At 38.7% G+C, this 288,358-nt stretch overlaps 1 protein-coding gene and 1 long non-coding RNA gene across 5 annotated transcripts; both read right to left on the bottom strand.

Annotated features, from left to right (window-relative positions):
- Window positions 1-73,418: 73,418 nt before the first annotated feature.
- Window positions 73,419-206,390, bottom strand: SEMA3D (semaphorin 3D). 4 transcript variants are annotated; one of them, XM_068189553.1, is made up of 19 exons: window positions 206,248-206,377; window positions 191,836-191,987; window positions 164,577-164,757; window positions 149,836-149,996; window positions 137,422-137,484; window positions 135,779-135,898; window positions 131,339-131,432; window positions 127,959-128,087; window positions 122,020-122,162; window positions 109,925-110,039; window positions 109,412-109,481; window positions 107,498-107,642; window positions 96,980-97,202; window positions 93,799-93,887; window positions 91,908-91,949; window positions 90,536-90,693; window positions 88,441-88,505; window positions 86,111-86,250; window positions 73,419-76,429 (listed from the first exon to the last, which is right to left on the bottom strand). In XM_068189553.1, exons 3-19 carry the CDS (start codon window positions 164,689-164,691, stop codon window positions 76,016-76,018), a joined length of 2,286 nt encoding a protein of 761 aa, XP_068045654.1. In that variant the 5' UTR covers window positions 164,692-164,757; window positions 191,836-191,987; window positions 206,248-206,377; the 3' UTR covers window positions 73,419-76,015. The 4 variants fall into 4 exon arrangements, with proteins under 4 accessions (XP_068045654.1, XP_068045655.1, XP_068045656.1 ...); XM_068189554.1 differs by lacking the exon at window positions 191,836-191,987 and having other exon boundaries at window positions 206,248-206,390; XM_068189555.1 differs by lacking the exons at window positions 191,836-191,987; window positions 206,248-206,377 and adding an exon at window positions 206,016-206,035.
- Window positions 206,391-247,967: 41,577 nt separating this feature from the next.
- Window positions 247,968-276,524, bottom strand: LOC137473685 (uncharacterized). The gene is made up of 3 exons (XR_010998932.1): window positions 276,367-276,524; window positions 259,762-259,852; window positions 247,968-248,449 (listed from the first exon to the last, which is right to left on the bottom strand). It is a non-coding gene; the product is annotated as an uncharacterized lncRNA (long non-coding RNA).
- Between the last annotated feature and the right edge of the window lie 11,834 nt (window positions 276,525-288,358).

Below are 288,358 nucleotides of genomic sequence, written 5' to 3'. Positions count from 1 at the left end.
CCCATATACAGAATGAACTCAGTTTCTTGATAAACACACTGTGGGAAAATGATGTGTATTTCAACATTGCCAAGTGGAAAGAACATAATTATGAATAAGGAATGTAAGTCATCCTTCAGGATTGGGAATTCTAAGGAATGAGAGAAATATTGAGTGACTTGGAGGTCAGCATGGATAATTACTTGAACATGAGTTTTCATTGTGGAATACAAAAGTCCTTGAAAGTTTTAGTAGAGAAAATGCCAAGTATATGTGAAGAGAGTATGTTGCATCTGTACTGGCAATGAAGCCATAAGTGCTAGATTATTGTGTCCAATTATGTATTTAAAGAAAGATGACGAAAAATTCTAAACGGCTTAGAGAAGTCCAGAAGCATGATTAAAGGACTGGAGAACATCTTTTACTGAGGAAAAAAAATAAATCAGAAGACTAGTTTAGTTTCCAAAATTGGAAGTTGAGCAGTGACATGATCAGTGATTAAACATACTTTCCTGATGAAATCTGATAACAGAGAACTTCTCAACCAGAAAACATAAGGACAATAATCCCTTCTTATTATTCTTCCCAAATAACACCAGCATTTCTGTGGGATGATTCTGATTCCCAGTGATACACATTCTAATGCCTCAAAATCCTTTCCGAAAGGTAACTTCTGGTCTCCACATGATTCTAATTCTCAGTCTCAGAATGAGAAAGAGCTGGGCAATTTTTGCTATAATTATCTGTTGAAAACTTTACCTTGAGGCTTGACAATAAGAAGTACTTAAAATCAGGCTGCCTTCTAAGCAACTAAGAATGCACAATGCACAATCCTGACCTGAGGTGTCACCTTCCAAACTACTTGCAAATTTCTTGTGTTTTTGACCTCACAGAGTTTTTCAAAAGTGGAGCAGTGCTCTCATCTCCATTTTATAACTTGTGTCCTGTGAAAAATTGTTCCTCTGCAGTTTATCCAGAGACACAAATAAAGTAGTGACTGGTGATAAGAATACAAACCCGATTTTTCTACTTCTAACTCCTGTTCAAGTTATCACTAGACTTCCCTGATAATATATAATTATTACCAGTTGCTTCACTATATCCACATTACAAGATTTACAGACTCTGATTTCCTATTCAGAACTCCAGTCTTCAATTCACAATTCATTTAGTCAAACAAAATAAAATTAAATAATTAAAACACAAGTACAAGGTAAGCACCATGGGCAATCCAGTTTCTGAATTATACTGAGAAAGAACTTAAAGAACTTAGGGAGAACTTTAGTGTAAAAAAAAACCAAATCAGTTCTTTAAACTGAAGAGAAGAGATAAGTGATGTCTGAGTGGGATTTTGAGGTTCGTAGTCCCAGACTTGGAGAGTTGAGCCTCCAGCTTTAATCCTAGGCACTGGCACACATTGCATAGGAAGAAATTTCTATGTGCTGCAATTTATGCTTTAATCTAAACAGTGCAATATAAACTGGGGCATGTGTTATTTCACGGATGACACAGTTTTCAAGTTATGACAGTTTAGTAGTGTCCCAGGCTCTTGGTTCCCACACATTCCACAACTTTTTCATTTTCCAGAACTGTCGTCAAAAGCAGCTTCAGACTGCTGGAGAACACTGAGAGAAAAGAGTAAAAGATATGCAATATATTTAGATAATAAATTGTGATGGATCTGTGTTATGACATTATCTGTTACTATGATGATAGGTCAGGATTGCAGTCAGGCAGTTTAGAGCAGTTAGTTTAAGAAAACAAAATTACTCCCAGTAGATTTCTAAAGGCCATTGCAAGCAATAGAGAAGATCTCTTTCCTCATCCTCTTCTCCAGCACTCTGCTTTCTGCCACAATGAATCAGAATGACATACTTCTTTTTTTCCAAGTTAATTTTCTACCAAATCAGAATAATATTTTCTTCAAAATTATTTATCTACTTACCCTGGTATTGATACCAAGGTACCCTGTTCTTAGGATTTTTTTAGCTTTGTTTGCTGGTTTTAATTTGGTTTGAACCTAGTCAGCTAATTTTACATTTTCAATACCAGTCACATTTTCTGACTGAGTAAATACATTCTTTATCCAGTCTTTTATAAATGGCATAAGTTAGGATGTATATTCCAACCCTAGATCTTTGATTTTTCAATTTCCATATATGCAAAAAAAAAACTTAATTAGTCCTTATATGAATTATTAGCTATCACATGCAGTAAAGGACTTTAAGTTTATATGTAACATTTTCTATATTTTCTTTCATGTAGTATGACACACACATGTGTAATTTCATTTTCCTTCCAGAGGTATGATTCTTAGCATGGATAGGGAAGTACATCACAGCAAGATGAACTAAAGAGTTAAAACATTAGTTTAGAGAAGATCTCTTCAAACAAAGCCTTTTCACAGCATTTGTTGTCAAGTCACAAATAACAAAAATACTTGAAAATTACAGATGTTTTGAAGAAACATGTGAAAACAAATTTACAAGTGATTTAAAATATAAAAATTAGATGCTGCTATAGGCTGGACCTGTTACATTTATGCCAGTTATAAACAGTGAAAGACTTGAAGATACAACCTTCATTCCTTAGGACCTGGTTAGATACCAAGGGGCAGACAGAAATTTGTTTGGTACATGTTTCATCTGTGCCTACATGTATTATTTTATGGAGTAATCCTTGTTCACCTTCCAGAGATGAAATTACATCAGCCTGTATTTAGAAAATGCCAGTATGTTCATTTAGGCTAATCAAGCACGTACTTTTAATTAGGGGAAAAACACCATAAAAGTACATAGGGAATACAGTTTGTTCTAGGTTATGGTTACTGTTAATAGTTCAAAATCTGTGGCAAGTACACACTTGCCACTCTCTTCCAGGTTCAGGTCAACAGAAAAAAAGTATAATAAATTTTTTTATCCTAAAGCATGATGGGCTAATCTGTGGTTAGACTGCATGTCACCATGCACTCTACGTTTATTAAAATATTACAAACACCCGAAATTTAAAAGTTGGATTCTTTTAAACTGTCATCTGTAGGTAGATTTAGTCCCAAAGTTTAGTACCAGTAACTTGAATTTAGCTGAAATTTTCTGCTCCCGTCATCAACATCCAAAGCTTAACTTTGTTATCTTTCTTGGTTATACAGAGACTAAAATTATTTTAACAGTAAATTGAGAAAGACAACTGCTCTTTCTACCCTCTACTATGCACTTTTAAAAATGGCTTTTCTTGTTCCCACAAAAATCTGTTCGAAGTACAGTGTCTTGTTTCAAAGAACATAAATAACTCAGAGCAAGTTACTGATCCCCTGCTTTGATCATGCCTGTCCCCTCCTGTACACAGAGTAATGAAACCAATGGGGTAATGCATGCAAGCACATGTGTCAGTAAAATTATCAGCTTTGTGCCTACACTCATTTGCAATAATGAGGAAAGAGACACTGCTGCATCTGAACTCTAAGGTTACTTTTTAGTTCTGTAGGAAGAGTGACAGTAGCAAAAAAGATTATTTAATTATCCTTGCTAATGTCTGCAGTACAAAGGAGTCCATGCTTCTAATTATGAGCTACATCAAGGAAGGGTTTTATTGGATTCTTTTGTAGAAATGGCTGTGCACTGGATCAGACACCATCATGCTGACACCCTGGGCAAAATTCAATTGCCTCCACCCATTCATGGTAGCAAAAAACAGCATCCAGAGCAGCTATTCAATATTTGGGATATTGGTGCAGTCTTGCAAGTTTTATTTCATGTAACAAGTTTGAATCAATCAATACAATTAATCACATTCCCTTAGCTGAATAATCTTATTCAAGTAATTGAATGAAATCTATTTTTATAAAGTATACAACCTTTCATATTTTGTATAAATTAAACAATTATATTTGTAGAGTGAATGCAACATTTATGGTAATTTCAAAAATAGTCTACCGTAAGCATCTTCTTATATTAACCATCAATATAAATTTTCATTAAAATATTAAATCAGAAAATAACAGCATCAGAAAACAAGATTCAGATCCACAGAACTTAGTATTCTGCTGCAATTTTTCAACATATGTACGATTGACCTTGTGATGATGATAAGACCAGCATGTAGAAGTGCTGTTATTTCTCTGGGAAGTGACTGGGAAGAAACGTTGCATGTGATGTGGAGATGGGAAATTCCTTAGCTCCACATAAATTTAATTTTGTTAGCAGTTGAAGGTACTCCTGCAAGGAGAAAGGCAGTCTCTCTGCTGTGGCTAATGTGCACTTAAACCAAAGCCTTGAGCTGATTCATCAGTGTTCTATGAACTCTGTGAGAACTGAGCTAACCTTCAGTCGAAGCCAACATTTGATTCAGGAAGAGCATTCCCATTGTCTGAGCCAGCTTTGTTTTACACTAGAGTGACATCTGCCTTTAGGCAGGACAGCCTATGAATATTGTCCACATAATCTTTGGGGAAAAAAATCCAAACTGATTTCAACACCACGTCCCCCCAAAAAACCCGAGGAAACAAACTAACAGAAAACCTATGCTGAGTGAAAGGCATTACCACAAGCTACGTGGTAACAGCTTTCTTCTGACAAAGTTTTTTGCTAGTCAGGACATCATCTGCTGAAACCACAGAATCATTTCACTTCCCAGTTTGTCATGAATTTTTGAGTTATATTTACAGTAGTTGTTCTTTTTCCATCTCCCCCTCACACTCTCTAAATCATCTAAGTACTGGTTTCTGTTCAAAGCTGCGGAGAGGTCATGAAAGATGAAGAGGTTACATGTGGTGGAAGGAATCTCTTCATATATTCAAAAGACATATTCACGACAAGCTAAAAAAGTAAACATTAATTATTTTCCTTAATGGTACACTATCTCATCTCCTCTCTGCTGTAAACTACAGTCAGAGTAAATCATGAACACTAATGAGAATACAGCAGAGTGAGGACTAAGATACTTTGGGTTTTGGCTCCATTACTGACCATAAAAGGCTCCCAAGGTGCTATCAGAAGATAAATTTTAAATTGCTAAAATAAGTTGGGACGCCCACCACACGTAAGAAAAAGCCGTGTTCATGTACAATTATAGGATTATGACCTATTTCCCTACTCAGGAACTGATCTGTAGGTTTGCTAAGCAGCTTCAGCTTATATTCAGTTCCTGAGGGGGCTTACTCTCATTCTAGATAATTTCTTTAAATTAGTATAAAAAGACAAAACCCCACTCTACTAAAATCAGAAAGTATTACTATTCCATTACTTACTATTTTTTCAAGTAATCCAGCATTCATCATAAAATATCCTTTCAATGGCCAATGCTTGAATAAATATATGCATTCTAAATTTCCATCATTCTAATTTGCTATATTTTTATTACTTTTTGGCTGTTTGCAACATCACTTTTTTTAAACAGCACATGATCATTCCCTTTCAACCGTTCCAGTCTTCTCTCTTACACAAATTGCAATTTGCATAATTTTTCAATTACATATATTTTATCCCTACCAATCTTACTAACTAAAAATATTTAAATTATATGGGAAAATTCTTAGGTTTTATGGGGATCAATGTTTTCATAACCTCCTTGTACATAACAATTTCTTCTACAGACACCTGATAGCCATCTCTGTCATTATTTGGGAAATATGATGGTCTTTTTTAATTTTTTATATTGATTTGTTTCAATGAGGAAGGGCTTTGTTCATTTGCTTGGGGATTTTTTACCCTATTCCAATCTGTTTTGGTTTGTTTTCTTATTTATAATTTCTTCTGCATTTAGTGAGCATAATGGCTCTTCAGATTCTAATGGTCTTCTTCAGGTTCATCAGAATGTCAGACTTTAATCTTAGCCCAACATTGAACAATATGAAAATCATGGTGGGAAAAGATGAAAAATTATGAAAATGGTACAAGTACATGAAATTCTTTTTACTTGCAAGATTGCACCAATTGATGTTATAATAGGAATAGACTTCAGTGATAACTGCAAATTATTTTTGAAGAGGCCAAAGAATCAGTTAAGTAAGCTGCTTTCTCAACATTCAGGGCATAAACCACTAAAAAGATGTGATAAAAAACCCAGACATGCATAAAAAAATTAATTCAACTCTTCATCATCCTTTTTTCTCTTAGTTTTTCCTTCTTTTCCTATTTGTTTTCCCTCTAATATTTTTTTCTTGTATTGATGGCAAAAATCACCAGCTGCTTATCATCAAAATTATTAAGCTCATTGTATTCTGAACATATTCTTTTGTGCCAACATTGTGACAGGATGGATAATCTCACATACTGTCCCTGTAACTATAGATGGCTTGAATGAATTCTAACTACTTTGTAAGTAGGAATGAAAAGAAATCTACATTTGTTAGTTATTACTTCTTGGTTTTCTCAAATATTTCTGTTAATAAAAGTAAGCTACTAGTGATTGAGGTAATCAAAAATACTAGGGCATGGCAAATCTTCAGATGTAAAGCTTTATTTGTGTTTTCAGCATAGGTTATGGAATAAAAGTACACTGTTTTTAACATTAAATTCCATTAATTTTAAACAATATAAACCACTGCACATTAAAATCTATTACCTAATGCAATCCAGAGATGAGGTATGGCACTGAAAAGGCTAATTTTATGTCTTCTACCATTTTTCCATTGCATGTCTGACCAGAAGGTCCTATTAGAATAATAATAACTTAAAAATACACCAAAAATTCAAAACAAAACAAAAACAAAAAAACAAACAAACAAAAAACTCCACAGAAACATAAATTCAAAAAGTAATAAAAAGTATTTCAAATGCATCTTTCATTGTGAACAATTACTCATCTCTGGATGTGGTTCAGATTTCACCTGTATTAGTGGCACTATGCCTGTTGTCTATGGACATTAACTTAGCAACTTCAATGAAGTGTTGGTTTCTCAACCCAGGAAAACCAGAGAGAAAAAAACACAATGCAGGAGCTCTCTATTTTACTTTCTCCTCATGAGCCACATAAAAATTGTTGCTTGTGCCCATAAAAGGCAGAACATCCTCCAAATGCAGGCTCCGCCAGCAGAAGCTGTTTTACTGCACAAAGTAGGTCACTGTATATACACTGGGGTAGAAGATAATTGTGGACAAATGCAGCAGCATTGGACTTTGTTGAAAGCTTCTGCTCCTTCAGAATGCAAAACTGAAGCCAAAGCCCATAAACTCTTGGACATTTTGCCCGGATTAACCATCATTTTGTTTATTCTAGCCATAATTAGACCATACTGCACGACATCATCACACTGGCCAACTTTATTATAACTAAAGATTACTTTTTAGGAATTCTGCAAGCCTATGATAATTGTGGAGTGGTTCTACTTCCACAGTATAGTAAAGAATTATTGATGGCATGTGGATATTTTGTTTATTGTTTCCTAAAGGGCTATTTCCATGTGATTTTCATACTGTGCAATAAACAAAATAGCTTCATCCCTGAAATAGCTCTATTATGGAAGTTTAAGTGTCAAATATCTTTCTATTGCTCAGGCCAATGCTGAAATCATTAGAGCCAAGCTTTAGTTAGCAGAAAACCAGCAAACTAAACCTTTCATTCCTTAAGTGCTTTTCTTTATCTGTGAGACTAAAAAATGTCTTTTTAGCTGGCACCAGTGGCTTTGGGGAGTGTTTTGCAGCACATTTTTGCAAATGGTTATTTCAGGCTTATTGGCCTCACAGCAGAGATTGCAGAAGACCACACAATTGGAATGATCATTTTTCTTTGCATTAGCAGCTTACACTTATAATGGTGGCAGCTAACCTTAGAGGAAGCTGGACTAATGAAAGATGCTTCACAGAAAATGATTCAACATTTAAGAGGGAGTACAGAGGAGAATCTTCAAAAATAAAAAAAAAATCACAGTGAAAACCAATCAAATTGTTCTCCTTTTTACCTGTGTTTGGGTTTGATTCTAATTAGGTCCCTGTTTTCCAGACTTTAATCATTTATAACCACATTCTATGGATAAAAAAATTAACTTTTTAATAGCTCATGGGTAAAAAACTCTTTAGATGCAGTGAAACAGATGTTAATATATGAGAGAGACTTTTCTGGCCCTAGTATTTGGAAAAATATAAGTTTAAGCAAAGGACACGTTCATAACGAATATGGATAGTAAAATCTTAAAACTCCTCCAGCATTTAAGAGAAGCTTGTGTTCACCTGAATTAATGTGTATGTATGAAGTGATGTGATTTTTTTTCTGTATTCTTTGAAAAACAGTATGAACAAGAGCTATTTAAAAGCTCATCCCTTATTAATTTATCTTTTGGCAGCTCACTTCATAATCACATCATAAAGCATCATTGAACTAGAGTTAGAAAAACTATTATATCATCTCTTTAATCCTCTTTCAAAGTTAGCATGTGATACAGTTCTCCCACAGAGACCAGCACAGACAACTGTCTTCTGCCGAAATTATGTGAAAATATAGGAACATGGGTCAGTCTCATCCATATTCATTGCTTTTCTAGGCACATCTTACACAAGGAATGAATTTGGAGCCATAAACAGTAGTTAAAAATAAATGCTTAGAATCCAGCCCCATATACTGTTTTCATTACATGTCTCAATAATACAAAAACAGGGAATGAAAATGCAAAGCATATTGCCATGATCTACAAGTAGCACTGTTTATTAACACAGTAGTTAAAACAGTTCAAATAAACTGTCAGCCAGCCAAGGACATCTTCTGCGAAAACACAAAAAACACCTACCACATTTTAAATAAAACAAAAAATTACTTTATGGGTGAGTTCTGTATGATATCACACAAGATGGATTAATGAAAATCAAAAGCTAAATAATTAAAATCACTGAATTATATGATTTTGCCCATGTAGAAATCTGAGACAAACACAGAAAAGGAAGCAAGCTAAATCTGGAAACCAAAGAATTCATCAACCCTGTGTTCTACACCACAAAGACTGGATAATTGCCATGGTGAATAAGCTTGTTTTGCATGTTCTTAAGAGTTAAAAAAGTACCTCAAAAACTTTGATATTTGCTCAATTAAAGTGCTTTTTCCATGTTCAGAATAAACTAAGCCTAGTACAGACACAGCTCTTTAGCAAATAGATCACAAACATTCCTAGTATAATCATCTAAAAATAGTCCATAGTCTCTGAGTGGTATCACTCCCTTGTGCAAGTCAGTTTGAAGGTTTGGAGTGAAGACATCATATTACACACTAAATTGTGTAAGTAGTACTTCCACCCACTCCATATTGTAGTAATTAATTTTTTTATATACAAGTAATTTGATGATGATTCCAATTTGATCACACTAAACTCTTAGAAATCTTCTTTTCAAATGAGGACGGATCATCTTTACAGAATAAAAGATACCTCATTTTCTATGTCAAATTGTTCCTTGCTCTCTGCTGAGACTGGGAAGATAATAGCAGTGTTCCATTTAGCTCCCATTTGGTTCCTTTTGAAGATTAGAGAAAGGGATTATGAAAGCCATATTGTCTAGATGATGACTTTGAGTATTGAGAGATATTGATTAAAATAAAACAAACAAACAAAAACCAACAAAACAAAACCAAACCCCCCAAAAAATAAACAAAAAACCCACAGCAAAAAAAAAAGAAAAAAACCCAACCCAAGCCAAACCAGTACACAAAAAAAAAAAAATCAAAAAACAAAATATCCACAAGAGAAGCCTATGAATTCAACATCAGTCACTCACTTTATTAGTCCTCTTAGCCATAATAATTCAAAAATATTTTAAAAGCACGACTCATGATTTTTATAAACTTTAAAGAAAAATCTTTGTATAGCAAAATTAACTCAGCATGTGATTTTGCAACTCTATGAAAACTACATTTCTGTTGTATAAACTTGTATTTCCTTACTTATGGTTTGCTATTTCTTTAAAATACTAATGCCATGCAATTCTCATCCAGGCCATAAATAGGTACTTGATCTAGATCATCTGGCAAAAAATAATCATACTAAAAAAACCTCCAAACCCTAATACTTAAGGCATGTTGAAAGCTAAAATATAAAGAAAATTATCTTGTGAAGCTATATTTTAGGACATGAGCAGTATTAATACAACACAGTAAGATTTAATTATCTGTTTCCTATAATTGGCAGCAGTTGAAGAAACAAAAGTGAGTTTACAACTTTCCTTGATTTTCTCTATGCTTGGGATTAATCAAGTTAGGATTGCCAGAAAAATATGGCCAAATGAGCACTGGTGTAATTCTTTTAACTTTGGGACCATGACTTTAGGTCATTAATGAATTTGAAATACATTTTAAACAAATTTTTGTGTTTATCATGGAATTATTTTTGTTCCTATTTTCATAGCATTAATAACCTCTGTTTATAAATTGAAGAAGCCATGGAATAAAACCTTCCATATTTCTCAAACAAACAGTAAAATTATTCATTTCAATAATTTAAGTTTTCTCTAGCATTGAAAGTCATAGTTAATCAAAATTCTGGAGTTCTTGCTTTAAATTCAGGAATTATAGCTTGATCTTTTTCCCCATGCAAAATATTAACCTCTGCCAAGTACATAAGATGATAATTAAAACCAGGTCTAAATCCTTTATCAATCAAGATTTCAAAGATGTTGCAGCAGACAGATGCTATTTCAAGCTAAGATGAAAGTGTCACATTATCACGATCACAATTTATGCAGTACATGGCTCTACAGCCATGGTTATACTGAGGGAAGATCCAAAAATTGTGGCTTTGTTTGAAAAAGGAGAACTTGCTCCCTGCTTGCAATTAGTAGGTGAAAAGCCAGGAGAAGAATTTTGCTGATACATGCTTTGAAACGGTGCCTTACATCTGTAGCTGATAGGCTGGAAGGGAATCAAAGAGCCTCCAGACAGAGCAAGTGGTTGTGCTTGAAAAATGATCGTGATACCTCAAGGGAAGGAATCTCTTCCAAAGGCTGTTTCCAACTGGGGTGGCCAACAGGCAACAGAACCTGGAAATACAGGGGTGTATATGGTTTTTTGGGGTTTTTTGCATGGGGGATTGGGGGGTTTCTGTGGTCTGAATGACCTTCTAATTTAAACTGCAAGTCAGGAGATGATAAAGAGTGTCCTTCCACTTCAGGAATCAGCATTAAAAAACTGAATGTAGCTTATCAGGTTATGTCCTTTAAGGTTAATAAATACCTCTTTTATTCATTTTTATAAATTATGCATTTAAATACTGATGGTACTGTCAAAGTCAATCCACCCATGACATGGTCAATTAGATATTGGATCCTGGGATTATTTGATTTAAACTGGGATTCTTATTTCTCTTCAGCTTCTGTGGCGATTTATTGCAGACTTTAAACAGAGTTTAAATTAAATATGTCTGTATAAACAGATTCCAAAAATGTAGGGCTGTTTTGTTAATGTCAATTGCAAAAGTAAGTAATTTATTTGCTTTTGAAATTTGTGGTTTATTTCAAATTATGAGATAACAATGATTTTGATTAGGTTTTCTGAAAAAATCCTTGAGCACAGTCTGAACTGACCTAAATTACCATCTCCTGATGATACCATGAACAAAGCATTGTAACTTTTGTCTCACCTCTCTCTGATAATTCCTATGTCAATTATCTTCTTACTATTTGATTATTTATTGTTTTGAAACATGGACAAAAATATTTATTGAAATTTTAAAATTTCTTTTAAAAATTTTTAATTCTAGAAGGACTTCATAACACAATTGTTTCTTAGTACTCAACCCTAATCCCTAGTGTTTTGTTGGTAGAGGGAACATTTTTATCGTTTACATTCCTAGAAGAACTTTCTTCTTTGCCTAAATGTGATAACAATTTGCATGACTATCAAAGCTGCTGTATACAGGTTGACATAATTCAGTACTCAGATAAGGTAAACCATTTATCACTTTGTGGAGCTCTTCAGTCAGTCTACAGCTGAGCAAATTTCTTTGGCTTGCTTTTCCCAGGACAATTATTCTAGATATATTGCCTTCATGGGAGATGTTAACCAAAAGCACTGCTTTCTTTCAGCCTTGCCCTGAAAGTCCCTCTTGGCATATAAGAAATATGAAACACGTTGTTTAGATTTCACCAAACCTAAATCACCACAAGAAGGATAAAAGGGGCAACTCAAACATTAACTAGAAATTTAAGTTAGGAAAAGGCAAACCACCCAGGAGGGAAGCTTTCCTTAGATATTTAAAAATAATAAATAAAGAACTACTCTCTTATCAAATGCAATTCTTTCACCTTGCCATCCTTACAAAGCATAATAATAATACAGTTGTCTCTTCAAATCTCATAAAATTTGGGAGTTTTTGAATTCCAGCTTTCTAATCCTGTCCACAGATGCTGTCTACTTGTGAACCTGTTACTGAAAGGAGATCCAGAGGGACCACCCATCCAGAGTCTGCATCACCAAGCAGAGAAGTGCCAAGTTTAACTCTTAGGGGAGCTTTTGCCCCCACAGCATATTCTATGCTTCCATCAACCTACAGGATTGAGTGACAAGAGATTTAATGGTGTGTAATGAGAGGCTAATTCTTCAGGAATTATACTTGGGGGGCAAAGGGGTCTCTGTAGCAGAGCAGTGTCAATGAAAATGCCACAATGGTGATATCACATCCAGGTTGCTAAGATTACCACCTACTGATGTCCCAAAGGTGGAGACCAAGGAATGGAGTTCATAGATTTAGCCTTGAGTTCATGTTACAGAATGCAACCATATGTTGGCACTTAGGTGGAGGAAGCAAAACTTCCAGCCATGGAAGGAACTGATAAGATAAAGTGGGGAAGACAGAGATGTAAAGATACAAGAATATCATTCTTAAATTTACATAAAGGTCAGGGGGTAAGATTCATTGGGTTTTTCAGAGTAAAATAACTTTTCACTTAAACATGTTGAAATACCCACATACTATATATTCTAGAGATTTTAATTTGTAATTTATTATTTAGTACATAGTTTAACATGGTAAGCAGAGGCTAGAAAATAAAGTTTAATTGTTTTTAGCATTATTTGTTTGCCTAGATTATACGTAGAAAATCATTTACAATTGAAAACGTGTTGATGGTACATTGAATGCATGAGTACTCTGCTTGCCTCAGGGTCGGGTGAATGACTCTATTTTCACACACAAAAGTACTTGACCCAGGGAACACATTCAAAAATTGGGGTCAAATGTGCACCATCTGAGTTAATTTATAAAAGCCTCATTTGTGAGAAGGAAAAAAAAAAGAGAAATCAAGAAAATGATGGGAGAACCCCCCCAAACTGATGAGATCCTAGATTTGTACAATAGCTTCAGGTGTAAACAACAGCTGCTAAAGCAAAGCATTTCACTGTGTCTCAGTAACACAACTTAGAATGTGCTTTAAATCTCCTCAAGTTCACTTGAATACTCCAGTGTAAAATTCATTACTGAAAACAATGTCAAGCTTTTGTTTCAGTCAATTCTCCCTTAAATGTTCCATGAACAGTTCTCTTATTTGGTGTTTAAGTTCAGAAAAAAGATCTATGAAAGGTTGGTAAAGGTTAATTAATAGAATGATGTTGCCAACAGGGCAAGCACATTGGACAAAAAGAAAGAATGAGTTTAGAGAGTATTTTTGAAAGGCTTTGATTTTTTAAAGAAAAAAAAAAAAACAGAGCAGCAGAAAAGGTTACAGAATACTGAAAGAGGCACTGGATAATCATAGTGACTCTTTTTCTATCCTATAGGGTGAGTCCTTATTTAAAATGGAAATATAATCAGTACTACCTTATCTTTACTATATGGGAAAAAACCCATCAGCTATGACTCATGTTTGTCTGTTTATATATGTGCTTTAAGGCATAAGAGGACACGTCATGCAGGGAATTAAATTCTTTTTGTACACTTGATCACATTTTTTCTGACTTTTATTTACCCTTCTGGGGTTATGAATGAAATAATCACTGCCTAAAAACTAAAAAAAGAGAACTAAAATTCATGAGATCTGAGTTAATAACCTTCCCTAATGGCTTAAGGGAGTAATACTTTTCTAAAATTATGTGAATGCTGAGAATTCAACATCTTCTGGTGACCACTGCATGCTTTGCTTGTGAACTTTATATCAAATTTTAATATAAATTGTTTTTGACTCTACCTTGTGATATTTCCCCACCTATACAATGAAGCCTATCCAAACCACAATGCCCCCATATTATTTCCACATGGCATGCTACATACAGTGAAGCGAATTTTAGTTAAAACAGCTTTATTTTTCCTAAATAGTGTGATAAAACCACATAAGCATCAATAGGTGTGACTTTTTTCTTGTGAAACAGATTGCAACAGAATCTGATTATTTTTCTTCTACATTTTCTTACCTGGTCATAATCCAGTTGAGGAAGCATGAAATCAGTGCATCAAGCATTTCAGACACCTTTAATCTAGGAAATCAAGGTAACAAAAACCATTCAGTAATATAGATTCAATGCAGATAAACTCATGCAGTAGATTTATGATTTAGTTCAGGCCATATAAACATGTATATACATATAAACATGTATATACATATATAAACATATATAAAAATATGTACATGCTTATATATATATACACACTCAAACTACAGCAGTTACTGAAATATTAAAACTATAGATAATAGTTAGATAAGAGTTATACTGAAAATAACTACATATATCTTTCAATTGTGCATCTAAACTCACTATGGACACAGGCTATTGCTTTCAATTTCAATATAGTTCTCATTTCTTGACCCTATCAAAATTTCATTTTTTCCTCTTTTGAAAAAGAGGAAATAGAAATAAAACTAAAGCATAAGTACATGCATTTCAGATTAGATGTGGGTAGTGTTGCTTTCACACTGAAATAATGCAAAAAAAATATACTCAAGAGGACTTGATTCTATGATGACTGTGCTATAACTCATGTCTTCTACAAATTTTACACATTTCTCCTCTTTCTCAAGATATTTATGATTTACAATGCACTATAACTCCCTTTGGATTGGTGTACTTCCAAATCCATCAAGCCAGAGAAGCCAAATTTAATGCATAACTTCCAGACCTAATGTAGTCAGCATTTAGGTGGGATGAAGGAATAAGACAAAAGGAAATATCATCAGTGACATTGCACAGGAAATTGACCTATAGCCTGGCCATGGGGTGAGTGATACTGCCCTCCATCAAGCTTTAGAATAATATCAGTGTCAGTGCCCTGATCCAGGAAAAAATAAACATCAGCAGCAAAAATGCGTAATTTTAGGACACTGAAGAGTAACACAGGTGTTAAAATTGCAACAGAATATGAAAGTTAAAAATACTAATCACCGTATTCACTCTGCATTCTGGATTCCAGAGAGAGAAAGAATTACTCTGTGCATCTGATTGTGTTACCACCTCATCAGAGATCTATTGGAAGAATAGATCTTTATAGAGAAAACCCATTAAAGTTTAGGGACAATGTAAAGGTCTTCGACATCTCTATGTATTTCACTATGAGCCTTCGCATGAAGGACTCAGTTCATACCCTAATCTTTTCATTTTACCCTGAAATTAATTTCTTTTTACTAAATGTTCTAAAAATGTGTTAGAAGACTACTAACAATTTTGAATGTATCCACGTTATGTTTGCTGACCCTATGAGATTTTAGCCCATTCTCTCTTGGGAGTATTTGGAGAGGCTTCTCAGAGTTCATGAGAATCTTGGTTCCTCAGAGTACCCTCCAAGGACAGAAAAAGTCTTTGGGCTGAAGTTGATAAAGCAGAATATGTGCTGCACCTCTTCAATCATTACCAAGATGTCTTTCAGCCACGAGTATAGTGTGAACCCGAATTTACTGTCTTGTTAAGTACTATTTATATTTACTGTACATTTAGATTTAATATATGGCAATGTCAGAGGCTTTATTTGTATCTGTTCTGAATTTGCATAATTGGCAATGGCAGTTTGCTGAAACACATAAAAAGCAGTAACAATAAAATGATGAACAATAATTCAGTTCTGTAAAGTTAGAATTAAGAAATATGACTTTGGAATTAGAAATAAAGTTTTAATCGTTTTAGAATAGCTCATAAGAAACACCAAGTTTACTATTTTTTTCCTTTCCATAGAAAAACATGCTTACAACTGGAGCTACAAACCTTTTTCTATATTAATTTAGTGCTATTATTTGAAGGGAATGCAAAACTGAAGATGAAAATTTGTGAAACTTATTGGTTGTATAAAATAAGCTCTTTTTTAAAAAAAGTATTTCACATTCTAATTGTATCTGAATTAATTTATTAAGAATTTATTAAGATATTAACTACTGTAGACAAGTACTGGTATTGCAAAGTGTACAGGAGTTTTACACTTAACCTCAATAACCTTTACTGCTGATGTTTTCCTTTTTACAGTCATATCTAAGCAAAGTTCTCACATCTTTCCTTGCAATAAGAATGAAGAAAAGCAGAATATCACAAACAATTATAGGAACTCATTTTAAAGTCATAAAGTAAAATTTTGAAGTTTGGTAAGATATAGAGTAAAGCCCAGTCTTGCTGAGGACTTTTGTATTTGGCTTCAGAAGGAAAGAATTTAATACCAGACCTTTTACAGATGTCTATGTGTGTCACAAATAAAGAGAAGAGAATAAAAACAGCATAACTCTTTAATAAAAAAATATAAAGTTTTGTGAAGGAAATGCAAAGGTTCATTTGTAAAATTCTTTTTAAGTGTTCATATCTGGGATTTGGAGAAATGTCAACAATAAGTGTTTGATCTTGAAATGCTTACATGAAATACATGTCCCTGGTTTTTTGGTTTGTTTGGTATTTTTTTCCAAAAAGCACAACATTTATCAAATGGTGTAAAATCTAAATGCCCTCTTGTTTTGCAATGAGATATAGTTTTTGATTTGTAAACTGCAAGAAAATAATTAGAGAATCACAGGTCTGAGTTAACACCAGAAGAAACCCTTCTGATTTGATGAAGCTTAAATTTGAGGTTTTACATTCAAATATGAAAATTCAAAAATTAAGATAGTAGCCCAAAATTTTAAAGAAGAAACAAGAAAAAGTTTAAATATAAAGTAAAAAACTTTAGATTTTCTACATATCTATAGCAAAGCAATTAATTTTTAATGTTCAAAAGCACTATATGTAGCTATAGTATACTATATGTAAGATATAGTGCGTCAAAAAAAATAAAGAATTTGAGGTTAGGAAAACCTCCAGATAATTCAGAAACTATTCAAGTTTGCAAACTTTTTCTTATATATGGACCTGTGAGGTTTTTTTGAAGGCAAGTGTATGCTCTTTTCTTTTAGGAGTTTCATGCACAGTGAATGCTGCTAAGCATTGCTTTTCCTACTTACCTATTGCAGATCCCTGAAATGAATCTCTCCAAAGCTAAAACTATACAGATAAAATAAATGGTACCAAGAAACATTTCCAATCACTGGGAAGCTCCATCATTATACTGTTAAATTTTCAAAATTTGATATAGAAAAATTAGAACTGTCTCAAATATCTCCTGAGCATAGGTCAGAAGACAACAAGATAATGTAATATTTCTAATTGGTATTTTATAGTCAAAGACCTTAAGATACTGAGATTTTTTCTTAGTATTGATGGAGGTATTTTAATGCAGCCCAGGACTCAGGACTAGAGAATCTTCTCTCCATATTTAATATGCTGATATAGAGAGAGCTTCAGGTTCTTAACATCAATAGTTTCAACTGCAAAAGGAATATAGTAAAAAACAACTGATGCAAAAGTAAAACTAGCAGTCTATTCTATATTGATGGAAAAATGTCAAAAAAATGTAACAAAATAAAATGGGATGGTACAGAGAGAGATAATGAAATTACATACCAAATGGAATCACAATGTACAAATGCTGGCCTTTCTAGTTCTAAGTGAATAATCAGGAATGTCTTTTGGAGAAACAGACTTTACATGAAATAAATTATGAGCAGGCTCAATATGAAACAAAATATTTTCCCTGTGCTCCAAATTTTGCTATGAATCTATTCATGAACCTTGTTTTACAGTCACTCTCAAGAGCTTGAATGGATCTGAGTGGTTTTCAAGGGCCTGTGTACAGTAGGAATTTTTGAACAGACAGAAATTCCACATGTATGTTTTTAAAAAGCAAAGAACTCAAAACTGGCATTTAGGATCCAATAGAAGCTGAAAAACATGCTGCATAAAAAGAAAATCCTCCCCAAAAAGATGACTACCAGTTAAGAGCATTGAAAATGTTACAATCAATTAAGGGTTCCAATCAGTGTCTAAAGGGTCATTGTATGTCCATCAAAGAAACAAAGAAATATCATGGAAAATATGTAAACTATTAAATGACCTTTCCCCTTGTATTCTCCCAGCTTGTGGCCATCATCAGTTTAGAGTATTTTTCACAGAGCTAAAGTTTGGTTATAACTACGTTAGCTGAGAGTGCTTCTGACAGGATAGTGAACTGCAGTCAACTGCCAGATGTAGCATCTCCTGGGTTTGCACAGGCTGTTGATGACTTCTCTGACAGAAATCCATGACCACCAGCTAGAGTTCACAGTTTTTAGAAAGTTGTAAATAGTTCTAGACATTACCTATATTTTTATTTATTTTTATTTATTTTTATTTATTTTTATTTATTTTTATTTATTTTTATTTATTTTTATTTATTTTTATTTATTTTTAAGGTGGTTTTTTTTTAATGTCTGTGTGAATTAATATGTTTATGTGTGCCTGCCCGTGAAAAAAGAAAAGATTCAAAAAACCATCTTGCTGCACAGTCATCTGCAATTTCTTCTTGTAAGAAATTGGGCTGAAATTCCTATGTTTTCTTTCTGCATCTTAGACTATCAACATCACCTTAAAGAAGGAGCTTCCTACAATCCTTCCATACAAAATTCCACCTTACGAGGAATATTTTCATATTAGAACATTTAATACAATATTTGACATTACCAACTAATGATCTATAAGATTTGCTGCTGAAGGCACTATGCCTAATGCAAGAGAATGAAATCTTGATTTTTATTCTGAGTTGAAATAAGAAAATGAAACTTTTAATCACTATTGATTTTAATTAGGCAAGCGTAAGCAATGAATCTATCTATACTTTAAAATTTACCATGACAGTTTACTGTGCTTGCATGTGGTTGGACTCAATGACCTGAAAGGTCCTTTCCAACCCAAATGAACCAATGATTCTATACCTGACTCTTTGATTCTGAATTCAAATGATCTTCACATTGAATGAAACCCTGATCCTGGTTCTTTGCAAAATCTATTATCTCAGATGCAATGATATGGAAAAGGAAAAATTAGCAAGGTATAAGTTCTGATTATCATAAAAATGTGATTTTGTTTTTTAACACTGATCAGTTTGTATGGTGCTATCATCCCAATTCATCATCATTAGTTGATTCTAGGCAATTCATAATGTGTTACATAAATAAAATCCATTAATGACTTGGACACAGATTCTTAAAAGCAATTAGGCAAGTTAAATCTTCTGGATTGTAGGGTGAATTGTTATTCCTTTTTTATAGTGTTGCATAAATAATTGTAAACTTTGAATACCTACCCAAATTTAATGAGCTTTTACTTCCAAACCACACCTTCCATTAACTCAACCAGGACTGTGCATATGGAGCTACACCAGTGGTTTACATCTACACTATCAAATGAACTACGTAATGTGATGAACTTTGCATTATTCCATCCTTACATAAATGGATGCATGGAGATAGAATGTGTGAATCTAAATTTGCCTAATCTCTGACTAAACCAGAATTACAGCAGTGAAATCAATATACACTTTGTGGGAGGTTGGGTGATGAACAAGAGTTCAGAATTTTATTACCAGAAATTAAACTGAGGCCTTTAATTCTTGTGAAATGATACTGTGGTACTTCCTCAACAGGAATTAAACAAATTGATGTTCAAATACAGCAAAGTGGTTGTATACGAATGCATGCTCTGTGCTAGAAGAGTGCACATTTGCCAGCTAATCTGAATGGAGATTTTGACCTTGATATTCTCTCTCTAATGCAGAAAATAATGAATCTGTCATATGAACTTGAGCAGAGAGGTTAAATCTCAAGCTTATTCCATATGTTTGTTGCATATTCCAGAGGGAGTTGAGATAAGTAGCTTTTGCATATTACAGCCAGATTTCATTTCACCTAAGCCAGGTTTCCTTTGTGCTAAAATGAGAAAATCCACATCTATTTGCTCCGGTTGTCTCTAATTTTATCTGAATCTATTTCACTCTCATCATCCGTCTTCAATCAGTGCTCCCAAAGGCCAGAGCACATCAACACCACAAGAGCAGTGTCTTGCAAGGTCTACAATTATCCAATGACTTGGTATGGCAGACTAATCGCATTAAATTGCAGCTATATCCTTTCAACTGGATTCCCCAGCTCCAAATAATCAACATCACAGAGGGTCAGGTTCTCAGTCTTAATTCTCTCTGGGCAGTCAGAATGAGTGCTGTATCATTCTCACAGCACAGTATTTAGCATAGTTCAGTATTTGAAAAACCATTGTATTTTAAAATCAGGTCCCTTGATTCTTGGGCTCCTCACAAAAACAACATACTTTCAGCCTTAAATTTAAAGGTAATTACAATTATGACTTGCCTAGGCCATAAAATGGTCATTAGACAAAGGCTGCATATCCAGAGATAAGCTTGCCAGCAAACCCTTAAGGAATGAAAAGCAGAAACAGAATTCATAGAGCACCTGAGATACTGTTACACATATATCTCTAATTGATATTTTAAACTCTAAAACAGTTTTTAGTGTCTGCTATTGTTATAGTTTCAAAATTTCCAATTACTCGATAAAAGGATGTAGTTAAGGAAACAGAAAAAAAAAAGTTCCAATTATTGCAAGTTAATAACTTAGATATTTTTAATACAAAATAGAATCACAATGAATTTGAACATTTCCTCAGAGTACTCTGGTAACTTTGATATCCAAATTATTTTCAGAAAATATGAAATCAATACATGGCAAATTAGATTTCTTTAGGAGTCCTAAGCCATCTGCTTCACAAAATAATTCAGAACAACCTCGAAGTATATGGGATTAATATTTTTAAAGTTCTGGATAAATTATGAGTAAACATAAAAAATTGTACAAATGAGTGGGCACCTATGAGCAAACTGTTAAACAGAAAATTTCAATTCATTTAGGCAGACCTCAATGTACTAGAAATTTTGCAGCACACTTGTGACTTCTAAATTAAAATTTTAAGAAATAAATATACTCTAGAACTAAGGTAATTGTGGTAGTGACATTAAACACCTGAAACATTGCCACACATGCAAAAAGATTTTAGAATTTTCTCATGGAGAACACCCAGTGGTGCTGTAGAAGTTTTGGGCATTAATTTGGGGACACTCAGAATCATTTACTGAGTGTCAGTAAGCAGAAAATAGTTTAATGTTGTCATTTAAGTGTTCACCAAACTACTGAAAAGAATGAACATAACTTATGCCTTCAAATATATAAAATGCTTTGATGAAATATTATGTTTAAACCATTTCAGAAAAAAACAAACCTCTTTCTTTCCTCCCCAAAATAACCTAAATTACTAAGAAGCACTATAATAGAAGTGAAAGATTTGTTTAACTCCTCAGATATTTGACCTAACAGATGTATTTCCTAAACTGCTTAAATATCTGTGCACAAAGTAAACCCATTCTGCATCAACAGCACCTAACACAGGACAGTAGCAGCATCATTTCTCTCACATTCAGACATGCAGGAAATGGCAATGAGAGTTTTGCTTCTCTTTAGCAAGGTGAGGGTTTACCACTGCTGTAGGAATTGGGTACTCAGTCTGCTTTGGGTTTTATCGGCCTCCAAAAATCAATTTACAATTTTTTCACAATGAGGGTGTTCTGCAGGTTTATGGGTTTAGTTTTCTGAATGTGCTAGCTGGATACCTCCAGCTGGTGATTAACCACTGTATTAAGAAAAAGAAAAAAAAAAGGGCAGAGAAGGCAGGGAAATGAGCCTAAAACTGGGCCTAGAAGAAAACAAAGAGAACATGCTCCTATATAATCTCTAACTTCTTCAGGAGAGAACCACCTTGATTTGGTGTTGTTTATACAACTATTTTCTTGTTTGTATCTTTTAAATCCAGAATAAATAAGAAATCACTAAAACATAGGCCAGCGCAATATAGTGTGTGTATATATAGCAAATAAAGGTCTCAGTGGGATGAGAAATAAAGCAGTAGAACAAATCACTTGACAATATTTTTTAGCAAGACATTAGTTTGTTTGAGGTTAGGAAGGTCTAAACCTGCTTAGTTTAAAACAGAGGTGATTCACTATGACAAAAGATAGTTTCACATCACTCAAACACACATACATCTAGAAAAATAGTGTCTTGATGGCAGTTGTTGCAGTTGAATGGTATTGTGACATTAAATAATAGACAATTGAATTAATATATTTGTTATTCGCTTTTAGCAAATACTTTGCTACCTGGAAAAGCTCTTGAAGTGATTCTCTCATTAATCTTACTGTGAAAGGGAGATAAGGAAAATATAAAACCGACACACCTGCATTCTGGAATTGAGCTGTCTGAAAAAATGAAGGGAAGAGCAAACAGCAGCTACAAAGCAGGAGAACTCCTCTTCAATTATGTAATAAATTCAAAGAAAATGACAAGAGGATGAGAGGTTGCACAACTCAGGAGGAAGAGATAAAACAAGAAAAGCAAGAAATAAAGACATTATGTGACCATCTAGGTAGAGGTATGTTAACACCTTGGGAGGAGGAAGGAAGCATTAAGAATCATTCCACCCACTAGCATTTATTTCTCAAATTGCAGGTTTGGTGTTTAAGGAATTTAAAACTTCCATTAGCCTTTCACAGGAAGAATAGATAATGAATTACAACTGCCAGGAAAGCAGTGAAAGGAAACCAATATTTTTAGAAATAATTTAAGGATTTATGCTATAGTTCAGATCATAGAGCATTTTATATTGGATGAGTTAAAGATGTAGATTTTGGATCTTCTTATTCAGGCTGATAAATATTGCCTCATTGAAATCTGTAGTGCTATTAGGAAATGTCAGTTATGCTTTTAGAATCAGACCCAAAGAAAACTAAATAAAACTGCTATTTTTACTTAAGGGCTGGCATAGAAAACTTCTTATTTTAACATAGCAGTGTTGGAAAAGCATACATACATTTTGCTATTAAAGCAATTTTTAATTTATTTTTTCTTTAAAAGAAAAAATATGTCTCTAATGGCTCGCTGTAATGAAAAATAGGCAAAACAAAAAATATTTGACCAAATTCTTCTATCCATCACACTGACTCCACACAACTGATTCTAGTGGGGGTTCTGCTGCAAGAGACAGAATTTAATGCATTACATTAATGAATGATAGAAATTTCCTTCCCTTCTCCCTCTTTTTCTGCTTTTGTATTACTAGGTCTTAAGTTGTGCCTTTTCCATTATTTTTTGGTCTTTGAAAACACTGATAGAGTTTGCTGAGAAAGCAAACTCTGCAACCCCACTCCACTATTCACAAAGAACATGGATTTGTAACATCTCAGCAAATAAAGATTCAGTATTTGGCTCAAGCTATAGAGCTTTTGGTTTTTTTCTAGTTCTTAATGTGCTGAGTTTGCTGCCTTGAGCGGTGCCTGTCAAGCGCATGGGGATTCAACATTGTAAATCAGGCCCAGAGAGAAAAGCAGGGGCTACTAGCTGGTGGATTGCATGAACAGAACTGTTTAGCTGCCCTAAACTCTTCAAAAGAAATCTTAAATTCAACCCCAGATATGTGTTATCCCAGTACAGAAGAGTGAATTTCACCCTCAGGGAGTGTATACTAGCTCATATAGTAGTCTTATTGTGGAAAGTTCACTTCAGACTCAATTTACAGTATTCCACTTCTCTCTTGTCTCCCCTTCCTATCCTCGGGCCAACAAAAGGAAATCTGGTTTATATTTCTCAGCACAAGATTTGTTTTCACCTCTGACACACAGGGAACAATCCCTCCATGCAAAGGCTTGTTACCAGCAGTGCCACACTTCTCGCCTCACAGGCTGATCCCTCATCATCTGCAGATCCTCCTGCCCAGCTCCAACCACATCAGCCACACCTCTCCTGATAAAGGCTTATCAGCAATTTTATTCAGGCAAATGAAAAAATGCACAGGATCATCATTCTTGCCTTAAATGGAAACCTATCTCCCCAAAATTATAAGGCACGCTTTCCTAAAGTGGATGGTTTCTGTTACACATCTCTGTGTAACCAAGTGTCAGAAATCAAAGGTAGACTAACTTTCTGTAAATGCTATGCTTCAGAATCAACTTTGCTTCAGCAGTAAAACTTTTAAAATGCAACAGCTGAGTTAAATACAAGCAAATGGAAATTACCAGTGAATCAAGCTTCTAGGACTAATCAGTGACAGAATGTTAAAGGAAACTAAAAAGTGGTGATAAACCCTATGCAAACTTCATTTTCAAAGGTGCCTGAGCCTGCAGAGGTGTGTTAATTGAAAAGTCATGTGGATGAATTGATCCACGTTGGATCCTAATGGAATTTACCTTAAACTCCATAATGAAAATAGTGCTCCATGGATTTTTGTTATATTTGAAAAGCAAACACACTCATAAACCTCCATATGATTCTGCAGAATTACAAACCCATGAGTTAAAAAAAATTAAAGTCACTGAAAATTCAAGATAGACCTTATTTTTGGCTCATTGTAAAACCATGCTTATCCTTGCTTTAGCACAGAACCAGCTTCCAGATCACCTCAGTCTAGCCATTCCACATTTTGCTCATTTTATGTTGCCTTTTCAGGCATTGGGAGGCTCAAGTCCCATAAACATCTATGATCATGCGCAGCATTCTGCAAATGGGTTTGTAAATGGCCTCTCTGAAACCATTCCTATTTTTAAAACTGTGCATGATAATGCAGCTGGATTAAATATCATTGTTCTAAACACTATACAGGCAACTCCTCCTCAAGGGTATATAAGCCAAACAGACTAAACAGACAGTCTTGGAGGGGAATCAGAGGCATAGCAACTTTTATTTAGCTTATAACATTGCTACACTTCCATGTATGAAAGCTTGACTTGTTTTTCTTAAGAATTTTTAAGCATTGGTCTAAAGAAGTCTGAGTACTGTTAGAAAACTCTGAAAGTAGAATCAAGAGATTTTTCCAAGTTGCTAAAGCAGCCTCCTGGCACAGCTGGGAATAAGCCTCAATTTTCTGGAGCTCTATTTTATTAGTGTGCTCCCAAATTTGACAAATTACTGTTCTGGTGACAAGCACTGAAATATTCAGCAAATGCATTCTTGTAGGAGCAAAGACTTTTTTTAATCTGAGACCTTCCACTGTTATTGCTATTAATCTTTCCACAATGTTTCCAAGTCCACAATATCTTTCAGTTACATCAGACTTACATTTTCATCTCTCAGATGCTGACTATGCATAAAATGTGAGTCATCTTTACCTGCATGTGCTGGGTTAACTCTGGCTAACAAACTCCCAAGCAGCTGCTCACTCACTTTCTGCCTCAGCAGGAGCAGGGAGAAAATGGGAAGAACATGGAAGAGCAAATCCATGAATTAAGATAAAGACAGGGAGCTCACTTACCACTTACTATCAAGGAAAAATAGATCAATTTGGGGAAAATTAACTTTATTGACAATTAAAATAGATAGGTAATAAAAAGACAAGCATTGAACTTGATACTGATCTTTCCTAGTCTCAATTTCACTCCATTCTTGTCTTCTCTCAGCCTCTCTCAACAACACAGGGTAAAGGGAAACAGGAGTTATGGTCAGTACATAAAGCTTTTTCTCACCTGTTCTCTGCTTATCCATGGGCTCCAGTCCTTCAGAAAACATCAGTTGCTCCTGTGGACCATGATGGACACCTCCTCTGATGCTCTGATGCCACCACCTCTGACCATGGTGTTCCCTCTTTCCCTCTGCTGTTTCTTGCTCTTTCTTCTTCTCCTGCCTGCCTGTGTGTGGATTTTTTTTTTTTTTTTAACTTTTCTTATATATGTTTTTCCTGTTTGGCCAAGGGGCTCAGCTGTGCTCTGCTGGGTCCATTGGAGCTGACTGGGATCAGCTGACTCTGGTGCAGGGCAACTCCCTCTTCTCCTCAAAGAGATTGCAGACCTGTTGAAGTTAACTTTGGGAGGTGTTAGATTTACTACAAATTAATGGAACACTACAAATAAATATGTTCTTCCAGCTAGTTTACCCCTTTGTACACTGTACAGTCAACAAGTTATGCTGAAATTGATCAGATAGGTTGGTAGGTCATTTGATAACCACCTTTTCATTCTACTTTTCCTTTATAAAAGCATTCAGAAGACCCCTTTTGACACCCTCCTCAAAAAAAGGAAAAAAACACAATCTGAAAAGAAAAATTACTTCTACCAACCAGATAAAAATTTCATGACACAAAAATCAGTTTCAAATTAGTGCAAATGTGGAGGATGCTCACCTGTCTAAACAGACATCTACATACCAATATCTGAAAACCTGGTAATGTTTTCAACAACTAAAACTTGCTATTGTACATCAGATAAGACTGACTAGATGTAATGAATACATTACTCAGAAAGCTAAGATGGAAATGACAAAGATCATTCAAAAACTGAATATGGTGTAATTTTCTTTCAACTCTGTTTAAAAGTTTTAACAATGCAGTGTTAAAATGAGAGCAATCTGATTGTACATGTGTTGAACTTTTTGAGATAATGAATTCAGTAAATAGAAATTGCAATACTGAACTGTTGACATATGATCAGGTCATAAATTTGATGCAAATGAGACTACATCATGACAGAGCTGAAAACAGATTAAAAGCTTCATTTAATTGCATACATCAGCTCACAAATACTCTAATTCATGTCTCACTCCGGTAAGCCATGACCCAATTTCATACTTCTTGTGAGAAATAAGTTGATTTTTCAGAAAAATTCCAACATTTTCAAAGGACTTCACCAAAACCAGATATAAAATATTTGTTTGAAGGACACTGTGTTTTGATTCAGTGACTATGTGTATCTTCCAATATAGGTATTAGGAAAGGAGATGATCTGCTTTCTTCAAAACCTAGCTCTTCCTTTTTAAATTTTATTTAATGGTGGTATTTATGTTATCTTAGATAAAGCAGTGGAATAGACATTTGCCTTTTATAAGTAGGCTTGAATAGATCAAAAAGCCTTCCAAGGGCTGAATTTGATAGGCTAAGGTCTAAATTAGAGTTATATTTGTTTTATATTTAAATCTATCAAAAATAAAGAAGCACTGGAATGAAATTAACTGTATTGCAAATGCTGTTTTAAACAGCAGCCTGTCTGAATAATACTGTTCATCTCAGGCAAGTAGAATTATGCCTATAAGACAAATACATACGATAAATACATGATTTATTATGTGTTTTCCCAAAACATTAATTAAAATACAACTTTATATCTTGTTTTTCATTTTAAAAAACTCAAAAAAGAGAACTTGTACATTTGTCCATTGAATCCAGCAACTAGACCCAGAAATATTATAATCTCCCCAAACGCTTTATAACTAACAATTGCTGCTATTCTACATTTCAGTTATCATGGATTGAGGGGAGTTGAGAGGAGAAAAAGAACAGAGTTAAATGTCTGAGTAGAAGCAAGTGTCCAGGACTGCTTTTCCCATGTCAGTGACCTCTTAGCTCTTCTTCTGACATCACAAATCCCATAGTCCTTACTGCACAGTACTCCACCCAGAATGGGACCCTGCAGAATGTCCCTATTCAGAACAACCCTTAAAGTCAGCACATTTGACATGGATTTGGTCAGGAGGGCATCAGTCTCTTGTCTCAGTGCTGGATAAGGACACTAAACACCAAGCTATTATGGAGTAAAGTGGTGGCTTGATAACATGTTTTAAAATAAACATCCTGGCCAGCACTTTCAAAACTTAATTGCAATTCTCTTTCCTCAGGAAAAATTTCCCTACTCCTGTTTCCCATATCCTGTTATTCTGCATGACCAAGGGAAAAAGAATCAAGAATCAAGGCACATAATTTGATGCTGTGGGCACTTTTGATGTTTCTTTTTCCGTGAATGGTTTTAAAAGGCAATTCTGCAAGGATGACACAGCAAAGTGGAAGGAATACCTCTGTGAATTTGAGATTCTGCTGCTGCAACTCACTGTGAAGGTTGTTTGGCCCAAATCTACAAGGCTATTGGTTTGATTCCCATTAAAAAACAACTGTTTTAAATGATGATAAATGACTGAATCCTTCTGTAGATTTGGGACCCCACTTCTTCTAAGGGTTTCAGCCTACTAAGCATTGATTTATGGCAGCTGAAATTTTGTTGGATTTAAGACCTAATACCCTGCTAATAGGATTAAATTTTGTCAATAGATATTAATCCATATTGCTTTTCATTGAAGCATGAATTCTGTGGTAAATATCACTTCTATTTGGGGACCAAAGAAATGTGCTAAATGCTGTCACCCCACTTGGGTATTTTCAGTAAGTTTCTAACTTCTTTTACATAGCAAGAGATGGTTTCCTCAGTAACTGGTAATACTTTTAGAGATTAGAGCACCTGTATGTCTATGTAAGCTCAAACTTTTTATGTTTTCATTAAAGGGGACGTCTTCCAGCATGTCTTCTGGAGTCAGGCAGAAAGTAGGGCTAATTCTCCAACAGAGGGAAAGAACTGGCAAATAGCTACAGCCATGTCAGCAGATTCAAGCCCTAACTTTCCAGGCTGCTACAACAACTAAAAACAACATATCCATTTCACCCATGCTCTATCCTGAAGGTTCAGGAGGTGAGAGGCAAATCTTGCTATGTATAAACAATCATCTACAGTATATTTGACAAAGAAATTTTATTGTCTTAACATGGCTTGGCTTCTACCACCCACAGTGTAGAAATACAACAGAGAAGCTTGTAAACCAGCTTCCATCCTGTTCTAATGATAGTTTAACAACCAGAAGAACTATAATGTTTAAATATAGAATTATTTCTGTTTACACGTTTAACTATTCCTGGCATTATGGGGACTTTGGCAGTTTACATAATATCCTTGGAACAATAGATATGTGCAGCCTGCACTGGGTGAAATGATACAGCCATCCTTTAAAGGCTTAAAAATTGTAGCATTTTTGCTGATTTTTTAAAAGACAGCTAATTCTGTCTTTGATATGCAACGCCTGTTTTGGCAGCCTCTTGAGGCTGACAGCATCTAGACTCAGTTCAGGAGCTCCAGCTTAAATTTGATGCTCCATCCAGACTTAGAGGCACCAGGCACTATGGTGATGTCTCTGCTGGTAAATAAAACAGGGTACACTGCCTGCAGAGCAGTGAGTATTTAAATTAGAAATGCTAAGGTGAGTCAGGCATCTGAAATGCTGCCTTTGTCTCTCATGGATTTAAGTTCTAAATATAAATGGTCCTATATGATACCAGGAATAAGAAAGGGGATTCCCTCCTGGCTTTTGTTACCTCCTGTCCAAAATTAGTTACTTCCTCTAAATGTGACTGACTAATAACATATTTGGCTAGTACTTAGCAATTTTCCCTGGATATTAACAATGGTTTGGTTTTTTCTTTGAATTGTATATAAAACACACTCACTGTTAGACTGAGACTTGAATTTACTTATTTTCTCCAAAATTCAAAGCACAATTTGGGATTTAGTTTGATGACTTTGTGTAACAAAGAGTTGAACCAAGACCAATTTGTTCAAGGAAATTAGTGCTCTGCTTTTTTATCTTCATAGAGTTATATTGTACTCTATTTATTTATAGCACTGACTGAATGAATGACACATCTTTAATCATATTGTCTTCAGTTCACAGTAGGTTTTTTGTTTCGATTATATTTTTTTGGTTTTTTTTCTTCCCAGCTTTCATATTGATGCTGATCCTTCACAGATGCATTCCAAAGTACAACCAGACTATCCCATTGCTAGACTCTGATAGGAAAATAAAAGCTTTTATTGTTTTCTCACTTTTGAGAAAACCTATATTGGATGAGTCAATTTCATGATTTCCTTATAGATGTATGAACTGTGATGCTTGAAATTTGGTCCAAGGTCATGTGAGGCACAGCCAAGTCTCACAGCCTGAAGGGTCAGAAGGTCAGTATGAGTCTCCATCCTGCTCAACAGAAACCTGAAGACTCCTGAATATCATTTAACTAAAGCTTTGACATCTCTTCTCACTCAACCTCCAGTAACTACAGTTGAAGTATGAAGTGAAGCCCTTTGAGAATTGGTTTTGCTCTCCTTAGTTACCTTTTCTAAACCCTTATGAGTTCTTCTTGGGACACCAGGGGCACATGAGGTACAGGTTGAATGCCACTATACTAAAATGAATCTTAGAGGTGAAAGCAAATCAAAATATGAACCAGTCTTGATTTAAAGAATCTGCTTTCATTTTTCAGTTATTAAAAAATCCCTGAAATACAGAGGATGCTGCCTGACTTCACTTTCCACAAAAGCTGCATCAGAGATATTAAAAAGAAAAAAAAATCTCTTCTAAAATGATATGTATTTTCTTCAGATTCCTAAAGAAAAGTCAACGTGCTTCCACGATTTCCAAATCAAAGGTGACAAAATTTTCTTTAGAAATTAGTCAGCTGGAGATCTGTGCTGTTACTACATACAGGCACTGTGCTGTTTCTACATAGCATGGAGAAAATGCATTTGGCCTGAGTGTGCTCTTGGTTTATATCAGCACATATATTCTCCAGCACTAAACACAGCTGTGAAGTAGTGAGTGAAGGAAGAAGGCTGTGTGGTAGTGAGAGCACTTCCCCATCTCCTAACCCAAAGCACATGTTTGCATTGAGCACTGCTAACAGGCAACCACAGCTCCGTTAGCCACTTCTTTTTTCCCCATGCTTGTTAGTTGTTTTTTTTTTTTTTTAGGGATGTCTGAGAGGTGCAGCCTACTAAAGAAGCAACAAAGGAAAAAGAAAGAAAACAACAAAAAGATTTTAAAAATTCAATACAAGAAAATGCAAGGATAGATTTCCATCTCACGCCCTAGTAAAGCTTATTGCCACAGGTCAAAGGTGGAGACATTTAAAATTGTGATTTTGAAGGGTGGTGACAATTTTGTATCTCTGTGTTTATCACTCATACATCTGGTTTATATCTGGGCATGGTTATAATTTGTTAGCATCTTGAAGTATTTTTCTTTTCTTTATTATACTTTAGTACACTGTGTCTAGATGGATGTCCTGGCAGTTAATTGACATAACAGAAAGGATTGCAAATATTAACATAAGACAAAGCAATACATAAACTAATCCTAGGAATGTAAGGAAGTTGTCAAAGATTGTTAAAATATAGGGTGAATAAAATGATAAATAGACCATAGGACATTTAATTTTGAGAATAACTTGATACAGAAATTATATAATAATCAGTTACAACTAAACTGTGAAAATGGAGTTAAATCTACAACTTCTTTCTTGTAAAGAATACTTACACTTTAGAGGCATCCACATGGCTGTTGTTAAGCTCAAAGACAGCAAAGAATGCATTATTGTTAAGTTTATTTAGAGGGTACTCTAAAGACACATAAGGCTAAATTTAGTACCTAAATCTATGAAAATAGCACAAACTCAACAAAAACTTGGTGTTGTTACACAGCAATGTGACCTAGTAATTAAGACATTGAAATTTTGATATTGGCAAAAACAGTCTGTCTTTGAGTTTGAAGACATTAAGTCTCATATCTAAACTTTCTGCTAAAGACTTTCTGGGGTAGAATATCTCTTTGTGTGCCCACTACACCTCTGAGCCACCAGCATCAGAACCAATAAAATAAACTTTAAATTTTGGTATATATTCAGTCTAAAATCTCAGGAAAAACTATATATTTTTTTCCCTTATATGCACTCACTATCCCTGTTTTTAAGACCATGCAGTAACATTACTGTTTATGACACTTTTCTATTCATCTTGAATCCAGTGAATATAAAATCTCTTCTGGCAGGGAATTTAGTATTGATAAACCAGATAATATTCTGACACATATTTCTGAAGTTATTTCAGATGGTTTTAAAAGTAGGGAAAATATGTTCTAAAAATTGTATAGCAAAGACAAAAGCAAGTAAACCGAAATTCTGTTACCTAGAGTAAAATCTTGTACAACTAAATATACCTTGTTATAGGTCATTCATATTTAGTTATTCCATACAAATTGACCTATTGAGTGCAATAACCAAGATGACATAATAAAAGTTTGTCCTCTTTTGGGGAAAAATTCAGTTATTATAATGAAATAATTTTTGAGTAAATATGTCTTCCCATTACATCATGCAAGTTATTAAAAGGTCATGCAGCTTATCAAAAAAGACATATAATATTGCTTCAAAATCTAAATTATCATATCCATACAAAGGTTTAAAGTAAAAGTTGGAAATCCTTAACTTTCTGGTAAGTAGCAAAACATAACCAAACCCACTGGCTCCTCATTAATCTGCCCTAAACTCCACTTTCTCTCACAGTTAGAAACTTGAATATATTTTCAAATAATGCCCCCAGAAGAATTTATTGCTGTTTTGTCTATTCTCATTTCTAGACTGGTATATAACACACACAATCTTAAAACACAGTAAATTTTGAAGAGTATAGAACTATTGCCTCTTATCAGAAAGTTGTCTGCATGTTAGGTTTTTTCCCTTTCACTCACTGATACTGTATTGCCAGAAATGATGTCATGCTATTCATATCATATCTCACAATAACACTTTTCTAGAGTAAACCTTAATCTCCTAAATCCAGTGTACAGTGGCTGTCCAAACAGAATAGATCTCTCTCTTTTCTTTTTTTTTTTTTTTTAATAAAAGCCAGGTGATAAAGTAAGTGCTTCTGATAAATGAGAACCCTCCAGTACTGTGGATCTAATCCTCCCATAGAGAGAAATATTTGACCAAGCATAATATGTTTCTTATGAGGAAGGTATCTTTCACAACGGAAACAAAGCATGGAATTTCTGTAACATTCCTTGCATAAATATTCTTATAAATATAATGCATATGGAAATAATAACATAAAAACCCAGCTACTTTCATCACTCTTTTTGACCCAGGAAACAATAAATAGGTAGAAATCCTGGCCAATTTTTTCAAAGCTTGATGTCTGAAGGTAGCCCTATAAATTGTATCTATGTGAAAGCTATTTTCAGAGGTACTGAGAATTCACAGTTCTCACTGATTCCCACATGGATATAGGTACTTATTTCTAGACACACAACTTAGAATTTTTTTGGCATGTAATTCAGCTATATAAACTCAGGATTTCACCCAATAAAAACATGAATGAGATTTATCATTGATTCTCCTGATATTTACTGTCTCTATCTAGCTACTAGTATGGTTCCATCAGGGCAGGTTTTGAGCACCACCCAAGGTTTAAAAATTAAAACCCATAAATCTCTCTTTCTTATTTCTTGTCTTTTCAGTCTAGACAATGTGGTTTGATTCATTTATTTGACATTTTTTTTTTTTTAATTTCTGCTTGAATAAAAACTCAAGGAAAAAAAGAAAATACACTCTTTCTGAAGAATAATTTAGCGAAACCCAAACTAGTTTTTAAACAAGCTGGAGGCTGTTATGCCCTCCTGAGAAGCAAAGCTCATACCTCTGGTTTGCATCCTGCTGTGGCTACGCTGTCTCAAGCATGAATTGGTTCCTTTACAGATACCTTGTGCTAATCCTCCTCTCCAGTGTGGCCTGTAGAATAGACAAGCCATAAATTAAGTAGGGGGATTTCACTGTTTTGTTCCAAAAGTGATGAGGCCTGCAGCCGTGCTCTCTCAGGGGTGAGCTGCACACACGCATCCACTCTCCCAGGCTGCTCGTGCCTGGACCAGATCCACTCAGCACTGAGTCACAGCCATGGCTCCTGGCTGGCAAACTCCACTGCCTACTCCACACCTTGGTCATTGTCTTCAGTGACATTTCTCATGCTGGGGGGCAGACAGGGATTAGGAACTTTTCCAGAGAGCTGAAGGACATAAACCCCAAAGGAGTGTCCTGTAGCTAAGCAGAATGCTCTGAGGTGAAGCACCATCTCTTGCTACATCCTGTCTCTTCCATCATCAGGGAGTTTTCCCATGTTCCTTTGGACATTTCCTCAGTCTCTTGCCTTTTTTCCTCCAGAGATTATAGCCTCTACTTTGGAAAAGTACAAACATTCACAGGACTTTATATCCAATTAATTTTCTGTGAAAATGATATTAATTAACCAAATCAACAAATCAACCATTGGTTTATATGTGTACATGAAAACCTCAAGAGGGAGGTCCTAAATATGCCCTTGTGACCAGCATGGTCAGAGAAGAAAATCCTGGTGGTGTGCTCAGGATAGCAGGTTGCTAAGCAGAGCCCGTTTTTGTGCTTCAAACAAATATTGGCCTTCTTGGTTTATGAAACTTCATTCCTGAAAATGGAGAAACACATTAATCAAGTCTACGAGGGGATAATTTCTGCAGCAGCAGTAGAAGGTGTGTTTTCTGGTAGAGGAGACAGAGTACTGGCAGATGGAAACTGCCTTTTCAGGCATTCAGTAGCACTGACAGGAAGGACTCACACTTTGTTACCAACTCCATCATGAATTAGTTCTCCAGATAGGACTGGGAACTTTATGGAATACTGCTTCTCCCAACTTCCTTCCTCCCTTCCTTCCTTCCTCCCTTCCTTCCTTCCTTCCTTCCTCCCTTCCTTCCTTCCTTCCTTCCTTCCTTCCTTCCTTCCTTCCTTCCTTCCTTCCTTCCTTCCTTCCTTCCTTCCTTCCTTCCTTCCTTCCTTCCTTCCTTCCTTCCTTCCTTCCTTCCTTCCTTCCTTCCTTCCTTCCTTCCTTCCTTCCTTCCTTCCTTCCTTCCTTCCTTCCTTCCTTCCTTCCTTCCTTCCTTCCTTCCTTCCTTCCTTCCTTCCTTCCTTCCTTCCTTCCTTCCTTCCTTCCTTCCTTCCTTCCTTCCTTCCTTCCTTCCTTCCTTCCTTCCTTCCTTCCTTCCTTTTCCTTCCTTCCTTCCTTCTTGGAATCTTGCTGTGTCCTAACAAAACTACATTTTTAGACATTGATAACAACATAATAGAGAAAAGGATACACAGCTCAGAATTTACTAGCACATAGCTGTCTATGTAGCCATGGCTTGCAGAGGGTTTTTTTGAATAGTTCAGCAGACATCTTTTGTACTGTTTTTCAGTAGTCATAATATGAAGAAAATCTACTATATTTAGCTTGTCCCTGAACTGATTTTACATAAATTTTCAGTAATGTGTAGAATTTTAGCAGCAATATATAAGTAAGAAAAGTACCAAAAGGTCCTTTGTGAATCAATGAGAACATCTAATCTGTCTTACTAGAAAAGTCAAAACAAAATATAGATATGAAAATGAAAGGACAGAAAATTTTATTTAAACATTGAAAAATTAAATCTGGAGACTGGACCACTGCAGCCATTAAGCATGTCCATGACACTGTATTAATTTTCTACCCTGTGAGAAGAGGAGAGCTTGGCTAGATCTCACAGACAGCAGCACTCCCACACCTGGCTGCTAAGTGCAATACTGAGGTGTTTATGCAGCTACAGCTATGAGCAAGTCAAGGATCTCAAAAAAATCTCCAAGAACAGTAACATCATTTGCTGAATTTTCCCTACATTGCATGCGACGCTTGAGACAGAATCAAGGACTATTATCTCAGTCAATATATCTGTTTTCTAGATAAATAATTTTTTTCCTTAAAATCCATAGATGTTTTTGAAATATACTCTCCATAGGACAATCAAGATACTTTCAATGGAGTTACACAACCTGCTACATAAGGCAAGTGTCTAATGGATACTGTATAGTAAAATCCTCTGTATCTCATATTTTGCCATATTTTAAGCTGTTTAAGTATTGCCTGGTATAAGAACTTGGACTCATTCCACATAGATTTCCACAAACTATTTCTCTCTTTTCCTATATTTATTTTTTTAGCCAGCCTAGAAATTTATAATATTTTCCTATCCGTGGGACTTAAGCCAGCACTGGACAATATTTCATCACAATAGCAGATCATGAAAAATAATGGTTGTGTCAATGTTTGGAAATGGCACATTTGAAAGTGAAGTCATTATTTATAGGATCAAAAGGTGTCCATATACAATGATCTCAGAGTTAGAATGCAAATTAAATAGGTATGGGGTGATTTTCTCTGATGTGATGCCCTGGAGCTTAGAGAGGATAAAGCAAGCCTCTTGCCTCCTCATTGAAATACTTCTAAGTAAAATCATGGGTAGTCAAGACGCCAACTTTAAAATTTTCTCCATTTTAGTTAGACTCGTCCTTGTGCCATGCATTATCCTGGAATATGCTTTTGAAGATCTTAATGGTCTAACTGGCAGAGGCTCCACAATACATTATACCTGTATCTTCAAACACCTATCTCATTTCAACAAGCTAGGGGAGACAATTAGAATAAATATTTTACTGAAAATGTTCTAAGCTAAATAGCTGGCTCTGCATTATTCTTTCTATTTATGGCTACCTAATGAACATTAAGACTGTGCTGAAAGTATTCTAACAGATGGATCACAAGGAAGGTCTGTACATAATTTACATTAGCATACTTAAGTTTTTCACAGCAAAGCAGAGATTTCAGAAAAGAAATGTATTTTTTTTATTTCTTACAATGATTTTGTTGTACTGTGGAAAAGAGTCTTTCCAGTTCTTGTGATTTTACTTCATTTCTCGTTATAATTGTTGGTCAGTCAATTTGGCTGCTCTTAAAACAGAGGTATGCAATTAACTCACTTTTCCCTGAGAAGGAAGTATAGAAAAAGGAGATATAATTTTCCCTCCTTCTTGAGCAGAAACAAACATCAAAGACTCAAAAATCAGGCAACACATTTATGTATACCTTGAAAAATGACAGTAAAGCTGTATTATTGATAAAAAGATTTCAAAATGCTGAAAATCTAAGACCATTTCATGCTTACGTTGAGGATAATAAAGATTGTAGAGTACTAGGGGTCTGCACTATTACAAATAGCAGATTCATGTCTTTAGGGAGTCTGAGTATGGGCCAAGCAGAGGAGACCACACAAAGTCTGTAAATACTGTCTTGTCTCTGGCAACTCTGATTTTTTTTTTTATTTGCCAGCCATCATACATTGCTGGGGAAATATCCAGCATATAGGTAATTTTGTGGATCTGACTGGAAAAAAAAAGAAGAAACCGTGAAAGCAGAAAAATAATAAATCAACTACCATTTTAATTCAAGAAACTTTTATTGTAGCAGTGAATCACTGTAATTAGCAGCCTTTTCCTTAGATATGTGAATGGCCTACAGGCAAGAAGACTGATTCCCTGTTCACTGAATCATCATGCAGTGTATTCAGTGTAAGGCTTAAGAAACCCCAGTGCATTCCCCTACCATAGAATTCCCTGATTCCTTCTGAAAATAGATGTTTACAATGAAGCAGAGGAATTAGTCCCTAAAAGAGCACATTTCTCTCCTCTCACATGACCCTGACCCAAGAGGAGTGCCTGAGGAGGAGCTGCAGTAGATGAGACCGATCCTACTCTGGGTAGTAAAGTCCACTTGTGAGAGAGACAGACCTATGCAGAATACTGTTTTTTGGTAATAATGCTGCTTCTGGTATTTGGGTTAACACCTGTAAAGCTGAGCTGGTCTACACTGGCTGTTTACATGATAATTTTTTTAATCATTTCTTTGGGTAAAAAAAGAAGGATAGGTCTTTTGTCTCAGGTAAAACCTGATAGGACAAGAGGAAATTGCCTCAGGCAGCACTACGGGAGGTTTAGAGTGGATATTAGGAAAAATTTCTTCACAGAAAAGGTGATCAGTCATTGGAAGAGACTGGCCAGGGAGTGATGGAATCACCCACCCTGGAAGTGTTTAAAAAACATGTAGATGTGGTACTTGGAGATAGGATTCAGTGGTGGACTTGGCAGTGCTGGGTTAATGGTTGTGCTCAATGTACTCAGAAGTGCTTTTCAAGCTTAATGATTTTATGATTCTGTGAAGGTGGGGAATCAGTCTCAACCTGTCAGGGGTACATGTCGTTTCCCAGCAGCACATGGCATCTAAATTCTAAAGGAGCCAGAGACTGAGTGGTTTCTCATGCGACTTTATACCTTGGAAAGCCAGGATATTTTTAACAAGATACCAGTATTTTCAAATAGCTGTTTCATATCAAACACCTATCATTTCCATGTTGGCCTTAGTTCTTTCAAACAGATTGTGAAATAGAAATAGAGGGTAAGTTTCATGCCAGCTAAAATGGCTGTTGACATAGAATAACTCAGGAATGTGCTTTTGGCCTCCTTTTTATAGTGTAAATGTGTGATTCATTTTGACAATCTAAGTAATCCTTTCATGATCTTAATTTTTTTTTTCCTTTATGAGACTGATCATCTTTTCACTTGTTTTGATCAAAAGCCTAAAAGGTATGTTCTTTATTTGTTTTAGGCAGTTTGGCCATCCTTTCTAGTGGTCTGGGAAAAAAGAAGGAAAAGCCTAACAGTGCAGGGAACAGACAGATGGTTACAGTTTCCTGACAAATTATTTATTTGAATTCTTAAACACTCAGCTCTTACTTATAACTTCTTCACTTCAGTTTTAAGAGTCCATTTATCAACAAGAATGATCACATATTGACCATACCAGGACTCAAAAGCAAATGTATTCATTTGCTCACTATACGGAAATGAGTTAGTGACAAGTGAACTGATTCAGACAAAACACCCAAACTAAGGCTCCAGTGCAGCATTTGAACTCTAACAAAAAGCTTCTCTACATCCTGTCTTTCTACCTTTTTCTAAACCTTGGTTGTAGCCCATTATTCAACATCATATTCCCTCATGTGGATTTTTCCTTTCAGAAAACTGATTTTAAAAAATTTTTGAAAATCTAAAGTTTCTTTATATATATACTTATTTACACATGCCAAGAAAGACCATTTTTAATCAAATTTAGTATTTTCAATAGGAAAATCTTTGAACATGAAATGATTTTTCATTTAATGAGAAATTTTGCCACTGGATTTGGGGTAAAAGTGCTGATCACTGGCTGAAAAGTTTGCAAACCTTTTTTATAAATGGAATTGACTTTTCACACACAAAAGTAAATTTTAACTGTTAAGATCAGTTTAAAAATTTCTGTTCCCTCCCTGCTTTCTGGTAAGTGATATATTCTCACTCATCAAGTCCAACGATGCCAACTGGTTCCCTCCTTGCCCTTGTACTCACAATGAGTCTGTGCCTCAATCAATAGCCAGATATTTCAGCTGAAAATAGTGAAAGCTGAACCTTAAAGTGCCAAAAAGGTAGGTTTCTTTGTTATTTATTGTGCAGTTTAGCATGAACAAATCTCTCAGCCTCTTGGTGTGAAAATTTTTTTTAGAGGTAAAATTTTATCTTTGCATTTATCTGCACTGGTATCCTAATTTTAAATGAAATATAGTTTACCAGGCAACATCCACTAGAGAACTGACACACAGATTTGTTGTATTTTCCTTGTCTGGTTTCTCTTCCAGTACAGTGAAGTTTTGCTGCTTTTTGCAGACATACGGATCAGTGTTTATTCTGCAAGTATATCCAAGACCCATTTGGACCTTCAGCTTGTATTTTATCTCATTAGACAGTGGTTGCAAATACACCAAATTCTCACACTACACAAATGGAGTATCTTCTGTCTCCCAATGGAAACATTTGGGGGTCCAAGCTGGAAGCAATCTTTCCTATATGTAATGTTAGATGAGTGAATGTGTGTGTGTGTGTGTGTGCATGTGCTGTCCTAGGTTGCTGTCTATCGTAGGATGTGAGCTGTAGTCCCTTTGTTCCCAAAGCCTCCATGAAATCTGCAGTACCATGAAACAGATGAAAGAGATTTCAGATTGAGGGGCAAAAAAGGTTTTTCTCCCTCAACTCTGGGCACAACACATTCACTCTGAGTGTGCCAGTATCTTAAAAATGAGGTCCTTCACATGAAAATTTGTCTGACATAGCAATGGCCATAGCAGTGAAAAATTAAAGGATTGTCAAAGACATCCAAATCCTCTCAGCCTAGTAACAAAAATATCCTTTATTGATTCTGTGAGTAACCAGCATTTCAGTGACACAGGACCCTAGCTACAGAATCAATATTTAGAACATGATGAATGTGCACCAAACTAAGAAAACACACCCATCAGCCCCGCATCTGAAGGTCTTCTCTAATGGAAAAAATAACCAAGTGATGTAAACAGAAAGGGCAAACCAAGTGACAATCTACAAGACCACCCATCTGGGCCAGGCAGCGTGTTCCAGGGTTATCTGGCTGCTTCCTTTGTGCTGGTTCACACAGTGACTATTGCTCTAAGTTTTGTTGACAGTGACCACAGCACTTTCTTTAAATGTAAACATTCCCAAGTTCCAAGACATAGTTCTCAGTGAGTTTGCTAGAAAAGCCCATATCCTCATAGGTGGCTTAACTATTGCATTTCTACAACACAACCTTCCTTTGGAGTTTCTGTCAGCAGAGTATGTGTGATAGACTCAGGTTGTGCAATCACAGTTTTTGCACTATATTTCTATACTATACTTTTAGAAAATTACTTTTAAATCGGTTTTACAGCTTTTTGATGAGAATTAGAAAAGGTATCCCATGTCATCTCAAAAAAAGAAAACTAAGCAAAAGTTACATGCAGCCAGTGTAGAAGAGGAACATCCCTGTAAGCAAAAATAAACACACTAAAATATTTAATTGAACATTAAAAAAAAATTCTAATCCTCTTTATGGAATATAGGGCTTTGAAACAGAATGATCAGATAATTTCTTTTTATTGTAAGCAATCAAAAATTCAACCATATGAGTCAGACTCTTCTTCACAAGAAATAATACTACGCTCCAGTAACAGAACTCATGGTTTCAGTGGCCTACTTTTAGAGAAAAAAGTACTCAGCATGAGTCACAAACCCTAAATAATGCAAAAAGCTCTTGCATCTTCTGCTTTTAGGTATTTGCTCTCTTCCCTAATTTCAAGTGCTGGCTGCAAGTTGCTGGTGAACACCTGAGCTGTCCATAGCAGATAGATCTTTTACCAGCCAAATGCCTCATTCTTTCATTGAAACTGTTGAATTATTACCTTTACTTCCACCATCTGGAGTCCAAGCAAAGTGCTAGAGGATAGTGATTGATAAACAACCTATTTAATTACTAAAAAGCACAATAATAATGGTCTTGGGGCAGATAACTGCCCCTTTTTTCCAGTTTGGGAAAGTCGTACTTTAACAAGCTCCCAAACTGCTCTGTTACTGACTATAGAGGGATGGCCAGTAAATGGTTTTACTGATCACTGGTTGAGAGCTAAGCTGTGCAATTATTCCTGCTTCTCCTGAGGCAAGCACACAAGGGAGGGATCAGCAATACACTAGGAGCCAAAGTAACGCCCTTCTCCTTTTGAGAATGATATCCATCTCCGACAGCAAATATAAAAGCAGTTGAAACAAGATTTCATGGGCCTCAATTCCCACAGCTTTTTCTGGGCATCAGATTTGATCACCATTGTAAAGCATTCTATGTGAGTAGCTGGGACATTGTAAAAAAAAAAAAAAAAACAAACCCCTTAGTTCTGTTGTTTAATTTCAAAAGTGGAATGAATCAGTTTTGTGGGCAACATTTTGATGTGAAACAGACAACTTTTAAATCAGTTTTCCACTAAGTAAAGAGAGAATCCTACTCCTCTTTGTTGAGTTATTGCACAATTCTTTTACCCTGATCTATGTATTGTGACTCCATTTCTTTTCAATTACTAGAAGAGAATAGTGGCTACTATTTAAACCTGGTTGAAAGTCCAGAATCATTGTAGGGTTACCGAAAGAAGGGAGCTGCCTTAGTATAAACAACTCTCTAGGAATATGACATGAAAGAAAGAAAATGCAATTTTAAATAGTTTTTCACATCCAATATTTCTGTTTAGCTTTTTTTATCTTAACAAAACTATGCTCTCCCACAGCAACATTAGAAAGCTTAGAGACTCTTCATAAATATCTGAATTGTTCTTTCTTTTCAGAATACATGAGACTGAAGTTTAAGCCCACAGACTCCATATGTGCATTCATTCCTGGGCCAAACACACAGATAATTTTTTATTATTACTAACAATTATCCATAATGGATGGCTACCAGACAGTCTAGACTCATGTCACTGACAAATGTCAGCATAAAAATTCAACTAGGTTAGCCTTACCACATTAAAAAAGAATTTTTCAGTTTACAAAACATCACAAGCCATTGGCACTTCAGAATATATTCCTGCACTGTATAAAGCAGAGTGGAGATGTATCTAAGGCTCATACATAACTCTGAGAATGTTCTTCAGTTCTACATTGCAGATATTTCTTATGTCTGGAAAAAGGTGAATGTTCTGCAAAAGAAGAGGATTAGAGGCTTTTACATGACAGGCATAGGCAATTACAGAAATATTTACTTAATTTTTTGCTGAACAAAGAATTTCTGGGTACTCCAGGCAAATGGGCTCAGCTTGAACAGCTCGCCCAGGTTTAATACTTCACTGAGTCATGTATAGGGGTTTCTATCATGGTGATACTGACCATCATCCTCCAATAACTACATATGTTTTACATCAAGGTCATCTTTCAGCTTGGATAAGATTTGGACTTACTGCAACAGTAAACAAGAGGTTAAAGATAAAAGCTTTTCAGTCCTTAAATTATGCTATTTCCACTTCACATCCACTCAAGCACCAGAGATTTCTCTAAAGCTGCCAGTGTTATTCTGCTCTACTGACCCATAAGTAGCTGAAATTTGGTCCCACTCCAGTGTGTGATTTAGGGGTTACCCTCTCACTCACAGATAGCATGTGGTCTCTTTTTTACCACAGAACTCCCTTAGCAACCCCCTCTGCCAGGCTTTCTCCCTCTGCCAGGCTTTCTCTTGTGGATGGTGAGGGCTTCAAAACACACAACATTCAAAAGCTGGGAGGTCAGAGCTGAAAAATTGCAGTCAGCCGGGAATTATATTGTTTCCGGAACTCCAGAAGGAGAGGCGTTTGCCTTTTAAATTCCTTGAGTTCTGTTGAGTTTTGGAGGGGGAAAAGTAATTTCTCTATATTTGGAAAAATGTAAACATTTATTTTCCTTTCCCCTTTGTGAAAGCGAAATCTTATTATCTCACAAGGTCTTTTGGGAAATGTTTCAAGGTAAAAGGATCATTTTGCTTTTTTATAATTTCATAAGGTGCTCTTATTATATTATTCCACCAGACAATTTAAATTGCCTGCTAAAATGCATAATTAATACTTAGACTACCTCTAGACACCTTGAAAGACTTTGGGTGTACCACACATATTCTTGGTAAGATATTATCCTTCAAGTGCAGAGAACAAACACTGCCATAGACATAGATAGAGCTACTGGATAGGGTATTCCTACAGCTCAGCAGAGTCTGGTTTTACACACTGAATGCATACCTAAATCAACATATGGAGGCCTTTTCATATGCCTTGTTTTTTTAAATACTTGTTTGTTTTCAAGTTCTCCAGAAACTTCAGAGAAAAGCTGGCAGGAAACTTCTTGAGAAGTCATCCGTTGTCATCAGTCAACAGTACCAAATTTGGCCTGTCTGCAAAAACTTGACTTTTATTACAAAGAAAACAACCTCTGACACAAAAGTCTGGCTCCATATGCCATTGGCCAAACAACTTTTTAGCATGCAACAAGTGCTTTGCTGGCCCATGCTTCCGCCTAGGCACAAGGTAGGGGAGAAAAGTGGGTGTTCTCCCATGGAGTTGGGATGCATCGGAGCATGCAGCACAGTGTAGGAACTGCAACTGCTCCAACATCTGATGATATTAGGCAAACACAATCATGCCTGCTCTGTATGTTTACTGCTTAAGGAAATATAAGAATGGTTTTAAGGCTGTTATTGTTTTGAGATTATCGAGACCAAAACTCTTCTGTGAATTTATCACACTCCTGTATAATAGTGAATCATTATTTTCTCCAGTTGCGTGGAGAAAGTGGCTCAGTAGCTGACATTCAGGGAAACAATATGCTATATACATCCATACATCTCCAAATAGCTTTAGTCCCCATGTGAGAACCACACAGCCAGCATCTGCAAAAGTGATCATACTTAAAAATGTTATAAAATATAATACAGGCTATATGGTCAAGGGGTTATTTAAGCCTTCTTTGTTATTCAGAGCTCTATATTGTCTTTAGTAAGCAGTTCATAATAAGAAAGACTGCTGTTCTGAAGGCCATCAAATACTGGCTTTTTTACCTGTTGTGTGTATACTAGAACATAAAAAATAAAAAGAAAAAAAAGCCAATAAAAGCTTCCTCCAAATAAAGGTTAAAATATTCAGGCTAAATCCTGGCAGAAATTAAGTCAGTAGCAAAATTCTCACTGACTTCTGTGTTCATAGATCATACACAACCTCAATTTTCAAATATTTCTCAGTCTTCTACTTATTTACCTCTACAGCTTCTTGGAGAGGCAGAGAACAGTGTTGATTTTACAGATGGGAAAGTAAGTCATAAAGGATTCAGTTAACTGGTCCCATCTACTGAAAATTAAGTATTTAGTCTAAACTGACCACTTATGCAGCTCTAGTCAACAGAAATAGATTTTTCCTTTCAGTGGCAATCTTAAAAATATCAGAAATAATAACAACAATAAGAATAATAATAATGGAAACCACCAAAAATATATAAACAGAAAGAAGTCTGGTTTAAACAGGAAGAATTTCCTTAAGGAAGTGACTCTGACATAGCACAGCTATCATGGGATGAGGTCACTGTCCCGTGGAGCTGCCTGTCTGTCTCCACTGATAATCTGAAGAGCTCTAGGTGACCAGTTTTCAGAAATCAATGTTAAAATTGAGAAATTAAGTTAAAATCTGAATCTACAAAGGAACTTAGCGATTCTGCATGTGCTGATACAATGCTTAACTTGAGATCACTGCATTGATTGGTACAATACTTAATTCTAAGTGTGTGCCTGTGATGCAGTCTGTGGCAAGACTTTGGTTAGATATCTGAGTTCTGTGTACAGTGCTCCTCAAGGCAAGTGCAAAAGACACCTGAGATCACCAACCAAAAGAGACAGTAAGAGACATTTAGAGAGAGACCACCACAGCCTCCTAAGGAGGCTCATACTCTGTGTTCATGATGAAGTTCATTAAAATGTTCAGAGTTCAGAGTTTGGATTTGTCTCCTGGGGCTGGACACCCAAGTTGTCAGTTTCTTAAAGCACGATGTAATCTCTTCTATACATTATCTTCCTGTCCAGATAATTCAGGGGGAAATCAAAAGACGTGTTCAAACTTCATCTTCTCTCAAAAATTATTAATTTCAAATCCACACCTCTCACTTGCCCAGATAAGAACGGTGAAACTGTGTTTCAGGTAAAAATATTGACTTTATTCCGTTCCTCAGCAAAAGACACGTGACCCAGCGAGTGACTGGACAGTCATTGGGCAAAGTGGAGACCTGAATTTTGGTCCCTGCTCTCTGACTTAGAGGTAGTCCTGCTCCAGAAGCAGAAATCATGTTTCCCTGTCTCATGCAGCAGCTTGCTATTCTCTCCAATATTGTTCCATATCTAAGGTATTGTTGAACTTTCTGGGGTATATTAGGTCTCTGAGAAAAAAATAACTGTATACCTTAGAAAAAACCCCAGGAATAATAAAAATGTCATTAAAGTGTTTTCTCTGGGAAATAATTTGCTGAACCTCTACCTCTGCCCATAAACTTTTCCAGCAGCACAAATGCTTGTAATTTTAATAGTCCAGCATAGACAAGAGCAATGTTTCTTCTGATTTACATGTGCTTGCTAACTGGTGGCTGCAGGCAGATGTGCTCACACCATCAACAAGCCAGTGAAAACTGGCCTGGAGGTTTCTTTTCCAAGGTGATTGATAACCACAAACACCTGTATTTAAGCCAATAGTCATCTTAAGAATTATATGAAGTAATGAAAAGGCAACAAATCACATCCTTTCTGCTGAACTCCTTGACAGTTTAATTCTCTGTGATATTTTAATCACAAGACTGGGTGAATCTGGCCCGACAAAGAAGAGGGTCATCTTATATCAGTTTTATTAATCTGTGACACCAAAATTACATGTTTCTTTTCACCTGTACAGATATGGTAGCTTCTTAGTATTGCATTTGACTTGAAAAAGAAGAAAGAAAATCTAAAAAATCAAATATGACAGCCTGTGTAGACAAATAGACAACCATCAATGGCTGTGAATTCAGAGACATTTGTCAGTGGGGACAAGGTGCAGTTTGACTATTCATAAAAATCCTGGGGTTAGTGCCCTATCACTTATGTCACATGTTTTAGTAAGGAATAAATTAGATTTCTATCTAATCGTTTTCTGTTCTATAATGCATAAATGTTACATATACAAAAGAGAGTGTAAGGCAACACTTAAAAAATTAATGAAAATATGGGCCGTAGGCTGACTTTGTTGTATTTCTGTTATTTAATGGTGGAAAGGAGAAAGGACATAGCACAAAAATAACCTCACTAGCATAGCTGTATCAAACTTTTGCTTACAGGATAGTTATGGAGTGGTGAAGGTTCTTTCATTGCATTATGATACTGAAACAGCATTAGGAATGCAAGGCCTATCTGACTTAATAACTGGAAAACCTATGTGTTACTATGATCCATAATTATCAATGCAATCAGAGCTTTAAATTAAGGTATTCTATTTATAAGGCAAGTACATGAATGCCATAACACAAAGACCAGACACTAGGATACAGGACAAACATTAAGGTTATTTGTCACTGTAAAAATTTCCCTAGAATTGTGGTAAAGTTACCAGAACATTAAATATAAGGTATAACAAGAAAAACTTGTGCTTGGGTTGGACATGGTGGACTTTGCAGGGCAATTTGTTAGTAAAGTGAACAATAGAACCACATGATCTTTACTCCTCTTTCTGGTTCTAGGTGAAGACAGTAGACAGCCTGTCCTTGTTTGACTGCTCCGTGATGAGGATGCTGACTCCACTGCTTGGTGAAAATGGGGTAGTTTGTTTGTTTTTTACTTGAGCAATTGAGCTGGTTTGGATAGCTTAACGTGAAGAACTGAGCAGGGATTTTACCATTGCTACACATACTTCTAAGCAGACACTAAAGTAAGAATTAAAAAATCCACTGTCTGTCACTACTGATTTGATTTATAGTTGAATTAATTATCCTTTGTATAATTCATAAAGTACATTAGAATATTAAGTTAATGTAATGCTCTGCTTTCCTGATTAGAATATTTTGTCAATCTTTTCTTCATCTAGGTTTACAGAATCAGGTATTCCAATCAGTGACATTTAAACACGACTAATTTCAACTTCAGTGTGCAATCAGTAGTTTTTCACAAGCAATCACACCAGTAGATTAAAGGAGCTGACTCTCTTTGAGAGTCATTTCCTTCTCCGGCATCCAGGAAACAGTGTGGTTTGAGGGTAAAGCAGTATTTTGAATAAAACCCAGTAGTCTTGGCCTCTGGTATTTAACTGGAGTGTTATAAAAACAGGTGCTAATGTCAAGCACATTATGTACTCACTCCCCTGCAGTTGTTAAGGTGATAGATAGTGTGGCAGAAAGCACCTCCTGGTAGATGAAATTTCCGGAAATGTCCTTGTATTCCACACCAGCTGTGTAAAAGTGAGGTCAACAGCCATGCCCTCTGGGCTGAGATGAGCAATGCAGTTATGAAGTTCTCAGCTACAAAGCTTGGAGGCCAAAGTAAGAATGTAAGAGGGTGGAATCTTGGCCCTGGAGGAATCCCTGGGAAGGCTGCTAACAGCTTTAGGAAAGACCAGGATTTCATTCAGAGTGTTTTAGTAATTGAAGTCAGGTAAGGGATTCTCAAAAAGACAGACACTAAATGAACTGTTTTGTTGGTTACAAGGCAGTAGTTTTCCACTGAAAACCATTCAAAACATTTCTTCTGGAAAACCTTTGTCTTCTTCACGTTTGTAATTTCTAAACCAGGAAATATCATCAACTAAACCATGATTCTATTAAAAATCGTCCTAGTTTCATCCACGAGAAATAATGACTTTGAAATGTCTGCATTATACAATTTGGCATTGGGCATTCTGGGCAGGGACAGGTAAGGAAGGATCCATGCTGAGAGAAGGAAGCACACAGCAGCTTATGAGCAGAATTGCTGGAACAGTTGCATGGAGCAAACAAGCTCTCAGATTGCAAGGTCGGTGCCAGGCTGCCTCTCATTCCAGATGAAGGGTGATACAAGGTCACTCCTCTGTCTTCAGGCTGTTCTTCCTGGTGCAGGCTGCACTGCCAGCAGGAAGCACCATTCCCTGCTCTCAGACTGATTTCTCAGGGATGCACAGAGCAGAGTCCAGCTTTCTCCTGCTTCAAACATGAACACAGGCTTCTCTCACCAGCTACACCATTATAAACAATGTCTGGGTCATGGGCCTTGCATTTTTGCACAACTCAAACACCAATGGTGGAGCTTGTCCAGCTCTTCTGCTCCCATTCTCTGGTCTTTCAATGTATGGCTGCCAAGAATCTATTTCCTATAACTTGTCTTCTAGCAAGAATATTCATTCAACATCTCAGCAACATCTCAGCAATAGTTTCTGAAGTATCTGAGAAAGGAGAGGTGGACAGATGAATTCAAAGCTAAAACATACTCCTTCACAGAACTGGTTGGTGGCTAGAATATTCAGGATATCAAAGCTATCTCACCTGAGCTTTAAATAAGAGGACTCATTTGAACTTTCACAGTTTATTTTTACTGAGCCAAAAGCTACAGTACTGCTCCATGAAACAGGGATTTGGGCTTAGAATTCACAACTCTGACCCTGTGGCTTGCACATTTGTACCATGAGAGGCTCTTCCATTACATGCTCATATAACAAATTCTCACCCCTATTCCCTTTAGATAATTTGCAACTGTTGGAGCTGCTCACTCTTCCACCAAGCCCCGTGCCAGCCGACCACAAATGTGTGCCACTTGAGCAGCTGAGGCTGTTCCTGCTCTGCTGGCTGTTCCAGCATGCTGGGATCCCCATGCAGGCAGCACGTGTCCTGCTCTGCACTCGGGTACCTCGGGTTTCAGATGCTTGGGCAGGTGGTGTGGTTATGGCCTGTGAAGCAATTGTGTGTCCCTGACTAACAGATCATAAAATGTGGGGTTAATAAAGGGATAAGAGGTGTCGCACTGGCAATATCAGTGGGGAGGGGGCTCGACAGGAGTCCAAGGTGTGACCATTGTTTAAAGGATATTAAGTGATTTGTGAGGCTTATTAAAAAGTAAGAACTGTGTCTCAGCCTTTCTCTGCAGTTCTCTCTCACCTTTTCCATTGTCTTTCCTCACATTTCCCATGTATTGACAGAAGAATTTTATGACTATTGTGGCAGTTATGATATTTTTCATGGGTATTTAAAGCATAAAGCAGACTTAGTTTGTGTATTTACTTCTTAGTAATCTAATAGGAAGATTGAATGCCCACTGTAATGTTATGGTGCTTTCTCTCTTTTCCTTTCTCTTGTTTCCTTCTTATTTATTTCAGAAATGAAAAGACTAAGCATCATGTAAAGAACCCTCATTCAGATTAGATAGATAGATAGATAGATAGATAGATAGATAGAGTCAAACTATTTGATAAAGTGAAATAACTCTGGAAAGTATACACGCAAGAAAATACAACTTCATTACACTAAAAACGAGTTTCAGCAGTCCCTTCCTGGAATTCACTTAAGATCAATTTATGTTTAATAAATAATAACAGAAGCGCTAGGAATTAATCATAATAGCAAATTAGATAGGAAAAAAATGTGATTGTAATGTGGGTCCAATGGTGCAAACTGTGTACTGTTTAATGAAGTAGATTAAGGGTCAGATTTTGAAGTGGTGTAAACTCTCCTTATTTAATGGATTTTGACTCCAACACTTTATTAGCTCTGCTTTTGTCTTTGATTCACAATTGGATTTATGGTAAATTTAATTTCAGTTTTTCTTTGCCTCTGTTCCATGATTTTTTTCTAGCTGCTGAAATAGTGCTAGTTCTGTTAGAAACTATATATACCTAGAGCTTTGCTGTGTCTAGAGAAGTTTCAGAAAGCAAATGAATAGAGCAGCGTTTTATAGATTTTATAAGAGTCAATAACACATGTTAAGCATCAAATATCTTCTCCATAAATGATTGAGCTCAGTTCTTTTTATTTTTTTAATGTACTCTATACAAGTAGAGTACAGGTATATCATAAAAAGGTATACTACAGGCAGAATATTATTAAAAATATTTTAGTTGCAGGTTTGAGCACCCAACTTCAGACTAGTGAAAACTTAAAGAACAACTTTCGACACTAGGACAGCAAAGGGATTAGATCTGATCTCACTTTAACTTTATAATTTAAAGGTCCTACCTTGCAAGTTTAAAGTCACGGGGAAGCAATACACTCTTAATTGAATTAATTTAATGCATATTTAAATATGCATATTTAAATGTCTTACACTTAGACTCAAACCAGGAAACTTTCTTCAAGCTGAATCAGCAGATACAGCTATAAACTATTAGTTGTAAATCAGTCTTTGAAGATCTTAGGGTGCCATTAATCCACATTTTCTAGTTCACTAGACTCAAGAACATAATTCAGTAACATTCTAACTGACTCAGCAGTCCCCACGAATGTGTCAGCTGTTTGACTTTCAACCTTCTCAAATAAAAAAAAAATATATATATATAGGAAGATTTTAGCTAAACATTTTATTTCAAGGCAGGCCAAAATACCTAAACTCTCTGCCTTCACTACTGGATTGTATTTAATTTAACAGGGGTGACATGTTTGGAGTCTCAAGTGTATCCTGCACAAAATATATCTAATTACAGAAAGGGCCTGAAAGCTGGAGCAAAAATGACACCAGTTGACAATCACTCCAGCGCCTTGGCTTTGACACAAGATTTTACATTGTTCAAATACTAAATATCAGCCATTTTACATTGTTCAAGTACTAAATATCTGCCCAGAAAACCTGATGCTTCCCCTTTGGACTGTGCAGTAAATGAGTTCCGTCCTCCAACACATGTGCTCATGAAGTGTTTTGCTATTAAAGTGTGTGAGTAATGGGGTATAAGAGTATCTCAGACATAAATCAAAGCATGTGCCCTCTCTGTGATGTGAGATTTTGCCCAGACTTGAATGACCAGGAATGCCTGCTGGCAAGCAGTCTGCGTTTTTGAGATAACACCAACTGCACGTGGCATAAGTGGGTGCCACAGAGGGTATCGTTCAACCCCACATGGGAATACTCCAGTATGTAACACATCATCTGTAACTTATTCCCCTTCAAGAAACTGCTCTGCAATTTTAGAAGGCTTGTTCTAAATGACTGCTAGAATGTAAAGATAAACTTTGAGTCGGGAAAATACGGAGACACGCAGACCATGGTTTTGAGTTTTGACACTTTGCTATTTGGACAGGACACAAGAGATTATGGTCAAACCTGCTTGTTTTGCTTTCAGCAGAAGTTGTGTTAGCCCTGTACTGACTGCTCCTGAATATTCTGCCTCCTTTAACACCCACCTTCATGGTACTTAGTTCGAGAGGGCAAAGTTGTCCCATTTGTGTCATTCTTTTTTTTATTGTAGTGGGACCACATATACTTTTTACATGTTGATTACAATCTAACTGTAGGGCTTGAGAACAAATCTCATCTTTTCATACTTCCCTGATTTCTAATGATGCCATGGAGGGTGTAATGGGATGAGGCAAATGCATTACACCATACAGAATAGAAGTCTTAAAAATAAGTACATTTTCACATCACTTGAAGAAAAATAATGAAAAACACCTTCTGCAACTAGCTGAAAGGCTTTATCTTTTATACAGTTTCTTTTTCAGTGGAATTTGGACTAGCATTTTAACAATTCGGATAAATGTAGAATACTTTTTGGTTGCAAACCACACTGGATACCAGCAACACTGCTACTTTATGAAACAGTTAAGCAAGAACTAGCAAGTCCTGCCTATATTACTTGAAGTGACTATTCAGGTTTATGATTGATTAGTCAAGTTTCAAGGAATCTGTATTTTAATAAAAAAATCCATGACAACAGGAATATAAATTTACTCTTTTTCACCATAGTTTGACAGTCCAACACTACAGTGATCAGCTACAGAAGAGGTAGGCATTATTATTTTTCTGAAGGAGCAGTTTTCCAGCACAAACATTGATTAGACAAGCTTGAAAATTTCATAGGAACATGACATTTTTATCAGCTTTTTTTTTTTTTTTTTTTTTTTTTTGAGGATCACATCAGAACGCTTGCTTGATCTGGCTAAATAACCTTTAAAAAACAATCTAACTTAAAATATTTTTAATAAGGTCAGGACAGAAATATTTTAGTAGCTCGTTTGACAAAAAGTTTCAAACTGTTTGATATATTGATGTAACAATTCAGAAGGAACACAAAAGTCAAAATGTCAGAATTTCCTGTGGGTTGGGACACTGTTTTAGAGCCCACTCTTTGGATAAGCATTTGCAGTAACTTGTAAAAATGAAGACTAAAGTGCAATTTGGGAACACATCCTTCTGGATAAACTTATGAGGATCAAAAGTGATGTTGGGACCTGGGAACCACATACAGAATTGAATGGAACTAGATCACAATCATCCTTCCACTCCTTTGAAACTCTTAGCGACAAAGAACAAAGGAAGGAAGAGCTTAGAGCAGGTTGCACCCTCAGCTACAACAGATAGCTGAATTTTTGGCCTTAGAATCATGAGGAGAAAAAAAAAAAGTCCTGATTCCACCCAGTAAGTAGAACAACTTCATTGACATTTAACATTTATTCTTCTTTCAAGTAGTGGAAATATGCGTAATTTCACAGTGTCACATTAGTTAAAAGAACATGATTCAGAACTTCTGCTTGAAATGATTGGAAGTTAATCCTGGAATTACTCAAACAAAAGCCTATTTTAGAGTAGTTGCAAGTTTTTGGGTTTTTTTTCAAATATAATTGAAGAAACTAGTAAAAATTTTGATTAAAAGGTTATTAGATTATTTTTCTCCATGATCTTATTTCTGCTTTGAGCCTGGATTTTTTGGTGATATGTTTTCTTTTTATTTGCCTGCTTGTATTTTGATTTTGATTACCTTTTGGGTTTTTTGTGTTTTTTGTTGTTTTTTTTTAACAGAATGCTACAGGATATTTGCTTGAAACTACAGACTTGCTGTGTCTGGCAGTCAGATGTAGCAGCATTTAGAACTATACTCTTTCTGGATCTTGAAAATGAAAGTATTGAATAGTTCCAATCTGAATTCAATCCATAAGCCTCAGGGTATAAATTGATCACCAGATGGGGTAGGGAAGAAATATCCCCTGTTGTATAATATCACATTAACTAAGTGGGTTTAACACCTTTTTCTGAAGGATTCTGAATTGAGACAAGATGCTGGATAAGATGAATTTTTGATCTATTCTGTTAAAACAGTTCCTTTGCTATTATATTCCTCACCCCAATGACTCATTTAATGCAATGGAATCCAGCAGCTCCAACTTGGGTGTCTTAAATAGACAGCACAAAGAGCCATGGAAAGGGATCAGGAAACTTCCTTGCTTACTTCAAGTGGGAAACTCTTACTTTATTTGATAATTTTAGAAACCATTAGGAACTTTATTAGCAGAGCATTTAAACCCTCCAGCCAGTGTCAACAGAAGCAGCAGGTGTTCAAGTCCTTCTGGAGAGTCATCCCTTGGTTTGCAGCATGTGCTAAATATATTGTAAGGTGTTTGGTGGGGGTGGGGGCCCGGGGGAGAATGATGAAGCAAGAATAAGGGAACCATTTTTTTTTAAATATAGAAATGGAAAACTTGTATATACTCAAGGGTGGGGTCCACATGGACATCATATGGGTATCTAAGAAATCAGAAAGGACATCTGAAGGATCTAAAAGTTTATATCCCTAAATGTAATTCGTACAAAGTTTGAGGACAAGGTTGATGGCATGGTCAATGCTACCTGTAGCAGTCTCACTCTCTATTTATCTTTCCATTGCTGTCTTTATAGTCTTGTTTTCTCCCTCCTTAATGTCTTGACTTTCAATGTACTTCATGTTGAGCTATCCTGCACATGTATTTTGCTCCTATTACATGTACAGGGAATTTGTTTTATTGCTTCTGATGGCATTAGAGTTTGGAAAGCAATGAACTTAAGGCATTCCCCAAGACTTGGCAAAACATTCAACCTCTGAAACCTCCAGCTGATTACACAGTTTGCATATACATATGCACATTAATTTGTGTTGTATGGCCGGGGAAGGGACTCAAGGGAACTCTGAAGATACAATCAACGGGTTGAGCAAAGCTTTTTAGTCTGACCTCAAAAGTTTATCCTGCTCTGCAAAAGCAGTCTGAGGTTACTCCAATCCCACCCCTCCCTTCTAAGCACCCTGTGGAATGAGGGATAACTGCATAAGTAATTCATATTCAAAGTTTCATCACTGAACAACAGTGTTTCAACATCAGATTTGATGCTTAATACTCCAGCCATTTTTAACCTGAGCTAGATCTGCTTTCTCATTACCCCTAACCCTCAAGCAAAGGTATGTCTCTAGGGCTGCTTTATTTTTATTCAGAAGCCAGAAGGACTGATATCAGACACAGGAAAATTGTACTGCATGAACTGTTCATTTCTTCCTCTCTGTTCCATTTCTCCCAGTAGTTCTGACAGACAAATACAGTAGAAGCTGTTGAGGAACATGTGATAGCAGTTTTTTGAATTAAGCAGATGTAGCAAGCTCACATTTCAACTATCACATTCAGCTATACAATGTGTATACTTAGAGGACTTTAAAAAGGTCACTATTTGATCATATTGTCAAGTTAACAACAGAGATTCTGAGGTTCTGTGGAAACCAGCACCCAAAGCACAGCTCTGTAGATCCAAGAACTTCATCCAGGATTCCGTTCAATTTGGCACTGATTTTTTGACTGATAAGGAGCAGGTCGGCACAAATAGACACCTTCTTGTGTTGGGGGGTATCAGTGCAGCCAACAGTTTTGCTGGTGTTCCACAACAGAACATCCTTGGCAATTGGTGTTCTGTGCTGAAACAAAAACTCAGACATTGTTTCTCATCTGACAAGGTGGAACTTGAGCAATTTTGCACTTCCTGTTCAACAGCACATCCAGCTTTCAGAGAAGTAGAACACTGGTTTGTATTTCATTGTGAAAAGGAAAATCCTTTAAATGCAGATCTTATTAGCTGAGGAGAACAAAAGTAGGAAAGAGGAGAAGCCTACTCACCTACCTTCTGTGGAATTGTTCAAGTAAAAAATTATTGTGGGAAAGACTTCCCAGATAAGACAGTTCTCCCTCCTTTTACACAAAGGCCTTGCATTCCCATTCACATCATGCTTTTCTCAGAATCCCTAAACACAACAAATAATCATGCTTTAGTAAGCACCTGCTTGGCTTATTTGAAGAATCCTTCTGTGATGGCATTAAATCCTGACCTTTGACTTTTTCTGTTGGATGCCAAAATGATTATTTCTGCTGGTTCTCAGTTTGACATCAGGGAGCAATTGGTTAAGCCTCTGATCCTTCATCTTGTTATCTGCTGTTCTTATAGATGTCCATCTTGCTTCTGTATTCCAATTTATAAAGACAGATTTAATATCCCAATAATTATAGAAATATGCCTCACTTTCAAATGGTATTAGCACATCCACAACATAGAAGAGCCAAAAATGCTTTTGTTGTTGTTTTTTCCCCCCTATTTGCCCACAAAAATTGACAAAGGGCAAAAAAGACCATTCAGCCCATGGAAGCCAAACAGTCAAGAATTTGAAACCTGTAGAGTTCAGTTCACCTCCACAGAACAAACTCTGTTAATGAGAATTCTGCTACTGCTTGTCATACCTAGATTCAGATAGAAAATAAAATGAAAATATTTTCTAATTAAAGCATATTATAGATTTGTGCAGTCCTAAATAATGAAAAAAAGAACTAGCATTTAAAATAAAGCATTAAAAACATAAAAACATTGGTTTCAAAGAAGGACTTTTTCTTTCCAAGTCACAGAGACATTTGATTTCAGATATATATGTTAACAAAAGTGAGGTTAATGTATACGTCCTACCTTAGGTTAATGTGCATGTCTTACCTTAGGTAAGCATATGCCTTAGAAATTAAGCATTCTTTACTAATTGCTTTTATTTTGAAGTCACCATATTTTTTCAATCTTCTGTACCAAAAATGCTGACAAACTTTCTTCTAAATCAAAGTTCAAAAGTAACAACACAAACAACTAGTAATTTTGGTTGCTAATAAAAATACAGCTCAGTAGGAACATGTGGTTTCTATGTAGGCAAAATTCTGTGCTAGCCCACTTCTGATGAAAGAGGAGACCCAGACCAAAGACTCTGGCCCCCACAGTGGAGTAAATAGAGCTGACACAGTCATGCTGCCAGAGCTGGTAACCTTGTGCCATCCTGGTGTCCCAGCAGGGATAGTGTGGATCATCACTAGCCCCAGCACCCTCATTACATGCTCCAGTGATGGGGGATCCATGCTCCAGTGATTGCACATACCAGGGAGATTTCCATGAAAAGCTGCTGTTAGGAATGCTTGGGCACTTGTAGGAAATGGAAGCTAATAGGCTGAAGAGCTCAGACACACATCAAAGTCAAGAAGCTAATGCCTGGAATTAGTGACAACAATGGCAGTGTCCTTAGTGATTTTCATTTGTGGTGATTTCCATTTGTTGTGCCATGTTCCAAGGCAGATCCAGTGTGACAATTTCCTAATGCATTCATTCAGAGAAGCATAGGTTGTCGGTAATGTGACATTTTAATTTAAACTGTTCAATCAAATCACATTACATGTCATTTGCTGTTTGGTCAGAGTGTTGAGGTTGTTTTTATCATTGCTGATTTCCTCGAGATGCAGGTCACAGCATTAGCTGACATCAGTGCAGCAGCTCTATTTTACATTAGCATTTCTTCTTGAAAAAAAAATGGATTTTTTTCCTTTGTTTTTATACTAGTGCTTTCTTCAGTATTATTGTTGCTTTCAAACCTACATTGCTCTATCCTTCCTTTCAGGTAGGCAGGTCTTTTATTCAGAATTTTCATCTGAACAATGTGGTTACCCAGTGTCCACAAGAGTGAAGCGTTCCCTAACAAATCAGCATATTTTTAATTCCCAATCATGCCCACAATAACAGAAAGAAATAGAATTGGTTTGAGTATTCCATTGACTCTCCTCTGCAGGGCAGTTCCAGCACCACATTACCACTGTCAGGAGCCAGAAAACTTTTGCTGTACACCACTGGCAGGAGAACCTGAACCTTCTCTTACACTTCTCAGTTTCACTCTCTTTCTCTAGTCCATCTTTTATTACCTTATCTTCTACCTGGTGCCACTGACTCTCCACCCTGGATTGTATGTTGTCCTTTATCCTCTGGTTTCGATATCTGTGGGTTTCTCCCTGCCCTTCTCCCTTTTCTCTGGCATGCAAACCGTGACTTTTATTTCTAATGCATCAATTCATTTGTGAATTCTACTTGCACAGTAGCTTCTGGCCTAAGTCTGTTCCCACTGAGGTCAGCTGGCAGCTTGCCACAGACTTCAGTGGGAAGAGTCTCAAACTGTTAAGTGTACATTCAGTCCCAAATCTGCAGTTTGAAGGATGACATTATGTCTCAGCCTCGCTCAGTTTGATCTGTTGATATTTTAGCCAGTTTAACATCTTATATCATGTTCTTGGCATGTTGCTCTGAAGCTGAACACCCCCCATCTTTTGTTACCTTTATGATTGCACTCTCCATGGGTTCTTACAGTGCTCTCATCACTGTTGTATCTGAAGCCCTTCCAATTATTCATTGAGTAACTAACATTGCTCACATGCAATTCATTTCTGGTCTCCCAGGAGGAACTCAGTGGAGAGTTTTGCCATGGCTTCCCCTTCCCCACATCAAACACAATCTATCCCCTGGCCTGCCCATCAACTAAAAAATTAGGGTTGGTAAGAATACGCTGTCTAAAAAAAATCCCTCTCCAACCATAATGAATGTTTGAAAGGTCAAGACATTGCACTGTTCCCTATGTAAGGGTCTGTTTTTGCTCCAGGATGTATCCTGATACAGATGTCTGGGCTACCTAACTCTGCAGGAGGCCATCTACATTCCAGATGTGGATTCTTGTTCAGATCATACTGGCATTACATGCCATAGTCTTGACTATTTCTCAGATGTAGCCTGAGGGATGTAGAAGAAAACACTTAGATGTGCTGAAAGGATGGGTTGCCTCACAATTTCAAGGATGTCCTTGTCTTTGTCCTCAGGCAACGTCCTTGTCCTCCCCAAGTCCGTCCACAGAAGTTTCTATTCCCTCACTGTCTTCACATGCCCCCCACTTCTGTCTATTGACACAGCAGAGACCTGGCACTGCAAAATAAAATAACGACTGGCTCATACAATGTCTCAGGTTCGGTATTGTCCAAAGGCTGGGAAGCAAAAGAAAGAGAGAAATGCCATGGGTGAGAACAGCAAGTGATATAAAAATTAGAGTGCTGGTTAAATTGAAGAAAAGATGTAATAAACTGCACTAGCCTGTTTGCATCTATTAGGAAAATATTAATTCACTATAAAAACTCTTTAGAGTCAATGAATACCCCAAAATACAATTGATTCCACAGGGGGTAGGAAATATTCATGATTGGGTTTATATAGGAGATTGGAATTGCCTCTCATGATATTGTTTATGACAGTTTATCCTACATTGGAAAGGAAAACAATGCTTCTCAGAAGCTGAAAAACTCCAAGTTGTATGAAAACAACACTTTGCAAATTAAATCTTTATGACCTTTTCCCAGAGGATGATTTCAAATGTTAGTCTGAACTGAATGTGCACATAGGGCATAGGATATGAAATATTCAGATTTCCAAATCATCTTTTTGGCTCTGCACACATGCAAAATCTGTCAGTTGCAGATGGATGAAACTGAGGTCTCATCCCTCCTCAGTGTCATTGTGCATTAACACATAAGACCAACATGCAGAAACAAAGGAGGGTTTAGCAGACCTCTGCTTTCTTTTCTCTTTCCATCCAAAATCATCTTTTGTGAAACTAAAACTGAAATATTTTGAAACTGAATAGCAAGGCTTTCCTGTCTTAACAAAATATCATATTTTAACAACAAAAAACTAATCAAAAGTCTTGCCTATCTTTGTGGAAAAATTGGCATGAGAATCTAAGGATTGTTTTGATTTGTTTTTTTAAACATCACGAAAAAAGTGAAGCATATGAAAGTAAAACCCATAATTTTCAAACAGTTCATCATTTCACAAATGAATCATGGCTGTGATACATAAAATACTTCTGGATGAACCAGTCTGTCCAAGGGAACAGCAGATGGTGTTGGATGTCACTCGTCCTGCTGGCCCTCTGAGGTGCCATATTCATCTAAAAGCAGATTGGTAACAGTGCAAATGTAAAATATTCTGATCCCAGACAGTCACCACATTGATTTACTAGTGGTATGATTCTTTAAAAACAGAAAGCAAAACCACAAACCAAACAAAAATCACTTGAAGATGAAGTAGTGTGTTTTGAGGCCCTTTTTTTTTTTTTTTTTTTTTTTTGTAAGTACAAGCTGAAATTCTCACTACTTTACTGAACATCACGGCTTTAAGAAAACATTTCATTTTGGGAATACCACAAGAACATCTTGAAAACAACACTGTCAAGTAAAGTGGAATAGCTATATTGGGAGTAAAATAATCAGGTTTGGTCAGAATAGAACATACTGGATACTCTGAAGGAAAACATGATTTTCATTAGAAGTTTTTATTTAAAATCTGCAAAAGTCTCGGAGTGATATTTGTATAAAACTTTAATATGTTTCTTTTCATTAAAACAGTTGTAACCTTTCTCTGTCCCCAGTGTTTATGCTTTTAATGGGCCCCCTGAATAAAGCACTCAGATATTATAAATAATCACTTTTGCAATTAGCTTTCCAACTTTCAAAGAAGTTATTGGATGAATCAGGCATGGAATGGGACCAGTTAAGTTATTATGGAATCATAATAGGCAAATAAATTCTGAAACAGCATGGGAATGAAAACTTCTTCTCTTTCAGAAATAGTCTTTATTTTTTTCTTTTTTGCTAAAGTAAATTGCTTTAATGATTCATTCCACAATAGTCAAATGTCTGCAGGAAAATATTGCCTTTGAGGGTTATCTAAATAGTTAGTCAGCTTAGTATAAGTTCACAGTGGAAGATGGAATCTACATTAATAACATGAATTATGAAAAAAACCCCTGCCTGTGATCTATAAAAAAATCTGTGAGTGAGATTAACTATCCTCAACTAAGAAGCTTTCCTTTGTTATAAAAATCACCCTGAAAAGCCATCCATATATCAGAAATGGAAAGATTTTGCTATTTATTATAACTCATAAATATAATTAATGTTAAATTTTACTCCTTTTGGAAGTCAGAATTTTCCATTTTTCCTCTGAAATACAGTATTTCTGAGTACCTTACTGAGTTCTAGTACTTTCTCTGCCCCTTAATTCCTCCCCGCTCAAGAAACTTACTAGGGAGAAGAAATCCAGGGTAAAATCCAGCATAGGGAAAAAAGCAAAAAAAACTCTTAAACAAAAAATATTTTTGTCTTTTTTCCGCCTCCCTTTTTTTACCTGCTCTGTTTCTTAGTTTTTTTCTTTTTCATTGTCATTATAGCTACAGTGCTGGATTTTGGTAAAGAAGGCAGAAGAAAGGAGGATATTTAAATAAATTTAGAAGTGTCCTTTTAAGATGTATTTTTAAAATTATTTTTATAAATAACTCAAGGCAGATTTCTATTCTCATAGGAATTACCATACTAAATTGATTAGCCACTCATCCTGACTCCTCATTGTTATTCGTCTCCAGAAGTTGAGGGGTTTAATGAAAGGAACTCATTAGAAATACCCTTTACAATTCTATACTATCCTATAGAAAGCAAACAACAAAACAGCCTCTTCTGTCAGCCACCATTTATCCTGCAAGGATAGTAGGAATTAGTGAAATTGATCTGTATTAGACAAAGACAGGTCTAATTACTAAATTATTCACTGTTACTGGTGGACATTTGGAAAGAGTACACACTAAAGCCTGGTCTTTTTCTATTTATAATATGTACTGATATATCACCATGCCAGACTCACAGCTACATAAGCTGAGAAAATTGCACTGTTGACAGTCACATCTTTTACCAAGTAAGAGCAGAAATTCTACGCCACAAATCCAGATTCAAGGGTTATATACTCAAACCTTTCTGTACCATATGTTTAGCCTGAGATTTTGATCTAACACAGTGACAGTTGGATATAATCTTTATTGGTCTTACCTTTGCAGAGGTTAAATGCACAAATTAAACCAGCCTGTGTGGATTTAACTAGATTTTTGAAATGATATGAACAGGGTGGCAAAATGCACACACAGAAAATACAAGCATCTTTCCTTTGCTGACCCAGGTTTGATTTGATTCAGCACAGAAGCATAGAAAATGTTAAAGGTCTGGGTTATGTTTTTGAAAGAAGACTCCATAGAAAATATGCACACAAATTACTATAATGAAGGACAGTTGGCAAAAATGATAAGAATGATAAGGAAAAAAAGTGAGCATATTTCAGTCTGAAATAGTCTTTCGCTATCACAAACCATCTGTTTCCACAAAGAGTTGGAATGATGCTTAGCCATGTTTTCCTAGCTGGAAATAAGAAAAAGGAAAGTATTTCTCTCAAATCCCCATGATCATGCTAGCAATTTTTAATGCCATGGTTCTGAAAAATCTTTTCTTTGAAGTCAGACTCCCTGGAAGCACTGAATTCACAGTTTGTGGCAATGTCTTAATGTAAATCTACAAATCACTCTACTGGATTCTTATTCTTGCACTCCAAAGCAAATAGAAATATTCTGTGTTCAATACTAAATCACTGGTTTTAGTTTAAATAAACAAACACATGAAAAAAGTGCTTCGGAGCAAGCTACATTTTGATCAGCAAATGAGAGCTTAGTTTTTGTCATTTTCTTCCCCAACGCATCCTATGAAAACACAGAAGCTGTTTGATTTTTAGACTTCTTGACATTTAAAGCAATGAAATAATGAAAGACACCACATTTAAAAATTCCATAGGAGGAGTCTCAAATTGAAATTGTTAGCATATCTTTTTATGTAATTGACAGGAAAATGTTTTTAAAAAAATTTCTGGCTACAGAATCAATTTGAAGCTTTTAAACTAAAATTGGATGCATCTACTGTTTGTGAAGTAACAATGCAAAGTCTAGGTTTAAGTTCAGCTGAAATTTGCCCAAGCCTTTTCAGATGCTGCTACAGGAGAGAAGGTGCCTCATTAGAACTATTTTCTGATGCAGAAGCTTCTTAGTGAGGAATAATGTCAGACTGTGACTTGTAACCCATTTCTTCAGCACCACTTACATCATCTTGTAACTAATCATGGAGAGGTCAAAAGATTTCAAGAAGACAACTGACTTAATAGAGTCCTATTAGCACAGGTCAGACAGCAAAATGGGATCCTAAAGTTATGCAGTCCAAGTGTGTCTTTGGTCAAGTCACATGGAATAGGTGTGCAGTTCTGGGGCTTTTTTTCCATTTTCAAGCAAAATGAATTTATGACCATGCCCATGTGCTGTGTTATGTGTTAAATAAATGCATCAAGCAGCAATCTCTCAGTAACACAAATAATTCTGTACTTTGCTAACACATACTGCCTTAAGGTGGAAGAATGTTCTCTTAGCTGGTAGGGGCTCCAGGTGTATTATATCTTGCAAGGTCTCTTAAATCACTACAAACAATTAATTGGGAAGAGATTTTGAATAATAAAAGGACATTTCTTTCGTCATTTTCCCTCAACACGTGATTTAGGCAATTTTGGTATGGGGTTTTAGAGATCACTGGTTGTGTGCAGTTAACAGGGAACCACAGGCAGCAGCACTTGGCCATTCTCAGCAGATTTCTGTGTCACTCATGCATAAATAATGTTCACTGGCGCCTCAGGGGTGGGTACATCAGGAGAAGGTTTTTGAGTGAAAAAACTTTGAATTACAATTTTACCTAAGCAGAGCAGATAAACCTATATTGATAGAAGTTACCAGAAGCAAAGCTGGTGACAGGTATATCCAAAAGATTCTTCAAAGCTCCAAAACACCATTTTAAATTCTGGGAGTTTAGGATATTTAAAAGGTTGGAGAAGTGGCTGTGGAGAGGGACAGAGAGTTAACAGCTGTTGAATGAGATCTGTTTATAGGATGAAGTTTCAGATAACCTGTGAATCACACCAGGGATTGGGAAATTTTCCTTCTTTCAGATTGAATTCTGGCTGTGCACTGTATCACTCATACCAATCAGAGTGCAAAAGACCAAATTTTTGGTGCTGATTCCACATTCTCAAGCCAAACTCTGAGTAGTTTTCTTATTTAGAAAATGCTATATACAGGCATCTTGGAATTTGAGAACAGATCAACAGACAAATAACTTTGTGGCAACAGACAAATAACTTACACTTTTTAGTGACATTCAAATTCTTTTAGTCTGTGACCAACTCCCATGTAGCTGTTTAGTGATGGATTCGGTGCTTAGTGTGCCAGAATTCATAGCTATGATTCTTCAAACTCTGTGACACACTCATTTTAAGATTAAACAAAGCAGTCTTTACAGCACAGCAGTAAGCTAAAACATGAGCCAGATTCACATGTACCAACACAGCACCAGAATGGAGCATCAATGCAAATAGGCTATTATAAAAAAAAAAAATAAAGCAGGATGGGAATTTTAGGCATGCCTTGGAAATTTCAAGTGGATCAAACTGAATTTAGTGAAGCTGGAATTCAGTCAATATGCTGGAGGCATATCAGTCTGGCCTAAATTAAGATAACTATGAATGATTTAAGAAACTAACCAGGGGTTGGGATTGTACTCCATCGCATTTCTGGTACTTTCAGATCTATCATTTATGATAAGCAAGTGGGAATGACGGCTGTTATCCTGTGATCAGTGAGCAGATGGATCCCATATTTCAATAGGAAGTAAAGCTACAAATGACACAGCCAGATAATGATGGCTTTTGCCAATAGCCTTTGATAGAATATCTTTTGTAATAAAATAAAATCCTTGTGTATGGTCTATAAAACAGCATTTCAGAAAAGGCTTTGAAAGATTTTTATTTTTCCTTTTAAATGATGTGCTTCTGCAACAATATCTACAAAGACACAGGCCAAATACTCAACATCTGTATATCTTATTTTTTATTTTGAACAGACACTTGGCACATTCACAGATGTATTTTCCCCCAAATAATACAAAGCAGAAAACACATTATAATTTCCATTAGTTCTTTAGCAAGAGAAAGGAAAAAAAGTCTGTAATTTTCATTTCAGTGTAAAATTTTCTAGCCATTCTGCTGCCCTTGAAACACTAATGCTTATGACAGTCATTACAATATAGTCCTAGTCACTCAGCTAGTTTAGGACTTACCTTGTCCTCATATATTTTAGGATCTGTCATTAAAAATGCATCACACATTATCTCTCATTGTTCCCCAAAAGTTATCAAGGGTCCACATTTTGGATTTCTCTCTCCTGCAAGTATCATTTATCAAATCACTGTCCAAGAACACTAAATCTTAAATCTTCTCCACTTTCTTACACATATATTGCTGTCACTATGTTCCTAAAACTGCTCCTGTTATTGTAATTATTTATATGTGTGCCTTAGGCAAAGTTCAGATTTGTGATTAAATGTATTATGCCAATGAAAAGATTAATCTTTGAAAAACCATGGTGTATGACACAATGCAACATAATATGAGACATGCAGCTGCCTTCCACACATACTTTCCTGGTCTTTGTGTTCCTGTTGCTTCATTTAACCAACTGGTTGCCCATTGCATAAAACAAGATTCTCGTATTATGTCTGAAATTTTGGCAGTTTCTTGGTATTGTTTTCCATTTTCTATACATTAATGTAATCCTACATTCTGTTATGAATAAAAAAGGTCTCCTTCCAGTCTAAACAAAAGCAGAATGTATATCACAAACAACAAAAGCTAGAAAATAAGACCCAGAAGTTTTAGTGTTGTGAGTGGAGAAAAAGGACAAGAAGACTCATGATGAAAAAATTCTTTTAATAGGAACAGAATGGAGTTGCACTGGTGCATAAAATAGCATGTGCTTCCTACTGCTCGTATTCCAGAGCATTTTCATTTGTCAAAGAGGACCTTCACAGGCCATTTTAGTGACATGGAAAAGGAGGGAAGTTGAAATATGCAACAACTGAATTATGAGTTCCTGAGATAAAGGCACCTCTACAAAATGGAGTTCAGACAGTATTAAGTGAAAACATTGTTACCCTCTTCAGCATGTTTTAAGTCCTACAATCAGGAATGCACATTGAAATATACTCCATGTGAGAATATGACATCTCCTCTGGAACAAGTAAGAGAAAAAGAAGTAAAAATACTTACCAGGTGGAAGGGAAAGATACAAAGAAAACAATATGCAGATGCAGGTTGATTGTTGCCTGTTCCTGTCCTCCTGCTATTTCTTTCTACAAAAAAAGTAATATGAAGTGAAAGGTGCAATATACCCCAGATGAAACCAGCACAGCCTCTTTTGTGCAGCATATTTTACTAAAAGTACATTCCTTGAGAATATGATTATGATTTGCTGACCTGGCAGCAAATATCTGAGTTGTATCAGATTAAGAATCAGGGAATTTCTAGTCTTCTCTTCTTTAAGGGAGAATTATCTGTGTTTCCCTCAACTTTCCTATTACTAATCTGGAAAGCTTTTCTGCAAAAATCTTCAGTCCAATCTTCAGCTGTGCTTTGGGAAATGGAGCAGTTTACCTTAGCTGTTGACATCTGAGGGCTTTTCCTTAAAGGACAGCAACAATTTCATTCTGCTACCCATCTTCCCTGTATGGAAGCATCACCCAAAATGTATATTACTTTGATTTAATAAAAAAATATTGTGTTTCCTTAGCTAATAAACCTTAGTGACAATGACTCTCATGGGAGTGTTTTTAAACATGTCCTATGTGTCCAAGCTGTCAACTTCCAGAGCTAAAACAACAGTTTCAGGGCTGCACATGCCAACACCTGTGCTCAACTTGAAATCCCTGACACTGATCCATCCACAGAGACAATCAAGTCTAGTATATGTTAGTAGATACAGTCCAAACACTGAGTGTTTATGGTTGTTTTCTTCATGAAGGAAATAAACAACAGCCAAGTTTTCTTGGGAGAAAGTTAAGAATCCCACCCACCCATGAGAGAAGAAGAGAAGCAGCAGCTTGCTCCTTCCTTCATGTGGAAATGCACCTTACACTGGAAAATGTAATTGTAATGAAATGTAATTGCAACACTGGAAGATGCTAAGAAGGATAGCCATTAACACTTTTATTGCGAGGGAAAAAAAATCGAACTTTGGCCAAAGAGTAAAGATTTGTCATTTCCTGTCCTAACAACACTTCAGTTTCATCTAGCAACTCTTAAAACTGCTTGCTAACTTTTTCCGTTTATATATTCAGTTACAAATTGTTATAAAGAATTTAAAGCAAAACCAGGGAGAGAATAATGTGTATTAGCAATTCATAAATTGTCCTGTCTAAGCTGGTGTGCATTTTTGCTCAGTATTTGATGAGCATTCCTGCAGAAATGTGCTTGGGAACTGCAGATTCTCTCATTCTGCAACTCTATCCCTTGTTACTCTGCACAGTAACTACATGGACGCAGTGGTGCAAAATATGTGAACCCCTAAGTATCCCCTGAACTATGTTTTACACTGCAGAAACAGAAATTATTATGGACAGCCTGCTAGCTTTTTTTCGCAGTACACATGGACTTTGTGTGTGAGCACGTCCCAGAACACTTCCCCCATTTGAATCATGAAGGGCCGGATTTTACCTCATAGCTCTTACTTTAAACACAGATTTCCTCAGCTAACAGCCCTCCTGGATTCCAAGTGCCTGAAAAGAGGCATCACAGGTGGAAAAAAAAAAGTGGAGCAGGGGGAGTTCAGGAAGCCAATCAGTGCTGAAAATCTTTCTGAGCAGCTACAGAAGAGCTTGTGTGCATCTTCCTGAGACTCATCACTAATTGTCTCTAAGTCTGACCCTGCTAAACTCTTACATAGAAAATGACAGATTTCAGCTTAATTAGCTTTTGTTTCCTTGAGCATACACAAACCAGTGCTGCATTTAAGCTCTTGCCTAGCCTGTGGTGTCAGAAGGAAGCTGAAGGGTTTCTCTCTTTCTTTCTCTCCCCCTGATGCCTGCCTCTGCTAATGAACGTGGCTAATCAGCCAGGCTGTGTGGAGCACCTCTTCTCCTGCAGGAGCTGGAAGTGCTTTACCAGCTGGATGCAGAGCCAGATCTGGGACATGCTGGCAGAATTCCCACTTACTTCAATGGGACCAAGATTGATCCTACATGAGACATTATCAACTACAGCCACCTGTGGGGAGGGAGTGGGGGAGCACAGCAGCTGTTTAGCAGCGCATGGTAACGCAGAAACAAGAGTTCAGGCTCGGAAATGAAGAATGCCGTATCCAATTGCAGCTGCAGGTGGAATTTAGGTGAGCAGAACGCTACTGCCGCAGTTGGGATTTGGCATCAGCTTTCAGGCCAGCAGTACCCTGAGACCTTTCCCAGAAAAGGGTCAGGAGCACAGTGGTCTAATGGACACAGCATGGGACTGGGAAACAGGCATCCCTGAGAGCAGCGATGCGGCTGTCCTTGGAAGTAACATGCTGACCGTCTGTTAACAAATTAGCCTCTTTAACCTTCCATAAATCCCCTGAAACCCAGGGTGCTGTGCTGAAGGCTAGAACAGGAGGTGGACCAGTCAGCCTATTTATTTTCCTGCCTAGAGATATTTTTTCTCAAAAAATTACTTTCGCCCTGTAACTGTGGACAGATGCAGCAATGCCTGACTAAAAAAATGAACAAAACTTCCCTCTCCCCAGTTACCCCCATCCTAAAACACTTTGAAGGAGACAATCACACACTAGAGCCAAAGGTACTTCAGAGATAGCCCAAGATGGATGGGTGATCAATTTGGCTTGAGGGTAACTTTAAAGCACAATGTCAGCATAGACTTTCAGGAAAATAGTTGTTGCTAGTCATCTAGAAATGCAGGCATTAAAAAGCTATTATTGAATTTAAATTAATAAGCATAGAGCTATCTATTGTGTATTGTTCTGCATCAACCACTGTGCAGCCCACAGCTTCTCTAAGCTGTCAGTAAACTCACTCTGTTGGCCTTAAGCACATTCTTAGTGGAGTGGTGAATCTCAGTCAATCCTCACTTAGGAAAGACTTCTAAGAAAGACACTTCAGATTACTGAACCTTGCCTTAACACCCTTGCTATTTCCATAGCATGCTGTGGACTTTGTTTCTTTGAAATCTTATGTTTTATGCCGTATATTTACATTGGTTTAAAAAGGGGGAAAAACATCAGATTTTTCTGTTTATTATAGTACTAATGAAATATACATTTGTTTCAGTTATCTTTGCATATATAATTGAAATTTGTAATATGCCAGCAGGCTGGGCAAAAATGTAGATCATTTAAGCTCTACTTCTGTAATAATATCAACTCAATGAGCTACAACATGTACAAATAGATACTACAGCCTTATTGATGTATAAATATTTGTATTATAGAGTGAAAATCACCCTAACTCTCAAAATCAACCTGAGAACAACTCATGCCTTACAAATTAAAAAAGAAGCCAAGTGGCATACAATTCCTGTGCTGGGCAGAGTGATAAATTTCACTTTAAGAGAAAAAATAGTCTTTCTTGGTCAAAAGTGAGGTATTAATCATAATCCTTGCAGCCAGTCAAATTAATGTGACTTTTCTTTTTGGAATTTATAATTTGGAGATAATATGCTTTTGCAATCTCCTCCTTTCTTCCCAGCCAAGTGATATTCTGAGACGGTCACTAGGGAAGATGGGATGGAGATGCATCATCATCAAAACTGAAAAATAATGTAAATATTTGGAAATGGTATTTTTTTCATTTTTTTCATTTGTATTTTCATGGACTCATATGCTTTGCATCCAGATTTTACAGCCAAGACATATTCACATACAGTCTTAATATGTGATTATTAAAATTAATTTGAGCAAAAAGCATCCTGGGAGAAAGCTATATGAAGTCTCTGAAGGAAGATATTAAAAACCTCTAATGCTGATTTCTCTTTGGGCTTCTGGGGATTTTTTTAGTTTGTTTGGCTTGGGTTTTTTTTTCTTTTTTTGGCAAAGAGAGGTTTGAAAGCGCAGATTTAAAACATATTTTAAGAAAAAAAAATCATAAAGTAAAAACATACCTACTATAAATCTAACTGAAGTTTCAACTTAGGCCAGAGAAGTGCACTACAGTCTCTGGACTCTCAGCATGGTCATTTAAGCCTTAAGATTTTGTGTCTTGCAAATAGACTGTGCTGTCTCCATACCAAGATACCTGCCAAGCCTTCTGCTCCTCTTATTGCTTTGACATATATTACACCATCAGAAAGCATCTTGGGCGTGGTCCCTTTTCGTAGGAGAAATAACATTAAACAAAAGAGTAGAATACAAAAAGCAAACCAAACACACACATGCACACAAAACAAAGTAAACAAAAACCAACCATCCAATCAACCAAAAAACACAAAAGTCTGAAAAATCCAGACCACCAAAGAGGCCATCCCAAAAAAATCAAACTGACAAAAAACACTCCACCCCCCAAAAAAAAATTCCCAAAATCCATCCAAAGAATTTCTATATCACAGAGGGAAGGGAGAAGAATATGAAATACCACAAAAACTGAGATATGTCTGGGGTCTTTACAGATACCATAGCAAACTGTTCAGACACATTATTTTCTTGGCTTGTACTATCTGAACTAATGCATTGACATTGGATCAGCAGCCCATATTAAAATAAAAAACCAATCACCTGGAAATGTTTGTTTGTTTGTTTGTTTGTTTGTTTGCTTTTTTACATCATGTGGAAAATCTTATGCTTTTAAGCACAAAATACTTTAATTTTAATTTTTTCACAGCAACCACATGAGCAAAAAGAGAAAGGACACCTCTTGGCACCAGTCCCAAAAATTTTCTTTGTGAACAAAAACTACAAAAAATCAAAATCTGGTCTCCAATATACCCCACAGTGTCTGGTTTGCATCTGCAACTGAATGCTAAAGTTAATGCTAAGGAAAGGCAGACTGTGATACCATGACTGTGTAGGGGTGTGTGTATGTCACAAAACACCTGATTCCAAAGTCCTCCTCCATGTAAAAGTGGGGTTATCTGCTAGAGCAGAGTCTGAAAGGCAGGAGACAATGGGCTTACTGGGAAAAGAAAAGATCAAGCAAGTTAAAAAATGAGTCTTGCCACAGCTGTCACACCAACTGTTTCAGACACACATTGGCAAGTGAGTGAGACCCTCAAGATTATAATTTGTTATGTATCCTTACCTGCACAGAAAACAAATACTGTTTTTTCTCACACATTCTAGTTTAACCATTATTTTGATATATGGAAATAAAATCTTATAAATCTGTTCTGTTGAATTAATAATTAATCTCTTTTCACATGACATTATTTTTTCTCCTGTAATGAATTTATTTTACCAATCGAAATCTGGATTGCAACTGCAAAGAATGTCACACTTCAGCTAATGACAGCAGCCTAGCTCAGGGTAACATTAGCAACACTACGGTAAAATATTACAAGAGAGACCATTTAAAGTTTATAAAATGTAACAGAATATATTAGAGAGACATGTGGGCTTAATTTTCCATTCATGTAGATGTAATTCCTTAGACCTCCATGTCTCATCTATAACTGTGTGCAAAAAGAACCAGTACAATATACTCCACAGAGCAACACACAGATTTGGGATTTGACTACCAGACTATAAATAGATTATAGTATACTTAGGCTTCAGTTCAGTTCCAGAAAGATTTTAATCTCTGCTGTCAATGGAGGCTGAGATGAACCTTGACTCTTGAAATCACATTTGCTTTTTGCAAATTAACCTCTGTTACAAAATAAATAGAAAATAAGACATTTGTATATGCACTTCTGTACACATAAGCTTGTAGGAAAAAATGTCAGCAAACTCAATTCCCATTAGCTGTTATTAAATATTGAGACATTATTATGGGACACAGGCTGATTACATTATCAATGAGTAATGATAACAAATAATTTTTCATTATCTGAAATGTTAAATGAAGATCAATACCCATAATGGTTCGAATAAGAGTTTCATACCACTTGAACTGTAGGGATTTTCTGATCTCAAAAGCACATGAACCAGGGGGTATCTGTTGCATTTAGCCTAATTACTTCATTATCAATGACATAAGAACTGGAGACAAAATCTACATATGAACTGGAAAGTACTCAGGTTCTTAGATACCTCAAGCAGCTTAACTGCTTAGAGGGAAAAGTATTTGCTTATGGCATGCACACACATTCACACCTGTTGTTGGAATGGTTTCCAGTAACAGAACCAGTTTATCAGAGCAAGTGTTAATACTTTATTCCTTTTTCTGCTAATCCCATTTTCTGTTTTATTTTAACTGACTGCGAGATTGCTGCAAAGTTTAGAGTCCTGTTGGGCTTTAAAGCTTATATCAGTTTTCAGCATTTTTATAACTACAGCTGACATTGTGTTCCTTATTCTAAGAGTCTGCTTGAAACCACTTTGGTTCAGTCAAGCACTCACCTGCTGCTGAAGTACGGTCAAGAGAAAGGTTTTGTTGAAGAAAAAGATAATGTATTAATAACAGTAATCCCTGTTGAATGCATATTCAAATAAATATTTCATATAGAAGCAAAGATTAGAATCATAGAACCACAAAATTGGAAGAGTCCTTTTAGACTATTTAGTCCAGCTGTTAGCCCAGTACTGCCCCTGTCACCCTTGAACAACTAAATCACATCCCCCAGTGCCAGATCCAGGTGCCTCTTAAACACCTCCAGGGATGGTGACTCCACCATTCCAATGCCAGACCATCCAGGCAGCTAAAACATTTTTTCTAATATCTAATTTGAATCGCTCCTGCCTCAGCTTAAGGCCATTTCCTCTCATCCCCTCAGTGCAGGCACAGCAGAAAAGGCTGGCCCACACCTCACTACACCCTCCTTTCAGCAGTTGTGGAGAGTGATGAGGTCCCACACGAGTCTCCTCAAGACCAAACACCCCCAGCTCCCTCAGTCATTCTCCAGAAGATGTTCTCTAGTCATTTTAGCCCTTTGCTGGACACACACCAGTATTTCCTTGTCCTTTTCAAACTGGGAGGAGCAGAAGGGGGCGCAGCACTCGAGCTGTGGCCTCACCAGAGCCGAGTATAGGGGAAAGAATCTCTTCCCTTGTCCTGCTGTCACACTATTCTTGATACAGGCCAGGTGCCACTGGCCTCCTTGGCCACCTGGGGACATGCTGGCTCCTGGTCAGCCACAGTGGACCAGCACTCCCAGGTCCTTTTCCACTGGGCCACTTTCCAACTCCTCTACCCCAACCTGTAGCACTGCAGGGCCACTTTTGTGGCCAAAGTGCAGTGCCTGGCATTTGGCCTTGTTGAACCTCATGATATTTGAAACAACGTACTAAGGACTCTGTTTAAAAGCTAGTTATTAATGCGTAGGCAACTTTTTTTTCCACTCTGTACGAAAAATTCATTCAATTTAGATTTTTATGGCGCTCTTGAAAGAAGCAGGGCTCAGTTTCATTTTAACTACGGGCCTGTTGTGGCTCATAGTACAGATCACAGCAGCCCAGCTGACCCCCAAATCATCGAATTGAAATTCAAGCAGACTTCAAGGTGAGCCTCTAAATTACACAAAAGATGAAACCTTCTTGAAAAACGGGGGCTACTCCTCTGTTACAGTTTGTGGTCCAGCATATCTTCTGAACTTCCCTCTGGGATTGCAGGCTGTGGGAAAGACCCATGGCTCCTCCTGTTCCTGTTCCTGGGTTTGCATTGCCGTGTCCTGCCTAACAAAACCCTGCCTTACTTCCAGTAGTGATTTTCAATCTATCTCTCTCATTCCTTGGTCTCCAAGGTCCTTTGGATTCCTTGCATGTATATTACCTGTACTGTATGAGGTGTGTTACCCCTGCCAGCTAAAGCATTCACCTTACCCAGTGTATCAAACCACAGACTTTTATCTATGTGGGATTATTAAATATGTTCCCTGGGGTGGCATGAACCCAATGCAACACACTGGTTTGGAGGATATTGAATTTATTTCCCATGATGGAAAATGTCTTATATTTCACTTGGGGTTTTATGCTACCACTGTACCCCAGACTGATGAAGTAATTTCTTTAAGAAGAATCTCATTGCAAGAACATGTGAAATAAAATAAATGAAAGTAGTTTTTAAGAGCAATAACATTTTAATTCAACCATTTAAATATAAAGTTCCCAGTACTGAGACCCCTACCCCATATTTCTACTGAAGTCAGTTGGGGGGGGTTTCATTTGTAGAACACAAACCCCCAATCATACCCAAACACAAATCAGATGATTCAGTTTTCATAGAGGAGAAAAAGTATGAAAAGACCCTGCTTTGCTTTTTTACGAAGTAGGCAAACATGTGACGAGAGTTGTCAATTGAAGTACCATGTCACCACTGATGAGAAGAGTGGATCCTTTTCCAGTGCCTGAGAATGCAGCCCACTGACCATTCCATAGCCTTGGTGTGGTTCCACTCACTTCCTTAATGCCCAAACCAGAGAAATGGGACTTTGTGGACTGATAAAAATCTAATAAGGAATAACTAGGCAGGTTATGTATGGTGACAGTATAATCTTCCAGCCAAGAATATTAAGTATCCCTGTGCTTTATATGGAGTAGTTTAATACCCGCCCATACCTTCCCTAAGTAGTCTTAATTGGCCTTAAAATCAAGGTACCCAAATTGATGAGCCTCTTGTGAAATGCCTGGTCTACATTATTTTGCAGCAAAACTGCCAAAAACTTCTCTGCATGTTCTCAAAGTACGGTACAACTGGTTAGTATCTTCAGCATCAGTCTTTCTGCTGACTAAAGATCCTGTGCTAAGAAATTCCCTCCTCCCCACAGATGTATTTTATAATATTTAGCACTCAGTGCTTTACAGTATCAAAGCATTGTACGCATGCTATCTAATATCTCCTAATTAACTCATACATCTCCTATTAAAAAAGCATCTAAAATTAATGACATATGGTATCGCTGGCTTTTGTACAACACATGCAAATGCAGTTTTCGGGTTTTACAAGAAACGTGGGTAAGCTGAGATTCCTTTTTGAAATCTGACAAACACTTTGCCATATCCGACTTTGAACAGAGAGGAAATGAACAACGATGCAAATTGGACCTTCACAATTTCAGATCTGTGACTGAATGCACACACAAACACCAGCATGGGCAAGGGCTTCGGAGCCAACAGTTTTGGTCCCTTAATGAGGTGTACATCAATTGCATGTGTTTCCCACAGACTTTGCTCTCAAGATCTGTAGAATGCATGAGAAACAAGTAAAGTCTGTCATTTTGGTATCCATCAAAGCTGTCTTCCATGTGAGGAAGTGGCTAATTTGTCATTTCACACTCAAAAAGGCGTGAAAGGCAAAACGGAGGGAGGTTAGATGGAAGAGAGGAGAGGGGGGCTGTGACTCAGCCATGAGAGGAGAGAGTAGGCCTGATTTTGAGCTTGTGTTTGTTGCTGCATATCAGAAATAAAATCAATTGAATAATACTGATGTAAAACAGACAAGGATGAGGCCAGTATTTCTTGCTCATGTGTAAAAATTTACATTATTAAACCCAAAATATAAACCAAGGAACAAGGAACACTTTACAAATGAAATTATGGTATACAGCAAATTTCTAACTTACAAGTTTTATTTACACTTGGACATCTCTTATTTAATTATAATAAAAGTATTAATTCCAACAATGCAAATTTTCAACTTAAAAATACATAAGACCTTTGAGAAAAAATCCCAAAGAATACACACATCTGAGGAATGTCAGCTCCATGTCAAGAGCACTGGTCTCAGCCATTACATATTTCCCTCATCGTCTTTCATTTTAGCCTTGTTGTTGTCTTTTAATTTTCTTTTCCTCTGCATAAAACAAAGCCAGCAAAGGGCCACAGAAACAGTCAGAGTCAAACCTTTAGAGACAGGAGAGGTGCAGGCAGGAGTCCCGTTATTTGTTAATAGGATTTGTGCACGTACCTCCCATGGACCACTTAGGAAATTTACTCCCAAGCATCTCGGTGGCAATTTCAATTAGAGTCAGCATTTCATTTCAGCAGATGGACTGCAAACTGGTGGCTACTCAAACACTAACAAGTAACACTCGTTAATTCCCCTCTCTTAAACTATGATTATGCTTTCTCTCTTTTATGGGCAGAATGAATGCTGTCCCTAAGCCAAAACTTAATTTGATTTTTTGCTGTGCCTCTCTGTGCTAGCAAACCCCACCCTTGTGCCTGTATACAGGCCCAGTGGGTAAATTAGGGGTATTTTTGCAGATCTGTCACACATTTCTACCATGCTTCTTATTCAGAAAGATGCCAAAGAACTGGAAGTACATCTGCCTTCCCCTGAAATGCAGCCACCTCTAGGGTGGAATGTGGCAGCAAATGTTAATATGGGAACACAAACACTAAACCCTATGTGAAAATTATGAAGGAAGTAAAGAACACAGCTCACGCAGTCTAAGGCTACCCAGAAATTAGCTAAAAGTGTGCACTTTTTCTTTTTTAATGAATGCATTTGAAATTATTGCCTGGTTTGCAGCACTCCAATAAGGAACATCTCATTTGGCATTGAATCCCACTGTACATTCTCACACAGATTAACAGTGATGGTAAATTTTCTGATTTCAAGAAGCAGTACTAATTCATAGGCAAGATGCACAAAACCAGAACACAGTATTTTTTTTTTAATGGGAAATGTCCTTTCTTTAAATAGCATTTACAAACTACGTCGATGGTGGCCTGGCTGGCTCGTGGTGCCTTCGGTTTCGCTTTTTTTTCATCTCCTGCACATGCTTCCACTTGGCACCACCTTTGTTCCGCTGCCGCCGCTTCTCCCGGTGCCACATCTGTTCACAGTACTCATCCAGGCTAAAGCTGGGACTGCTGACGAGCTGGATGTAGTCCTTGTACCTCAGCCGGGACTCCGTCAGCAAATCCCTCACCCGGCCCTCCTCGTCCTCAGTCTTCTGAGTGCTTTCCATCTGTCCATTCTCGATGACGTTTAAATTCAGCTTCACGATGGTGTGGACAAAGGTGTGCTCCTGGGCTTTGCAGAAATAGGCTCCCGCGTCCCTTCTTTGCAAGCTGCGGATCAGCAGCCCATGCTCCGTTTTAATGATCCTTTCATCAGCCTTCAGCTGTGGGGTTGGACAAGAAAAGAACACAGGAGGTGAGTCTCATTGTCAAAATGAGATGTGTGTCAATGCTATGCTGAGGTGGAAACACAGCCTGGCTGGCACATGGTGTGTCCCCATCCCATGTGGTGCAGCTGGGACAGAAACCAGCAATTCCCTCAAGGACTCAGTCCTGTTCCTAACTGTAACATCTGGATCACGGACACTCAGCATGCAGTAGCAAAAGACACATGCTGTACAGCTGACAGGACAGACAGCAACACTCACTGCAGCACAGTGCACTGAGTGAGGCTGCATTCTCCAAGGAAGGGGAGCTATTTACTGCCACAAATCCCATTCCTTTATTTAACTGCTCTTTTTGAGGTATCTGTAATACACCCAAAATACCAGAGTGCTTGCAGTGCTGAGGTCCTGTTATGATGAATATGAATACTACTACTGATCTTTATAGTGAAATGTTGTGTTTCTGATCTTCTTCAACCAAGTTTTACAAAAGGAAATTGATCCTGGGGCTTTGACTCACTGAGATGTGATTAAAAGCAGGCAATAAGGCTGGATGGATACAACAAAGTACAGCTCTTTTATTGCTAAGATCTGTGGAGAATAACTTAAAGAAAAATAAGAATTAAAAAAAAAAAAAAAAACAAAACCCCAAACAAAAGAATAAGATTGCCAAGGGGGAGCTGAAGTCTGACAGCAGAGAGGTGTAATTTCATTTACAAATAGAAATATTTAAAAAATACAGAGTCTCACATGTTAAAAGTAAGGTATACCTTAGACTAGTAACACTGTCAGGTAAGTTATGTATCTGGTAATCTGAAAATTATTTCTAAAACAACCTACATAAAAAAATAGGTCCCACTCTCAAAAAAAAAAAAAAAAAAACAAACAAAAAAAAAACACCCAAAAAATAAACCAAAACCAAACAAAAAAAAAAAGGATAGGGCACTGGGCACCTAAGTAGCTTTGCATCTGGGAAACATAGAAGGTAAGTGATTTGCCAAAGACCATATAAAGATTAGTAGCAGAGATGGAAGTAGAAAGCAGAGCCCTAACTCCCCATGTCCAACTCCAGCATTTCCTTTGAAAATGATGCCGGTTTGTCCCAAGCTGCTCCCTCCCAGGCGTGCTGTGTTCTGCTGCCACACAGAGGCTGCAGCACAGCCAGCACCCCACAGACCTGAACTGCTGGAGGCAGCCTCAGCTCTGCTGATGGCAACACTGCCAAGGGGGAAAAATTCAGCTCAAGGCTGGGTAGTGGGTTTGAGAAGGGAGGAACTGGGGGCAGAAAGAACCAACACAGAATCTGCAAAATTTCCCAGAGTGCACATCTGACCCTCCAGCAAACTTCAGAGGGTGAAGATCAGGGAGGCATAAAGATGACTAAATTAGATTTATTCACAGTGGGTAAGCTACACACTGTTTCTTTATGTAAAAAATCTGCACACGATTCCCTCTGCTACTCCATGGGAAAAAATTTATACATACATATGATTCTCCATCTGTTATGATTCTAACTCACTAGTACTTGATCATAATAGAGTCTCTTGGAGCAAAGAGATGGATGAGATGACCTTCCAGGGCTTTTAGTTTTACCCTTTTCTAAGTTTCTACGACAATGACTTTGAAATCATTAAAAAAGCTTTAGAGACCATATTGAGATCACCAGAAAAAAACATGACACATAACACAACCAGAGACAGAGATTTTCATTTCCTACTGCTTCAGCTGTAACAGTCTTCAGTGACATATGGATTAGACAGGTATGCAGGCAAGTCATATGGATGGATGGATGTAAGTCTTCGTACTGCCACCGATATGAGAGCAGCAGACACAAGAAATCAGCTGCTACAAAAGCAGGTCAGATTTTGTAGTTCTGGTTGCCTGTTTCTCTAGCCAAGTATTTCTTGGCTCCTACTCCCAGTTGTTGGTGTTGGGAACTTTAGTTTCACTGTTTGTAAACTGTATATAAGCATGTCTACTCAGTACCCGGAGGGTGAAATGATACAAATTTCAGGAAATTCCTGGAAAATCGATTGCCCTGACAACAGGTGCTACATGAGCACAAGCTATTTCTGATTTACCACACTGAGTTTAAACCAGATAAATAACAGTCAAGCGACAAGCACGTGCACAGAAGATAACAGGGAGACAAAGCAGAAAAGGCTGATCTTCTTTTGCAGAACCCACGACACAGGGCACTAGTCCTCAACTAGATCAGCTAGTGACACTTCACTCTAAGTAAATGTTCCTTTTACAATAAAAACAGGAGCATAAAATTTACAAAAGAATCCACAAATAAGGAGCTGTAGGCAGAAATATCTCTAGGACAGGTGTTTCCTTGTGGTGCTGTGCTCCACAGAGAGTTGCAGGAGCAGGGGCCAGGTGGAAGTGCTTGGAGGCCTGGCTTTTGCAACATGACAAGGAAATCCCTTTCTTCTGCCCAGGATTCATGTCAACATGAAGATCCAAGTTTGTGAAACTGAGGGAGAAGCATGGGAAGCAGCAGCTAACTTCCAGACATTTGGGTTTCATAAGGCACTGTGCAAAGACCAAGTTCCCACATTGCCTGAGTGAAAACAGGACTGGTGTCTTTGAGCCTGGGGCTTGATGCAATTGCAGCGGTAGCATCTGCCTGCCGGTGGCTCTGCCAGTATTGTAGTCTAGATCCTCTTGACAGCTGTGCACCTCCCACTCTTGGAAGGGCTCCAGCTGGCTGTTTGGGCTGGCTGGGTGCCAGTCCAAAGTGCCCTCTCTTGGGCTTTGCCTCTTTTCAGTGAAAGAAAGGCAGAATAATGGCAGATCTAGACTTGAAAAGATCATTGGACCTCCAAGTCCAGCACCCTGCTACTCATAACTATTTGCCATTTGTGTAACAGCCATCACTTTTTAGTCATAAATGTGTTAACTGATGGAGCTGTCCCCCTCTCTGCCTTGGGATACTGCAGAGAAAGGTAAAAGTCTAAATTGGTTATGTCCCTTAATCCCAGCCCATCATAACTCCTATTTTTAATGAAGCAGTGCTCCTACACAGTGTCCTGTGTTAACCTTGGACGTTGATTCAGGCTGACTGTCACCTCCTCCTCTATGCCTTCATTGTTCATTCCTTTCTTATCCTCTGGCAGGATAAAATTATGGCTCCGATTTCACACATACTGAGCAACACTTCATTACTGCTTTCCCCCCTCACTTCTCTTTTTGGTATCCTGTTTATGTTGTTTTACCCATAGGTTCAGAACTCCTCCTGTCTTTCCTCTCTGCTTTCCTCCCCATAGGGCTCTGGAGTTTCATAAACACCTGGCATTTCATTACTTGGTAGCAGATTTTTAACCTTTCACTTGAATGTTTAATGTGGTCTTCGGTTCCTGACCTATAGATGTAAAATGCGTTTTATTAAATTCCGAGGAAAGTGAAAAGACTACTTAGATAAAAGAAATTTTGTTTTGTTCAACTGTGGATTCACTGTCTCACCCCCACCATGTCAAAAATCAGTAACTCTGAAATATTTCTAAATAGGATTTAACAATTCAGAAGTACACAGGCTTAAATTCATAAAAGCTTACTGACATGTCCTTAAATTTGAGCATACAAAAAAACTTTAACATGAAAGACATAGTTTTGTTCCATAGGAAACAACTTAAAAATATAAAAAAATGAAGCAATTGATTGCCAAACGCTTTCTTTTCTTAGTGAAGTGGGAGCAGATTTTTGATGAGATTGTATCAACACATTGCACTTTTACTCTTCATGATAAGCACATAAGTTTTCCAAAAATTACATTACCTGAATTATGGCACATGCCATAGATACTGGCAATGTATGACAAAAGGAAAAGAACTCCATGCAAATCTAGCACTTGATTTTCACAGCCTGAATTTAACAATGAAGAAAAAAATAAGTATTGCCAATAATGATAGCAAATCTTTAAACAATCAGTAAGTTGGAAAACAACCAAAGATTTGAAAGTGCTGTGGCACCAGGTTAGGTCAATGCTTTTTGTCCTTTGCTAATGATGTGTTTAGATAGCTCCCTCTTTACAAATAATTCACATGTCAGCTCTTTCACAGTTAAAACACTGCACCTGTCTGGGAGAAGAAAGTGGCTTCAAAGCCTGCCTTTCCTCATTAATCAACATGTGAAAAAATGTTAGAGGTAAAGCTGGACTAATCATGGGTTAGCTGCAACCCCTGAACAAACTGAGAGAGGGAGAAAAGAAAATGAGGAACATTTACAGAGAATTCACATTCATCTTTGTTTTTCTATTGTTCCCTTTGTCATCCTCGTCATTTGACTGGAAATAAAGATCACTCTAGGGTTTTTCTGACATAATTGTTACACATGACTGTTTCTCTTGTATGGGAAAATAATAATTTAGCTACAACACAGCTGTAGAGTTAATTTAACTTTTTTTTTTTTTTAATTCACCAACAGCCTCTGGAAAAATGAAGAATGTGTTGCTGGTACAATGGCATTATGGACACGCATGATTCCTACTAGTTTCAAGGTGAAGTTTACTTCTTACTCTGAGACTAAACTTTAAACTCTTCCATTCCTATCACTTCTCCAATATACCCAAATCAAATCAGAAATGTCACTCAGTTCAGAGTTGTTCTTTCCCAATGAAACTGTCAAAAACATTAGCCTTACTTAAAACACTCAAGGTATTAGATGAAAAAAAGTGCAATGAGTTATATAGTAAAATAAAAGAATGAAAGCGTGTGAACTATAAGTAGTCCTTAGGCTGCAGAATTATTCTCTTGACCTTCCTTCTCATTGGCCTAAAGATCCAAACACCAAATTACACTGTCCTGACAGAAGGTACTACTGGAAATTCAGTCCTTGCTGTGTGTCCTCTGCCTGACTCAGCCATCACCCAGCTTTTGGATTTCAGGGCTGGCACTGAATCTGTGTCTTTTTTTCTTAAGATTCTGCTAGACCAGATGTTTATAACAAAGTTGTCATCATGATGCAAAAACCTCTAGATGCAAAAAGATACCGAAAGTTATCTCTTGGATAAATTGAAAAAAAAATGCCTAAAATGTGGAATGAGACAACATCTCCCTGCTCTGATGGGGGAGCTAGGTCACAGTGTTGTGCCTTGTAAAATGTCCTGCCCAAAAGTGGGTCCAGCTCTTGTATCTACCAAAATATCAGATGGTCCTTAAGTTTGGTCCATCAGGAAAACAAAGTCTGAGCTTCGGGGCAGGAATGTGGAAAGGGCGAAAACTGCTGAAGGAGAAACTGGAATGTCCCCAGGCATTTTGTGGATTTGTTTTCACCACCAGGTATAAGCAGATCAGAAAGAAGGAAGTTAAAAGTGATCTGCACCTATTTTGTCACTTTAGATCATATGGTTTGTTCTGTCCCCTGCTGCTGAGGTGGCAACTTGGCAGAGTGGGGGCCACAGGGGACTGAGGGTGAAGTGCAGCCTAAAACAGAGGGGCTGAAACTTTTCAGAGCAATGAGGCACCAAAACTAATGCCTTTGTAGGGAGCCACGCATTTGCTTTTTGCGGTCCTGACACTTATTATATACATAAAATAACACAGGATATTTTTTGAGAAATAACTAGTATCTGTTTAAGGCTTCAGAGAGTTTCAGCAGTTTAAGACACTGTGAACAGATGACATCCCCAGAGTTTTTTATGAACTCCAGGCACTGAAACACTCGCCATCATCCCAGTGACTAACGCTGCACGCACAGGAACAAACACGATCAATTGCGTGAGCAACACTAACCACAAAAACACTAGATATTTGACTCCTGACCTTAAAACAGCCCTAAACTACAGGGAAATGTACTCCCACTGGCAGCAAAATGACCTGGTGACAGCTTCTGTACCACAGGAGATCCTGTCCCTCCCCACAGGTTGCTCTGCCTGGAAGTCACATTCTGAACCATGACCTTAAGGGTGAAATGTCGGGGACATCCTGCTGGGCCAAATGCTTCCCATCTAGTCTGGATTTTGCCCTTTCCCTTCCCTCAGGAAGCTGCAGTGCATGTCTGGGACAGTGCAAAGCCATCTCTTTGTAAAGCCAAGTTTAAAGACTTGCTAAGACATTACAGCTCCAGACCTGGAACTAAAAGTCCGTAACCTAAGTTCCAGGTGCATGGAGTCGCTTGCAAAGCATGGTATCGTCATCACAATAAGTTACACTGCTAAGACATGCACCAAAAGAATGCACAGTGTTATTTGAGAAATCTGCTGCAGGAAGGGAGACAGAGAGAGCAAAAAATATAAATGTAATGGGAAAAGTTATGGTAATGCATTGGTTGAGTAAAGATCAAACTATACATTAAATATGACCTCACTGTTTCTGTCACATATGGTATTTTTGTCAAATTGAAGTACTTTGAAAAGAAAGTCAATTACTCTGCTCTTTGGATTTTTTAGGCAGGTCTCCAATCAGGTTTTTATACTGATGAACTCATTTTCACTGGTAAGTCAAGTTAGAAAACCTCAATTTCTGGATCTGCAAATTATCAAGGGATTAATATTTTAATCATTTCACCCTTATTCCATCAAATGGGAGGAATGATCATTCAGCATCTCTACAGACCTGGTCAATCATTTAGGGATCCATAAATGAAATTAAAAATTTAACTTCCTGCATTTGAAAACATGTAATTTCTACATGAATATAGTTATCTTAAAAAGTAAACAAAAAGTTTCCTTTTTTTGTTTCTTCTAAAAATGTCTACCAATATAGTATAAGCAAACAGAGTTTGTTCAGGGGTTCAGTTTCTTAGGATCCTGAAACTAAGCTGGGTCAAAATACTAGAAATTATTATTAGAATTTTCTGGCAAGCTTCAAACAGAACTAATATCTATACACTGTCTTTAAGTGACCTGATCCTCTAATCATCATTGTGTGCATATGCATCTCTATAGGCTATTATCTTCAGACTGAAAAAAAAAAAAAAAAAACAACCAAACCCCACCCACCAAAACCCCAAAAAAAAAAAAAAAAAAAAAAAAAAAAAATCCCAAAACCACTCCAAGAGCTGATTTTTACCAAAACTAGATCACAGAGGCACTGCTGTGAATTAAGGCACAACGTGTGACAAAAAGCTCTTTGCCTAGTTTTAACATTCATATTGTAGAAAATCTGTGCACATATCTTCAAATTTTCTACTAAATTTGCCTCAGAGGTTAATCCAGCCTTTTAGGAAAGATTTACTTTTCTCATGCAAACAGATGTCAGACTGTTTACACAGAGCAAGCCCAGTAAACATTGCTGTTAATGTGCAAAGATGAATTCTGTGCGCTCGCTGGGGCTTCTATTGCCACCACAATGTGCACACATTCCCTAAATTCCTCCCACGTGCACATCCTTGGCATGCTGGGCAGTCCTGCTGTATTGGACATCACCAGGCCTGGGTAAGGGGCATTTGGATCAAAACAAATAGGAGGGGCCAGGCCACTGCCACGACAAACCTCTTGGAAACACAATGTGTATCAAGAAATAGTACAGCCTTTATTTAAGCTATGCTGTACATGTTAGCATGCTGTAAATTTGCTCAAAAGTTGGTTTGACCTGCAGTTTGTTCTACGATCAAACAAGAAAGAAAGCTTGAGCTTGGTTCCATGACCTTCAGAGGCCTAGCTGAACCTGTGATTTATGAGAAAATCAACTGATAGTATCTTCTTCCTTAAATTGACATAGATAAAGACTCAAAAACAGCCCTTCAAAAGAGGTCTTTAAGTCTTGAAAGTGTAATCTCTTATGCTATAGAAATATTACATTCTTCACAGGGAACTGGCTTCTTTATGCAAAGTTTGTAGTTCATGGTATAGTTGCAATTCATTATTTTTAAAAAGATTGAGTCTTCTCAAAACTTGACTTCTCATTCATAAAAAAAGAAAGAAAACCACACAAAAGGAAAGAAGAACAACAAGAACAAACACCCCCTCTCCCCCTGCCCCCCAAGTCAGAAACCTGTTAACTATCTGCTTAAATTTACTTTAAAATTAGTCATAAACACATGGTAAGAATTAAGAAAGTACTTTATTTGTTTCCCTGATCAAATATATGAGTGCATTTACAAACTGCTGCCTTAGGGAAGGTGAGCACAGAATCTCCTGCACAGGAGAGTAAAGGTTAACTCCATTTCAGTAAAATGAATGACTGTAGGCCTTTAAATGCCAATACACTTCTAGCTGGGTGTGCACTTCCACCACCTGTGGCTGAGAGGGTGCTTGGCCATCTGATCAGAAGGCTTTTTTTATTTTCCACATACAGATTATAATGGGGGTTACAGGTAGTACTTCAAAGTAGCAATCTCTTTCTTATTGTGTTAATGCACCTGTCTAAAAATTAATTAATCTTTTTTTTCCCCAGCAGACGAAAAAAAAATTGTCAATCAAAAACATGAGCAAGAGAAGAGGAATAAATTAGAAGTACTGGAGTGTTACAGTCAATATGTAGCCTTGTAGGTTTTTTTCTCATCTGATAGAAAATCAGAAGTATCCACTAACTCTGACTTTCTGGGCCATGACATAACTGGGGTTGCAACTTTGGGGTGATTACCATGAGTCACATCTCACCCAGAGGTGATTCCCTCACAGACACCTGCACTGGCCTGCATCTCCCCAGCCTTTGGAAAGGACCAGCACGTCCTCTGCACTCAGGAAGTCTCATAGGATCAATTATCACTGAGAGTGGAAGACTAGTTGTATGTTTGATAGTTCCTGTCATTTAAACTAATTTTTGCCTTGGATGAACATTTAACAGAAAAGCATATCTAGCACCTGGGACCAGATCCTTTGAAAGGGCAGTTCATTTCCCTTCTCCTTCCCTGTTGCCATGGTTGCCATCACAGCAGGACTTGGCCTCAGACACAAAATCACTCATGTAAGAGAAAGGCTATGAAAACTCCTGAGGTTTGAAACTCACTCACAAACCCAGTCCAAACCAGTCCCAGTACATTGACCTTTTAGTCATGTTGGAGAGCTCCTTTGTCACTAGCTCAGAGAGGCATCTTCAGGAAATTGTGCAGGGGGTTTGCAGCAACCCTGAGGGTTCTCCAGAGCTTCTCCATCAGTGAGGACCCCAAAGCTCCATCCCAAAGGAATTAAGGGCCATCACAAATCTCACTGCTTTCTACACCAGATACAAGGAGCAGTCCTTAACCTGAATTCTCTAAATGCCACTTAAGCAAAAATCTCAGACTCCACTAACAAGAAAAAAAGCAAATAAAAAGCCTTTTAACCACAGACCATTCCTCCTCTGGGGAGAGATGGAGAGAATCAGCAAACCACACATGCAATTCTTAGCTACACTGCTTAACATGGCACGGGAAAGCAATCAGACACTAAATAGAGCTGAGACTTTATTGAAACATAGCGTTTTGAACATACTTTTACCTACAGAAGCAGATGCACTAATTATTGGACAAAACAGCTTTTGACGTTTTATCACTGATCTATATTATATCCCTTTTTAATTTTTTTTAATAGGACGAGCAAGTAAGTCAAAATAAATATCAAAATCTGCTTATGATACAGTGCAAATGGCTTCCCTCTTCCCCACTGCATGCCCCAAATGGTGACAGCAGAATGCTATGTGATACCTAAGGTGAGGCAGGGAAAAGGAAAACATCGACTAGTCCCAGTAACTCCTGCCTCTCAATGCGCAGCTGAATTCTCTATGGAGGAAACCTGCCTTGATGATTATAACTTACCTCTTCTCGATGTTCTTCTCCAGAGTGTTGAACATACCACCTAATAGAGGCTTGCTGGGACTTAGGAGTACATTCCAGAAAAGTGGAATTAAATTCAATGCCAAAAATCACCTTTTCATCAGCAGTTTCATGACTAATGCCTGGAAAGCAAACATGGTACAGGAGATTAACCCTGACCTGCTTTTTAAAGCAATGGGAACACAGCCTGATTCAGAACAGATGCTATAAGAGTGAGTGAATTATAAAAACGCAAAAGAAAACTTAACTTTTAGCTTAAACTATAACTATGAGGATTTAGAGGCGGCTGCTAACCTTCCTTCAGTGCAACTGGTTTTTAAGGAGGTCAATAAAATCTGTATCATGGGTTTGCTCCATTTTAAACTTGGAGCTTTCACCTATGAGGAATTTAAAATCTGACCTGTATTTTTCCTTTAAGTAATGCAACTACTAAACCTGAGCTAAACCTGTTAAGCTAGATTGTATGGTCTGGTTTCTTCACCCAAAAGAGTCACAGGGCTAAAGTAAACTGAAGTTTGTCTCCCTTCGGTGTAATTTGAAATGCTCTGTAGTATGTTTCAGAACAAACACTGAAGGAGCCATGAGGAGATCTGAAATCCTTTCTTGGTCTTCTGTAAATCTGAGCAAGTAATTTTTAATCTCTGCATCTTCATTTTTCCTTCTAGTCTGTCTTATCTGTGTCTTATCTACCTTAGCAACAGATTAAAGCTGTTTCTTATGCCCCGTGAATAACAGAAAGGAAGGTGAAAACAGTGGTGTCTCCTGAATCAAAAGTTAGCTCCACATCAGAATTAAAACAATTTTGGATAATGCTTTCAATATAACAAGCACCTGTATGAGATCTATAGAAGTTCAAGCTATCTGCATAATTTCCCTGTGCCACTAAGATTTTGGTAGAGCCAAACAATTTAAAGTCTCTGGGAGAGAACCTCACACAGCGAAGCAGTGAATTTATATAAGTTTGGGGATCATAATATTACTGATTATCACAAATGGCCTAAATAAGCCAAGAGTCTGGAGTGACCAAGGTCAGCTTCATGGGTTTACGGCACACAGGAGTCACTTCCAGAGGGATAAATTGCTATTGGTGGAACTATGTCAGGGCAAAGAATTAATACCAATTTCTGTGCTACAAGACTGTAGATTTGTCTATTAAAGCTAACTCTTCCAGTATCTCTTTATCCTTCCAGGAAAATGTGACACTGTCAGCCTTTCTGCTAGGGTTTCTATAACCTTGAGCTTTACACAGTCTCAGATATCAGTGTTTGGAGAGTCATGGCAAGCAGCAAGCAAGGAAATTCTGGCCCTTGGGATGAACAGAAGTTTTGTCGTTGACTTTGATGAAAATGACATCTTACCCTGACTTTTTAACTATGTCTGCGAGCACACATGTACAGTCAGAGCCCTCTAGACTGTGCAACAGACTTCAGGCTTTGATCCCATGGCAAGCAGCTCTGATTTCTGCACTGCCTCCCACTGAGGTCTGCAGCAGGCACCCAGCACCGCAGCGGCACGGAATAACCAGAGATCAATGGAAAGGGATGGCTTGTCCCAAAGTCAGTGTTCAACGTGGTGATACAATCAATACTGTTTTGTCTGGATTGTTCACTTTAATAAGCAGCTAGAAGAACCCCAGACAAAGCCACGCTTGGGTTTGAATGCTATTCATTTATTTTATGCTGCCACAGAGATTGCTGTGTAACCGCAGGGTTTCACACTGACAGTGCTCGCTGAGAGAGAAGGGCTGCAGATGCCAGAGGAGCAGCCAGACCCTTTGGCATCTGAAAAGAGGGTGTGGGAAAGGGAGGGGGAAGCAGGCAGGGGGAAGGGGGTAGGTTCTTGTTAATAACAGGAGTATTTAAGTAGCTGTGGGAAGGGGAAGGGGCTGGTTTGGCAGCTGCAGTTCAGTCTTGGGGCCTGTGTCAAGTGGCAGAGGAGAGATGGCATGTTCCCCACCCAACCCTGCAAGCCTCCTTCTGGGATTTGCTGCCCTGTTTCTTTGTGAAACATCATGCACACCCCATTAGCTACCTTCAGGGATGTGTGTGATGTTCTGGTGTCAGGAGCATATCTCCCTGCCTGGTGTGAGTGCTGGGGAGGGTTGTCCATTAGGGATGCAAGGGTGACGTCCCATGCTGGCTGTCCCTTACTAGCTCCAGCTCTGAAAATTTACCTCTGGGAGGGGTAATGCATTTGAAGCGTGGCAAAGGCAACTGTTATGTTGAGCTTAGCAAGCTTTTTGAGACGGAGACCCTCCAAGCAAAATGTGCTGCCTAAGTGACAAAAGAGAAAGAAAGGTGAAAAATACTCACTGTCTTCCACATCCCAGCACTGTGCAACCGGGTCTCCATACTTGACATCCTGCCTTCTGGCTCGCCTATGGGAAGAGCATGCAAACTTGTAACACTTCAGACATAATTGCTGGAATGCAACAACAAAATACAGAGGAGCTCAGCAGATGTGGACTTGCATTGCTCCCATCCTACTGCTGACAATTACAGTCTTAACTAAAACCAGTCTCACCCTCAAAGCAGCATGTGGCCTAGAGAGATTTGTATAACTGACATCAAGAGAAGAGCCTGTGATCTGGGAAAAGCACTGGGAGGGAAAAGAGAAAAAGCAAGAGAAAAATATCTGCCTAAAATAAAGAGTATGTAAAGCAGTGACAGAAAGAGAACCTCAACTTGTGTTAGGAGCACAGGTCTAATGGTGGGGTGGACTGTGTTGCAAATACCTAAAAACATTTCATGTTGTAGATCATGAAAAACATCTGAATTTCAACAGGTGATGTTCAAAATTAAGCTCAGTACTACCCCAGTGTAATACTGACTAATAAACCAACTATTAAAATGAAGAGAGAAGAGCATGTATTTTAGCTTGCTAAAAAACAATTGACAAATATTGTTATCGTTCATCTTAATGGACAGAAAAAAACATAAGGCAATGGTCTGAGATGATCTACTAATTTGCTCACCAATCTCTGGGTGTGTTACATGAACACACTGTGATTTACTGTCATTTCAGTGTAATAGCACTAAAAAAAAAGTAAACTCTTCCTCTGTGTATGATTGCATTTAATTCACAAGAGCTATGGAAAAAAAAAATGGAAACTTTTTCAATTTTACAGTAGAAGAAATGGAGACCCAGGAAAGAACTGGTTCTTTCCTCACAAGCAGCAGCAGTGGGACCTCCCGTGTGCAGAGCACAGCCTTGGAAGGAAAGCAGGTTGCCAAGGCTGATCTGTTCACTGAGCAAAAGCTGTAGACATGCTGGAAGCACAGCCTTCAGCACAGAAGGAAAACATTCAAGTAACTGATCCGCTGCAGGATTCCCAGGGCCAGTCACCCATTCTTTGCTTTGGAGACACAGACTTCTGGCCTTCCCTTCAAGCCGCACATCTGTTAAAAAGCATGGACCATCGATCTCCGTGTCCCAGCCCACCCCAGGCTTCAGCAAGCCTCATGTGTCACTAACTTTGCAGTGAGCCTGAACACTTGCTTTTCTCCTTTCTTTTATGCTTCTCTGAATTTAGTTTGCTTTGGCTATGAGGGAGAACACATAAAGTTTCTTGACACCATGACACGATAACTTATGAGTCATTAACTTCAATGGCTTAGGACCCAGCCCCGTGACCCTTAAGGTAGAAAGTGTCATTCCAGAGCCTGAGCTCAAACTGGAGCCCCACTGCAAGAATTACTGTCAGGAGGACTTTGTCCAAAGCAGAATGAATAGGCTGTGATAGACTCTGGTTCCAGCTAAATCAGCCAAAAACTTCAGGGGACACATCCAGCAGCTTAGGCACTGCACTGCTAAACCCTGCAGTGTGCTCTCCCTCCATCCAGATCCAAGGTGCCGTCCTAGCTGGTGGGTACAGAAAATTCAGATTAAGCTTCTTTCACTGTGGAAAGACTCCCGCCAATGTGGTCAAATCATGGTACTTAAATCTCTGTCTCCCTCTCATGGCTAGACCACAAACACAATTGTTGGGTTAGGTCAGTGAATTAAATATATTTTATTATTGACCACTCTGGGATGCTATGTTAAAGTCTGATTTCTAACTACTCTGAAAACGTCAGAAGCTTAAGAGAGGTATTTGCCTCTCGGGCAGAGTTAGCCACAACCTGGATCTCCATCGGCACATCTTGTGCCTTAAAGCATTCAGCATAAAAAAGGAAAATGATGGATTTATGATCTTAGCTGCATTAGCCAAGTTACTGTCACACATACTTAAACAATGCTATGTTGTCTTCACAGCTCTTCGAGCAGAAATGTGAAACATGGCCAGAGTATGATCACATTTTAAGGCAAATGATATGCTAAGTAAAAAGGCAACAAGTTATGATTTGGAACATCTAAAATTCTTGCAAGTAGCAAGATCTTTTACAGCACATCGTGGTTTTTTCTTACCTTTTAGAAGTGGGGGCATATCTGGAACAAGAGTTTCCATCCCAGGCACAGTAAGGGTCTCTGGCAAGGCAGCAGTCGGCACAAGCCTTCCCATACGTGTGACATCTGTGCAGAGAGAGCTGAACCAATCCATCCCTGGAACCAATGTACAATTGTTGCTGCAAATCAGGCAAAGCAAATTAATTAGAAGTGTTCTCCAAGTAGCCAGTGTAAAAACCTCCCTTCTTCAATGCCACAGTTGCAGACTTTTAACCTTATCCCAGGTTTTGTAAAAGAAGGGAAAAATTCCTCCTGTAGTGTAAAATGTTTCTCAGGGCTCAGTGTGAACTGGCCAGTGCCCATCCACCCCAGCAACACAGCAGAGAGGAAAGGGGACTGCAGTCCTGGAAAGACACCAGCACTCAACACCCTCACACCTTTAGATGTGTGCTGTAGTGAAAGATCAGAACCAAACCACGGAAAGAATGGCTTAATAACACATTTGAAAACGAGTGCTGGATAGTCATGTTGTTAACAATCTGGGAACTAGGGGTGACCTTGTGTGAATGAACTTCATGTTCTGCTTCTGGTCCTGAGGTAGGGTGGGGATAATGTTACTCCCCTCTCCCCAGTGTGCAAGTGGATTGCCTGTGGAGCCAAGGGTGGTCCAAGCTGGAGCTGGCTCATGCAGCACTTCCATCTGGCCTGCCACCTTTTTTCATGGGAGATGGGACCCAGCTGTGCTGTGCGTGCCTGAAAGGCAAAATACCTCCTCCCGCGTGAGTGAGCTGTGTTGTGCCAGAGCTGCTCTGGCCACTTCTGCAGGTCAGGGAGGGGTGGGTCTGATGTCACACTGCCTCCTGAACATGCATGGAGCCATCGCAGAGCTTGGAGCTGCCATAAAACCCTTTCCCATCAGGAGATACCGTGCTGGGACCGGCCCCTGCGCTGTCAGGGTCGGACCACCCAGATTCAGGCTGCAGTTTTAGAGGAGGGGGACTGGTTGTGTGCATACAAATTTTAGCACAGTGAGGCCCTGATCTCTCCTGACTACTAATAAAAATAAAAACAAAAATAGTAATAATAATTTATTACTAGATTGTAAAGAGACAAGAGGCTGGAAAAAGAATGTGCATTGGCTTCACTTCCAAATCCCACTACCATATGACTAAAGGTTTGTTTCCCTGAATAATTACCAGCCTGGGTACGCAAATTACTCTTTGCAAGCAAATAGGAATTAGGCAGGGAAACAATTTCAAACATATCTCCTTCCTTCCAGTTACATTTTAAGAGCCATCCATGGAAAGCTTGGCCACTAAACAACAGGCGTCACCTGAAAATAGGTGCTCAGTGTACCCCATATCCTCCAGTAGTTAAACAAGATTATGATTACCTGTTTCTGAGAAATCTCCATGGTTGAGATAAATGAAGGATGCTGAAAAATAAAATAGCATGGTGTATTAAAGTTTACATATTGTTATAAAGGTTGTAAAGTTTACAAATTCCCTGTTCTTAGTGCAAAAGAGAGCAAAACTTAACACACAATAAGCAAATAAAATTACAGGTTAATTTGCAGTATTTAAAAAATATGAAAAAAAAACCACCAAAACAACAGAAAATCAAGAAATTCATGCTGCCAAAAAGAACTCCCATAAATTTCCCCAGCTGGAAAGAGTGAATTAGCTTCTCAGAGTTTCCTATCTACCCCATCCTGGGCAATGAGCCTTTACATCAAGTTTTGTTCATATTAAGCACTATTTGAAAGGTTTACTTGCCATTTAAGGGATACATAGGCAGATTTCTGCACCAGAATTTATTTCATGGCTATGAGAGACAGTGAAATTTTTGTCTGTGACTGATGTAAGAACAGCACAAAGCTCAGGGTATTAGCTATCACCCAACAGAAGATTAATCTAAGCCTATTGTTTAATATTAATGCAGTTTGAGGAAATAAAGCACATTTTTTCAGCCATTACCCCCTTCAATTTTCTGGATTCAAAACCACAGAGGTAGCAGTTATAAACATTACCAATAAAAAAGTGAAGGAATGTCTGCTGAGTAGAAAAAAAAAATACTTCTTTTTTGTTTTAAATATGATATGGCACATTTTCCCTTGACGTTATGTTTTAAGAATGCAGCAAATTGGTGCACATACTGGAACTGCTCATTATTTGGCAGGCCACTGAGTAATCTTGGTATTTGCTGAGTGATATTTATAATTGGTGTCCAAGACAGTGGGAAGAAGACATAGAGATCCTTTAAATCAAAGTTTCATTGTACACATGACATATCAAAAGGCATATGAAGAAATGAACTCTTTGAAATAACTGGTAATGATCCTCTGACTACACTTGGAAAAGTCCCAAATTCATTTATTCAGTATGGACAACAATTTGGGCTGGACAGCACATAGGAGAGAGGATGTATGAGAAATTAATCAAAATGCTGTGGATGCAGATGAACTTTGATGGAAAAGCAAAGTGAAAACTGAAGAAGAGCTGCGTAGCATGAAAAGAAAGCAAAGTGAGAATGCAAAGAACTAAGAAGAAACTAATAAATGGAAAAGAAAATCAGCAGGGAAGACAAAGGTTTCCATTTTTCTGATGTAAAAATATGTTGATATCAGCTCCTTTACCAGCACTGAAGTTAATCAGAAATTGTGCACTGCAACAAAAAGAATCTTGGGCTTTTTACAAGCTGTATTTATGAAGAAGTCATTGGTGTTAGCAGGGTTCTGGTTACAGAATAACCAAGTCAAAATGGTCAAAAATACTGAGTCAGCCTTCACCAATAAATTAAAGCACATTGATAATCAAAACTAACTTCTTTTTTATTTTCCTTATGTTTTCTATTCCCAGTGTTGCTATTTTAAAGGATTTCTCTGCACCCATGGAATTTTTTGTGTTTATCTTTTAAAAATTATGATTGTACCTAGAATACTGTCAATGCCAATTGGGTCATAGAAAATTTCACATTAAAAATACAATACTAGTATTTTAATATGTATAAATAATAAAAAATGTGGGCTCATAATAAGATTTTAAACTAGAACAAAGCAGGCTAAATGACACTTTCTATGGCTTTGAAAAATCACGGTCTGATTATTTTTGGACATTTTTCAATTGACTTGCCCAAAGAATACCAAGGCATTTAAAAATTTACGTAGTGTCCCTCTGGAAACTTGAATGAGTTCCAGTAAACAAACAACCAGACAGACAAAGCCAGTTTGGTCCACGAAGTCCCCTGAATAATATTTAATTGATGTTGTGGCTATTAATGCTTACCTTGAATATCTGCAGCTCTTCCAGGACTACCTCCTCCTTGGTCCACTTCTCCTTTGTGATACTCACAACCTTCAGGACTGTGCCTACATCTGAAACAAATGTGCCTCATGTAAAACCCTCAGGTATGCTTCAATAGGTATGGGCCATTCCATTTCCTGCCCTGTAGATAAAGCTAATCCACGAGAGATGTTACTTTCCAACCACATCTATCCCCACGGCATCCACTGCTGCCTGCAGAGCTCTCTTCATACAGTGCATTTATGGTTTCACTGCATGGCGGAGCCAACACACTCACAGGCTGCTCCTGGCAGGGATGGTCCAACTCTCCTGCTACACAAACACACAAACACGGACAAGTGTGTCCATGCTGCCAGCTACAAGTTTCTGCACATTTCCCAGAGCCAGAACTGGGGCCCATCTGACCCCAAAGAGAACAGGCTCAGAGGACTAAATTGGCAGAAAATTATTTCCTCTTTTTTATAGAATTCGTTTCCAGTATAGCTCCTTAATCAGAAGTAAGGAGCTCATTTTAAGGCAATGAGTTAAGCATTGCACTTTTAAAATTTATTTTTTCATTTAAAGATTTTGTTTTTAAGAAAACCAACTTCATTCAGCATCAAAATCTTAATTTATTCATTACTTCTTTGGATGCAGAGGATTTTTAGAAGTTAAATCTATTCATCAATTTTAACCTGAATTCTTGCTCGGTGGAAAAAATAGCTAGCTGCTCATTTCATGTCAGACCGTTACACATTAGTGAATCTTGAATGGCCTTAAAAAAAGCTCAGAAATTGCTCAGGGGAAATGGGTTGGGTGCTGGGATGTGGGAATGACGCAGTGCAGCTTAGTCCTAAGCTCTACACATAGTACTGAAATAATGAAAAATAATACACTGTAAGGGAAAGAATGATATTTTCATTCTTCTTTTCCCAAACTACTGAAGTTCATATTACTAATCAAAGCCAAATTATTACAGTTTGCCTTATGAATTAGAGTTTTTTTTCAGAGTTTGTTTGACATAATTGCCAAAGCCTGCACATATACAAGTTGGCTGTGTACATTCAAATGTATGATAAGCTACTGATCTTCTGCTGCTCAACATTTCCTGGGTTGTTATATCCTTATTCAGTCTCTCTATATAATTGAAATTTTATCTTTAATTCTTTAATTCTTAATTATCTTTAATTTCTTTCCTTACAATGAGTTTAGAGGGTAAAACGGGACAAAACCATGCACTTACAGAAAAGAAAATTCACTTTTAAGGAAGGCATTGCAGAAAAATAAAAGTCTGCATATTGTGGAGTGCCATCTAGTGACTGCTTGGTACTTGCTGGCCTTGACACCTCTAAACCTGACTACTTACACTTGAAGTGTTTGAAGTGTTTTTCTTAGTGCCAGGTAGTAAAAGTTAACCTCAGAGTATTCAATTGAGTATTCAATTGCTAATGTCTCAATATCATTTTATTTCTACAAAAAACTTTAAAATGGAGAATAACAAACATCTGGCTCTACAGCCACTAAAAGAATATTTTGTACATTTTTACAAGTGAACTCATCTTCTCAGGCAGCTAAATTTCAAATTACTTCTTCTCACTCTTACCACAAGGAAATAAGTTGCAGTGAGCACTCCCAAATCCTAGGCATCACACAGTTTGGGAGTGAGTTCCTTTTACTTTGCTGACTATATTAATATTGCTCTCAGAAAGCGACAAGGATTTTCTATCATCATGCCTAAAGCTCATCCCCAGTCTTCTCAGCCAGCAGGGGAGAAAACAGCACTTTAATGGTCTTCTTTAATGAAAGTCTGCTTTTTTTCTCTGACACCGCTGTACTAACTTTGGATCACAGAGGGTCTGTGACACTGTCTGGTTTTGGAAGACAAAGGTTGTGAAACCAATTTTGCTGAAAGACATAAAATTTCTGAGAGAGAGGCTATCTCTAGACTCCTGTGTGGGGTAACACAGGTAGAAAACTCTTCAAAGCTGAGACAACCCACAAGTTACAAGAGATGATGCTCTCTTACAATTCACTCCTTTCCTCTAATTACTTCAGAATACCCACACATATCAAATTGTGCTATATGACAAAATTTGCTGATAAGCCAGATGAAATGCTGGGCAATCCAACAGCACTGGGGTAGGATTCAAACTGAAATCCTTATTTTCTTGCAGCTCCTGGCAGTAGCTCATCCACTGCCCTTGGATAAACCTTGCCACCTCTATATACCTCAGTTTCACCTTCTCTGAGTTGGGGATAATGGCAATGACCTCCTTATTAAAGCACTCAGATCTAGCAGTGAAAAGTGCTTGCTAAGACCTATACAGAATGAGAGTGAGACAATGTTGAATTATGAGATAAGAATAAAAAATCCCAGTGGAGTAATGTGGTAGATTATTACTTCAGAAATGTTATGAATAGGTATATTCACATTCCTTAGCACACCTTGCTGTAGGGTGATTCATCCAGTGATTCTAAATTTAATTACTATAGGAAAACTAGGCCTTTTCCTTAAGGCATTTATCTATTATAAAAATGTAAATAGATAAATAATTATCCATAGAAAAACAGCAAAGCAGTTTTTTCCCTGACAGAATAGCTTAACCTCTGTCTGTTCAATCCTGGTTGTCACATTTGGAGCTATCATGTTACTAATTTTTATCTTTAAAATTAATTGAGTGGAATTGTTGCCTTAGGCTCAATTTGAAATCCTTAACTGTTCAGTATCACATGAGATAAAATGCTGAGCCACCATGTCACTACTGATAATAGGAAATGCTACTTGAAGCTATCAAGGTAATTTCGTTTCCTTTTAATACTTTTATTGATGTGCTTTCAGCAGGAAGTGAGACTACTACGTAATGTAAAGACAGATACTGACTAGTATTTGGAGGGTAAGAAAGTTCAGGTACTCTGACCCCTAAATGTTTTATCACCTAGGCAGCAGGAGGCATTAAAATCCCAACAGTAGTAATATCCTGAGCTGACAAATTAATTTAATTTAAGCACTTGCATGGAGACCTGGACCACAACCAGTAGCATCTATATGCTTCCTGAAGCTGTATGCATAGGAAAAAGATGTTAACCTAGAGTTTTATTCAGGTTTATTCAGGACCTACTGGACTAAAGGTGCTCTAAAAGGATGGGGTCTGTGCAGAATGACACTGGAAGTTCTCTCCCATACCTGTTCCTAGGAAAATGACATCATACTGCCCGTCCTCTGCCATGACGTGGTCCACCACAATCTGGGTGAGGCGATAGTCCACGTTGATGCGCGTGAACACCGGCGCTCCTGTCACCGGGTAAACCGACTTGTACATCAGCGGGTGCCGCCTGATGAAGCTGATGACTTCGTCAGGGAAGTCCCTGGTAGACTTTATGAGCGGATCGTAGGTTTTGCTTGGACACTGAATGACAGAGAACAAGGAGATGAGAGGAATTTTAGGAACAAAGTACAAGTAGAAATCAAGTTTTCCTCAATAACATTTGCAAAGTGGGAAATAATAATATTTTTCAGTGATTCTTCTCATCCCAAAGCAGCACTTGGTCACCAATACCTCATTTATTGAAATAATTGCTTTAGAACCAGAGAAATGATGGGCTGAGTATGGATGCAGAGAATTCTACTCCTTGTTCCCTGCCACACTCACAGCCATAACACCACATTTGGTATTTTACACAGACAAGGAGAGGAAAGGATACCTGCCATGCTCTGCAGGATTTACTTCTGGGCACAGCCAGCAGCACAGTTAAATTTGCTGCAGGCTGCCCGGAGCAGAGCCGGTACCAGAGCAGGGGCTGCCAACAGCAAGCCTGGGCTGCCCTCCCGTGGCTGCTGCGGGAGGAGCACATGCACTTTAAGTGCAGCATCTCAAGGTTTTTCTGCTTTCAGTGTCTCTGTTCCTCTTTCCAATGTTGCCTGAGTTTCTGCCTGAGTTTTTGCCTTTGGCCTGAACTCAGAGGCCATGGCTTTTCCTTGTATATGGCCTGAAATCAATTAATTTTCAGTGAACTATACTTCCTACACATCACACTTTTTTTTTTTTTTAATGTGTGTTCTCCAGAGGTCAGACAATCCCTGTGGCTCATTGCTTCTCAAAAGTGACTTCCTTATTCACTGAGCTGACACTCTTGACCAGGCCTATGGCTCAGCTGCTGCACCATCCTTTTCTCTAGCTTTTAACAGTGCAATCTCATCCTCTTCTGACACTTCTCCATGCTGGGGTTCACTCCCATCTCTATTAGACCCCTACTGAAAAACTGATTACTCCACCTGTTTCTTCAGCTTACACAAAGTTGGTTCCAACATATCTTGCCTGAAGACCACCCACAAACCTACCTCTTCAACCTCCATCAGACTTTTTCTCTTCTGTGCCTAGCGGGGTAAGCCCAAGTACATATGTGCAAAGTGGTTCATTCTGGTGACCCATGACCTCTCATCACCTATCTCTGCTTTCATTCCACAGGTGTTTGCATCTCTTTTCTGTCCCTTCTTTTTCAATTAGTCTTGAATCCAAGTCTGAGAAAACTTCTGTTTAGAATCTCGAGGCATCTAGACATGTTACTGGGGAACTAAAATTCTGGATAAGATGAACTGGACACATTATTCCAGTTGGTGACAACCTTTCACATATGAACTATTCATTGCTTCTTTTTTGATCGTTTCTAATAAAGTAATCCCTGTGGTTACTGCCAGGTGGAGCTCTAACACAGCCTGTGAAGAAAGAAACGTGATCCAGTAATACCTCTGTATTCGATCAAGAGTAAGTTAAGATTCGTGGTGAAGTTGCTCTACAGTCCCCTTTCATAGCAATTTTTGACAGAGAAGACTTTATTTCGCACTCCCAACCACCCAATTTGACACGTGCTGAATCTATGGTGCCAGTTAAGGGCTTGTGGTTAGGATTTTTTTCCATTATGTAAGGTACACTAGCAAATAAACACAAATTTCTTACTGAGGGAAAAGCTTCACAAAAGTATCTGAGACTACCTGTATATTCAGAAACAAAACAGGCCAGCAAAGCACAGACCAGCTGATGTTACACATCCCCATATATGGCCACACCTGAAATGTCTGTTGGGGTCAATTCCTGGTCTACCTTAGAACCCAAACACTGCCACAGCACTGCCACAGGGAAGGTGACACTTGGAGCATGCCCAAACTACAGCAAAGCCCATCTTAACATTAAACAAAAGAGTGACTAGGGGTCTGCACTTGAACCTGACCTGTGTTTTTAGTTAACAGAGCTGTAACCCCAGTGATTTAAGAGTCTGCAGCCTATTTCCATTCCTTGCTTGAACTGAATGTTATGGCTACCTAGAGAGCTAACAGACTTTGTGCAAGTGTCCACTTCCTTAGTGTTGTTTCAATCTGTGAGAGTTAAGCCCCTGCATCCCCATCTTCATAACGGATCTGAAATAGTTTATTGAAAAAAGTCTTAAGCCCCTGGATCATTTAATAGCTTTTGACAATTTCTCCATGGACAGTAAACCTGTGCCAGTTTGAATTAAGACAAATTCCATCACACAGTCATTTTTGTTTCATTGTACAATTCCATTTATGGCTGTGAAAGAACAAACAAGAAAAAAAAAAGGTTGTATCATCCTGTGATATCCACCCAAAAGACATTCCTTGACGATACAGTCAAATACAAGTAAGAAAGAAGGAAAGGAAACTCCTGTTGGAAAAAACAGTTCCACTGGAAACACATATTACAGGGAATTATTCCTAGAGGATTTATGCCAGCAGTCCTATAAGAACTTCACTCTCTGGCTTGCTGGGCATCATCTCCCACATTCTGTTTTATGGTGTGCTTTTACAAAATCTTTGCAAGATTACATCCTTGCAGTGGGCTGTATTCAGCTTGGCTTCTGAAGATAAAAATATCAGTAGAATAATTTCACAAAGAAATATGACTGGGACAAAAAGTATAGACTTTGGGATTAAAAAATTTTGTTTACCTTTAGAGGTGTTGAACAAAAGGTTTTTTTGATAAATAGAGAGAAACATGCGATAACTTTAATCGTCTTTGAATCAGAGTTTTGCATTAATTTATTCTATAAAGGATAAGAAATAAATTCACCTCTTCAACTTCCCAATCATGCAGTAACTCTCTTCGCCCTCCTGGTGGACTACAGGTTGATTTTCCCCATATGTCCCTTTTCTGTGGTTCATGTTCTCACCCATTACTCAGAGTGACCATCTGCATCTACTGGAAATGTGCTGACTGCTCACTTATTAACAACTCAATTCCAGAAGCCCATTTCTATGTGAAAAATGGGAGTAGCCCCTTCAGTCTTAAAAATCTAGATTTTTGCCAAAAATCCATCATTGGAGGAAGATGAGAGCAGTGACATCACTTACTAAAAACCACTGGGATAAAATTTCTGACAATATGGAACTATAGAGCTGCTACAGTAATCCCAAAGGCCCAAGCTCTACCATGCAGGGAAATACAGGGAAATCTTCTGCCAGCTGGCATAGTTAATTTAGTAGAAATAAGGACTAAGGGTTTGATCCAGAGATCTGCTTCAATCAACAACGTCTTTTCCAATCATTTCAGTGGGCTTTGGACCCTATCCTAAGACAGCATGACCACCAAGAACAGCTGGGCAGGTGTGACTGTTATGCTTGGCCAAGAGAGTTATTTCCAGAGGCATCACTTACTGTGGCATGATGGATGGAACAGGGGAATGAGAAAGTCATTTTGGCCACCCTTTGGCAATGTTCTTAGGCAGTTTTTTAAAGCTGTGTCCACCCATCATTGCAGAACAATTCCTGTAGGCTTCTGCTTCCTTTCCTAGCAATCAGTAGGATGTAGGATGGTCAAGTGGGTGAGTGAAACATGTCTGAAAATGTGAGTTCACATCCTGTTGCAGGTCTCATGACAGTGGTACTGGTATTCTCTGCCCAGTTCATAGTTCATTTATTCACATCATCAGCACCAGATGCTGTCTCAGATATGTGACATCTCCCACTGGGAGATGAGTATAAGATCATTTTATATCAAATGTCACAGGAGTAGGTTGGCAGAGTTGTTTCATGTGGACTACAAGAGAATCTGGCTTCATAAAAGTTCTCATAACATTATCACTGTGCTCTCTCAGCACCTTCAGCTTTTGCTATAGGGTGGGATTCATCTCACATGATCTAGATTTTAATCTTGGCTGCATGTGAACTTCAGAGAAGAGCAGCTTCTTTTCTCACAGAAGGCTATCTTTCTGATAGAGAATTCTAAACAAGCAGCTCAGATTTGATGCTCTTCTTCTAGATAGCTGATATCAAACAAAATTAATCACATTATATCAGTCAAGTTCCTACCACTAGATAAGAATTTTGCAAGAAGCTTGTTCACCATATAAACTATTCTTCAGAGGTTGCTTAGGCCTTTGCTGCCATAAATAATAACTTGACAAAAATATATGTGTCAAGAAATGAAGGATAAAACAAAACAAGACAACCACCCAAAACAAACAAAAACCCCCAAACCCAACGGAAACAGAGTTGGAAGCGCTAAGGGCATCTGTAGTCAACTGCTGTATAAATTCTGTGGCACAAATATTTTGAAAAATCAATAGTTATTTAAATTTATTGAAATGCCTTCTGTGTGAGCTCAGCTTGACAGTAATCACTCTGGACTAAGTCCTGATCCCACGTGATCTACAAAGATGCCTTCTCTTCCCTCACCTGCTATTTGTATCCGAATGTGGTCACACGGTGTAAGTTAAGGCTAATCTGCCTTAAATAAAAGCAAATACACACTAAATTAACACCACCACGCATATGTAAGCTTTTCTCCTTTTTTCACTTGTCTTATTAAATTTGCAGCTTAGCAGACTGCTGGATGTGTGGATCCCACACAATGCTGAGACATACAGTGTGACTGTGTTAACATTATGTGGGAAATGTGGCCAAGTTTCTCAAAAGCTGGTGCCAGAAGCTGGGCTCCTAAATAAACCTCCAATTTGCCAAACTGGATAGTGCTTCACACCATCCAGTGAACGCAGTAAGAGCTGCTGGATCTAACACCTATTAAAATGGTGGCAATTATTTGGGAATCTAGCTATAAGGTATGTGAACACATATCCTTTTCATTAATGATGTATCTGTAGTTCAGCAGTGCTGGTGTCTACTGACAAACTGAAAAGAGAATGTTGTTTCCCTGGAAACTTCAAAAGGGTTTCTATTACAAGTGTGTTGAAAATCCCAGTTTAAAAGTGTCCTGTCACATGTATCCTGAGACCCACTTAATACTAAGACTCAAGCACCTGCAGGGTAGGGTAGATTGATCATATTGAGTGAAGTAGGCATCTGCTTGCTTTTATTATGTCCAGGCTGGGAATTTTTATGGATTTCAGAAGGAAAACCAAGAATCATGCCAGCAAGTCACTCTTGTGAGTACTGGAAGTGTCCAGTATGAAACATGAAAGAGTGAAGTATTTCTTAAACCTCCACCATATCAAGGAACTAGATGTCTTAGACTGGGCTTCCCTCCTTGAGGAAGTGTCCCTTGTCCTGGGAACTCCTTGCTCCTTCCTGTTGAAGGTGTTTTATTTTTCATAGGTTAATTACTTCTCATCTTATCCAAAACTATTAAGTGTTAAGTCTTCCAGTCTCTAAATAAGTTGTCTTATCATTGATTCATCAAGTAAACAGCAAATAAAATAAAGGAACTACCTTCATCCTCTCACTTCTGTGTTAAATGGGGACCTCCTCCAACACAGCCAACACACTGAAGGTGAAACTTGGGTTCCTGAGAAGCCTAAATACCATGTGGCTTCTTTTCTGTAGACTGATCAGAGCTGCACAATCCATTTTGTATTTGTCTACAATGTCTACAAAACCCCTTAATACTCTCTGCAAGATGAGTGAGTTGTACCAGAAGGACTGAACACTCAGTGGGGAGACTTTCACAGTAACCTTTAAGCTACTCAGTGAGCCTGCAGGAGGGCTGGGGTGAGGGAAACATCAGGTTTGTAGGAGAAAAACAAACAGTGACAATCTTAAATGGAATCAAACTCATTCTTCTCCCCCAACAAAAAGCACGAACAAAAATTTTAAGTCCCCTATTGCTTTTTAATGGTTGTATTCCATAGCTTGTGTAAAATTTGGTCTTGTGGGGTTTTTTTTGAGCACTTTGTATTGCTTTTCCATTTAACACACCTGTGCCCTTGATAGAAAAGGCTGAGAAAATTGAGCATTAATCTGAGCCTAGCTGAGCTGAGACCAGCTGGATGAGTGAACTTGACTTTGCAGGTGGCACTTTGCAATTCTCTGCTGACCTCTGCCATGAGGAAAGGTGACAAGGTTTGCAACATTGCAAAAGGGTGTTAGGAGCTAGAAGGTGATTCATGCTGTGGGAAACAGGTTGGTAAGTAACAGGAGGTGTAGGAGGCTTTCTGAGGAAAAAAACCCATAAAGTGAAACATTTCACTTAATTAAGCTGCCCCATTTTACAGTAGGGAGATCAAAGGAGGGAGGAATTGGAGAAGCAAAAAATGCAGTCTGTCCCATAAAAGATAGGTGAAAGGGGAAGATAAGTCTAAAAATAACAAGGGAAACCTGTGCAACCTTAACTGTTTTATGAACAAGCTTATTAAAGCAGCAAAACTAACCAGAAGGGAGGACAAGGGAAGCTTTTGGCAGGCAGTATTTCTCTGTGCCAAGTCCCAATACCACATCTTGATCAGCCTGTACACTGGAATACCAGAAGAAATAAAAGAAGGGGTTTCACTGAAGAAAGGAGAGAAAGCAAAGGAGAGAGAGAAAAAGATGAAAAAGGATGAAGCTGAGTCAGGGGAGGTTTAGGTTTGATATCAGGGAAAGGTTCTTCACCCAGAGGTTGGTTGGGCACTGGAACCCAACCAACCTCAGAGGCTCCCCAGAGAAGTGGCTACAGTACCAGCCTGACAGAGCTCTGGAAGCATTTGGACAATGTTCTCATGTACATCATGTGACTCTAGGGTGTCCTGAACAGGATCAGGAGTTGAACTCCATGATCCAAATGGGTCTCTTCCTACTCAGTGGATTCTATGATTCTAAGATTCCATGATTACAGGAAAATCTGAGGGGTTGTAAGGAAACTCATTTAATAAAAAGAAAACAAAAAATTCAAGAGCCCAGGATCATATTCAGATCTGGAGTAGAAAAATGTGAGACATTAAACTCTTCAAATGGACAAGAGCAATGTGTTGGGCTGCTTCTTCTTGTAGCTAAGTGACTCAGACTGCCAGATTCTTACTTTGCTCATTCAGATGTTTGTTTTGAACTTTTGACAAATCAGATCGGTAAGATATCTAGACTCATCAAAAATACTTGCTGTAGCCTTGGCTAGCATTTAACAGTCCTGCATTCTGCAGTAGATCAGACTGAGTGTTTATCTGCATCTTCAAACACTGACATTCCTCTAAAAATCTGACCTTAATGACATTTACTTGCCATCAATGAAATGACTCCTATGTACCCCATCAGAATTTCCAAATGGCACTATGAGTTGCTGTGATATTACAATTGCTACAGCTCAATAAATAAACTAGAGAAGTTTTCTTCCTCCTAATTCACTGAAAATCTTGTTCAAATGTGATTTCTGGGAGGGCATTATGAAAACTCTGCTTCAGAATACAGAACACATCTTAAAGGAAGTTCTCCATGATTTCTTTATTAATGGATAATTTCCTGAGAGAAACCCTAAGAGACTGGAATAAAACTGGATTTGTTATCTGGGGACAGCTGCAGATATGCAAGTCCAATATCTCAAACAGCTAAAGCAGATAGAGCAAAAGCTCCCTTGTTTTTCAAATCACCCTTTGTGTTGGGACTGCCTGCTTCATGCTTTTCTTTCTGTCTCATTTTCACCTTCCAAATGGAAAAAGATTTGAAGCCTTGCCTCTATATAATTCCCATTATTTCCACTCACACTTTAATACCCCTGAGAGAAGTTAAAGAGCTGTGTGTTCTGCAGTGTCAATGCTGTGGAGTGTGGCAGAGGTCCCCTGCCATCGTGTCCAGAGGTGTTTTGATGACAGCAGAGGGCAGGCAGAGCCTGCCACAGTACAGGGACATGAGCAGAGAGGGGCTGCTGCTGCCTGAACCCACTCAGCATTGCAAAGGAATGATATCATGGTCATGTTGGGAGTTTATCTCACACACAAATTGCCACAGGAAGCATTTTGTCAAAAATTCAAAATCAAAGTAGTCACAGTCTCTATAGTGAGCAGCTTTATTTACTTAGGAGATAAAGGCAGCAGAGCAGAAAGTTAAATTAGGGTATGCAGTCTCCTGCTTCTGTATAAATGCTGAAAGGAAGTCAATGCATTTCTCAAAGCCAACCAACAAAAGAAATGCATTTCCTAGAATAGCCATTTTTAGACTTTGCCAGTGACTTAAAAGTATAGGATATACAGAATCAGAGCAGTGTTAGTTTTGACAACTGTAGGCAACACTTAAGAGGAGCTTAAATTTCAAAAATGTTCTAGTAACTTAAAAAAAGGGTAGATTATCCCTCTGGCTTTGTTCTGAGCATTCCTGAACCACCTCACAGCTGAAAAAAAAAAGACAAAATTAATCTTTAAGGAAGAGAATTTCAGCATTCACACTGCAGTGGTCTTCAAGGTTCATGCTGCTTCTTTTCCTTGCCTTTTAGCACAGTAGTGCTTTTCCAGACCCCACCCTAAATCCATTCATACCCAAGTTTGGCATAGCCCATCACAAGCCAAGAGCGTGGCATGAATCTACTTATTTGGACACCCTACATCAAAGTACTGAGCCTGAAGTAATTTGTAGTCCAGCTTACTGAGAGAACAGCTAAAAAGCTATGCAGCAGTAAGTTTACCTAATCTATACAGTAAATATGATAGATATCTTTCTTCTGACAGCTTTCCTCAGTAAATCCACTTCCTTTCTCAATCCTTGGTCAGATAAACTCCTACAGGAATCCACTGACTGAAGGTTTGGAGGACTTTTAAGGTACTATTTTCTCACAGCTGTTATCAGGTGCTTAAAGGAAGCAGTTGGAGAGCTAAGGGTTGCCTTAAAGAAAATATTTATCTTTAAACTTTCCAGCTTTTACAAAACTTGCAACCATGGATGTTCCAATCAGTGATAAAGATCAGCACTGACATGCTTCAGCATGGCATGTTTCCTTCCCTGCGAATCCAGCTCAACCATGTGATGGCTAATACACTCAAAAATGCAATGAGCTTATGACCCGTCTATCTGTGCAAAGTGTTCATCCTTATGGGGCATTCTGAATTTTTCAAGAGAGTTATTTTAATCTCTTTAGATGCCATGGGACCAGCTATTGTTCTCTCTGGCACCATTTTTGTAGCTAAAATTAAATTCATCTGATCTTCTTAACCAGCCATGGAAGTTGCACACACACAAAAAAATTAAATTTAATCTTCTTTTTGGGGGCACTGTGTATTTCACATGACAGAGAGATGCGTAAGCTGGCAATGCCTAAATTGTCCAAATAAATTGAGATTTGCTCCATCAAGGCAGATCCTGGGCAGGCCAAATCTGTCTCTGAGCTGTCCTGGTCTTTGGAGAGAGAGCTGCTCTGAGGTTCATCCTCAGCTGAAAGAAGGGAATCAGCACTTGGGGCCTGACCTGCCGAGCGCTGGGACCACCACATGCAACAAACAGCATCATCACCTTGGACCATGCAGTTCAGCCCAGTGGAAGGATGAAGAAGAAAACACAGAGACACAAGGAAATGTGTGAAACGATGAACTAAATTAACTAGATAATGTGGCTTGAGGTAAAGGTTACACCAGTGCTGAGGTTGGAGAAATAGTGCAGAAACACCCAGATGGCTTCTAGGCCACGTCCAACACTGACTGCTCATGGTTGGCTGCCTAATACTCGTTCACTGAATACCTGACCAAGATAATGAAGAGCTATTCCAGATGAAATTGTTGTTCTGCTACATTTTTATGTGCAAAGATTTGCCAAAATTTGTGATGATGTTTTTAAAGTTGATGTGTTTTTTGAAAATACCATTTCTTCCTCATCTGTAATGTCGGCCTGACATCTGTAATGTCGGAAATTTAATGTGGAAATTAAATTTCAAAATTTAATACTGTGACAGAAGTGGGAAAAGAAAATTTTAATGAGTTTTTCAAAGTTTTCTTCCTCGTTTTGTCCTGTTACAGCTGAAGTCTAAGAGAGTGGGGTTAAAAGTATTTCCAGATACCAAATTTCTCTTTTCTTCCTGTCACTTACTTTTTATCACATAAAATGTCCAGCAGTTACCTCCTTATTTTACTTCAAAACACAACACATGCACAAATACACACAACAGAAACAATGACAGTATCTCAATGACTTTAAAAAAAAGACACAAAGATAATAGAAATACAAATAAAAAACCTGTGATAACTATATAAAGAAATGTCTTTGGCTTTTTATGAAGCATTGATGCCTTAGAGGTGATCCCAACAGACAGAAATATAGCTGCCCAGTGGGAGAGCACAATATGAGAGACAATCAGGAAATAGTCTGGACACAGTGCAATCTCAGAGACATGGAAAAATGTATATTTATATACTTACAGTGTAGGTAGAAGTCTGAGCTATCAACAGAAAGGGAAGAGCTGAGAGGATAATTTGAAACATCCTGAGCGGAAAATATAAATTACCAGCCTGGGGAGGGGTGTATTGCTTCTGAGTAAAAAGAGAGGTGTGTAATTAAGGAGACACTTACTGTGCCAGGCCTGGGGTAGGGGATGCGGCCCTCGTACTGCACCCAGCGGTGATCCGCGCTCTCCTTGTGGGCGTAGGGGCCGTTGAACACGGCCCTGATCTCGGCCATGCTGTACACACACACTGCAGAGCCCTTGAACACCGAGCTGCAAGGGAAGATGTATCCATGGGCAGGCTGCAAACACCCCTGTGGTGCCTCAGCCAGGGAGTCAGCGAGTTCCAGCACCCGACGGGACCGGGATCAATCCTACACTGGCGTCTGCTACGCTGCTGAACATCAACGCGCACCGCTCTGCTAACTACAGATCTTTAATGCCACTGTTGGTGATGCCTAGAGGGGCTACCTGGAACAGAGGCTGGACAGTGTTAAAGGAATAAAGTAGGTATTTATTAAGAGGCCTTCCACAAATACACCTTGGGCAGTACAAGAGCCTGGCTGGGGCTCTGCCCAAGATGGATGACTGGTTATGAGTTTTCATACTTTTATAAGTTTTGGTCCATTGACATACTGGGGTAAATTGTCCAATTACAGACTCAGGTTATGAAGTCCCATCCTCCCAGATTGCTCTCCTAAATTCACCATTTATATTTTTTGGGTCTGAAGCAGCAATGCTGTCCTTGGTTCTCGGGCTGAAAAATGATTCTTTTGTCTAACTACACTGTGAAGAGAACTTGCTAACACTTTATATGAAGTTCAGAGTTATATAGTAAAGCAGTACAGAATCTGGAAAATATGAAAGGTACAACTTCAGGCATCATTGTTACAGCTTTAAGCTTTGCTCAGTTGAAACCTGGTTCGGCCTTTGGGACAACTTGAAAGAGTGTCATTTTTTCTAGTGGCTGACAGTCTCCAGCTATCATTTACAAGCTCTTTTGATTAGAATTTTATCCAAGTGAAGGACATTTATTTACATTGTGTCCATATCTGGAAGTCCATATAGTAGTGATATAGGTGAGGTCCCTGAGAACTACAAGTTGCATTGGAAAGACAAAAAAACCCTAAGATATAAAAATAAACACTTATTTAATTTTCATGCATTTTCCCTTTTTAAAATGTGTTTGACTAAAAAAAATCTAAAACATTTCAGTTTTCCAAAGAACACCATGCCACTCTGCTGAGTAGCATGTACTTTAGTTGTTTCACAAACCATTTCATTTATTGTGCAATATTTACTTCAATTTTAAGTATTTTCTGTGATTATGTATTCTAGAGAGCCTCTGTGGTAACTGCTTCTGAATTAAGGAGTGTCTTGGCAATTCCTTATGGTAATCATACTTGTCAGCATTAGTCTAGTCAGTATTTACACTTAATTCAAAGGTTCTGGAGACAAAAGAAAGTATTTTTTTTTTTCTGACAATTTTATAGAGAACACCTCACTATTGGTCTGAAAGGTCATTAATTAATTAGTGCATCCCCCAGAGATAAAGTTGGGTTATCCTTTCATTAACTCTGAACTATAAAATCACTTAACTATCAGTTTAGAGAGTAATTTTTATACTAAGAAATAGCAGATGTCAAAGTGTTACTTGTAGAAATGAGGCTTCACAACAATAATTTGCCTGAAATTGCAACTACTGGTTGATCAATAAATATGAGAGAAATTTAGAAATTCAACTTGATGCAGTTGAAATAATCTAGTTTGCTTTTGATTGTTACATTTACATTACTTTTTACAATCACTCTCAAAAGTTAGGCACACCAAGGTTCAGGGACATAATTTATTATTTCCAGTTCTGAAAAATATTGTCCTCAGTGACTACAGCCTTGACATTGGACACCTTATTCCAACAGTTCCTAACTGCTCTCAGGAATCAGAATCTAGTCTAGAAGACCTGAGTATATACAAAAGTACAAAATTCCTGAGTACGATCTTCATCATTTGTTTCCAGAGGTAAACATGATCCCAACACATACCTTGTTGTAGTGAAGACTCCATACACAAGAGGGTTCCTCTCATCTCTTGTAGAAAGTAAGAATATATCTTCTGCAATGAGAAAAATGTATTTGGGGATTTATTTTTCTTAATTAAATATCCATTGACTATTTCTGCATTAACAATTTGTAATTAGAAAATTTGTAAAAATATAACCAGGTTTTCTTTTTCTTGGAATTTTAGTTTCTGCCATGTGAATTTGTTGTAATATTCTGAAATGTGTTCATTTGCAGATAGTCTGGGTTTTATACTGAATCAGATTTTTACTTTCCAGCTTTTGGAGGGAAAGGGAAAAACACTGTAATTCTGATCAGATCAGTATTAGTTATAATCAGGGACTTCTGGTCAAAGTCAGAGGTATTACTAGCCCTATTTGGAAGAGGAGTAAAATCTAAACAAGACACAGTGCTTCCATAAACAAGAGGGGGGAAGAAATCCAACAAAAGCGGGTATTGCTAACATCAAAATAGACCATTAAAGATAAATCAACTTACGCAGCTCATCGAAATGTGTGTCTGCCCCTTCAGGACCAGGTATGGAACACACGAGCCTGGCTTTCAGAAAAGTTGTCCACTTGTTTATTAGGCTTCTTTGGCCTCCCATATCATTCTACCAAAAAAAAGATTAAATTCTTGAATATTAAAAAGTAAGGGCTTTAACACGTGACAGCACAGTATGGACTGTGCATCTTCTGTCTGATTCCACAGTCTCTAACCCCAACAACATAAAAATTTTCTTTTCATTTTCTTTTTCCTAAAAGAGGGTAGGAGAGCTTTTTTTCTAAGTAATTTCTTATCAGCTCAGAGAGTGGGCAATTCAAATTTTCTAATTATACCCAAAACTGTGAAGTTCCTTCATCAGCTTTTTAACTGGAATATCTATATCAAGTGATTTCTTGCTTTCTGTGAGGCTAATTTTTATAATCAGTTGTTCTTCAAAATTCTTTACAAACCAAATTATAGAACAGAACTTTTTGGATAGATTTTGCAAGGAAAAAAAAAAAAAAAAAGGAAAATTATATTCATCAGCAGCTTACAATGCAAATACTGCACTGTTTTTTTTTTGGTTTTTTTTTTTTTTTTGTGTACACAGTACAGAGAAAAATGCATTCCAGGCAAAACCAGTCATATTATTCTAATAATTATTGTTACAGAAATATCAGTCTGTCCTCCTGCAACAGGGATTTTTTTCATTTATTTTACTACAGGTTTCCAAAACATAAGCATGCTTGCCCAAATTTCCTTTAGCCACTGGAGAAAGAAAAAATCTAGAAAGGGCCACTTGAAATTGGAATTACCTTTCTGAAGGGGAAGTGACCTTCTACTGACTTGGATCGGCAGAGGTGTATGCATAGTAGGTTTTAGAAGATTTAAATTTTAAGATGCCAAACTGGGAGTTTGCTCATGTACTTCTTCCACAGACTACATAAGGGACCCTGTTGGCTCCAAACAGCAGAACTATTTAGGTTCTGCAAAGCTATTTGGGCCCCAGAAGTCTTTATCCTAAAAACGGTAAGGGCAATGATATTACCAGCAAGAACCAAGAATTGAAACACTTAAAAGAAATGTTATCACCAGCAGTAGTCTCCCAGATGTAGGCTCTGAATGATCCCAGGAAGGTGCCTACTCCCCTCAGTTATAAACTCTGAAGCTTAGGGGATCTGTGCTGTAAGTTTAAGGACCACAATATATTCAGCCCCTTCAGATTCATTACGAGAAATAATTTTTTTGTTAATTCACTTTGCAATCTGAAGGCATAGAACCAGCCAGAGTAGGAAACACCGGGTGGTGGGAATTACATGTCATCACCACAGACTGTATATAGCCCTTCAGGGCTGTATTGTACAGGCATTCAGAAAGATGGTTTTAAGTGCTGAAATCACTTCACAAGGAGTAACACTTCTCTGGTAATGCACTCTAACTGCTTTTCCTTTTCATGTACCTGCTACTTTCAAATAGATTAGCTCAGCTGGAAATGATTCCTGTTAATATATGGCCTTTGGAACTCCTGCTCTTACAAGAATTGCTGCCTCCTCTCTTGATTTCCTGAGGTTCTGCCAAGCCTGAAGCTTTGCATCTACCCAACAGATTTATTACAAAGGTGTCAAAATTAGCAGCCTGAAGCCAATAGCAAAAAAAAACCCTCTGCATGTGTGTGTTCTGTTCAAAGGCAGAGCAAACAGATTTTGTGGTGCAGTTGAAACCAAACAAATACAAAGATGCAACAAAAAATGTTAAAAAGCAAGGAGTGTTAAGCTTTTCCTTCCCCTGGCAATTCAGATTAGCTAAGCAAATCTCACACTGCGGAACTCCCACTTTGATTTCTGGTGGACTCAGTGCAGCATCACAGGAGATGAGATGTTTCTAACTTCCTGACTAAAATCTGGAAACAGGAAGAAAGCATGGAGCAGTTGATGGGGCTGGAATAGAAGAAGGACCCTTGTCTAGTTCCTACTCCTGTTACTGCAGCACTCAGCTGCAAGAGATGGGAAGATATGTATTTGTGTTTTAGCAACCTTAAGTTGTGATCCACCACAGCATTTTCACAAACGCTTATTTCAAATGTATCAGTAGTTCCACTGAGTTGCTAGAGACCAGTGCAAACCAAACACTGTGCTCAAAGGAAGCAATCCTAGCAAGTTCTATGTGCATTAAAGTATAAAATATATGGATTTAAGATGTATCCACAATTGCTCGCTCTCAAGCCAGGACATTATGTTAACCATATCATTTGAGTTTAAGAGACATTAGAACAGACATTCACTAGATGTGTTTTATATACCCAGAAGCTGCCAAAGTAACACTGCACAGTTTATAATGGAGCAAAGGGGATTCAGTGACCAGTCAGCATTTCAAGAGCTACCAAGTCCTTCAGAAGCCAGAGACAAATTTATGGTGAAGAGAGACTAAAAAGAACTTTCACTGATTTAGACAGTTGCACACATAATATGCTGACATATCCTTCAACATGCTTCTTTCTACTGCCATGGCTGGGTGAAATAAAAAGCATATTTTACTAAGAAGATATTTTTATTTGTGGTTTTAGGAGATTTTTTTGATCAGTAGCCATATAGTATTCCTCAATTCTATATGTCATCTCTGATTAATACAGTGTCTTTCCTTTCTTACAATATGCCCAGGATTCATTGAGATTGACTGAGAAAGTGCAGTAACTGACAAAGGCCATGATGATTTTATCTACATACAGAATTAATTCAACTCAGACTAAGAATGTTCAGAAACTATAAATAGTTTAGGTATGTCTTTGCTCCTCGAGTCTCAAATAGAATTTATCTTACTAAGCACTGTAAATACCTATTTTTTTAAGAAAGGGCACCCCTTCCTTCCTTACACAATTTTTTGGTGGATATTAGGTTAGTCTTTGACCCATCTTGAGGCTTCAGGTCCTGGAGAACATACAGTTGTTCTCCCTTCCTTCAGACCATGTTGATGTGTACTCACACACTTTGCACTGTATTTGCCCACTCTGGTGGAGATTCCTTGGACCCTCATCATTCCTGATCATTGGCCTCTGAGAGGCTGAACAAAGGAAATACTGACCCAAGTTATTTTTGAGACTGGGCTACTACAGAAGGAAGACAATCTCTTTTACCAAATAGATTATTTAATAGCAGCAGTCTGGAATGAATCATTGATATGCTCAAATTCTGTGAGCTGGCTGCAGAGCAGGACATAAATTCAGTAGGATGTATAGGCTGGGTAGTCAGTGGATTAGAAGAAATGCATGGAAGAATGAAAATCACCAAAGCAAAGTCCAGTTAGTGCACAGGTGGGCAGAAGTGAGAATTAAACACAAAGTCATAGAATCCTAAGAAGCCCATTCAGCTGATTTATACCAAGCAAAGGTTTGCCTCAAGCCTGTTTAAGTAATTAACTGGATGTACTGAAATGATTTTTGACAAGAGATATGGTCTGAATACAAAGAACTCTAAATATTTCAGGGAGATTGGACAAGGAGACAAGATAAATTTAAGTGCTGAGAGAAGGGTAAGGCAGCATGAACAAGCCTTTCATTCCAAAAATATGGCTAATCTTGTAATAGCCAACCAGCCTTGAGTATCTGAAATCTTATCTCCCAAAATATCACTTCTAAGCACACTGGATTAGCTGTGTTTACTATAAACTTTGTTACTGGACAGATGAAGGCACTTAGGGACTGCATATTTCATTCTGAATATAAATAAAGCTTTAATTAGCACTTACTGCTTTGTAATCTCACAAGCTGTAACAAATACCAACACTTCTGCCTGAAATACCTTCTTTTTAACCGAAAGTGCCTGTAAAATCATGGTTAATTGTGCTTGCCTGAGTTAGAAATTTAGATAATTGCCAGCTAGAAGGGGAGCTGTTCAATCACCTGTTGAGGAAATACTACTCCAAAATATCACAAAAAATTATAACTAAAAATTACTTAGATAAATGGGGAAGTAATCCAATATGACTTTAATAAATCAGACAGACTCTTATTTACAGAAACCCTAAAATTTCATCCCTTTTCAATGAGCTGGTTGCAGAAAACAATTTGTTGGAGTGAGAAATCAGGTTTCTACCAAATTACACTGAGAATTCAAATATCAAATGTCCCACTTCCATGAGCACAGGTAATTGTATGGCTTTCTGACATTCAGAAGACTGCTGTTTAAATGGCACAGTGTAAATTTTGTGAAGTAATTTAAGGTCATATCAAGCACGTCTCTTGGGAATCTTCTTTGGAAATTTCAGTTTTCTGATCTGCAATTTATGTGCAATTAAGCAAAACAACAGGTTTTTCAAACCATCTAGCTAAAGATAAGTTCACATGAGAATAAAAGCCATCAGAAAAGATACTGCCTTATGATCAAGTGATTTAAAAGTCAACTTAAAGACTTTCTGTTGTATCTATTCCCTATTCTGTTGTATCTTGTATACTATATAAATGTAGCTTCATTAAAATGAACAAATGTTAGTCTTGGAATCCAGTAGGCAGAAAAACAGATGGCAACGAAACTAAAGAACATCTGCATCTTTGGGGATTTAAATTTCTTATTTGCTTGTAACTAACAGTGACAAATTGAACATTAGAACAAAAAGTGCAGTTATCTGAAAAATTAGTCTACATCAAAGATGTCAAACACTGTGATTCATAAAACTTTAAAGACAGTAATTATCCTGAACAGCCTCTAAATGGAAGAAAAAAAAAGGAAGAAAAAAGAAAAAAGACAATGAGTGGAATTTCTCGAAGCAGGTTATTAATTACAGCCAGTGGCAAGATGTGCAAAAGGACTGTCCAAAGAGAATTCCTGGCCTGAATAAAAGGAAATGTTGGAGAACAGAAAGGAAAAGTGCTGAAACTGCAAAAGGCCCTGGAGCCTTTCTCTTATTGAAGCTTAGCTATGTGACAAAGCTATCAGAAACAAATGGCATCCCCTGAAGCAAAGCCTTATATTATGGAGGAAAAAAAAAATCTCCAAACTTGTAGCTGACTTTATAAATGGAGAAACAGCCAACAGTCTTTCAACTTCTGTCTTCAGGTTCACATTTCTTTCTACAATTATTTTGTTTTACTTTACATATTCTGTCCCCACTCAACTCTTTTAGGTACCAGCCTAACACAGGAAAGTTAAATTTGCTCCTTGAGGAACTCAGGTGCAAAATTTTTTGTCCAAACCATATGAATGTAGATGAAGATTCCTCCTGTGACTTCATCAGGCTACGGGTGAAAACATCAAGCTACACATGAAGTGTGTGTAGCTTGAAAAAAAGCTAGACTTGAAATGTAAGCAAGAAAAAGAAGGCACATGAGACTTTAGAACTTGGACTGCTCTTCTACGGATACATCAAGTAAACTTGGGTAAGTAATTTCTCTGTGTCTGCAGGTCCCATCTGACAATGAGGTGGAAACTCTGTTTAGTTCTTCCTCCTCAACCAGTCTTGTTTTTATCTCATTGAGAAAGTACAATGAGCATGCATAACTGTTGGGTTCACCATGGAAAATGTTGATTTTTATTTTGGAAAATATTTAAACATCACACCCAGAAGTTTCTACCGAATTATCTCTGGATGGGATCCAGACTGGAAAATCTAACTACACAGCAAAGGAAAATTCCAGACTGTTAGTAAACATGCCATGAAAAAAAACCCAAAATCCAGAAACTAACAGGCTCAGGTAAATACAAGGATGGTTTGGAGCAAATAAAAGAATAAAACTAAGCACTTTCTACCTTAAGGCCATGCAGCAATCCTGCTCAGATTATCTCCAGCAGGCATGCTAATATTAAGAATATTCCCTTAAACTGTACAAATGCTGCCACAAATTAAATGTACTATATTCACCACTAGGCTGTTCAATCTAACTTCAATGGGAATTTGAAGTTAGCAAAGTCTTATGGCTGAAGAAATAAAATATGTTATGGGATTCTCAGGAAAGTCTACTTAAAATTTTGAGTATAAATTGTACATGGTTTATTCCAGTGTGTTTGACTTGCTTTTACCTGTCTCTCATCTAAATGTTCATATATACCTAATATAAATTATATGATATACATACATAACGATATAAAAAGACAGAGAACAAACCTTCAGGTTATGAAAGGCAGCATTCTTGATAATGAAGGCAAGTCAAGTAATTAGATGGATCATGCAATTAATGTCAAACAGGAGATCAGAATTTACATGATTTGAACAGATTGACAGCACTGTGAAACTGGAGGAGTATGAGACCCAATACTGGGATAAACTGGTTTCTTTATGAACAAATAAGTTTGAATTTGCCATTCAGAATTTCACATTCTTAAATCAGAATGTCTTGCATTTTAGTTTCCAGGGACTTGGTAGGGCAGAGCTCCCTTTATAGTCAGTGGAAAATACGTCCTTCAGAGAGTGATTTGGGTTGAAGATGGAAGGAGTCTTTCTCCAAAAACTAGCTGTCTGCCTTTACAGAAGGAAGGGAATGCCTGATAATTAGTTTCCTCACTTGGGTATATACAAGTGCCCGAAATCACTTGCATGAGATATTGTGACCACAGCATTGACAACCACAGGTTGAGAGCTCGGAAGGGCATGAAAGAACAAAGGTAGAGCAGGAGTCCTTTAGAATCTGGAATCCTGAAACATCTGTATTTACAACACTGTACTCAATCAACAATAGCAGAACTGCAAACCATGGTACATGTTTATAGTAAATGTACTGACAGGGAAAAAAAAGACAGGAAGATAATTCAGTCATGTGAGCAAACATCAAAATCTGCTACTCTTACAGATACTTGAACATCTGAGCCAAAGCGCTTACAAGTCAGGGACTTTGGATTAGCCATAGGAGCTTCAATTAACTCTAGGGGCTTCCATTTCTGAACCAAGTGTACTGACAGTGTCTTATGCAATGTCTCTCTGGCAACCAGGATGGCTTCCAAATTTTGCTTCGGTGGTTGTGCAGCTGCATTTCCATAGTCCAGTATTTAAATATCTATCTTGACACTGCAACTTCTTTCTCACTTTCCCTGAGGCTCAGTAAAATTCAGTCACAGTTCTTTACATATAAGCATATCTTACATAGTTTTGCCTCATCTGTAAATCATGATTTCCCCTTTCAAAACACCAATTATTGAAACACACCCATGAGGGACAGAAATTTACAAAACTTCCTATACTTATATAACCCTTGCCAATAAGGAAAGTTGGACCAAAAGACCTGACAAAACCTGATGTTATATCTCTTAATCCATCACAGTTAGAAGCAGATACTCTATGGAACTGGACAATCTCCAACACATCAGCCCTTAAAAATGAAATCATCATGATGAGCATCTGCTTTTCTACATAATTTGAAAACTTTCAAATGGCACATAATGTGTAAATACCAAATTTGGAAGTCCAATAAGAGTTGGTTGCCAAAGGACTCACGGCTGCAAAGACACTCAGTGGGCAAATGAGGGCCAAGGTTGTTCAAGGGACGACTTTTTCAAAGAGTTCTTAATCATTATTATTGAGAAATCAAGAAAAAAATATTTCCCATGGCTGGAGTTGTGGGTAGGCAATATTATGGTGACAAAGGAGGCATGTAAGCCTGTAACGCACAGGAAGTTAAATCTTGTCTGGAATGAGTTGCCTCCAGAACTGGAAGCAGGATTGCTGCACGAGTATGGCTTTGAGCCCAGATTAATTAGCCTGGCTGAGGATATGTGAACATGGCTACTTGGCTTCCAGGACCTGGCTAGTGTGGCTGAACAGGAAAGCAGGACACTGCCAGGACAGCTCCAAGGGCTTTGGAGAGAGATCAATTATCTACACAATGTAGAAATACCAATAATGATAATAGACCAGTTATCCCTGGTCACAGTAAAGGCATGGCTCGACTATATCCAGGACAAGAAAAACACCTCAACTTCTACACACCAGCAGCCCTATGGAAAAGCCCACGGAGACTCTGGACTTGGAGCCACAGAGGAATAGCTCCCTCCTGCCATTCCAGGAATACAAATTGCTCTAAGCACCAGACAGGAGGCAAGGTCACAGCTTTGAACTCTGCTGATGTTCATGGCTTTGGAAATAAATTACATTACCCAAAGGTGGAATGCAGGGTGTGTCCAGGGCTCTTGACTCAAGAGCTCTTAAAATTATTACATTCCAGTGTGCTTAGAAAGTACAGTTTAACCAAGAGGGCTGTGCCTAATTGCAGTATTCTTTTCCCCAGGTACAGCTTGGTATATATAGGGGTGGAACGGTATTAAAAAAAAAAAAAGAAAGTAAAAAAAGTAGAAAAAAAAGACAAAGAGCTCACTTGTTCCCACTAGAACAAAGGCCGATTCTGGATACCAAACACTTTAGGAAATATGGGAAAACATCAGGGGCTGAAGTCTGATTTCTTGGCAGTTGAGGTCTCGGAAACCAGCCTCTAAGAATGCAAGCTTTAACTTTTGCAATACATCACCAAAACCATTAAAGAGAAGCTTGTAACACAGCAAATGCAAACCACTGTAATAATAAACAGGATTTTCATACTGCAGCAGAGAGACTACTGCTTTTGGCTAATTCCCACTTCATTCCAATAGGATGAGGTTGTAACTATGAAAAGATGTGTTTCTATATAGATAACAAACAAACAAAAGCTCCAACAACTTTCCTCCCTCTTCAAAACGTCTTCTGTGATTCCTCTATGTTAGATTTTTATTTTTCCCTTTATTTAAGTGGGGAAAATAAGAGGGAAAACTTTATCTTTTCTAGGGCTATACTTGTACATATACAAGGTGTCAATAAATAGAATTACAATTCTGTCATCATTTAGTGGTGAATATGTACAAAAATTAAGCTGACTTGCCACTGGACTGCATAGGGCACAGTTATATGGATGCTGAAATTGTATTTTTTTCAAAATCTTCCTCAATGTGTAATGACTGTGTCACATCTTCATCTGATGCAAAGTAGTTCAGCATTGTGGGCTTTGAAGACAGTGTAGCTGTAAAAGGTTATGCCTGGCCTGTGTTTCTAGAAATAGGAATAAGTGTATCCATGCTCTTAAGAAATTAAGGTTTGTGTGATCATTTAATATACATATGTGTAACTGCATACATTTTAAAAAAGAAATAAATTTTGCTGGCTAATCTTCAATAGTAACTTTTCTTTTTGGTTATGGCCTTACATGAAAAGAAAACCACTAACTCCAAATATTACAGTTTATGTAAGTATGAATACACCAGAAGTAGGATCAGGTATTGCAGATAGGGCAATGATACTTTTTCTGTCTTGCTCAAACCAAAAACAGGAAATGCCATTTGCCATGATAAATGACACAACTGGTTCTGAAAGTGACTGTTGAAAGCAGCTCCTCCCCAGTGCCAGTGACACAAAAGAGATGATGTAAAGCCGAGTGAGGCTGTGCAAAGCTGCAGTGGCTGTGCTCTTGCAGCACAGGATGCAGGGCACTGGGTGCAGATACTCTGGTGAACAGGACAAGTGACAGCTGTTGGACTCTGGGCAAAGAGCTGCCAACAAGAGCACTGCAGTCTTCTGGGTTTGAAAGTAGCTGGGAAAGGGGAATGCTTTCCAGAGATTTTCCCTAAGGGGAGGGATCACTGAGAGACCATATTGCTGAACCCTTGAAAATCAGCCAAAGAACAGGCTGCATTGACTGAGCTTCTTACTAAAAACAAAGCCTATTCTAATTTCAGCATGTGTTTCTGGCATTAATGGACAGGAGCCCTAAGGCATGGTGAGGTAGAGAGCAATCGAGTTCTAGTAGAAAAAAACTGTGTTTACACCAAGCAAACTACTTCAGAAGTTGCTGACCTCCTCCTAAATACTGTTATTCTCTGCTTAACAGGGAAAAAAGACAAAGGCTTAACTTTGTGCACTACAGATCACATTAATGAAGCAGTGCAAATAGAAATTGTTATCAATTGTTGCAAAGGCATTGTTCCCGTGTCAGAGACAATTAAGCACAGCAGATGTTTTATACTACGGCACGGATCCAAAATATCTCAGTCCATGAACAGACAAGTCTATTTGCATATTTAATTTACATTAAATATCCATAATAATTATATTTTTATTATAGTAATTAGCAATATGTTTTTTTTTAATTTGTTGGTAATTAAGAGAGATATCATAAAAAGCAGGAGTCTGGATTATCAAGAGAATTTTGCAACCAGTGGGAAGTGCTCAGTAAATAAAGAAGACAGAGTAGAACTATTAATAATAATCACCTTGCTTATCAGTTTTCATTGTTTTGGTTTGACTACTAAAAATAAAATTCATTACATTTTTCCCGTTAACATGATTACTCTACAAATTCATTCTCATCTGAGGTATGATTATACATAGTCATTAGGATTTCCTTACAACACATTTGCTTTTATTATGATAGCTTATCTCCCTTTTTCTCTAGGTAAAGGATGCTGGTTTTCTCTAGCCAATATATCTTAGTTTACTATACTGTCTCATGTGCCTTGGCTTGAAAATGTTGTCCATCAATTACTCCTAATGCATTAAGTGCTCTCTCATAATCAGCAAATGCCATGTCTAGCAGCAAATCATAAATGTTTGCATTTCCATTCTGTCATTAATCACTCTGCTGTGAAATATTCAACTAAAGATTATCCATTCTTTCGTCTGGCTAAAAACCTACTAGAGAACTGATTTATGAATGAATGTTTTGTTATCTTAACACTTTAGGTCAAGGACAGAAGTGTGAAATGGTTGTGGCCACTGAAATCTCAGCTGGAGCTGGGAGTTTGCTGGACTGCAGAGCAGCTGTAGATCTACACTTCCATACACTTGTCCACTCTTTGTTTTCAGTGTGTGTCCAAAGCTGAATGAGTGCTCTTCTCCCACACACATCTTATTGCAAATCACAAACAATTTTGTTCATGTACTAATTTTCAAGTTTCTTGAGAAACTGCCAGCATAGTCATACTGCCCAGAAATTGCAAGTCTGTTAAAGCTTCTGAACAAAATCATAGAAATGTACCTACTGGTGTGACTTCTGTGGTGTTGCTGATATCTAATTTATCACAAGATAAACATTTGCTCAAAGCTTATGTTAACTATGTTACTAATATGAAGGCAGCTTTCAAGTTTCATTTTCCTGATTTTTACCAGTGATTCCTGAGAACCCAAGGGCAGGATGGGAGCACTTCTACTAACTGCTTCTGTTACTACAGAATAGAGGGACAGAATGTCCTAGGGGACACAGGAGTGGATAGAGTGTGCATTTGACACAGAAGTCTAAAAAACCCTTCTGCCACTGTGGGCAGTAAAACCATCAGGCTGCTAAACAGCAAACTACATTGACTGCTGTCTTCATGTGCAGGAATGATGTTTTTCTTCTCGTCTTTTGAGGAAGCTTCTGCCCTTGACAGAGATGCTTCTCCAAAAAGACTGAAGCTCACGAAAGCCTGATCTGTATATACCATTGGGGCACAAATCTTTCATAAAGGGCAAACCCAAGCAGAATGAAGGAGAAAGTGAAGGAGTAATCATTCAAAGGATGTCAGGCACCAGCCAAATTAACTTTTTACATTGCAGGAGACTGGGGGTCTCATTCCTTCTGGTCAATGGGTCAAGGATTGCTCTTCTTCCAAAGGGAGGAAACCTCTAAGCAGATGTGGGTGTAGCTCAGAAACTGCATAATTCCTTAGCCTCCCCTCACCCCAGCGGGTTATCAGGAATCTGAAGAAACAAATGACTGACCCCAGCTCTCAGCAATGCCCAGGAATGGTGTAGGGAGCCAAGCTAAGGAATGGGTTTGTATGTCCATGCATCAATGGGCACTTTCCACAGAACCACAAACACCTTGCCACTGTGTACACTTTGACTCATCCATCCTCACTGGAAGCTCATGAAACAAAGCTCAACACTGTTGCATTGAAGGTCAATACTTTACTGTTTGGACACAGGATTATAATTTATAAACTTATTAGCTTTTTAAAAGAGGTGTACCATCAAAATCAAGTCTATTTTTTGACAAGTAAATTTCAGATGGCATTAGATGTTCAGAAAAATTACTACAGTGGATCATTGGGTAACAAAGGGGAAAACATGTTTCTCACAGAAATAAACCACACTTGCTTAATTTTTATCAAAAAGACAGTCCTCACCTTACAAACTCTCCCAACTCTGGAAAGGATTGTCTTGTCAGATGTGCCACTATCTTGTGATATTTCTCGAAAAAAGAAGTAGATTTTATCATCATCTGGGTTATAGGTATCTGGGATAGGAAAAGTTCCAATGAATTTTGCTCCTGGAAATTAAAAGAAAAATGGGGTTACAAATCTGAAGAAAAGCCTTAGTACTTGCTGTAAAACTCCGTATTTATGTTACCTCTTTCAGTGAAATAAAAATATTCTATCAATATGTAGCAGTGAGTTTTTTTGCTAACTCCAAGTGAAAACCACCATGAAGTCTGAAGTACTTACTCTCAGGCTAATGTTTTTGTGTATAGTTCTTACTACCACTTGCAAAAGTACGCAGCACTGGTTATCATTCTCTGTTTGGAAACAGAGTAACTCTCAGTACAAAGCATTGCCTACACAAATCTACCTTACTGCTCTGGCCACCAAAATGAAGCTAAGTAGATTTTCTGAAATGACCTGGTAGAATTTAAATTAATTTAATTACTCATGGCAGCAGTTAAGAATTCAGAAATATACTACTGTTTACTAGAGATAGCTTGCAAAGGAATGTTTCCCACATATCTGTGATACAGCAATCTTATTGACTATACCAAATCCAACAGAGTGCCATGCTGGGATTCTCAGTTAGCACAGCAAACTCCAAAACTGGTTGGTCAGTCTTAAGGACACAGGTCCTTGTGCTTGAAAACAGATTGACTATATCAATGTAATGGTTTGTTTGGGTCTTTATAATCTGCTTTTTGCAAAGCATGCCTTGTTGTGGCATGCTGGGCCATTACATTATACCTGGTCTCCTCCAAGACAAGCATGGGTGTCTGCCTGCATCTGGCAGGCATGCTTACTGGGCCAAGATAAGGAACTGCTCCCAAGCTCCCTCATCCATGGCCTCCAAATCTGCTCTACCTACTCACTAGTTGAGGGCTTTTGTTTTCAGTGTTGGGGTTTTTTGTTTGTTTGTTTTCCTTGTAATTTTGCACTAAAATCATAAATTGAAGCAATTCCAGGGTCCATGACTGCAGCAGAGCAGCCAACAACCCTGCCTTGCACAAGTGAACCAGCTGCTTGGGCCAGTGATTTTTAAGACATTCCCCAGTGTGCTGCAATAGATGAGCTCTTCTGAGAGCACTTGGATCAATTATGTTTTTCTTTAAACAGAAGTGGCTATACAAATACAGTGCAAAGAGACCCTTGACTCTAAAATCCATTCTTTCAGCAATAAAATACACAGTCTTTGTCCCCCAGTATCAGGTAGGCGGCAGTAGAAAGCAATAAGGAGCGTGGTGTAAGAATGCAGAGCAAACAGAGCACACTGTTTATATGGGGGAATACTATTATCAGCTTTCAATATATCTTCATGCCTTTGTCCTTTTCATAATGATTGTTACTTTGTATTAGCCTTGAGGAATTTTCACCATGAACTCTACAGTACACACAGAAGAAAAAGAGAATCCTTGCTTCAAAGTTTGCAGTCTGAGACAAAGAGCCTGAGACAAAATGGGATGTGTTTAAGTGCTCAGTGTGCACCTTTATGACAGAAGAGTAAATTTATGGGTGAAAATAGTCACAGTGCTGCTTCCATTTTAAACCTTTCTGACACTAGAGAATGGTGTCAGCAGAAAAAATGAAGTGATGCAGGCATCAAGATCTATAAATTTAAGTTAGGATTTCAAAATGAGCTTGAGGAAAATATTCCATTACCCCTCAGGGCCTGTAAGGCTACTTTGAAGATTAGATCTTTAAGCATGAATAAATACATAAATATGCTTCTAGTATGGTTTGTTAAATATGTGGTAAGCAAAATAGCAATTAAAGAGGAAACCTGTGAAATTCTTCTATACCACATTTTTTGAAAGTCACATCCTTTTTTTTTCTTAATCCACATTCACAGAACAAACACTGAATGTATGGGGGGTTGAAGATTAAACTTCATTGCTTTCCTTGGCAAGCCAAATGCAAAAATATATGTCTCAATACCAGTTCCTGGAACAGATTTAGAATAATCTCTAACGAAATAAAGGAACACCAATATTTAACAATTTTAAATCACAACTGAAAACACTGAAGTTGAAAGTTAAATTCAAACAGAAATACATTGTAAAAGATATGAAGATTAAATGAAAATAATTAAATGGAAGAGGTTATGGTCTCAAAAGCACATAATGTTCTTTGCCTCATCTTTTCTAACCCATCTATCCAACATATAAAAGTGCATTGAAACTAAACGTGAATTAGGTTTTTGGATTCTTTTCATGAGAGAAAAATCTAATGATTAAACTACTTTTTTTTAACTACTGTTTGTTTTCCCATAGACAGAGCTATTTCCCCCACTGCTTGCTTCAGCAGAAGATCTTCCCACATATTAAATTCATGGCTAGATTGTATGTAACCAACCCGGGGATTAAAGGCATCATGAGCTCTGGCAATAGATGGCACACATGTTGCCTGTGCTTTTTTTCATGTGGCCTGGTGGGAACAGCTGATACAGCTGGTTCCTTCACTGCTGGGCTGGTCCTTCACTGTTGGGTTACCTGCTGGCCATCATTCCCTTCTGAAACCAGCAGTGATTTTTGGCAGTGCAACCTATGGTGAACTTAGGCTCAGAAAAACGGAACCACAAAGGAGTGGCTGACCCAGAACACAAAGAAATGAAAAAGCAACCTGAAACAGTGTAGTTGGGCTGCCAGAAATACATGGCATGACAGAATACAAAGGACAGTGCTTACCTCATTTACCATAACCACCTAGAAGTCAAGCTCCTAACCCATTCTCAGCCAGGTCCTCTCTCAGGGAGGGAAAAAGTGACAATGAATAATCCTATTTTAAGACAGATTCCTACAATAGGTGGGGTGAGTCACCCTCTGGAAGTGTCACTTCTCTCAGTAAATTACAGAGGCTAGCAAGAGGACTGAGCTCAGACAGGATGCTAGCTTTTGCCTTTTAGAGCTAAGGGAGCTGAATCCCATCCAAAGTTCGCAGGATATAAAGAACTCATTGCCTCCAAGACTTTGCCCTGGAAAAGACGACTAAATTGCTATGAAAAAAGTGAAAAGGAAAAAAAAAGAGATGAATGCAATTCAAGGAAGCCCTCGTTCCAGCTATGGCCTTCTCTTCCTACAAAGGAGGGAGGAATGTGCAGCTGCTCAGTGGATGCCTGTGTGTAGGGCTGGCAGGGTGCTTTCCTCTGCCCACGGGGCTGGCATGGGGCAGACTCGGTTCCAGTGGGTGGCTTTGGGATCCGGAGAGGGGCCACCAGCCCCACGTGCCTCGTCCCCGGGCAAGGCAGCTCCAGGGAGCGGCTGTGGGAACGCCTGATAGCCCAGCCCTGCTCCCCTCTGCTCCAGTGCCACCCTTGCGGGAGTATGACCATGTGTGAGCCTGAGTCATGGGAAAGATTAGCTGCCTTCCTCCTTCCCCCTCTGTGGAGCTGCTATTCAGTCACCGAGATTAGGACATGTCTTAATTAGTCAAGATAGAGATGCCCTGCAAGGAACTGGAAGGTATCCCACGCATTTTTCCCTCATGCTTTGTCTTTACCTCCCTTCCCTCAGGGAAGGATAATTTTGTTTCCAGAAACAGAGTAAGACTAAACTTTAAAAATATTAAGGTGCATTATAGCAAAACTTCCTTGGCCCTCTGAAGAAAACAAGCTGTACATTTTATGCTTATCCTAAGTAAAACATGAGTCATGCATGGTAATAATTTATTTCCAATTGTATAATTATCCAAGTATGTACAACTTTTACTGGAGGTCTAACACATGCTTGGTAAATGGGCAGTAGACTTAGGGAAGAGGGGATTTAGATGAGATGGGAGTTTTAAATCTGAAATCAAGTAAATATTTTCTTTATATCAGTATCAGCTGAAAGCACAAAGTATGTAATTGGTAACATTACACAATAAAGTAGAAATATATTGGCCACCCTATGGCTTATTACAAAAATGATGCCGTCATTTCAAGTTGCACTTAAAATTTTCTCCAACCTTAAAAGGACTGTTTCAAAATATTAAAAGCACCTAGTTTATGTCTATGCCTCTTGGTATAACACTGAATGGATTGTGTTTGTGAAGTCTTAGACAGAATTGTGGCTGTAGGGTTTTATATGGCTGGAAACAAGGTAAACCTGAAGAGTATATAGGGTCTTCAGTGTTTATATAGTGTGGGGCAATTTTCACCTCACAGTCTAGCACACTAAAGCTGTTTTTCAGACCCAGACATATTAATATACTGTTCTCCTTAGAAAAGTTTCACAAATACAGATGCTTTAAGTGAAAACAGAATAAATCATGAATCAATCTAAATGAGAGAGGAAAGGCAGATACCACCCCTCCAAAAACCAAAACATCTAAACATTTCTCAGTTTATTAAACCTACAGTTTATTCTGTTTTCTTGTACTGCTCCCTTGCCTCAAGCTGCTCATGAAGAAATAAGAGAAAGAAATGTTTGGAACTGTATTTTTAAGCTACAAGTTCTTTTGGACTAGGAACTGAACCCTGTAATGCTCATCAATGTGGATCTATACTAATGATTACACCAGATGCTCCTCAGGGCCAAACCACAGTCAACCTTTGTTTTTACCTTATTACTGCATCCCTTAGGAAAGCAGCTACCCAGCCACCTTTTCATGCTGAGCATCTGCAGGCCATCAGTGATAAAATTGGATATGCAGTTGCATGGCTAATTAGAATTAGAGAACTGACTGCTGGAAGGACCCATCGTGGTCCATATCACAGTCCATTTCTGCTCTGCATTGCACAAAGGGTGTGTGGAAACGAGAAATGAGATAGGAGAGGTGAGACAAGAAAGATTTTCAGCACAGGAAATGAAAGTGGGATAGGTCAGCGGATTCTTCAGTGGATTCTTCAATATCCTATTTGGAAAGGTAAACATGACTTTTAAGTGGCTTTTTCTTTTTCTCCTTATCTCACAGCAGAAATCCCGGGGTTAAAGAGTTGCATCTAGATAGAAATTTAAAGTAACAATAGAGAAGAAGGAAGAGAAGGGGTAGGGGAAAATTATTAAGGAAAAAAAAAGAACATTTCCTCTTGTTGAGGTCTCAAAGAGTTAAGAGGCAAAATTATCCTTTTTAGAAGTTGTCTGCTGGGAAGACAACTTAACCCTGTGGTCAGCAGGCCCTGGCCTTACACTGCACCCATAATAGTCACACAGGCATCCTAAGCCAGGGCCAGTGTTGCCACATCTTTAAAGACAGTTGACAGCTAGAAGGGGGATGCTTTAATTGAGCAGGGTTAGTTTTTGAGAGAAGTTTTCCATGTTACTCTGTGTGTGGTTTAAGACTGGCTGGGTGCAAATGCAGCCAGTTTTTTTAGAGGGTTTACTAGCTCACAGTGTTTTTTAATGGGCAAGAAAAAGCACTGTTTTGCTTGGGAAGCTATTTTAGTGTGCCCTTAGTGGTTTTAAAATGATCCTCACAGCAACAAAGGGTATTTTTCCCCCGAAAAAAGGAAAATTTAAAAAAAAGACCTCCTACCAAAAAATGTGGGATTTCTAGTCATTTCAATACGCTATACAGAACAGCTTCTAAGAAGTGATTGGAAAATACAGTTTAAAAAAATTATTCTGACAAGACTGGATATAGAAGCATTTAAGTCATGATATTATTTCAATTGTGGGACTATACACAGATATACACATCAAAGACAGGAACTATAATTAAGTCTTATGCTCCCACTCTTCCCTTAATTAGCATTTTCACCTCTGTGACTTTTCTCAAGTGCATTTCTGTTCCACTGAGCTTTTTTAAAAAAGCCTACATAATCCAAAGACTCCATGATACAATATCTCTATTTATAGTTACTGGACATATATTTATATAAGGAAGGAGCTATTAACTTCAGAGGCAGGGACAATGCAAATGACAACAGCATATGTTTGGGATCTTACCAGTAAGCCAGTAATGTTCAGAAATGTCAGTTCTGATGTAATGGTGGTCGTGAGAAGGGCCCAGAGAACGTGTCAGAGCAGTGTCTTTGCCAAGGAAATCAGAAGCTGTTCCAGCATAAAGATACTCATCTGCAAATGAAAAAGAAATTGTGTTCCTACAGCTGTGACATTAAAAAAAATAAGACTATTTACATTTTGTTGGGTGAGCAACACCTGTTTTTTATTGATCTATAAACTAATTTAATGCTTTAAAAATATTATGGGGTTATAATTTAATGGGTTTTTTGGTTCTGTGAATTTATTTACATTTAAATTAGAGTGATATTTGTAATTATATGTCTGAGAAGTAACGCAGTCAACGCCTAATTTTCAGATCTTTTAGGCACTCAGAAAAGTAAATTTCCCAGGCTTTAATAGGTACTGGGCTCTTAAGGGTATAAAGGTCTATTTAATCTCAACGCCCCGTCCCATGCACCTGGGAGCCATGGTGATGGCATGGCCACCTGTCCATTCCAGCTCCCTCCTACGTCCCAGGACTGCCTCGGCCCTGATGGCTTTGCTGCTCCTGAGCCAGAAAAACAAGAGGGATGCTTCCCCACTGGAATGCTGCAGCTTGGCCCACTCCATCCAAAAGTTAATTCACAAAGAGGAATTCAGACACACATTCAAGGAATTTGTGTTAATGGCAGGAATATGGCTACAGATTACAAATCATCACCACTCCAACACAGAATGATCTTGCTAAAATAAATGACACATCTCACTTGAATAAGGCAGCCAGAATTTGCCTCACAAGGACACTCCATCTATAACACAGTGCCCTGAGCTTGCTACAACTGCAGTCACTATTTGCTCTTCTGCCCCTTTTGTGGGCAATGAAAATGCTAAGAAATGCACAATATTTTCTGTTTCCCTTCAGATCTCAGTACTTTTCAAAAAGAAGCAAAGAAACAGTATCACTGTGAACCTTTTTTTAACCACATACTGCACTTTAAAATACTCCTTTTTTCTGAAAAATAACAAGCTTTTTTGCTTAGATGGGGTGTTTTGGGTTTGTTGTTTTATTTTTTGTTTAATGATTTCAAGAAATAAATCCCTAGAATTCATGAAAACAAAAAAGTTCATGTTCATAAATTATAATCTTATAAAAAGCTACATGATACATAAAAATCCCTTTCCAAAAGCTCCTTATCCAGGTTTTCTGGACAACCCAATCCAGGGTTGAAACATTTCACAAGATCTTTTAGAGAGAAGCCTTTGTTGAGTGTGAATGCAGAATAAATACCATTCAACATTGATCTTTGTGCTTTCATTTGCGAAATATGTAAATGCACTTAAAAAAATAACATCAAGGGGAAAAAAAAATCAACAAACCAACCCACCACCCATGATCCACAAGCACTTTATTTGTCAAAAAAAAGATCTATCACCTTTCTTTTCACCTCATTATTATTGTTACTTCTGTATTATTTCCATGACAGTTGTGGAAAGCACATCTTTCAGACAGCATGCTGCCTTTGTAAAGAAACAACATTCTGAAAGGTATTTGTCATAATGAGGAATGGGCAGGGTAATTGGTGTTTGCTAACTGACAGGCACTCTGTGATCAATATATCTGAAGAGCCAACAGAAATTCTCCATCCTTGCTTAGGCTCTGCTGACAAGGCATTTTCAGCACTTCTCTTGGCATTTGGTATCTCTCATTCCAAGTTCCTGTAGTGTCCTGAACAGTTTTGGTGAGTGGTAATTTGTAATAGAGGATGGATGATGAACAGGTGATTTTTCAGTCAAAAAAGTAGTTTTTCAAATTTATCTATGGGTTTACTTGAAGTGATATGTCATGTAGTACTCAGTTTACTTATTTCTACAAAGAATGAAAATTACTCAGTTGCATTAACTTACATATATGAGTGAAAATATAGTTAGATATTACTTAGCTCATAAATGTATAACTGAACAAAAAGTGTTCTCTGAATGATGTAAGTAATCTTTACTGCCATTTGGCAGATAAATAAAAGTAGATGGAGAGAAGTGACATGTCAAGGTTACTCTGCTCATTAGTGGCAGAAATAGGAAGTTATCTCACCTGAGCTCCAGAGCAGCATCTTACCCATGAATTATACTGCTCTCCTAGTTCACTTGGGAATAAGGTAAGCATCCAAAGACAGACCAAAAACACATTCTCTGGCCAGTCCTGTAACTCTTTACAGTGCTCCTTGTACATTACTGTGAAGCACTTGACACTAGCAACAGTCAAAAAAGGGGTACTAGAATACCCTGACCATTAATTTTATCTTGCTCAAAAATTGTTATGCAGCAAAGTTCATGTCTTAGGTAGCTAAAAGACAGCAGATTCTCCATTTCACAAGATTTAATACAACAGTCAAAGCATGAGAGTGCTACTGAAATTAGGCAATGCTGTAATAAATCACAGAGTTCTACTGCTTGCATTAAAAAAAATTTAAAAGTTAAAGTTTCTGGAACCCCATTTTAAAAATAGACTTCACGGTCATTAAAGAGTACTAGGGGTCTCTGAGAAGAATAAGCACAGGCTTTAATCTATTGTTTTTAATAAAGGAAGTCCTGCCCCATCTGTAGGGTCAGAATCACAAATCATCTATCTTATTATCTGAGAATAAAGACTGAACATTAGTCATATTCTTTTTATAACACAGAGTGACCGATACTTCAAAGCACTGTCACCACTGCTCTTTGGCTGTAAATGAAAACGTCATGGTGCTTCACTCTTATCTTGTATTCATATGCTCGATGGACAAGTTAAATGAAAATTGTCCGAAGCTATGAACCAAACCATGACAAAAGTAGCCCTTATAGTGATTTGAAATCCAGAGGTCAAGCTGACATTCCTTGGCCCCAAATGTCAGACCACACAGTGCTGTGATGCACGCAGCAGGCAGAGTGCACTATCTGCTCCTCGGCTCCCGGCTTCAGAAGTGGCTACTCGAGTAAATAGAAACCTCAGAAACGTATTTATGGAAATAGTGCATGTCAGCAGACTTCAAAGGGCAGAACATATTGATAATTGCAGAAAGAGGCCCACAAGGGCTTCAAACACTCTCTGTCCATGTGGGTTTTTTTGTTGTCCTCTTAAAGGAGCAATGACTGGCTGAGGGTGAAACTGCCTTCCTGCCCGGCTGACAGAGGCTTCACTGCCATTCTAATGCCTCTGTTTGCACTGCTGCCCTTCCAGCTCTCTGCTGTCTGCAGCCTGAAGGCTTCCCCAGCTCTGAGAGCACAAACCAGCACTGGAAACATGAACAGTGCCAGAGAAGCTCCAGCAGTGGCATCTGCTGAGCCCCTGGGCTTGCACAGAGCCGTCACAGGTCCAACGGCAGCACATGGCTCTGGTGGCTCCTTACCTGCCATCACTGAAGCAAACGGCTGCTGGGGATCGAAGGGGCACTTCAACCTGCCAGACTCCAGGTTCTGGGTATCCAAACGGAATACCATCTCCTGAGAATAAACACAAATTCATTATCTTGGTGTGGCTACAGAGAAAAAATCACTCAGACAGCTTGTTCTGCTCGTGTACAAAGTGAAGGTGTGTTAGATCATGCGGCTGTCATCTCAGCATTGATGTCTGTGTCTGTTTCATATCTGGCTTTTTTCACTCAGTGTTTTACTGTATCCTGGTCACTCTATAGTGAAACACAAATCTTAAAAAAACCCACAATTTTTTTCAGAAAAAAAAGAGATGCATTGTTCATTTCTACTCCAATTAAAAGCTGGATTGTACTTAAAAGGCACTGGCTTCTATTTGAGAAAGTGCTGATAGACTGTGTTGCAACAGGAGACCCTGAAGGGATTCTGGCTGACTGAAATTTCTCCAGGGACTGCTGAATAATGCTCACAACAGACACAGTTCAGATCCTTTTAAAATGAAAGCAGCATAAGCTCTCTCTTATTATTTTTAACAAGGCTAAAGATACAAGAGATACCAGAATAGTTTCTTCACTGTAGTTCCCAAATACAGTATGATTAATTCCTGGGCCACAGAACAAGAGCATAGAGGAAGATAAAGGAAATCAGTTATTCAAAAATTATTGCCAATGTTTTCAGTGAGGAATCAACAACTCGATTCCTGTAGGCATCCATTTGAAGCTTTATCACAGTTTTGAACTGTCAACAGGGATTCTTTTACTTGACCCTTTCAATGGTTTCCTGAAAGTACAGTTAACCTGAAATCCATACTGAGTCCTGCTGAAGGCAAATTGATAGCTCAGAGGAGTAAAGTGAATTCTCTGCAGGTATAGAGACTTCATCTTCAGAATTGTGCTGCAATTAAGAGAGGGGAGATTGCCTACAGAAGTGCTTTTAACATGTTTTCCTTTAACATGATTTCCTACCTACAGTGATATTTAAAATCCCACTAGTGCTCAGAAATCTAATCAATGTATTATAGAGACAAAAAATTTATAAGTTAGCTAAAAAAAAATCAAAATATCTCCATGATTTCAGTGATTAAAAATGGGTGAAGTGATTTTAATTATTTTAATTATTCCATATCTCTGCCTTGCAAGAGGCCAGGAGAGTACAAATGACAGGCAAGTATGTCCAAAGATGGCCACATAGGATTAAACTTCACAACACATTAATTCAATTCATCCTTAATGCACATCAGATTATAAATGACCAAACCTTTCTATGTTATTGAGGTGCCTCCTAAACTCTCTAGGCTCAGAAGACAAAAGCCCAGGATATTGAATAATTAAGCTCCTTAAGAGAAAAGAAAAATCAATTCCAATCTGGGAACATAAATTCAATTTTCTCCAGCAACCCTAGCTCGTAGGAAGGGGAATTTAATAATCAAAAAACTCGTTACCTTCCCAAACCTGTGGAACATCAGGCAATCCAAATTCTCAGGCTGATGAAGTGAGCACAGCAAGAACAAAACTAAACTAACAATTAGGCAATTTTTTTCTGACATTGCTGGTGTCCCATTGTTCTTTGTTCTAGGATGTGCAAGCCTGAGCTGCTCAGGGCACCCTTGCCTTATCACGTGTGAAGAGGCTGTCTGCAAGCCCAGCAGTACTCAGGGGACCAAGGGAGTTACAGATCAACATCAAATATTTCAGACTTCACCCAGACAAACTAATGGACACTACCAGCTATTCATACAGAATTAACCTCCTCCTTTCACTTCAGGCAAAGCTTTCAAAGAAAAGAGCATCCCTTGGAGAGCTGTGGCTAACAGCACCAACCAGGCCAAGCCTCTTCTTCACAAGCCAAGAGAAGTTTTGGCAGCGACTTGAGCAATAACAAGACGAGGACTTTAATCCCCTTTAATTGTGTGATCCCGTTGGGGATTTGTACTGCTTCAAAAGCAGTGTCTGCTGTGGTTTTGAGTCACCTGATCCACACTGTTTTCCTCTCTGCTTTCACAGCACTGGCCAGGAGAGCACTGTGCAGATCCACCAGCAGCTTTCAAAGGTCAGCAGAGCACTGCCTGGCTTCCCAGCCTCCATGAGGCTTTCTCAGGGCCTGGGTCTCCAAGCATCCCACATCTTCCTGGAGAGGTTGCTAATTATCAGACACTCATTATCTGTTATTATAACCCAGAGATTTATTTATTTTTTTTAATTTAAAAAAAAGGTGAGGGACGAAAAAAGAAAAAATTTTAAGAGAATGGATTTCCTGGCTTCAATTCCTACCAGAAGACATTTTCAACTGCCTGTCAAATTCCTATCACTGTGCCTATCCTCAGCACCCTCCTGCCTTGTCACATTTATCTGGAGAGGCGGTGGAAGGATGGTGGCTGAAGAGTGTTTGGGCCTCCAAGAAGGAAAGGGAAAACATGCCTGATGCCATTCAAGGCTGATAAGTCGGCTGGAGGCTGTAGAAGAGCTGCTGTGTCAGAAGAGGCAGGAGCAGTGCTGAACACTGTCCAACCTAGCCCTGCAGCTGAGCAACCAGGAGGAATGTGGGAGAGGCAGGACTGGGGGACAGTGAGGGGATTAGGAAATACAATACCAGGATTCTTCTTCCATTTCCTCTCACAAGGTAATTGGTCATGTCTAGCTGAGACAGACCCCTTGTCTAGACTGGCTGCCGGACTGAACAGTCAGACCAAATCCATAATTTCATAAGGTCTGGTGAAAACAACCTTCACAAATGAAGTAGATGAAATGAAGTAGGGCAATGATAGAGTGAATAAGGAATCTTGCTAATGACCTAGAAGTAAACCAGAGCCTTATTTATACTCTTGCTCAGAGCTGTTCTGGTCTATTCAGCTGTGTATTTGATCATTCAGCTAAGAAATCAGCATGATACAAGGGATCTAAAATTTCAGTTGCTTCAACTGGAATATTTAAAGTAGCAAAGCAAAGAAATCTACAGAATTATTTCATTGTAAGCCAAATTATACACCATATTGGTATATAATGGTATATAATATATAATATTGGACAATACCAGGAGCATTAATGGTTTATTAGGCAAAGAACACTACTGTGTAGATTTCTCACAGCTTCAGTTTTCTGTTGCTCAGGCAGCCCCTCTGGGTTGGTCATCCAACCCAGAGATTGTGGGGGACATAATGATGGATCTCAGTCTGGACAAGCATTAATCCCTTCTTTTCTTCCATAAGGATCTTCCCTTGATTCCATGTATAAGCAATAGAACAAGATGGAACAACTTTAAATGAAATAGGATAGGTTTAGATCAGATATTGGAAAGAAATTATTCCCTGTGAGGGTGGTGAGGCAACAGCGTAGGTTACCCAAGAAGCTGTGGATGCTCCATCCCTGGAATTGTTCAAGGACAGGCTGGACTGGGCTTTGAGCAACCTGGTCTAGTAGAAAGTGTCCCTGCCCATAGCAGGGGGGTTGGAATTGGGTGGTCTTTAAGAGCCCTTTCTACCCAAACTGTTCCATGATTCCTATTCTCTTTCAGGTTAATCGATTTAGTAACTTTAGATGTAATTTCTTACATTCTAGAATTTTACCCAGCCTTGAAGAAAAGAGAAAGTTATTTCTATAGCAGCATAGGAAGCCTGCACCACAGGCAATCAGCCAGACAGGTCACATCTCAACACTGTCTGAGAGCAGTGCCAGTGGGATAAATATAGCCAAGGTGTGATACATACAGGAGTTAAAAAGAGACTTGTGTACTAAGTGTCTGCTTGACACAACACCAAAATTCTTCTGTTTTGGGGGTTAGATCTCAAACATTTACCACTTAGGATAGAGATTTCTTTGTCACCAGCAAATGAAGACCAATCAGCTGCTAAACTTCAGCTCAGGAATATGCCACTAGTGATGGACAACACCCAACACCTCCTTAGTGACCAGACTGCAGCACATTGCAAAGTCCTGAGATGTTGTCCCTGCACTCAGGCTCAGAGACCCTTTTCAAAGTGTTCATTACTCTTTCGCACAAGGCATAAGAATCCCTCTGTGGGCCAAGGGTATATGTATATTAAAAGATAGAACTACAAGCTTCATCTTGAACTCTGAATGTATGTGCATAAGGAAAGCATGTGCAGAAATGACTTACCAGAAAGGAAGACATCTGGGTTAGATGTTCCCTTCACTTAGTTAATCACATGGAAGTGTCATTCCAAAGAACTTTGTGTATTAAGCCTGAGGAAAGTGCTTTGTTCAAAAGTGATATGCACATACCGAATGTGAGAACGAGAGTTCCTGTCTGACCTGCGAATCCACCATTTACCCTATTATTTATGCAAGCTGCTGTCAGGTCATTTTTTACACACTCACATAGCATTTTCCAATCTATGATGAATGCTAAACAAGATGAGGGCTATTCCTTGACATGTCACACTAGTGAGAAAGTTAAATAACCTCTTTGTGAGTTCCAAGTTCAATGTATCCACAGAGAGGGTGAAACGCTCCTGTGCCACAGACATAAACATGGGTCCGGTTGTACGGCTGAAGGACACGGATAAAATTGGCACATTCTGTCTGTTGGAAAAAGAAAGATAAAGGTTACTTTTCATGTTACAGCCATAGGACTGGTGTACTTAAAACTACTGTAGCAGGGACTGTTTACGAAGTAGTTCAAAGCTGTGACAACTACAATTTGACAGTGGCTATCTACCAGGCAGTTCATCAATCAGACATGCAAACCTAATTCTGCTGTAATGCTTACAGCCACAAGAAGCTGCGTGCTCACAGCACAGTTTGGAGGGTATCTGTTCAGCTTGTGTCCTATTAAACAACACCTGCCAACAACTGGGCAGAGGTCGCAGAGCCACTGGGTTTGTCTGGCTACCAATCAGACTGCATGATTAAAGTAACTGTGGTGGGCTGAAAGGCTTCAACACACTTCAAGGGGCATGCTTTGTCTCTGCACCAACCACATCTTACTGGTGACTTTTATTTGGTTATTTCTGAGTCTAGCGGGCTGTCCTGGCTCTAGCTGGGCTTGGTCCTTGCTGAGAAGCACAGGCAGATGCTATGTGCTCCAAGGATGATACATGGGCTGGAGGAAAAGGCTTGCTCTAGCTTTCCCCAAAATGAAATTAATACAGAAAGAAAAAACAAGTACTTCAGAGAGAATACACAAGATCTGTTCATACTTTCTAGACATCACCCTACACCTAAGTGAGAGTCCAAAACAAATATTTCCCTCCCAGGACCCTTTCCTTCTTCTCCTAGTATAGAAATAGAACAGCACAAATCTTCCATATAAACCAGTATAAGAAAATTTCAGTGCTCAGCAAAGGTGTTGTTTAGGTTTTGACTGCTGTAAAGACAATGGTAGCAACAAGTTAGAATAAGAAGTTGAAATTCTTCAGGCAGAGAGAGCTGAGAGTGTTTTGAACTGGAATCTACCTTGGCAATTGACATGCTGGATAGAAATTAGGAGATTTTTTTGAGACAAAATGAAGAAATTTTACTTTACAGCCAGGAAATGTTTACATTTATAGCGGGCTCTAGACACATGATGTAATCTGTGGCAAGCGAAACATATAAAAGTTGTATTGTATACACATATGTACCTTAAATACACTTCCTAAAGAAAATTTGTGGTTCCACAGAAAAGCCATTGAGTCTGACATTTTCTTTTAACCCTAACTTAAGCAGTTTGCAAGTTAAGTTGATTTGTACACTGCTCTACTACTCTGTTTCTTTAATGAATTATAATGAAGCTACATTCAGGACACTCCCAAGAAAAAAAGAAGCATTTTAATGCAAAAAGAGAGGATTTCATGGAAGTATTCCCTGGTATACATTTCTGAGATAAGTCCATTCATCTCTCAGCTGCATTTATTACATCAAAGAAAAACTCAGCATGATTGCTGCCTGCAATATTGATTTTTTTTTAAAACATTAGTATTTTAAAAACAACAGAAATGTAATTTTTTTTAATTGAGAAAAAACACTTAGGACATTAGTTCAGAAGACGTGTAACAAGACCTTACTAATGCATTTTGTGCATTTACTAACAAACAGCAATAATAAAAAATATACATCATACTTACCTGGGCATCTTTCCCAGCTAATTTGCATAATTCTACCTTTTCTTTTGCTGCAGGCCAGTAAATCTGTAACATAGTTAAAATAAGACAAGGATTATGAAGATTATAACCTGTCCTGTGACTGATAGATTAATTATTCCATGAATAAACAGTTAAAACAGATTTATGCATGTTGAAAAACCTTGCCTGTAAATTGAAATGAACTTGACTTCAAATACAAGATACCATGACAAAAAGTTAAGAGGTTTTAAATCAAACCCGCACCCCGCCCCCGATCTTTGTTTATGTCTCCATTGGCTATGTGTACTTTTAAAAAGCATTCTGTTAATCTGGCCAGGGCACCTTGTCACTATTATGTGTTTCCCTCAAAGTTATGATGAGCCAAATCATCTGGAAACTAAAGTGATCGCAAAGCCAGGCAAATTACATTTGTGAAGAATTTAGGCCAGTGGACTTGGCATAACTGTTATAAAAAATACTTAGCTCTTTCTGCCAATTTTCAAATGAAAAGAACTAGGTTCAAAAAACTAAGGATAGCTCAAGGGAAATTTGTAGAACAAAAAGTACATTTCACAGAAATCAACAGTGCATGGTTTAACAATGTCACCCATCAACATTAACTGAGTTTACTGAGAAAATGAAACAGAAGTTTAGAGTAGAATTGTGGACCTTAGATAATTGGCATTAAATATTGATATTGTTTCTCTTTCTTTTTTAATCTGCCCTGAAGAATTCTATAAAATGGGTTTTGATGTAGATGAATCCAGATGGCAAAATACTATCAGTTACTGTAATCCAAATTATGTAAGTGAAGAAATATAAATTAAAAACAGCTCAGGTTCTGCCTCATTGATTTCAATTAAGCAGTCAAGACTGGATATGTTTGAGTACAGGTTTGATTCTAATAAATTTAAAATAGAAGCTAAATAGAAATTCTTCTACAACATTGATAAAAATGGGTATTTTTTACTTCTAATTTTGACAAGGCAAAATTGTTATTTCTCATAACTAATAGTAAAAGCACTGCAAATCACACTAATTTTTAAGCAAATATTGATTAGTACATTGTCTCAAGTCCCAGGCACCAGTCAGCAGGTCATTAGTAGTCACAAATGCTTTAGAGTAGTCTCCAATCACGCTTTACAAAATCTTAAATAGCAAATACATAAGAATGAAGAATTATTGTAATATGCATCAGAAATAAAAACATCATCAAGGAAGGATGCACAACCCAATGGCATACAAGAGTAGTTGACTGCTGTCATATTCCCTTCCACCCAGCTGTTGGCACCTTGTAGGAAGTGACTTAATGTACACAGGCTCAGTCCCACATGGGTAAGGAAAGCAAAAAGCCATTGTCCTGTGCCAAGCACCTTTATTTCCCAAAACCTACAGTCACTGTTTCTCTCAATCTGGAAACACTTGTTTTTATTTCTTCCTTTTTCATTCCCAGTGAAAATGGATGTACTGGATTTCTGCAAGGAAATTAATTTCCTCTCACATGAATTTAGTTACCTTTCTGATAAGAACCTCTTAGTAGAGATAATGTAGTTTAAGTTACTTAAACCTTAACCCTCTACAACATTTACACAGAGTCAGAGATAAGAGAGTGTAGCAGCATTGCAGCACTGGAGCATAACTTTGCTTTCCCAGAGCATTTTCTCAGAATGATGTGGTCATCATTCTGACCACATACCTCTGAATGAGTTATAAAAAAAATGTAACCTGAAATCAGCTGTGCCAGGGTGTGTGGGTGGCACAGTGCACAGTGCCAGGAAGCACAGAGGAAAGTACTGGGAGTATCAGGAAGTGCTGCAGGTAGGTCCAGTCTGGTCTCTGCCTGGGCAGAGTGGGATGAGTCTCCATTGCAACACAGGTTAAGTTAAAGAAGAAAAGCTGATGAAAAGGAACAGAGAGAGGAATGTGAGATCATGGCTCTCCAAACACATCTGGCCAAGGAGATTTGTCTGAGCTGTCAGCTCTCTTGTACATAAACTTTAAGCCCAATTATGCCCTAGATCCCTGAATCATTTACAGGAAAAAGCCTAGAGGCCAAGGGGCTTGGGAGATGTTTGGCAAAAGTTTAGTTATCCAGTTAGGCAGACAAGATGTCCCTTTGTAGGCTTTTGAAAATGCCCAGCTCTCCTTGTCAAGAAGGACTGGAGGAGTTAAAAACAGAGACATCTGCTTCAAGGCATCAGAAGTGTTAATGGACTTGACTTACTCTCCATTCTTCTACACATTCCTTCATGGAAATCAGTGTTTGTCCTACAAGGCTGAAATACACACACTCCCACTTCTATATTAATTGACCACAGACAATTATATTTAAAAATCAATTGTTTTACTCTCTAGTTACTCAACAGCCTCAGTATTTAGCATTACAGAAAGCCACATTAGACAATGAAAAGTGAAGCTAAGTGATCCAACTTGAAAATCAATTTGTAATTATATATGGGGTAGTAAAAGTGATATTTATTTGCTTTACATATGAGAAATGAGAGGTTCCCAGAAACTGTCAGTTCTAAACTGTAATACATCAAGAAAATTGCATAACAAATAATGAGTTGATGTGCTGAGCAAGAAAGCATAAACCTCATTTTTTATTACAGGACATGCTGTGTAACAGTACCACAGATCTGGTTCCCTCAAACTCTGCCACAAGTAACGTTACACATCTGTATTGACTTTTCTGTAGGGGGTGAAATTAAGTTCTACTGTTATATTTTATTCTGATAAGTTACTTAGTTTTACAAAATCCAAAAAAAGTAAGACCATATGCTCCTGGAGTTTCTGTTAGATTTAAAATCATTGAGCTTTTAAATGGTTTGAAGCTTTGAAATTGGTAATTTTTTAAATATTTTTTATACCTACATGCTTTATTCACAATGGTAACAACTTATTAATAAATTCTTTTTTGTTTTCCAAATTCCTCAATAAGCAAAAATTTCAAGGAATGGAAACAAAAGACAGATAACCAGGCACTATATATTAAAGGTGACAACAACATTGACTTAAGTTATAATCAGTTTGTGTTACAAACAGTACAAATTATATATTTAATATATTTTATAGTATATATATATATATATATGTATTTGAAATGTCTGGAAAAATCTTAGAATAGCAGAGTTACTGAATTTAAGGCAAGAACGCAACTAGTTGGAATATGTGAACTGTATACTTAAATAGGATTCTTTTCTTAATCTTCAGTTTATTTTCCTTTTAAAATAACCGTATCAAAATTCCAAAGATTGGCTACTGTCAGGATTTCCAGATTTTATCTTCTATTGCCCAATTAAAAAAAAAAAAACAACCTTACCATTACTTTTAAATCATTCTTCAAATATTTTCTTAAATTTAGCAACAGGAAAGAAATTAAATTCTCCTAATAAATGAAAGTTAATAAGCTCTTTTCTATCAGAGAGCAAGAATACCTCCCAGGAGTATGAAATTAAGCAGTACATAAATGTAGGACAGATAAGGTATCACTTTAAAGGGTAGATGGAAATTGATTTCTGATTAAAACAAAACATTTAAAACCACAAAGGTCTTTTCTAAATCAGGAGCAGCAGATTTCTAAAAGTAACATTTTCCTGTCCACTAAATAGGCATTTTTACAATGATAAAGGAATGAAAAGGAAAGCAAATTTTTTTTTAAATGTGATATATAAATTGGTATGTGGATGCTACATATACATATATATAAAAAACAATACATACACATATATGTATATACCTATGTGTATGTGCATATATATATATACATATATATATATATATATATATATATATATATATATATATGGATCCACCCCTCTCATTCCAAAAGAGCTTAATTCAGCTGCTGTCATGAATTAACAATACTGGTATTTAACTCATTTTTCAGTATCTATCTATCTCAGTATCAGATTTTGTTCCTAAGCTAACACTTCAGACTATAAATCCTTAGGAGAAGGGATTCTCAAAAATAAAACAGTGAAGTCTGATTACAAAGAAAAATGTGTGAAATTACAGCTTTTTCAAGAATCACTTCTAGTTAGGCATCTAGATCTAGGATGGTGCAGGACTTCATAAAATGAGGGGAAATGCTATATATTGTCCACAATACAAAAGAGGAAGACCATAAGCTACCTAAACAATTTAAAAAGCCATTGGTCCTACTTCATCTGTTTGTAAGGTTTCAAAACAAGTTTTTAGTTAGGGAAGAGATAACACAAGTTTCCAATGAAAATGGAGTGTGGTAGAGAAGACAATATAACTTGGTAAACAGACATTGGTTCACTCTAATATTGTACTTTAATAACCCAGCTGAAGTACTTCAAGGTGCTAGAGCTGCCCTTCCCCATGGCTCCACTTAAGTATTTACTAAATTGTCACATGGAAACTGATTAGGTCAGCTGCAAAAAACAGGTACAAGGGAAAAAATGGTCTGATAAGTAAAGAACTTGAGATAGGAAGCTACTCATGAAGTTCCTCAAGAAACAGTGTCAGAGCTCATCCTGTTTCATGCACCCTTCAGCAGCCTTGATAAAAACCCAGAACTCTGCCACAGAACATGCAGGTGACAGAAAGTTGGGAAGCACCACTAATACAAGTGGAGTTAAATTATGAAGGAAGAATCAAAGGGCTCTGAAGACCAGAATTATAAACAGCCAGAGGAAATGGGTATAAACTGCTCATAAATAAATATATATAATGGATCGTAGATTTTAACAAAAAATAAATCTGAAACACTGGAGTAACAAGGATCTGTTCCACAGCAACATTCCTAAAGAAGTTGCATGAAGTATCCCAAAGGGCCACTTGTAACAGCTGGGTTACAAAAGGAATAACTGCTCCATGAGGTAGGGGTGCTGATAGCAGGGAGTGAGACCAATTGACCAGTGTGACTCCTGCCAGTTGCAGGTCCCCAAGATAGCTATGCTCATGCCAGCAGCAGGCACTTGAGTGTCCCATTGAGGCTGTTGGCTTTCAGCAGCCCTGGGGCTTTCACCAGAGCCTCTCCTGTGCCTGATGCTGTGCACGTGCTGCAGCACTTCTCAATCAGCGCAGCCCCTGGTACCAGACACCCCAAAGTGCTCTGCTAGTGGTGCATGGAGCACCAGCAGGGTGTGTCCCTACCCAGGAGTGAAGGACATCAGCTGATCAGCACCTCTCAAAACACTCACACACCAAATCTGGGGTCTGGGAAGAAAGGGATTGCTCCCTCCCTATTTTAAAGGAAGGAAAAGTGATAAAAGCATTTAGATGAAAATACAGATTTTAACAGCTGCTTGATGCAGAAAGAGAAGGACAGCTTTCTTCCCTTGTTTCATTCTATGTACTAGATATTCATCATACTGATGCTTGAGGGAAGGCATGCAATAAAGTTACAGCTTTCTGGGCATCAAAATGTCTTAGTAAGGCTTTGTGAAGCATGTACACTATAACTTAGAAGCTTAGGCTCATTGGTATGGGTAAATTCCCCATATGACAGTCCCAACTGCAGTTTCTGAAGAACAAAGCCAGACTGAGTTGTAAACCCTTTGTCACATTGGCATATGCAATATACTCCCCCCTGAGAAAATCTTCTCCATTAAAAACTACCCCCCTGTGTGAAAAAAAAAAAAAAAAATCATTACTTAGCTCAATGAGACCATAAAATGAATACAGTAAAGAGGCAACATGAGCCAAACAGACTGAAGTAAACCAGGAGACAGTCTAATCCTAGTTTTGTTATTGCCTTACTATATGTGACAGTCAGGTCTCAATTTTCCCACCAGTAAAATGACAATAATGTGACTTTTTAAAAATTTATTTTCTTGATTTTCTGAAGCACTTTGTAATTCATAGCTCAAAAAACAAAAGCAAAGAAAAACAGTAAGATCAAGGAGCACTGAGAAAACATACAGCAGTGATCCAATAAGAATGTCACCCTGCTGCATAAGACAGTATCACAAATGTCATGCCCCAATGCAATAACAGTGGGTTTTCATGGATTGCATCCTGAGAACTAGGACATTTGTCACTGCTGTATACTGACCCCAGGCCACTTCACTGAAAATTACTGCAAGCACTAAAAATTTACTGAATTTCCAAGAAAACACTGGAAAGAATTTAATGCATTCTCTGTATTATTTCGTGGAAAACAAAGAGTGTTACAATTATCACAGAATCACAGAATATTCTGAGTTGGAAGGGACCTACAGGGATCATTGAGTTCAACTCTTAAATGAATGGCCTGTACAGGGACTGACTCCATGACCTTGACATTATTAGCACCATGCCCTAACCAACTGCACTAATTAAAGAGAAAATGATCTGATTTTAGCACACCATATTAATATACCAGTTGTTCTCTAAACATCTCACATCTGCTGCATTAATGCGGGCAGTATGGAAGTCCACAGCTTGAGGAACTGGACAGATTGTTCTCACACACAAATCCTAACAGGAATTTTACCCCAAGCAGGTCTTGTACCTGACTTCCACTGTAATTGCTGTACTCTGGAATTCAATATTTTAAAGTCATCAGCAAACAAAGGAAGCTGATACATCTAAGTTCCTCATCTATATTTCTCCCTGTATTTGAAAACTAACCGGGTTGTCCTTAGAGTTTTTCTATCTAACGTTCTTTACAGCAGTTTCATCAAGGTTTAGCTAACTCCCAGAAATATTTAAGAGATCCTTAAAAGCCAAGAATGTATCCTTAATATTTTTTACATCTGCCACAGACCTTTACCTGTGGTACTATTTCCCATACCTACAACACACATCCACTGACCAGAACTTCCATCTCTGGAAGAGACCTGAGCAGAACTGACCAGAATTTCCATCTCCAATTATTTCATAGTAACAGAAAATTTGATTTCTGATATATATAATATATATATAATCTGATGTAACAGGAAGAGAGAATATGAAGCTTGTTTCAAAGTGATTTACAACACAGCAGGAATGCCAATGTCAGTGCACGGCATTCTTTATTTTCATGGAGCTGTCAAACTGAGTAAAGTGCACTGGAAGTCAGAGAAAAATAAAATTTATATATTTGGAAGACATATTCACAAGATTTTGGTAGCTTAAATTTGGCAGGTGGCTGTTAGAGTGAAACCTCATATTAGAACCAAATGGGCTTTAATATTGCATCTGTCTGCGACAAAGCAACATCTCCACATGCCCCAGCTCTCCTCTTAAACTGCAATCTCCAACACAACTTAAGTAGCAGCCAATACTTCCAGCCTCAAGGGTTTTCTGAAAAGTGCATTTTCATGTGTATGTTATGAGCACACGTGAAAGCTTGAAGAAAATAGACTAGATGCTGATTTGATTTACACTGGATTAAATCTTCAAAGGCTTCAGTGCTTCTACACTTCATTTTCCACAGTGTAACCACAGCAGACTTCTGACTATTGTCGTTTCTCCTAAAAGGAAACCACACACCAGGATTTTTAGGGTAAATGGCATTGCTCCTGACATGTTTATCACTTCAGACTAAAAACAAATCCTACCTTTGAAAAAGCCAATGACCAATATAAGGAAATGTTTTCAGAGAGCAGGATACTGGCCATTCTTTATAGCTAAGCACATGGGTAAAACACAAAAATGACAGCGGATGTTTATGGGAACATAATTTATGGCAACAATGCAAAAGGAAATAACAGAGACACTCTCTTCCACCTAGGATTTTTGTCATTCTGGATTCATACTGCTTTCTTCACGTCTTGCTCTATCTGTTCTTTTGTGTCTGTAAACACTTTTCAAAAGCTTTCACTTTGTCTACACAGGTACCTGAATTTAAGTCTGTCAAACAACAATATAGAGTAAATAGCTCCTAGGTAAGACCCCTCCAAGGGCTAGCAAGCACAAAGATATCACCTGTACCTCTGGAAGTCCCTAACCTGAAGTTTCACTGGGTTTATCCTAGATTATCCTAATGCCCCACTTTCATAAATTTAAATATCTCCCGTGGTTTCCACATGACTCTTTGGCCTTCAGTTATGTTTCCTGGCAAACTTTTTCTTCTGACAGGTCAAGAAAGCTTCACTCTCAGACTGTCTGCAGTTTTGCTGACAGGCAGGAAGCTAACCTCCTCTGAGCTATAGAGTAAGCAGCACATATTTTTTAAGAAGAATCAACTTGGTATTACGGTGTTTCAAGGCTGCAATAAACACCTCTGACTCTGTATGTGTTCCTGAGGCTCAGGCCTGATGGCAAGAACCAAAGCCTCCTTTCAGCACTGGCTAAATTCCCACTGGATTCACTCCTAATTGAGACCACGCTTATATAGACTGACAGAAAGTTTCTCAGAGCAATGAATGTAAAATTCTGCTCCTGCATCTCAAGGGTGCTGTTTTACATAAATATGCATATGTATTTGCATACATGTTCCCTTTCCTGCAGAGATGGGTGGGTCACACTGCAAATAGCGCTGAAATACAAGCCCACTTGAACTGCTGGCAAGCAATGGAGTTATAGAAAAAAATTACATGCAGCTATTTCATAAGCATTTACCCAGCAGATAAATATATATTTATGCATATGTATATTTTCCCTGTGAAATACAGCTAACAGTCAATACAAGAGGGCATTCAAGGATGTCACAAGCTGGCTGTACATGCCAGAAAACAGTAGCAACTACAAACCGAGGATGCTCCAAGCAATGATAATTTGTGACCCAGAGCCAGTGCACACTGGGACAGATGAAAACAACTTATTCCAAAGCTGCTACTTGGGGATCTGACATGTTTATCTATTTGGCCCACATGGGGCTGTGTCTTCTAGCACTGACAGCTCCTGCAGGTTGGCAGCTTTTCAAAAGCTTGTCAGGCCTTGATAGCATTCCGATTCCCGCGGAGCTGGGCGGGTCGCGCTGCGGATCACACCGTGATAATCGCGCTGACATGTAACCCCGCGTGCACTGTTAGCACAGCCACAGAAAGGGGCACCACTGCTTTGCAGCTATTTGCCCACTGTTTACCCAGCTGACAACATTTTCTATTTCCTACTTATTTAGCTTAAGGAGTAAAATAGAAAAGGCTTTAAGCAAACCCACAAGAAAATTCAATGTACTAGAGTAATATTTCCAGCAGAATACCAGAGCCTGGTGTTCCTACAGAATTTCTTCTCCAGCTTTCTAGCTTCTCATGCTATTAAGCATCCTTTTGTTTTACACAGCACTTCAGGTGGTAATGGCACAGAGGCCTTCAGTAGAACTACTTTCTCTCACTGACCATCTTTATTGTACTCATAGGAAGAAATCACAATTCATCCAGTTTGCAAACAGCTTGCAGAATTTGTTAGGCATGTAAGGATCTTTCAAAAAAAGACTGTGGCACTTGATAATGCTGCTCCAGCAACAGGAGCTAAAGGCTTCTATACAGGAAAACTTCAGAGAAAATATACCCCTGCTACAGAAAGATGATTATCCGTTGCAAAACTTTATATATTTGTTGACTATAATCACTTTAGCTTTCTGCATTCGCCTGTCATTCTGGATGACTTGCTTATTACACTGTGGTACTTATTGTTGCTTTATAATGAGGTTTGCAAGCACTGGAAACCGGACAGATTTTTTTTTTTAAGCTGCCAGCTAAGGAAGTTTTCAACCTATTACACAATAAATTGAATAACAATTACAATGATTTAAGAAATTGGGACTCCAGCAGAACTATTGATTTATTTCATAAGGAAAAATACACCAGGAAATAAAGCCATAACTTAATATATGTAAGTCAAATTAACTAATTTAGGTAAATAAATAGGTTTTTTAAAGGAAGTTATTAAATTATATATATGTATACATTAGAGAAGAGAGCAGGATATAATGCTTTGGATGATTCTTTGAATGCTATTCCAGAAATGTCTTAATACAGAGCTTCAGACTCTAAAATATAATCCTGCCTAGTAATTATATCCACATATGAGAATAAATTGTTTGGGATTCTGACTTGGCTTCTGAAGGTATCAGTAGCTCCTAACAAAACAAATATCTGAAACTGAGAGCTTTATTAAAATAAGAGCATTCAAAAGTTAATGTTCAGCTTTGTTTTAAAGAAAGGAAACCCTAAACTATGAACAATGTTGCATTCTAGTCTCAAAGTTGTTACACCTCTCTTGCCCCCTCAGCTTGCCACACTCCTTCCTCGAAGTCATTAATAAACACATCATTTATAGGCAGAAACTTAATATTCTAATCAATTTCTACTCATTTTAGTGGCTGTGTGTAAGCAGATTATTTTTTCCAGACAACTCGTACTCCAGAGGAGTACAAAGGACACACTTCAGACCCTTGTAGTCCCAACATGTGTGGTTTCCTCATGCTGGGAAAGCCTGGAAGCGAGCTGCCTGGCCTGGCGCCAACCCAAACTACGGTCAGTCTAAACACAGCACCGGCAAATGCTACTTTCTGACACTTCCCTGCTACTGTAGAGTATCCTCTAGCATCCTCCTCAGAAACTGAGATTTATACACAGTTTCTCAGGCTATTTCCTTTATCTCATCCCTTCCCTCCACTGAGAAGATTCAACCAGCCAAGTGCAGTGGAAGTAAAGAGAAACACTTGTGTGACATTGCCTTGTGCTACCTGGGCATTTACACATGAAGATACATTTATAAAGTTGTTGGAATGCCCACGGAGGCTTTGGAAATCATCACACCAGGATGCTCTGCAAGGCTTCTCAAGTCAGTTCTTCCCACTTAGATATATTTTGCTTCATGTGTATTTTTTTCTGAGAAATTAATTATTATCTGAATAGTTAAACTGTTATTAGTTTACTACTAAAAGAAGTAGAAGTATTTGAACCTGCACGCATATTTAGTCTTGATATGCAAGTAGTTAGGAATTTTATTACCTCCTTTCAGGTTACCACAGATATGTAAGCATACATTCTGTATTCACCTTAGGAAAGGCAAATTTTCCTTCCAACACAGAGTCTTTTCTCTGTAACATCTATACCACTGTCCGACTGCAGGTTAGTTCTCCTGGCTCTGTGTTCTACTCTTCTTGGAAAGCACAAGGTCCATAATGATCAGTGGTGACTTGGCCAAAGGCAAAATGTCACCAGCTTGGACTGAGGGGTGGCTCACGCAGGGTGCTGCCACCTCCAGCAAGGTCTGGGCTCATAAAGCCCCACTGAACATAATGGGAAGTGACAGCACTCAGCATCTCTCAGGAAGCAAGCAGCATCCCACAGAAACAGAACTCTGCTTTTCACACAAACAAAACTTGTTTTCTGCAGAAAGCCTACACCAAAAATCAATTTGTAGTCTGAAAATTTGCAATTATAATTAGCAGTGCTGTTATTAATGCAATATCCTGAGGGGGTGGTGGATTTTGAGTCAATTACTGAGATGACAGAAGCAAGTTAAGTGCTTGATAAAGCATCCCAAGAAGAAATTTCCTGAAATACTCAAAATCTGAGTTGTACAAAAACTGTCATGTGCAGCATTGCTGAAGTCAAGATGAGGAGCAAGATATTCTGCCTGGTACTGTATCTCTTCTATACAATGACAGCAAGTGTTGCTCTCAAACATGTGGGCAAAATAGTCTCTTGTTCCACCTGTTCAGCCCCTGCATGCAATCACGTTAATTCAGGGTCAGTTACCTCTTCAGAACTGGCAGCAGAACACAGTAATTTAAAACCCCCCTCTGGTGCCTAAAGAAAATACCAAACACAGCTGAGAATTCAAATTTTCTTCATATCTGGAAGAAGCAGGAAACCAGTTTTCATGTGCTCCCGTGCAAGCATCTGGTTTTCACTCGTAGCAGTCAACTGCCCTTACAAAAGCTCCAGTTCACCATATCTACTAGAAATATTGAAGGCTAAATTGTCATCTTATTATCTCAATTTAACACATTGTCACTGGGCACAGGCAAGGGACTGCAGCAGATCCCAGTGGAAGCTTTTCCTATCATTAGTAATTCTAGATATTAACAGAAATGCTAAAATTGCCACTTACATTTTACTATAATTTAAACCATCTAAATTGCCTCTGCTCTGTTCAGTATTACAGTAAAGCAATCCTAGTGATGCCAGGAAGCAATGAAAGAGCTGTCTTCAGTTATTTCCTTCCAAATGCTTTAAAAGGAGGGTAACCATGACCAGAGAAGTTGAGAAGTGAAAACACTGAGCTACATTTTCCCTGTTTGCTGATATTTTGATGCTATTTTCATGCACTGCAGGGCTCTTCCACATAGCTAATTTCTTGCAGGTCATCAGTCACACAGGAGATCATATAGCATGAGAAATTCAATTGATTTAAGATAATATGCATAACTGTGGGAGGTGAGATTACCAAATATTGGTAAATTGCATTGCACAACAAATCTGCAGTTACCCAGTGTGAAATAAATAAATAAAAACACAAAACAAACGAAAATGGAATTTAACAAAGTTTAACTTAGGAGATAAACTCCATGGAGAGCCCACTGACCTTTTTTACATTTTTGTTTACATCAACCAAGTTGAGCTGGAAGATGTGGTCCTTTGTCCCGACTAGCAGGCGGCCCCTCTCCTCATCTAGCAGCAGGGTTCGAAAATCAAGTCCCTCTGCTGAGCCCAGGAATGGGATGCAGCTGTTTGAAAGCAGCAAATCTGTGGGAAAATGAAGAAAATCTTTATAATCAAAATGTTTATATATGACTCATCAGTGTCTTTTATAAATATATGCAACCAGCATCGAGTATACCAGTGAAATAATTGCAGTCTTGGAGCATGTCTTTCCAGAGTCATAACACAGTTCCCATTAACTGGGTAATATTTATTTTCACAAAATACTTTTCTACAAAAATTTTCTTAATAAATTATCTGTATGGTATAGAAAAATCAGAAATTCAACATCAATTAGAAACCACAAAAGACAGATTTTTGCAAAATCTTTCCTTCATTCTAAGAAAACTAATTATGTTTATATTATCATACTCATGGATACACATGCTCAATGATCAATACCTCACCATATTTGGTGCTCCAAATATAAAGCAGCAAAGAAGGTCAATGCCAGCCAAGAATAATTAGAAGTAGGAAACAGTGGATAGGGACATTTGAAGATCATCCAGTTCAACTCCCCCAGTATAAGGAGGAACATCTTTCACTAGATCAGCTTGGTCAAAGCCCCACCTAACATGGCCTTGAACACTTCCAGGGATGGGGCATCCACAACTTTTCTGGGCAACTTGTACCAGTTTCCCACCACTTTCATAACAGAAAATGTCTTTCTTATATCCAGTTTCTGTCTACTCTCTTACAGTTTAAAACTACTGTCTCTTGCCCTGTCACTAAAGGCTTTGGTAAAATATCCTTGCTCATCTCTTTTACAAGCCCCCTTTATATATTGGAAAGCTACAATTAGGGCTCCTCAGAGCCTTCTTGTTTCCTGGTGGAACAACTCCAAACCTCTCAGCCTGTCCTCATATGGAAGGTGTTACAGCCCTGTGACCATTTCCAGGGCTTGTCTCAAGATTCATTCCAAGGTTCATGTCTTTCTTGAACTGGATGCCCCAGAACTGAATGCAGGTGAGGTCTCACCAGAGCAGACTGCAGAGGCAGAATCCCCTCCCTCTATCTGCTGAGCACACTTCATGTGGTACAGCCCAGGGTACAGCTGGCTTTGCAGGCTGTGAGCACATACTGCTGGCTCATATCCATTTTTTTTTCATTTACCAGTATTGCCAAGTCCTTGTCTGCAAGGCTGCACTCAACCTAGTCATCACACAATCTATTCATCATCCAGTCTGTGTTGATATCAAGGATTGCCCTGACCCAGGTATTGGATCTTGCACTTGGCCTTGTTGAACTTCACATTGCTTACACAGGCCTCCGTCTCCAGCCAAACAAGGGATCTTCAAAGAAAATTTATTCCAATTCAATGAGGATGGTATAACAAGGGGAACATCCAGTAGCAACACCTCTAAGATCCCTATTAAAAGCAAAAATTTGACACTAAAGTTTTATTGTGAATTAACAGTAGCTTCAAATATTTTTCAATAGGTAATTAAGAAAAAATTATGTTGTGTGAAACTAATGAAAGAATCTATAATGCTGCAAAAAAATTCTGTAACATTCTGCCTAATGAATATTCTGTGGATACAATTCTATATGAGGACACAAACAACATACAGAAAAGAGCACAAGGATAGTTAAGTCTTGTTCGGTAGTCATTACTTTGGGGAAAAGAAAATAAACATGTGAATCAGTTCTTCCACAAGCAAACTCTCCAAGCTAAACTATTCGGAAATCATCAGACAGAAAGGCAAATCCTGTATTTAACTGAACATAAAATTTAAGGGTATTTCCACCTTCCTGGCTCTGGATGCACAATATAGCATTCCTGCTAGAAAAGCCAGACCTACTGCAAAAGTAATTTGCACATCCTAATCATGATGAAAATTAGGGCCAGTGTTTTGGAGAAAAAGTCCTGAATGAAATAAAGGGAAAAAAAGCCCACCCAAACATTTTTCTCCAAGATCACTCACAAACCATGTGACAGGCAAAAAAATATTAAGTTCTGGTGCTGCCTAATAAACAGCACTCTGGAAGGAAAAATATTTTATTGTTATTAATCTGACTAACTGGAATATAATCATGATAATTATTTTCTGGCTCAGTCACTTCTATTTAAGTTTATGTGCATTTGTCTGGCTCAGTGCAGGGTGTTGTTAAGGTACAGTCTGAAAACAAATTGTCATGCATTGCCACTCCTGTTCTCCTAGGTGAGATTTATTTGGCAGTTCTTTGGAAAAAAATCCTGCTTCACATTGAAAAATTATATCCAATGCTGGGCACTACACTGCTACACATCAGCACTGTCCTCTCTCACATATATTTTGTGAAGACAAAGATGTCAGGGTTTGTTTTCTAAACTAGTAACACTTTAAAAGATCTGTTTATTAATTGCCAGCAAGATCACTTAGGAGCAGCTTATGGCTAACATGGTACTATAAAAACCTCAGTCCTCACCTGCAGGACACAAGTAACTAACATACAGAATATGAGGGGAAATTACTTCCCATCTGCAGCCACAGGAATTTGATCTAAGGAAGGATAAATTATATGCTTGTGTAAATAAAAGCATGGGCCTTTGCAAGAGTGTCAACTGCAAAAATATGTGGTTTGATTCTCCACATACATGAAGGATGATGACTGAGACTGCTCTCTACTTCCCATCTCCTTCTTATTCAAAAGGAAGGATCTCTGAAAAGACCATTCCAAATGGACATTTCTCATTTGTTGTTTAACAGTTCTAGAATTTATCAGTAAAAAAACCCCACGTAGAAGAGCTACAACAGTGAGGGAAAATGCTGCCTCATGACAGAAATGCCCAAGTGGGAATGAGCCCTGTGTGACACCTTATACAATCATTTATTTCACTACATCATAAGGAAAACATCTGTAGAATATTCCAAATTGGAATAACAACACTGCACACTCCTTTCTTACTGATGCAGACGACAACACAAGCTGTAAAGCAATGAAGAATCAGGTTTGGCCAGTCATTTACTATTAAAAACAGCTTGGAAGTAAGACTCTGAGCATGACCATTGATAAGATTGTAACTGTAACATGACCTAATAAAACTTCACAAGTAAACATTAAATTGCAGCCAAATTAATTACTGCTCACACACCATAAAAAACACAATCCAATCTTATGTGTTGAAATTTCCCTTCACAGTGAGACATATTTACTATCACCAAGGATATTACACTGTAAAAATGTACTGTGAAAGGCACATTTCCCAATGATTTTCAAGCTTATAGCAAGCTGTTAATAAGAATCACTGCATCTCTGCAGCCTGGCTAACACAGAAGCAGGATTCTCACAAGTAACAAAGTTAGCTACAGGGATGGTCTTTCATGAGTACAGCACTCAGTTTTGTAGTCTCTATTTGCTGTTTTCCTCCAAATTAAATCATTTTTTCCAGCTTGGTGATTAAATAAGCATCCAGCTAACTCCCTTCTGGGTTAAGATTTCATTGCTGAGTGGTAGAAGCTGGAATAGTGACTGGGTTTTATTCATTTAGCACAGTATCTCAGTGGACATGGCTTACAACAGCATGATCATTGCTTACTTAAAAAAATCTCCAGCAGCAGAGCCACAGAAAAGGCTTCAAAAGTAAAAATGTCATTCTGTTTTGATAACACATATTTGCATTTATAAAACATACCTAGACTTTTTAGCATCAAGTCACATGTGTGGTGATCATGCTACCATTCCTCAACTCCAGCACAGTGTAAGAATGCAGCAATGTGGAATCAACTTGGTTGACACTCAGAATTCCCTTTGTGACCAGTTACAGACTTTTTTTAATGACAAGCCACACCTAAATTAGCAGAAAGGGAACATCTCAACCTCTTTCAAAACAGTTACACCTAATGACATCTTTGAAGGACTCTGAAACTAATGGCTGTATAATTTTCATATATAGCAAAAAACAGAGGTTGCCTCACTTTCCTTTAGGTAGGAGCAAGTCCTTTCTCACGCTGGAGAGTACACTTAAAGATTTACATGGGCACTGTAGAAATCCTCAACCAAACTTTTGAGATAAAGTATTTATAGCATGACTGCAGCAATTTATCCAGTTCCTAAGGTATTCTGAGTTTCAAATTGACTAGTTGACCCCAGATGTATTGGTACAAAGGCGAAGAGAATAAATACTTCCAAACTACCATGAATCTCTACTAAGTATGGCAAGAAGTAAATCATATTTTGTTTAGCTGCATCTCACCATGGATAAAGCTGTGCATGGAAAGTGGCTCTCACTGCTAGACAATATTATATAGGCCTGGTGGAAAAGGTTATATTAATAGACCAGCAGGGCCTCTCCGAAAGGACACAGATAACCAGGAATAGAGAAAAGAGAAAAACAGAAAAATGACTTTCTACTGTCACAATTTTGTGCCAAAACCTTGGTTATGAGAAGACAAAAAAAGATGTATTAAACCACGTGTTTTGCAGTTAGGGACTTCTCTGACTTCAACTCTTAGGACTGAATTGTTCCCCAGGAGCATATAAAAATGACTGTGAAGAAAACTTTTCCAAATATTCCTAAAAAATTCAGGAGTACTCTGCTGCAAAATTTCAGGCACTTCAGGGCATTTTCACTTCAAGCTTCCAGCATTTCTATGGAAATTTCTATGGAAATGCTTGAGAGACAGCATACTTAATATATCCAACATCTCTGTTTGCAAAAAGTTTTTATTTCAGATAGGGGTATAGGAAGGCCATTCTCTAAATACAGAGGGTTAAAGAATGACACATTTCAGGCAATTTGAGAAATTTATTTTCTTTTATTAATTTCTCAAACATAGATATTCAAATAATATTTAAAAGCAGAAAAGCAACTACAGTTGGGTGTTTCTCTAAACTAAGAGTAACTCAAAACTAAGGGTAATTCTCTAAACTAAGGGTTTAAACGGACCTAGTCTAAACTCTGTTTCTCTACACTAAGGGTAACTTTACAAAAAAGTTGTACACTGACAAGACTAAAGGGCATCTGGAAGGAATGCTAAGAAACAAGTCTAATTAAAGCTACAGCTCATTAAATGACTACATTAAGTCCCTAACAGACTAGGTTGCTGTCTTTGAGATATTTCAAGCAACCTCCATCAGCTTCACTGTTCTTCTGTGAGGATGTGCAGGTGGAGCCAGTTTCTGCCTCACAGACTTAGGCAACAGCACCGTCGTAACTGGAAGGTGAAGGGCAAGGCCACTCAGAGATGTGTGTGCACAACAAATCCATGTGCTGCAGCATCTTCCTTCCGCAGGAGCAGGAAAGCAGCTTCAGGATTGCCAGTGACAAATGCAACAATTATGCAGCGTTCACGTGGCTGCCATCGGGTGTGACCCCCCCCAGCACAGCTCTGTGCAGGGAACTCCTCTCAGTGGCTGCAGAGCAGCATCCGGAGGCGAAATCGCAGCCGACCATAAGCTTTCAATGCCTCTAGGTGGGCAGCAGGATCTCGGGCCAGGTGCTCAAAGAGGTTGAGAGGCTCAAGCCTTCGCATTGCCGGCGGCAAGCTGATCTCTGCAGGAAGCCTCTCGTTGCCTAGCACAAAGTGCTCCAGGCGTTTCAAGTGCAGGCAGCGGCGCAGGTACACCATGATGTCCCACAGCCGCTGTGCAAATTCCCTCTTGCGCCACCGGGACAGCGGTACGGTGGTCAGCACGTGCATGACCACAGTCTTCCAGGTAGAGCTGGAAAAACCTGTGCCCCTCAGGATGCAGGTGAAGACCTGCAGGCATTTCAGGTGCAAGCTCTCACACGGCACCTGCTTGGCGATGTGCTGGAAGAATTTTGCCTCTGCCACGGCGTATGTCTCAGGCCACGCTGTGCTTGCCATGATGCTGGCCTCAGCAGGCTGACTGCTCACGGAGTCGCTGGAGTTGCCTTTCTGGGCCTCTGTGGGATGGCTGACCACAAAGATGTCAGAGTCCCCTTGGCGCACCCCAAAGAGCATCTCCACCGTCAGGCTCCTCTTGCCTTTGCACAGCTGGAATTGGCAGGACCGGCTGCAGGGCTGAAACACCAAGTGCCATGAGTACGACTGAGGCACGTGCAGCCACGAGCATCTCACCAACTGATAGAACCAGTGGGAGGTTTTCTCCACATCCAGGTAGGAGCCAGTGCAGAGTGTCTCTAGGAGGCTGCGCTTCTGTTCCCGCCACAGCTCCTCCTGCGAGTGGTGCAGGACGCACAACAGCTTCTCGCCCAGCCGCTCCCTCTCGCACATGCACACCAGCTCCACACGGACGCTGAAGGTCCTTGCTGCCATCTGCCCTGCACTGTTCAGCTCTAGGTGGAAGACGTGCCCTGGCGGGGGATTCAGTGGGACCAGCACCCGGTACACCCCATCCCACTCACGGGGACTCCAGCCCTCAAAGGCACTGCCCACCCCGATGGCTTCTTGAGGCACCGGGTAGAAGCTATTGCTCACGCTGTCCACAAAGACACACGTGAAGCTCTCCATCAGCTCAGCTATCACTGAGCAACCTCTCTCCAGGTCCTCCACAGGCCACTGTATGCCATCCGCTAAAAGGATGCCTTGCTCATTTCCAGCATTCTGAGTGTCTTTGTCTTCGGGTCCACCATTGCCGCTCTCTTCCTTGCCACGATCACTGCCAACTTTTTCACTGGCAGCCACGTTACCTTGTTCATCTTCTTTTCTGTCCTTATTCTTGTTTCCCTCCACATTCCCATCACCCTGTTCTTCATCCTTGTTTCTGTCATTGCCACCTTCTTCTGTAACATCCTTATTTTCTTTCTCAGGTCCAGCAAAACCATTACGGGCACCTTCATTCCCGCATTTACTACTATCTTCCTGCTCAGTCACATCTCTGCTTCTCTGTTCACTGGCATCACTGCTTTCCTGCACCTTCACATCCATGTATTCTTCCTGTCCATCGATGTTGTCTTCAGCTTCATTTACATCATTGTTGTTGCCCACTTTTAGAGTCACACTATTGGTTATTTCTCCATTTCCATCTCCTTCTTCTTCCTTTCCAGTGTCCTTGTCTTGCTCCACCCGCACATCCTTGTGTTCTTCAATTGCTTCATCTAGGTCTTCTTTATTTCCAGCACCATGGCCAGGTTCTTCTTCATTTCTGTCACCACTACTGTCTCCTGGCACATCCCCATCACTCCGTCCTTCATATTTCTTTAAGTCATGGCCATTGTCACTGTTAACATCGCTGTCTTCCTTCACCTTCACATCATCATTGCCTTCAATGGCATCATCATTGTCTCTTTCATCTGCAGCCACAGGACTGCCTTCTCTGTCATTTTCAGTCTCGCTGTCGTCTGTCTCCACAGTCACATCAATGTTTTCTCCGCCTTCCTCTGAATCCGCTCTGTCTTCTTCCTGTTCTGCTCCTCTCTCTTCGCCCAAGGTCTTGCAGGAGCTCTGGTCCTTGCTGCTGCTGCAGGCCTCACAGCTCCTTCTCCTGCAGCTAAACCACAGGCCCAAGAGGAGCAGGACGCCAGCAAGAACCCAGAATGGCCACTGCTGCAGGGCACCAAAGAGCACGGCTCCCCAGCCCTCGTCCTGCTGCTCCAGGGGCCCCCGCTCCAGCTCCTGCAGCAGCCGAGCCATCTCATGGTCCAGCAGCTCCTGACGCTCCTTCATTCGCCGGTGCGTGGCCTCATCCAGCCCATCCCCAGCCGGCTGGGGGTACTGGATCAGGCTTTGCACGAGCACGAAGAGCAGTGACAGTAAAGCCATGGTCTGCAGGAGGACACACAGAAGGGGTTCAGTGGGGCCGGAATGGAGACAGACAACGAGGGGCAGGAGCGGCAGGGATGTGGCGGCAGGAAGCAGAGGGCCCCCGGCAGCTGGCAAGGCCTGCACCGCTGCCCCAGCAAGCAGCGCGCCCTCAGCGAGGCGCTCCCGCCGGGGCTGGGCCCTGGATACGGGGGCAGCCCCAGGTACCCGCGCTTCTCCCCCAGCCCTCCTCCAGCCCCCCAGCCCCGTCTCCTCACTGCTGTGCACTCACCGCTTGCCCAGGCTCTACTGGGGCAGCGGAACTCGCTGAGGCCTTTTATAGCTGCCCCCATTGTGACACGGCGCCTGTGATGTCACAGAACCCAGAGCGCGTCACAGGCCAGCCCTGCCCGCCGTCCCCAGCCCGGTCAGGGGACTCATGGTGGCCCTGGGCACCCAGAGCCCCAACAGGCACCAAGTGCAGATCCATCACTCGGGAACCTGGGAACACCAGAGCTCCCCTTGACAAAGCAGGCACAATCACCCTCGTACACAACCCTTGTCAAATTCAAATTTGGGTGACATGACCCATGGATCTTTTCACTATACAGGTGTAAGCTTTTATTTAATACTGGTGGGGGACATTTTTTATTAGTAGTATTTATACTTATTACTTTGGGGTAGGATGTCATGTACGCTAATGCTCTGTTACAGATTTAGTGAGATTTCTTTCTTTCTGAAAGAAATCCAGGTTGCTTGGATGATGTAGAGGAAGAGTTAACACCATCCTAAAAAGGCCAAATAAATTAATTACAAAATTTTGATGCCTTCAATAACCTCTTAGCTCTCAAACTCTGTGGTTCAACACTGTGCAAAATTCTGGTATAGCCAGGATTTTGTTCAGAAAGTAGAATGTCTGTGTTTTCAAATTTGTGCAAAGATGTACCTCTGTCACTCCCACCATCTTCAAAACTGTCTCCCTTAAACAGTGTTAGCCAATCTCTTTGACTGATAAAGGAACTTCTGTCTCTTTCTGCTATCTCTTTGTGTATTTATCTCCAAAGGACTGTGAGTACAGGAGAGATTATACTCCTCGACCTTTCTTTGGGGAACTCATCTATAAATGGAACTGCAGAAATGGGGAGGGAGGAAAGGGAAACAGGATGTGACTTGAGTACCTGCATCGTGACCACAGATGGCCACTGCTAGACAGACACTGACGTCAGCCTGATCACGCTCTCCCATTGGTGTGTAGCAGAAAAATGTTGGGATTGCTAAAACTGCTCTGAATTGGATTTGCTTAACAGATGTCATTAGTAAAAGTATTCCAATAAAGAGTTTTAAACTCTCTTCCGAGCTGATGCCACTTATCATGTATCTCCCCGCATTCTTCTAGGAAAGCTGTTTTTGATGTTGTCCCTTCCTTCTTTTTACAAGGGAGCAAAAATTATTTGCCAAGTATCACTCTTCCAGATTTGTTTCCTCTCATTTTCCAAGATTTAATAGAGTGAACACTCAGCAGAATAGCTCCGTATTTTTTGAACATAATTCTTCCTTTACCCAGTTGAGGCCCTTTTGTGACCATGAAAACACAAAAACTGTTGTGAGCTACAGTTTACACTTAAGAGGTTGATATGGGTCAGTTCTCCAAGGTTATTCTTAGTTCAGCTGCTATGTAAACTGTTGATGTCAGTGACTGGAAGCTGCTCTCCAGGACATTATATATATATGATAATTATATGACAGAAAATGCAACATATAGTTGGATCTGACCTTCAAGTTCACTAGCTTAAAAAAAGAAAAAAAAAAGTCTGTAAGAAATTTGCTGGTTTTTCTATTTATAAATGCCTTCCCATTTATATTTAGTTTATGCACATGCAAGAGCCTTTCCTTGCATGGACAGCAGTGCCCATCCATCATCAATCTCGGGTATATTATAAGTCTCAATGATAACTGCCTCCAGAAAGCATTTTTGAGACAAAACAGGCAAAGTCTTTTGTGTAACTATACAATCTTCCAGTAGTAGGATCTTCACTCTCACATAAACACTTGATGTTTTTCTGCAAAGGAATCTGAGACAGATTTTTCTGAGAAATAACAAACCATCAAAAATTTATTAAATAACAAACAAGAGGAAAAACACCATTTCTTCACTCAACACACTTTCCTTGATTTTCATAAGCATTCAGATTTACAGCTGCTGATACTACCACAGGAGCAGGGCTTTGTCTGGTTTTGCTTCCTCTTCCAGCAGAGCAAGCACAGCTGCAAAATGCAAACTCATTTCTAGGCTCTCTTCTACATCACCAGTTTAACACATTCCAACCAGTCATAGTTGTGCAACACCCCGTCAGGGTACTGGGATTACTGCAGTGTCACAGACAGTTTAAGTGAGGCTCAAGGAGCTGTACATAGTTTTAACTATGTTTTATATGGATAATTAAATGATGCGTGACATGGAGATAAGCCAGCTGTACTGAAACTGAACAAACTAACTGCTCTGATGCAACAGTCAAGCATCTCATCAGTTATAAAATGAAACAGGTTTAAAGCAAAAACAATAGAGAACAGAATGCATGACATTGTAAAGTAGCATGTTCAAAGGACCATTTCTGAACTTTAAGCAAGTGTACTCATCCAGTCAAATTTTCAAAAGAATTCCTGGCACCAAAATGTTCTCTGTTTGCTTTTTCACGATGTTAAAAGAATGGATCACTCTTAGGGGGAAGAAAATCCTGTGTGCGAAACACTGCATGAAACTAAACAATCCTTTAAACGTGGCTAATTTCCATGTGGAGCTGATGATTTAGCACTGTCATCCTTCAGCAGAGGAGAAAGAACTGCCTGTCTTTAGTTTACTTTATGCAAGATGAAGAAAGTGAGGAGTGTGAATTTGATCTTGCTTCAATTTACTTCAGTGGCCAAACACTTGCCATGACTTCAGTGGGAGTGAGACTGCATCTTAGCTCATTCAATGTGGAGAAAAACAAATCAGCTGAGAATAATGCTCTTGTTGATTAGATTGATATTACTACCATAGTTGTTTTTAACAGTGCTAAGTAAATCCTCTTTTAAAAGCCAAAGGTTACCTTCAGTTGTGCTTTTTCCTATGTACTGTGTCACAGTGGAGGATTCCTGGTTCTGTGACCAAGTCACCACTGCTCACAGCAAGCATGGCTTGCTCTGGGGCGTGGCCACATTCCCACATGGGAATGATATATGTTTGTGGATGTCACTGGTGACAACATCCAAATCTGGGCTGGGGCATCTCCCTCAGCCAATAAACCAGGGCGCACACTTTTGTAAAATAACTGCATTCACGGAGAAAAAAAGACTACACTAACTAAGATGTCCATGAAAATCAGCACAGTAAATCAAATCAATAGGGTTAAATTTGCAGTTAGGAATCTGCATTTCTGCAGGGAAATTTTAGGATAGACACAAATTGAAAACTATTTAATTTTTGTTTTTTTTTTTTTCCTGAGACGGCAATCAATCTTCTGGTTTGGCTATAGTCTACTTTTCCCTATAAAGTAGAACCTAGAGATACACTCAGAAAATATGTATCAAAGTACCTCTCCATTAATTACAAAATATTATTACTCAGAAGATAGAGACATGACTGTCTACACTGTATGAATTAAACATATATGAATTAGGACACAGACTCTTCCATTCTTTAGTAACAAAACTGATGCTGTCCTGAAAATGACTTTAATGAATGAGACCGGTATATGAAAACCTTCTGCATCTGCTCTAGAAGTTGGAATGAGGATGTTAAATTATGCAGCAGACAAGGAGGATGCACTTCTTAGGGAAGCTGAATGTCACTTCTGTGCTTAAGGAGTTCTGCAGTTTGGATGAAGGTCACAGGTTATCTCCAGGTGCATGGAAATGAATGATAAATACACACTGTTTCTCTTAGACTGATAGCAGAGCTAGACAAAGAGTATTAAAATAAGGAATATTACTCAAAAATTCATCCCCTGGTTTTCTAAAGATGTCAATCTACTATTAGAAGACAGTTAGCTCCTCCATATATTAAAGCTATAACATAATAATAGAAGCACCTCAAACTTGTGGAAGTATCTAAGATGCATAGATTAAGTAAAGTCTATGCAGAGAGAGCATCCTAAAAACATCACAAGAGCAAGCAGTGACAATTTCTGGGATAGTAATGACATGAATCAGTATCTAAAAGTTAAGTATAAGTGAAGAAGAGAATTTACCAACTAATGGATCAGGGAAAATGTGGGAATAAAGGATATGTGATTAAAGATCATAGTGTATAATATTAACAGAGATGGAGAATATATGACTTTGATTCTGCATTACAACATATTTCAATTGAGTTGTGTGTAGCTTTAGTTTTATACATGCACAATTTTTTAGAACACATTTTTAGAGTAGGGCATGAAATAAAGGAAATGCATTGTATTGCACTGATCCCCACATGACTCACTGGAATATCTTAACATTTCCAGCACAGATTCCCACTTCTTAAGATGAAAACCCAGAGAAGATGAAAACCTGTAACTGCCAATAAGAGAAGGTCTAAAATTTTAATTGCTGTCTGAACACAAAGGAGCTGTGACATGCTGTGGTTTCTTGAAGCACTCCTGCAGTTACAGACACATCTTTAACTATCCCACCCTCTCCCTCTTCCACATCCACCACTGATGCAGCTGGGAGATTCAGTAACTGTGGAGCAAAATCCTGCTTACTTTCAGCTCTCCTGCCCCAGCAAATGCTCAGCTCTTCTGGGAAGATGGACCTATGCCATAAACACACTGCACCTTGAAGAAAATGAAAACTTCCCTTCAAACACACACATGTGACCAGGTTTCTGGAACTGCCTGATGTTGCCAGTTTTCGTCTGTTTTCCACAAAGAAGGTTAAGAACCTTGTATTCTCCTCCTCATGATATTTCAAGTCTTAATTCCAAAGAACAGAGATGCCAGGACTTGTCAGTGACATGACTAACAATTTTATGAGAACTGGCAAGACAGTTCATTTCTCCTACATCTTACATAAACCTTGGAATTATTTTGTCTGAAACACTTGGGGGAAGGAAGATGGACTTAATTCTGACAACTTTATTAAATATTCAGTACATCTGACATCCTGATATCAACAACAAAAATATGGTTTAATTATGATAAGCCATACTGGTATCATTTACAATACATAAGTGTGAAAAAACAGCAATGAATTTTTTCTTGATCCATGTGGAAAAATACACACCTTCCAGCCCCCAGAAAAATAAGACAAAGCACAATAAATTCTCGTAATTCTCTTTCTTCTGGCTTTTCAGTTCCATCACAGCTCTCCAAATTAAGATTTATGTGCTATTTTGCATCTGTGTCTGTTGTTGATTTCCCCCCCTACAGGGGTATAGGTGGATAAGTTTGGACAGGAAACGGTATCCCTCAAGCCAAACTGAAAGGTTTATAAAGTTGCTAATAAAAGTTTGGGTCAGGGCCTAAATATCAATCATCTGCTCATTGTCTTTTTAAACGAGCTCAGGCATTTTCCCAACCACTCCCAGCAGGTCTCTGCCACTATTCTAAACTAAGATTTCAGACATTTCTTTTCTTCCTGTGTTGACCTCAATAATTTTTTTCTCCCCCTCTCTACCTGCCAAATGCATCCATCAGGATTTCGCCAAAGGCTATCTGCTTTTGAAGTTGAGAGGAATTCACTAATCGTGAGTGTCAAATCCACAATAAATGCCATTGCCATATGGTATATGCTGCTTTTGGGAATTATCTCAAAAGGCCTAGCTGTGAGAAGGCTGGCTGTATGTTAGGAGGGTTTTACTGCTAACTTTCATAACTCATGTCAGGTTTTCAGTTTCTGTATTCATTGGCTTCAGTGAGCGCAACTGTTTCCTGAATTTATAAAAATGTTGTCAAGATCCCTTGATCTTGCTTCCTCTGTCTCTTTCACACAAACACATCCAAACACATCTATACACAGTGGAATAGCATGCACAGTGGCATGCAAATCTAGCAAAAGAGAAGCTTGTAAATAAATAGCATGTCATTCTGCTTACTCAATAAATTCCTCTGGGTGTTAAACTCATGATAAACATATCATAAGCCCCGATGAAGGGTTTACAGCCTGTCCCATCACACCATCCTGAGTGCAATTCTGCAATGCATAGGAAGACATAAGTTTGAAAAACAGAGCAGAAATAGCTCCCGTAAGGGCAGGGTGCTGACACAGATGAAACATAACTAACTGGAGAGCATTTGTTTTAGCTAAAGAAGACAGCATCAGTGTCACATCTCTGTGCCTGTGGAGGTGTAATCTACATTCAAAGCAACAAGAAATCTAGCATCTTTTAAAAATTGTCCATTAATACATAAATATGTCTGTGTTGAAACCCCTCAGATACCATTTCCAACAAGAACTACACACAAGACTAAGAAATTCCACAGAGAAACACGATTTTGTGATCCAAAGAGGCAAGGAGAAAGAAAACCACATATGTGGAGTTTAACATACCAACTTAGTGATAGAAAAAGAATTACAAAAACAAATGTCAGTCCCCTTGAAACACTTGAGGCAGCACTCCCAACCTTATCTGATGCTCTAGGAAGATGCGAATGTCCTCCATGTCTCATATCATCCCCACCAGCCACATGGAAATATCTCCAATGCAGCTGAGAGTATTTCAAGTATAACTGCCCTCTAATTTATGTAGTCTGTTAACATCCTCTTGGAGCAAACAGAAATAATAGTTTAAAAAACAGTTATATTTCAGAAACATGTGCCTCTACACGACAAAAAAAAAAAAAAAAAAAAACAGAATTTAATACTGTCTCTAGGCAGAATTCATCCATCTTTAAGCTTTAAGGCTTCTATTTTGTATGTCTGTTTTGTTTTCCTGGTAAGTAATACAAACGAACTGCTGGCAACATCACATCAAAACAAAAGCAGCAGAATCAGAAAAAAACAATGAAAAGTTTACCTTTATAGGAAAGCTTCAGTCTTGGGATATTTTGTTTTGACATTCCAGTGACTGGAAGGAACAGCATCACTAAAGACAGCAGGCTGCAGGCATGTGGCACTTGCAAAGTTCTCATTCTGCTCTCTTCTTCTGTATCTTCTTTTGCACTATCTCACCACTTTTCAAACAACCCAAGTTTTATCTGGAAGAAAAAAATGAAAACATCTGTAGACCTGCATTACTGCATAAATAATAATTCTGTAAGCAAGCCAGACCTATCTTTAAAGAGCAGCTCTTTTAATTTCTTTGCTACAAAAGTATTTTTTCTCCAGTACAAGTAAAAATGTTTTGTTTCTTTAATACTAAATTTACACATTTTGACATTGGAAAAATATGTAAACTTTTCAACACCAGTGTCTAGCATAGCTAAAGTTCAAGCACAAATTGAATTAATACAGTATCCACACAAAGAATATTTGCCATTCAAAAGTGACCACGCAACTTGTTAGTTCATACCGTTCGACTGGATATCTTAATGTTTTATAACTTTTTATCTCAGTACAAAAGCTATTTTATGTTTATGCTATGACTAGAATGAACTGTAATGCCTCAGATGCCATGGGGGTACAAGCAACGTTAACAATGAGTACATACCCATCAAAACTAAGAAAACTGGATAGAACAAGCAGTTGTGTTTAGTTTTAATAGAAAAAAAGTCAGTGCAGATGATGGATTTAAAAGTGCTTTCAGTATGATATTTCCAGCAGAATAACTGCAACTCATCCACCAAAACGTCCTATAAACTTTAATGAGTGTTTCAGGCTGGGGTCAATAGGCTGATATGAGATTTTGTTAGCACAGTGTGCAACTAAGCCAGCTTTGCAGCACTTTTCACTTAATAAGTGTCATTCATATTCCATAAATCTTGAAGTGTTTTACAAATGAAAGCAATTATCACTGTCCTTATTTTCCCTATGCAAAAACAGAACGATAAAGCTGCAGTGAACCTATTTCCTCAAAGTCACACAGCACAGTAGTTGAAAAGAAAACAGCAACAGCAATCCTGGTGTCCTTTGTACCCAGCTATCAAGGATCTCTTTTGCCCCATAACTCCACTTTTGCACATGAAATTATTTTAAATGGCATCTTGAGTTCTGAAGGCAAAACCTGATGGTTAATAAATCACGGAGATCAGAGTATGAAAATACTTGTAAGACCAGATCCTTCCTCCTGCAAGTGCATGATGCTAGAGGTCAAGGGAGACAGCTGGTGAAATTAAAAATATCAGTGTTTGAGTAATGCTGTAAAACCAAGGAGTAAAGAAATGTTATGGTTAGTCGAGAGATTAATGGCTCATGACTTGCCATGAAAATTCTTTCCTGAAAGGTACTGGAACTGCCTGATTAAAAGAGCAATCCTGGCGCCCACATCAGCCAGCACTTGCAAAGACATCAAAGGAGAGGGTCCTTACAAGCCCATGAGGGATGCAGCACAGCTTGTGGCCCCTGGTCTAGCATTCAAGCTCCTGCAGCCCTGGGTCAGGCAACTCTAAGCTACAGCAGCACCCAGAACCATGGCATGAAAGGATGGAAACAGTTTTCTCCAACAGAGGAAATCTCTCTCAGATGAAACTTGGGCTTTCTGAGCCTCCAGAACTTCTGTTAATAGTAAAAGACAAAGAAGTGTGCAAGAAGAGCACGATGGTGAAAGAGAAAGAGGGAAATAATTTGTAAAATGCCCAAAGCGTAGCTCCTATTGCAGAACACTGAGCTTCTTTCTTCTCAGTCCCCTCTTCAACACTGACATTCAGTGTCTGAATGTACTACTCTTGGCCAAGGGGAGTGCACGTTCATGAGATGACATTGAGAGAAAACAGACAAACATGAAATGCCTGTTTCATCTTTCCCTTCCCTTTATTACAGAATGAGATCTGAAGAGAAGGCCCTTACTTCTTCTGTGCCAACACATCTATTTGAGGGTGCACCACAGAGGACTGATGTGGATTAGACTATCACAGGGTTAAACTGCCTTTAAGAAATCTATTTAGGGGGAAGAAGGGGAACAGAGGGGAGGGGAGGAGGGGGAAGAATATATGAAGATGAGACACCAGCCCTGTTCATCTTCAGCAGGATGATAGTGACAAACCATACTTCAAAAAGAAGTAATTAAGTGGGAGCCAGTCTCATTGCAAGCATGTTGAGACGTCATGGCCTGAAGGTCTGGGCCTCAGACAACAGGGAACTCACCAAAGGATTTGGGGTTCATTTTCTTGAGGCAAATTACTGTGAAGAATCAAGACTAAATTTGACTTAAAAACCAGTTTTGTTGATGCACTGTCATTTGCTGAATTGATTGAGAATCAGCACCAAACTCAGGCCTTCGGCCATAGCTCACAACCTCACTTTTTCATTTAGGCATTTTTTGCTGGTGGGAACCTCCAGGTTTCTTTGGTGGTTTTTTTTGTTTTTTTTTTTCCTCTTTTCCCTTTTATTTGAATAATGTCTCTGAAAAACCATTTGCTTTCACAAGGCGGTTAGTTTACACTGGAGGCAGCTGCTCTGTGAGCTCGAGCCAACCCTGTCCTGTCTTTAGATTCATTGCAATCTGGCCAGATTGTCACATATATTTTTAGTTTATGATGATCCTCTAATACAATTCCAGCTTCCACACAGAGTCCTTCCAACAGTCTAGCTCAGGTTAATGAACTTCATGCCAACTAACTTGCCATTAATCTTCAGGAAATATCCTTCCTCTCTGTAACATATGCAATGTCAATCAGTGTCCTGTGCTGAAAAGACCCACAGTCACACTGATCATAAGCAAACAGTCCCATGAGCAGAAATAAAACATAAAACCTAAATGCAAATTTTACTACCACGTTCCTTCCTCTCCTCAAAAGTAAGAAGAATTTGGTCAGAGAAGGAAAAATTACTGGTTTGTTTAGTTCTTTGATACTTCAGCTAAGGACCAACACCTTCTAAAACTTCCTCACCATGAACAGATCCAAAATAAATGAGGAAAAAGAGACTGAAAAGAAAAATGCCGAGGCTAAAGCTGCTTCCCCACCTTGGCTTCAGCTAGGAAATAGCACTGCACTGTGTTAATTATCACCTGCAAGACCGACCAGGGAAGGAAGCCATGCACACACCTCGCTGAAACGGGGGCATTTCCAGCGGAATAAAGGAGCTTTTATTTGCCCCACGTAGAGGCGGGAGGCACAAGGCTGAGAGGGGCTGAGCAGCCTGGCTCCATCCTGCTTGGACCTCCCAGCGGGGCCCATAAATTCGGACCGGGCTGTGGGTAACAGTGCCAGAAGACAGAAAGTGGAGTTGTGGGTGGATTGCCATCCTGACAGAGAGAGGGGCCAGACCTGACTGGCACATGTGCCATGGCACGTCCCGAAACGAGGTGTCACCTCCCCGCAATTGGTCACATCTAGTGGAGCCTATAAAACAGATTGCTCCGAAGCTACTGTCTGAAACAAGAAAACCTGGAGCCAATTTGCTAAACATAATTTATTCCAGGCCCTTTGTGGCAATAAACAGGGCTCTTCAGCCTTCTCAAACACACAGACAGTAAGGAGCTCTGTGCTTATGGGAGCTTTTTTAGATCGTTCAGCCCAAACCTATCTAAATGCAAAATCTTGCATTCACAAATACTATGTAGTTTCCGACTTCTCCTGGCGTCAAGAAGTCCAGAGCTGAAACGACTGTGACCCATCTGCAAACACACACTTTTTAAACTGTATTCAGGAAGCTCTCGGCTAATTCTGTTAAAAAAGCCTTTATGGAATTCGAGGATAATTTAAAACCTGTTTCCAGCACTGGTTTTCCAAGGTCATTTTAAAATTCAGAATTTTATATTCCAATAAAGAGTTATGGTTCAGTTTTAGTGAATCTAATAGCAATGCTGCAAATTGTGACAACTGAAAATCTAGAGCTATAAGCTCTAGATAAAATCTAGTCACTCTAAGCTTATAAATTTAGTCACTATAAGCTTATAAATGAATTATAAACCTCATGAGTAAGTTGCCTAGGCCACGTAGCTTCAATACGTAATTTTCTATCACTCATGCAAGAGTTTTTCTTTCTTCTCCTCATCTATCCTTGTTTGACATCTTGTGGTTTTATTTTATTTTGGTCAATGGAGTCAGAAGAGAGCAAAAGATGTCCCTTCCAGACATCAACAAAATAGCATGAGTGGCCTTTCAGACAAATATATTGCTTTAAAAGATTTAAAACTAACCAGTTACAATATAAACAAAAATTACCTCACCTACAATTAATATTTATTGAAATGTACATTATCTCTTTATCATCTCTTTATTAAGAGACAAATATCTATTTATTTAGATAGATTATTTTCTACCATTACAAGAAAAAAATTTATACGCACACAAATTTAAAGCACATTATTTTAACTACAAGTATACAGATATGTGTGTCCAATGCATTATGCAGATATCTCACCTTGAAATTATCATACAAATTCCAAAAGAAAAATTACTGTGGTTGTCTACTGTGTGGTTCAAAACTGTACTATAATCATGAACTGGATATTGAATTGTCTTTGTTAGTAAGAGGGAAAACTGTAAGCATACATGGCTTAGATTAGTAACTTAGAAAATCAAATAGACTAAAAATAAAATTACATTTTCAGACTTACTTAACAATCTTAACTTAGTTCTGCAATAACAAAGATGACATTGATCCAGAGCATAATGAAACTATGTTCTTGTACCCCTTAGATAGATGGTCTGTTTATTATTTGGCAGAAGATGCTTTTCTCTCCATTGTGAAATCTCAGTTAAAGCTAACTCCATCCAAGAACTGGTAAACAGTATTATTCATCACTATTCTCCTACTTATTAAGTAGGTTTTGTGGTGTTTATAGTCCAGAAAATGTTCTCTTTCAGGATTCAGAAAAATACTGCTTTTTTACACAAACCCCAGATCAGCATTACCTCACTTCCCAACACCAGGAGAAATTAATGAACAAGAATACAATGGTACAATCAAAAAGCATTATATGAGCCTGCAGTAAGTGATTTTTTTTTCATTTTATGTTGCATAAATCACTGGGTTTAGTGTACCTGGTTTAGATGAGGTTTTGTCAAGCAGCAGTCTTCGCTATTGTTATACAATTGTTAAACAATCAGCAGAGACTCCTAAGAAGCATAACCCAGCTTACAATGAGTTTTGCAAAACTATAAAGGCTTTAACTTTTACTGAGCCCCTCACAGGATTTACACACCATCCATTCAACACCAATAACTTGGCAAGAAAAATCACTGCTGTGTTTCCCACTTGAGAAAAACCAAATAGAGCAAAGAAAAATGAAGGTTCTGAGAGACAATGAGGACACAATTGAGGGAACAGAGTCAGCAAAAAATCTTATTGCAGAGAACCATCTGATAATAAATAAAGCTCTCCAATAGAGAGAGAAAATACATTTGAGGATTACACTGGATTTTTTGTTGAGATGAACTCAAGCTCAAGTAAAAAATGGTGACTAAGGAAGTGAAATGAGGGAGGAAGGAACTCCCTTATTTTGTTTACTTTTTCATACTTTTCAGCATCTTTCTGAAGGGAATCTGCTGGTGGAAGCATTTCTAACAGGCATGTAGTCTGTTTGGAGATAAACACTGGTTGAAATGGTAGAAACCTTACAGAATGGTCTGTGCCACATTGCTCTGAAGAGCTCATCTGACCATGGAATTTACTGCTGGGCACCTAAAATTATACACATAGGAAACGAGCACTTCTTCCTCAAAAGATATCAGGATGTTTTTCAGGTCAATGTCAGTGAGGTCAGGATTACACTCAAAAATTTCACACAGACACAGAAGTAATCTTTTCAGAAAGTGACAGATAGACAGCCATGCACACAGACATGTTATGTATCATTACAAACGGTGATTCTGAGAAATTTTATCTGTGACATTCTATATTTTGGACATGTAACACATAAATCCAAGACTGATGACAAAGCAAATGCTATTCTCTAACCCTAATTATTTGTATATTGTGTCTCCTCAAAAAAAAAAAAAAACAACAAAAAAACCCCACCCCAAAAAAAACCCCAAAAAACAACCAGACTCACTGTTTTCTACATTCTATAGTCTGTTGCTCAAACACAGTATCTATTGTTCACGAAAAAAGGGTGGGATGGAAAGCAATTTGTCATCTGAAAATTGTATTTCCAAGAGGAGGTAGGGACATAAATAAAATGTCCCACCAGTCAGATGTGAAGCTGGGATCTTTGCACAGAAATACCAACATGCCTTTCACTCTATAGTTAGATGCATATGTATCTCTTATGGATTCTTTTTCCTCATTTCCTCTTGTTTTCTTTGGGGAAGGAACTATGACTTCAGGTATTACGTCCATAATAACAGCTTTCTATAGGCTCTTTATTTAGAAAGACATGAGAATGCCCTACAAGTCTGATCATTAAAAAAAAAAAAAACACCAAAAAAAACCCAATCAACAAAACCCGAACACCAGCCAAAGAAGAAAGCAGTGTAAGGCACGATTTAGCAACACATAAGAATCAAAAGGAGCCCTAAGCCAAACCTCAGTGTTACATTATTTTAAGTACAGCATGTTTCCCCAGCAGACCAAAAAAACCACTAACGCTATGAAAAGTGATTCTAAGATGAGTTTTGTAATTCTGGTATCCAAGAAAAGAAAAAAGCAGTAGCATGAAAATTCCTAGAGACATTAATGAAAAGGTAGACTAGATGGAAAACCACATTCTGCCAAGTACTGTGACGTCTGAAGGGTTTCAAAGAGAGACAGAGAATTTTCCTCTGAAATGTCTGTCACCACCTGCAGCACTTGGGGTGGCTTGGCTCAGCTCTGAGTGAAGGAGACAACACATGCAGGAAGCTCTGCCTGTGGAACAGCCTTGGCGTGCTCTTGAGAAAATACTGGAAAGCCAGAAAAATGTCACTATGGCCATCAGAGAAAATAAATGCTCATTTTGGGGAGATCTGCCTGAGCATTTAAACTCTAGCAGATGGCATTTGTCCGGCTGCAGCCTGAATTAACCTCAGGCAGCACTGTCAAGCCACCTAAACCACTGACCCTGCAACCACCATTCTTCTGCTGGAGGAAACATAAACCTACATTGGCCAACACAAAGGAAGGATTACAGTCTCATTTTCGCCTCCAGGAGTTCTTGCCAGTGTTTTGCTATGGAAAAACCGTTCTCTGCTATTTCCTTTCATAGGACACCTTCCAAAATATGCAGGAGTGAAGCATCTAGCAGGGACCAGAAGTCTGAACTGGCTGATATTTTTTGGCATTACCAGTAACTAGTGGCAACGGGGTATTCTACAGATTAGTTACTTGAACTTGCCTTATAATGACTTTTGTACATTTGTGAAAAACCCAGCTTGAAGGGACAGTAGTGCAGCACTCTGGTAAAATCTGTGATATATCAAATCCAGACTTACAGCTCTGCAGGATACAGCAGCAAGGTGGATAGCAGTGCATACTCTGAAAGGGAACAGCCTGTGAGTTTCTGCATGGATACATCTACAGATGCAAGTAGGTGGGGCTCTCCTGTCCTTGATCCAAGCAATCCAGACCTCAGCCAGATCCTAGTGCTGTATGACTCCATTAATTGCACACTATACAGCAATATACTACACATTTCAGCCATACACACATCTGAGGCATCATCAGACAGCCAACTCTGTGTGCAGGCACAACCTGCAGATCATGCACACAATCACAACTCAGCAGACCCTACTAAATCAAAAACTCAACCAAAACAACCCCAAAACAAAGCCTCCCCAAAGCAGAAAGAAATAAAAGAACAAAGATTTACATTTACATAAATATTTAAAATGTAAAAATTTCATTTCACAGCCAATGCTTTATTGTACTAAAATTTGTAGCTATATTATCTAATGTAAGCATTAATGTATTGCCCAACAGTTTGTAATTCTGTGTAAATGCTTGCAGGCACTCACAGCTGTATCTAAAGTCTGTGAGACTCTCAGATAAAAACAGAATGTTACAAATGTTAAGTAGAGGCAACTGCATGTTGTAGTTGGCATCTTAATATAATAAAACATTTTTTTTCTTATTTCTATTTTACAAATCCTGAAAGGATGTTTCCTTAACTGCCAGTACTATTTAGTTCATTGTCAGCTGTGTAGAAGTCAAATCATAACTTTCAAAATAATTCAGGCTAATGCAGTTTAGCAATGGTTAAAAAATGTGTACTTCATACGGCAGATGGGCTTTGATCAAAACTGTTTGCTGTATATCCAATGGCATATTTTCCTAAAATTCCTTTCATCAACGTATGGCCTCATTATTTGATGCACTGTCAGTGAACTCTGTACAGCACAGTCTGCAGGATTTAATGTATAAACTACACTATAGGGAAAGACATGCCGGAAGGATTTTAATTTCCACTTCCAACAAATTGATTTAATAATTCATTACTATATTCTTGAAGTCTACTGGAGAAGAGTTTTTGTAATGCATTGTCCACCTAATTTTGGATCAATATTTTGTGCAGCTAAAATGTAAAGTGATACACATATGAACTTGTACACTGCAGAGCAGTGATTATCTGTTGGCCCAATAACCCAGTTATTTTATTGTTAGACTGAACACATTTGCTTTCTTCCTGGTTTTTTTAAACATTTTATTTCATTTAAATTTGGAGTATATGTGACAGAGAATCAGCAGACCCTCTATAAAAATCCCACTTGTGAGCTTACACAAGTCATTGACTCAATGGGGACCTGTTCCTCTTGATGGGTTTCCCTCAGGTTCTCATCATCACAGCATATGAGCAGTTTAAAAGCTTTAATGTCTCCATTCTCTACCCTCTATCCTTGTTAGAGTTAGCTGGATTTCTTTTAATGCTGCCATCGGAGATGACATCCCTTGGATAACATCACACTAGCCGTCAGGACCAGTACCCACATCCCCCTAGTCACACAGCCAACCTTCTCCACAGGGACAACAGACTTGGAACTCCCGCAGGGAGATCCATGACTCACATACCACTTTTTCCAGTGTTTTATTTGTGATTTAAGTGCTTGTGCAAACTGCAGAAAATTACAAGCAATCACAGTTTCATTTTCTATAAAGAACTTCACACAGCTGTGTAAGGAAAAACACACTGCCAGTATGGGTTCAGACAGCAGGTCATCAAAGCTTTAACAGCCCTGTGTCCTCTGATCATCTATTTTACCATTTTGAAGGGTTACAACATGCTGCTATCTATTCAGAGCCTCAAAAATCTTTCTGTTTGTGACACAGCAGGAATCACTTTATATTTGGTGCAATAGTTGTTTTGCTATTTTTAAGCTGCTTTATGAGGGGTGCTATCATGACAGTTCCTGGAATCTGAAACAGCCATACTGAAAAAGAAACCAAGAATTCAGGCATCACCTCCTCCATTCAACACAGAAATACTTCCACTTTAGTTTAAAATCACAATAACTTTCCTTTGTCTTGTGAGGACAGAGTGAGGACACAGTGTGCAGGGATGAATCAGTATTTCACTGAAAAAAAGGAAAAATTTAGATGGTTAACCAGTTAGTTTCCATAACCAGATGACCAATATTAAAAAGGCAGGATGTAAAACACTTCTCATTTCCTTTTCCCCTAAGTCATTTGTCCCCTAAGATGATGAGGCAATCTCAATCTTGAGGGAGTTCTGAGGTTTCATTCCTCAAGGAATGAAAGGATTGTCAACACTGGAATAGAAGCTCAGAGAAATTGTGGATTCTCCATCTTTGCAGACATTTGAAGCTTGACTGGACATAGCTCTAAGCAATCTAATCCAAAGATGAAGTTATCCATCCTTTGAAATACAAACAAAATCATATGATTTCCTCTTGTCTCCTTCAATCCTAATTTTTCTACTATTTCCTTTAGCAGTTAATGGACAAATCAATAACTGAACTGAATCACACAATGAAGGTCTTGCTCAACATCCAACACCCTTCCACTTAAACTTGGATGTCTGACAGCCATCAAATGACTTTTTCTACTCTCTAGTGACCTTATCTTCCAAGGACTCTTCTGATAAGGGCAATGCCTACCTGAGCTGCTTACGAATTAACTACTTCACTATTAAAATCTGACTGAAAACAGGACCACTTTTCTGTTATGAAACTGTCCAAAAGCTGAAGCAATTCAAGAACTGATTCATAGGCAGATAATAAACCCCTGTATCAAGAATAGCAATGTGTGCATAGGACAAGTGGAGTACACACAGCATAGGTGCAGGCACTGCATTAGCTGTATCACTTAATTCAGTATCTCACAGCTTCCACGTACAGTTCACCCACATGGTCCTGGTTTGCCCATCCCGTGAAAACTAAGCCCACAGCTGAGTGTCAAAGTTATTAACATGGTATGTGAAATAAGGCGTTTGCCTGCACGGAGACAAGAGGGGGATTTATTCCAAGATTTCCCCACTGGAGTCTGAAGAAGTTGGGTGAAAAATGCCAATGGATGAATTATTGACACCCAAACCACGCCAATGACTTCTGCTCGCCCAGCACACAAGACCATCTGCGTGTTCCCTCCTGACCTCTCTTTTCTATCCAAATCAGCAACTCTTTCCTGCCAGTCTATTATCTCCCAGTGACACCAAGAAGTGGAAGACATTGTAGTAACCACATTAAATATTTCTCAACATTGTGGGGAAAAAAAACTACTAGAAAGGAATTGGGCTCCATGCTGGCTTAGCTAGAAAAAGAAATGTGGTGGAGAAGATTAAGTTGTGTTTCTATAGCCATGGCTGAGCAGGTGGCAAAGACCCATCACAGGTGCTTGTTCCACAGAGGATTCCACTCCCTGGTAAAATAGCTATTCCTCAAAGAAACCAGGGCTTGAAGATATCCAGGACTCTGCCTGTCAGATGAGCCTCTATGTGTAAGTTTATGAAGCCTTGGGATCACCATGATTAACTATCTATCTTCCTTAAGCTGTTCCCCACCAGGCTTCTGTGCTTTTAAACCACTGACCCCTTGAATTAAAGAGGGAGATTTCTCTTTTCACAGCTGTGACTCAACACAGGAAGGAATTCAGAGACATCTGAAAACAAAGCCAGGCAGAATTTAAAACAAAATCCTTCAATGACAGATTTAGCAAGTGATGGGCACAGCTGGAGCTTACAAATATAACTAAGCAAATGAGCATGCATTATACAACAACCTTACATAGACAGATCCTATGAAGGCCAATTTCCTCACAAGGAATTGCAAAAGTCAAATTGCTATGAATAAATCACCAGAAAAACTAGATATTGGCTGTTCAAAAGGAATCTGAGTCTTCGGATCCTTTACCAAACTAAATGGTAACCACCCCTAAAATAAGATATGTGGCAACCAATTAAGCAACTAAAGCCTTCATTTTTAGTTATTGTCTATTTAAATCACAATACAAAATCAAAATTCCTGTGCCTAGAGAAGAATAAAGCACTATTAAGGTAGTTTTCAAAACTTATATAATAACTTTCATACATTCAACATAAAATATACAGTAACTAGTACATACATCATTGAGTCACTGTAAAGAAAATGTGTGCCTACTATTTCTGCTGGGGAAACTGATGCTAAATGTACTCACTAGATATTCTAGGAGGAATTGAAGTGAAAAAAGAAGTGGAATTAGATACTAACATCTAATTATCAGTGTCACTATCTTAAACACGACATGCTTCTTTCTACCCAGTCAAATGGGCTACATGATACAGCATACCACTTCTAAGAAGCAAGCACAAGTTTGCAGATGAACTTTATAAAATGCAACAAATATCTTGAAGATAATCAAGCATGAGGAGTTGACCACCTCCACACAGTACTGCAAAGCAAAACAACAATGACTACTGAAAATTCTATTTCCCTTGTCTGCCTAGCTGGGGTATGTGACTTGCATTAATGGCACGGGGAATAATGTACTTGCACTCAGACCCTGGACTGACTGATGTCAAATGAAGTTCAACCATTCATATTAATGGGGATCAGCATTTGTCTGAGGGAATGGAAGCCTCTCGGACCTCAGGGTCATGAATTGACAAGCTATCGAACATTTTCTCTGTAGTGCTGACCATCCTCCATCCCCACTGAGCTCAGCTGTCTGGACTCTTAGTCCCGCTCCAGCTGCTTTGTGCTCCTCCTGAGGCACAGAAAGAGCTCACTACAGATTCTTTCTGTGTAACGTGCAATGAGGGCTGAGGTCTCACAACTCCCTTTCTAGGAAATGCAGAATAGTCACATTTCTCTGGACCCCAAGAAAAACAGAGACATACATGCAAACTGTGAGGTTTGTTATTCTGGAGATCTGTAATTGACTAAGCCAGATGGTGACAGAAGTGCCATTTATGCCAAAAAAAAAAAAAAAAAAAAAAAAAAAAAACCCACTGAAAATATCTCCTCAAAAGAACAAAGATGACTAATAACTTGTACCAAGAAAATGACTGTGAAATTGCTATTGTCTCACACCACTAATACACTGGAAGGATGCAAAAAGCAGTTTTTCTTACAGATAGATTTTCTGGAAAAATACCTTCTCACAGAACTTATTCTTGAATGGTTTCAGAATATCTATAAACTCATGGGTTGTAGTCATGCTAATGATCAGCAAGCAGTAACTTCAGACAGCTGATAAAAGTCTGTAGCTGATATTATCCATTAAAACATTAAAATATGCAAAAGAAACCACTGAAGCAGAGTTTTGGTCTTCTTAATATCAAGTAGAGCAATTCTGGGAGTAAGGACAGTTATAATTTTCACCATCATCATTAATCCTAATAAAATTAAGAACAGCAAGAGTAACAATGATAACCATAACTTTTTTCCTAAACTTTTTTGGCAACAAAAAGTCTGCCAGATGCAAATTTAAATTTTATGGATGATAAGAAAGTCAGCTGTTTCTAGTGACTTTTACAAGTTATAACCCAGCTCTGGTAGTCAGGACATGCAGAGTGAGAGAATTCAAAAAGCCCACTCAAGCCCTGGCATCTCTGTTTCTTTAGAGGCACCTCAACCACACTCTTGTTTTTCAGAGGAGTTCGTGTAGACATTAAAAACCATAAAGCAATAAAAAGAAAAGAGTTCAGCATGCAAGGCCAACCCCATCAAAGGATGAGACAAATGAAAAAAACAAGATTAAAATAATGCATAAAAAAATTCAGTATCATGAGTCACTAAACTGACCCAGGAACTATAACTTGACCATGTCTCTTTTAATTGTTCCACATAAGGATCTGCTTTCTGAAAAAGAAGAATATCTTGAGCAGACATAGTGCTACAGCCCTTTTTTTCTTTACCAATAGTATATGTGTACTGTAGTGCAAGTTACGGAACTTAAGTTCTGCCACAGAAAGAAGCATGTAGGATGTTGGAGACAGGCAGCTAGACCAGAAAATGCCTTCCGTATGTACCTGGTGAACTACCAGTAGAAGTCACCACAAAACAATGAAGACCTATGCCTGACAGTAATATAAGGTGAAATATAAAAGCTGAAAAGGCAAGACTGCAAACCTATGCAGTCAATAACTGAGAAAGTAATCACATTTGATATTCTTTCCACATTAAAGTTGTCTCTCATTTTTCTTTCCTTAGCAATATGGATCACAAAACATATTACTAATTTTCTACATTTAAGCAGTTCTGGGTTTTCTCCACCTTCAACATTAATTTCCTGTTCCAGAAAAATCCTCTCACACAACAACTTGTTACTTAAATAAGAATATAAAAATGTTTGTAATGGCAAAACTGAAGGCTCATCTAGCCTAGTAGTCTCTTTTCAACAGCAAGAAGAATAAATATAGAACATTTATATACGATATTTCCCTACCCTTAGTGCTCCCCCTCCTCTCCATCTATTTTCAGCTCAGGAGATTTCCTGAGCCTATTGTGGCCTGTCTATTTTGCAACCCCCAAGTAGATATCACTTTCAAGTACTTGTCCAGTATCCCTCTGAGCCCTTGTAAAATTCTTGCATCTGCAACACCATCTGGCAAACAAGTTTATATGTCTGCTACCCAATGTGTGAAGAACCACTTCTAATACCAATAGTGCAATGTGATAATGTATTAATTTCCCCTCATACACCACTACCTTCATAACATTAGCCAGAAAGTAGCTCCCATTGGGCAATAAAAAAAGGAAAATTCGGATTTAGTTTGATGCTCATCCAACTGTTTCAACATTAGCTGCATTACACATGCTACCTCGTTATTTATTTTGTATAATTGTCTCACGGAGTGAGTGGGAAATTAAGTGAAAATTGGTCAAGAGAAAGTCAAGAAGGTGATAGTAGTCATCAGTTCTAATGAGTGTTTGCTGCCAAAGAGAAATATCTTGCTATGGTCACTGCACAAGATGAGATATAATGTTTCACAACTAAATCTTTGGTGAGAATCCAGGATCGGCTTTGAACAAAGGAAGTTCAATTCAACAGAGTAAACATTTGTCAAGGCTGGCAAACATGGGGCAAAATCAGAGATGAGATCAGTGAAAGACAAACCCTTCAGTTTCACAGCAATTGGTGGCTCAGGATTGGTAGCAGAAGGGTTCCCACACATGAACTGGTGAGTACCTGCGGGTAGGTAGGATGGAAAAGGCATCCCAGCACCCAGCAGCTGGGGAGATCTGTCACGTCTCTCCTTGGCAAGGACCTTTGCCTCTTTCACACTGCAGTAAAATTCACTTTTAGTTTACTGAAATGACCAGGATTTCTCATATTCACAACTTTTACTCTAATAAAGGCAGCATGGAGGTGAAGGGTTTTACTTTTGCACCAGTTGATAATGTATCTTTAAAATCTGCTTTCAAAATTACTGAATAATTTAAGAAATGTGCTTTAAGATTTGTGCTATACACTGACTATGAGGAAATAAGAGTTATAAGCTCTATTAATCTTCAGGTTTTAAGGTGTGAGTGATGTAAGAAACATCATCTTGCAATACAGAACAGTAAAATTTTGAAGATTTATGCCTTCCGTTGAAACATCTGGTCTTACCACCCTTGATGCCAGAATGGCAGAGTGGATGAGCTGCTTGTTTATTCCAGCCTGGAGTTTCCCTGACTCCTGGACTTTATGTTAAGACATTATGAACATCTTACTCCCACTGGAGAATTTTTACTCTCATGAAGTCAATAGGTCAGAACTTTTGAAATTTACAGCTCGTGAAAGGGATTCCTCCTTTGAGTTTGTTAGATTCTAGTGCATCAGTAGACAAATATAAATACTTAAAACAATTGTACTTTATGTACTCCATACTTGTGCTTCATACAGGCATAGACATTAATTTAAAGGCCTGTCAGAACACAACTTCATTAGCAACAGAGTGAATCATGAGGGGTAGGAAATATCCAAAAGGATTACACCTCACAGAACTACAATAGTAAGCCCTATCAAAAAGTTCCTTTTGTTTTACAACCACAATAAACTTTTCAATTCAGTATTATAAACTGTAATTATTCTGGAGGATCAAATTAGTTGTATTTACTTACTCAGAATTTCAGAATCATTTAATTCTTTTTACTACATCTATCAAAAGTCAAATTTTGAGTTAAGTTAGCAGTGGATCACGATAATGTAAAGGCATTTCTGTTACAGCCTAATGAGTTTCAGAATTGTTTCAAAAAATACACACATTCAAAAGTTCCATGACTTTATCAAAAAGTCACATTGAAACAATGATGAAAAGCATTCCATTTTCCGAAAAAAAGTCTTCACTAGGTCTTGAAACAGAAAAGTTATACTGCCTTTTTCAATTACAGCTACTTTTAAGATTTTCCAGAGGTAGCTACAGTTTGGCTTTGACCCTACTATTGCAAAGTGCCAGAAATACCAAATTATAGCGGGGAAAATGTTGTGTGTGCACACATGTATGTGTTTGTCTACAGTCTGCATGAGCAACTGAAAAACATCCAACATACACACACAGCAAATCACATAATTAAAACTTACTGTTATGCAGAAGAAAATTATCATTTAAGTAGAAAATAATGGAAGGACAGCAGAGATTTCTCAGTACTAAACCATAATGCTTCATTTAATGAGTAATCCCTGGAGCATATGGATGTTTACCTCACTCTGGGCAAGCTCAAGTGCATAGACAGACAATTACAATGCTTCAGCTGATGTATGATAACTTGTTAGGCTGCTGTAATGCAGTGACATTCTTTCATGGGCTTACAGAGTGCAATTCTGTATTTTCTTCGATGCCAATACAACCTTTGCCTTTGCAAGATTAAATGGCTGCATGTTCAAAGTTAGAATGCCTGAATCTGAATACACAAAGCCCTGGAAACTTAAAAACTGGAAACTCTGTCTGCAATCTCTCTGACTTTGGCAGGTACATTGTCTGCATCCACTCTGCCTTCAGAAAAATAAAATAATGGTAAATTTTTTAAAAAGGACAAGATTTTGCAATAGAAAAATCAAAATACAATTTGGTTGCATTGCATCTTACATGAATAATGGCTGGACAGCAGACTTATTTATATGATCCATTGAATACAATAAAAAAATTAATATGTAAATACAGGCTGGAGATTAAGCGTAAATGCTGGCAAATGGCTTCAGAAAGACTCCAAGTTTTGCCTTGGGAGAATGGCAAAAGGAGAAAATATATTGCTAAAGCCTCTCCTCCCACCTCTTTTATACTGCTGCCTCTTGCCAGAATGTAGGGTGCAAAGTTCTGAGACTGGTATTTGGCAAAAGCACAGCTTAAATTATAAAAAAAAAAAAAAAAAAAAAAAAAAAAAAAGAGGAAAATGAAAATCTAATCTGCTTTGGTCAATCACACAAAGCTACTGAACACCTCATTAATGATGTTAGTCTTCACTTCTCCATGAAATTTGTGAAAGCTGAAGGCAGCACTTCAAACTATTAATCTTCTATGCTTTTAGACTCTATATAAAAATCTTATTTTTCTAGTCCATATTACTGGACAAGGAAAGTTAAAATACAGAGATTATAAACTCTACTGCTTGGTAATATGGGGAACACTAGAACCTCAGAAATGCCCACACTTCTGTATTTCTTTCTATGTATTTGATCCAAAATTCTGGCTATCAACGTGAAAGGAATTTTAAAGTTCTATTAATAACAATCTAAAGATAGAAAAGATGCATGATTCACAAAAAAGTAACCCATGCACACTCAGATTCATACACAGTATAGATGGTTGTGCTTTCTTCCACAAGAAACTCTTGTGATTCACAGCACCTGAGTATGAGTTTCCAGGTTACTATGAACTTACTTCTTAAATATTAAAAACATAATGCATTTAAGTAGCTTTCTTCCTCTTTTTTTTTTGTTTTGTTTTTTTTTTTTTTTGTTTTTTTAATGAAGCCAAATGTAGCAATCAATGGTCATCTATGTTCTGGTTGGCATATTTCACACAAGAGACCCTTGATAATAAACCATGGCTGAAATATCAAAATTCCTTCAAATACTTACCTCTGTTAATGGTAACTACAGCTGCACTCAAAATCTGCTGCCCTTGATATCACTTACATTCCCACAGGAATATAAATCTCCATGTTTCAAAAAAGGTATTCGTCTCCGGGCTCTGGAGAAACACACAGCTTTTTTGTTTGATGCTGCCTGATAGTATTATTGGGTTAACATGATGAAATAGACTTTTTTTTTCTCCATGAAGCTTATCTAGTCTCACATTATTAATCTGAAAACAGGCCAAAAGAAAAAACAGGAAGAGAGATACAACAAATTCAGAGCTCAAATATAGTCATTTGGGCCACTGCAGATCTTCAATAGAAGCAATTTAGTCCAAGACATGGGAATACAGAAAAAGAAACACTATGAAGAGAGACTACTGAAGGCTGTTTCCTATCTGTTAGAAATCAAAGAGGATCAGAGCAAATATGAAATTGTCTTGTAGCTGAGGTAATAATGTACCTAATGATCTTGAAATGAAATGTTTAAAAAGCTATATTTCTACCTTTCATTTTAAAAGGTGTGCATTTTAATCCCATGAGTAATCCAACAATGATAATTGCAAAACTGTAACATATAATTAAATTCAAAAACAAGATCTATTCCACCCTTGAATCGAAATTATTCCTTTCATCATAGTAAAGCCCTGTTGTTTTTAAAACCTAGTGTCTATATTTATTTAATTTAATTCATAAGCCCCTGGTTATTACTGTAATTTTACTCATACGCCGGTTATCTAATGTGTACTGCTATAGCTGTTTGAAGTGTATTTTCCAAAACCAGAACAGAACTAAGACCCAGAGACACATCACTACCTCTTGCAGAAATGTCACTCATGCTATGAATAAAGCATAAGCTTAGAAAAACATCATTACCCACCAAACAAATAGCATTTACTCAACCAAACCCATGTGTCTGGAGCTGCGCTCCCGAGCTAATTGGAGGCAGATTCTTGTGCCGTGCCACAGGACGCCGCAGCTGAGAAACCCCTCGAGCTGGTCATGGAGAGTTCAGCATGCTGTGCAAGGGGAATTGCCAAACTCTGGGACAGGAAGCAGGGCCAGAAATCCCAGAAAGCAGGGTAGGAAACAATGCTGTCATCTGTCACGAGCACAGGGAGAGGAAGGCAGCAAGGACAGGGACTGGGTGACGCTGCTGTGGAAGCGCCCTGGTCTGGGCAATGGCTGGAGCTGACAACAGGGACATGAAGGGCAGGTGACACCAAGGCAGGATGATGGCCCCTGAACAAATGAGGCCAGCACCTGTTTCTGCAAGAGTTGCCCCAAACCATCACTGCATCTGTGTTCAGCTGTGTCCAGCTGGGCTGCTGCAAGACTAAGATGGGGATAACATGGAAATTGGGATGGGTCTTCTTCAAAACTGGAGGAACACATAGATTATGAAATTATTCATTATCTAAACAGCCAAAGTTGAATGGGAATAGGCATACCTGCAGCTGGCAGACTGCCTTATCCAAGGACACTATCAAACTCAGTCACAGGAGAACCAAAACATCTGTGCTCATGTTAAGCACCTAATTCTAAAGTGATGTTGAATTTAGAAAGTGAGGCAGCTAGGTATGACTCGCTGGTATACTCAAAGACAGAGAAAAAAAAAAAAGGCAAAAGAACAACCAAAAAAGTCAACTGAACTCTCGAACTGCCTAGTCTAGGAACAAGTAATGAACCGAGGGGTACATTCACTGGGATCTGGCCCAGCCTCATTTCCAAGTTGGAGGACAGAAAATTTCGAAACTCTGCAATAACCCTTCTCTTCTTTCCTGTGTGTCAGACTAACCCCGACCCAGAGTGTATCTTCTAGCTCAGCTTTGTCCAACATATGGTTCCAGGCAGGATGTTGCCCATAAAATGCTATTGCACTAATTCCATAAATTAGAGCATTCAAAATAAAAGCAGAGCTTTCTGAGGGGGACCAAAAGGCAGCACTGCCTTTCTGACAGAGACGTGCCATCAGCCACAGCCAAGGCTGGGAGCTCATGCGTGACTGAGGTACTGAGCTAACGTGTCTCCAAAAACAAGAAGTGACCCCATCAGCCAAGCTGTGCATCTTGATTTACCCACCTGACAGCCCTGTTCTGCCCTGCTGGGCTGGACTTTGCAGACCATCCCTGCAAGAAGCACCTGCAAAAGGAGGGGAAGGGACTAACACTTTGGGCTTGGTAAAATAGGTTTATTAGAGTTGCAAATAGCTGAGGTGATTACCCTGTGTGAACTGACTAAGGAACAATACCCAAACAAAAGACAGTCTGACACAACTGTCAAAACAAAGTCAGTTCTGAAAGACATCTGACAAGGCAACATCTATTTTAAAAATCCTCAGGATATTAACTGCATATTTATGTTTTGTATTAAGAAGACTAAACATCATGAAAACAGCTGAATTTAGCACAAACAATAGGCCAATAAATACAACACTAGTGCTTTAAAATAATTAAAGAACCATTTGTTCTTGCATTTATGTAGTTTCAAAATACTGGCAGGATTCCTTCAAATAAACAAGCTGCCAGGTTTTTTGTTTTGTTTTGATTTTTTTTTTTTTCATTTTTAAAGACTACATGTGGGCAGTAATTTAGGCAAATCTGGACATTTGTTCCATTCATCTGTAGTGAAAAAAAGCGACACATCTATCACGTTGCATTTTCACTCTTCGGAAGCCAAATCTAGGGCCCTCCAGGGAACAAGAGGTTTAATTACAAACTATCACTGTACAACAAGATAGATTCTCAGACATATCTCTGGGAACACATTCAATTCACTAAGCCAACAGAATCTGATATGCATTTTTTTATTTTTTTCTTTTTTTTTTTTAATGCAAGACCATGACTCTTTTTTTTTTGGTGCAAAAGGAAGAAGTCAGCAAAATAGGGATCAATTAGAGACCTGCAAAGTTTGTTGCAAAATAATGTCCATAATAGTTAGTGATTCTTCAGAATCACAAAAATAGAAAAACAAAACCAGTGTCACTAACTAGCAATCTATTTGTTGTTTAAATGGTGCCTAAATTTGTGCTGTGTAATTCAGAGAAAATATAGAGCCCCAATGCAAAACCACATTGTAGTTTCCAGTTTCTATAAAGTTTTTTATAATTTTTGTATCAATTGTGAAAGCAGAAGTGTCTGAACAAAAAACAGAATTTCCCCCATATTACTTTTTCGCTTTTCACACTCCTCATCAAGCAAAAGTAGGGAATTTATTCCATAATCTCCTATTAGAAATATTTCTTAATTGCACATGATGATAGTTGTTTCATTTCTTTGCACAGAAAATTACCCTAATGGGAATTTTGTCAATAAATGACATTTAAATCTAAAAAAAAATTGTAAGTAGTAGTAACAGCTGTACAACTCAACAATGACTATTTAGCCTCAATAAAGACTATTTAGTAAGGCTGCATTTTATATTTCCATTGTGCAACAGAGAAGAAAATTAGTTATGTCAATAACACTGTCACCAAGGTCAAGCCCCATAGGAATCCCTATGAATTCCTTCTAAAATCCCGTGTAGATCTGTAAACTATGATCTTACCCACCACATCGGTGAAGCATGGAGCTTTTTTTAAACAACTGCACACTGACAGCCTCACTCTGTTTTCACAAAGATGAACTGGATCTCTACAAAGGCACAGAGCTGTGGCATCACATGAGAGGTGTCCATCAGGTAAATTGATTCTCACGAGCAAATGAGTTGCAGAAGTAAACATGAAAGCTTTGTACTGAATCTAATTTAGATAAATTCTGAAGACCCACACATGACATTAAAAATGAAGACTAATTTATCTTCTCCAAGAGAGATGTCTACTTAGATCATATATATTAACTGGTACAAATACTATTACCTATGGTAATAATATTGCCCAAGTTCAGTTTCTTTAAAGGTTTTCAAGCCTCTTGAGACCACGCCATTTCTAAACATGATAAAATGAAAATGCAATTATTTTGCCTCAATAACAATGTTCAATACTTTAGAAAAGCTTACAGCTGCGAACAGCAATTATCTAAGTACTCATTCTCATTTTCCTTCTTCTTTTCACAGCAATTAACTTTGTGAATACCTTCACATTTTTAATGAAAGTGGAAGTGATTTACAGTAACTATTCATAACAAATCTGCACTATGGAGCCTTATGAGAGTAATGCAGAGGAATCAATAAGGTTCATGTTGGTGCGTGTCAACTGATTTCACTGAAGCTGCACTAAATTAGGTAGAAAAGGATCGTGACCATCATGACCCTTTAATACTGGTGACATTTGTGGTCACTAGTACACAAATACTTGACTTCTTGTCTTAGTTCCAGTTGTAAATTCTTCTGATAGGACAATTAGCGAGCACATTCATTCAGATAATTTGAATCAAAGTAGAGTTTGCCTTTAGTTACTTGAGTGTAAAATTATTTGATAATATCATAAAGGCTCAGGCTCACCTCCACTCAATTCAAGTACCTGAAAAACAGAAGGTAGCAGCCTGATGACTTGAAGCTACACACTTACCAGCAGAGAGGAACAGTAACCACTGCAAAGTGAAACTGCCAACCTGAGCTGCGCAGCGTCTTCTCGTTACTCTATTTAAAGTTCAGATTCTATACAGCAGGAAAATGTAGGTCCATGCTGACACTTCTTTGTATATTTCACTACCCAGACCACATAAATGCTTCCAAAGTCAACAAAAACATTACTATAACAATTTCTTTTGTTTCTCCAGTTGCAAAACTCCGTGTAGTTACTTCCTTACAACACAATACCCTTTGCTGAACAATTACAAACACCTCATCTGAGCATGGTCCTCTGCTGTAGGAGGTAAAGAATCCCTCCAATAATTGTGTAATAGGTTCTTATCCTCCTGCTACTACATCAGAAAAGTATGTCAGTGATGTTAGGTGTGTACATCTCCTTCCTGTAGTGGTATTCTCACTTGAGAGGAAATGAACAAAAACGTCTGTTTGCACAATAGGCATTTCATCACAAATGAATTGAGAAGATTACATGGCCAAGAACTGAAAAGCTGCAAAAATTTCAGCTGGAATGAATGTGGTGGAAAACAAAGTGATCCTGCCTCTTACAGTAAGAACTGTGAAGCAGAGAAAAAATAAAGGCAATGTTTAACTCAGCTCATCTAAAAATAACAAGACAATATTTCTTCTTCCTTGGTGTCTTTCTCCATCAATGTCCACCCTCTGCAGGAACAACTCAGGAGTCCTGAGGATCACATGCTTTCTGACTTTCATGATTGCATGATCCAGAAGTGCAGTCTAGTGCATATACATTACAGAGTGTGAAGGGATGGAAGTGCAGACAGTGATCTTTTGGGATGCTGATAATGAAAGCACTTGTAAGTTATATCTCATTGTTTCCAGTGGAGGGGAGAATGGCTGAAAACCACTGAAACATCACAGATCTACATGTCTAGTGATTTGTTATTATTACTACGATTGAAAAATAGTAACAGTTTTGCTCAATTATCTATATAGATATACCCTCTGTGTTCAAGTAGTTAAAAGAAGCTTGATTAGTCCTGTATACTATTGAGGGTTCCACCCCTGCCTACTCTTGTCTTCCAAAGCATCCAAGTGCTCTGAGCAATAGCTGTCAAAGAATCAGACTAGACAACAGAATTGCCATGTTAGGTACCAGAAGTCTTCTCAAGAAGTGGCAGAATATTGCTGTCCTGGATATACAGGAAATGCGGTGGGGAACATGCCCCACTGCTAGATTAAAAACTGAAGGTAAAAAAAAGAAAAATCTCACTTTTTCTTTCTCCCAACCTTTTTCATTTACAAAATTTGTAATTCTGTTCTTTTTATATACATGCATTTGCAAATGTAACTGAAATAAACTGATTCAAGGAACTGAAAACATATCACTACTGTTTTTTTAAAGCTTATATTAGTCAAACCATCTGACTAGCTTGTGATACTACTTCTGTCACTGAGGTTTGGGTAAAGAGCAGAGCAGCTTTCTCCTGGAAGGTCCCAGGACATTTCACTTAATCTTCTGCCTCCCACCCTGGGTCTCACTCACATATTTCAGTTTGTCTCCCTGTGTGGCCATACTGGGAGCATTCTCAAGCTAAACCCACAGGAAAGAAAGAGAGAAGAACAGGAACCATGCAAGAGCCTGCCTGGACAGATTGAATAATGCTCCCAATTTGTTAAGATGACTGAACTTCCCCAGTGTTATTGTTTTATCATTCCTTTGAAATCATAACTTAATACATTTATTCTCTGTGAACTAGTACACTAAACACAGTTACTTAATGGTGAAGTATTAGAAAAACATTATTGTAAACATATAATAATAAAGTAAATGTACTGACATATGCTTATGATTGTTGTTATAAATACCTTTTGGGAAAGCCATATCAAACTTATAAAATTTGGCTAACCATGGCCCAAAATTCAGGGTTCTGTTAAACACATTCGGCCTGAATCTTTCTGAGTCTCCATGTGAAGAAAGTATAGGCTTTCAAAACAGACTGAGCCTGGCCATAACACAACAGGATCAGAGACATACTTCTCCTGCAAGGAAAAGCACTTCAAACACCAGGGTGCCAGTCTGTCAGCACTTATCACTCAGTGGGTTATTCTATCTTTCCAGCAGATTCCCCTTCCAAACTTATACTTCATCACACTCCTGACCTTGCTGCATGTGGCCCCTTCAGCAGAGTTCAAGTCTGCCCCGTGTAAGACAGGGAAAGTTTATTCACCACTTCTCATTATCATCTCACAGACTTGTTCATTGTAAGCCAAAATTATTTACTCTGCTGCTTTGGGGGCGTTCATGGACAAGGAAGAGATGAAGAAAAGTCTAACCAAGAAAATGTTATGCTGCAAAGAAAATGAGCAAAAACCTTCCCTTTCAGAAGTAAATGATTGCTTCTGCTCTTGTTTGGCAAGCAACTTTCCATCCAAAAATGGGATGGAAACTGAGGTGGCCAGACCATTTTGTGCTCCAGCTAATACAGTGTTTCAGATCAAGAAAAACAGGCAAGGCTGCATCACTCTGGCCTGCCTCGTATGGACTCTTTTTTTTTTTTTCCTTTGAAACATTCCATTTGCTCTTCAAGCCAAGACAAGAAAAGAAACATTTTTAACCTTAAGGGTCTGACATAAGCCTACAAAATTAAAGAACCAGGACTAAAGTGAGGCAGGTTTTACAGTTCTTAAGAGGCTATCTTTTGTTCCTTCCTTAACAGTACACTATAGCCAGGGAAAACTTTCCAAGCTGAAAGCAAACAGGCAAGAGCAGATTCAACTGCTGTTATTTGAACTGAAATCTCTGCAGGTCAGGACCACATGGTACTAAATACTCTACAAATAAAGAGCAAGTATCAATACCTTCCCTGATGAGCTTACATCTAGGAAGATAAAACAAATAGAAGATGGGTGGAGGAAAAGTCTGTGTAATTACATGAATATGGTTACAGTCACCCCTAGAGCTGCTCAGACTTGAGCTTCCAGACCCCAAGTCTAAGTTTGGAGCAATAAATAAAATGTGCCAGACACTATTTGCAGACTCTGAGACAAAGCAGCCTGGAAAAGCTTCTGTCTATACAGCTAAGCACTCATTCCCTTCAAAACCAAGTGGTCTCATCCATATATTGTCTCCTGGGAGCCCTCGCATCCCCCACAGCTTACAATCAGGCAGGTTGGAAATGTGCTAGCTGACAAGAGCAAAAACCAGTCCAGTGAACACACTAACAAACACCAAAGGCCAGTGCAGGCCAACACAGTCTTCTGAGCTTGTTTAACTTGCAAATACAGATGTAACGCATCTGTCTCCCGGGTGATCGCCGTCAGAGTCCCTACACCCACAAGGGAAATGTGCCACTAAAGCCATCAGCCAGTGACAGAGCCAGAAAAACATCCCATCAAGTTCTGGCACTTAAAAAATACTGCCTTTCATTGTGTAATTCCTGTGGAAAATACAAGACGTGGCAAAACCTTGCAAAATATTCCAACAGTGTCAATACACATCAGAATAAGGCTAACACAGCCATCAGGTAGAAATAAAAAAAGGAAAAGGGTTCTAGGTTTTATTAGTGTGTGGACAGATAAATTACAGGTGAACTCTTTAGAAATTTAACTGGGTTTTTTTTGTTTTGTTTTGTTTTTTTGTTTTTTTTTAACAGTGCTGGGCTAAAATATATGCTGTTTTTTTATACTCACTGAAGCCATTTTCAGAAAAGCTTTGACAAAACTGGAATGAAACAGCAGAGAGCTGATATCCACTACAGTGCACACAAGTGTCGTCCTACAAGGTGCTGCTGGTTTTACAGCAGCAGTTCACCAACTTCCTCACAGCCGTGCTTAGCTCACCTCCCACGAGCTACCAGCCTCAAAAGAGAGGACATAAAAGCCATGCAGACAGGACTGTGACAGGGGGACACTACTGTTCTCCAGTGCTTGTCACAGCCCTCATGCCACATGTCACCACCTCTTCCCTTTGCCAGGGGACCCATTCATGGAGTCTGTCTCAGCTGCAGTCAGCACTGGCTTATTTATTATAAACACCTGACATTCAGTGCTGCTGTGCCTGCTGGAAATGGATCTGCAGGACTGAGGACAGAAGGCTTATGGAAAAAGGAGTGTGGAAATGGAAAATAACCTTTTAAGATGGCAGGGTTAGAAAGCAAGGTGTGTCATGAGTCTCTTGTTGTCTTCCACCGCATGCTCAGAAGAAGGGGTTAATAACTGATCAGTTGAGAAACTAGCAAAATTATTGCCAGAATCCCTTGTCATATTCAGATGAGACTCCTAATTTTTAATTTTTAATCAATTCATGTGAAAGAAAAACTAAAACAAAAAAATGATCAGTATGGATCTTGGAAGAATTTCAGGAAGTATTTTGTGTCAAAGAACAGCCCTTCTGCCAACCAGCTGTTGGGGGTTTTTTTAATAATTTTTTAGAGTTGACCTTCTGCAGCTTCTTTTCTTTTTTCTATTCTAGAAACCTTGGGGATGTTTCTCTTCTAATTTTGAGCCCACTCATGAGCTGGGAATTCTTTTCCCAATGTGTGAGTGTGAATGATATGAATGGAAACTGCACAACTTCTTACCTCTTTTCTTGCTACTCGCCTAACTCTTCCTGAAAGCAATGGCAGAAACTTTTTCATGGGTTTATTTGGATCTGTGGAAACCAAAGACTCAGCCTCCCTACACGTATTTATAAAGACTTCTGCAGAACAGAAGGACTTTGTTTAGTATGCAGAAACTTAAATTGGGAGCCACCAGTTTGTCTGATGCAGAAAGAATTAGGAGTCTCACTTGCACAGTTCTTGGCACTTGCACCTCCAGGGATGCTTTAAATAGAAAAGGACTTATACAAAATTATCTTTCAAATGTAAGTGGATCAACAGTTTGAAAATGCTCTCAATTTCTCTCGAAAAGCATCTGAGAATTGGTGCTACAGGTCCAGTGCTTTGCTCTCACAAGAAACATATCCTCAGTGGCCATGGACTTGCCCATTTCCTCCTTCCAAACCCCCCTCTGCAATCCCAACAAACTGATTGTGAGGAACTAGTGATTACCTCTAACTGTGCAAGAGCAAATCACTGCACCTTCATGACTCCAAACTGAATAAAAATAGTCCTAACTCATTTCTGAGGTACACCTTTGGTCTCTGTTAACATACTTGCTAATTTCTTTCATCAGTTTCAACTCATGCTCTTTATACGTAGCAAATAGTCTAACTTTGAGTGCAGATTAACTTTAGCAGGTGATAATAATACCTACTTTCATTGTGTATTGCATTTGAACAAATCAAAAGCTTTCTGCAGCACTTAGTTATTTTGCTGAATGTAATCTCACCTGGTGCAACAGGAGCAGTTGGTGCTGTGTCACAAGAGAAGAAATTTCTGCAAATGTTCAGGCTATTGCAGTTATTGATGCAGCTGAAATCTGGTCTGACTTCTTCACTTCCAAATTTTTGGTTGCTTTTTTGCTATTAAATCTTGGAAAGCCTACAAAATAAAAATGATAAAATCCTGAACATCACAAAAGATGCGTTCTTCCACATACTTGTAGATCATCTTTGGCCCACTTCCTGATTTTAGCAATTACAGCGTTCCCCCAAGCTCCCTGCACACTGCCCATAGATGCAAGGCTTTGTAGGATCTGTCATTTAATTCAGTAAACAACAGCAAGTTAGTGCAGGTAAACTATGGCTGACAGTAGAGCAATTTGATACTAAAGCACTGTTAAGTCTCTGTATGGTCTTTTTGATCGATGTTACACTGCTGATCTATTTTTATGTATTATTTACACTGGGACAGTGCCTGGAGGCCCCAGCCAGGGCAGGACCCCATAATACTGCACATACTATCAAGCAGGATGCAAGGGCCTCTCTTCCTTGCAGCCTGTAGTCTAAATACATACTGAGTGAGACCAGATGGAGAAAACAGTCAGAGGGAGGAAAAAGTGAGACAGTTGTTAGTAAGAGTGGCAGGCAGAGCACAACAGCTACTTGGCAATATATAGGCAATGTACAGTTGCTGTCACTGTTGTCTGTTTTCTCCCTGTCCTTGGTATCACGTTTTACAACCTGCAGTGACCTGTGGACAGACACTCATATACAGACTCGTCCTCTGTATGTCTGAGGCTCTGGGTACTTGAAAACATCTTTCACTGCCCACTCAATCAGGGCACGGAGTGGGTGATGTGAAATCACAGGTTTGGAGTGACCCACAGGAGGATAATGACTATGGGGTGTCAAGGGAGCACAGAAGGCAGCTGATCTCAGTGCAATTCACATAATCTGTGTCTTTATTCCTTTACACATTGTCTGCAGCAAGAACAGCCAAGAGTCCTTATTGTGTCCAGGAACACAAATCTTAATTCAAGCCCAGGCTGTCCAGGGAACCAGCAATGGGTGCACCTCCCACCTAACTCAAAAAGTCTCACTTTGGTTGAAGATGGGCTTTTATGCTCATAGTCTTGAGACCCAAATGCATTTCTTAAATCAGGGAGTACTTATTTCACCTCCTGATCAGAGTCACAACTGCTTTACACACAGGTAAAATCCCCACTGTGTTCAGGTCCTCTGAGCAAACTCTGAATGTCCATCTAAGTTCTTAGGACTGTTCAGCTCTGATTTCCAAAGCAATAGTGTTGGGTCTGCAAGGTCAAGCAAAAACAATAAACATAAATTCCTGCAAACACTTCCGAATTGAGCATATTTTCGACATTGCCACATGTAAGTCTAATCCAGTACCATATTGGAAATCCACAGGCTCTCTGACACCAGGTCCCTGTCCCTGAAGTGACTGATTGCTCAAATATCCCTGTCTCTTCATCAACAGATGAGCCAAAGGACAAGGGCTGAATAGCAGAGGGACTCTCCTGCTCCCTGCAGAGCCAGGCAAGTAGGGAAGTGACCAGCACTTGTGAGGGAAATCAGATTCCAGCTCTGTGAAGGTGAGCTCTGGAGAGGCTGGAGGTGGGAGCTATCAAAACAAGAGGGACAAAGCCTGACAGCAGCCCTCTTCTTTCAAGAGTGCAAATCAGAAGGGGTAAACTACTCACAAAGTCACTGCAGGGTAATAATGAAAGGGATAGTACAAGGCAGGAAGGACTCTGACACTGAGTCACACCAACAACAGGATAACCTAATTAAGCTCCTCTTTCTTTGAAGTGAGAACTTGTGCCACTGAATGGGTCAGCAGAGACCTCAGATAGGTCATCCTGGTCTTCCTCATGAATCTGTATGGCCTAACCTTCCCCACAGATCCCCAGCATCCTACAGCTGCTTTACACATGGACCTCCAGCAGCGCCCACAGGAGCTCTCAAAGTTTTTGTAACTCTTCTCTGAGTAACTTTAATTTCCACACTTTTTTTTCTTTGAATTCACCATGTCCATAACTGCATTTCTTTTGAGAATCAGTCCTTTTCAAGGAGACAGCAACCACCCAGAGCTAACACAGTATCTCCAACCACTTAGGCTGTTGTATGAAAGGAGGAGCCATCAGAAGTAGGTTGCCAAAAGAGCTCAGCTCCCATTTAGTTATGAAGGTCTGGATTTCCAAGTGTAGTGTTTAGGTAACATGGGACATGTGGGCTGTACATAATACAACATCTTTAATAGTACATAGCACAGTAGCACTTCCTGGGATGTTGCTAGTCTGTAAGGACTGATTTAAGGAAACAGGAGAAATAGGAGCTCTTTTGTGTAGTTACATATTAATAAAAGATTTCCTGAATGTTTTACAAGAAATAAAAGGAAGAAAACACAAGTTATTTGAGGAGGTTTATATAATTGTTTTAAAAGAACATTTCAGCGAACACATTCAGTAAAGACATCTTTCCCCCTTAAAATCAAGCTGAGTTGATTTTATTTGATCCTTATATTCTTAACATTCATCTTGCCTAATTCCAACCATCTAAAATTCAGGCACTGTCTTGGCTCCCTCCAGAGAGGGTGGAGACAGGCACTGCCAAGTTAATTCATCCCCTGGCTCAGATACTGCTTTGCCCCTGGGAGCACCTCATCCTGTACAGAAAAAGAGAGGAAGATTAGGTGACCATCTCACACTTCAGACAAGTGAAATAAATCCCATCTTAATTAGCTTTTTCACTCATTGTACTTGCATTATTACAATATCTGAACATTCATACTTTCCAAACCTATAATTCTCACACTTTTTCTATGATAAATGGCAATTTTACCCATTTACACATACGACTGAGGCAGGTAGAGGCCAAGTTCTAGCCCAGCAAAGGTATTTATCAAGTTAATTGTCTAAATTAGGTGTTTTTCAATCAGCTGACAAATACTCAGTGATGTAGACAAAGCAGAGGTAGTTGGGTGCCCTTAGGAATTTGCTAGGATGTAAACAGAATTGACTTGCCTTAAGGACATATGTCATGGAATTAACCCCAGGTCTCCCGAGCTGCTGTCCTAAACTTTGGAATGTCCTAAACATCAAGCAAATCCTCTGCTGCTTTTTGAATAAAACTTTTGAAGTATTTATAGTCATGTCTTCTTCTTTGTCAAACTCTAACAAGCTATGCACACTCAAAGCCTTTCATTCTTCCTCATAAATCAAACCTGACTCCAAGCCTCCCTTCTCACTTTTATTGGTCTTCCCTAAGCTATCCTTAGATCTTAGCAGTAAGAGCACAGTGAGGCCAAAATTCCAGGATTTTTTAGGTGTTACTGTGATACAACTAAACACAGGAATACCAGCACAGAGTTGGATCTTGCACTAAAATCAGGGAAAATACTACATTCACTTCAGAGTTCTACTCTGGTATGCAGCTGCTGAGCACTCTGCATCACAGCACAGTGCACTGACACCATGTCTCTTGCACTTGAAGAAGTAATTGACCAAGACCTTAAAATTTAAATACTTGGGGCAGGTCAACACGAGAGTCCAGACCCAGTAAGATGTGAATTAGCAGCACACTGGCTGCTCTGCAATCACATCACACAGAAGTGTGTATTAGAAGGAAGCAACTTTCTTAATTTGGAAGCAACTTACTTAATTTGAACAGCAGCCTTAGGGCACACAGCCTGTGACAGGCCATGCAGAGTCAGTGTGAGGAAGATACCACTCTGCACACTGTTATTCCAGTTGAACAGTAGCTGACTCCCACATGCAGACAACCTTTATCAGTCCAGAGCAGGCTTCAGCACTGGGTGATACGTGCTTCTCAGAATAAACTTGGGGAGAACCGCTGGATGCTGAGCATGTCCTCTGACTTGCCTGGAACTTGCACCTGGGTTGCAATATGGGTCAATTTATATAACAGACTGTTCCTTTCATCTGGATTTTTTTTTTTTTTTTTGCAATTATCTCATTAAAGTGAAACAGAAAAGCCAGTTTCTGTAGAGAGAGAGGTGTCAGCCCCATACTATTCAAGCAAATGACAAGATAAAAACACTGTTTCTGGTACTATACAAGTGCAGTTCCCTCCTTCTAGGACAGCTGCCTTGATCTCTAACTAATCAAAACAATCCTGTATCTACCTTGAATCATCAAAGTCTAACCACGTTCTGTTTTCAGAAACCAGGAGCACAGAGTATGGACAGCTTGTGGGAAACAAACAGGTAAAGTACCATGCATCTTTCAAGAAAGCTACTGAAATAATTATAAAAGGTTTTTCAGACTTCTGTTTATTACAGGGATATTTGATCAACTCCTGTATTAACTAGACCCCCAAAGCCTTACACAGTTACCCTTATATTGAATCCAGTAGCTTGTTTGTGGACTAGCTCTTATTATCCAAATGAGATTCAGTTTTAGGAATATCAGGAAAGCAAGATTCTGCAACGTCCTTTGCATGGGACTGCCTTGTCCATCTTCTGAAACAGAAAAAGTTAAATCTCCTACACCAATATGAGAAAGTTCTGCCTCATCAGCCAGCTTCAGAACAAGGAAACACGTTTGCTCTGTGTCGGAGTTTTCAACCTGTCTTGCAAAGCACTAGAGGAACAAATTATTTCAGTTTTACACACACCACAGAATCCCACACAGCACCCTATCTCTGTAGGGGAATGAAGAGTAAGTGCTTAGGCAGCAAACACTGCCAAAAACTGAAATGCCTATTTTGGAACTTTCTCCCAGCCTAACAGAAAAGCAGGAGGTGGAAATGACTGCTACACAAGAAAAGATACCCATGGGACTGAGGTCACATCTTCAACTTGAGATGTCCAAAAAGAGCTCTGAGCAATTGCTGCAGCCTCCAAGCATAGCTGGGTTTTCCTTCTGAGCCATGGCACACACAGGCTAAGCCTGAGAAGATTTCCATAATATGATATAAGGGCAGCTCAGACCAGATCCCATCGGTGAGATCTAGTAAAACAACTGGGAAAAAAGCTACTGATCTTCTAGGAGCGAATACCGGAGACACCGACTGAGGATTCTGAATCCTGAGCACAAGGCCCAGAGAGTGTTGGCTCTTCAGAACAAACTGTTTGCTCATTGTCAGTCACCAATTTATCCCTCCTCCATCAGCACCTTTTCAACTTTTCCAACTGCTTGTGCTCACACCTCTTCTCCCATGTGGCTCAAAGCAGAATGAGGAGAGTCAGCACAATTTAAACAGGGTCATGCTTTCCAAGCATCAAACCAGTATTTTTCTGAGAAAAGAATGAAAACAAATTGTACACTGCCTACTGCAAGGCCTTGTGAGATTCCCCCAGGGCCACCACAACAGACCACTGTAATCTCTGCTGATGCTTGCACTGAAGATAACAATGCTCCTTGTTATCAAATCCACTGTGTCCCGGCTATTCTGGCCTTACACACTATTTATCTTATAAAGATGAGTGCAGCACTTTATAGACTGTCTAATAGTTTATCTTGGAGATGTCAAATCCCACTTTCCATTGTGTCATGTTGAATTCCTGGATGGAAAATAAAACACAACAAATCCACACACATTCCAAAATGCTTTTCTCACATCACTTCAGTGGCATTTACCTTGTTTGTAAGGAAAGGAAGGAAGGAAAGCAGAAAAAGGATGGAAAGTACTTTTTTTTTTTTAACACCATTTACTAGAACAGATTTTATTGCCCATAAATAATGGTGGTAACCTAGGATAAAAATAGAAGTAAAGCCTGTCTTCACTAAGAAAATGACTATCTATATTTCATCACTGACCAACTGCAGAACAGCTGTGCCTGTGATATCAATGTTATCACAAAGGAATTTCTACCATTGTCGTGAAAACCTGGCACAAGACCCAAAATCTGTCTGAATTCTCTCCCTTTAACATTTTAACACCCCACATGTCAGATTGCTAGAGCAGAGTACCCCTGGGGAGTCAGTGATTTTCATCATGTCACGGCCATTTCTGGGAATTGACGGGATAAAGGAAAACGATGCCCAAAGCTTTTACAAAAGCACAAGAGAGAGTTTAACTGTAGGAAGGAGATGAAATTTCAGAGGGGATTTTGGAAGCAGGAGCAGATTGTCCTGTGACTTGAAACCACCTGGAGAACTGCTGCCACTAAAAAGCAAGGATGGTCAGTTCCTCTTAGGAAAGACCAAGCCCTTGTACCACAGGACATGCTGGCAGTACCACAGACACAGCACAGAGGGGAATAAAAAAGGATAAACCACGCAGAATCTCACCTTGGCTTTTAAATGGAAGACAATTGCATTCTGCTTTTTTTTTTTTTTTCTCTTGCTTTGAAAGCAGATGTTTGGAATTGAGACAAACTCCTTGCACTGTTTGCTGCACACACCTTCTGCTTTTCTGTCAGGCTGTGAAAAGCCAGAGAAATGGGCACTGGAGCTTTCAGTAGTGTATTGTGCTTCAGTATTCATTCTTTATCCTTACACATCAATGTACAACAGCAACAAACAGAGAAAAAAACCAATCCTTCCATCATTCCATCACTTAAGGAGCCAAAGCATAGTAACTCATCTTTCACTAGGTAGGAAAGATTTGATTTTAAGTACCATTGAGGAGATAACTGTCTGTGTTATGACTTTCATAATGGTGCTCCTGTTGCCATTTAGGAAAGTAATGAGCTGTAGCAAAGTCACAGGAAGCAAAGGACACAGGAGCTTCAGTCTCCTGAGGACAGCACAGCAATATATCTCTTACACTTAGAAGTGTAAAACTCTTTAGGGAAATTAAAAAAAAAAAAAAATTTAAAAAACCAACATAAAAACCAAATCACAGACAAGTGAATTTGTAGACAGATACCTTAAGAAAACCAGCCCATTTTCCCCTTCACATAAATTTTATTATGTGAGTTTAATCAATCTTCAGCTTAAGCAGTTTATTTTATTTAAGGAAGAAAATCTTTCCATGTGAAAACTCCCTTAACTTCACTGAAAGTTGCACAGGTTGTTGAGGTGTTATACTGGGGAAGATATTTCTTTGCCATAAAACCATTTTTTACTTTTTTCCAAGCTGAGGCAGCTTTATGAGATGAAATATATTTGCTATTTGTAGATGTCACTAGAGGACTCTAAACACTGAATCGTAACTCCAAAACAAACCTGTAAGCTGCAAACAGTATTACCCAGGACATTCATCTTAAAAAGATACACAGTAGAGAGGAGCACAGATAAATGCTTCTTTTTTTTTTTCCTAGAAAGAGCACCTAAAAGACCCTTGGGCCTAAATAATGTTAGTAACTTCCTTAGATGCACCAATTCTCTTACTTTTTTTACCTCAGTTAGGTGGGGGTGACATTCCAAAAATTGCATCAAGTCAGCTTTTCCTTAAAGCCTTCAAAGCTTTGAGTTCAATTTGCAGAATAATAAATTGAGTCTTAAAATAAACACCTTGGATTTCATGAGGTCTGAGAAAACCTCACTTCTGACAAGATTACAGATTGTACAAAACATCAGATCAACTGACCACAATGATTCAGACTGTAGTTATGTAAAGCATCCTTGCCTATTAAAATAGTTTTAGGAAAAAATCAGATTAATAACAGAGATTTATGATATTAACTCACTCTTCAGTCAGCCAAGTTCAGCCTTAAAGATCAGGGTAAAACTGTCTTTTGCTGTTTCCAGGCTTTACATGTAGCCACCCCTGCCCACAGCATCAGGGCCACAGGGTGCTCACACAATGGAGCTGGGACTGCTCAGAAACAAGCAGAGGAGTTCAGAAACAGGCTCAGAAACACCTGCAGAGCTGGCATGGGCTCCAAGTGTGCCCAGGTCTCCCACAGACTGAAAGGACATGATCCCCCTCTCCCAACACCTTCCATCCAGCAGCTCCAGGGTTGGCACGCTCTTTCGGGAACAGGTCGGATTGGTCTCCTAATGATTCATTCCATGGTGTGGCTCGGTACCAGGTAGGAAATATCAACACTGATAGCAAAATGTTAATTGGGGCAGATCCAGTAAAAGAATTATTATCCCTGGAAGATGGTGCAGCAGCTGTGCAAAGCCAGTCTCTTTCTGCTGCGCCTGACAACGGAGCGCTCGCAAAAATGTGGAACTGAGGTGGCTGAGAAAGCCACGCTCCTCAACATCAGCAACACCACTGCTCTGACCCACACTCAGGAAACTCCCCTTCCAGGCCACCTGAGCCACTGAAATATTCTTACACAATTTAGTTTTTATTTCAAATATTGGCAGAAGTAAAAGACTGACCCTACTTATATCACTCTGCTGTGAGAGCTCAGTGCTGAGGATCCCAAATGAGTCCCATGGCAGGGGGCTTGGAAACTGATGATCTTGAAGGTCTCTTCTGACCCAAACCATTTTATGATTCTATGATGTTTGACAGGCCCCTCCTGATGCTACTGAAGCATAGCTAATAAATAAATAAAAGCTTCTCTGAATGAGAAAAGGCCCACTGCTTTTAACTAATGACTATATAAACACAAGTGACAAATTTGTTCCTGTGTCTTCTCTGATTTCTATTGAATAAATAATGGATCTTCAGAGAAATACAACAAATGATCACTCTATTACTAGGACAGAGTATAGTAGCAGCTTTGAAGATTTATTTGGTTCTTAATAAAGGTTTTCAAGCACCCACTTAAAAAAAAGGAAATAACACATGAAATTAAGTAAAATATTTATTTAAAGGTAATTTATATGCAGGTGGAACCTTTCTTTCACAAGGTAAGAGAATGGATATGAGGATGCTACATTCTGCAAAGCTACAGATTATGACATTGCAGAGAACTTTACAGTTAGAGCTGTTCTTACTGTAAATCTTGGAGAAAAGGAACTGCACTTGCAACAGCCTATTACTACTTGTCATTGCCCTTTATTTTATTTCTCTCTCTCAAAGTGGAGCCCTCTGGATACCCAAGAATGTTATGAGCATTTTTCCTTTATTACACTGTGCTAAAGTCTTTTAGTATAAACCTTTATAAAACCTCACACATATGCATTATAAAATACAAGGAATAAGTTCCATATGAAAAATTCATCATATTTCTTCTTACTATTTTTTAGCAGAAATTCTGACATTAAGCATGAGAGCAACAGACATTGTTTTAATTCTTCATTGTGGAAGGGGAAAAAAATCAACTTTTTGCTTTTGGTTAAGAAAGAATTTTTTACATACTCTCTTTGCAGTCTGCCCCTTGCAAAACCAAAAAAAGTATTTTAGACCGACAACAAGTAACCACAATTATATGGAGTGTGTCATTGATAAATTCCAGGGGAATACAACAGGCTAGGTAGGCACATACCATTAGATCTAGCTGTTCAAAATCTTAAAATTCTAGCCAAAATTAAGCTGGACTATTTGACCACACCAGCCCTGAAGACTGCACTTAACTTTTAAAAGGCTCAGTCTCACTCTAGGCTTAGACTTTGAGAAAGTAACTCTTTCAAGAGAGCATTTTACACAGCAGCCTATCTTTAAACATGTGCTTAAGTCTCTTGAAGTCACTAAGTACAGACAGACTGAGAACAGGCCCAAATCTTTCATTTTATGACAGCCTTAGATTTGTATAATTTTAGTTAATCTCTAGGCTTTCTGTTCCCAGTGCATTTAGGCATGAGTTATGCTGACACGAGATGAGATCAGACTTGGTGCTGCAGTGTCTTCAGGAATTTTGGAAGAGGATGTTCCAGGAAAATTCGTAACTTCTCTTCTGCCCACCCCCTTGGAGAAAAAAAATAAGAAAGCAACAACAACCCAGCACGTCACTGGAGTATGTTTAGATGTTACAGAGGTTTTAGCCTCTCTTCTGCTACATGATATCTGCTCCCTGCAAGTCTCCTGATTCTCTGACCAACTAAATTGGAAACAGTTTAATTATGGTTATTTATTTTGCTTTTAAACTGACCACATTATAAGAAAAATCTCACACAACTCTTCTGTTTATAGTAGCACAGGAAGAAAAATATGCAAAGATGTACAAAAAAGTGTTACTGAAAGCTGAGTAACACACTCAGTGTGAAATTCATGCAGAGCAGAATTACAGGTCTCCACGCTTATATAAGCTCTAAATCATGGATTTGTCTTTAGCCACTTATGTTCTGAGACATTTAGGATTTGTGCTGAAAAATTAAGTTTGAAAATAAAATGTCTCTCATGTCCTGTGCTGAGTCTGACCAGAGAAACTGTTAGGGAAGCTCTCAGGTACCAACAGAGCTCTGAAAATTAATCACATTTTCCAATTACGTTGTGGGGAAGTGCAATGACTTATTTAAGGCCAGTATGATGTCCCAGGCTTAAACTACCACACCCTTCACACTGATAGTTAGTTGAGTCAATGATTCAACCCAGATGGGAATCCAGGTTCTTCTTGGCTTATTGTTATCTCTTCTGCCCATTAAGTTATGTGACTTCCATAGGTTATTTTGCAGTTCCCGTTAAAAGAAAATAAATCCACATGATGCTACACGCTGCCTCCCAGCTGTAATGTAAAGTGGAATTTTGGACCACAGTGCTGCTTCCTGACTCATCCTGGATCCCCTCCATGTGACGTTGGATCCATCTAAGCTGGGCAGAGCAGAATAGAAGGGCTGGGCTTTTTTTTTTTTTTTTTTTTTTTTTTTTTTTTTTTTTTTTTTTCTATCACCCACTGTCAGATAACACATGCATGTTCTCGCAGCATGTCTCCAGAACGTGGAAAAAGACCAACAATACCAGAGAGGGGCCTTTCTGAATACACAAGGGTAAAAAGAAGAAGATAAAAGGGCTAAAGATTTATATAGGGATTATTTAAATAATGACTCACTGCCATTGCTAAGTTTATAAAATATATAAAACCCAGACAGAAAGGTTGGGGCAGGGGGAAACTGTTGAGAAGTGCGACAGAGGTGCAGGACTATAAAAAAGTTAAAAATAGCACACCCATGGAGCAAAATTTCCTTCACACCTAAATACAGCCACTGGACTTCACATCTTATGCACATGGCTTTACTGTGAGCTTCTCTGTTGCTTGTTTGCAGCTGGAGAGAATCCAGAAAGCAAGGAAAACAAACACACGGCACGTTCCCTGCGTCTATCTGATTTAATGACATTTAGCACACACCTTTAGCTCTTTCCAGGGGTTAAAAAGACAAAGGGCCAAACACAGCTCCGGCAATCCCACAGGCTGCCTTGCCAAGAGAGCGCGGTGGGAAAGCCTGCTTAACCAGCCCCAAAGGATTCCCTCATGGAGGAAACCTCAAAGAGCACAGAGGTGGCTCAGTGGCCAATTCCAGCACCAGGGGTTTTAGCCAAAGAAATCCTGGCATGTGCTGGGAATTCAGCTGAATCCCAGCCAGAGAATCAGCCTCTCTGGATCCACAGGTGACCGGCATGTTAGTGGCACACAGTGAAGCGACAGCTGAGATTACAGCTGCTGGATTTTTAACAGCAAAAAGAATGAGAGGAAAAGCAAAACAGGGATTAAAAAAGAATCCAGAAAGACATCATTATTTTGGCCACCCTGAGCTAACAGCAGGCTCACAGGGTGACTCCAGTGTTTGTGGCTTTCTGCCAGTTAAACTGTAAAGATCCTGGCTGTGTGGGACATTCACTCCTCTGCTTGTTTTGTGACACGGAAAGAGGCTGAGCATATATATCCCTTCTGCTAGGACCAAAATAAGGACAGGTGCTGTCGGGAACGTTTCATCCTTTGCTTTTGCTTTTCAATATCTTGCTGTTTACATGGTTAGCTGCTTAATTATCACTACTTAATCTCTGAGTAATAAAGATGCAGCATCCTCAAACACTTAAAAGGGCTCTTTCCCAATGAACAGCATCTATTTCCATTTAACACTCTAGCTTAATTAAAACTTTTTCCTCCCCAGGGCTTTGTTTCATTTAATTCAATTGCAAAATCCCACTAGAATGTCCAGGCTGCAGCACAATTTGCGGAATGAACACAGTGGTATCTGCAGCGAAAACATCACCTCTCAGAAAACAAAACAAAACAAAAAAACATTGGGATGCAGAGTAAGATCTGAGCACTACAGTGTTTTGGAAGGTTGGTTGATGGCACAACCTGCAGTTTGGAAAGAAGCAGGCAGAGGCCAGTTCTTGGGAGAGGGGAAAAAAGAGGTATCAGTCTTCTGGGGATCTGACTGTAGCTACTCCCCAAGACAAAGCTGAGGGCAGGAATACAACTTGAAATTATATCTTTCTCAGATTAGTCACCTTACTTAGTACTACTGAAAGGCACTTCTCCCTTCTTGGGATTATTGTCCTGAAAGCACCTACCAGCTTTTGTACTAGAAGTCATTCTTGTGTTTTCAGACACAGCAGAGACTGGTGAAGTTGCTATTTCCATTTCTGGTTAAAGCACTCAACGGGCAGAGCCCACACACTGACTGTAGGAGACTTGGATTCACAGCACTTCTGCCTGGTCTAGAGCACAACTCTCAATGCTCCCTAATGTGAGCCTGTTCTGCTGCCCACACCCTGAGAATCCCTGCTGCATCGATCTAGTCCTAAGGAGAGGAAAAGCAAATTTAGTTCCTGGACCTCAGGCTAGTCTGGATGTCTAAGCCAAAATAAAGTTCAACTAAAAGTGAAGCCAAGCTGCTCAGCCTGATCAAGGCAAAAATGGTTCAATTTATGAGACATCTCAGAGCAGGACTTATCTTGGGAATTTTAAGAAAAAGAGGTGTGGCACCTGCAGAATTTGGATATCTCTGTCTGACAGTAAGTTTACAATTATGGATTAAAATACCTGAATTTCTCTTTAGAAGGCTATTTAGACATCCAAATTTCACAGAAGACTTTGGCCCTTGCACATTGCAGGAGATGATGTGCTTTTCTGAATCAAGCCCATAGTAACCTAAATAAACTAATTAAAAGGCAGAGATGAAAAATCGCATCAATTATACTAATGAGGACTTGAAAAACGGTACAGAGGTGGTGTGCCATTAGCATTAAACACCTCCATATGGTAAACAGTGAAATCCAGTCTCTTTACTTGTCCCCCAGATTTGCAAGTAAGAGAGAAAGTGACATGCTACTATTCTTCAAGTGCTTGCCTGCATCTTCCTGGCCTCTGTCAGAGATGCAGACACAATGTGCACTGCTGCTTTCTCAGTCTCGGGTCCCATTTATCTCTATTATTTTTGGAGAAGTTGCCCCAATTCAAATCAAAGTGAAGCTCTTTCTGAGGAAACATAGGTGGCTGCTCTGTGCTCCTGCAGCACAGTCACCGATTACCTAACGCGCTCAGGAATGTTTCCCTTCTACAAGCAACAGCTCTCATTTTGCAATATTCGCTGCAAAACAAGGAGCGACAAAACAACTCGCACCCTGTGAGTTCCTTCACAAAGCGAAGTGGAGGTGGTCCCTGTGAGCAGGCGAATGATCTCCTTTCAGCTGCAGCCCGGCCAGCCAGGTGCTCTGCGCTCCCAGGGATGGACGCGCTCAGCAGTCGCGCTCACGGCGATGCTGGAGGACTGTGTAGAAAGGAAGGAATTCTGCCACCGCTCCAGCAAGCAACAGTTCTGCTGAGGAGCATGGGCTGATCATGCCCTGCTGCCTTCCCAGAGCCCGAAGCCACCTCTGCGGAGCCACCTCTGCAGGGGTGCCGGGCTGAGCGCACGAAGTCCTCTCCGATCCCACAGCCTCCAGCCCCGCTCCCCAAAACTAGCTCCTTCTCTCCTGTCACCCCCAAGCCCAGCCCGGGCAGAGCCTACCCCTTTGCTAAGCCAGCCCCATCTCCCCGCTGACAGCGAGGCAGGTGGCCCGGGGGCCGCCAGGTGCCGGCACCGCTCCGCTCCTGCCGGGGCAGCCCCGGCGGCGCCCGGGGCGGAGGCGAGCGGAGGGTCCGGGACAGGCAGAGGGGACCGCACGCACCTTCCCACACCGCCCTCCACCCCTTCCCCGCGGCGGCGGAAAGTGCCCCCGCGGCCGCGGAGCCGCGGGGCCGGCCGGTACCTGCCGGGGCCGGAGAGCGGCCGGAGCGCAGCGGGGCCGGGGCCGGGGCCGGGGCCGGGGCCGGGGTGTCGGAGGCGTTGCGAGCGCGGCGGCTCCTCCCCGGCGGCGGCGGCGGCGGCAGCGGCGGCGGAGGGTCTCGCTCCTTCTGCGCCGAGTGTCAGACTTTCCCTCGGCCGCCCTCCCTCCATCCCGCCACCCCTTTCCACTCCCTCGCACGCACATGCACACCCCTCCAGCAAATGGGCTGCCGCCTGAGAGTGCGCCTGTGTGTCCGGGTGTGTGTCAGCCGGCGCAGGCACACACCCCCTGCTCGCCGTGGGTGCCGCACCCGGCCCGCCGGTCGGGGTGCGCAGGCCAACACCGAGTGTGGCAGCGATGTGCCCACCCGGGGACCCCGAGCCCGTGTCCCTTCCCTGGGCCACAGCCCTCTCCGGCAGGGCCGGATCACGCACCTGCGAGCTCGCACAGGAGCATCCCGACCCTGGGATCGCCGTGCGCGGCTGCTGCTCCTCATCGGCGTGGCTAAGGCAGCCTCAGGTCTGCTCACGGTGTTCCCATGACACATTCCCTCTGGGACGGAGCTGCAGCACACCGGCTTGTAGACTGATTGTGTAAACAAAGCCGGCTCGCCACACGCGCGATAAGTGGCCCCGAGCTCAGGGCTGGTGCGCATTTAAGAGTTTGCCTGTGTGCAGAACTGTAGCTGCCAGAGACATATCTGCCCTGACATTTATTTGTTTTGCCCCTGGAATGTGCTACATTGGTGTTTCTCCAGCTTTCGCATGCTGAAGACCACTTCCTAAGAGAGAATTTCTCTCCTGGACCAGCCCACTCCCACACCAAACCATTCTCTCCAACATATTTCCTTCTGCGGCTGCCCGAGGAAGAGCCTTCCTGCCCACAGGCTGAGAGCCACGGCACACATGGCACAGACTGTATCACACACTTCCAGACAAGACACACTGGGGTTCTTTCAAGAGCTGTGTTTCCCTCAGTGAAGGGCTCAGATTGAAAGACTTCAGCTGGCGGCTCGGTTGTGGAACAGACCCTGACTGTTGCTCCCGTCAAATAACAGCAGAACCAAGGAAGTCCAGAGAAATATATTGGAGTTTCCACCCTGTAACTCACCTCAGCAGAATTTCATCCTCACTTACCATTCACACAGAAGTCAGATGGGTGGTCTGGGTATACAGGACAGGAGCTAAATAAGAGGAGGTTTTTAGGTTCACCAAAAGTCAACTTTACATCTTTTTTACCTAAGTTTTTTAAACAGTTAAGCAGTTTGTTACTACAGTACCAAACTGACATACAGACTGTACTTATCCACATGAGTTTTATATTCCCAAAAGACAAAGGGAGGAATTTGGAGATAGGTTGACTGTTGACTTCTGCTGCTTAGAGCCCTAAAAAAAAAAAAAAAAAAAAAAAAAAAAAAAAAAAAGGAGACTTTATACTGAATTTCCTGAATTTCCACAGATGCAGATTTGAGCCCAGCTTGTATTTTGAATTTCTGCAGAATAATTCTTGCACTTTACCTTGTTCCCACTCATTGATGATCACAGGCACTCTGCTGATAACCCTCTTCTGCAACTGAAGAAGCTCAACAAAGAGAAAATGAGGAGCAGGTTGGTGGAAGAAAAGTCCTTGTGGATTTTTTTATGTTTTTCAAACATTTATTAGAACTATGGAATAGAGGTTTGAGGTACTCTGAGAACACGAATCCTGATAAAAAGAAAATATGCTGCAAAATTCTGATTTTTCATGTTCTGGAGATGTTTCAGACTCCAGTGAAAAATAAATCAGCACAAATGTTTCCTTTTCTCATTTGTGGAACAAGTCTACAGACTCTGTGAAATGTAGGGGGAAAAATAAACGTTTTGGGAAGGGTTTTATTTTCTTCAGCTGGAGGGGTGGAATATGGAATAAATAGGAGAAGATTTGTCTTTCAAGAGTTATAAAACCGAATTTATGAAATAGAAGCTCTTCATGGAGGAAAGCAGGAAAAAATCCGCCCTCTTGTGGCTGCTGGCTAAAGGAAAGCCGATAAAATGACATTTCTCTGCAGACAGCAGGGAACGAGCGCGCTTTTGTGTGCCTCGCTGGGAAGGCTCTCAGGCAAGGTTACACGAGGTCATGCCATGGACACGGGCTGAGCAGGCATTCCCCATCTGCACAGCATCATTGTAAATGATCACTCGATGCATTCCTTGGCATTGTATTTTAAACCACTGTTCAGAAATTCCCAGAGCAGATAAGTACAGCTTTACTGGGAGACTCAGAAGGAATTTTACCTTTCTCAACATCCGTGTTAATGCCACCTCATTGAGTGGCCTTTATGGTCAGGACTGCATTTGCTCTTAACAGGGTGTTGGAAATGCCCCCTGAAATAAGAATTTCTGCCAAATTTAGAGAAATGGTCTAAAGTTTCCATAGGAAGAGAAAGGTTCCTTTCCATGTTTTGAAGATGTGATGATTATAATAATGATGAGGATGATGCCATTATTTCTTGTGCAGAAAGGACACTGACCATTGGATGGAAGAAGCTTATTTTAAACACGAGTTTCAAAAGTGAGGAGTTTCTCTCTCTCTCTTTTTTTTTTTTTTTTTTTCTTTTTTTTCTTTAGTAGCTAATTTGGGGCTTTCCTAAGGCCAAATTCCACATTCAGTGCCCAGAGCAACTGTTCAAATTACCTGTAAAGCTGAGTGGCTCATGAAAGAGCAAAAGTTGAACATCAGATACCTCCATTTCGGGCAGTAATACAAGCATGAATTAAATAAATAACCAAGCAGATCTTTCATAAATAACTAAAATGAGGAAGAGAGGTCAGCTATTTTTGTTACTTCCCATTTTCTTAATTTTGTGCTTGGTCATTAATCTCAACTATGTCCAGACGCTGTAATGCCAGACTGGCGTATTTCAGGCAAAACTATTTTCATGTGAAATTAATTGTCATGGTAAAATAGACGGTCCTTTAGTAAGACTGTGGGAGAAACACGAGACAACAGCCTGCTGCCACACTTTAAGTGTTTATCTTTATACTGAGTACTATTATTCCTTCTGTAAGCAGTGACAGAAATGCCTGCAGCATGATGCAATGCAATGGTGTTGCTCAAATCTCTTAAGGAGAGGGATTGTTTTCCAAATGTTGCGCTAAGTTGTGCCTAGTGACTCACTTCAAGTTGAACTACTAAGCATTTGGTGACTCTGAGGTCCTTCATGAGAAGGTCCCATCATTCATGTCCAACTCTGACAATTTTCCAAGGAACCTCCCACTCCTTACAAGCCCAAGAAATAAGGTGCTGATTTACACTGCTTGTTCCCAGCCATCCATCCCTGCATTAGCTTCCAGCAAAACAAGAAAATGTTAAACATGGTAGATGAAGCCACTAAAGACCAGAACTGATTTACCTTCATCTGCAGGAGAGCCAGATGAGCAGTGAAGGATCCAGAAGTGGGGAAGCCTTTGTAAGGATGAAGAGGAAGGAATCAGTTGGTCACAGAAATGCAGATATCACCTTATCCAGTCAGCCTCAAGTGCCTGTTTGTGATCAGCCACCAAATTTTCTTCCCTGGGGAGGCTTGGGTCACTAAATTCCTACAGTTACTGTGCAAGCACATTGGCAGACTGAGTTCCATACTTGCAATAAAGCCAAATTCAAATCAAACGCTGTCCAAGAATTTGGATCAATATTCTCTGAATACAATAAGTCATATTTCCACTTCCAATAATGGCACCTACATTGATTAATGGACTGTATAGAGAAGATTGTGTGTATATATATATATATATATATATATATATATATATACATACACACACACACGCACACACACACACACACACCTAGAAGGCAGGTGTTTTAAAGAGGATGAGTAAGAAAAAGAATAGTGCTAGTAAGGTATTGAATTTCCACCTTGCAGTCCATTAGGAGATAAAAGCTCTTTTTCTCCACAGGAATAGCCAGAGTTTGTCCATTTCCCTGTGCTGATGCAGCTAGGCTGACTCTTGGGAGTCTCCAAAGAAAGACAAAGGACTCTGCTTTCTTCCTCTCCCACCACTTTGGGAAGAGGAGAATCTGCTTTACTGTGGTGTTGGTAATTGTTAAAAGTAGGTTAGAAACTATTGTAAAATAGTTGATAGTTGTTAAGCATGTACTGTTGGTTTGGTTATGGTAAAAGGGGTTTAAAGGGGTAGTTGTCAGAAATACGGTACTCTATGCACCATAATGCACCAAAGTAAAGTGCACCACCCCCCAGGCGAACCAAGCCGTCCTGGGCAGAAAGAAATCAATCCAAACTGACAAAAAACAGGATAAAAGGGAGCTTCTGACCCCCTGAACCTGTGCCACTCCACCTGGAATATCGGGGACATCGCTGCTCAGCAGACCCAGCGTCAGCACTGCAGCATCCTCGACAGGAACGTTCCTGCTCAGCCCGCGGGCCCCCTTGCTTTAGGCCTTCCTTTTTTTATCACAATAAATGCTGAAATCACTTTTAGTACAGGGAGTGTGGTCCCGTTTTTAACAGTAATCATAATGCAACACTTACACAGTAATGCTGATTTTATGTCGCTGGAAAATAAAAAATTGGAAGACACCCTGCCCTATCCCTGAGCATGACTGTGAGGTGGTATCAATAATCCCAGGGTCCTGGCCATGTCCCTCCTGACTGCTGCAAAAATTAACTTTGTCCTGGTGAGGACCTTGACAGGCTTATAGTGCATGTGGGATCTGGCCCAAATATGGTAAGAAGAATAAAAATTTTGTCTACAGATCACAAATAGTGTATCAAGAAAAAAGTTTGTTGCATTTCCACTTATGTCCAGCATAGGAAAGAAAATCAGCTTCTGAGAGCTCACAGTTCTATGAAAAATTAACTGAAGCTCATTTTCCTGCTTTGAATAAATTAAATGTCTATATTTCTACTTCCAGTGAAATCAACCATTGAACTAATTGGTTTAAGGCATTATCCTGGCCTCCCTAAATAGCAATGACTGCTGTATTGATTTATGGGCTTCAGCACCAAGCAGGGGAGGGTAAGAATAAAATCAGCTCTGAGCTGTGTCCAGAGAACTCCACTTCCCCTCGGTGGTGGCTGTAGAAATAAGAATTTAAAAACCCTCATTTTAATAAAACATGAGTGCTGTTACATGAAATAGTACGATGTATTTTCTTATCTCAGAACACAGGATATCTAGTTCTGTTTATCCTTAGCATGAACAAATCTTTGTGAATGCCTGAAAGTCGCATTTTTCCAGTGAAAATATGTACTTGTGGCTAACAGAAGACAAACACCCAAGCAATGGTTCTATAGATAGAAATGTTCTTTCCTCTAAATGGCTCTAAAAGATAGCTTTGTCCAAAACACACCCTATTTATTACTTATTCTTGAATATTTTTGTTTCCTACCCAACTTAGGGCAAACTTTACCTCTGAGTGATCACTTTTCAAGCAAAACAGTGTTAAATGGAACCACATGCCTTAATGATTTACAGCATACATTATGTGGGCTCATGTTCACTGTCCTCAATAAATAACTATTTTGATTGTATTATAAGATCACCTCCCTTAAACTCTTAAACATTAAATTTGTTATAGCCTCCTCAGTGAGAACAGATTGCTGTCAGTAGCTAAAGACAGTATGCTACTGGCCAAGTCATTATGAAATTTGTTTGGAAGATGGGAATTTTCAGCACTTTCAGAAGGATGAAAGCAGTAAGTTGGTATAGCAGGTTTGTTTACATGCTTCCTCTGGTCTATGTTGGTATTCTCTTTAAATCCTTTCATTAAATATCTGCAACAGGTTTGAAGGAAAGGAGCTCTTAACTTGAACATTACCCCTACTAATGTAGGCAGGCATATATTTTTAGAAGTTGAGGATTTTGAGAGCTCTAGAAGAGAACTTCAAAGGTTTAAGTTTGTGTTTCTCTGTACAAGAAACCTAGCCTAGCCAAAAGAGGTTAGTGAGACATCTGAATCCCAATGAACGGAAGCCAAATCCCAAAAGCTTAGCAAAATCTCTGCATCATCGTATTTTGAGTATCTCAACCATCCACAGCAAGCTACATTTTGAATTAGAAAAGTATTTTGTGGGGAGCTGTTGGGAAAACACCACTACTATTTTTTTTAGCTTTTATTTTTAATTGATTTACAATTCAATATACCTTTTTATGGGAGCAGCACTCATTCTTCCCACATGGCCAGATGTAGATTTGTAGTACATGAGCCCATCACCCCAACAACTGTGGTTCTGGTCCATTTGATGAACTGGTTTCTTCTTGCACACTACTCCCATTTGCATCACAACTGCATCCAGGTCTGATTGTCCTGCAGCATCTGTGGCCTGTAGAGTGCCACTTTCCTGCCACAGGAGACATCAGTCATTACCAGCACATGCTTTGCACTAAATGCAGTGATAAATGTTGCACTGATTGGGTGTCTCCACAAGTAGCTCAGCTGACTGCTGTAAGGACCCCAGACTTCACTCATCAAAAACAAATGCACTCAAATTTTCAGAAAAGCTTATTGCATAAAAATGAGATTTCGAATTGTAGCTGCTCCTTATGCAGTCAACAGAGATCAGTGCCAATCTCCCTCTGTGATGAGCAACCCCATCATTTAAAAAAAATAATTAAGAATACTTCAGACAAGGAGCACAACCTGTTCCTTAGCGTATTCTGTATCTCTCCCTTGACTGCAGAGGGAGCCTCCATGTCTGCTTCTAAATGTCTAATGTTCAATGAGTGAAACCCACCCTGAAGTAGTACAGCTGAAGCCAACATAATTACATACAAAGTGTTTTCAGGATCAAGTCCAGAGGTTACTGAGGACTCTGTTATGAAAGGTGCTATTCATCTCAGCATTACAACCTGGAAACAGAGCTGCCACATGTTGGTGTTCCTTGTTGAACAGAATTGCTGTCAGAGTCTGATGGAAAGTTATTTTATTCAAATTAAACTAACAGATTGTTAATTGATTTTGTATATTTCTACTTTCAGTATAAATCATTGATTCAGCTTTATACTAGATTTTATTCAGTTTACATCAGCAGCCTTTCTGGATGTGGCTATCCCTGGCTGCCATTCAGTCTTCAGGGCTAGGGCTTAAAAAGTAAAATAACAACTGCAACAAAATAATATCTAAAAAGTTTAGCATCATTGAAACCATGTGCATCTGTATAAAATGCTGATATATTCTGTGGCTCTATCAGCTGAGAAGACTGTAACTTGACCCGAAATGGGAAGGATCCCAGGGCATTCGAGAGCCAGCATTTGATACTTTGGTTTGGAGAGATAACTTCTGTCTTAGCAAACTACAGACATGAACTGCAATGTGGAATTGGTTTGGTTTGCTGGTTTTTAACATTATCTCGTTCAAATTTTCTTCTTTCAGTAAATGAAGACTTGGGACATCGATTGTGATGAGAGCAGAACCTGAGGCCATAGAAAAGAAGCTGCAATGCAGTTGCTGCACTCACAAAATGTTTTTGGAAACAGACATTACACCAAGGGTATTTACATGTGAAAAGACACTGCATCTACCAAGTCAATGCAAAGCTCCAGGTGCTTTCAGGTCTCTGTCAAGCTTAAATAAACTACAGCTTTATATTAAAAATGAAGAATGCAATTTCTACAAATTGGTTACTTTCAACAATTTTGTTCAGCACAGAAAAATATTATCAGCTTAATTTTTTCCTAGTTAAATAATTATATTGGAAGTAGAAAAAAAAAAGAAATTAAGCTAATAACATATATTCTTTCATTGATATCTCTAAACATATTTCCATAATATACTACTATTTATTAATTATTTCAGTCTCAGCTACTTGGCAGCTACACATTAATGTCAGTTAGATGAGAAGACTTCATTTATGTAGAGAAGTACTTTTAGGCCAAAACTGCGATTTGATTAGTTATCTCTGACTTGACTCAGGAATTTCAGTGGATGATCCCCAAGTTCAACCTTCAACCTCAAGTTGAGCTAGAACAGATACATAAGAAAAAGTGCCAGTCCTGAGCTAAATAACTGGGAGGAAGAGTGTTGTAGAAGAGAAATAGCCAAGTAACTGGAAAGAAGATAAATCTCTGGAGAAGTCATTCCCATAGCTAAAAACCATGATTATTATCAAGGTAACTGATTTTTAGGTAGTGTTAGAGCAAATCCCATTGTAGCAGTATGTTTCATCATCCTGATTTTTGGAAGGCAAAGGTTCAACAGCAAATTATTTTGGTACTTGAAGGTCTCTGAATACATGAGACCCAAAAGACTATTTACCAGACATAAATGTATTGTTGGCAAAACTGAAAAGCAGAGCAGATCCAGATGTATTTTAGGGATTTCTGGGTTACGTCTAAACAGGCTAAAAATACCTGATAACTTTAGAGTTTACCTGGGAGTAATTACATGGGGGTACTTACATCTATTCTATATTTGGATGTCATAGGGGATCAAAGAATCACACTGTTCTATTTGTGAAGTTCTTGGTTGAGAAAAAAAAAAAAATTAAGAATGTATTTCAATAGAAAATAATAAAACACAAATAAAATAGAATGAGTGAGACAATTTAAGTGACTGGTCACAATAGAAGCATCTGCAAGGCCATAAAAAGCTCAAATATATAACCGAGCTGTAACTTATGTGACCAAGGGACAGAGGATGATCCAGCTTCCTACATTCTTCCAAGATGTATCTTGTAACACTGAGGATTGCTGCCAGAATTCCTCTGTACAGCAGCCCTCTTCTAGAGAAGACCAAACATAAGATAAAGGAGGAATATTCTCATTAAATAAGGCATTTTAAAAAATACTGGTAAAAGTATACTTTTGTTTCCTCACTTCCTATTTTGCAGCTTGTGACCTCTTCTGTTCCTCTCTTTGGGATATGCCTTGGTCATGCAGAAAGATCAACCATGCAAGTACAAGCCAAAAGTAAGACATTAATTATGATCCAGTCACCTGAGACTCCCAATTAGTCCAAGAAGGGAAACAGGCACCTCCAAAGAATACGTGATCCTGCTCTAGAAAGGTCAGATGACTTCTCCTTTGGGGAAGCCCCCCAAAGGCAGAGCATGGTGACTAGTTCATTGTCTGAACTTTAATCTGCAGATATATCACGTCAGGTGAAGTGACTCTCACCCATAACTAACCCACGGGGGATGTTTGTCTCTATAATGCCATTCTTCTTATCACCTTTGATGGTCAGTTCATGGTTGCTGATTAAAATCTGGTGTAGCCCAGGAAAATAATGGATTTTTCTGTGCATTTGTATAATATTTAATAAATTGATCTAACTCTTTCTGAAGTCTTTAGCTATGGTATCAATTTTGATGTTTTACATATAAATAACTGAATGCAGATTGAACTGGCAATTGCTTTGAAGAACAGAGAGGAAATTTTCACCTGTATATTTTACTGGCATGAGAAAAAAGCAGTGTGTGCCTTTGTTGATTAATATTGTGTTCAATTCTTTCATTAACATAAAATGGGGATTTTTTAAATTTAAATTGTACACTAATATATAACTTCGGAGATCACTGAGGAATTACATTCATGCTGTTTCATTATTAGGTGCTAACTCAAGCATAAGTCGGGGGGGTTAATGCAATTCTGTCATTTAAATTGTGAAGGCTGTCAGTCTAATTATCAAAAACTTTCTTCTGGTTTTAGTCAGAATGAAATCCAGTCTTCTGACATTGATGGCAAAAGGTTCATCCCAAATTCAAAAGCCAGAATACAAGAGCATGACTCTGAATACTATCAACATCAAAGAGCAATAATACCCACTTACCAAAAAACTTCCATAAACCATAGGCTCACACCTTTATTATCAACGAACAAACGCAGAGTAGTAATGTGTCCAAAACCTTAAGAAGTTTCACTGAAAAAAGAGGGATCAATCTGCCTCAGGAATATTCACAAGCCTTTAGCTTCTGGAGCAGAACTAAGTGCCCAGGTTGGTCCCAATGTTATTTGCTTTTATTTTCTATGAAATGAATTTTAATACCGTTTTCTTGGCCTGCAAAGCCTGTTTGGAACTTCAGTCTTTGATATTTTTATTCATCCCTTACACATAACATCATTCATCTGCCTGGTTTTATAAGATGTTGGCTGTCTGAAAGCACAAAAGCTGTTTCTTTTGGCAACATTGTTCAGGATCTCAGTTTCAAAAGAGGACCATAGCTAAGGAATATGTACTTTGTGTACATGTAATGCAGTATTTTACTCTTCTAAAAACCCAGCAAATTTACATTGCAGGTGCAAGTTGTCAAAACTTGTGGTTCTTTCCATTCAGCCCAGAGACAGACTGTATCCATATTTTTATGATATACCAGTTGCATGCTCTAATTGTAAATTACATGCATACTGTTAATTTGATGGTCTTTTCTTTGTGTTTATTGACTCTAGAATTAAACTATAAAGGCAAACAGACTTGGCAAGGATCTAGGTGGTTTTTGGAGTGATCTGAAGCCACTCACTCCTGGTTTTTGTGGTGCTTGTGGCAGAAATGGGTTCTGTGCTCATGGCTTTATGGCATATCTTTGGATGCCTCTGCAGGCACACATTCTTCATATGCCAAAACTGTTGGCTTGGAATTCACTGAAAAATATCTAAGCCTTGTTTTGTGATACCACACCACTGACAAGACAAAATCCAAACCATGAATCAAAATGGTATTTTTGTAATGGACAATGCCCATTAGTTCCGCTCCTTTCAAATGTGGCCATCAGAATCAAAGTCCTGTGCATCAAGAGAAGCAGCTCATGCACGTCAGACTTATTTCTGGGATAGAACAATGAGAGGTTTTGCAAACCCTACACACAAAAAAAAAAAGTAGCAGCAGAAGTTATTATAATAATATTTCAATGCAAAACCAAACATGCACAAAAATAACAAAGGAAGATCACTCTGGGAACAGAATTTTATGTTTTACTTTCATCTGGAGACAATCAGGAGTTCCAGATTTTCATCCTAATCCACAGGAAAAACCACCAGAAAACCAGAACAATTACAGAGATGCAATCTGTAGCACTCTGTAGTTTTTCAATATAGGACATGGGGTTTTTTTCCCTTAACTCCATTTCTGAAAGATCTATGCTGCAGCAGGGGCTGCAATGGGAAAAGTGACAAATAGCAGTGAGGGTGAGGAAGGAGGACGTGTGGGAGAACAAACTGGGTGAAAAGGAGGTAAGCTGGGGATGCACAAACACCTCTGCCAAATTTAGAAGGACTAGCTGAAGACCCCAGCTGTGGGAAGGAGCAGCTGGACAGAGATGAAGGTGGGAATTTCTGCCTGAAATCACCATGAGCCCCTCTCAAGGCTGCTGCAGGAATTTGTCTGTGTCAAGACCTCTACATGGCACTCAATCACCAAAGGGCCTCAGGATTTTGTATTTTTTTAAGCAGGAAACACCCATAGCCCCAGAATGTCACTGTTATTCCTGTGTAGTCCAAAGGGGAAATGGGCAGGTTAGAAGTCTGCAAAGCAATTAAGGCAAGATAGAATCCACCAGGGAAAATTCCCAGAGCCAGCCAAATTTCACTACTCCCCTGCAAAACAAGGGAGGTTTGAATTGTGAATCTCAGATCCCATGAGTCACAGGATGGGTTCTTCAACTGCTAATCTCAGTTTTGGGGAATGACTCTTAAAGTTTTGAGTAGTTACATCTTCAGGTTAGGAGAAACAGCAGATTCTTTTCTCAGGATCAGCCACTTAATTAAACACAGAATATCTACTCAGTTACAGACATCCAGACCCACTGACCTCAAATTTTTAGTCTCACAGAATTCCTTTAAAGTGCAGCATCCTGTCCATGAACACTCAAGAAGAAAAATGTGATAGAATTTACAACTGTCATATTACATATGTTCTCCAAAGAACAGATAATCTTCTGGCAGACATAAACTAACCAATTTGTGAAGGAAACTGTAGTACAGAAACCTCCCGTATTTTTCTTAACTGATACCCCACAGTGGCACTAACATCTTTATAACATGATATATATGAGAGGTATATATATATCAACATTATATAAATCTATATAATAATATATATAAATTTATATAATACTATATATTAAAACATTATATAAATGTATTGAAATATAATGTGTGAAAGTAGGCCTAAGTTTCAGTTCTAGCATTTTTCAAGGAGAGCACCGTTCAAAAATGGCATCTATTTTTCTAAGCAGATCTTCTCTTCTAGCAGATTATTTTGCATGTGTCCTTTAGAGGAATCTTTGCACCCTCCTCCGATACTTGGAAAAAAGTGGCATTTGCAGGAGCAAGGATGAGGAAAGGAAAAGATTTGGTTTTGCTTTGAATAGTTGTGCTCTTTTTTCATTTCTGGAACCAGAAAGAGGGATTTTAAGTAGGTGCTGTACATTCCCATATTTGATTAAAGCGAACATATTTTTTTCATTAAAAAAAGGCAAATGTTTGTAATTTGTCACTCTTTTTTCATCTCAAGTCTTTCTGCTGACATAAACAATAGACTTTACAGAGAGGGGTTTTTTTGTTGTATTTTTGGTATCCCAGGTAGCTCTGCTGATTTCTCTGTGTTTTATTATGTCAGTTTGCCCTGTCCATGGCTTTTAAGCTGTGTTATTTTCTATATCTGATATAGCAAAATACTCCAAAACAAATACTGGTGTGGCTTGGTAAAGAGTGAATTGTGAGCCATTGAAATTAACAATAACTGTAACATTTTTTGCTATGGGAGGTTTTTCGACCAAGCACTCAAGCCTTCATTCCTGCTTTTTCTTTATGAATAGGGTTTTTTTTTTTTCCTGTCTCTGTGTGTTGCACACTAAATTTGCAGCACAGTTCAATAGCAGATCCTTGGCTGATGCAGCAGCCATGACCTCGGTGAAGCTGTGCTGAAACATTGCAATGGACTGAAAATATGAACTCTGTTGTGAATTGCACAATATCCTACCACTTACGCCAAGTAATACATTCTGTTTTCTCAAAAAAGAAACAGTGGTGAAATAATTTATTAAAATAAAATTATAAATTACTCATTTTCCATTGGAGGAGTGGGCTAGAGCTGAAGTATATTGAACATGTTGGTCTTCTGTGTATAGCAGCCATAACTTCAGAATCTTGGTTTCAATACAGAATGGCTAATTTGTGCTAGGTGTGGGCAGACCCCACTTGACATGTCAAGTGAAAGCAGTAAAATCCTTTAAAAGTGTCAACATTTTGCAGTGAGAGGGGTTTTGGCTGAGGTTCATTTGGGGTCTGTTTTCAGAATAAATTAAAACATGAACTTCAAAAGCATTTTTACCTTGACAAACTAATTTCTCCAGGATGGTTTTTTGCCTTTGGCTTTTCATCCTCATTATTGAGTTGGAATTCTACACAGACCCTCATGAAGCCATGAGCAGAGACAGTCAATTATGCAATATCAGCAGAGTTTACAACATATTGCTTCTCCCTATAAAAGCATTTCTGCGGTGTTCACAGATATAATGATTTTTGTTCCATACCAGTTTGATCCTATCTTAGCTCCTCTTCTGTTTGTCAGACAAATCCACACCATCATCTCAGTTTTGCCTTTTGTCATTTTATTTTTCTACTATCAAACATTCACGTGTGTAATGCTCAGCATTTCTGCTGTACATCATCACATAGAAAGACATCATTAATGAGAATAAAATGCAGTGTAACATACAAAAGTTTTCTAAAATATTTTATGACACTTAAACCACCGTCCTGATTGATAATCCTGACTGGACAAGGAGCTGTGAGAGGAGGGAAGGACACACACAACACACCCTGCACCTTATGGTCATCACATCCTGGTGTTATCGGCTGCTGACCTGCCTGACTAAAGGAACTGCACCAAGCACTTTTCATAGATAGATATGTGTCTATTCCACTGTCTGTCTCTATTACTTAAAGGGAGAAAGAAACTGCATATATTTATCCTGCTGTGCACTACCAAAATGCAGAAATTCAAGTAGAGACTTGCTGAGAAGCCTTGCAAACTTGTGTCTTTCATTCCAAACAAAATAATGTGTAAAATTATACAAAACAAATTAAATTATATATGGATGGTTTGTCATTTGTCAGCCAGTGGGAGCTCTTTTCTTTATAGCAAAAGATGGAGTTAAAAAGGTTTCTTGAATATCTCAACATATACATTTTGAAATGTTCTAAATAGCCCTCCCCAGTGCCTCACTAATTTTGAGATTGTCTTACCCTTTAAGTGACCTGATCGTAATCACTTATGCAGCCAACTAATTCCCTGACTTGTTCATTAAGATTATTATTGAAAATATTCATTATGTGTGAGCACAATGAGAACAGGACAAATTCTTGGCTCACTGCTAATAAAAGATAAGTTTCTTTTTTACCTTGAAAGGGAAAAAGAAAAGACTACTATTTCTTAATGTAAGCCTGTAAGAAGGATGATTTTTGAATATCTTAAATGTATGCACATAAAAATCATGTAAATTCCTCCATGTGAAAAGGAATCTGTGAAGGAATTGTACTCTAGGGTATGAGTTGTTGAGTATATCAACTAAATTAAAATAAACCATAGGAAAATTATGGGATAAAAGACAATGCAAGCTCTTCAACCTTTGGGAAACTGAGCAAATCAGGCAGGAAGTTTTGTATATACAAAACTATAAAAGATATCATTTAAATCACTATAATTATAGGAGTTGATGCCCTGTGGAATAAACTTCTTCAGGACATTTGTTTTTAAGACTTAAACCTGATATAAATGAATTCAGTTGAAGTTTTTAAGGTTCGAGCAACAACTGAAAGGTGAAAAATCCATGGTAGAAGGCTTGGCTACTATTATAAGGATAGCTTTATATCTACCTGCATATAGATATAGTTATGAGGGTAACTATGCACTAAATGTGTTAATGGGTGTTGCTGGACCTGAACAGAACTTTGACCAGCCCTGAATTCAGTTTCCAGATTCCTTGAATTTTTATTATTACTTTTTATGTGATTACATATGTGCTAGTTACAAAATTCTGTGAAATCCTGTGCCAAAACTAACACGCAAGATGAAAAATCATAGCAGATTACAGAGGACATTTTTTAATGCATTGATAAATGAAATGCTCATTTCTTTAGATCAAAGAAGCTCCTGCTGGAAGCAACATAACATTGTATTTAAATATATCACTGTTGCTAAAACAACCTTTTTCGATGAAAAAGTGCTGACAACATTTTTTATAACCATTTCTACACATAATGAACAGCTCTCATATGCAAATGATCTCCATCATTTTCTTCTGTCAAGGAGGAGAATGAATTGCCCTGTGCAATGTTTTGCAAAATGATTTCTTGGATTGATTTTGCTTGTTCTGTTTGTTGAATAGGTAAGTAAAATGTACTTATTTTCAGAACAAGCAATGTTTGTGGTGTTGCTCAGTTCTTTTCTCATCGGGTTTGTACTTGGTAACAGCAGGAGCTGAGTTGTCTCTGGATGGAGTAACAGGTTAAGATTGGAGTATTTCGATGAGAAAGTGTTTGGGAGAAGTTTGAGGGTAGTGGGAATAGCTCTGGCATCCAGAAAGTGTGAGGGAAAGGAGAGAGTTGGTTGCTAGTTTTGTCCCTTCTAATTTCTTAGTGTAGTTTCAGGATTTCAGGAAACTTTCTCAGTTTTTGGAAAAAAAATCAAAAAGACCCTACTTTTTTTAGAAATAATTTTAGAAAAAACTTTCTCCATGTTTTCAATTGGCAGGAAGTTTTGAAAAGAAATCTTTCCATTTGATTTAGAAAGATAACAGATTTTCTTTAAGAAAAGCCTCTAACTTTCATCTCCCCATGATTTAATTAACCTTATAGATAATTATAACAAAAACACGAACAGGTTGTACAGAAAATTGCATTCCACTTGCTGCTCAAATGAATAGTGCTGTATTTCATACAAAATCATTTTTAATCTCAGAAGAAGGGAATTTGCAACCTAGAAAATATGGAGTGTGTGGGCAGGCACCGGTATTGCACTTATAGATCTGTTATGGAGTTGGACAAGCTGTAAGCAAGTCTGTTGGGTTGGACCATGCAGGTGAGGCAGGCAAAACCTGAGGATGAAGTCGTGCTGGAGGGTGGAGGCCTGACTTCAGTACCTTGCTCCTGGACATCCTCAAAACAGACACAGAATTGCAAATTCTTGGACTGCTCCTAAGCTGACCTGCAGCTCTGCAGCACAGAAGACGCTGCAGTGTTTCAAAACAAAGACCCCTGAGCAGTTCACCATAGATGACAGTCAGCCTGGGCCTCAGTTATCTTTCCCCAGTAAACAAGATTTGGGAGATGTCGGGGGGGTGCTTAAATCCCACTCTCACGTGGAGTTAGGACAGGCTAAGATTTACATTCAGTTCAGGAACCTTCTTCTCTGGAGTTTCTCAGTTCAGATGTCACATGGGGAGTTATGTGGAATAATCACAAAGGATAACATGTGGGAGACTAATGTCCATCTTTTTATTCCCTTCTGAGAAAAAGGATCTGCTCTGATGAGCAAAATCCTGATGCAGCCACTTGGACTCAACCTGTAGGAGTTATTTTATGTCCATTAATTACACAAAAAGCAGCACGATGCTGTAATTTTGTCACAGACACCTTAGTCTGTTAATCTAGGCACTTATATTACCTAAAGGGTTTGGTGGCATTTTGATGAATGTCAGTGGCACCTAAAAGATGTCTTGGGCTCCCTAATGTAGATCCCTGCCATCTCTTTGTAGCTGTGAATACTAATTTAAGGCAAACTCTTCCAGTTTCAAGTAGCATAGGCACCTTACTTGCACAGTTTTTCAATCTGAGTATGTGCTTCCTTATATTCATTTAAGGACATTTAAGGATAAAATGACCTGCTCTTAGAATTTTGCTATAAAGTTTTGAAGCTTCAATGGTTCATATATATGGTTAGAAATAAGACTTGGAAAAAATAAAGGAGAAATTATTAACATCTGAAATTAAGTCATATTTATCACACAGAAAACTTTCCATAGAGCTGGATTAAGTCAATCCTGGGCAGCTGTACTCAATTTTAAGGTGAATGGAATACTGCTTGTACAAGAATGTAGTGTTTTGAGCAAGAGGTCAGTTTGTAGCTTTACAAATGTGCTTTACTTCAGAAATGGTGCATGTGGTTACTTCACAGCTCCATACTCTCAGGACACTTTCTTTTGTTCTTGGCTTTAAAGCTGAATGCACTGTTAGAGCACTGAGATCCAAGCACCAGGTGAGGTGGCTCATGCTGGAGCACTGGACCCATAAGCTGTTATAGTTCAGTGGTCAGGGCAAGCCAGTTGTTCCAGGGATGCAAAAATGGGACTTCAGAAGGCCTACTCCCTTTGGCACATGCTAGCAAGTTTGGGAAGGAGAGGAGGAAAGTTTTCTAAATGACCAGCTTCCTGCATGGCATCAGTGCTCAGTGGCCGTCTGTGCAGTCTGGCTCCCAAGGACACGTCTGCCCAAAGGACCCACACCCAGGCTTTGTTCTGCTGAATTCACAGGCTGGGTTAAACTGCCATGTAAACTACCAGGGAGTCAGGATTTGAAGTCTGCTTTTGAATTTTTCCCTGCTTAAGTTTCATCCTTCATGCCTTGTCTGAACAGAAAGGCACCTTCTGGTTTGAGACATTGAACACCACATCCAAATAAAAAAAACAACTTCACAGGAGCTCAGAACAAACAGTCCTGGAACAGCCCAAGGGCCCATCTGTATCAGTGTCTGGTGTTCAACAATGGTGATCACAGCAAAATCAATGCAGGCAAGTGGTATTTTTACGCAGGAACACACTTGAACAAACCCTGCCAAAGACTTCATTTGAAGCTAAAATGGCCTCCTCAAGTCTGAGGCGGTGTCTTCATGTGAGAAAACCTCCCCCAGTCCCTTCCTTTCATGAATTGGTCAGTTATGCCTTTTGATCTGATTGTCCACAGCACTTCTTGAGTTCCATTGTTTAATTATATGTTAATAGATACCTCCCTTTGGTTGCTGGAACACTCATCCTGCATAGTATTTGATGTCCATGTGCCATGAAACTTATGTATCATGCTGACTTGCCAGCAGTCACTCCTTCTTCTCCTTTTCTCATAGTACTTATATTTTGGGGGTTTTCTGCAGTTTTTAAGTAACTTTATGAGCAGCAGGTATGTATCACCAAAAAAAAATGGTTTATGGTGTTTACACCTTACAGACATGAAGCATTCTTTCAGCTGCTTTCAAGCAGAAAATATATCAGAGACTATGAGCAAGTAAGCAGAGATCATGGAAAAGGAACTTAAAAACACTAGATTTTATTTTTTTCAGAGAAGGTAGGTTTACTAATGGATCTAGAATGTGCAGAATGTGTACTTTGCAGATGGATTTAAGACAGAGATACTTTTAAATATTTTAAAAAAATCTTTCCTTCATAGTAAAGAAATACATTAAAGTGTCATATCAGTAAAACCTTTCAGTGAGGGGAGCCAGGAAAATGGTCAGAGGGAGGGAGCACCTCTCCTGTGAAGAAAGGCTGGAGCTGTTCAGAAGAGGAGGCTTGAGGAAGACCTTAGTGCAGGTCTGTGGTGATAGGATAAAGGGAAATGGATTTAAGATGAAAGAGGGTAGATATAGGCTAGATATTAAAAATAAATTATGTCCTGAGAGGGTGGTGACAGGCTGCCCAGAGAAGTTGTGGATGCACCACCCTGGAAGTGTCTGAGGCCAGGCTGGATAAGGGTTTGAGCAACCTGGTCTAGTGAAAAGTGTCCCTGCCCATGACAGGGGGTTGGAATGAGATGATGTTTAAGGTCACTTCCAACCCAAACCTTTCTGTGATTCTGAGCTCCCTGTTTTCTCCAGTGAAGAAGCAATGGTTCAGAAGGTGCTAAATAAAGGCCTACCTTGCATTTATTTTTGACAAAAGTAATTGAAATCTAAACAACTATTTTTGTGTTCTAAAGTGTATGGATAGTTACCCCTCTTTCTGACTTAACTATTGATATCTCCTGTTATGTGCTCATCATCCAAATAATCCAGTGAAGTAAATGACAGTTTTCTAGGGGCTTGAAGGCAGAGCTTTAGCCTTAGAAATGTGTTTATTTTAGGAGTTCCATAGAAAAGCTAAATTGTTTTATTTCTAGCACTGGATATGCAAAAGTAGAGAGAATTTAGTCTAGAAATTCAGATGCCTGTAAGAAATACAGCTACTTTACTATGTTATATTCCATTACATCATCTGAAAGTTTGTTTTTCCTTCACACAGTGTGTTCTTGCAAAACACACTTGGTATACACAGCTTTTGCATGCATATGTGTATTAAACCTTCATAAAACAGGTTTGTTTATGGAGTGCCTTTGAATCTCTGTTTAACTACAAAGCTTGTCAATCTCTGTTCCAGCACAGCCTTAGCCTCAGGAGCAATGGCATTAGCTCTAATTATTACAAAATAAGTCCCTATCAATCTTTTCAAGAACTAATTAACAGCTTTGTTATGTAAAAAATGTCTACTTCCATCAGATAAAGGGAGAATGCAGATAAAGCTGTGAAATGCAGAAGTCATGCTGCAGCATGGGAGGGTTATCGCTTCCAGTGAGGATGATTGCTACAGCCTGAAAGTCTTCATGGAGAGGATTATATGAGTCCAAACCCACTGCCTTTCCAGTGTCACAGACAGAGAACATGCTCTGATGTGCAAAGGCAACTGGACCATTTTATGAAAGGAACATACCTTTGTTAACTTTTTCCACTCAAGAAGTTTCAAGTCTATAAATAGTGTTGTCCATCAGTGCTATAAAATAAACTATTGTAACAGATTGGAGGCCATGTTTTTACTTATTCATTTGATTGTTTTTTAATTTAATGCTCTTAAAATGCCCCAAGAGTTGCTATGTCCCAGTGCACCACTGTATTGGCATACTTGCATTTTCAGATGCTAAAGGAAGTATCAAAATAATGGGAAACAATGCTTATTTCCTAGAATGTTCTTTTAAACTGTGTTGTCATCCTGTAAACCAGCTATAACTGGGGAGTTTTCATGCTTCCTGCTAACCTTACTAATCTTTCTCATTTGATCTGACAAGTTTCATGCTTATTAGTTTTGTAAAACTGAATATAGACCTCTCTTCTGGGATTTTTTTTTTTTATTTTTTTTTTTTTGACTACTCTGGACTCAAAGCATCTGAGGTGCTCTAATACATATCTGCATATGCTGCCACTACAATGGCAAACTCAGCACACAGTTTCGCAAGTAGGAATATACATATAGATGTCCAAATTTAGGTTTAGTCCATGAGCTGAATCTCATTCTGAAGGACAAAACAATTAGCTTTGCCTAGATTTTATCCCAAGTTTTCCAGCTTGTAAACATAACTACCCAATTATCCTAAGCCCTGGAGTATAGGACATGAAGTAAGGATATCGAATAAGCATCCCAACAGTTCAGATAGCACATAAGACCACATAAGTGGTCATGTTCTTTATTTATCACAGAGAATTGCCTCTGATTGTCTGCTACAGAAGGAGAGAGTTTCAGTTGTAGAGGAAAAAACAGTGGAGTTCTCAGCACTCAATAAGAACATGGAATGGGAAACAAGCAGCTTAGATAATAGTTTAGCTCTTGGCTAGAATACCAAACTAAAACATTTTGGAACCATTCTCATGGCAAACTGGCATCTCTACACGTTTCACAATGGTAGGGTGTTTTGCTAGCAAGAACACTACTGTTGCCAAAGTAGTCTGATCAGTGTATTAATAAACAGATTGGAAAATGTGTGAAGATTTGATCCTACTAACAGATGCATATTGAATATTTCCAGGGAAAGCCAATGCTGCTGTTTACATATTGCAGCATATGTGCAGATTTGTCACAGGAAACCTGCGAGACATATTCACCTGAGGAGCAGCAGGGCTGTTGTCAGGCACACAAAACTCTCAGGAATGAAAATGGCAGGGAGATGTTTGCTATGACTGAATGCTACTCAGCTTCACTTTGCCAGGCTGGACAATCTGGAAACAATTCTGAGTGTACATCCATAGAAATGAGTGCTCTGCCTGCCATGCTGACCCAGCTGGCATGGGGTTTTGTGAGTGGAATACCCAAGCCCTATCCCTGACACCATCCAGGTGGTACTGCCAAAACATCCACCTGCCTTTTCTCTGCCACACACTTCCAAGTCATTCCATATGTTTTACAGAGCTTTCCTTCTCAGTATGCAGAAGATCCAAGATTCCAGCTCTTTTGGCCCCTGTGATGCAATTTCAGGGTGATTGATGCTAAAGAACAGACTTTTTCTGACACGTAAAATACTCACAGAGAAACTGGAAGTGGAGGTCATGAATAAAGTCGTAGGATCCCGAACAGTTTGAACAAAGAGTATTTCTGGGAGAGGCTGCTGATACGAAGGGAAGCGTTGAGGTAGCCTATGTTCTTTGTTAGCTACTTTTGTGATAGTAGTAGTCCTTTAGGTTCTTTATCACATTTGTACTTTATACAGTTTATCTCTGCTACTCCTGATCACATTATATTGGAAATGGCTGTTTGTTTTTTCTTGTGATGCATGAAATAGTTAAGTATCAAAAAAAATTACCCAGTGTTAGGTCCCAGGAAAACATCTGCTCACACAGTGCTGAGTTAAACTGTGGTGTCATGGTGTTAGACTGTCATGCTGTGGTGGATGTCAAAAGCCTACGGGAATTAAACAAATGTGAAAAAAATCATAAAAATCAGGTTTATATTAGGAAGTTTATTACAGAAAAGTGATATCACCCTAAAGAAGTTCTTTGTCATGTTCAGGTGGGGCTTTCTGTGTTCCAGTTTCTGCCTGTTGCCTCTTGTCCTATTGTTTGGAACCACTGAGGAAAGCCTGACTCCATCCTCTCCATCCCTTCAGATACAGGCATTGATGAGGTCGTGTTTCAGTCATCTCTTCTCCAGCCTTAAGCAGCCCAGCTCCCTCAGCCTTTCCTCAAGCTTTGCTCCCTTTCCACAGCCACTGGTGACATGAGATGCATCCAAAGGTGGTGAGAAAGGCTGTCCAGGTGATCATGGAGCAGTTCTACACCCACCTCCCACAGCAGAGTGCGAGTGTGAGGACACTGTCATCATCCCCACAGGGAGCTGCGCAACACGGGGTCAGACCCACCTGAGATGTGCATCCCTCTGCTGCAGGAAATGCTGCAGATGGATTTGTACTTTCACACAACACTCATGATGCAGTTAGGGCAATTCCCTGATTTATTCTTCAGTCTGTTCCCACAGGTGGAGAAATAAGGAAAAGTCCTTTGCAGACAGAATGATCGCTATAGGGATATGGGTTTGTCAGTGGGATCCCAGTGCACATTTGGGATTTTCTGTAGCAACACAAACAACAAACATAGAACTTAAATTCAAATTCACCCTCTCTAGGCTCTTCTTCCAACAGAAGCTCCAGTACAAAACAGAATTTTGCTGAAATATTTAGTGTCTGTCTTGTTTTAGTTTAAAAATCCAAGTATGAACTGTTCAGTCCCAAGAGAATGATTTTGTGACGAAACTTGCCCATGTGCCTACAAACAAATCCAGTAACTCTCATGGCTCATTTCATGCTTCCCAAAAGTGACAATGCAACAAACTGCTGTGTTAATACCATTATAAATTAAAATCATGTCTAGCAATCCAGGACATACTTGCTAAGAACAATTAAAACAAACCACTTTGTACAAACCAGTGGCAGCTTTAATGTTCAAAGAATTCAGTCCTCATCAGAATTAATCCTTCACTGTCCAACAGTTTTCTTAGTAGCCTCAAATGCTAGAGGATGAGATGCCTTCCTCTTTTAAAAATGTATACAACTATATATTGTTGCTCATAATGCATATTAGAGATTCCCTTTCTTTTGGTAGATATGTACATCCAGAATGTGCTTGAGTGAAAATAAAAATAACAAAATTATCTAAGCTATTACATTAATACTGAAATTTTGCATGCCAGTACTTTCTTGACAGCTTCATGAAAACTGATATCTACATTACCATGAAGACTTTCGGCACCTTCAATTGTTTTAGCCTTTTCTCACTATTCCTAGTGATGGATTGAAATACAAAGAAATAGCAAAGGACTTCTGGGAAAGATTAAATAAATCACTAATTTTAAATCCTTTTTCTTTCTCTCTGCTTGATTTGATAAAAAGCATGAAAAAACAAAACTATTTTGTGGGCTATAAAAAGTATTTGAATGTGCAAACGTTTGAATGTCACTGAAGGAACATCAGCTAAAATTATCAAAGTTAGATGCAGAAATATGGGAGCTCACATTCGATTTCAAGCTGGCTCATTCAGAAATTTGAGTCTAATGTCTAGGGGCAATGATCTACTTTTAAGCATTTTTGACTATTCACAGAGGACTGGTTCTTTGCAACATTTCTTGTTCCACATAATAACAGAGTCAGCAGAACTACTCATATGTGCAAGCATCCAGAGAAAATGTTTGAAAAATGACATTTTGATGAAAAGAAAATAGAAAAGTAATAATGTCCCCTCCCCAGCATAGTCATAGATCACCAAGTGTAGGTGTAAGGGAGGTAGGAGATGTTCAACCAAGAAAACTTTTATAGTGGAATGATTTATTTTTAATAAATTACTTCTGCATAGAATTTCCTCTTATAAGTTGTAGAGGCTGCCCAAAAGATTGAAATTGCAAGTAAAGCTAAGTTGTGCAAGCAGAATGAGGGGAAAAAGAGGTGTAAGGAATTGACTGTAAGCTTTTGCAAATCTCTTTAGTTCCACTCAGCTCAACTGACCCAAGTGAGTGCATGCCAGCCAAGGGAGTTGCTCTGTGGTTATAAAAAGTGTGAAGAGATAATGAAAGTCAATCAATCTGGTGTCTAAGTCTCTTTGTTAGTCTTCAAAAATCCATCTGCTGCCTCTGTATGATGTCCTATTATAGAGGCTATTATGTGTTCTGCGTGGCTAATTGATTAGCTCTAATCTAACACCAGTTGCCCTAAAGCAGATTAATATAATTATTTCATTTCCACTGCAGCACTGGTTTTGCTCAGTTTTTAATTCTTGTATATGGCTCCTGTGATGAAACCAAGTATCTACATATTCCACCCACCTGACCTCATACCTGGTATCATACACATTCAAGGGCAGTGAAGGTGGGTGATGTCCTTAAATCCTTTCTGTCTTCCACTAAAATGGACATCTGTAGCAAATCTTATTCCATATGAACAGTAATGTTTAGAATCAGAAATGAAAGACGATATTCATCTAATCTGCTCTGGGATCCAAACAACTTAACAGGAGTTAAAATGGCCAGGAGTGTGTGGCAGCTCCTGATTCCCCAGTGCGAGAAGACATGTGCTTTGCTCCCCTAGAGCAGATCAGGAAATGAGCCATCATCAGGAGAAAAACAAACTGAATAAATCAAAGTTACTATTTTGATGGCTTGGAAAGTGCGTCCCTGGTCTGTTGTTTTATCTGTATCTGTCCTCAAGGTTTTGAGTGGCCTTAAAGAACTGAATCAGAAATTTTCTAAGAAAATAACTTAGAATATTTTGAGGGGGAAAAATGTCTCTACATTGATACCAAATGCTTGTGAACATGTATCATTTTCAGCAATGCATTTGTAGGGGGGGTGAAGTATCTGATTAGGAGAATGCAGCCTATCATGGTTAGGTCATCCATCAGAGGTGATGGTCAAAAGTAATTCCATAGTTAAATCATCAGAAGTCCATCAGTGTAAACAAAAGCAAAAATATCACAAGTGGGCTTTATTCTGTGTATTGTAAAAAGAGAATATCTATGGTCTTCTTCTGAATGTAACTTGCTCATCTTGCAAGACAATTTTGAAGAAAAGGAATAATAAATTCAAAATAAAATTAATTAAGGAAAAAAGTCAAATGAAAATATTATAAAACCACAGATTGTCCCACATGATTCTATTAAGGATACTCAATCTCCCTTTGATAAAACACTTCAACTTCTCATGAGGAAAAATGCAGTAAATATCTAGACTTCAGTTAAGTATTTGGGACTGGGTCACAGGAAATTTCTTGGGCTGGAGACAACTAATACAAGAACTGGAACTTGGCTGAAGGATTGTTTAGATGGAAGATGACAAGCTGTACCTAAACAAGAAGCCTTGGATCACATGGACATTGCAGTGGGATTTCTCAAGGATCAGACCTGGACTAACTTAATGTAATGTTTTCATTCTGGCTTTGGCACAGAAATCCAGAAGTGAGCTAATAAAACACGACAACACAGCATTTGAAGTCATCGTCATTTTAGTGAAAGATGGGGATGCCATAAAGAAAGAATTGGAAAGCCTTTTGTTAGCGGGGTAGAAATGGGAGAAAATTCCATGCCATGAAAAGTGAGAGGAATGATTTAGGCAGTAATAAAACTTTCTGCTGGAGGGGTTGGATGCTGAGGGTTTGAAAGCAGCAAGGAAGAGAAGCAGAGTGCAGAGTAGAAACTCTCAGCGTGACTGTGAGCTGCTGGTGCTGCAGAGCTGGGTGAAGGCATATGGGATCCACAGAGAAGCGGGGAAAAGTGCCTGGGTGCAAGGTCATGGCCAGACTTCATCTGGTGCAGGGCATGCATTCTGATACTCAGACACTGGAACGAGGGATTAATTGGGGAAAAATGCCAGGCAGCACCATAATATGGAAGTAATTTGAATACTTTAAAGTACTATTCTATTATAGATTAATAGAATCTTAGAAAGGTTTGGGATGGAAGGTTTTTCTTAAAGCTCATCTAGCTCCAGCCCCCCTGACATGGACACAATTATGGTATGTTCTTTATTGTGACAGAGCTTAGTCCTGTGATTTTGCCTTGCTGCCTCTGCGGAGCCATGGCCAGGTGAGAGCCCTTCCAATAGCACAGAAAGCCTGACCATTAAGGTTTCTTCAAAGTTACCACATTGTGCTGAAAAATAATGGCAGTGTTTGAATAGCTTTCTCTGGGAGATTTTCTGTAAAAGCTACTTCACAACCTCATTGTGTCTGTGTGTTTTCTATTTACAGCATCATGCTCCGATATGATCTGACTCCATAAAATTGAGTAAATTAATGTGGTAGCAGTGCATTTCAGAATTGCCTGAAAGCTCAACCATCTCTGTGCTCCTATTAGAACTGCCTCTAGCTCATTCCCAAGCCAGACAGACAAATTCAAGTATCTTAGTTACCCTGTGGATGGAAAATGTTGAGAACCACCTTGCCCATCTCAGTTACAAAGACTGTAAAAGTTTTCCATTCCGAATGACTCGTTCTTTCTGTAATATAGGAAGTGAATAATTTTAACTTCAGCTGCTGGTACACTGTCTGCTCAATCCATAAAACTCTCGTCCCTGGATAAGGAAGTTAAGTCTAGTATTAAAAATAAAAAGCCTAGTATTAAAAATAAAAATAATAATAATAAAAAATACAGCAGAGGCTGTAATATAAAACTTAAATGTCTGAGAGAAGACAGTGAACCAGGACTTCAGCATTTCTTAAATCCTTCTTTTCACTAAAGGACACAAAGCCTTTAGTCAGCCTGATAATTAGATTACGCTATTATAAGGAATTGATCTGTCTAATGAAGTCTATATTTTTTCATACTCCTGTTCAACTTGCAGTAGGATGTTTGTTGGTTCCTTTTAAGTGTTTTCTTTGAGAACATTTTTCATTATATTTCCTTCCAAAGTGATATTGGAAGGATATATATTTCACATTCAAAGTGATTTTCCAGTGCTGGGTGATGCTTTTCAGTAAATACTTTATTTCTAAAATTGCTTAAAAATAAATAAAAATTTAAAAACCCCAAACTTCAGAGTTACCAAATTAGGAAAAAGAAGCTGAAAAGTAGTTTCAACTTAAACAAAAAACTGGAGGGGAAAAAACCCCATCGATTTATCTATTTGAGTCATAAGCAAATATGTTTCTAATTCCAGTTTGAAATTATATTCTACATTTCAGAAGTTGAATTAAATTTAAAGAAAACAAGCATGTTTTGAAAAGGACTCAAGAGCTAAACAGAACCTTCCTGGGTGCCCCACTGTAGAGGTTTTTGATCTGGGCACTTTTCCTACTTAGCCTAAAACTCCAATCCTGGACGTATATTTTGATTTGTTTTTACATTTGGCTACTAACACCAGGAGCCCAGCGTTAGTCTGGCTCCAGTGACTTGGAGGCTCTTCAGCCGAGCAGAGTCAGTGAATACCTCGGAGCATTTCAGCCGGGGGGATTACAGCCCTGCCAGTGTTTCCCAGAACAGCTGCTGCAAGGAGCTTGTTTAATACCTGCTGCCTGTAAAAAGAATTAAGCAGTAAATGAGGGCTTGCCACAGGACCTGTGTCCAGGTTTGCTGGAGAAGCAGAAGCACAGACATTTTCCTTTCTTCAGGCATGTATAAGCCCCTTAGCTGGAGTTAGCTGCTGCTGGGAAAAGAGGTGTTTAAGGGTTTAAAAGAGGCAAGGAGAAGAAAACCCGCTCACACCACCGGTGTTTCCGTAACCTGGGCATGAACTTTTAAATCAAGTAGCTTTGTTCGTAAGCTTCAGTTATCTGGCATAGAACAGCTTCATCACTAATGCCAAAAGAACCCCATGTGGTTTAGAAAAAGCAGTCAGTACCCTCAGCTCCTCACACCCCCTTAAATACACTAATCCAAGAAATAAATATATAAATGTGTTATAAAAACTCATATCATCAAAAACTTGTTTTTAAAGGCCCAATTGCTGAATAGTAAGGCTTGAGGATCCATTTCATCAAAATGTTTTGGAGGGATAAAAGAAAAACAGGTTTTGTGTGTAGAAAGCAAATACCAAGCAGGGTGTTTCAAAAAAGCTAAGTATTTTGCTTTTAATAAAAACCTTTTGTGTTTTTCCTCAACTCAGAAATCACAGCAGGTCAGTTAAAAAGTCAAGCTACTTGCCTGATCGAAATAAAAGGCAGATTAATCTTCTACAGCCCTACTGTCTTCTTTGGGAGGAAGTAACAGTGCAGTTGAAAATCCAAATGTAATCATAAGGAGATCTATTTTTGTGAAAGGGAAGCAAAGAGTGAGTTGCACCTGCTTGGGTTAGGAACAAGTGTGTGGTCTGGTGATGGCCCAGGTTAAACTCTTTTGAAGACTTGTCCAAGGTAATCTATCTCTGTGTCCTGTCTCCCAGCTCATAGGAAAGTCTAATACCAATTCCCTGGAAACTGTTGAGAAGATAAATACAAAAAGACTGTTGTAAAGAATACATCATGCAATTGCTTTAGATTCCCAATTCTGACAATCCAATGAAGGACAGGCAATACATTTCATAGACAATGAGCTTTTCAAACAGCAGTCTTGCAGTACTGTGCTTCTGGGTTTATTTCACACATTCTGGGGTTTATTTCTTCTCTTACAGAGAGACAGCAAGTGGAGCTGTCTATCAGCTTCACTGCACCCCACAATGAAGAATTGCACAGGTGTGATGAAAAGATCCCAAGGGATGAATTCTTGGCCCCTGACAAACTGCTAAGGTCCTCTCTTTAGAGCAAGATTTTTGTGGAACAGATCATAGGTTTTACAGTAACACACTTGGGTCTCTTGGGAAGGGGACCTCTCAAGGGATCTCCAAATCAAAATGCCATAAGGTGGTTTCTTACCTGCCCCTGTAACTCCAAGACTCATCATATTATTTTAGGACTTGAAACAGCTGACTGATTTCGGAAAACTAAGCTCCAAGCTGTATGCTCATATAAGATCAGTTTCCATTAAACATAGATAAAACATCAGCTTACAGGCTGTGGCAGGGAAAAGCTTGGAAATTCAAACCATAGCAACTTCAGCAATAGAAAGCAAATAGAAGATATCTGAAAACCATGCTTGAAAAATGTTATAGATTTTGAGTCTCATGTAAGCCAGTGACTGATTTTTCAAGTGTTTGGGAATGGTAACAATTAACATTGCCTACAGGATCCCTGATGATATTACTCAATATATGTTTCTTTGAAACTCCTGAGGGATATCTTCTCAACTTTGGAATTTGTTCCTGTTCATTTTTAAAGAATTCTTCTTTGTTTCTAGGCCTTGACCGAGCAAAGCACACATTAAATGAAGACTGTCCAAAAAAAGATTTATGCAGGTGATGTTGCAACACCACTCAAATGAAATCCAAATATTCATATTAAAACCAATTGGTGATACAGGAATATTTAGGCCAATCCAACAAGAAGCTGGCAGGGTAGTTAATTTTCAGTCTGCATATAGGTGCCTATGATATTTTTCCTTTATTTGTTTTAGTGAGATTCTTTCAAATAGTTTGTTAAATTCACATTCAAAAATTAACTTTTGTTTTATTATCTTGGCTCCTACTTAAAAGGTATGTCCCAGATTAATATCAGCCAGTGAAACTAACTTGTGACTTCAGGGAGAAATACTGGTTCATGGCTGATAATCAACTTGAGATCTGCTGTCACGGACCTCTGCTCACACAGAGAATGGGAAATCACTGCATGCAAGGACTCAGATAATCAAATCTTTTCTAGGAGTGGAGCAACCAACTCATTTGCTAATAGAATTTGCCCACAGATGGTATAAATCCTGGTAATGTCTGAATTTAGTGTTAACAATGATGCTTATACCTGTTACACTTCAAGGATGAACAGAACTAAACAGAGAGGCCTAAGCCAGAGGCCAGTGTTGGAATGAGCATCCTTTTCTAACACACGTGGTTTCCAGGTGCAGCACTCTCCTGTCTTTTTTCATTTAGCATTTATGAGTGAATTGCTAAATCAATCCTTTTCCATCACAATTCATTATTTTTTTCTGCAAAATATAGTCTGTAATTCAATTTGTGGATAGCCTAAAAATATTTCTGGCACTAATGAGCTTTTTAGACATGAAAATATTCCACATTTTCTAAATTGAGGAATTACATTTCTTTAACAGGATATTTGAACTAGATGACTCATATGATCCTGAAATATTTTCATTTCAAAAACTTAATTATGAAAATAAAATATAAAGTCTACATCTATATATGGCAAATATGAACAGATATAAATATATATTTCAGATACCTTGTAATAAGCCATGTAGTGTATTGCTAAATTCTAAAGCCTGGACTTGGCTAAATTTAGGCTGTACTCCCACTTTTAAATGATTAATTTTTTGGCATGTAAAGTGTCCTGTTGAACTTCTCAGGTTTACAGAATTATAACATTTTTGAGGGAATATCTGATCCAGGCTTGTCCATTTAACTTTCCCTGGATTTTTATTATTGTACATCACTCCATAGTGAAAGACATGCATCAGTTCTTTTGCCATACAAAGTTGCTAAGAGATTAAAGTACATTGTATTGAGCAAAAAGTGAAGAGCTGTAGTCTAAATCAAGCATACTGCAATAAGGGAACAAGGGTATCATGTAAGAGGGGAGAAAAGACAAGAAGGGTTAAACATTACTTTGAATATTTGGACTGAAAATATGTTAACAAAGTGAATTTGTTTTAAAAAGCAAGGATTTTCAGTCTGAGTGGGTCCTTTAGCGGCTGCAAAGATTTATATAGTTTTAAAGCTATTTTCTAGCATTAAATGCCTTCTTTCTTAGCATGACAAGAAGCAAATAAAAGCTGTCTGATGTGCTCAGCAAGAACTTAATCCAGCTGGACAGAATGAGGTAGAAATGCAATTAATATCTCTTTACCAGCAAATATATTATGTTTTATAGAGTCTTATTTTTCAGAAATTATTCAAGTAAAGCATCCTGATCAGTATCTAGCCTACAAGACAAGATATTTTTTAACCGTTAAGAATTCTCTGAGTGATAGAATTTGAATTTTGTAGGCTCAGCTACTAAAACTAACTGGAGATTTTTGGTTCTACCTCTTAGATATCTCACTTAGAAACTGATTTTCCAGGTCAGTGCTCACACTCCTTCAAGTTATGTCTCCATTACAATTACACAAGCTGGACTGAAAACCTCCTTCTCTTGTGATCTTGGTTTTAGCAGCTTTCTCTGCACTAGGATAGCTCTTATGAAGATAGTGAGGATGTTGCTGGCCTTTCTTTTGCACTGTTTTGAACAGAACCTAAGAACTGGCATGATTTCCACCTCTATGGATATGCCAGAGGATGCCAAAGATCAGCTATCCATGAATAGCCTTCTATTTGTTATTCTTCTATTGCCTATCCTGTCTCTATGGCCCCTGCAATATGCCTTTTTCCTGTCTGGACTTTCTCTGTTCCCAGTGCTACTTCCTGGAGGAAGAAAGTTTAAGGATATTGAAGGGCTTGAGAAGAAAGTTAATGCTGAGAAAGAAAGAAAAAGGAAAGATGGTCTCTAAAGCTTTGAGTTACACTTCTTTCAAAGGTCTGAATGAAACCTTGGCAGAGCTAAAAGGCCATGAAAGGACAAAAGCCACTTGGTTTTTGTACTGTTTCTCTGTGTGATTTTTTTTTTCAAGGGTTTCAGACAACAGTCCCTGGATAGGAAAGCTTGATGGACTTTTTGTCTGGTTGCATTGTTCAAGTTCAACACTCTGCCTCAACTCCAGTACCTGTGGAGAAGGAGCGTAATTTTTGTGAGTCAGCAGTGAATGCAACTTCTTTTTTTTTTTTTTTTGTTAAATACATTTTTAACAGTGTGTCATATCTTCAGCAGACATCAACAACATAACCCCAGGAACAAACGTAACTTCAGGAATTTACATCAGACCAGAATTCAGGCATTTTCCCTTCTCCATCATTTTTCCCAGAAGCATCTAGACATGTGGCTATAAAACTAGGAGCCAGGGGATTATAAGTACTAATTTTCACTTTTTTTCCTCTGCAACTGTGGGTATTTGGAGGCAAGCAAGCCTCTAAAATCAGCAGTAACTTTCTGATGTCATCTTACAACATAGAATATCAAAAGATGATTTTTAATTCCCATGCTTAATTATCAAACAAAGGAAATTTATGTTATGCAAGTTGTTATACCTTCTAGCCTGAATTTAACATTCATAAACTACAGACTACAACTATACATGAGAAAAAAATTCATATCACACATTGTATGTTATATTCTGTGCACTTTCCATTTTTTCAACTATCCACTTGAGATAGGATTTCAAAGTCACATCTAGCCCTTCATTCACAGGGCTTATGCAGGCTTGCATTGATGGATGAAACTCATACTCGCCATGTGTATGGGAAAAAGCTCTTTGTATAATCCTCTTAAATCCTCTAGTGATGTGAGTGCAGTTTCAGCTGGGATATTCCAAAGGAAAATGGAAGATCAAATTCCAACTGCATGTGTTAATTAGATAATATTCCTTTTTGTGCAACTGTTATCTCATGGGATTCATATAAGGATAGACAAATGTGCAGTTGATTGGGATATTCACTGATTTTCTCTGGAGGCCCAAGTCCTACCAAGAGTCACATGGGTTAAGTTATCCCTCTTAATTTGCAATTAGACAAAACCATGACTTAATGTGGTAAAATGGGTTCTTTTTGTTCAAGGGGAGGTCACAGGCTGTACTGACAGGGATGCTGTAGGTCAGGCCTGAAATGTGCTGGAAGGTTTGTGAGGAGGAATCCAGCAGAGCTGCTTCTCCTACTATGGCCTGCTTAAGCAAATGCATCTCCATGGGGTAGTGAGGACAAAAACTGGAAGAGCACCAGGAGCTATTTACACAACTGGAACCATTCCATCTTCAGTCAAATGAAGCAAATAGCTGTTAAAGCATTCTCTATTTCAGCCATCCAAGAACAACACCACAAAGTGGACATCACGAGAGGTCAGTTGCCATAGGCACATAAGTGTCCAGCTGGGAGAACACCCACAGACACTGAACTTTGGGTCAGCTGGCCCCAAATCCATCTCTCTTTAGTACAAATGTTGCTGTCACTCAGCTTTGAAAGCAACCTAGGAGCTTCATGGAGGCCATCCATGTGGAGGCACTGGATAGGTCCAGCTCTGAGATGAGACAAGAAAGAGGCAAATACAATGTGCAGTTTGGACAGAGGTGGGATGTCTTGTTTTCTCACCCCAGGCTCTACAGACACTGGTTTCACTTGATGTGCTCTTCAAATCATTGTATCTAGCCTAACACAGCCTGCCCAGTGTTCAAGTCTTAGGGAGTCTTTAGATGAATTCTGGTAGGGATGGATAATTGTTGTAATCAATTCAAGAATCACAACCAAAAACTTGAGTGACACCGTCTCTGGAAGCACAACAACCTTTTAAAATCTTATCAATTTTTTCCAGTTTTGAACATAGCTAGCAGATTCTTCCTTTGCTTGACTAACTATAAGGCCCAAGGGGAACCAAAGAGAATTTCACCAAACCAGCTGGACAGTAAATTTCTACTTTTACACATTATTAAAGCTGGACTAAATGAAAGAGGTCATTTTCCTTGCAGATGCTCCTGAATATTCTTTTTATTTTAGAAACAAATTGTTAATTTCTTTTTTTTCCAATTGAATGAGGCATGAACATAAATTCCTATAATGACACAGCCATTTGGTGCCAAATGCAATAAAATGTCATGACAACAAAAGAAATTATTATTCATAAGTCATCATTTAGCTCTGTTGACTCCCTTCCTCCCAAGTAAGCTTCCCTCTGTCTCTGCCTCCAGCCTTCCTTTCTACCCTTCATAAAAGAATTGATTGGAAAAGAGCTGGAAAAGAGATTCTTAATCCAAGGCCAATGCCTTTCCCCAGGGTGGTTTTTTTTTTTTTGAGTTTTTTTTGTGGGTTTTTTTTCTGATTTTTTGTTTGTTTGTTTGTTTGTTTTTTGTTTTTTTGGTTTTTTTTGTTTTTTTCCTGGGGCTTGCATGGACTTTCTGAAGAGCCCAAACCTTTACAACCTGTCAAAGGAGAGGTTTTATCTCAGAGTCCAATGACCTAAACTGAAACACACTCACCTAAAGTACGTGTTCCACAATAGCCTCCCACAACAATTTTATGAACCAGCCAACAGAGGTCAAGACTGCTACTCTTGGGAAAACATGACCTGCATCTATGTTAGTTTGAGAAGTGATCTCCAAAATGAGCAGTTCAAGTATTTAATCTAGAAACACCTACTTATTGTAGGTCATTTTATTTATTCAGCTTCTCTCTAAGTGAATTCTACATGTATATTCAATTTTGGCTTTAGGAAACACTGTACCATGGGAGTTGTATTTCTTCAAATAAAGTATATCACAGCAGATGCAATGCAGAACACAGTCTGACTGTGATGTCACCAGGCAGTAAAAACAATATCTTCTACCCAATATATACTTTGTCACTCTCGATTGGGCTTCTTCAGATTTCTCCCTTCTCGCATTCCCAAAAAATCCTCATGTGTCTTCCCTCAGGAATTATTGTCTCACTGTATGAGGAAGCCCATACTTCAATAGCTACAATAAGAATTAGAAAATTTAGAGACATTTCAGAATAAATAAATGGCAAAATACAAATACTAATGTGTGAACACACTAATGAGACCCTGAACTGTGTGGTGCATCTGAGAAAATTGAGAAGCTTGGATTACGTTAGGTTAGATTAAATCTAAGATTTTTTTTTTTTTTTTTTTTTTTTTTTTTTTTTGGTGAAATGGTAGCACTTGATTTCTGAGCCCAGGAAATGTTATGAGTTTGGAAGGAAAAAGTCTAGTTTCTTAAGTCTGCCTTAAAGCGAAACAGAAACAATGTCTTCATTTTTACTTAGTAATAATAGAATTCATGCAGAATCTGGAAAACACAGGATCACATTTTGTTTCTAACAACAAAAAGTAATTTAAATATTTCCCCTCCCACAGCAATCCTCTCATCACTCTCAATCGTTGTTCAATAAAACAAAGTATGATTTCAAGAGAGTATGGCAATCTTATGTCAGAAATGCTGGAGGTTCCTTCAGTCTCTTGTTTGAGAACATTGATTCAAATGTACATCATTCCATATAAAAATATCAGCACTGGTTATCCCACACACCTTTTTTTAGGTGTTCACTTGGGAAGTGGTAGTTATGCTTCAATTTTTTGAATCTTAATGTATGGAAAGAGAAAGAGCTGAACCATAATGCTGCACCTGTGGCATTCTTCTAGGTGGGACGGAGTAGGTTCAAATGTCCTCGGCAGAGTGATGCGTTGAACCTCACTCTAAAATCCTGTAAAGTCCTACCTTGAATCCCACCCAGGGTTTGGTAGCTTATACTGACAGGATATTGAGCCAGAATGGCATGAGGCTGTTTTCCAGGGGCAGCTTTTTCAGGACTGTCTTTTAGGTTGGGTTGCTGGACAAAGGAACGGGTTTTCAATTTTTAACCTTTTCTGACCTGAATGGATTTACCTCTTGCACATTGTCAAACAGTACCTTCTTGTTCTCCCTCTCTCCTTTTTATTCAGTTGTGGAACTAAAATAAACAATTTTTCAGGTCTACTCTTTTCACAGCCCCCTCACAATCTTAGTGATTGCTAAGCTTAGTAATTACTATCAACCCTTTTGTGGGCTTCACACTTGAGACAGCTGCAGAAAAGTCTGGAAGAAGGAGAAGACAATGACTAGCTGCGACCATCAGCACACAAGGGTGGCACAGAGAATACCCTGGGCTGTGTCACTCAGGATCAGAGTGACAGACAGCAGGAACCCAAAGTGAGCAGGGATATAGCTGATGCTTTGACAGAAGGAAAGAGATACCAGGCACAGGACGACCTATCAGTGCTCAGGCTTGGTGGGACGAAAGGAGAGCCCTCCACTGATGCCAGTCAAGTCAGCTGCAAGACAGGGGATGTCATTTTCTTGTCAATCATTGTCATTAAACAGGACCTTGGAGAAGCAATCCAGTACCTCTGAAGAGGCTGCACTGTTCAAGAATAATATGTGATATGTTTTACTGGTTTGGATGCTTTGGAGTATGTCTGTAACTCAATTCCCCTCCTGTTTTTATGTAACATTTACTGGCTGTTTTCCCCTTCCAAACACCATAATGATTCACATGAGAAGGCCAGCCAATTTTTCTCTATTAAAAAAGAATCAAGATTATAAGGACCATAAATTTATGTAAAATGCTCAAAATGTCTCTCAGTGATCAGTTTAAAATCATCCCCACAGTAAGAAAAGACATCTCTTCAGTTCAAAGGAGACAAGGGACCATCTTGTACAATGCCTTAAAGAGCTGCTAAATTAGACTGGGTTGTGATATTAACATGTTCACATTTAACACATATGCTGCAGTAATTCCCACGAGTTGGCCTTTAAATCACTTCAGCTACTGTAGCAGAACAACCTAGTGCAGAAACAATGAAAAATTTTCACATACTACACTTCCAATGACTGTGGCAGTTGTCTCATTGCAATAAACACAGCTAGGGTCACAGTCTCAGTCTGAACAAATCTGCTGGTTAATACCATTGCAACTCTCTCTGTCAGAGAAGGTTGAAGGGTTATTTTTTATTTTGTTTATTTTTTTACATTTTATTTTATTTGGAAGTCACTGGGAAGACTGTGACAAGTCCTATCCCATTGTTACACTGCCATTAAGTCACATTAATTCCCTGGGGAATTTTTAAGAGCTTTGCTGATTCTGCATGCCCAGCTGTGTGAACAGAGCTTAAGAACTTGGGTTTCATGTGGAAAAAAATGCTTTTCTCCCACAGCTTTGTGGTAATTGACTTTGGGAAAAAGAGAACTTCAACTTTGCACGTTTTAAGTCACATAAGGAAGGCGCAGTAGTTACATCAAATAAAATTATCTGCTTCTGATAGCTGCAGTCTGGGCATATTCTTAAAATACCCACAGTCCAAGTAACTGTGATGACCATGTATTAAGCTGTGTGGAATCTTCAAGCTATGTTTACATTTTAATTGACAAAAAAGTCAATATTCACAATGTATATAGTCAAGACAACGAAATCATGCTGTACTTTCCCTGCTTCATTAAAAAAGTCTCAAGATACAGCAAAACAAAAAAATTAAAGATTCAGTGTATTATTCTTTTTTTTTTCTCAGAAAAATATCTGTAGGGGAAGCCATATTATATTGTTTTAAGGCCCATCTTTAATGAGTGGAAGTTCAGGATATTTGGAGCCTACTGGGATTGTGCTGTTTGTTTGTGATCTTACCCACATTGCTGGTTTGGAGCAGCAGGAGATGGTGCTGCAGACAGTTCTGGCATTCATGTTACAGTTTGCATCTTCACCAGAGTAACTTAAAAAAAAAAAAGAAAAGAAAAGGAAACTTATTCTAGGTCCATGTTAAAAAAAAAAGAAAAAGAAAGAAAAACCATGAAACCATGAAAAACTGTGTGAGTTCACTTAGAGATTTTTGGTCACAAGTCCTTAGTTTGTTTTGTATGTAAAATAATTAAGGTGAGACTCTTTTGATCTCTTTGCAGAAGAATATTGCAATACTAATATCACAAGGAAAGTGACTTTGCTGGAGGTAGATTTCACATTTATTTTCCCATTGAGGAGATCTGATCCTTCTCCTTAATGGCTTTGTCATTCAAGTTATTACTCTGTTGAGATCACTTGTCTAAATACAAGTGACATATTTGACTTACTATTTTGTACTCTTTATTCTGGTTTTATTCCATTTGTGGATGCCTTTTCAGAAGGACTTCAAGTACAACTTGCTTGTCCATGTTTTCAAATTCTTATAAGTCTATTTCTACAGTTTCTCACATACCAAAGGAGATAGCAATCTCAACTGTAGTGCTGTTGTATGGTAACTAATTTAACAGTAGTCATATTTGCAAAATTACCTTTCTTTCAGGCTTTTTTTTTTTTTTTTGATTTTCCTAACCCATGGCAGAAAAATTAACATAATAGAGAGTATTGAACATTTTATGGGGTGTGCTTGAATGAGTCTCTGGGAAAGGTCAGGCTTCCACAGGGCAGATCAGCCACCACTGGAGTAGGAGAAATGTGCTCTGCTTCATTCCTGTCCCACCTCATCACTTTTTTTTGGACGAGAGCAGAATTAGATTGAGTGTCCTCTCTCCAAAGGAAATTGTGAAAGCCACCAGTATGGGCAGGGGATAATAACAGTGTGGCCAATGGTAGTTTCATATAATTTTTAAAACTAATGTGCATTTCTGGCTAAAAAGCAAAACCTAACAATCCTACTCTATTATCTATTCTCAGCATTTAAGCCAGACTTCATTATTTATTTCATCTTGATCAACAGATTCTAGAAAAGCTCCTTTTAAATACAGTTGAGACTATGCCAGTATAGACCATGTTTCTCCAGGTGATGCCTCACAAAATTTCCTTCCCCTGGGCTGATACTCCACTGTCTTCTTGTGCTGCCACTTTCTTTGTGTTTCAGCTGCAGACTCTCTGGCTGTGTCTGAGTTGTAAAAATGGACAAAGACCATTCTGTGCTTCTCACCCCTGATGATATGGCATGGCCTGACTTCAGACACTGGCTCTTGCTTCTCTCCAAAAAACACCAGGATGAAAACACCCAAACTGCCCATGGGAAACGGGCATGTGCAGTCTCTTGAACTGCACCCAAGTATTGTCTGGATAACACTAAATGGCACAAGGCAAAACAGGGATCATGGCAGCTGTTAAATAACAGAGATACTGGTGTGCTCATGCTCTGACCTGTCATGGTTCTGTACACAACTAGTGTATAGACAAAATCTCTGGGGCTTGGGCCAGCTTTTATTTTTGTTGGTGAATCAGAGTTAGCCCAACAGGTTCTTTATTACTGACGAAAGCTCTTTGGAATGATGGAAAAGGTATCCTGTTACTATAGTGCACTTCAGATTTTCCTGGGAAACTTAGCTTGTGAAATTAGAGTAAGATGAAAACGACTTTGCAGTGATATTTTCCTGCATTTTTAAAAAAAAATATTATTTTTCTTTCTGTAACCTGAAGCAAAAAGTCTTGGAGTCTTCTGAGTGAAACTACTAAAACCATCTGTAATATTTTCTATTCAGCTGGAAAACAGAGAATCATTTTTCTTTCTGAGTACCATCGAAAGTGTGGCTGTCCACACAGCCTCTGTCAAGGAATAATATGGATGATCTAAGAGAAAGAAAAGCAAATCAGGAAACTGCCTGCAGAGATAAGAGGGAGGAGGATTTAAAAGGATAGTGTTTCCATAAATCAAGGCAACCAGTGACAGCTTTAAAGTAAGGGTCAAAAACATTGCAAGAGGTGTCACTTGGCTAAGAAGTTAATCCAAGTTTCCATCTCTCTGCCTTTAGTGCTTGTTCAAGTGGAAGTTAAAGATCTCATGGCATTATTTTGGGATCATAAGAGATTGATATCCTGCCCAAATTCTCTCTTTCAGCATCATCAGAGACCTTTTCACCAGTACCAATACACACAGATTTATGTGATTGCAATAAACAAAGGGACACATTTGTCTGCATACCATTGCTACAGTTTATTCTGTTCACATGGCAGCAGATAATTTTAAATTGGCACAAGAATTCTGGGTAGTGTACACTGCAAAACCCATCAGGATGGGTTTGCATTAAGAAAAAGGAAAAAACCCCATAACTATCATAGAGGATTCCAGGCAACCATGAGAACTGACGATCAGAGAGTCTCTCAATACCAACTGAACCAAATAAGAGGTTTGGCACAAATTTCTCAAAAATTCCCTGAGATACACTGTCTATGGAAAGATGCTGTCACATCTTAATAGAAATTACTATTTCCACCTCAAAAAGGTGGAATGTTTAAGCCCTTTAACCCCACCGCCCGCTCTTGGGAGTCTGAAACTAAAGAGCTGAAATGCCAACATTATAATTTAAGGACTGTGATTTTTTCATTGCTTTACACAGAGTAAGTAGCCTTTACTCCTGGGACATCCTTTAATGTAGGATTATTTCCTTGCAAATGAATTCAGTTGGTAGGTTTTGAAATGGAAAGTGCATGAGATAATTGGCCTGAGGAGGTGGCAAATGGTTCTTGTGCGTCAATGAAGCAGAAGTCAAAAACCTGTGCTGCTCCCACAGCATATCATCACCAAAGATATGATGTAAAAATGCAATTTAAAAAAAAAAATCTTTAAAATACTATGCTGTAAGTCAACGAAACTGTAGTAAGTTTAAGTATGACCCAATACTGAAACATCCTTCCTTAATTTACTGGCAGTCAGTTAAACTGCTAAAGAGCTTTAATGAATATGAGATTTATCCAGTGAGTAATTTTGAAAGTAAAGACCTGATTTAATATTTAATATTGAAAAATAGAAAAAAAAAGGTCCCACGTTCAGAAAAAATAGATATATACAAACTGAGTAGGGAAGCATGGTGCTCAGGAAGAGGAAACTGAAGGCAGTGATAATATGATTTCATTGCTGTAATGCTGCCATGAGTCTTACCTTCTATTTTCATTACCCAAATGGAAAAGGGGGGAATGAAAAAGGTTGAGGAAGTGACATTCTTCAGTATTAATGACAAAAAAAGGAAATTACTGAAAGGCACTTAATAGCTGGAAAAAAATGAAAATTCTGAGTTTGATTTTCCTCTTACACCAGTCTTATACCAGTAGACTGCTGGAAAAGTCTCAGGGCTTGATTCCCAGAATGATGATGAAGTGGAAAGGAGTTTCTTTAGGTGGCTGAGTTCCTCTCTCAGTGATTATTTGAATGCTAAAGAGATTTTGGTTTAAGTGGACTTTTGGTAATCTGCAGTCTTGCAGAGAAGCCTTTATTATTCAAACCCAAATATAAGTATTTTTTCGAAGACTCCTTTGGCTTCCACAAGCTATATTCTGACATATCCCTGTGGAGTGAAAGCTGTTCTTTCTAAAGGGAACAATACTGCAGGTGTAAGGTGGAATTTAAGTGGCTGCTCTAGGGGAACACACAAGCTGGAGAGGTTGTGATGGGGGATGCCAATTCACGCAATCCCTGGGGAGGCAACAAAGTGATTTGCATCTGTGTGAGATGATTTCAGTTTTAAAGTGAAACACATGTGTTAGTGAGTTTGAGGCAAACTGACAGTATCTTTGCAATAGAACTGGAAATTATGAGCAGCAGGAGTGGCCTGACCCTACAGAGTGCTAATGTTTAATCTACTTACCGAGATAACAATCAAGGAAGAATCAATAACCTAAAAACAGTGGGGTTTCTTCCTAGGTAACAAGCAAATAAAGGAGAAAAAAGGCTTCCTGATTGATGCTTCAGCGATTCCCCAGACCGTGGTAACTGCCTTTGCTTTGATGGCTAATTCCTGGTGGGCATTGGGAGGTGGCTTTTCTAAAAAGGTGTTGAGGTAGCAGAAGGGCTTAAACATTTGAAGACTGTTCAGCTGCAGTCATGACAAATAAATGCAGGTTCAAGACTATGATTGAAATCTATGCAACACTACTATGAAATCAATGATTTCTTACAGTGAGAAAGCTGTCAGGATTAATTCAGAAGGAAAGCAGAACACAGTCCAAAGGGTCATTACTGAAGCACTGCATGTTTGGAGTCATTAGAGGACAAATTAAGCATAAAATTATATTTTAAAATATGAAAATCCTTGCCATTAATAGCAATTTTGAATTGTAATGGAAAATTGCTAGTTTAGTCAGGGAACTTTACATTGCATGGTGATTGTAAGTCTGCTGTTACATGAGTATTGTTAATGATCTTTAAAATAGTCATGGGCAGCGCAGCTGGAGAGAGGAGGCATCACAGCTGTTTGGGAATTTATTTAAGCTCATTCGATTGCAATGAGTACCAGAGTGGCTACTGCCACCTCACTGATGAATGTCTCACTGTAAATAAATCCCCTGCAATTTCTTAAGTGTTGTTTTCTGTTATCCAAGAACAGAGGGAAGCAGAAGAGTGTCAAAATGTCAGTAGGATGTCAGAGAGAAAATATTACCTGTCCTATCTAAAGAAATATATTACTTTTTATAGAAATACTGTGTTAAAAGTGACTCTTCAGAAAAATTATATTTCTTTTAAAAGCTTTTGGGAAAGCATTGTAAAAGATTTAATAAGATGATTCACATGTTTGAATAAATGAAAATTAATATAATAATATTTTTTAAAGAATGTTATTGGGGATAGAACAAAAAAAATTACTGTTCTGAGAAAAAAGTTTTATTCTTAAATGGAAGCAAGAGCTCTTTTGAGCAGGGAACAAAGAAATCAATTGTTCACAGTTATCTGCAGATCACAGAGCATTTTCAACAAGAACCATAATTCCCATACTGCAGGTAAGGTAAATTGACCTCATTGCCACTTCTCTGCAAGTCCAGGATTAGGGTGGGAGCAGAACTGGAACGTTTGGTCTCTCCAGGAGAATGAGACTAAGCTGGCTTAACAAAGCTGCTTTTCAGTAGAGCCAGGTGTCTGTTCTCTGTGACAGGGACATCTCTGGGTTGAGGCACCTTGCAGGTTGGAGATCGCCCCATTACACTGCAGATCACAGCACAGACTTCAGGTTCCACATGGAAAACTACGGCTTCAAATCACAGCCTGGTGGTCCATATGTCTTCCCACACTGCTGCTCAGAGTGTTTTGTGCAAATTTGTGTTCTTAGTCATGAAGTTGTTCCATTTTCAGCTTTACACTTTAGTTTGTGTCCCTAAACCTCTGTGTGCTCCTGCGTCACATTTGGTGGGGACAGACCATTCCTGCTCTCCTCCAGGAGGACACAGGTCAGTGTCCCTCCTGGGGACAATCACATTTCTGGAAGATGTTCAGATGTTTGTGAGGAAGGAAGGTCAAAATTTGCCTCCCCCATCACCAGGTGGGTGGGAATGGATGGCAGGCAGCTGTCATCTCTACTAGCCAGAACTAAGCAGAAAGCAATCAATGTCTGTAAGAAAGACAGACATGCTCTCAGGGAAAATGTGGACCTGACTGATTCCTGCCCTGTCCTGGGAGCAGCTATGCACTGCTCCCTGCTCAGGCTCACATTGGCTTTAAAACTGAGCTCAATTCAAATATTTTTGTTCTTTTTTTTATTTTTCTTTAATAGTATCTTTTGTAAAATTTAATTCCATTATTCAGTTCCTATCTTCCAGGACAGTTCAAGTAAGCTGGCTGCATTACTCAAGTCAGGCTTTGCTTGGTTGGCATTTCTGTCCCTGGGGCGTTTTGCTGGATTACTCCTCCTGAGCCTGTGCTGCTGAACCGTGGGGACTGAAAAGTGCCAGAACAAATGCAGGAAGATGTGCCAGCTCTTGGTACACACCAGAGAATCCTGAAGCAATAACAACATTTGGCAGAAACAGAGACATTGTTAATAAAGCAAGCCACTAAAATCTGTGTTTAATCACCAGAGCACCATCTCCCCAATTGCAAGAGAATTTTCAAGTAAGAGGAAAACTGGAAAGGCAGCTTAAAGTGTCACACGGAGTGGGAACAAAGTATGTGATCAGAGGTTTAACTCCTTAAAGCAGAATTTTGCTTCCTAAGTCACTTTCCTTCTACAAGCTGGAAAAAGATCATGCTCAGATGTGTTTTTACCACAATGTGAGTGAAATGGACATATTTCAGTTAAGTCCCCAGACACCCTCTAAACCATGCTCGTGTTGAAAGATTTTTTTTTAAATATGGAAGTAAAAAACACCCATTAATGCTACTTCTGCTGGTTGCCAGCACAGATTTCTTTCCTACAGATCATTATCTAATAATTTGGGTGGGATAGCAGAGTCACTGACAGGTCTAGTAAAGACAGCTCCTTCTTTTACTCTGAATAATCCACACTAACATTCTGCGTCAGATTTGTATTTGTCTATAGGTCTAATTTATAACTTCCCACCACACACACCACTGAAAAGGAAGTTTCATACTTAGAAATTGCTGCAATAGCATAGGAATGCAAAATAGTCAGCAAGATATGACAGATACAAAGGCCATACTGGCAAGTTTCTAATCTTCCTCATTTCACAAGAGTGTTTTGTGGGGGTATTGTTTTGTTTTCCTTTATTCCTTCCAGGTTAGGTAAGACAGTTGTTGATTTTAAGGTATGCAAAGCACAAGACAGCCGGAGATGTGAATGTGCCACTCTAAACAGAAATGTGACCCCTCGTTTTCCATCCCAGATCTGCAACACTGTGACCATGGCTTTTGAGAATCACGTACTCATCTGGGATTAATCAGTGTTGCTCACTGAAGACTGGTAAATTTACAGCTGAGGATGGAGACCCTCTTCTAAGACATTGGCAGTACAATGATTACTTTCCACTGAAACACAGTGTGCAGTTGTGAAATGTTTGCCAGGTAAAGTTGAAAAGAGTAAATAAAGTTATATATGTGTAATCCTTCAGCTAGACAGTTTTATAGGCCAGGTTAGGTTTCTAGGATCACTAATAAAAACGAATTATATCTCCCAATGAGTATCTTGGTAAAATTATAGTGAACTGTCTAGGTGCTCCTGCAATCAAGGAGACAAATACACCATTTTTTGAATGTGGACTTAGAAATGCACAGCAATAAAAAGCAGCATTTTATACAATCAGAAGTTATTCTTTGCCCAAAGTACTTCCGAAAACATTTTAAGTCTTCTTTAATTTCTTGGGAAGCAACTGCATGGGCAACTGGCTCCTTCCCAGGCACTCTTTATATTAATGCTCCATTCACAATTTACAATTTCCAAGGCTTTGACAAGTCATGAAATTTAGTAAGGACACATCTAAGTTCCAGCTGACCCAGAAATGTGAGCTGCCATTCACTGTGCTGAGTTCTCTTGCTCCACTAATCATCTTTATTTTCCTGTGATTTCTGCATTTTACTGAGAGTACATGTAGGATGAAGGACCACACACAGTTCTTCCTCCTAGGAGGAGACTTAATAGTCTCTTCTATGTTTCCTAATGGTTTGTGACTATTGCACTGCTAAGCCACAAAATGTTGCCTTAAATTAGGGTAACACCTCAGCCCAGGCATGCCTAAACATAATTAGGTTGTTCAGATTTTCACAGATGAATATTGTTAAAGCTGTGAGTTCTTCCAGGTTACAACAAGCTAACTTAAACAGAAATGTTGCCAAACATTCCCAAGAAAAATCCAAATTGAACAAGATACAAGGTTTCTCCTCAGAGCTGTTAATGTAGTTCCCATCTTCACCATTAGATTCCAACAGAGTTCCTCCATGCTTTGTGTTCCTTCTCTCTGAATGTGTTCTACTGTTGGCTTGTGGGGTTTTTTTTGTTGTTTATTTGTTTGTTTTTATTACCATTCAGTTTTCAAACACCTGAAGTACATACATTGGAAATATCAAGCACTATTTCCAGGCAGACAGAAAGAGGCACAGAGTGAACTCAAATCACATCAAGCATTTCCAAAAACCTCTCAGTGTCAGAAAGTAAAAACACTGTGCTCATGCTGCTCAAAGAAAAGCTTGTAGTTCCTAAATACAAAAATCCAGAGGAGCAAGAACAAATTCTTGGCTAATTTCTGTATTTTTCCCCCAGAGGATTTTGTGACCTTGCTGATTAAAAGCTGAGACTGTGGGGAATAGGGAAAAAAAAAAAAAAGGACAGAATCCTGACCCTTATAAGCACCCTATGCAGCTGTAAAAATGAGACAGCACGGGATAAATCTTGTTCAGTTACAACAAAAAGATTGTTCATTGGTTTTACTGAGTTAGTTGCCTTGGTATTAAAAAAAAAATCCAACTAGGCCTTGATGTGAACAGCTGTCTCCCAAGTACACACTTTGCTTTCCAAAAGTTGCATTGTGTTATTTTACATAATGTTAGCTTTTCTCTTCAATTGCATAAATGCACATGGACAGAAAAGGTTTCATGCAAATGAAACTAAGAACACATGTTGCATTAACACAAAAAACTGTGCTGGTCCATTTTGTTTCCAAAGGGATCTCTCCACACCTGCTATTACTTCCATCAGACTAAGACCAGACTCCCATCATGGACAGCATTCCGCTTGGAACTGCTTTCTAACAAGTCTTTAGGCAGCAAAATACAGCACTTTTGAACTGAGCACCTTCTAGGATGTTTTTTGACTGTGGAGCACAAAGCCAAAACCACGGGTCAGCTGGTCTCGAGGGTGTGAGCATGGAGTGCTACCAGCTACCACTGTCCACTGCTGACTTGCATGGATACACTCCCAGCTGTTCTCCTGGATCTGAGTATTTGAACAAGGATAGGTGGAAAGCCTGTCCCTCTGCAGGCCTATTTAGAACTATCAAAAGACTGGCATGAATAAAATTTAATGTAGTGCAGATTTTAGTTGTATAAAATGTGTCTAAATTTAGGAACATATATGCACACCTTTATATGTTCAGTAGGTGTCTAAGATCTCATAATTATTAACAGAGATTTTGATAGACTACTGTTGATAGCACGTGAAAAAGCCATTCAGCTCCTCTGAGAGCAGACATTTATGCCATGAATCATTTGCATGATGTATATGCATCTCGTGCCACACAAGACATGCTGCTTATCAGATGATACAGAACAATGGGGAGATGTATGACAGTGGCAACTGAAGCCTGGCTGAGATTCTATGAAATATTTCAAATGGGATTAGATTAGATTAGATTAGACTGTATTCAATTAATTTACCTAAATGTGGGTGTCTGAGACCAGTTGAAATGCTGTAGGGAGTCTGAGATTTTTACAGGACTACGAGATACAACAAAAGACTCACAGGGGTGCCACGTCCTTCTCAATAGGCAGGGAGAGGCCAAACAGCTGCCACAAGGAACCTGAAATGCCACCAGACATCAAACCAGACTAAATCCTGTGCTAGGTCTCCACTGACTTCTATGACAGAGAGAACAATGTCTCTCACAGACCTGAAGATACTTACATCACAGTCTCCTAAATTTAGGTGTCCAGATTTAGACCTGAGACCTACAAACTGCTAACTGCCTAGCTGTTAACAGTTTTTGTTTTCTCCCAGTTTTCAAATTCAAAGTAAAAATTTGGGTTTTTTTTTATTTTTCATTGTATGTGACAACACTATCCTGGTTTAGGTCATGGAAGTAACAGTAAGGAAACTTCTGTGATTCCTATTCAGAATATCTATCAATTAGTCTCTGAAAATAATTTCATCTTGTTCTGGTATATATTTTCTTCTCTAGTTTTTCAGCTCGATATAAGTAATACAATGATTTTTAAGATGCTAAAGTAAAAGGATAATACCAAGATAGTCATTCAATATTCTAATTAAAAATGCATGATGGTAAAATGTGGCAGATGACAGCTGACAGATTGCCCATAGGAAAGGGCAAACGTGATCATTGATAGGTGTTGGATCTCGTACACAGAGCTATGAATTTAGCCTAACAGAAGAATGAGATCTGGAAAGGCATGAAAGAGAAAATTGTGCTGCTTGTCTCTAATGTGAGGAAGAACACTGGTTTAATAGTTTCCCTGAAAGGGTCATCACCAGTGGAAAGAGAGATCTAAAAACATGAACCTTTGCTCAGGGTTTAGTAGTCTTAATGGCTACAAGCCAGAATGGTCTGGAATCACGTTAACTAATTACAAGAGAGAATGTGACTTAAGTTTAAATTATTCTATATTAGTTATAAACCTACGGTACAGACAGATGTTTGCTATGAATATTCTTTGCTTTGCTGAAGCTCCATCACTTATTCCCTTATACATTCCAGTTACAAAGCAAAGTTTTCTGCTAAAGAACTCTTTCTAGTTATGGTACTGTAAAACTGCTCTGAGTTTTTCTACTTGCATGAAGTAAGAGTGTTGTTTACCACAACAATTTCAGCTTTATAGAAATAATTTTCTGTGTGTTTTTGCAGCAGATAGGTTTATGTCCATGATACAAAAATGAACATGAAATTGTAGAGGAGAGGTAAAGAAATTGGCTAAAGTTCTCAGCTCTTTATCTGAAATGTTCAGCATAGCAAGCCTGCAGATGCTGTACATCCCATGGAACACTTCTCCAATTCCCATTTGTTTGTTTCCATTCTTCTAAAGTTTCATTTTGTTTTGTTTACCTTAGATTGGTTTGTATGGAGTTTTATCCATGTACCAGATAACAAAACTTTAGAGTGACCAGACATAAAAAAAGTCAGCCAAACTCCAGTCATCACCACTGAGTGAAAAAATTCTCCAAGTGAAAAGACCAGAATAATTGTTTCAGGCAAATGAAGCATAAAGCTATTAGCTTGGCTTGCTGTGCTAGATTTCTGAGGACCATATGAAACAATCTTAATTTAAGGAAAATAAGTCCTAGACAGTGGAACTGCTTATCCAGTGACTGATAAGGGGCATTGGTTGACTCTAGGAATGTACAGTAAGATGATGTGTTTCCAATACTTAGTTCTCCAAGACTTTCAGGTGTCAGTATTCATTAACTCTCTGTGAACACAAAATATTTCATAACAAAGTAAATTAACTGAAGCTTTCCAGAGCCTCCACACTCAGAAAACCATCATTAAAAATGCTTTCTTTTGTGTTTTAAAGACACTTGCAGCATTATTCAACTCCCTTTATGTGTAACAGACTGCACTCAATGGATTATATTGTAATGGGTGACCTGAGTCATCTTCTGGACCTGTCAGTGCACAGAGGGAGTCTAGACTACAGTACCTATAAAATCCCACTATATATGTGAGGTGAACAAGGTAAACCTTCTCACCTCCAGCCTGGAGTTCAGGGTCTCTCAGCTCCAAAGAAAGCCCTTCACACTTGATATACCCTAAAACCACTGTTTTTTTGGTTTTGTTTTGTTTTGTTTTTAATAAGGCACAGAATATTAAAGTACTTATTTTACTGTGAATTTGTGGTGCAGATCCATACCCTTAGGATTGTGTATGGAGGCAATGTTCTACTGCTAGTGACTATGTTACCAGTGCTTGATATTTAAAAATACTAAGCTAAAGGTAAACAAAAACCAGAAATGTGATAGCTATCATGATATGCAAAAAGTAGGTTATACATTCACTCAAAAATGAGAAACTGTATCAATGTTATTGTGTAAACATTTAGATAATGATAGACTCTAACCACAAAACAGGAAAAATCAACTTCCAGATTAAAAAAACCAAGTTCCAGTTAAATGGCTTACACATGGATTTCAATTAATGTGACCTTTGTAGGGTTTAATAGTTCAGACTCTTCTCATTAAATCGTGTAGCATTTTGTTGTTACAACAGAGAATTCAAACTCCTGTGTTGCCATTGGAAGTACCTAAAGAGGCATTACCATTTTTATTGCAAACATTTAAATAACCTCTGTAATGGGTCATTTGTTAGCTCACTGCTCAGATATCAGTCTGTTCCTTGCTCTAGTTACAATGAGCAAGGATCTGTTTTCCAGGCTTTTTCTGAGGTTTTACTGGGCTTTGCAGTGTACAAATCTTGTGACCAACACAGTGTTAAAAGTATGCATTTACAAATTACTCATGACAAATGTACTTGATCACATCATGCGGGAAAAAAAAAAAAAAAAAAAAAGAAGAGAGACTTTGTTTCTTTTAGAATTATTTATTTGGACAAAAGTTTTTGCTTTCAGTAAAAAAGTTTTAAAGTTTTTTGTCTCTTATTATGTGGAAAAATAAGCTATTACAGAACTTTGAATTTTTCATTTAAGCCTGCTTCTCACATTCTTGAAGAAGTGCCAAATTGACATCCCAGAGCCTGAAATAGCCCTTTCATACACAATGTATACAAAAGCTTCACAGGCCTCCACAACTACATGACTTAGACTTGAGCCCTTCTGTAGCTCAGATGTGTCTATGGTGAAAAGACTATTTTCTGCAAGTACTTTGGATGCCAGTGGTAGAGTATCTCTGGTATCTTAGCACCATCCTGCTGAGGATTTACTCAGTGTGCTAGGCCAACGTACATCAATTTGAAGCCAAGTTGACTGCCCTGATCCTTTTACTGGAACTCTTTAATTTAGGGTGTGTGTTGTATCAAAATTGGCACTTCAGAGGAAAAAAGTTCCATGACCCATTAAAATGCCTGCTAAAACAGTAGTGGGCCATCTGATTTTCACTGCTTTAAAATAGGAACACAAAGAGAGTGTGAGATGTCAAATGCTGCTAAACCTAGAACCTGAAATATCAGCTAGCTAGGTGATGATTGTTTTGATAATTAGACCAAGGACAGTAAGTTCTTGAAGCTGCTCAATCTCAGAGATATTTTATCTAAGTAATTTAATTTATATGTATGGAACTAAAGTCTCACTAAAGTCCCTGAGTAGATAAAGGTTTTAATAATTCTGAAGAATACATAACAGCCTAACCATGTACAACGAAATTCCTGACTATTGTTCCAAGTTCTACTCATGTTCCAAAAACTTTGTAGAAGAAATTGTGTCATTAGCCACCCTGATGAAAGGAAAGGATTGTAAAACTCCTCCACAGTGATGGGAAGAGATAGGAATATTTCTAAATGGTTCTATAAATACAGAGTATTATCAATAACCTTTACAGTCACTTCTGCTCATTATAGTAAAAGCACATCTAGTTGTATACATTAAGGAGAAAATAGCATCTTTATCCTTTAAGATAATATTGTTCAGTCACTGAACCTCTTCTCTGAAGCTTTTATACTGCTTGGGGCACATTAAGACCCTTAACCTTTCTCCACTGATGATCATATGAGCATTGTCCTAAGTGATTAAGACTCACAATGATGCAGGGAAATGGACAAATAATATCTGACAGATTGGAAGAGAAAAAGTCTGAGTTGGAGGAAGTGCCTTATCACCCAGCTCACAGTCCCTGCCTGGATACAGGCTTGGAGTGCCAACACCATATTCCAAAAGAGCTCTGCTTTGGGAGAAGCACCCTAGTCAAGAAATGCATTGTGGTATTTTACTGTTTTTATCACTTCCAAGTGGTTTTTATACACCTGATATTTAGTTTGGCTTATGAAGAAAGACAAAGCAAGACCAAATGAAGTAAGAAAGGAGCAAACTTCCCTCATTTGCTCCTACTTTCAGACACAGGTAATGTGTTTGGGACACGTTACTGTTTCTGGACACCTGGCTGGTCAGATCTGCATTTGCAAGTAAATGCACTGAGACAATGGATGTGATTTGCCTTTTTCTTTATGCAAAGCATCTTCAATCCCACATTATACTAGAAACCCTTAAATTACATTTAACATTAGACATCGTGGACGTTCACAACCTTCTCCTGCAATTTGTGAAATTCTGCTCTGTGTCCCCTCGATGTAAATAGGAGCTTTTTTATCATTTATAGAAGATAACAAAGGATGAAGTTGTTCCTGTTGATTAGAAATTCCATCAGTGGCTGAAAGAATATCTAAAAATAAAAATACCCTTTGATTCACAAAGGAACATAGTAGTGATGCTTTAGGCACTCAAATACAACTGCAATCAAACTAGAGCATTTGTAATGTTTTTTTTAGAGAATTCTTGTATTCTCTTTTAATATTTCCTACCAGGACTTTTGTGTGAAAACAGAACATGCATGTTTACTGTGGAATTGGACATGCCTGAGTTACAGAACAGGTTTTCCTCAACAAGACTTTAGTGGGAAATATTTTAACACATTTCACTTTAAGCTCATTTAAATGGTTGTGTGCAATTCTGTTTATTCTTTGGAAGGTAAAAAAGAGGGAGGTGGGTGATGATTTCAGATCTGTATCAACCCAGGAATTCAAAGCAGTTGTCTTTGTGAGTCCTCTGAGAGAAGGTAATCACCACCAAACCAAGTCTCTAGGGCTGGATTGAGTAAGGTGGGAATCAAGCTCACCTCCCCCATTTCTTTGGGGGAATTTCAATGAAGATAAGAGGATTTAGAAAGTTTACCTGCAGGCCCATCTTAGCAATATATAAAATAGAATCATTTTCCATTAAAAAATTTTTAAAAATTTAGTCAGGTCAGACCAAATGTATGTTGTAGTCCGTTTGGAAAAATAGCAAGTATTAATGCTATGTGAACAGTGACTATTTGGCAGCAGCATGGGAAACAGTCATGTATATTTTTCATCAGTTAGAATACAATTCAGTCATTGTACCAAAATTCAGGTTCAATTCAGAAACTGTGGTAATCAATTTAAACACAGTAATTTAAACCTTGTTGTTTAAATCCTCTTCAACACTAAACGTCTGAAATTCACAGTTGGGGCATTTTTGTTCCTCAGTGCACATGTTGCCATTCTTGGGACTCAGGCATCAAGAGCCCTTGTATCAGAAGATGGACTTCACCTTGTTGAATTCATCTCCTGCACATCCTCACCCACATACTGTCACTTCTACAGCTCCAGTTGTCTGGGTTTTTTTCCATCCTAGTTTTCCAGCTGGAGCACTTTTCAATGCAATGAGCAGTTCAGGGTTTATTTCCCTGAGAAAAGTGTAGTTCTAATTCATGAATTGCCTGTTACCATCTAGGAGCAACTCCTGTTTCCTTCAGACCTTGATCCAAGCATTGGAATTTAGCAAGAGCATACCATTGCTTTCAATCCCCTAATTCCCCTCAAAATACAGACCCTGCAATGAACTTACTTGCAACACTGATTTATTTGGGCTTTTTGCTTGAATATGTATTATGTACTCCCTCAGATTTATCTAATCATTTTGAACTCTGGACTTAATAGGAAGACAATAGGAAGAACTTACTTGCAACACTGATTTATTTGGGCTTTTTGCTTGAATATGTATTATGTACTCCCTCAGATTTATCTAATCATTTTGAACTCTGGACTTAATAGGAAGACAATTTGTATTCCAGCTAAGCAAAAGAATAAGATACTTAGTTACAGAACTGGAAGCATCTACAAAATAAATTTATAAAAATAAGGAAACAATCTTAAAATGTGTCTTATCCTAGCTGTCATATGGGAGGGTATTTCTAAATTAGTGAATGGAGGAGTTCCTGAATGAATTTATTCTTTCACTGCGTTTCTGTTTTTCACTTACATTTGAGGATTTTCTGCTGAGCGCTGACAAAGTTACAATCTATGTCTCAGGAATCCTTTTATTTCTCTACTGTTTGAGAGCCCCAGGAATAGCATGGCCTTTCTTCAATCTCCTTACTGTCTATCAGAATGCAGAAGGAATGTTCCTAAGCTTATTTGAGAATAAATCTCTTTAGGTACTGAGGAATCACGGAGTGATGGTTCCTCTGTCCTGTTTACCTTTTCTGTCAGGAAATCAGCTGAACTGCAGTGATAAAAATGAATTACAGTAGTAAATCTACAATGTACCATTCTGTAAGCTACATATCATGAGATGTTTTTGGCACAAGAAGCCATTTTATTTCTGGTTTACTGGCATATTATAGAGACTGCATATAATACATTAATACACTTTTGGGGCTGGGTCACTGTGTCACAGTCCTATTCAGGGAAGCACTTAAGCATCTGTCTAATATGAATCATGTGCTTGGGTCCCACAGGTGCCAATGGAAATTAAGTAACTACTCCAGTGGTGACTTGAACAGAGATTTATTCTTAAACCATGTTTCTATAATAAAATGTTTTCCTTTAAACTAATAGAGGATGGAATAAACTAAAATGAAATGCTTCCCATGCAGGATTTTAGTTGTTTTTTCTGCTATTTTTTGAGTTTGGGGTTGGTTTTCTTTTAAGAAACTTTTTCAGAACATGTCAAAGTTTCCTATTCATTAAATATGTTTGTCTGCAATTATGCAAATATTAACATTTACTTAAAGCCTCTGAGATAGATAACAGTTGCTATTTGTACAGAGATGAATCTGATAATCTTTCACTGAAAGATTTTCACCTTCATTTCTGAAAAACATTGATTATCAGCTCATAGCAATGGCACTTTGTATATCTACAAATCATAATAACATAGCCAAGGTCTCTAATCCAGATGCTCTTTAAAATCTTACACAACCTCTTGTTTTTCTTAAAAAACCTGGGGCTTTTGGAGTTTACCTCTATTCCATGCTCAAGCCTGCCTCCAAACTTGTTTCATCTCCACTGTAAAACTGTCTACGGCTCAGCCAAGCTGCTGTGAAATGTTAGGCCAGAAACCATTTCTGCCTCTACTTGCTTTCCCAAACTTACTCCTTACATGAAAGGAGCAAGTCCTCCTTTTCAGACAAAATTCTGGAAGCAGCAACCCAAAAAATTTCCAGTTTCTACTTTGCAGCTTTCTGTTTTCATCTTCCTCTTTTACTAATATCCCTTTTTCTCTTCCAGTTGTCCCATCTCCCTCTCTCCTTCAGCCCATCCCTTCCCTCAGACTTACAGAACTTTTCCATGAGGTCTCCATCAGGGAACTGGTTTTCTTGTTCTCAAGAAACAAGCAGCACCAAGTTGGCATTCTCCTGTCATGTCACCTCCCAGTTTTAATCAAAAAAACTTTCAAGAATGTAAAAATGAAAGGAAAATTAATTATGTTTCCAACCAGAAGCCAGAATTAGTTCAAGAACTGTATTGGAGAAATAGGTGGTTCTTATTCCATTTCCAGGCTAGCAGGGAGCCTGGGTCTCATTTCAGAGCTGGTAATTTCTAATGCTTTTGGAAAAAACAGACAGCCTGCTGTTCCCAGTAATTTTTATAATATTTTCCAGCACTGGAAATTGTTGACTAGTGTGGCCTTTGAACAAAAACATTCACTATGCTAAATTTAGGCTACAGTCCTGTAGAAAGTGTATTTTAAAAGAACAATTACTAGATCAGAACCAGTTTAACCACCAGCTAGATCAGAATAAGTCTTCTTTACTAGACTTTCAGAAAGTGTTCTCTTCTGGAAGGAAAGATACAAGCAATTTGTCCAGCTGGTACCTTTTATCTACACCATAGACTGAGTGCTTTAGAGGGAAATAGTTCTGAGAAGTGCTTTTCCCTTGGTCTTGGCATCAGGCATTAATCACAGAAATTGCATGGGTTTAAAAATAGAGAGTTTGCCAGACTGGGGAAGACCAAATGAATGAATGTACAACTCCAGGAATGTGTCTACAGAAAAGAAGAATTTTGGATATGCATCTAAACAGAGATAATATTTAATGGGCTCCAGGTAGCTCAGCACTCATATGAATTGCCCTTTTTTTTTTTTTTTTTTTTTTTCTGCCACAGATTCTTTGGCTCTCCTTAACGATATAATAAATTTACATCATCTAGATTACCTTCTACATGCAAAATGTGGAATTCAGACTAAGGATGCAATTTAAACCTCCAGTGTAATTTAATTTGGAATCACCTGAAGTGTTGCTTCAGAAGATCATTGGTAGTGTGTCAGATCTATCAGTTTTGTCTCTATACTTGATACTCTCAAGCATCCCAGATGGCTTTAGGTGCCTAAATCTGAGATACTGAGTTGAATTTATTTTGTCTCTTTAAAAGTGAATTGTATGGCCTCAAATCCTATTGAGGATGTTGACTATATTGTTAATAAATAAGAAAGGATATTAACTACAGCACATGAAAATGTCTTTCTTGTAAATCTAACAATCTTGATCTAAATGCCCTGCCAAGTCTATTTTTATAAAATGTCACAGCATCTACATTGAATGACAAGAGGAGGCCTACTGGACCTTAAATCCATACAACCAAAGGCTGAAAAATAAATGTGGAGATGAAATTGGTATGCTGAGGCAGCCAAGGGCTTTTAAGGAAATTAAATAATATTGGTGTATCTTGTGATCACTAATAGTGGTCAAAGGTCTTATCTTGATGTTAGCTTGCTTATTTGTAAGCAGCCCCGGGAACAATTTTAAGGAATGCTTTGAAAGTTAAATGGATGGCCCTGTGGATGTGGCATGAGAAGCAGCATGGAAAGGAATATGAATATAATCTCTCTGAAGCTGCACAAGTGACCATATTTTGACATGTGGGAAAGGAAAGTATTTCTGTTCTTGTAAGGCTGAGGTTGGAGTCAGATCCATTAAATAGAGCTACAAAAAGAAGCCCTTAAAACACCATAGAGTTTTTGAAAATGCATACATTCCAATCAGGCCTCTTCCATGGGATTTCTGGTATAAAGCTAGTAATTATATTGGAATTTCAGAAACAACTTGTAGAGCTCCCAAAACACAGGGAGGAGTCCCTCCCAGGGCTGGAATATTAAGTTGGCTGGAAGAGTTGTTGGCTTTACAAAGCACCCAGGACCATATTGTGATCATATTGAGGCTTTCTTACATTTTTTGAAGATTTACATTAGAGCTCTGCATGGATACAGGACACTTATCAGATAACTCACAGAAAAATAACTTGTTTAGTGTGACAGGCTTTCTCTGAGGCTGCCAGATACATTCCATGAGCACACATAGCCTGACTTTTAAAAATGCAGTTTCTTAAAACCTCATTAGTGGCTGGTAACTATGCAAAGTGTTGTTGCATCATGAAAAACACAGCCATACCATCAATTATGTGTATGCAGATTCATGTTTAAAACAAAAAGTATCAAGTTTCATTTACTGTGTTAAGACATTCATTTCATACATCAAGCTCTATGGAAAGAATACAAAGAGAAACTACTTCTGACAAGTCAGTTTAATAGAATAAACCCTATCTGGTGTATACTTTATTCCAAGTCAGCTGTTAACAACCCTACCCTGCAGCCTCAGGTGTGAATTTTAATAGCTTAATGAGACTTTGTGGGAAAACAATCTTTGACACTGAAGTTGTTTATGTGTTTAAGGATATTAATGTTTCAGGTCTGGATTCAATGCCTCCACAGCTCTCAGTTGTGAAATATTTGCTGCAGGTTACTGTAACTGGAACAGATTGCATCTTTTAATGCAGCCAAGCAGGCTCATGTTTAACTGTAGATTTAAAGGAAAAAACATAGCATGCTGGTAATTGCATATAGGAAGTTAGCTTGTTTCCTTTAAAAGCCCCACCTTTCATGAGAACCCCACACTAACACCAGAATTTTCTTTAAACAGGTCACTTTTTGCTTTCCATTTAGACACAAGAGCAGTGTTTCAACACCGAGGAGACTGCTGGGAGCAGATAAGTCTGTTGGCTGTTGAGCAGTCAAAACTCCTTCTCATTTCTCTTTATAAATGTACCCTTGTGTGTACACAAAACCTGGTTAATTTACATTGGAAAGAAATTTATAAATGCATTTTCCTTTCAGTGACTATGATTTGAAAGACCCAGAAATGGAAATATTTCATGTTTTTCTTTAAAGCTTGTTGGAAAACTTAATTAACAACATTAATTCAGGAGAGGTTTATTGAACTCAGATTGTTTTGAAGCATTTCAGTTTAATGACCATTCTGCTAACTCCAAGAAAGGGTTAAGTGTTTTTTTCCCTAAACTCTCTTTCCCTGTAAAAAACCAGTTAAGCCACAGCTTCCATGTCTCCCTTGGAAGAGTGATTCATCTGGTAGACTGTAATTCCTGATTCACTGAAGTCCCAGAGCTTTAGCTGGGCTAAACTTTTAGCATTACAGTGAGGAGTCCAATGACCCTGAACCTCAGTTTTTTCAGACTTTTCCAGAAAAGTCTGCATTTAATGAGATTTTAATGATCTTTTATGGTTTTGTTGTCTTCAGGGACAGTCTTTCTTGAAGAGAGGTGCACCAGAATTAGTTTTAATGAAACTTCAAGACCTGTTTCCCTGTACATCAGATTTTGTAAATAAGGAGAAAGAAAAAACCAAACCAAACAAAAAAACTAGAAATGAACACTGCAAATTTCTAATCCATGTGATACTTTGAAAGTCTGTGCTTTTGACCTGATTGAATCTGTTCAAGCAGTAAAATATAACTTCTCAGAAACTGGCCTGTCTGCCCTTTATGAATGCAGATTTCCTTTGTTGTCATCTTCAAAAATCATGTTGATTTGGAATTGGAAAGTTGTCCTAGACAGTTTACAGATTTGTTTCTGGGTGAAATCAAGGTTATTTTGTCCACAGACATAAAAGAAGTACTGCATGCTCCTAAGTGACTGAGTGTAGATCCAATGGCTCAGTGACTTGAGTACACAACCTAATTAGGATTTAGCATAGTTATTGCACATTCATATTTGAGCTCAACCTGTTTCAGATGTGAAGCAACACAAATCAGTTTAAAAATCTCACAAATAATTTATAACCTCACAACTGGTGGGCTAAAAATATCCATTCTTTTCAGAGAGTGGCAGACAGTAATGAGTTAAACAATGATAATTCAGTCTTGTATTCCACATACTGATAGTATGATTTTTGAATACCGGATAAACAACATACATGTGTCTTTCTTTCTTTCTTTCTTTCTTTCTTTCTTTCTTTCTTTCTTTCTTTCTTTCTTTCTTTCTTTCTTTCTTTCTTTCTTTCTTTCTTTCTTTCTTTCTTTCTTTCTTTCTTTCTTTTTTTTCTTTTTTTTCTTTTTTTCTTTCTTTCTTTCTTTTTCTTTCTTTTTTCTTTCTTTCTTTTTTCTTTCTTTCTTTCTTTCTTCCTTTCTTCCTTTCTTTCTTCCTTTCTTCCTTTCTTTCCTTTCTTTCCTTTCTTTCCTTTCTTTCCTTTCTTTCCTTTCTTTTCTTTTTTTCTCTTTCCTTCTTTCTTTCTTTCTCTTTCTTTCTTTCTTGTCTTTCTTTTCTTTTCTTTCTTTTCTTTCTTTTCTTTCTTTCTTGTCTTTCTTTTCTTTCTTTTCTTTCTTTATTTTCTTTCTCTCTTTCTCATATAGTTGAATAAATCCATTTTTTTTCCTTATCCTGTGTTACATACCTGAAAATGTGCAGTGTTCCAGAGGCAATGGCTTAATTGCTGCTGGATCTAATCTCTATACATCCAGAGACTCTGCTCAAAACAAGGCATGATATGTATTGCTTCTTTAATTCAGGTAAATTATACCTCAGAATTATGGTTGTTCTATTTTTGTTAAGGTTTATTTCCCCCACCCCAGATTTTCCAAGGCTTTTGGGCATATAAATTAAAGCTTGCTGTCAGACACACCTTCTAAACTAAACACTACCTTATTTTCTTATCGTATTTGGAAATCAGTCATATTTTGCACACCTTTCTCAGAAATGAACTTGTCATCAGTTAAAAATACATACTGTTTTCATGAAGTGAGATAAGATACACTCATGAAACTCCCTCCAAGCTATTGGGGTTATCTTTATATCAAGTACAGCAAGACTTTTGGTTTGAATCCAAGAGCTGTCAATTATCAGAAACTCCAAAAGACACAGAAAGAAACACTTGGCCCTATTTTGCTTGTGATTTTATCTTCTCTCATCCTATTGTGTTCTCTGCTGCAACAATTAGTTTCTTTACCATCTCTGATCAAAACTCTTTGTCTTCAGCTTAACTGTTCTAAATATCAGGGGGTAATTTCAGTACTTTAAAGAGTTCCATACTTTTTGAACTCTTCTATTGCTTTCTTTCTTTCTTTCATGACTTTTCATGTCAGGCAGAATACTTGTTATCATGTAACATTTCTTTCATTGCTGAGTCCAGCCTGTGCGGCGTTGCATTCTTTCCCCCAGTCCCACGCAGCTCCGGAGAGCCTGGAATAGCGCTGCTTCTCGGCAGGACCCAGGGCCGCTGCTTGCTCCCGGGTGCTTCTGCGTTCCGTGCACCGGGGTGGGCTGGCCTGGCCGTGTTCTGCTGCCATGTGCGAGGGGCGAGGCAAAGAGGGAAGGAATTGTCCACTCTGTCTGCGTGGTTGGCTGGAGGGCTTTAGTGTTGCATGGAGCTGTGACAGAGAAGTGTGATTCACTCCCCAGCGCCGTGCGGACGGAAATGGCTCCAAACAAAGGAGGGAATGGGGTTTTATAGGGGGCGGGCCAAGGGAGGCAGAAGCCCCCCTCGCCCAATGGGGGCAGGCTACGAGGGAGTGACGTGGACCGGGGTAACCAACGGGGACGCAACAGGGGCGGACACAGGGCTCCGGTGTGCATGGGGTTGCAGGGACAGGGTAACTGACAGGGAAGTCTCAGGAAGGAACGGGGGGTGGCTACTGGAGTGACAAGGGGAAGCTCCAATGGTAAGTGACCGTGGGGGGAATAGGGGTGTACAAAGGGGTACACAGAACCAGCTAACTAACATATATCAGAACCCCTAATCTGAACCCTACCCCAGGATGCAACATATCCCTATTTTTTAATATATAAAAAAGGACGGCTGTTTGGACTTCACTGCTTGTGTGGTCACTTCTTCACTCAGCTCCTACTCCTGGTATTTTCTTATGCTGCTGCAACGGCTGCCCTTTGCAGATGGAGAGAGCCTGGAGATGATGCTGGGACTGGTTCTTCTTTGGGTGTTTGGGAATAGGGGGATTGGGAAAACAGCTTTATTCAAAACATATGAACTGGGGGAATAGCTGGACTGAGGTAGCTGGAAAGAAAAATGTTTTTTAGGGAGATATAGAGTCCCTTCTGTCCTTGCAGCGTTTACGATTGGATGCAACCCCTTGATTGGTGGGATCACTGGTTGCATCCACAGGCACCTTATTGTTCTGACTCACTGACTGCCCTGGTGTATAAGGTTTAACATGCCTCCTGGGGACCCATTTGACTCCTGAGGGTATGGATACGCAGGCATATCCCCATCCCCAAGTCAAAAGTGGGAATGGACCCTGGATTTCTTTAGAGTCCGGATCCCTCACTAACACGGGAGGCCGCTCCTCTGGCTGGAGCTCCTGATGTTGCTTGAAATGCCTCAGGGCTGGCGGTTCTTGCCTGTCAAAGAAACAGTTTAAAAAAATGATGGTAAATAACGCTTTGCAAAGCCTCTCGTGCGGTGACAGCACTCGCACACCTCCCTGCTGCTTCCGGAGGACCTGTTTCAGCGTCTGATAAGTCCTCTCTATTATGGCCTGGCCGGTGGGGGAGTGGGGAATCCTGGTCTTATATTGGACCCCCCATTCCTGTAGGAAGTTGCTGAACACCATGGAAGTATAGGCTGGACCATTGTCAGTTTTAATTGTGGTTGGGTCCCCCAAGGTGGCAAAAGCGTGTATAAGGTGTTTTCTCACATCTGTGGCCCTTTCCCCTATGTGGGCTGAGGCAAAAACAGCTCCCGAGAAGGTGTCCATGGTTACATGGACATTCCTGAGCTTCCCGAATTCAGGGACTTTGGTGATGTCCGTCTGCCATACTTCACAACTGCGGAGACTTCTGGGATTCACACCTGCTCCTAGTGTTGGTAAAGCCGCCTCCTGACAGTTGGGGTGTGAGGCCACAATTTCCCTGGCTTGGTCACGCCGCAGATGGAACTGGCGTACCAGACCCAGGGCATTCTGATGGAACTGCTGAAGGCTGAGCTTGGCCTTCTCGACTATGTTTGGCTGGCCTCCCAGCTGTACTGGGGCTGCCAAGGCATCTGCTCTACAGTTCCCCTTGTCAATAAAGCCTGGTAGATCCGTGTGTGATCTCACATGTACCACATAAAAGGGATGCTCACGGTTAGAAACCAGGTGTACTAATTCTGTGAGCAACCTGAAGATGACCTGATTTGGGACTTCTTTTTTGACTGCATGCTCAGCTCTAGACACTGCTCCTGCTACATATGCCGAATCTGTTACCAGATTAAAAGGCTGGTTAAATTTCTCAAAAGCCCTCACTACAGCATCCAACTCCGCCACCTGTGGGGAACCTTCTACTGTCTTAACATCAGAGTCCCACAAGTGAGTCTCTGGGTCCTTCCAAGTCACCACCGACTTGTGGGACTTCCCTGACCCATCTGTGAACACTATCAGGGCTCTGAGTGGTCTTTTACTTTGTATTTCTTTTGGTAACAATTTGAATTTGGTGTTGAACAAGTGATGGCCAGGATGTCCGATCTGAATTTGGCCTGAGAAGCTGTAAATTCTCATTTTGTCTCAAAAGGTGTTTGAAAATCTCTTTGGTCACCTTCCCCGTGGATATTTTGATGGGGAGGTGGATACATGTGAAGTCACAACCCGCTAGTACTTGCAGACGAGCCCTGGCCCGTATTATGAGCTGCGCCATCAGCTCTTGTGGTCTGGTGATACTCTTGGACTGTCTGTAGCCAAGGAACACCCACTCTGTTATTAAGAGGGGGTCCCGTTGACCCTTGTCCCACTGGAATATCATTCCATAAAAATGGGGTAACTCACCTAGGATGATGAAGAGGAATGGCAGCCCTGGTTAATGGCAGCGATGGGCCTGCCTGCTCGCGATGGTGGTTTGGACCTTCTCGAGTGCGGCTCTGGCCTCCCGGGTCAGGACTCTCGGGGAACCTAAACCCTCATCCCCCTCCCTTTCTGCTAACAAGTCAAAAAGAGGGGACAGTTCCCTCGTGGTGAGCCCCAGCCATGGTCTGATCCAATTTAATGATCCGCACAGGCACTGGAGGTCATTCAGCATTTTAGGGTTGTCATTTAACTGAATTTGCTGAGGCCTGATTGTCTTGTTTTTAATTTCTAGGCCTAGATAGTTCCAGAGTGGCAGCAACTGTACTTTTTCCTTCTGTAACTCAAATCCTGCCACCAACAAGGCCCTAACAGTGTCCTCCAGAGCTACTTGTAGGACCTCGCCGTCAGGGGCACAAATCAGCACGTCATCCATGTAGTGATAGAAAATACAGGATGTCCACTTGGCACGCACTGGGGACAGAACCCTGGCGACATACCACTGGCATATAGTAGGGGAACATTTGAGACCCTGTGGTAGTACTGTCCAGTGGTAGCACTTCACTGGGGCTTCTCTGTTGATGGAGGGTACAGAGAAGGCAAAGCGAGGGGCATCATCCGGATGGAAAAGGATTTGGAAGAAACAATCCTTGATATCAATCACAGCCAAATTATAATTTTGGGGTAGCATAGATGGAGATGTCATACACGGTTGGAGAGAGCCCATGTCTTTCACAGCCTCATTGATCTTTCTTAAATCGTGGAGGAGTCGCCACCTGTCCCTCCCTGTTTTTCTAATTACAAACACCGGAGAGTTCCAGGGGCTGTTTGTTTCTACGATGTGTCCTTCTGCCAATTCCTTGCCCACTAGTTTTGTGAGCACCTGCAGTTTCTGCTTATTCAGCAGCCACTGCCCCTCCCAGATTGGCTTATCTGTGAGCCATGTCAATTTCTGTGTGGGGCGCTCTTCAGTGGCCGCACCTAAAAATGCCGGAGGGCTGGAAATTCCAATTTGGTTCCCTACTGGGACATAGCATCTCTCCCCCATGAGGTGAATTTGCAGTTGATCACAAACGGACATACTGAGGCCAGCAGTCCATTTGGCCCTGCATTTGGATGATGTTTTTGGATTGTCTCGCTGGCTGGGGCCTGCCTAGTGCTAAGACTGGCGTGGCCACGCTTTGTAGCTCCCAGTGTGACGGCCACTTGTGTGGGGGGGTGACTGTCACATCTGCCCCTGTGTCCATCATCCCCTGAAGATGTATTGAGTGCCCCTTGCACTTAAGTTTGCACCATACAAGGGGTTTTTCCTCTCCCAACTTCCCAGCATAAAAGACTGAGAGTTCCAGGTCATTGCACAAGACACAAGGAATAGGAATTGCTTGTGCAATAACTTGGTCCTTAGGTAGGAAGAGGAGGGGTGGACACAGCGTGCCAAGAGATAGAAGGATTAAGGGTGGATATTACCAGAGGGACCTCTATTTCTAGTGGTGTGTTCTTTGTGTCCCTGACAATGAGGTACCTGCAGTTCAAGAGGTCTTCTTTCCTCCTGACTTCACACCAGCAGATGTGCGACAGAAGCTCTGCATCTACTATGAAGAACTGCCAGTCCTGGGAACGAAAATGGACAGGATTAGTGAGTCGCAGATGATAAGGATCCCTGTTGTCAGTAGTTGAGAGGCAGCCGCTTACAGATAGAACTACGTGGTACATTGCGGCTCCTCTTGCGGCACCGCAACTTGCCTCATTTTTATCAGTGCGTGAGGCAAGTTCGCACTCAGTTTTTTGAAGTTGTAGGGTTCCCATCCCCCCTCTCTCCTCCCACAGCCCTGGGTGGTATAGTCCCTAGAAATGGGCAGTGAGCCAGAAAATGTCCCTCTTGATGACAGTGGAAGCACCAGTGTTTAGGTGGGAATTGCTTTGGGGCTGAATTCCTTGGAGGAGCAGCAGCTGAGGCGACCAGCTTGTTCTTGTGCTTCTTCGGGGCTTCCTCTATCATCAGGTGTGACTTCAGGGTGCAGTCCTCGATGATCTGGTCAAGGGTTGGAGATGGTAAGACCAACATATATCAGAACCCCTAATCTGAACCCTACCCCGCGATGCAACAAGTCTGTACTACTGACAAAATGTGAACTTGGTGCTCATTAGCTATCATGCCAGGCTGCACTGCCTTTTCAGGAGTTTTGCAATCAGCACACATAAACCTGTGCCCCTGTGAGTGACACTGGAATCCCAAAGTCAGAGAAAATAAAATTACCATAGTTCTAGGCTGATTTTTTTTTTCAAATTCTCATTGTGAATAAATACCTCTCTTCAATAGCTGGACAGATTTGGAATAGAGGCCTCAGGAATGTTTCTCCAATCACTTCAGTGCTATTTTCAAGTTCCTAATCATATCTGACAATGAAAGTATAAACACTTGTGCTCAGATTTCTGCAGCAGACATCAAGAGCTGAGTTTGCAAATGTCAATAGACAGAATTAAGGACTTCCAGGGTGTGATACACTTGACCTATTTTTGACATTTATTTTAAGATGTGATGAAATATATCTCTGCTAACAAGCTCTGCTGTGTGCAAAGAGAGTCTCAGGTGACCAGCCACAAGGTTTTGATGTTGAGATTTTGTCAGTTATAGCATTCACTTACTTACACTGTGTATGAATAATTTGAATCCTTAACACATATAAAGGCAACACAAAGTAAAGTATGATTTGAAGCTGTATCCAGAAGAGACAAAAGCATTAGAAGTAACCAAGAACATACTGGTATTGATATTACTAATGAATATAACTGTTGGTAACAATCCAGTGTAAGATCCAAATTTTGAACAAAAAGTCTCAGAATGATCAGCCAAATATTAGAAATTTGGTAGTTTTACAACCAGAACAGTATTTCCTGGATTTCTTCAGAAGATTGATTGTTTCAAATCCCCAAATATCATCTAATAAACACAGTCTTCTTTTATTTCATCAGAGAAAAAAACCTTTTCTTTCCTACAAGTCCATTTTCATCAGACATGTGGAAGATTATTTCAGAACTTTATTGTCTACTCTAATAGGAAAAAATAATGGTTTGGATAAAAATTCTCATATTCTACTCTCAAACAATGATTTATTTGTTGTGCACAAGTGAAATTATAAGGTCTGAAATGTATATTTATATTAACATAAGACTTGCAAATGTCTTCTCACAGATAAGATTCACTCAAAACACTTATTTGAAGTAATACATCATATTACATACTGGCCAAATTTAAAACCATATAGAGCATGGTTCATTGTCATTTTTCTAGATCTGATAACAGCAATATAAAACTGAAGGACTGCAACAGTTTAACTATTAATTTTAATTCCTTCTTTTTGATCAAACATGCTTTACAAATTATATATCCCAATAAAGCTTGCTTTTTAATTCATCTACCCTCAGTCACAGGAACACTAAACATTTTGTTTAACTAAAAAAAAGAATGAAAAATAAAAGATCTTGTACATCTCAGTTTAACATAAATCTAGAAGTGTTGCATGAGATGAAATGAATGTTGGGTAGGTAACACTTGAGGAACCTGAAAGCTTTCTCCTAACCAAAAGCAAGTGTCTCAATTTGTTAAACTTCCAGGCTAATCATGATCTTTCCAGGCAGATTTATATTTATTGTGGTATTAGATAGCCCATTTCCACTAGCAAGATCTTTAATGTTTCCACTGGGACGTGCTCTGAAAATTTAAGGCCCTCTCTTGCCTGTGCTTGTGAGTGTGATTAAAGCACGGTCAGTGTTGGGAGTGCTGGATTGGTTTGAGTTGTTTTTTTACCCAACCTATTCAAAGCAATGGCACACACAGAATTTTATTCTTTACAGTGATAAAATCAAAAGATTTATTCTCACAAGCAAAATGAGGGTTAAACTGGGTTAAGTGCATCTGTATTAGACCATAATGCATTGTCCGTGAAGATGTCAAGTTGGCAATATTTTAATGAGCTTAATTCAGTCATATAAGCACTTTCAAATATCAAAATCTCAGTATTGTGTGTACTGACTGACAGTACAATTGTGCAGTGTTAGACACAGAAGGTGGAGTTGGGCTTAGTAATTTTTATGGCTGGCTAAAATTATCATCCAAAAAGAGTTCTTTTATAGCAAAGCATTTGAATGTGTCTCAGTATTAGAGCATTCACAATGAAGTTTATAATCTCCAATATCTTCCAGTGGTTTCTTCTTGAAAGGTCAGCATATAAATGTTATGTTATTTAAAGAGATAAGATTTTGTAGATAAAGGTATGAATTTGCCTAGTAGTGCATTTAATAATCGCCTGCTCACATTAAATGGATGAAAGATTAATTTATTTTTCACAATTTTAAGAGTTTAAAAAGATACAAAAATACCGATGTGCTTTTTTGTTATCATTGCTATTTAATTGTCTCAGGTCTTTAGTTGTAATGCACTTGCTAGCACTTAAATTTCAGGGAATGTGTTTTTTCAGCATATGAATTTTAACTGAATACCCTTTTCATAAGATGGTAATTTTACCTTAAAAAAATCAGTTGGAACCTAGAAATAATTTAAGAAGCTAGGTGATATTATCTTAATTTCAGAATATGGACATGAGCATTCAAGTACTACCTTCTGTTTCAGCTAATTCTAATCTCTGCCAGGACAAAGACAACAGAAAACCAGCTTCACCCTGAATGAGCCTGCTTTTATTACAGTCAATCAGGTAATTAATTCCAGAGAATTTTCTCTTCTACAGACTTCCTGTTTATCATCCTTCTCTGTATATGAAGGCTTTTTGGCCAGGCATTGCAGTAGGCACGCCAATGTCTACAAGAGCATTACTTTTGTCAGGACGGATGTCAGGAAAGTTCTTGAAAGCACTTGCACATCTCATAAATACCAAATCATATTTATTTCCTTAAACTTTTTACTATACTTATCCTGTAGCATTTTTCAGTTGCTTTGATTTCTTGACAATACTTGATCACTTACTAAAAATGCTTAACATTTTGTGATTATTTGGTGATGGACTTGTTTAATTTCTCTCTGTACCAGGTTTGCCTAGGATGGCAATAACATACCACACTGGTAACTATGTGGAGCAAATAACACCTGATTAAGTGGAGGATTCATTAAGAAAATAACTTTTTGGAGTCCAAAACAGACATAGGCATGTTTTCTTGTGACTGCCTGGTTTACCTGACTGAGAATTGTTTTTCAAAACAGAGTAAAGAAGAAATTATCCTTGATGAGTTTCTCCCCTTTTTCTTTAAGCTCTTGTTTTAAACTTTTTTGTAAACATTTGTATTTAATTCAAGGAGACCCTTTCCACTTTGATTGTATGTACTGCCTCTTAGTCAAGATGCCAGCTAAGCCAAAATCTCCATATCTCAAAGAAGTTCCATATGTGTTTAGAACACCTGACAGTTTCAGCAAGGGGTGTAGCCATTCATGAGTAAATAAGTGATTTCCTGGCAAATAGAGATGCCATTCAGAGAGCGTGAGGTTGCTTTTCAGAGCATTGAATCTGTGCCAGTGAAAAAGTATGACAATATTACAATGGTTTCTCTCAGTGTTAAGAGTAGTAGAGATAACACAGGGAAATGAGAAGATAAAAAGGGGTTGTTCCTTTCCTCCCCCACCCTCCCAAGCTGTCAATGTAATATCACGAAGATGAGGGAGGAGAATTTAAAATACAAAAGGAGAGGGGAGAAATAAAGAAGACACTAGCAAAGCAAATAGTTTGAAATTATTCACCAGATCAACTCCAAACTCCTCAAGGAAGTTGAAAGCTTCAGGAAACCAATTAATTTAACTTAAAATTTTAAAAAATACATATAAATATATGTATAAATAAGCAAAACCTGTCTTAGGATCAGAGTTCTCAAACTAGAGACAAAGAGAATGGAAGAGTGGGCATATTGCCAGGCAGATTCCCACAAGAAGCAGTGGCAGTTAAGAGTCAAGAAGTTTCTATCTGTCCTAGAAGTAATTTTGATTAGGGGCACAGATGGACCGCACACGCAGAAGCAGAAAACAGGGGCTATAGTTCCTGGGAGCCATAGAGCTAAATAATTCTTGCTGTGTCCTATCCCAAGGACCCCCCATTGAGAAGCAAAGGAAAATTAGTTTGAAAATCACTGACCTATCTGGAAAAAAAATTGTGTTATTGCTGCCTAAAGAATAATCCCACCAGTACCCCCCACTGCTGCCTACAGGGAACTTGTTTGCTGGTGAAACTGGGTGGCCCAGAGCCTAATAAATTACTAAAAGCCTAGAGAAGAGGACTATATTTTCTTTGAGTTATGCCAAAACTATTAAACATTATGTGAATAAGTTACCTCACCTACCAGTCATCATTCTTATCCCAGCAAGAACTATGCCATCAAACAAAAATTCTCTTCTTGTCACCATTACCACTTATGTGTCTTAGTGAACACATGTCGTAACCTCATGGCTTTCTTTTAAGCTGAGTATTTTCTTATTCACCTGTGATACATCCAGTCTTCCTTGTCTTCTGATATTCTCTCCTCTTCCAGCTGTGTATTTCTGGGTGTTTCCTTAAGCCTCAGTCACACTGTAAATCAGCTGTAGTAGCCACTCTCTATGGTGCCTCATAGGCAAAAAGCTCTTATTCATGGCAAAAGCAGGACTAAACTGAGGCTCTGAACACCTAGAGGTCAAAAGTATTTCCAGAGAAGCATATTAATGTGTCTATAACTACTATGCACAGCAGCAGAGTGTATTATAGTCAGTGTTTCATTCAAGCCTCTTCCATCCTTGCCCAGGGCTTAAAAGATAGGCAAAGCTTTGACAACTTCCGCTACTGCTTGAGTGTTATCCAAAGTGTACAGCATAAATCAGGGCAGGGGATGAGTGGTTGATTGTGTCTGTTCTAAATATTATCCTTTCAGCAGTACAGAAGAGGACTTCAAGCCCTGGGGGGACTCTTCAGCCATGATTGTTACAAAGAGACATAGTTCTTTTGAGGAAACCAGAATGGTTCCATTAACTCGCCCATCTCTGAAGCTGCATCTTTATTGAATTCCCAAAGTTACATAATATCCCTTTCTGCTACTAAAAAAGAAATGTGAATGAAGTTTTTGTGCTTTTTTTTTTGTTGTTGGTTAGGCCAAAATCCTAGGAAATACAAAGGCTGAGTGTATCTACCATCTAAGCTGCGTTCTGGAGACCATAATTATTTAAAGCCATACTTTTCCCAAGTTAGTCAGAATCCTTTTACTGCCATTAGTGAGAGGAAAACTAGATGAGGGCTGGTTATGAAGTGGTATAAAGCACAATGAGTTGAATTGTGTATTTTGTACCTCCTCACACAAGTGATGGGAGAACAAAAGTGGCTTTAAGTGACTTTGGTGCTTTTTATACATTAGACCCTGCCAGAGAGCTGATTAGTCAGCAATGAGTTAGAACCAAGTAGAAGCTGTATGCAAGAGTAAAGTTATTGCATAAGTTTCTTGTCTGGAGTTGCTGTCAGTTTCAGTCGAAAGGGCATTCAGCTGTGATAACGTAGTTTGTGTGTATAGAGAGAGGTTATGATCTAAAATATTGCAGTATATTTAATTTAACATAGTTTTTCAGATATTTATTCTGAATTTAGCCAGTAAAAACACCTAAGAGGTTCCATGGAAAGTTAATAAAACCTAACAATTCACTAAGGATTGTGGCATATGGTGTAAAGAAAATAAATTTAAATTATTAATTATACTATTCATAAAGTGTATTTTATACTCAAATTTTTAAAATTCTTAACACGACTTCCCCTCCAATTTTATGACACAGTCAGTGACTGTTTCCTTGCATGAAGAACTGCATCATAGACCAAATATCTCTGAAGGCAGGGGAAAATCGAAGGAGAAAACATGGGTAACACAAACAGAGCTTCAAAGAGGAGTCTAATTTTCATTGTGGAGCAGGAAATTCACTTCAGCTATGGTGTTTGCCAAAGGTAATCTTGGCTTATATATAGATTATATAAAAATAATTCTATATAAATTATAAGCTCCAGAAATAGTAAAGGAAGTTGAGGTTAAGCAAATGTGTCCTACTGACAGAAGTCTAACTTATTTGTATGTTGTTCCTGCAACCTGCTTTGGCATAAACAGAGCAATCCCAGGTCAAACAGAGCACTTCTGCCTTCCAGGCACAGGTCTTGAGTTTATGGCCTGCCCAAAAATCAAAGCATTGAAAAAGCAAAAAAAAAATCCTGAACCCCTCTAGACATAAGAGATCACTTTAATGAGTTGCCCATGGAACAGGCAATTTTATAGATTTTAAGGGTGGCACATCATTTAAGCCTTTACATAGACCTGTAATGGTTCTGTAATCAGCATAAACCAGGCTAAATTTAATTTTATATCTGCTTGATGCCTATCAACACACACATATATTTGCTTCCAGCCATGAATATTTATCCCCCTTTCAAATTCAGAAGCACTGACACACGGCTTGTCTAATATCTGGGAGGTTATAATAAAGAGATAGTTGATGATTGATCTTTTGCAAAATATTCCCTAAAGATTGACCTGATTATATTGCAATCACTTGCTCCCCCCTAAAATTCCTCCTTCAGATATTTCTGCTACAAATTGTTGGGATATACCCAGACAGCAATGAACATCAGTGATTATGTGAGTAGGCTTAGGCATATCACAATTTATAAAATTCAGTCTTCTCAAGCCAATTTATGTGTCTCTACATGTAATTAATCATCAATTAATAATGTGTGATTAAGTTCTCTAATTACAGCTGTTTCAAGATTAGAAATCTAAGCTCCTTCCAAACCAAAGAGAACAAAATGGACATCTCAGGGATGGACTCACCTTGACATAAAAGAGGAATATAAGATGGATAAGAACAAGTATCTTCTAGAATTAGGTTTTCCTCCTTTGTCTATGAAGGTAGACTAAAGATTACAGCACTGAAGACAAGGATGGGTGGGATGAATCTGATTCCACCTGGCCATGGCAAGGCAGCACATGAGGTGGTTTTATAAAACCAGTGGTTTTATCCTGGCTACCTATTGATAAGGAATGAGAATATGTATCATTAAACAGAAGTATGTGCAGGTTTTGGCAGGGGTCAAGTTAATTTTTTTCACTCTGGCTGGTACAGGGCTGTGTTTCAGATTTGCCTTGGACACAGGGTTGATGATACAGAGATGCTTTTGTCATTGCTGAGCAGCACTTAGACAGAGCCAAGGACTTTTCTGCTTTTTGTACAGCCACCCTGGCAAGGGGGCTGGAGGTGTGTGGGAGGCTGGGAGGAGACACAGCTGGGACAGGTGACCCAAACTGATCATTCCTAATCTCATGATGTATTATATTGTATAAATATGTTATATTATATACTAGAATTATTATATCTTGTTTTGTGTAGATAAACCTAAAAGAAAACTTACCATATATATATAGACACATATAAGAATATTACATTGACACCAAATCTCACATGTACTGAGTCAAGAGTTCTATAAAAAAAACAAAGTTTTGTTGAAAGTCAGTTCCAGATTCCAACAAATAAAAGACAAATACCAATGTAACGGTAGATTCCAAAACTGAATAACTTAATCATAATTTTGACTGGGATTGCTCTGCCTTGCAAATGAATCCAAGTGATACATTCCTAGTATGTCTTCCTGGAAAATATTTGTTCTAATTTAATTAATTCAGAAAAAGGCCTTAATCGCTGAAAAAAGAGGCTGAGTAATTTAAAAAAATCATAAAAACAGAGGAAATGTGGAAGAGAGAATTTCTTCAGCACAGAAGGTATTAAATGAAACATTTGACACTTTTATAAGTCAAATCTTCAGTTGAAGATTTAGTTCAGAATTAACTGTCATAACTCCACTAAAATCAAAGTAACTATGGCAATTTACATCAGCTGAGGACCTGACCCAGTCTCATTCTGTGAAGAAATATTCTTTCTGTCTTCCAGAAATCATTACTATGAATGTGCGATATTTTATAGGTGGATCAGTCTACTAGTGTACAACGCCAGTTACAAGATATCAATCTAAAGTATCCTCACTATATTTACATATCTTGATGTTGGTCCATCTGGAGTTTTATTTCACTTAACATAGCAAAGCTGGGCAGTTGCTGAATCATTTTTTATTAATTTTTTTAATTTTCCTAATGTATTTTTTAATCAGTCTCTTAATTTTTGCACATACTTGAATTGTAATTTAATTTTCTTTCCAAAGTGTCTGAATTCATTTCCATCTGTCTAGCCATCCAGAAGTAGTTCCAGTTGCCCTTCCTAATCTTCTGCTGATACTTTTATGCTTCCTCACAAAACTGGCCGCTTCTCTACTGCTGTTCATCCCTCACCTAATACTTGCTGCTGCCAAAAGCACAACCTCCATCAATCTGCCAATGGAATACCCGTCCACAAGTAGTGCCATAAGTGTGTGCCCAGTGATCCACAGCTGTTCTGGAAGGCATTTTAACCAAAGATAGGTCAGCATTATAATCATATGAGATCTTTGTTTATGCCTTGGAATACGTGTTTTTTTCTTGTTTCAACTCCCAGGCACACAGATTGGATCTGCACTGAGTGAAAGTTTAATGACTGATAAACCTTGGCAATAGAGCTTTTACTCTGAGTCATATGTTTAAAAAAAAGCAGCTATTGACATTTATTTTGAAGAGTTCAGGCACCCAAAAGTTTTACTGCCAATGACTAAGTTGTTGGATATTTCATTTGGAACAAGAAAACAAAACCTGTATTTTGGATGACAGAAAGTTTCAGAGCAGACATCCACACACACAAACACAAGCATGCAGTGTCAAAGTCTGTGTTTACCTTCATCTCTCTGCAGGGAGTAGTCTTAAAATACATCCCAAGACCATTCAGTAAATAAAGTTAATTAAATCCTTTCAGAGCCAAGGTTTCAAACTATGCTAATTTGTAGTAATATTTATCACATTGAGTTCCCTTCACAGATGCCAGATGGATATGCTTTAGCACACATGGAACTGCTCAGACAAAATATCTTCTCCAAAAGGTAAGAATTTGATTGTCCTCTTAGACTGAGGAGATGATAGAAAGCCCAAACTGTCTTGGAGATAACTGAGGTAGTCTGGAAATACACTTCTGAAACAGCACAATAAAGAGCAAAGAACGTGTATGATACAAGACTTATTAATTAACATCTGCTCTTGGATAGCACAGTTTGTGCTTTCACTCAAATATCTTAGACTACCATATAAAATCTGAATTTTTACGACATATTTCAGTGCACTGTATCTGCAATATGTCATTTGTACAGATGCTAAACCACTCTGGGATTTATTTGTCAGGGAAGCCTTGAAGATAGATTCAAATGCTGAAATGGAAGTACTATTGGAATTGGAATTGCAATTGGAAAATGTAGACTGATTGTAAAAATGCAGTTGGATAGTGAGAAAAGACTTCATCAAGCCAGTGTAAGGGTATGAAGGCCACCTCAAAGTCACTTGAAAGGTGAGAAAGAAAACAGACATTCCTGAGGAACCATAAAATCATAGAATATCCTAATTTAGAAGGGACCCAAAAGGATCATCTAATCCAACTCTTGGTCTTGCACACCAATCACACCCTGTGCCTGAGAGCATTGTCCAAACACTTCCTGAACTCTGCCAGGCTTGGTGCTGTGACCACTTCCTTGGGGAGCCTGTTCCAGTGACCAACCACCCTCTGGGTGAAGAACCTTTTCCTAATATCCCACCTAAACCACCCCCAACACAACTTCTGTCCATTCCTTCAGGTCCTGTCAGTGGTTACCAAAGAGATGAGTGCCTGCCCCTCTGCTCCCCTTCGTGAGGAAGTTACAGACCCTCATGAGGTCTCCCCTCAGTCTCTTCCAGGCTGAATAAGCCAAATGACCTCAGCTGCTCCTTGTATGGCTTCCCCTCCAGGCCCTTCACCATCTTCACTTACCCTTATTCACGAAAAGTGTTTCACAAAGGAGGCATTTAATTAATTTCTAAAATGTAGTTGACAATAGTTAGGAATTGAGAAATTGATTACAAAACTTGAGGTTCCTGGATATTTATAGATGGTCATATAAAGTCATGGCAGGGTTCTGGCTAAAGTATACCTCACCCTTCGTATCTGACACTAATGCTAAAGCATTTGTGCCTTATTCTTGTAAGAACATACTGGTATATTTAATGACCCCTGTGCTCTAAGCATAACATCATCTCTGGCAGAACAAATTCCTGAGCATCCAACTCTGCTTTTGATTTGCTTCAGAGTGAAAAATGCAGTGGTTTTTTGACCTTATTTACTAGCAAGTGAAAGAAAATCACTTTGAAAGAGCTCTTTTGAGGTCTAGAATTGCATTGTATATCCAGTATGTATGCAATGACCTTCTGCAAGAGAACAATATGTTCTTAAGCATTATACAAGACTGGGCACATAATCAACACTCAGAAGAGAATAAGAAAGAGCAGAAACATCCTGAACTAGCTGCTGTGTATTGTGCAGACAATGACACAACATATCTATCACAGGCTCTAGTGCAAGGAACAGAGAAGTGGCCATTTGTCTGAAAATCGCCTGGGCTTTCCTCTGGTTTGAAAGCCTGGCACACAGGGCAGTTTAGATTACATATTAGGAGAAAAATCTTCACTGAGAGGGTGGTCAGGTGTTGGAATACGCTGCCAGGGCAGTGGTGGAAGTGCCATCCCTGAAAATGTTCAAAAAAAGCACATGGATGTGGCACTTGGGGACACTGTCTAGTGGTGAACTGTGTGGTGCTGGGTTAAGGGCTGTACTCGATCATAGAGGTCTTTTCCAACCTCAGTGATTCCAGGATTATGATTCTAAGTGTATAAGTTGTACTCTCTGTACTACCATTAGTATTCAGGTGCCTGTGAGGATAGCAGTGGCCTGGAGTGAGAAGGCAACTGATTTACCTAACTCTAACAAAGACTCTGGAAGCACCTTGCTTCTGGATGTCAAGAAATCTGAAGAAGAAAAGGTGATAAGGAGCTCATGGAACAGGCAGTGAGCAGCAAGACTAAAGACAAAGAATGGCCAAGCGTAAGGAGAAACCTTCATGATAAATGAAGATGGGCTTTTCCACTTTAGGATATTCACAACAGGACTGCACTGGCGTCCTTTTTCTGTTATCAACTAGAGTATCATAAAAAAACTTTTGCAACCCTTGGTCAACAAAATCATCTGTATAGGAGCCATTTTTTCTGTGACAGTATCCCAATTCATAAGCCAAGATAATGCTACTCTTTTAATGAGAGCAGAGAGAGTAATATTTAAAAAGGGTAAAAATGAAGGTGAAAACAACATTGAGAAGAAAAATTTTTCATTATTCGATGTTTTGAAAGAAAGAAAATTGGAAGATGTGAGTGGATTTCTTATTAAACAAAAATCAGAAAGCATTAGAATAATTTTCTTTAGCTTGACAAAAGGATTGGAAAAAGAGGGATCAAATTCTGTTTACCACAAAGCAGTATCTACAGCAAAAAGAATTCAATAATACATCTCTTAAAAAAAAAAAAAACAATTGGAACAAATAGAAACAGAAAACTGAATGAAGCCAGAAAATGAAAGGAAACTTTTTTTTTAAAAAACTGTTTTGAAACACTAGCTTAATTTCCATTTCATAAGTATTTCTGGGGGTTTCAGTTTTTTCATTTAATGTTTGCCACAGTGCATATTTTTCCCTTCTTAAACAGAGGCTTCTGGCCACTTAAACAAAACTATTATATTGCTTTGCTGATGCTCAGGGTACTTATAAGCAGACTGACCTGAAAAACAAAAATGTTCTGTTTTTTCACAGATTTTAGATTGTAAACAGTGCTTCTCTTCTGATGGTGAAAGAAGGGAAATCAAACCTGGCAAAACTTTTTCAGAGGTGGGGGAAGGGAGACAAGGAGTGTGGGAGATAGAGGAAAAAGAGAGGCCTAGAGAAGAACTGCCAACAATGTGGAGGATAAGCTTTGCATCTGGCATGAAAAGAGCCAAGCCTTGTGTTCCTCTTCTAAATTGGGCAGATTTCCCCAAGTTCTGGCCTTTATGGGTTTGGCACTACTACCTAAAATTTAAATCCCGAACCCAAGAAGTTGGTTCAACAAAAGTTTTGTCACTTCAGAGTAAGAGACAGACCAAATTATATACTTATGTTTTGGGGATAATAATCTTTATTTCAAGCTGTGTGGAAAATCAAGCTATTATCTTTTAAATGCTAAGGATAATCAGGACATCTGTTTCATAGTAGGACAGGTAGAGGACAGAGAATAAAGAGGTATTTAATCATTAGGAATATAACTTGAGACTTCTTCAATGGAAAGATTTACTTAATAGCGACTCTGTAATTTCTGTTTATGGCTGCCTGGACAAATGTGCGTCTTTTGTGAGAAATTTGTATTTTATACTCTGAAGTACTTCTCCCCACTGAGCCTAAATGACTAGTTCAGGTGAAGATGTACCTATCAGGCACTGAAACCTGGTAAGCTGCATCCAGTATTTAATTATCCTGTAGTCGCTGAATAGTCAGCAAATACTCTTTTGAAACTCAGTTTAAAGGAAAATCTAAATTCAAGATTCAGAATGACCATTTGGATGATGACAGTCTTCTCTGAGTTATGCAGATAACCCAGGAAGACTTTTTTAGATTTTTAAAAAAAACTTGGATATCGATAAAACCAACCAAATAAATTAATAACCATTAAAAAACCAAACCCAAAAGCCTATCTATGGTCAAAGCAGTAAATTTAAACACTTTTGATTACACCAATTATACTGGCTAAAACTTGTCACCATCTAAAACATTCTTACCTAAATGATTAAGAATTATGCTAAAGGTAGACAGGGAATACTCTTTTCAGTGTCTCAAACAATATTTCAACACCTTGTACTTCACCTAAAATAGCCCTCCATGAAATCAGCTTATCAATCCATCACCTCCAAGAGGCGTGCAAGTACTACAGTAATTTTACAAGTATTTATTCAAAAGGAGAGAGAAACAGAACAAACAGCTTATTGCAGTGCCTAGTCCATCCTGATGCTCTGTTTTTACCATGCAACTATCCTTTCACCCTGTTTTACTTTACAACATGCATAGCTGGGCTCCCAGCTGGAGTTGAAGCTGCAATGAAATGCACGTTTGTTATAGTCAGAGTTTAATGCAATCCCTATCCCTAAAGCTACACAAAGATTTCTCTGAGACCTCTTTCAGTTCCATTTACCTCTCTGTTTTATTTTTTCCATCTGGAAAAGCTTGTTTCTTCTCAGTCCAAGTAGTAGTCCAAAATTATTTTTTCCCTAGAAAATCCAATCTTCAAAAATAAGGGATGGCATTTTGCATTATTTGGAAGACTACCACTGAATCTCAAACACATCATGACTGAAGGACTGGGATGGCAGACACTTGAAATGTAATAGGCAGGTCAGAGACTTACTGGAAAACAAGTGCAAACTTCACATATTTCACATCAGCCCACTTCTCAAGCCTGTCAGGGCCAAATGATGGCAATGGGGGATGTCAGACATTGCAGCGTTGTTCTTCATAACAATGCTGCAGGAAATTTCCTATAGGAAATTTGCATTACCTGCAAGATGAAAAGGCCTCCCCATTCTCCCCTGTGAATGAAAGTTGTATTGGAAATGGAGCAATTAGAGCACTGTGAGCATGGAGCAGCATTAGGGAAAAAGGCTGGTGCAGCTGCTCTATCCCAGTGCTAGGAAACAGCAAATACCAGAAGTGGTAAAACCCCTTTTTCCAAATATCTGCTTCCCTTCACATAGGACTGGCTAATGGAAGCAGAGTCCTTTGGCTGTGAAAGGCAGTATCTGGCACCACAAGACACTTTCTTCTATTTTGTCACTGTCTCAGCGTTGAATCATAGAATCAGTTATGTTGTTTCACTGCTGTCCTTTCTCCAGACTACTGTTCAATATTTGCTCAGAAAACAGATCTACAAAGTGGATTTTCTTCTTTTCTCTACCACTGCACAATTCAACATAACCTCTCTGAGTCTGTCCCGGTGATACTGGGAAAGAGCCATTAAATCCTAAAATGATCCTAGCCCTGCTGTTAGGTTTTTGCTACCTGAACCCACTGAGTTCCACAGGCAGCTCTTTGCTGAGCAGTGAGTGCCAAAGTTAGCACTGTCCTGAAATGACGTTTGCTAGTCTTGGTACTCTTACATTCATTGCAGAGACCACAAGGAATAGGGGCTTAAACCACCAAGAAGAAATTAACTGAGTTAAGGCTCTAGAGTGCAATCTGAGAAAGCTAGGTATTTTCTGAGCCCTTGATGTTTGTCCTTATATCATACAAAGAAAGTGTCTTAATCTCTTCTTTCTCTGCCAAATGTGTATAACACTTTTTTGCCCCGAACTGGGAGCTAAGGAGGAGCTTGTTCTTGATGATGTGCACAAATACTGTTGCAGTAAGAATCAGAGTGGCAACAACAAACAAGACTCCTCTGTGGAAACTTCAGATGGTGTAGAGTAAATGAGGCATAGTGTTATACTGAAGGGTAACAAATGGAAAGGAATCTTAGCAGTCTCATTCATGGAATACTATCCTGTATTAATGTAAGCTCATCCTGTGCTTTGCTGGATGCAGCTGTACTGCGGGAAAGAGAGGCTCACACAAAAAAAATAGGATTGCAATACACTTGTGCAAGGGGACATGTAATGATCTGATTCCTAGTCCTGTTGACCCATCAAGGAGGACTTGGGATGGACTGTGTTATTTCATACTTTTATTCTCTCTGGTCATGCCTATAACCCAGAGCAGTATAGTACTTAGGTTGGTTTATTATTTTTGCTCTCAGCCCCTTAAAGGGTTTTGCAATATTATTCATTTGTCTTGCAAATAATGTCTATCCAGCTAATTATGAGTAGTTCTTTGGATGTAGTATATACGTCCAGATGGAGATTTTTTAATAGTGATTATTTCATACCACTTCTAACCAAATTTTGTTCTGTTTTACCCAATACAGAAATTAGGTAAAATACAGCATTCTTCTTACATCTGTGTTCATTGGCATGAATAAGAGTTTTCTACATGCAGGTAGATCAGGAGTCAGACCTTGCAAAAATAATAACATGAGTACAAACCCCACAGGAATTTGCAATGCTGTTGAGGTGTTTGTTTTCTGATTCACTGGCAATGTGGAAAACATAACCAGCTAGGCACTGGCTAAGGATTACAGGTCCTATTACAGGACGTATTTCTAAACTACTGGAGTAATCTATGAATTTAAAATACTGCAAAGAACACACTTGCTTCTTTTCTTTGCCAGCTGCAAGTTCCCAAGTGCTCAGTCTGCCAGTCAATAATTTATTTTCTTTTGAATTCTATGACTTCATTAAAATGCTTATAATATTTTTGGCTGGTTATATTTATTTTAATTCTTTAACTATTATTCTTGGTCTAGCATGACCTTTGAGTCTAATCAAGCTTCTGTTGGTTTGTTTTTCAAAGGCAATTAACCAAGGCCAGACCACTTAAAAAAAAAAAAAAAAAGTAATATTCAATTTATGCTAGGGGTTTTTTTCAATTTTATCATAAATATAAGAAAACTGAATTATTCCCTTCTTATTCTGTACTTTCCTAAGTCAAAGCTGGAAAAATTGAGAAGAAAAGGGTGTAAAAAAAAATCCAGTTGCAGCAAGTAGTTGCAGATACACGCTCCAAAATTCTCAGTGAATCCAACACATTTTTGAATTAGCTCTGCTTTTCCTGTAATGCAGGAGAAAAGTCTTAGTGCCAGGTTATACCTGTATTTGAATTCAACTCAGGATATTACCCAGAATTCCAAACCAAGTGTGATTATTGATAGTCTCAGCATGTGTTGTGGAAGACAGCTGAGTGATAGTGGATTTGTGTATATTTTGGTATCTCATGAAGTAGTATGGTACCTCATCAAGTATTGGACGTATTTGTGCCTCGTGCTACTTATCTCTGGCATGTCAAAAAAACATCTTGAGTACTTTAAGATGTGAAGCATGATGTGTGTATTTCCTCTCCAAGGAGCATGCTTTCCTCATTAGCATGAGGAACACTTGCACATGCATGGGGAAGGATTCTGGGGATCTAGGTAATTGGAGCTACACAGTTTTACAAATTAACACTTACTGTTCTGTACCATTCACATTATCTACAGCAAAATAATCACACTTCTGAGAGAGATGAAGAGAAAGCATCACAAACCAGTGTTTGAAGCATTAAAACCTTTTCCTTTTGTAAATTAACAGATTAAATGACCTATGGAGGTAACTGCAGCAAGAGATATGAGTAAGGATGAGTTCAAAACAGCTACTTACCCATGTGCACTGGAATGCTTTAGACAACACAGGATGTGCACTCTTGTCATAGGGATATTTCTTCAAATGCCTAAATGGTTCAATCATTGCAGTGGGGCTACTCATACATTTGACAAAATTCAAATCTGCCTTTTAAATCAGATCTCTTGAGATTTTCAAGATCTTTCATTACAGTAGCTATTGTGTACCCAAGCTGCAAGAACATCACTAGAAACTTAGGGCCTTCATGAAGGAAGACAACACTGCAAAAGACTTATCATCCCCCATCAGATCAGTATAAATACCCTGAAAATTCCCATGATAATATCATGGCAGATGTGTTATTTTGGAGATGAACGTGTGGCTTCTGGAAGCTTGAATAAACAGACAGCTGTGATCAATATGAATCCTATCTCTCTTGGAATATTAGAGGGTGATGAAGAATGTGTTGGAAGAGGATGTATCTGAGGAATGAAAAGTTTTAGGGAAAGGATCCCAGGTTTAATTTGCTGTGCTGGGACTGTCCAGGAGACCCTTTCAGAAAAGCCCAGAGTACTGGCTCTGTGACAGGCCTCAGCAGCACGTGTATGACCTCTGGTTTTCCATTCCCATACTATCACATCTTTCACAAGAGCAACAACTGTCCACAATATACCCTCCTCCCACCTTCCACTAGAATACTCTGCAGTGAAAATGAGAATCCAATATTTAAACCCCTGTCTGTAAATGTCTGTGGTTGGTACTGTGAACAGAGTAATAACAAAATGCTGCTACCAGCAGACCAGTGATGGGACAGCCACACATGGGGCAGCACAGTCTAAACCACAGTGTGGGGATGGAGCATGGAGGTGGTACCTGGGACATGGAAACATTTGGTTTAAAAGACAATGGATGGCATATAGAGGCTACGTTCTCCTGCTCAGCAGTGAACCAGCATCATGATAGTGATGGGACTGTGCACAGGAAGGACAAAACCTCTGTTGGAGTCCAGAGGCCACAAAGATGATTTGTGGAACACCTCTCCTATGAGGAAAGGCTGAGAGGATTGCTCACCCTGGGGAAAAAAAGGCTTCAAAGTGATCTCATAGTTGCTTTCCAGAGCATAAAGGGGGTCTACAAGAAAGCTGCAGAGGGACTTTTTCCAAGGACATGTAGAGATAGGACAAGAGGGGGGATGGCTTTAAACTGAAAGAGGGTAGATTTAGATAGATATAAAGAAGGAAGTATTTTCTGTGAGCATGGTTTGGTACTGGCACAGATTGCCCAGTGAAGCTGTGGATGCCCCATCCCTGAAGTGTTCAAGGCTAGGCTGGAGGGGGTTTTGAGCAATCTGATCCAGTGGAAAGTGTGTGGTAGAAGGATTGAAACTAGGTGTTCTGTAATGTCTCTTTCAATCCCAACCATTCTACAATTCTGTGACCTTAAAGTGTAGGTACTCTGAAAATAGTCACCAGTTTCCTCTCTATTTTTGTTAACTAGGATAAAACACAGAACATCTTTGTCCATATTACTTATCTTATGGGGGTCAATAGTGCAGATATAAAATCTACACAGCTTTCTTGGCCTCAGTCTGGGAAGCATTAGTACAGAGAGCAAAGGAAATGACTCCTAGTTGAGAAGTGGGAACAGATTCTTTATGTTCCTCTTCTGCTATCATACATAGGGAAAAGTACATTTTGGTTTCTGGACCAGTGACTTCCCAGGAGCTTATACTGATTAAAAACAATCACTTACAGCGAAAAGATATCCAAAAGCCTATAAATATTTATGTCAGAGTCAAAGCCACAGAAAGATGAGTATGAAACAAATAAGTAAAAAGAAAAAGAAAAAGCTAGTACAATGGCTGGCATGTGAGGCAGACTGAATTCCATACTACACTCAACCCCACTATAAGGATTCTCAGTAAGAAAAGGTGATGTAACAGAAGACTTTTGGAGAGATACCCAAAGGAAGAAGAGACCTTCTTGCCTTCTGTGTGCATGAAAAATTCTAGGTTGTGCCTTCTCCACCTTCTCTGGATGGGAGAGGAGCCTCCCTGTGCCAAAGGTGCAAACCATACATGGCTATTGGTGCAGAAGTGCTGTTCCCTGGATGTTTTCTCTGTTTTGCAGCAGGAACTGTAACACTGTGTTCTACTGGATATAAGCAAACCTCTTTTAAAGGTACTTAAGTCACAGGAAAGGAGGCAACAGTCACTATTGTCTTTCCACAGATCTTCTCTATTCATGTTCTTCTAATAAAGACAACATTCACCTTTCTTTTCTCTTCCACTGAAAGAAGAGATGAAGCTTGCTCAAGTGGCTGCAAATTTCAATGATTTAAAGTCTTTACAACTGTATTTTGTATAAAACTTAAAAGGACTCCAGCTCACTTTCAATGTTCAAGGAAAGGACACAGCAACATAGCCCTGAGGTAGGCACTTCCAATGCATATTTTAAGTTTACTAATGACATATGCTTCTCAGAAAAAGGAATTAAATTACATAGTTTTGAATAAAAAGGTGGGGGGGTTTTCCTTCCTGAAGACACAGAAGAATTGTCATAATT

Source organism: Anomalospiza imberbis, chromosome 5 (genome assembly GCF_031753505.1).
Source record: "Anomalospiza imberbis isolate Cuckoo-Finch-1a 21T00152 chromosome 5, ASM3175350v1, whole genome shotgun sequence".
In the NCBI taxonomy this organism is placed as follows: domain Eukaryota; kingdom Metazoa; phylum Chordata; class Aves; order Passeriformes; family Viduidae; genus Anomalospiza; species Anomalospiza imberbis.
This window is presented reverse-complemented; position numbering and strand designations above follow the sequence as displayed.

Bases quoted from the DNA above. Each gene is read 5' to 3' on its own strand.
- SEMA3D (XM_068189554.1), bottom strand. From the start codon at position 164,691: ATGAGAACTTTGCAAGTGCCACATGCCTGCAGCCTGCTGTCTTTAGTG. The intron at 137,485-149,835 runs GTCAGTGGGCTC...ACTATGTTACAG, and splicing joins TAAACAAAAATGTAAAAAAG to ATTTACTGGCCTGCAGCAAA. The intron at 86,251-88,440 runs GTGAGTATTTTT...TTTGCTTTCCAG, and splicing joins GTGCTGGGATGTGGAAGACA to GCATTAGTCATGAAACTGCT.